Raw genomic sequence first — 288,358 nt, 5'->3', positions numbered from 1 at the left:
ACTCTTGAATCCTTGAAGCGTATGTAACACAAGTGGGACGCAACTGAAGGAAACATGGAAACAATTGGATGTGAATGAAAGCCAGGGGTCTAGAGAACATCGTTTTAATGTTTTCTTTTTCTCTCTCTAATCATTACATATCAGCTTGTCTATCCAGCTTGTAGGGAATGTGGTTTGCAGTGTCATGGCTGAATGAATTAACATTGATTCCTGCAGTGAACCCAGGCAGGAAGCGCTTCCTAGAGTTTTCATGCAAACATGTCAACAATTAGCATTGAAACAGCCTGGTAAGAGCACATCCTCAATAATGTTCACCCCATATAGAACTCACGAATCAGCATAAAAACACTTGATATTCACCATTGGTTTTTGGCATCTTCAACTGTCCAGATCTATTATTATTATTATATTTGTCACAATTCCAGGTGACAACATAATGAAGTACAAACAATTGTACATGGTTTCAGACACATGGTATATCAAGTGACAAGACCAGGCGCTTTGGTTACTGGGCGCTTTGGAACAATAACCAGTCAGCTTTCGGTGATGTTATTCATATAGTTTTTTTTACTTATTTCCTGGAAATAACTAACGTAACACAATTTCCCAAAATTATATTATTCTTGCAATGGATTCAGGAGGTTGGGGATGTTTAGGTTTTGTTTTAGAGCCAGAATCCATCACTGACTCGTGGAAATTCTGGAATTTTCCCTAATTTATACACCGGGATCCCCTAAGAGACAAAGGCAGTTGTGCAAAATAAGCAGCAAAACTCTGTGGAACAACACAGGGCATATTTCTAAATCCACTTTTTATTTGGATTTCTTTGCCTTCTTCTAAAAGTAGGATTTTTCATTCGCCTTGACAGCAAGATAGATAGATGAAGATGGTTTTTAAATCCCATGAGGGATATATATTGTTAAATGCCATTTCAAATGTTTGCTGTACCGCTAAAGGCATACAGTATGACTTGCCATGATATCTGCCAGCCAAAGACAGAGCTGCACTGCATTTGTTTTCAGAGTAAACATGTGGCTAGAGCACAAGGAAGTAACATTTCTTGTCACTTTTCTACTATGTTCTACTTTGTTCGACTGTTCTACATTCTATATTTTATACTTCTGAGAACTTGGCACACCTCAGTACTGTACCGACAAAGAATCAGAATAGGAATACAGATTTTACTAGCTGTCTGGGACCCACTTTTGGGTTCCGACCCACTAGTTGAAAATCACTGATTTTCTAAAGAACCGCAAGCTTCCTTTGCCTCAGTTAAGGTCAGTATTCAGGAATCAACAATAAGGAGGAGAATGGGCAAAAATAGGAATCCTTGGCAGCATTCAAAGGCAAAAACCACTGCTGATCAAAAAGAACATAAAGGCTCGTCTTTCTTTAGCAGAAAAAAACAAAAACAAAACAAACATCTGAATGATTCCCAATATTTTTGGGAGAATATTCCTTGGACTGACAAGATGAAAGTAAACATTTTTGGAAGGTGTGTGTCTCATCTAAATATAACAGAGCATTTCAGAAAAAGAACATCATACCAACAGTCAAACATGGTGGTGGTAGTGTGATGGTCTTGGGCTGCTTACCTCCTTCAGGACCTGGACAACTTGCTGTAATTGTTGGAACCAAGTATTCTGCTCTTTACCAGAAAATCCTGAAGGAGAATGTTCAGCCATTAGTTCGTGACCTCAAACTGAAGCGCACTTGGGCTCTGCACCGATCCAAAACACAACAGCAAGCCAACTTCTGAATGGCTTAAAAAAATAAAATAAAATAAAAGGCGGAATCTGGTTGAAATGCTGTGGAGGTTCATGCTCCACAGAGATGTGAAAGAGTTATAGGAAATGCTTGGTTTCAGTTGTTGCTGCTGAGGTGGCCCAACCAGGTTTAAGGGACCATTAGAGCCAGGTAGCTGAATATTTGTTTGTCCCCATCAAAAATAAAATCGCCATTGAAAAAAATAGCATTTCACTCACTCAGTACTTTACTTGAGTTACCTTTGTCTGATATTTACATCTGTTTGATGATTTTAAACATTAAAGTGGGGAAACTGCAAAATGAAAAATAAGAAGAAGAATCTGAAAAGGGCTAATACTTGCGGCACTGTATGTGTCGATGGCCGAGTGGCTAGCAGGCGCAATTGGAGGGAATTTAGTCAAAAAAATATTTATTTAAAAAAAAAAATGTTGGGGACCGGATTGGATTGAGAGCCCACCGGGTTGATGCCCGATATGCCAGATGCCCAGTCCAGCCCTATTTACTAAGAAACCAACTGAACCACTAGGTGACAGACGCAGGTAAAAACTCCCTTTAAGGAAGAAATTTAAAAAAAACTTAGGATGGCTGCCCCAGGCTCTTTCCTTCGGCCGGTTAAGTTGAGATTGTTTGATTGTGACAATAAATGTTAAGTGGAAACGAATTCACAAATAAATGACCATCTTTTTATCACAGTACACACTGCGGAAAGTTTGTCCAGCTACAAACACTAAGCACTTAAATCATCTAAATACAATGGACACTAATGCTATTAAGAATAATACTTGAATGAGCTTTACCGTCACTGTACATTGTCCACTACAGCCTTCCAAGGACGTCGTTTCATCTGGCTAACATGGTTAGTCCAGTGTGACTTGATGGACTGCAGACGTTAGCCTTGTTAACGTATTGTTAGGTGAGTGACACCGGCACAGACATGCAAATCACTAGAGGCAAATTAATGAAAAGGGTGAGAGTTGAAAAAGAAAATCCATCGTATACACAATTTAGCATTGGCAGCACAAACCCAAATCTAATTATCTCTTACAGCCATGTACTGTCGTTAATATTCACCTCATGTCCACCTCTTTGGCCTCCCTTCTTTTATTTAGACAATCTATTGTTGGCTTCTTATGGCCAACAGAAGCTTAGGCAGAAGGAGTTTTTTTTTTTTTTTTTTTTTTTTTTCCTTCCCCCCCATAAAGTGTTTAACTAACACTCCCCAGTCTGCTATGTCACATGTACAAAGATAAAGTGATGTTTGATGGGCACTTGGAGATAACACAATTAACTCACTGGGACCCCACAGCGTCTCAGCTCTCGGTTCTCTGTTTGTATTAGTGTTCAACTGGGACAAGACGAAATTCTACTTTTACAGAAATACTAATGCTCAGTTTTGATTAATATTGTCAGGGGGCTATTTCTCTCACCATAGCGTATGTTTATTATCACAGTTGTAGTTTGCAGTACCTAAATAGTGTCTGGTGAGCATGTACAGTTATTGTTATGTTTCTCACGACTTTGTATTGCTTAGATGCGAAAGGAAATAAAATATTAGTACAAAAACCCGTATCTTTAAAACCATCAATTTTGAGCAATTTAAAAAAAAAATGTTAGCATATGAAAAGAACAAGGAAGCAATCCCATTGTCCCTTCCTCAGTGAAAATGTATTATAGTACATTCAAAACAGTGTCGCCATGTATGCAAACCTATACCAATTGGGATCATTCCTTGCCATCTTTGACGCCACTCCATTTTCAGCAACTGGGGTATTTCTCAGTGTCGGGTTGTTTTTATAGTAACAATGGAAAATGACGTAATCACGATACTGTAATCCTACCTCCACTGCGCAGGAGGTAGGCAGACAGAGACTGAGACAGTTGCTGGTCCAGCCCCATGAGAGCGTTATCTGGTTTAGTTCATTTTAAATGGGACACATAATGATAATAATCAAAATAGATTATTTCAAAACCATCAGAAGAAATAGTGAGTCAATAATGTGGAAGTATCGCAGTGTAAAATTGATGATGTACAGGTATGTTGTTAGACACATTAAATTTATATGTAAAATTGTGGAAATATTAGGTGCAAAGAACTTAACACACCTCTTACTCATACTTGTTAATAGTTTGGTTTATATTATCACCAGAGCAAGTGTATGGTCCGTAAATCTGGCATGTGTATTCGCATATGAGTGCGACTTTTATTGTCCGTAGATCACAAACTGATGTTAACCTCCTGCCATGTTCAAACTTCACACATGCAGTATTCCCTTCTCAGCCCATTACAGCATTTTTTTGCTGGCTGATAGCATGAAGTAAGAATCCAAGCGCAGTAAACTGTCCAAATACTGGATGTCAAAAATACAAAGTAAGTGTCAAACTTGCTTTGGCATTCATTTCCCACACACACAGACTCCACTTGCTTGCAACAAATGCTATTTACAGGACTTTTCTGGCATGCAGGAGTTCTGCTCTGGATATGCTCAGGTGCTGCGTGAGCTTGTTGGCCTGCCAATGTTTTACAGACTGAGTTTAGTTTGATACAGTGGAACCTCCCACGTCAAAAACAATACGTTGCATGGCGCTGGTTGACTTCCAAGTTATTCTAATATCATAACAAGGTTTTGCATCTTTCATGACTCAACATGCTTAAAATGTAAACTGAAATAATTCTATCCAGATTCAACCATCACCATCATAAAACCTCCATTCATTTTACATGCAATGTTCTTTAAAACATTTACTTGTACATAAATATGTAAACTAGAAACACCGTATAATAAAACTAAACAAAAGTAAAACTACTGATCATTGGAAGACATCTGACAAGAAGGTGTTTCAATACTGTCGCCTATTGCTGGAATTACAAATAGAATAAACAAAACTCCAATGTAATTATATTTTGTTTTATGAAACCTCCTGACTCCCTCCAGTGACCCTGTGTGTATGACCTTTGAGGTTCTGTATATTGTTTCATTAAATATTGGTTGAACTCCAAATTGTACCACTTTTAAGGTGTTCACTATGATTTGAGAGGCACATTTGAAGATGCGGTTGTTTAAAATGACTCCAATAGGATAGTAATGTTTTGACCAGAGCCTCTTCCATAACACGACCAAATCTATCAAATCGTACATTGGGGAGCTTCTGTTCTGTACTGTACAGTACTTGTGTCAACTGGTTCCACATTGCACTCAAATAAATAACGATATACGTCTCTAACAAAAAATAGTAGTCCAATTTTTTGCCAGGAAACACAGTGAGCAAGTGTATGCCTCATAGTTCGGAGTTTCTGGGTTCGAATCTCAGCTCCAAGCCTTCCTGCGTGGAGTTTGCGTGCATGTCTTTTCTGCGGGTGCTCCTGGTTCCTCCCTCATTCCAAAAGCATGCTCGTTAGGTTAAATGAAGACTCCAAGTGGTCCATAGGCATGAATGCGAGTGCGAATGGTTGTTTGTCTACTGTATATGTGTGCTACGGTTGACTGCCCAAACTCAGTTGGGATAGATAGACACCACCAACTCACCCACAACCTGAATGAGAACAAGTGCTATCGAAAATGAAAAGAAAATGGAAGGATGTATTTTTGGGTCAACTTCTTCCATCCCATTTTGTTACTTAACAATAATGTAATAGTGTGGAGCCATACATCATTTAAAATATAAAGTAAAGTCAATGTTTACTTTTTAAGGGTAATAAATTAAGGTGGCAATTTGTTGTTGCAGTATGTAGGACGGAACTGCATCATGCTGACTTTTTTTCTCTCTAACATTTTATCCAAATGTCTAACAACTTGCATCAGATGGTTACAAAATTACAAATAAAATATGATGTCTCTCATCAATGGATAGGTGCACGGCCTATTTTACTCTAAATGAACAAGCTAATATTAAAGAACATTGGCTCTGCAGTACAAGTTTTACGTTAGCAAAAAGAAGCAAACACGGTAGCAACATGTGTTTTACTTCATTTCCCTTATCAGAAACATGCCCCTTTGCTTCTCCATCATTATGAAGCAGTAAGTTAGTGTTAGTCGTCCTCTCATCACACTGCAGCTTGTCCCGCCCTCATGTAAGAAGTATAGTAATGAGGTGTGTGTGACAGCTCCGTTATACTACACATCCTTACTAATATGAGTTCAAGGCCTTTAAAACAAGTAAAAAGGCTGTTGCACAAATAGCTTTTACATATTTGATGTCAAACAGGAATTAAGAAGTGTTGTAATGGACTGTGATGAGACCAAAATAATATTTTCACCCTCCCTTTGACAGTCAGTCATGTTGGGTTTATTTTCTGAGCAACGGATTCGATTAATAATCACAACGTTGTTGTTGGTCCATTAAATTGTCTGTGGAAATGCTTGATTCATAAAAGGTTTGTGTACAGGCAATGTTTCACGGAACATTTGTATATTATCAAGAGTCACACAAGTGAGAAAAATAAGTTAACCATAATTATAAGATGACACATGTAACACCAAAATAACTTTGACTTGGCTTGTATTTTATTTTATTTCTTTAATGGTGGACTCTTGTGGCTTTGAATGTGAGTATGCTTTCTTCATGTAACCAATGTATATTCTTTTACTTTGCTTCTCACATTCTCCTTAGCACCCCATGTTGAGGCTGTCTTATTTTGGAATAATTGTGACCAAAAAAAAAAGAGAAAAACAAAATACAGTTCATGCACTGAGATAAATCTCTGATGCTCTGTGAAGTATGATAAGGTCTTGCAGACAGTTTTTAAAATATTATAGTCACATTTTGAAATGTACAACCTCAGGACCAATTTCTTTTGGAGGTGAAAAAGAATCACAGTTTAACGTGTGCTTGTCGTGTTTTTGTATTTTTATTTATTGAAAGATCTCCTCCACCAACAGAAATTGAATTGCTGATACAAATAAAAACAACACAACCAGGCACCGAAGGTTACCCAGTCGTTGTGTGTTCAATGGTAAACCTTTGGGTGACTGTGTAATAAATCACTGCAGGACCCTCCCGCTGAACCACATCAGAACAAATGGATCACAGCAGAACGTTAATTCCCAGCCAGCCATGTGTAAACATAACATGGGCAAGGAGGGGCGATGAAGGATGCTGAGGAATTTACTGGCGGACTGATGGACTTGATCGCTGAGGATTGAGAAACTGTAAATGGAACAAAAATTGGTCTTGAAAAAAATAAAAATCATGTATTTTTTTAAAGCACTCAGACGTCAATCTGTACAATTTAAATGAAACTCATCCATAATGCTAATTTACATTCGTAAAAGTGGAAGTAGGAAAACTATACAGAAGATTAGTGAGGCTGTGCAGGTATTATGGGTTGAATTATAGGTCATTATGTCAAGAGCCCTGCCCAAGAAAGAACCCACATTTTAGTGCAGGCAGATCTACAGGCAGAGGATGGTATCTATTTATTATTTTATTATATATATTTGAATTTTCTCATTAATGCTAACATTGTAAATGAATGATACAATTCATACATATGCTATGGGTCTGTCTGATTTTGTCTGATTTACAATTTTTGGCCCTTAGCTGAGATCTCTGCTCTAGTATACAGTATATGTGTGCATATTAAGACTCAGACTCACCCTCTAAATCCCTGTTCACTTTTCCATATTGACAGTAACAAATGACTAGCGAATCAGAATCAAATTCACTTCTTGTACTATTCTGAAATAATAGTCCAACAAAGGAAAAATCCAATTTGATTATTTGAAAACTATCTATTGAACTGGAAAGACAGTATGGTTGCCTGTCTAGGCTGATGCGTTTTTGTCTCCCTCTGAAAAGGTTTATCTTTACAGTTTAAAATGGCTTACTTTAACCAGGATCCCTCGCCGTTCCTTGGCCAAAGGTAGAACCCAGGTTCGCTCTGTGCCTGTCAGTGCTGTAAATCCTTTCTGCCTTCATGTCTTGGACCAAGCCGCCGCCTTTCTAGCGAGGCAGCTAGGCTACCTAGCCGGCTGTCGTTATCTCTCACGCTGCGTTGGCTAAAAATGTTTCCCATTCATTCTGCCACGGTGGCCGTCCACCGCGACGATGGCTCCTTTTCGGTTTTGGTTGTGGCGCTTCCATGAACATCCGTGCAGCTCCTCAGAGCAAGGCTAATAGAAGCCTGAAGCACTAAATCGATAGCTAGCTGGAGCTACTATGTTTATATGTGCAGAAACTATGCACAGTAATTCAAAATCGGTCGACCATAAACACAGGCTAAACGTAAAGTTATTATTATTATTATTTTTAAGTAATAGTGCCATGGCAGCATGGCAGCTCAATCAGAATAAAGTAATGAATATGTTATTCTTTGATTCGTTGCGATTCGCATCAGAAAATGTGGGATTTTGCATTTTGGATTCGCGAGTCAATTCAAGTCACCACCAATTCACTCACAGCCATAATATATTGTATATATCATTTTAATTTCAGACATAACATAATATGCCATGGTTACCGACTGGATAGCGTGACTGCCTCACAGTTCAGAGGTCATGGTTCGTATCCGGGCTGCGGCCTTCCTGTGTAGAATTTGCATGTTCCTCACGTTCTTGTATGGATTTTCTCTGGATTTTAATTTAAGAAAAAATTAAAAAAAAATTAACTTCAACAATTGAAGGGAAATGAATACAGTTTATTTTAATTCTCCGTCTGTTTTCATTTTCCATCATAATCATAGCAGTTCCTTTATTAAATCGCAATTTACTCCTGTTTGAATGGAATCCTCTCAGTCTCGGTGCTTTGTAATGATTGCAAATGAGGTGTATCTAATGGCCTGTCTCATTTCACTTCAGTGGTCTTCCAGTTTATTACTCTAATATGAATGCAATATTCCCCATTCATTTCTGGAAGGCTGAAAGTCATTAAGATGCGTAGTATCAATCTTCTCTATTTCTATTGGAAACAATCTCAATAATTTCGACAAAGCCAAGGCATTTCACTTCTGAATGTTTTCCAGTGCCAATATTTTGGTTTTCTTTTAAGTCAAGGCGAAATTAAGACGTTTTTTTTTTTTCTTGGCTGATATTCACACACCAAGTGGGTGACATTTTACAGAAACCTTGTTACTTCTGAAATACATACCATTTTCTTTTGAGTGCACACAGCTAAAATGAATGGTGATAAGTGGTGTCTTATCTCGAACCTCTCCAACTGAGCAATAATAATCTGGGTCCCAATCCCAGTGAGTTGGTTTGTGCCAATTGGTCCGCTGAAATTAACCATACCAATATAATACCACCCATAATAAGCATAATAACCACCCATGTGCTTTTCAAAATTCAGACATGTCTGCTTGACTGAGTGATGGGAAAATCAAACCAAATTTGAAAAGAAATGTTCACGAGGCTATCAAAGAGATATTTCATGCCCTGAATGCCACTGCCTCATCATTCACTCAACTGCTGTGTTTGTTTTTTCTAGACTGCATGCAGTATGCTGACCTGGAAAACAGGAACGCTAAAGTCAGTCAAGCCTCAACTACCAGATGGATGAATGTGATGGAGGAAGACTGAGGAGTGGAGATAAAAGCAAAGTCTGACATCTAGTGACCGCTTAGTGAAGTGTAGTCTTGCTTGCACTGGGAAGTTAAATGAGTTCGAAGTATGACTTCACAAGATTTACAAATGAATTATAATTGCTCATGAAAGATAAAGTGCTGTAGTGGAAAATTTGGACGTGGTATCAGAAATGTGTATTAGTAACACTTATTTTCACAAAATAATATATTGACAAGCGGCACGGTGGACGGCTGCCTCACAGTTTTGAGGACTGGGGTTCAAATCCCAGCGCCTCCTATGTGGCGTTTGCATGTTCTCGCCGTCCCTGCCTGGGTTTCCTCCCACATCCCCAAAACACGCAGGTTAGGTGAATTGAAGACTCAATTGCCCGTAGGTGTGAATGTGAGCGCGAATGCTTGTTTGTTTCTATGTGCCCTGCGATTGGCTGGCGAGCAGTTCAGGGTGTACCCCGCCTCTCGCTCGAAGACAGCTGGGATAGGCCCCAGCACGCCCGCGACCCTCGTGAGGATAAGCAGTACAGAAAATGGATGGATGAATAATTCTTATGTATATGTGCAGGTGCATCTCAATACATTTGAATCTGTCCATCTTTTTTCGTTCGCACTTTCCCTTATTTGGGCCACAGGTAAGCCGGAGCATATCCCAGCTGATTTTGGCGAGAGGCAGGGTACACCCTGGACTGGTCGCCAGTCAATCGCAAAACACACATTGACAAACAACTATTATAAATTCCAACATTGTAGAAAACGTCATTTATTAGTTCAATTCAAAAAGTAAAACTCATTCAGTATTATACAGATTCATTCAACACACAGTAAAATGAATGCCAATTCCTACCCAATTTCAAATTTCTCAATACCTTTGATAGTTTTGTGTGTAATATTCACATTTTTAGTGGCATTTTTGTTTAGGACGACAAACGTTCTCATCCTAATGAGAAACGTTCTTGTTTGAACAAAGTAGTCCATTGCATGCGTGCACTAAATGGCAGACCCTAAACTACATTTCGATTTGCATTTTGGGGCGAAAATAAGTGCAGGAGTTAGTAAGCTTATATTTTGGGTTATACCGCTTGTAGTTAAAGACATTTCTCATTCAAACAATGAGAAAGTTTCTCATCCCAACGAGAAACATATTTTTCTTATGCCCATGTCCCTTTAAGCCTGGCCTACGTAGTAAGATATAATCATCAAAATTATAAAAAATAGAAACATCAAATCTTTTAGTGTGTGTAGTGAATCGATGAGTTTCACTTTTTGATCTGAAATAATGTCCAAAAGAAGTTTTCCACGATTTTCTAATTTAATGATATTTGCCAGCATATATACACGCAAACAGTAAGATAGATACTATGGATTGCCCCATACAGGTATATACATACAGCTTATCTTCCTAATTAAACAGACCAGTCATTTATTAGATGCGCAAATAAATGGCATTGTGCTGCAGGATGAAATGAAGCATAAGGAAAGGGAGAATGCTGCCTTTGTTGTTCTTTGGACTGATTTGGCTCTTGCAACTTCTTTGGAACCAAATATCTGCAGAGGCCTATTTGGGTTCCCCTCTAGAATTCTTTCAATTGGACTCAGAGCCTGAAAACAGAAAAAGGTGGAAACTACTTGAATTAGATGGTGACACAGCTGCAAGTCAATAACATTTTACCCCTTATTAACTGAAATGTTATGTGACAGTAAGCCAAAACAATACAAAAAGAGTTAACTGTCACATCTGAACATTTCTTAAGTTTTAGGAATTTCCTCTGCAAGCTGAGAGGCTTCACAAACATCACAAACAGTGTGAAAGAGTGCAACGTTCTCCCTTCAAGTGCTTGAACAGAATAATGAGCAGTAAACGTGAGAACGAGGGGGAGAGAGCGAGAGAGAGTTGAAATGAGGAGTGACAAAAAGAGGGGGTGTCTCCATGGCAACCGATCCAAGCGCTTTGAGTCACATGGCCCAAGATTCTATTGAATCCAATGGTAGGAGCTTGACGCTCAGGTTTGCTCGCTTGCTCGCAACATGACTGGCTCACGAGAGGTTCGAGTGATGACAGCTCACAGCCTTCATTTCAACGCAACTTTGGATCTCCATGATGACGAGATGAAAACAGCGGTTTTTGGTCTGTTATCCTTTTTTTATATAATGTTGACTGAGGGTCACCGGCTTTTTGAAAGTGAGAGCTACTTCTTGGGTACTGATTAATGTGAAGGGCTATACCAATTTGATACAGACTTCTGAAATATCAAATTTGCTCAGGGCTTATTGATGTTTTTCATTAAAATCACACAGTTGTATTTTTAACTTCAAACGCAAACTACATTGGTTGAAGCTGCTTTTTATGGAAAGTGGCTAGAACATTTATTCGATATTGCTGTTATCCACCTTAAGGTCCGTGTACTAGTTTGCTCTTTGCCCTCACTATTAAGACAATTCGAACAACTGTGTCTAGCTAGTAATTTTTTGTTTCCACTACTGGAGCCACCTTTGGCCTACTAGTGCGTGATTAATAGTGTCGCCAGAGTTACCTTTGAAAAAGTTACTTTTCTGATTACTTGAGCTTAAAAGTTACTTAGTCACTTAACTGATCACTTCATTTCAAAAGTAACTAAGTTAGATCGTAAGTAACCTTTTTGGCAGGAATATCACTTAGCCACAGTACAAAAAGAGCATTAGTTTAACCGTACCCATTACCTCGTAATATACACCTACAGGTGAGTAGAGTAGCCAAATATTGGACTCGAGTAGTAGTATTTAGTCAAATACCATTGGACAGATTAGGTACTGCTTTCTAAAGTCATGAGGCATAAAGGATTGCTTGTAAAGAATCATTGATGACTCAATAGAAACTACCATTAGTTTAATGAAGTAACTTGGTTAATTTCCTGGATTCAGTAACGTGTGACATTGCTCGTTACTCAAAATAGTGGCCATTTTGAGTCATGCAAAGTAATGCGTTAGCGCCATCACTGGTGTAAACTCGTAAACAACTGTGCTATGCTAGTAACACTCCTAGGCCCAACTAGTAGGCATGTGTCATGCACAAGTCGCCTCCTTATCAAGAATATCGAATAAATAAATATGGAAATCATGAATTCAATATCCTTGATAAGGAGCCTACTAGTGCGTGACACATGCCTACTGGTTGGAGCTAGTAGTGTTACTACTGCCGCACAGTAGTCTATTAGTAAGGTTTAATTGCATACTTGTAGGCCAAAACTGGCAATAGTAGTGGAAAAAAAACTACTGGTAAGACACAGTCGCAGCGCTCTGATTTGTCTTACTAGCGAGGAAAAATCACGTACTAGTACATTGATCTTAAGATGGACATCAAGGCTATCCAATTAAGGCTGAAATAGCTTTCAATAGCCAGTTCATCAAATCCACATTGAACTTGTTCTCTGGAATCATAAGTACATTTGATTTTCAGATACTAATAGAAACAACAACAACAACATCCTTGTGCTTTCTCTTTCCCAGAGTTCAAAGTTTTCAACATAGTCATCATTGCCTTGGCCTTGTGTATCCTCATCATCACCGCCATCTACTGCATCAGTATGTGCTACAACCGCAGCAGGTGATGCACTGATTATGTGTTTTGGGCCACAATTAGGTTTCAGCAATGCGATAATGAAAATATCATATGTGAACAAAATGTCAATAATAACCCTTTGTAGAGCCAAGACCTCCACCAAGGCTGAACTGTAAACAAGTGACAGAAACAATATGAAGTGCAATTGTTGTTTGTTTGTCCATCTGTAAGTTAGTCCATGCCTTAATGATTTTGGGGTTACGCTATTCCATTGATGCCACAGTGATGCAAACAATGAAAAAAAAGAAAATTATGTGCACCTTTATCCAGATCCTCACAAACATTTAATGGGTTCCTTCTTGGCCCGTGGTTCTCAAACTTTTCTCATCAAGTAAAGCTAAAAAAATACATGGCTCTTCAAGAACCACCACAATGATCAGTATCAAAATATAGAAGCACAGCAGACCCAAGTGTTCATCAAAAAAAATTATTCCTAGGTCTATTTAATATTGTAAGCTATTGTGACATTATGCATAGTTCAGTTTGCACATTAATACTATGCTTAGCTGTAGGAAAATAAAACCACTGAAATAAGGATTCAATTAAAATGTATTACACATAAAAACGGAATATAATCTGTACCTTAATAAATGTGAAAAACAAACAGTTCTTAAATACTGAATGCAAATGTACTGTAAAGTTAAATACGACTGAACTGTACTTAACATTATGCACAGCTTGAACATTTAATTCAGTGGTTCTTTCGCCTATCACTAGAGGGAGGCTGCGTACCACTACTGGTACTCGTACCACACATTGAGAACCACTGGTATAGAGGACTGATTGAGCTACTGCAGTCCCATTTTCGTTGATTTTAGAACACAATATGATTTTGATAGTTGGTGGCCTCTTTTTCTCCAGGCAATCAAAGAGAGCCCAGCTTTATGAGAGCGCAGTGACCCAGGGGGAGCCAGCGGACCCCGTTGCAGTCAGAGCGGTGAAGAGGTCGAACAGTTTCATCAACCCACTGGCCTTCTTTCGGAGAGCAGAAGCAGCTAAAGACAACTCGAGAATCTATTACATCTACAGCAACCCGCTGCCTGTGGGAGCCAAGGAGGACGAAGAAGACACAGTCAGGCAAATTGCGCTTCAACAGCTTCCGTCCATTGAGGAGTACGCAGAGGACCCCAGCAGTGGAGTCATTCTGGACCCACCGATATTTTACATGCAGCTTTAGAAATGTGATCACGTCACATCACATTATTATGAGTGTAAGATCTAGAGTCAAATTTACAATTGTAATTGTCTCAATGAAAAACATGCCAGGTGTGAAAACATTGGTGTAAAAATCTTTGTAGCTCTGGAAAGGTTTTGCAATGCTGTAATGATTTCATCACAATTATAATAGCCAAGAAGATGTTGGATTTAGAGCTCAAGTCTACAAACCTGAAGGATGCTTACGAACGATACATCATGGGAACTGTACAAGTCTGCAGTTTTAGGAGCTTGTCCAACAGTCAAAGGTCAGGATGTGCTGTTCGATTTTAAATCTTTCATTCAGTGGCACAAGACTAAGTCAGTGCCTTCCTTACCTTAAATTATCTATTTATTTCGGACACTGCCACTGTCATGTTGTCCTTGCTTAGGTGATCAAATGTCAGATTAATATGGGTAGGGAGTGTACCGAGGCGGGTCAAGGGCTGGGCAGGGCTGGGCTGTCCCCCCGCCCCTTGTCGGCCGGTCGTACCTCGATACCTGGCTGACCCCCTATCACGTGCCCTGCTCTTTTTTAATGCAGTACACACCAGCTTGAGGGTGGGATACAATAAATAAAAATAAACATACATAATAATGTCCAATCAAATCTACACATCCATTGAAATTTAAAATACTTAATATTTATAAATACATATAGCATATGGATTAGGCAGCTGGGGTGTGCGACGGGAGCCTGTGGTGGCGAGGGACGACGAGAGTGCGGTGGTCTCTGGATTGGTGCCCGGTGGTGCTCTCCCTCCCCTCAATTCAAGCATGGGAAGGGAACAGGCCTTCAACCCAAATTAATGAGTTCATTATTCATCTCTTTCCTTTCTTTAAATACATATTTGTTTGAAATTAGAACTTTTTGTTGTTGTTGTTTTTTTCTAATAGTATGAGTACTGTTTAATTATTATAAACATCCCTAATATTATTACATTTTTCTTTCAAATATGTATGTACAGGTGCTTTCACCCACTTCACCGATCTACATCCACACACACCCACAGTTATATTCACAAATGTTTGGGTCTTACTTATTACTGCTTCGCAATTAAAAAAACAGTGTGCTAACCCCTCGTTCACCGTGCCACACAGTAAACTAAACAAATCCAAAACATTTTTTCAGTGTACCTAAAAGGTTCTGCACAACAGTTTTGTCATGCACAGTGTATTATGTTTTGTGTGTGTGTCTGTTTAACTCCAACACCATGTTCTATGCTTACAAAAACAGAAGTGATGGTCTGGGCTGAGCTAGTTTGTGATAAAAGCTGATCATGTGAGAAACTATTAAAGACAAGACATTGATTGATTTTCACCGATCTTTATTAAAACTCTTGATACGATGTGTTACAAAATAAGAGACACAAAGGTAGATGAGACACGTACATACAATGATCATTGCACAGCACTGAATGGTACAGTGCTCTTGGCCAGAGTGGTCCCTCACACGATGGGTTGGGTCTCCCGCATGAGCCACTCCAGCGCCTCCTTTCTGCCTTGACGCTCCAGCTCCGCTCCCACCACCTCGCGGCACGTCCTGTGGTACTCGTTGACCCAGTCCCGCTGCAACACACAAGGACACGCAAACACCCTTTTAGTTAATGTGGCAAACGTAAGAAGGACGCTTTAGTAAAATAATAAATGATACACTTTTGAAAAAAAATGGTTCGGCTTTTGAGATGCATGAGTTTGAACTGGTGTTGGACATTGTGGGTCATGTTTACCTCCTTCTGGGTGAGCAGCTCTGTGTTCATCATCTTGACTTGGATGGGAACCAGAGTTAAGGGCTCAAACGTCAAGCTACCTCTACTTCTGTAATTGTACTACAGGAGACCAAAGAACAGTGTCATCGTTTCAACAATGAATGAATACTACAAATTGTAGAAGAAGTTGTTTTGCTTCAGTTCAAAGTCTTACTTTGGGTTTAGTTGGTACAACAAGAACCACATTTTCAAGACGGATACCAAAAGCTCCATCTTCATAATACCCTGGTTCTAAAAATTCAATACAAAAAATGTACATTTAAAAAGGCAGAATTTTTTTTTTATTAGCATATCATATATTAGTGCTGCATTTTTTTAGAACTTCACAACATAGGAAAGATGTTCTCTATGGTGGTCACCGATTTGCAGTATCAGTCTTAGTGTGTCGATCCATACCATCGCTGACAATCATGCCCGCCTCAAGAGGTTCATCAGCGAAGGTCTTGTAGCTAATGCCGCAGGGTCCCTCGTGAACGTTAAGAAAGCAGCCAACGCCGTGACCTGTACCATGAAGGTAGTCGAGGCCCGACTCCCACAGGGCGGCTCGCGCAAACGAGTCCAGCAGGTGGCCTGGACAGTGGAAAGAAGGCTATAGTCACACTGTCAGTTTTCTGTGCAACTGTTTTTTTCTTCACATATCCATCCATTTTCAATACTACTTAGCCTGCTCAGGGTTGCGAGGAGCTGGAGCCTATCACAGGTGACTTTGGGCCAGGGGCGGAGTACCCTGGACGGGTCACCAGTCAATCACAGGGCACATTTAGACAAACAACCATTCACACTCACATTCACACCTATTGGACAATTTAGTGTTTTTAATTAACTTGATGTGTTTTGTTGCAATGAGCGAGGAAGCCAGAGAAAACCAACACGAGCACAGGGAGGACATGCAAACAGATATGCTAACCACACCCCACCATCCTCATATTTATCAATAAAAGTATAAGTGCACTTGAGCACTGTGCAAAACTGAACCCACAATGCTCGTGGATTAAAATAGACAAGCTTGGTGTTCTACATTGGATGACACACACCCACATACAATGGTCTGGTTTTTTTTTTTTTGGTTACTGTATATATGTTCTTCTAACTTCATCATCAGTCATATCATGGGCCTTGCATGAAGTCACGTGACCAAACCAGAACACAGGTTGACGGACCTCCAGTGTGTTCAGCAATAACTATAATAACTACGGGCTGATGACATGATGATTTGAATCCGAACTTCATAGAATACTGTTTATATTTTATTTTTTGGATTGCTGGTATCTTCAGTTAGAAATTATTGGCTGCACGCTTACACAACACTGCATACACTTTTGTTTGATACATCCCATTACAGATACACATCCAGATATCCTTAGAAACCTATAATTGCATTACACTTAGTCGCACCGACACAACAAACGCACACCATATCAACATAGGGTGCGTTGGGAAGTTCACTCCGGGTGCGCTCTCCGCAACCCGGAACCTTCGGTAACTCAGAGCGTTGGTAGTGTGTGTGCCACTCGATGTAAGTAAAACTGACACATTCAATTTGGCAGATGTACTGACGCATCCCTAGCAATAGTCACCACGTTCAGTAGTAAAGTTATAGAAAGTGGAGCACGCTCTGTATCTGGGTGCCGCGGTCTCGGGGCGCGATGGGAACATCGGACTGAATTTCCGAACGGACCCCAAACACTACGGTGACGCTACGATTGGTCTGTGACTGCATGACGTCACAACGGGAAGCAGTTTTGGCCAAAAAACAAGTGGACAAGAAATTCTGCGGTCTCTTTTCCATGGGCGCTATTCTGAACCAAGTGGAGGCGAGCCCAGCGCTGAACCTTCACCAACCTTATTGTGTGACTTGTATTTTCGAATAAATTGTTCAACTTTTCATCCGGCCTAATCATTCAAGTTTTACCTCAACCAGAATAAAAGAACCGGGCAATAGAAGTGTGTACGGCCGGCAGGTTATACCCGGGTCGCGACTTTTCTTTGTACTCTTTTCCTAACCTCTAACAAGTCAGACAAAATTTAAATACATGGATGGATGTGTAAAATGTATGTATACATATGATATGATGGGTGGCACGGTGAATGAGTGGTTAGCACATCTGCTTCACAGTTCTAAGGACCGGGTTCAAATCCTCCCTCCCTTTGTGGCGTTTGCATGTTCTCCCCGTGCCTGCGTGGGTTTTCTCCGGGTACTCCGGTTTCCTCCCACATCCCAAAAACATGCATCGTAGCTTGATTGAAAACTCTAAATTGCCCGTAAGTGTGAATGTGAGTGCGTATGGTTGTTTGTTTATATGTGGCCTGCAATTGTCTGGCGACTAGTTCAGGGTGTACCCCACTTCTCGCCCAGAGTCAGCTGGGAAAGGCGGTGTTATATTGTCCATATATTTTTTTATTTAGTACTGCTTGCTTATAGCTAGATGTGGCCTGAAAGTGGCCTTGGCCACGGGGAGCTGTGCTTGTGTGGTGTATTTGTCACAGGATGGCACCATCAGAGGACACCCAGATAAGGGCGAAAGACAAGAACAAGGATAAGATGGAACCACGCGAGGATGACTTGTCCCTCCCGCACTTGTACTGTCATCTACAAATTATGGGGTCTAAGAGGGAAAAGCTCTCTTTTTCGTCTCCCTGCGGCGCAGGTGCGAAGTCGGTTTCAGGGAGAGAGAAAACAGTAACTCCGAAATTCTGAATTATGTAACTCTGTACTTTTACTGAACTCGGAGATAAAAGACAAATTGCAATCTTGTGTGAGTTTCTTAATTATTGACTTAGTAATTAGTGACTTATTAACTTAATTAGTTAATGAGTGAAAGAAATTTTGAAGCGCTCTATTTTGCATATGTCTATTTTCTATTGTCCACAAGTTGTCATGCAAAGTTAAGTTAGAGTGGTACCTTTGGTTCCGTTGGGGAAGACAGCAGCACTGACAGCAATGTGCCCCTTAAGTACAGAAGTAAAGCATTCCTTGAAGAGTACAAAGAAATGGGGTCATTGAAATCACGACACCAGATAAATGCTCTATTTACAGTATTGCTCAAGCTAAAAATGAGGTTTGGGCATGTTAAGTAGGTAGTTGATTGCACCTTTTCATATGCAGATGGTGTCCCAAAGTGCATGGTGCGGGTAACGTCTGTGGTGCCATCACTGCCAAAGAGGAGACAAGTCAAACCACATACCAATCAAGATGCTGCGTGTGACGAATTTTTTTTACATGTACTGCGCTCCAGAGTCGATCAGGTAAACTTCATTGATGGTGAGGGTTCTGTTGGTCTCAGGCAGAGGCCTACAAAGACAGAGGTCACAACCCACCAAAACAAATGCAGTAACCCAAGGGCAACTGGGGCTTTTCTGACCTGTAATGTATGATTGCTGCATTGGGCCCAACGCTGGAAATTGTAGGGAAACTCAGGCCGACAAAATGTTTCTGTTGACTGCAAAAAGAAATAATCAGAAATAATGAGCTTCTGTGGCGCTTCTGAGAATTCAGTCATCCATCCATTCATCCCTCAGTAGGGTTACAGGGAAACTGGAGCCTAGCTGATTTTAGGCAAGAGGCGGGGTACACCGTGGATCAATTGCAGGTGATGGTGAATTTTGTGTTTTCCTTAGCTGTAAGCTATCCATCAGTCCATTTTCCGAACCATTTATCCTCACTAGGGTCACGGGTGTGCTGGAGCTTATCCCAGCTGACTTTGGCCGAGAGGCGGGGTACACCCTGAACTGGTCGCCATCCAATCGCATACAGCTCTGGATTAAATGTTGTCTTTTAAAAATAAATAAATAAATAACATCCATAATCATCAAGTAATTGATTTTGCCAGGAATAAAAAGATCAAATTGTCCATAAATCCTTTCAGGCTTGTTTGTTTTTGTATATCCTGTAGAGGGAGATATCACTCCACGAGAGCCTTTCATGAGACAGCCTTGTAAAGTAGGACATGAAGTTTGAAAATACTCAAGAACAAAAATCACCTGCGTAGTTCTTCAGCCTTGTCAGCAGCTGAGATTTCGGTTACAGAGCCTTTTGGAATCTATACAACCATTAAGATAACAAAATGACAGCAGTTTAGTAAACAGTATGTGTTTCCCCGGGGCACAAAACAGTGAAGGAAGTACAACCCCAATTCCAATGAAGTTGGGACATTGTGTTAAACATAAATAAAAACAGAATACAATGATTTGCAAATCATGTTCAACCGCTATTTAACTGAATACATTACAAAGACAAGATATTTAATGTTCAAACGGATAAACTTTATTGTTTTTTGCAAATAATCATGAACGTAGAATTTTATGGCTGCAACACGTTCCAAAAAACCTGGGACAAGGTCATGTTTACCACTGTGTTACATCACCTTTTCTTTTAACAACATGCAATCAACGTTTGGGGACTGAGGACACTAATTGTTGAAGCGTTGTAGATGGAAATCTTTCCTATTCTTGCTTGATGTACAGCTTCAGCTGTTCAACAGTCCGGGGTCTCCGTTGTCGTATTTTACGTTTCATAATGCGCCACACATTTTCAATGGGAGACAGGTCTGGACTGCAGGCAGGCCATTGCTAGTACCCGCTCTCTTTTACTACGAAGCCAAGCTGTCGTAACACGTGGAGAATGTGGTTTGGCATTGTCTTGCTGAACTAAGCAGGGGCGTCCATGAAAAAGAGGTTGCTTGGATGGCAGCATATGTTTCTCCAAAACCAGTATGTACCTCATGTAAGCGGCAAGGCGCATGTAAGCGGCAAGGTGATTTCTCCAGATTCTCTGAACCTTTTGCTGATGATATTATGGACCGTAGATGCTGAAATCCCTAAATTCCTTGCAAATGTCCTTAAACTGTTCGACTATTTTCTCACGCACTTGTTCACAAAGAGGTGAACCTCGCCCCATCTTTGCTTGTGAATGACTGAGCAATTCAGGGAAGGTCCTTTTATACCCAATCATAGCACCCACTTGTTCCCAATTAGCCTGTTCACCTGTGGGATGTTCCAAACAGGTGTTTGATGAGCATTCCTCAACTTTCTCAGTCTTTTTTACCACCTGTCCCAGCTTTTTTGGAACATGTTGCAGCCATAAAATTCTAAGTTAATGATTATTAGATAAAACAATAAAGTTTAACAGTTTGAACATTAAATATCTTGTATTTGTAGTGTATTCAATTAAATATAGGTTGAACATGATTTGCAAATCATTCTCTTCTGTTTTTATTTATGTTTAACACAACGTCCCAACTTCATTGGAATTGGGGTTGTATTTACTGAGTGCATGCAATACATTTCCCTTTAGGCATGATATACGTAACAATCTCATCGTGGTTAGAAATTAATATACATAAAGAATCCTTGTGCAATACTGGCTTGTGATGCAATGCTAAAAGGGCACATGCCAATTCTAATAATTGCTCATCGTAAAGATAAAAGCTATTCATAAACTTACAATAAGTCTTAAAAGTGTCTCTAAGATAAATAGTGCTAGGTGTGGAGTAGAGGCCTTATAAATAGGCTTGGAAGTAGTCTGAAGCACAGTCATGTGAGGAAACCATGACACAATAAATGAAAACCAAGCAGTCTTTCATTGCCATTTAATTATTTAAATTAGAAATGAAAAAGTAAAATAACATTATTAAATTGTACCGATTAGACGATGCCAAGAAAGTGCTGGTTTATATTTTTGATGTGATTAAATATGACACGCAAAAGAAAAATGTCACAATGACAGAATGTAAGGCAAAAGGCAATCCAACAGTGAGTATTGATGACTGGGGTCTGAAAGCTGCTATATGGAGAATTATCACATACACATTCTTAGCATAAGATTAAATAATTATTATTTTGTAATTATCAATTACTATGATTAACATGGCGGACGATTGGTTAGCACATCTGCCTCACAGTTCTGAGGACCCGCATTCGAATCCGCCTCACCTGTGCGGAGTTTGCATGTTCTCCCCGAGCCTGCATGGGTTTTCTCCGGGTACTCCGGTTTCCTCCCACATTCCAAAAACATGCATGCTAGGTTAATTGAAAACTCTACATTGGCCATAGATGTGAATGTGAGCGCAAATTATTGTTTGTCTATGTGTGCCCTGTGATTGGACGGCGACCAGTTCAGGGTGTACCCCATCCCTCGCCACAGAGTCAACTGAGATCGACGCCAGCACAACCGCGACCCTAGTGAGGATAAGTGGTACGGAAAATGGATGAATGGATATTGTTGTCATTATTATATTTTTTGTTTTCTGTGGTGACTATAGGTCAGTGCTTCTCAAATAGTGGGGCGATACCAGGGGGGCATGTGAGACCCTGAAGAACATGATTTGCCGTATTAGAATAAAGTGTAATTGCACATCCACTGCAGAAGATGGCAGTCTATATCTCTTTCTTTTGGACAAGTACTTTCTTCAATGTTTATAATGATTAGATAAAATTATCCTTTATATACAATGTTATATAGAGGTGTAGTCGCGGGAGGGGGGGAGGGGGGGTCGCACATTTTTTTCTTCTTACTGGTGGGGTGGTCGTAACAGAAAACAATTGAGGAGCACTGCTGTAGGTGCTTTTACACAGAGATACTGCTGAATTGCTGCCATATCAAAAGATTTGGTTAGCCTTTACTTGCCTTCATCTTTTACACAGAAAAAGTAATATTCTCAACGTAGAATATTGGCTGCCGACTTGGTGACCCTATTCCGTGTCCATGCCATTTTTACGAACCAGCCACCCACAGAGAAGGCAGTCTTTTGGCAATGTATACCAAGGCCGTGAAAAGTCAAACTTGTTTGACTTTAGAGTGTAGAGTTTATGATGTACGCTGTAGGATTTGCTACATTTAAACCATCCTTTTCCCATAAGTGGTCATTCAACAACCAGTGTTACTGAAAACATCTGTCCCATCAAGTAAAATATTAACAGCATGGTAAATAAATTAGAAGATGGTAAAGAATTATGTGTTTGTGATTTATTCAGAGTAATTAAGAGCACAATTACATGTGCATTTTTTTTGGGGGGGAGGGCAGCCAATCACAGGGCAACAAGGTAATTGTCAGCCTTGCCGCCTCAAAATTGAGAGATTTGTGTATTCTTTATGAATACGGCCCTAGGTGTTTTAGGCGATGTTGACAAACACAAAACTGTACCTCTTTTTCCAACCAAGCAAAGAGGTCACAAAGAGCGACTGCATCCTTGATCTGTTGCGAGGACGGCAGAACGTTTATGAAACATGAATAAAGTCAGAGAGGAAAATGTTAATGGGTAAAATGTGTGTACGGATTTATGAGGATTACAAATAAGGCAGAGGTTCTTACATGGGCTGTTTTCATGCCTTGAATCTCTGTCGGGTTCTTCACGGCCTTGCAGAGGCAGAGGGGGGTATAGGGAATGGGGGACCTGTGGGCCTATAAACACACCAAAAGCAAATGGTGACTATTTGAAAAGAATAAAATGCAGAAGAATTTAATTAGGCTCATTACAAGATAACGATTGTAATACGAACCAACATTACAAAGTATATCAAAATTAGCCTTTTAATGGCTATCATGTGAAATATTTTCAATACCACACAAAATCTTGATGGACACTCTTCGTAAGCTTTTTTTTAACATCCTCTGCTTTTTTTTTTTAATATCTTCATCATAGACAGTTACCACTATCTTTCTTTGTGCTTGTACAAAAGAGGCGTACTCTCACCTTGGGAATGACCTGCGTGAGAGCACAACTGGCTTTGTCACAGATCCACACTTTGTCCTTGGGGCCGAGCGTGGCGCAGATGGCCTGCAGCTCAGTGTAGACCGATTCGTATGGCAACGTCTGAATGTGAAGCTCAGGCTTGCTTGACAAGTCCAACTGCAGATGCTCTCTTAATGCTGGGTCCGCTAGACGCTTTATGTCCACAAACAGCCTGCATAGGGATTCAGGTAAAAACAATGTGGGTTGAATAGATACATATTTATTAATTTATTTTAAGTTACACGTCCTGAAAGTAAGACAAACTAAGCGGTCAGGGCAAAGTAGCAACAAAAAACAAGTCGAAAAACTACAAATGAATAGGGGAGACAAAATCCAAAGCAGAACGCAAAGCAAATTTACAAATGTGGTATGGAAAGCATATCAATGCTGCTCATGCTATGCCAGCCATGTGTAATTTGCACATTTTGCATCTAAAAACGAGGACCTGATATTCGTTGTCCGAAAAACAAGAAGGTCACCTCAATGAAACATAAATGTCTTTTGCAGTAATTTTGTTTTAAAACTGTAACAGTAATTCCCAATTTTTGAGCCAAAGCGTTATGTTAGAAAAATCTCACAGCACACCACCAGATTAAACATCACAAAAAATATATATACTACTGAAATAATGATGATCTTGTCTCAATTTAGTCACCATTTGTATTCTGTTCTACTAATGACAACAGCTGGATAAACAGGTTAATGGTACCTTCTGCCATCTTGTCAAAGAGCATTGAATTGTTCTGCATGACACTATAGGACATTTGCGTAAATAGATGAACAAAGATGCATTTGTTTTGAATAAACAATCATTTTCAGACTAATTCAGTGATATTTTCTGCAGACGCACGCACACACACACACGCACGCACGCACGCACAAACACACTTGATGATCTCATTGGTTGGGAATACACCATTTGAGTCAAATCCAATTAAAACTGTCTTCGGTGCACAAAAAAGCACTGTGACAAATTAAATGAATTAATTAAATGTACTCCAACCTTATTGTGTTGATCCCCACAATGGTATACGCGAAGAAGACAGGGTTATACTCAATATCTGCACCACGGAGGTTGAAAAGCCCTGTACAAGAGAAGAAAACAACCATTAACAACAAAATTACTGGTATGTTAGACAATAAATTATTCCAGAACTAGAGGGTTTGTATGGTATTTTCAGGATGGTTGGTCAATGGTCTGTAATAAACATATTTATATACATCCATCATAAGTCATTTGAAATTTAAAAAAATTATTTAAAAACGCATCGCTGCAGTTGTACATACATGTGTAGCTCAATAAATTTGATTATTTTTGAAAAGTTCATTTAATTCACTAATTCAATTTGAAAGTAAAACTAACAAATAACATAGATTCATCAAACACAGGCAAATTCCTACCTAATTTTCATGTTAAAAAGCATTTTGATTGTTTCTTATGAAATATTCTAATTCTTGAGATGGTGAAATTGGAGTTTTGGTTGGCTGTAAGCTGTCATAATAAAAAAAATATTTTAAAAACAATGAATCGTGAAGTACAGTATTTCATACGGTGTAGCAAATCTATATAATACTGTGACTTTCACTTTTTGAATTGATATACTTAATTCGACTGAGTTTTTCCACAATATTCAAATCTATGAGCTGTACCTCTAAGTTAGTTTGCCTATGGTTTTTATCAGGGATCCTCTGCAGATGCCTGAGCAATTCAAACCAAATGTCCATTTAGTCCAAATGCAAGCTGATGACAATCACAATCACGGTAATTAACATAGACTCTGCGAGCAAACAATCAGAACCAAGAGCCCCTCAGGCACGGTCAACAAGTTACTCAAACAGACATGAAGTGGGACGCCTGTGCATCCCGGGGTCCTTGGATCGTGATCACGTATCAGAGCTGATTTATGCAAGAGATGTGACACTGCTGCACAACATGAAAAATTAGCACGATTTGATCACAATTGCTTTTTGTTGTTTTAAAACACGATTATTGAAAGTGGATCTTTTTAAAATTTCTAATAAAATGCATGGTGACTTGTTTATAGTTAGTCGAGTATTCATATTACTTTTTCAGTTAACTGTCTGTTTGCATGTGTACATTTTATGCCACAGTGCATACATAATAAGAAAAGTAGCAGTCTATAATATTATACTTCATCAAAACACAGTAATGACTTAAATAGAATGTAGGTTTTTGTCACACTTTTGCTCCTTCAATGCACATTTTGCTGCTCATTCTGGTGTGCGCACCTCGGTCAACTGGGGGCAGTATAAGACATACAGTAGATTGGCATACAGTACTGTACTGTCGACTCGAGGCTGACATTTGTTTGGGATTCCCACCGGGTCTTGCTGGATTCCTGCTGGATTGGAGTGAATTTCACTATTAATCACGGGATTGGACAGGAGTGGGAGCGAACGTCAACGGGATCGGTGGGAGCGGGAACTCGGACAACAGTCACCGGGAGTGGAAACCATGGTTTTTGCGGGATTCTGTAAAAGTTTTGCTTGGGATTGGGAGGGAATGAGATCAATATCTGTGGGATTGCGAGGGGGCAGGAGTCAATATCCACTCCCATGTCAGCGTCGACTGTAGAGTCCGCTCCTCTCTCAGATTCTCATCACAGCAGTAATATTAGTCGTTCTTCGCAGAGGATAAGGAATATAATGTATGCCTGTTTCTGTTTGCGGTCAGATATCCATTGCTTAAAGGGTAACATAGCGTTATATAGATGGGCCTACAGAGTTTCCAATTATATGTTAGAATTAAAGTAGCAGAGGCTATGAGGTTGTTTAACAGTAACCTTCAGCCAAAAGTGACAATAAAGAGCTTGGAGCCTCTTTTTTTTTTTAAGAATATTTACTAATGATATCTGCCAAACTGCCGCTTGTTGTGAAGTGAGTCCAGTCACCCGTCACCATACAGAGCTCGTATCTCAAGTTTGCACTCGCAAGTCAAAGCAAAATAAAAAATAAAAACATTGCTCGCTGGTTGAAATCTAGAAAAACTCATAAGTTGGGTCACTGGTATCTCAAGGCACCACTCTTTATAATTGAAGATCTGACATAACCTCTGAAAATCACAATAAGGCCAAACGGTTAACAAAAACTGTCAAATACATTCTTGACCTGCACCAGAGAATGTTTCCTCTTTAAAACTTGCACCACCCATCCACAGGGATTTATAAAAATAAGATATATTTTATCAACCCCTGGAGGGGAAAGTCAAGTGTTACCAGCAGGACAATGTAAAGTAAAGCAGCACACACAACACAACAGATTGTTTAAAATAATAAATGTTAGATACAACTTTTTCTTATTTTTTTTTTTTTGGGCGGGGGGGATAAAATGACTTTTTTTGTAGCAGCAGATTAAAACACATATGTATATAGTATATGGGTCATTTTCATATAATTTGATTAATAACAGTAAAGACAAAAATATGAATACAGTAAATATCTTCTATGCTGAAACAGCCATGCTTGAAGTCCTATTTTCAAAAAGTTATTGATGATTTAAAATTTTAGGCCATAATAGTAAAGATAATCAATAGATCATAGTCCACCTCGACAGCCACGCTTCCGCCTCTGCTTGCTCCTCTGTCGGCTTATGCTGCTCAGCGAGTCCGCTGCTCCGTAGCCTACTGGGTCTTGCCAGCTTAGCACACCGAGGTTAGTAAACACTCCCGAGTGGTTGTAGCTCCGAACCCAAAGTCATTGCATGATCGTAATTCCAGCAAGTGCTGGTGATCTTCTGCTGATTTGCTGTGCATATTATTTGTACTATTATTGGCATTGGAGTCGAAGAATTTTGGTCAAAATATCCAGAACTTTTGCGAGCCAATGCAGCCGACCAGGGAACCGCTATGTTTGACAATAAGTACTATTTTCGAAAAGTTATGATGATTTACAATTTTAGGCCATAACAGTAAAAGACAATCAAGAGATAAATATACTTATTACATGGCAGTCCAAATCTTGTTTAGATTCCACTTTGGATTTCTTACACTTGTGGGGAAAAAAAATCATAAACAATGAAAACTTCTATTTATGAAGAACAACTTTATTTAATCAAAACAGCATCAGCAGTGAACTTCATTGATTTGTGTTAAAACGTAATAGCATTATCCTTTGAACAACTGACAAAGTAATTGTTTAACATAGTTATGCAAACTAGAAATATATATGCACCGTATTTTCATGACCGGCGGCACGGTTGGGACTGGTTAGAGTGTCTGCCTCACAGTTCTGAGGACCGGAGTTCAATCCCCGGCCCCGCCTGTGTGGACTTTGCATGTTCTCCCCGTGCCTGCGTGGGTTTTCTCCGGGCACTCCGGTTTCCTCCCACATCACAAAAACATGCATGGTAGGTTGATTGAAGACTCTAAATTGCCCTTAGGCGTAAATGTGAGTGCAAATGGTTGTTTGTTTATGTGTGCCCTGCGATTGGCTGGCAACCAGTTCAGGGTGTACCCCGCCTCCTGCCCGAAGATTGCTGGGATAGGCAACAGCACTCCCGCGACCCGAGTGAGGATAAGCGGCTCAGAAAATGGATGGATGGATTTTCACGACCAAAATGCACACCTAAAGTCTCAGATTTTCTCCAAAATGGACGGAGCGCCTTATAATGCGGCGTGCCTTATGTGTGCACCGAGTTCCAAAATCTGTAAATGTTGTTATGTGACTTCGATGAGCGCTCCGCCTGACTGACTGGGAGCATTTCCTGCCAACACGCTGCTGATATAGAGGAAGGCGGACGTGACTGAGGACAACCATGCGGCCGTAAAGGGTGCGCGTGACAGAGGACGCTAAAGCCACGTCCCCAGTAGGTATATAGTTCCGGAATGTGCATCGGTTTGGCTAAGGACCCCCAAAAATAGCACCTAGGAAGAGACACGCTTACGAAGCACAGTTTAAACTGCAAGCTATTAGTTACGCGGAGGAACATGGGAATCGAGCAGCCGCGAGAGAATTCAAGATCAACAAATCCATGGTTCGCAAGTGCAGGAAGACGAGCTTCGCCAAGTCATGAAGACAAAGCTGAGTTTCAGCGGAAACAAAGCGAGGAGGCCCAAGTTGGAAGCAATGGATTAATGAGCAAAGCACAGTCGGGAGAAGCGTCTCTACATAATTCCGGGAGGATTGACGAAGGAACTCCAACCGCTGGACATCGGTGTAAACAGGGCGTTCAAAGTGAAGTTGCGAGCGGCATGGGAGCGATGGATGACAGATGGCGAACACAGCTTTACTAAGACTAGGAGGCAGCGCCAGGCGAGTTACGCCACAATTTGTGAATGCATTGTGGATGCTTGGGCTAACGTGTCTGCTTGCACTGTTCATCATTTCTGAGGAGCCGCACGGCAACGAGACTGACTCCGACAATGACGAGAGGAAACCTTGCGTGTTTGATGGAGAACTTGCCCAGCTGTTCATTTCGGATACAGAAGATGAGCACTTTGATGGATTTGTGGCTGAGGATTGATCAAAAAATAACGTGAGTGCATTGTTAAATACTTCAACAAAGTACAACCGAACCGTAGTTTTGCTCCCGCTGCCTTTTTAAAAACATTGATTTAGCGTGCATGCATGCTTACTGTATGTTTTCAAGCTAGCGTATGTTTTACCATGCCTGCGCCCAATAATACGGTGCGCCTTATGTATGTGTTAAATACAGAAATAGACGTCGTAACTGAGACTGCGCCTTTTAATACGGTGCGGCTTATGGTCGTGAAAATACGCTACACTGATTAAATAAATGAATGAATTTGTGAAAGTGTCAGAGGGTGGGTGCTCTGACACTTTCACAAATTCATCCATACACTATCTCAGAACTGACACCATCTATTTTGCTGTGTGCTATTGTGTGAACGCGAAATCAGAATCATTATTTGCCAAGTATGTCAAAAACACACAAGGAATTTGTCTCCGGTAGTTGTACCCACTCTAGTACAACAGCAGGCAGCCATTTGACAAAAAATACTTTTGTGACATAAAAACATAAAACAATAGCTGGGATAGGCTCCATCACACCCGCAACCCTAGTGATGATAAACGGAACGGAAGATGAATGAATGAATGACTGAAAAACAAAACACAGTACGGAAACTCATTGAGCAATGAAAGGTTACCGGTAATGTTGATACTTTTTTTTTTTTTTGACAATTGTGGAAATGATTTAGAGTCCTCTAGCAATTTAGAGCAGTTGGACGAATAGAATGACTAATAGAGCGATAAACTGGTATAGTGACAATTGTGCAAATGGTACAGAGTTCAAGAAATTTAAGCTGTTTAAAGTGACGGGTAGTCCGATAATCTGGAACAGTGACAATTGTGCAAATGGTGCAAATACTTCTCAAGGACATGAGTGGTCAATATTGGTCAACAACAGACATGCAAATCGTGCAGAATAATGTGGAAGTGTCCCGAGAGAGATATGACAATAATCTCAAGAAAAAATTGGTAGCATGGAATTGTAAGTTAACTGTTTAAGAAGTTAATGGCAAGAGGGAAGAAAGCTGTTCGAATGTTTGTTAGTTTTAGTTTGCATTGTTCGATAGCGCCTACCTGAAGGAAGGAGCCGGAAGAGCTGGTGACCAGGATGTGGAGGGTCCAAGAGGATTTTGCATGCTCTTGTCTTAGTTTCAGAAGCGTGCAAGTCCTCAAGGGTAGGTTGGGGGTGTACTGATAATTTTTTCAGCAGTTTTGATTGTCCGTTGCAGTCGGAGTTTGTCCTTTTTTTTGTGGCAGCACCAAACCAGACTGACAGGCTGATTCGATGACTGCTGTGTAGAACTTCCTCAACAGCTCCTGTGGCTTCTGAGGAAGCCACAGGAAGTACATCCTCTGCTAGGCCTTTTTGAGGGTGGAGTTGATGTTGATCTCCCACTTCAGGTCCTGAGAGACTGTAATTCCCAGGAACTTGAAGGTCTCGACGGTTGACACAGGGCAGTTGAACAGCGTGGGGTGCAGCTGTGGCGAAGGATGCCTCCTGAAGTCCACGATCATCTCTACAGCCTTAAGCGTGTTCAGCTCGGGGATCTGTTGCCCGCACCACAGCTCCAGCCGCTCCACTTCCTGTCGATATGCAGACTCATCACCATCTTTGATGAGGCCGATGACCGTGGTGTTGTCTGTAAACTTCAGGAGTTTGACAGCTGGGTGCATTGAGGTGCAGTCGTTTGTGTAGAGAGAGGAGCAGCGGAGAGGGGACACATCGTTGGGGCGTCCCGGTGCTGATGGTGAGTGTGGATGAGGTGGTGTCCCCCAGTCTCACCTGCTGTGCCTTGCCCATCAGGAAGCTGTAAATCCACTGGCAGACGGCAGGCGATACACTGAGCTGGAGAAGCTTGGAGGAGTGGAGTACCGGGATGATGGTGTGTTGAATGCAGTCCATGAACAGGATCCTCGCGTAGGTCGCTGTGCCACCGAGATGTTCAAGGATAAAGTGTAGTCCCATGTTGAGTGTTTCATCTACAGACCTGTTTGCTCTGTAGGCAAACTGCGGGGGGTCCAGCAGGGGATCTGTGACGCCCTTAAGGTGGTCCAGCAGGATGCGGTCTAAGGATTACATGACCAGAGATGACAGGGCGACAGGCCTGTAGTCATTCAGACCCGAGATTGCAGCTTTCTTGGGGACTGGGATGATGTTGGAGCGATTGATAGAACTGTACTTCACACAGTTCTTAGAGAATTATTGAAGATCTCTGTGAAGACTGGAACGAGCTGGTCCGTGCAGATTTTGAGGCAGGATGGGGACACAAGGTCTGGGCCTGCCACTTTATTCATCTTTTGTTGTTTGAAGATACGTCTCACATCCTGTTCGTGGATGTCCAGTGTCCTTTTCAAATCTGCAGTAGAAGGTGTTCAACTTGTCAGCTAGTCCTTTAATTGTTCTCTGCTTGGGGGGATGGTTCCTTGTAGTTGGTTAGCAAGTGAAATCCACGCCGGACTGACTTAGAGTTGTTAGCGGTAAACTTCTTTTCTGCATAATTTCTCTTTGCGATGTTGCTTTCTTTCGTCAACTGGTAAAGGGCTCTATCCCCACTTCGAGAGGCGTCCTGGCTGCCACATCCTGGCACTTCAGCTCAAAGATCCCGCTGGTGAATTGCAACAACATACTCTCTCCAGTGGCACTAATGGTAAAGACAGCTTCAGTGGCAAAGGCTTAAAAAAAAAAAAAAGGAACTCTGAAGACACACAGGCTATGTTCACACTGTAGGTCAATTCAGATTTTTTTTGTCCAATGTGACATGTATCAGATTCTGTGATGTCAATGGGAACAGTACAATTACGATTTTTTAATACTCAATCCAGGGCTCTTTCATATGCAGATATAAATCGGCTATGCATCCAATGCAAGTGCAGCGTGGACGTCATCAGAAGGCAACAAACGTCAAACTGTTGGACAAAGCAGATGCAACAAAAGCAAACGGCAGAAAAACAAGCAGAAAACAGTCAGTGGAGAAAAGAAGATGCTTTAGAACTGACAAATATTAGAAAATGTTACAGAAATGACGAGTGGCAAGTGATGGAACATGTCAACGTTCAAGCTTCAAAATGACGTTACAGACCCGTTCCGTACTCAGTAGAAGCCATATTTGTTTTTGTAATATGAACGACTCCATAAAAAGATTAACAAAAACATCCGAATTGGGCATCATGGCCTGTAGTGTGAACGTAGCCATAGGTTCACACTGAAGGTCAATTCCGATTTTTTTTGCCCAGTGTGACATGTATCTGATTTTTTCATGTCAATGTGAACAGTACAGCTCCGTTTTTTTTTTATATCTGACCTGACTTTTTCATATGTGGCGAAGATAGCTGGGATAGGCTCCAGCAGCCTGCGACCCCAGTGATGATAAGCGGTAAAGAAAATGGATGGATATAAATCAGATATGTATCCAACGCGAGTGCAGTATGGACGCTCACAGGGCGCGCATCCAACCCATACGTCATAAAAAAGGCGATTGTTTGGCAGGGGTGAAAACATGATGCTTTAGCACTGATAGATATAAGAAAATGTTGGCTCCGGTTGCACAAAATTCTTGAAATCGCCACAAATGGCTCATGACGAGACCTCTGCAAGGAGCCGCATTTACTTCCATAAATATGTCGCCTCGCAATGACGTCCGGTTTTGTGCACATGCGTGTGATGTCGTGATCCGTCCACAATAGACATCACATTTGTTTTTGTAATGTGTTCTAACGTCTGCATAAAAAGATCAGATTCAACTAAAAAAATCTGAATTGGGCATCATGCCCTGCAGTGTGAATATAGCCTAAGATTTATTTGGGTTAGTTTTTATGGAAAAGGCATATTTTAAGCAATCGGAGAAGACTATGTATATCCTCAAATGGAATTAGCATCTTCAGAAAACATGTTGCAAACAATGAAATATCATTTAGGACACAATGGTAAAGACATTTTGGCATTAAAAGTGTGAAAAATAGTATTTTAAGTGTTTTCTTTCCTTTGAAACAATGATTACCATCTGAATGATGATAACTGCCAATAATTCAAATATATATATAAAACATTTTTTATTTATTTTCTAAATGAAATTCGGTGGGCATGTATTTACAAGTATTTATCAAATTATAATAAATGACCCATAAATAAGTACATGTAGTGGCATTACACATCTTTTCACTTTGGTTAACATGTTGACCTTGTCAGAGGTCTGGACTTTTATGGCAGCTCTAATTCATACAACACTGCAAATAAAGCCTGCTCTTCCATCAAATCTATACGCCTACACACGATTGCAATGCTATCTAATCTTGAATACACTGGCAATACATACTGGGAAATAAAGTCATTCACATGACTGAAATACTTACAGGCTATCTCATCCAGTGCTGTGGCAACGAACCAGGAAATGTTTCGTTCTGTCATCTTTGCACGTAGCGCTGTGATCTTGTTTTGCCATAGCATACCTTAAAATAGAAGATACTGTTAATCATGTATTCACATGGTCTTCATCTGATCTAATCATTTAATGCAAGTCCTGAATATCAAGTTCAAAGAAAGAGCACAAAAACAAAAAACAAACAAAACAAACAAACAAAAAACCCATGTTTGGCAAGGTAAGAGTAAAAGGTCAGACAAGGCTATGCTCCACCGCATAGTCGCGATTCGATACTCGCAAATTCACCCATTCACAGATTTTCTTTTGGAACCTCAGTCCATCCACTCTCTGAACCACTTCTCCTCACTAGGGTCACGGGTGTCCTGGAGCCCATCGCAGATGAGTTTGGGTGAGAGTCAGGGTACACCCTGAACTGGTCGCCAGACAATCACAGGGAATATACATAAACAACCATTCGCACTCATATTAACACCTCCGGACAATTTAGAGTCTTCAATGAACCTACCAAGCATGTTTTTTGATATGGGAGGAAACAGGAATACCCGCACAAAACCCACTCAGGCATGGGGACAACATGCAAATTCCCCTCAGGAAGGTCTCAGCCTGAATTTGATTCATATTTTTTGCTGAGGCCAAAGCCCTGTCTAATATACTATAAAAGTATTGCTTTGCCTCCATCTTGTGTCATCTTGGTCCAAGAAACTATGTTGAAGTGACAGGAGGAGCTTCATTTAGACAGGCCATCGCCCTGTTGAATAAAAAAATTAAAGCACTACTTGTGCCATCGATAGGCAGTTAAAAATATTTCGGGGGACATGAATTACTCCCGAATTGTCGTAGCAATGTGACCTTGTCTTGCCATGACATACTTAATTGAGAAGGTACTATCAATCATTTAATCACATGGTTGAGCTAATCTAATCAGTTAAAAACACACAAAAAACGGGATTGGCAAGGAAAAAGTAAAAGGTCTGACAGGGTGTACAGGGTTACCACTGTTTTCACGACTCTCTACTCGCAAATTCACCTCTTCACTGATTTTCTTTGGGAACCTAAACTTGATATTTTCTGGAAATTGCTTCTTTTGTGCTCAGGCCCTGTCAGATATAAAACTATGGGCTCATTGCACAAAATGTCACGACATCATTTTCATTGTGGAATGCACTCATGCAAATGTTGAGTATTGCTCCTTAGATAATTCATTGCACTCAGGCAACAATATTCAACAAATAATATGGCAGAAGTGTGATCATTTCTACTTTAGCATTTACATACCAAAGTACTGTACCTGTTAATAAGACAAGCACATCACAATGTGAGTGTTTTTTTTTTCTTTTTTAAATAAAAACCACAGTCGAGAAAGAAATGTTCGTCTGAATTATTCATGAACTTTAAAGTGAACTCCGATTGCAATGACATGTTTGGTATATGGGTCATTCCACGGATGTGGTGAAATGTTACGAGCAATTATTAACAGCAAAATACATTAAAAGGCATCAAATATTAACACACAACAGTACCGTCAGTAATCAGGTATCAACATGTAGATTTTCCACCTCCAATTGTTTTGCTATAAACCATGTCAAACGGATTTTTGTGAATTTTGACCAGCGCCGAAGTGTGACATTTTAGCAGTCATCAACGGAAATAGGCACAGTGTGAAAAATATCGGCAAAATCATGCAACCACTTCGCCAATATCTGCTAAAAGGGTGCGCCTACCACTCAACAGAAGTTAATGAAATTCCACGGTGAGATTTCTTAGAGGCGCTTAAATAAATAAATACGCATCATGCTCGTAACTTTGTTGGTCAAAACGCGTTACGAGCAAGCGGCCACTCAATTTCATAACTGTAAACAAACAACGACCATTTTACGACGGCTATTTGGAATTGATGCAATAATCTCCAAAAATAATCATAGAAGGATAAATCAATTGTTCAGAAGGAGTAGGAGACAATATTTACTTACATTGTAAAGTGTCGGTCATATTTTTGTTCGAGCGACTTGGACAAAATAACAAAAAAAGTCGACTATTTTGCGACATCAAACACCCAGAACCATTTTCGGCTTACATACGACCCGCATACGGCACCATTTGAGCTTGATGGGAACATGGAGGGGCCGGTAGAACATGGTAAGTGTTTTCAAGAAAATTATGTCAAAATGTTACAAGCTTCGATCTCAAACGGTCAAGTTACTAGCAATGATGAAAACAGAGTTTGTATAGAATTAAATGGTTTCTTGTTTAATTCGTTGAAGGAGAAATGACTGGTGAATTTTGACCGTTTTCTATCGCTAGTGCACAGGCTGTTTTCTGTGTCTCCTGACTGCATTGCTGACTTGCTGGTAATTTTGACGAGTCACAGCTGTGTTGAGGATGTTGTCATGATTACGGGCGTACTTTAATCCTTATTATTAAATTTGGATTCGTTTCCAATTATAAAGACCTCCTGTCGAACGTTTTTAACTATCTTTGATCGAAACATATGATTCACTTTGTTGATATAAATGCCGATGTTGTGTGGTGCACTGTGGATTGTTACTGGTGCTTGTAACATGACATGGCCACTGGCAAAGACCGCTGGTGTCCAAATTACGCACAGGTCTAAATGGCTGTATTATCGTTTACTAACACTGACTTCTGTAGCGACATTGTGTTCAAAACTGTGTTAATGTTTTGAAATCATAGTATTGCTCAGTCAAGGATTGGTATTTGGAATACATGTTGAAACTCTGGAATGCCATGGTGTGTGTAACTGGAAAGTACAAGTTGTCGACCTTTACAAAGCTCACAACACTTACAACAGAAGGGTACACCTTCAGCTGAAGAACAAGAAGTATGTTTCTAATCTATTGCTACAGCTACACAAATAGAAAAACATTCATTGCATAACACTGAAAAGTTACATCTAGGGTTTTAGCATTAAAAAATGGCAATACTTTAACCTGAATAAAAATAAAAATATAAACAAAATTAATGTTCCCTAAGAGCTAACTTTACATTGTTTATCATGTACAAACAATTAGATAAACATAGTTGGTCAAATGATTGAATTGGAAGTTAAAAATTGCAAGTGATGGTCAACGTTCAACCTTCAAGTTGATGGTCTAACTGTGAAGGGTATCATACCAAGTAAGGAAACTGGTGTTGAAAAATTTACTAGTCCTATTACAAACCCAATTCCAATGAAGTTGAGACGTTGTGTTAAACATAAATAAAAACAGAATACAATGATTTGCAAATCATGTTCAACCTATATTTAATTGAATACACTACAAAGACAAGATATTAAATGTTCAAACTTTATTGTTTTTAGCAAATAATCATTAACTTAGAATTTTATGGCTGCAACACGTTCCAAAAAAACTGGGACAGGTGGCAAAAAAGACTAAGACAGTTGAGGAATGGTCATCAAACACCTGTTTGGAACATCCCACAGGTGAACAGGCTAATGGGGAGCAGGTGGGTGCCATGATTGAGTATAAAAGAAGCTTCCCTGAATTGGTCAGTCATTCACAAGCAAAGATGGGGCGAGGTTCACCTCTTTGTGAAGAAGTGTGTGAGAAAATAGTCAAACAGTTTAAGGACAATGTTCCTCAACGTACAATTGCAAGGAATTTAGGGATTTCATCATCTACGGTCCATAATATCATCGAAAGTTTCAGAGAATCTGGAGAAATCACTGCATGTAAACGGCAAGGCCGAAAACCAACATTGAATGCCCGTGACCTTCGATCCCTCAGGCGGCACTGCATGAAAAACCGAAATCAATGTGTAAAGGATATCACCACATGGGCTCAGGAACACTTCAGAAAACCAATGTCAGTAAATACAGTTTGCCGGTACATCGGTAAGTGCAACTTGAAACTCCACTATGCAAAGCAAAAGCCATTTATCAACAACACCCAAAAACGGCGCCGGCTTCTCTGGGCCCGAGCTCATCTAAGATGGACTGATGCAAAGTGGAAAAGTGTTCTGTGGTCCGACGAGTCCACATTTCAAATTGTTTTTGGAAATTGTGGACGTTGTGTCCTCCGGGCCAAAGAGGAAAAGAACCATCCTGACTGTTATGGATGCAAAGTTCAAAAGCCAACGTCTGTGATAGTATGGGGCTGTGTTAGTGCCAATGCCATGGGTAACCTACACATCTATGAAGGCACCATTAATGCTGAAAGGTACATACAGGTTTTGGAGAAACATATGCTGCCATCCAAGCAACGTCTTTTTCATGGACGCCCCTGCTTATTTCAGCAAGACAATGCCAAACCACATTCTGCACGTGTTATAACAGCGTGGCTTCGTAGTAGAAGAGTGCGGGTACTAGACTGGCCTGCCTGCAGTCCAGACCTGTCTCCCATTGAAAATGTATGCCGCATTATGAAGCATAAAATACGACGACGGAGAACCCGGACTGTTGAACAGCTGAAGCTGTACATCAAGCAAGAATGGGAAACAATTCCACCTACAAACCTTCAACAATTAGTGTCCTCAGTTTCCAAACGTTTATTGAATGTTGTTAAAAGAAAAGGTGAAGTAACACAGTGTTAAACATGACCCCGTCCCATCTTTTTTGGAACGTGTTGCAGGCATAAAATTCTAAGTTAATGATTATTAGCTAAAAATAATGACGTTTATCAGTTTTAACATTAAATATCTTGTCTTTGTAGTGTATTCAATTAAATATAGGTTGAACATGATTTGCAAATCATTGTATTATGTTTTTATTTGTTTAACACAACTTCCCAACTTCATTGGAATTGGGGTTGTAAGTTCTGATATCCACTGAATTCATTCACTTATACCTGTTAGTATTCAGATCCTTCATTTTCCATGTTGTATTTTTAGTCAATGTTACACACATCTATATTTGCCCTAAGTAAATTTGTTACTCGATACTTTGCGGTGCATTAACAAGTTGGACATAAATTGGTTTGCGAACCTACTCTAACCCTAGTATTTGTGTGAAAAATCATACAATAGACAGCTTTCCATGTTCCTATCTAAAGTCAGTGTTTCATGTGACCACTGGTCAAATAGTGGTCATATTAAATAAACTATGTATGTTTTTATCCCATGAACCCCTAAATGTAACTGGTATACTTCAAAGAAATTTTACTAACATTTTCAACAAAATGATTCGAGTTCTTACATTTTTTTTTTACATCTCACAAATTTTGTACCACCTCAGTAGAATGACCCATATACGATCTCTTTCGACTTGAGGAACAACAATAAGATACAACTTTCGATAATCATTTCCAGATTTATATATTTTTACAAAACGTAATTTTAATTGTTTTTTCGTCGCAGTGCATTCTGGGTAGTGACGTCAAATGCGTATGTGCCCGACGCCAGGACTGTTTAGCATTAGCCACAGTAGCAGCCCCTGGCAGCGATGAACGTTGTCCAGTCATTTCAGTTCGAGCCAGAGCGTGCTCAGGGAAATGAGGAGAGGAAGAAACAAGAAATGAGGATGAAGATGACGGGTGTGAAGAAACTCGAGTTGGTCATATTAAGTGGTGTATTTATAGCTACTGCTTGCCAATGCCGACTGAGAAAGAGAGTATCTGTTTGGGAAAGCTATGAATGCTTACCTCCTTTTTTGCATTCCGTCCTGATTGGAAATTGCATCCCAAAGCGCCGCAGTATGGAATTTTTAACTCTTTCCGCTGACGATAAAGGTTGTTCGCAAGTGGCTAGCTTAGCTCCGCAGAGAGCAGAAAGTAACAATTTTACAACACCCATTCTACATCATCATTCCCAGAATGCTTTGCACACACTAAAACATGGCGGCGACGTATCAAATTATGGTCGAAACAAAATATTTTTTTTAACTTAAAGGAATAATTTATAAATGTATACCACTGCATTTCAGTAGTAGAGGTCAGTAGTTGTAAAATTAAATGTATTTGTTATTTCAATCGGAGTTCACTTTAAAAAAAAAAAACGTTATCAGTAGCTTTTCCCATCTTACCTTGTTTAAAATCGAATGTCTCCATCAGATCCGGAGAATCTTTGTAATCAACACGTAGAGTTAATTTTGGGTTCATGGATCTTTTTCCTTAATGAGTGTATTTCTCTTATTAATTTAATGTTTTCAAGCACTGCGGTGCAGATTCTGGGACGGAGCAACACACATAATCATGAGTGAATTCAGCATTGAGGCAAGGTCTGTTGTAGCTTAAACCGCTGTTGAATTTGGATGGCAATATGCACGTTGGAACACGGCAATGTTTATGGTGTTGTTTGTGTTGCTTTTGGAAGGGAGCGCTATGATGTTAAGGCTTAAGTCAACATACAGCTGTGATAGTTACTTTGGGCAAGTCCTGTAAACACAACATGTTGCCATTTTACTCGCAGATTTTCGCTATTCATGGCAGGGTTTGTTCCCTATTCCTCCAAGTAGTGGGGTTAACACTATTCATCTAAACGTGTTGTACAGACCAGTGTAGTCCAATCCCAAAGTACGAAGCTGCGTGCTGGGTCTTTGTGGACGGTCGCTCCACACCACATCGATGAGGTTTTCCTGCACTCCTATGAGAGAGTGGCCCGCACTGTTCAATGCCTTAGACATGGCTTTCCACTGATCTGACATGGAACACAGGCAGGAAAAAATATAACACATTTAACACATACAGGTCAAGTGAAAGATAATAATACAGTTCCAGTCAAAATGACACAGATCCTCATTCATTAGCATGACCAAATGCATCCATTTTTTTTGTATTGCTATATAAAAATTGGGAGAATTTGCTTGAGAGCTTTACTTCTGGAGTACATGAGCAAAGCAACCTCAGGGGGCTTCTTTGTGTGCCATTATTATGTGTATGTGGCCATTAACTGTCCCTACCCAGAGCACCATGTGAAAGCTTGAACATTTTCAACTTTTGTTGCTTCTATATGATGAGAAGCATTCACGCTGCTATGTAGCATCACCTGTAGAGCATTTTGCATCCATAGACCCATTTTCCGTCTCGCTTATCCTCACTAGGGTTGCGGGCGTGCTCCAGCCTATCCCAGCTATCTTTTGGCGAGAGGCGGGGTACAACCTGAACTGGTTGTCAGCCAATCGCAGGGCACACATAGACAAACAACCAGTCACATTCACACCTACGGGCAATTTTGTCTTCAATTAAACTACCACGCATGTTTTTAGAATGTGGGAAGAAACCGGAGTACCCAGAGAAAACCCACGCAGGCACGAGGAGAACATGCACACTCCACACAGGCGAGGCCGGATTTGAACCCGGGTCCTCAGAACTGTGAGGCAGATGTGCTAACCAGTCGGCCAATGTAAAATGAAACCACAAAATACCTGCAGCAATGATCCAAGGGTCAACGCCCACTTTGGAGTTCTCTGGCAGGACACTAATCAGCCAGTCCTCCTGCGAGGGTGTCTCTTTCAGTCCTGTATGACAATAAAAAAGTAGATTATTTGGGCATGAAATGTACCAGATTTTTAGCTTCTGAACTGCATGATGTTGCAGTGCTTGCAATTGTTGCTGAGAGGGATATATCGATTTCTATTTCTGTGATACAATTACAATCGATCTGTGCTCAGCAATTTGGCTTTCCAGATGACACATCATTTTTTAAAGGTAATCAATTGATTGTATCAATACTAGGAAATAACACATTGGATTTAAGCACGGCAGACTTAATATGGATGTTTTTCAGCACTTAAAAAAAGACAAACGTAACTCGATTCACTCTGCCTGTCTATGACATCATCGCTACGCACCAACAGACAACAAAATAACATGGCGGATGGCAGAGGATAAGATGGTGCGTGAGAAATTATCAAGACACCATTTTTGTCCATTGTGTGGAAACAGTTTGGCTTTTACAAAGACAGAGATGCTCTAGATATGTTGCTTGCTTTTTGTAGGGTATGTAAATGTCAAGTAAAATACCATGGCAACACCACAAACCTCTCCAAACACATTAAGGCGCCATGGGATTTCACACAAAGCCAACCGTCCAGGCACATTTTACAGCGTTCCCGTTTAGCTGCATTGTAAGATAACATCCGCTCTGCAGAAGCTTCAGGCCTTGCCAACACAGCAACAATTGCAAACAGCAGAAGTAGCAGGTAAACATACTGTTAATTCAACCTGAAGAGATGCTGGTTGCAATTTTTTATTTTATTTTTTATATTAATATTGTATCATTTTTATGTTGAAAAGCAAAAACAAGTAGCAGGTAAACCTACTGCTGAAATGTTGGTTTTACAGTCACAATGGTTGAATTTTGGCTAAACAGTTATTGAATAGATTTCAAGTCACTGAATCGTTTCGGATCGTATCGTTTAAAAGGTCCCATATTTTACCGAACCAACTTTTTCTTGTATTTGGGATGTTATATTGGCTCTATGGTGCCCGCGAGCCAGCGCTGTCAACATAACAAACACGTGCGCGCTCACAAGTAGTGAAGGTTAAGTCTTCTACATGGAGGCAACCGATCAGAGGAAAGGGGGCGGTCTGAGACAAAACGGATACAAAACTGGGTCAAACGGAAGTAGCTGCCAGATGGGCCTTTTCTGGACACCAGTATGACAAAACAATGGTGTTTTTTTTTTTTTAATTAAATTCACACTTTTATACTAAGTCCATGTTAGAGAGTCACTCTATGGTGCTCTAAATGGCCAAAATATGGGACTTTTAAATGTACCAATATCGTCCTTGAATGGTATCGGCAACCACGAATCATGACATGAATCGTTGTTAAAACTAATCGCTACATCCCTAATATAGGGTATTAATAAATGGAGTCACTCAACATGATCTTCAACTGCAGTCACAGAAAAATATATTAGACCACTTTTTTTCTTCAATTTCTTATTCATTTTAATGTCTGGTACCACTAAATGTATATTACCTGAAGAATACAATGAAAATGACAAAATACAGCTGATTCCATCATACTTTATGACCTATTTCACATACTTAAGTTTAATTGTATTCCCAGTGATTTTTTTACGCACTATCAAGAAAACCATGGAAAATGGCTAAATATCACCTCTTAAATTTAACTATTATGAGCTATTTTTGTTGTCATAATTGTATTTGTGCAAACAAATGTACCTTTCGTTGTACCAGGCATTAAAAATGAACAAAAACCTAAAATAACAAGGGTGGTCTAATATTTTTTTCCGTGGCTGTATGTAGTTGAGGTTGTAAATTACCCATCTTCATAAGGGTCCAGTTGTTGTCCATCTGCTGGGTGGCCTGAAGGAAATAACGCCCATCAGTCCACATGGCGGCGTACTGCTCTGTGACGATGGCTGTACCTACACAACACAACACCCACTCATGATTCAAAATCTAATAACACAGGCTCATTACTGTCTCAACCACAGTGGTTCTCAAAGTTTTTACACCAAGTACCACCTCAAAAATACTCAGCTCTCCAAGTCCCACCAATATGACCAACATTAAAATACAGTAGCACAGTCAGCCTATGTGTTCATCAAAATTGAGGGAGCAGTTTTAATATTCAAATGTATATGTTATTATTATTGTGAGCCACTCTAACAAAAAAGTATTTAAATAATGATTAAATTCAATTGTATTGCACATATAAATTAAACAAAAATTTAACCCAAGTAAAAATAAAAGTTTGAAAACTAACAGTTCTAAAAGATTAAATGCAAATGTAGTGCACTTAAGTTACATACAAGTAAACTGCACTTAAATGCACTGTACTGGATATAAAAAAGTGACAGTACAAGATGCCGTTTGAATCACTGCTCTACAAGATTCAGTTGAAACCTAAATTTCAATGTCCATAAAGTCTTACAAATAAGAATTAAGGAAGAATTTCCTCAAGGATTAATTAAAATTGACTACCCATGAGTGACATTTATTCTAAAGCCAAACTAAAGCTGGGTTTAACCTAAATTACTTAAGTCAATTAGTGTTGTGCGTGAATATTTCAAGGCAGGAAGTCTCTGTAGCCTTCCACAAAAAGAATGTACATTCCAAACAACAAAAAACAAAACCCACATCAAAACAGATACCTGCTGAACCGTTGAAACCACAGATGAACTCGCGTCTGCAGTCACATGGTGCAATGTATTCACTCTTAATGACACAGAGACAATAAAAACATAAAATATCAGATCATTAACAATCACAGCCAAGTGGTTTTCAGCCCATATACCACATTTACCAATTTGTCCTACTTACATCATGACGAGAATTCATTTTAAAACATCAGACAAGCAGAAAAAAGCTTCAGAATCACACAAGCAGCGCTATTGTGAGTGTATATATGAATTTCTAGAAAAGATGACACACCTGGAAAGATGCAAAAAATTATTTACCTGGTGGGCATCACCAGAGGGGATAATATAAGCTTGAAGAGGCTCAGTGACGTATTTACAATTCTTCATTACCTGGCGGAGATGCCTGACCAGCTCTCCTGTGATCTTTGGAGACATGTTTCTGTCTGAATGGACAATAATGGCAGAAAATTACTTCATTTCGCTGAAAGATTCAAATGACAAATCTCTGGATGTTTGCAAAGTAGTATAGATGCAAAGAATACAAGCAAAAATAACCAACCACAATCATCTAGTTTTTATCATTTAAAACATGAAGCACTGATATTACCAGACATTTGGGAGGACATGGAGACTTCAGATGAAGAGTGACTCACTCTAAATGGCTGTCTATGAACATGGAGCTCACAAGTCACACCTCGATCTTTAACCCCTGTAACATGCTGACTCAGCAACATGGAGTCTTTAAAGTCTTTCAAGTAATACATTCACTGTACATCCCATTAGGTATCTCCTGCACAATTTTATAAGATTCATACTTCAGTTTTTACAGAATAAGCATTTTTATTTTCCCTGCTGAAACATCTCTATATGGAGTTTGCATCCTTGTGCTTGTAAGGGTTTTATCCAGGTACTTCAGTTTGAATGGTTGTTTGTCTGTATTGCCATGTGATTAACTGCAGACCAGTATAGTGAGTAGCCCGCCTCTTGGCCAATGTTAGCTACCAGTGAGCACAATGAAGATTGTGGTTGGACTTTGTAGTTTCGGTATGTACAACTTTACTGCACCGTAGTTAGGTGTGTCCAATATTTAGCTTTTCTGATGTAGGTATCCGAATTACTAAAAACACTGAGTATGATCTCGGGAAAACTCCAACAAACAATAATAACATAATAATCCATCCATACATGCATTTTCTGTACCGTTTATCCATAACCTAATAATGTTGTTGTTGAACAAGCACCTCTATGACAGTAACAATGTGCACATTGGCCACTACTCATTGTGTTAACTGGTTTTTCAGAGCAGTTCTTTTGACTGAGGACTCAAAATATATATATATATATATTGTTGCTTAACTCCATCCACATATAAATTTTCTATAGCACCTGTCCTCATTCGTGTCGCAGGGTAGCTGGAGCCTATCCCAGTCGAGTTCAGGTCAGAGGCTGGGTAACACCCTCAACTGGGTGCCATTCACTTGCAGGGCACATACAAACCACAAGTCACACTCACATTACCCTCACGGACAATTTAGCGTATTCAATTAAAATAACAGGCATATTTTTAGAATGGGGAGGATGCCTTAGCAACTGAAGAAAACCCACACAATCACAGAGAGAACACGCAAATGCCACACAAGGCTCGAGGCAAGATTAGCTAGAACCCAGAAGAGCTTCTCGACTGTGAGGCAGACTCACTAGTCACAATTTACAGTGCTGCTTTACTTACTACTTTTATAAGTTTTTAACTTTTTCATTGAAAATCAAGGGAATGGTTCAGCGTTACATTTTTATTGCACAATATGTGACAACTTGTATATTAATATTATAAATATTGTAGTAGTGTAAAGTCATGGTGGGGCATGGGGACACTAAATACTTGCCACTACAGTATCGGCTTTTAGAACTTGTTTTTTGTGTGTTTTCTGGTATTCTAATAAGCTTATGATTAGAGTATATGATCATTTTAGCATTGCTAAAACGACAAACCTAATAATGGCCCAAGACATTGCAACTTCATAGTGATACGTATATGAATATCTGTATTTCCAAATACCACTGCCACAGCAATCATCAATAATGCAATGGGTTTCAACAGCATATTTGATAGAGTGATTGCAATGTAATAAAGTAGGTTCCCTGCTCGGTCAAAATAATGAACGCCCATGCGTGTGGAAAGGCAGTCAAATGTCACCCAATCACGTTGCAGGATTCTTCATCGATGAGCGTTACCATTGGTGAAGCGCTCTGCATGCGTTTACAATTTGTCATCTAATCTCTCTAATCTAATTAATCTCTTTTGTCAAGTCTCATCCTTTTGATGGTTTGTCGGCTACAACGAACATACGAAATGTTTAGGCCAGCAACACACAGTTGAATGAGGTCTTGGGTGTGGTAGGAAAACAGAAGAAAGTCATTGTTATGTTCTCAACTCCCTTCTTTTTTTACAGCAATACCCGTCTCAGGTTGGCTCTCGGTTTTCATACCAAACAATGGTGTGAGTTCAAGAAACAGACGTGGAATGAGCAAACGAGTCGCTCACTGGAAAACAGACCGCATCTACCATATGACTCCCTTTGTGCCACCTTCCGAACTCCTGCGCCGCTTTACGGTCAAATAACCACGCGTGCAGTAGGTAAAATAATGAATACACACCCGAAAATTTCGCCGTGTAAACGTAGTTCTTGCGTGTAAGGAGAAAAAAAAAAACAAGCATCAAACAACAAGTCGTGAGGGTTTGGTTTACTAACAGGAGGCAGCCATTTCGCTGGTGACGTCATTAATCACGTGGCTGCAGTTTCCTCCAGTAGCGGCGGAGGGATGCAGCCTCGCCTCCTTTTTGTTTTCCTCTTCATTCATACCACGCTTTCAATGAGCTTTAACCTCCGGAACTTTGTGTATTTTGGTATGTTATACTCAAATTGATACTAATGCAATGGTCAGTGTATCAATAATTGTATACACAAACACACAGCAGCTGAAATAAGTATTTAACACGTCAGCATTTTTCTCACTAAATATACTTCCAAAGGTGCTATTGACCTGAAACTTTCACCAGTTGGGAACAACCCAAGTAATCCATACATACAAAAAAAGTAGAACAAATAAGTTCTGAAATTAAGTTGTGTGTAATAATGTGAAATGACACAGGGCAAAAGTATTGAACACGCCAACTGGTATTTATTTACTACTTTGTACAAAAGTCTTTGTTTGCAATGACAGCTTCAAGACGCCTCCTGTATGGAGAAACTAGTTGCATGCATTGCTCTGGTATGATTTTGGCTCATTCCTCCACACAAGCAGTCTTCAAATCTTGAAGGTTCCGTGGGCTTCTTTTATGGACCTTGAGTTTCAGTTCTTTCCATAGATTTTCAATTGGATTCAAGTCAGGTGATTGGCTGGGCCATTCTGGTGGCTTTATTTTTTTTCTTTGAAACCAATTGAGAATTTCCTTGGCAGTATGTTTTGGATCATTATCCTGATGAAATGTCCACCCTCGTTTCATTTTCCGTTCAGATTTTTGTCAAGAATGTCTCGGTGCATTTGCCCATTCATCGTTCCTTCAATAATGTGAAGTTTCCCAGTACCATTTTCTGAAAAGCAACCCCATACCATGATGTTCCCACCTCTGAACTTCACTGTTGGTATGGTGTTTTTAGGTTGATGTGCAGTGTCATTTATCCTCCAAACGTGGTGTGCATTATGGCATCCAAACAGTTAAATTTTGCTGTCATCCGACCAGACTATATTCTCCCAGTATTTAACTGGCTTGTCCTAATGTTCTTCACCAAACTTTAGATGAGCTTTGACATGCTTTTTTATCCTCAATGGGGTCTTGCGTGGTGAGTGTGCATACAGGCCATGGTAGCGGAGTACATTACTCACTGTTTTCCTTGTGACAACAGTACCTGGTAATTGCAGGTCTTTTTGAAGCTCTCTTGGACAACTCTTCTGATAATTCTTTGCATTCCTCTGTCAGAAATTTTTCGAGGAGCACCTGATGGAGACAAATTTATGGTGGTATGATTGGCTTTCCACCTACGTATAATGGTCCCAACCGTGCTCACTGGAACGTTCAGAAGCTTAGATATGCACCTGTAACCAATAATGTTTTGTTTTGCAACAATTAGTTTGCGATGGTCTTGAGACAGTTCTTTGCTCTTACCAATCATAAAATGTGTCTTGAGTCACACCTTGGCAATGAGACCTTTTTGTAGGCCATCAATTAGGACTGAACCAGCTGATATTTATTTGCAATGACAATGGGCTGCATTGCTGTTTGACTGTTGATAGATTTTAGGTGTTGTCTTGGCTTTCCATATCTGATAAACCTAACTCAGAATGTGTGAATTTGTTATCTTGTTTTGCACTTCCAGGCCACCGTAGGTTTCAGGTTGGTTCGAACTACCGTACTTTCACGATCATAAGGCGCACTTAAAAGTCTTACATTTTCTCCGAAATGGACGGGGCGCCTTATAATGCTAATGTCTTATGTGTGCACCGAGTTCCAACATCTGTAAATGTTGTGTGACTTCGATGAGCGCGCCGCTTGACTGACTGGGAGCATTTCCTGCCGACACACTGCTTATAGAGAGGAAAGGCGGACGTGACTGAGGACAGCATGCGGACGTTAAAGGGGGAAGGGTGCGCATGACAGAGGATGCTAAAGGCACGGCCCCAGTAGGTATATAGTGCCGGTATGTGCATTGTGCAAAACAACATCGGTTGGGCTAAGGACCCCCTGGAAATGGCACCTACGAAGAGACATGCTTAGGAAACAAGGTTTAAACTGCAAGCTATCAATTACGCGGAGGAACATGGGAATCGAGCAGCCGCGAGAGAATTCAAGATCAACGAATCCATGGTTGGAGGAAGCAGGAAAACGCCGGCATCATTGCTAAACAGCCCCCCGGCAACGAGGCTGACTCCGACAATGACGAGTGGGAACCCGGCATGTTTGATGGAGAACTTGCCCAGCTGTTAATTTCGGATACAGAAGATGAGGACTTTGATGGATTTGTAAATGAGGATTGATAAAAAAAAATAACGTGAGTACATTGTTAAATACTTCAATAAAGTACAACCGAACTCACTGTTTACATTGTTAAATACTTCAATAAAGTACAACCGAACTCAACCACTGGCTTTTTAAAAACATACGCTAGCATGCATGCTAGCATATGTTTTAGCGTGCATGCATGCTAGCGTGTTTTAAGCTAGTGTATGTTTTACCATGCATGTGCCCAATAATACAGTGCGCCTTATGTATGTGTTAAATACAGAAATAGACCCCGTAACTGAGACTGCGCCTTTTAATACGGTGCGCCTTATGGTCGCGAAAATACGGTATTCCCATGTATCCAATACTTTCTGCTAAATGTTTCCAAAAACACTCCAGTTCGAAACTTATTTATACAGTACTTGGTTGGCAGCAGCCAAAGATCTGCAGCTTCCCCTCACCCCCTGCCAATTGACTCTTGAGGATCCACCGGCCCCTTCCTAACCGGGTGTCCGTAATTGTAATTTGTTTCCTGAAATGTTAAAGTGTTTAGTGTTTTGTTTTTGTGGTTCCTGAAATGTTAAAGTGTTTTGTGTTTTGTTTTTTCTGAAATGTTAAAGTGTTTTGTGTTTGTTTTTGTGGTTCCTGAAATGTTAAAGTGTTTCGTGATTTGTTTTTGTGTTTTCTGAAATGTTAAAGTGTTGCACAATTTGTTATATTGTTTTGCACTTCCAGGCCACTGTAGAAACCAGCTGTGGTTACAATAATTTTTCCTTCGAGAATTACATCTTCAAAAATGACACTCCGCCGCCATGGTACTGGAAAAAGTGGCACGTACAGGACAGACGTAAGGACGTTTTTGCATGTACTATGACTATACTATTGGTTGTGATTAGAAATTTATTAAAACCATTTGCAGTTACAATTTAAACCAATTCGGCACACTGTTTACCTTGTACGGCTGGCTGCTCATGACTCAATGGCTTTTTTTTTTGTACTACCGACAGCCTGCTGCAGCAAATATACATTTATATTAGGGATCCACGATAACTATCAGACCAATAATTATTGAGGTGATATTGGGATAAAATGATGTCTCACAATACTGAAATAAATTAGTGTTTCTTTGCCGCACATTAGCCTTTTGTGCACACATTATGGCCACAATTGAATTGTCGTCGGTGCGTTAGCATGCACTTACTGTATATAAGCACTACACCATCTATGTTCCTTTATAAATTCGTGACACACAGTTTACAAAAAGTGGGCTTTATTTAGGTGCGCGCGGACACACACACACACACACACACACACACACACACAAAAAAAATACAGATTTACAGAAAAATACATTTTGCATACATCCAGACGGGAGTCTAGGAATGTTAAAACAAATACCAGCCAGTACTGTAAAAGTGCAAATGACATTGGAAATACAGGTTAGATACTTAAAAATTAGGTTTGAATCGAATAAGAATGTTGTTATTACATAACTTGTAAAGGTCAGATGAGCACATTATGCCGTGGTGCACTTCATTCCATGAACACATTCAACATACGGATGAAGGAGAGGCTGATCCTTTGTGTGGCAGTGGCAGTAGGTTTGAACGATACTCAAATTGTAGAAAGAAGGAGACGACCTGCAACAAACATCGAGCTGACGAGGATGTTTGTGGGTGCCAGCAGTCCAGCCCCACTTCCTGGAAACATCAGATCAGATTTTTCAAAAATCGGATTCAACTTTCTTTTTTTTCCCCCAAAATCTCCACAAATCTTAACTATTATTATCATAAATCAATTTCTTCTTTCGTATTCTTTCGATAAGACTTTTCCTCATTAGGATCAGCTGGAGCCTATCTCATTTGACATTGGGCAAGTAGTACACTACAGACTGGTCACAAGTCATCATCATCATCATAATTATTATTACTATCCATCTTCCATACCACTGATCCTCATTAACGTTGCAAGCGTGCTGGTGCCTATCTCGGCTAACTCTGGGCGAGAGGCGGGGCACACCCTGATCTGGTCGCCAGCTAATTACAGGGCACCCATAGACAAACAACCACTCACATTCATACCCGTGTGCAATTTCGAGTCTTCAATTAACCTACCATGCATGTTTTTGGAAAGTGAGAGGAAAACATGCACGGTAGGTTAATTGAAGACTAAATGGCGTGTAGGTGTGAATGTGAGTGCAAAGTGTTGTTTGTCTATGTTCCCTACGAGCAGTTCTGGGTGTACCCCTCCTCTCGCCCAGAGTCAGCTGGGATATGTTCCAGCATGCCCGCAACCCTAGTAAGGATAAGCAAATGTACAAACAAATACAATACAAAAATGTATGGATGGACAAACATGACTTGCTAAACAAAGTACTTTATTATCTGGCTTTGTAGCACACGTCATCACAATGATAAGAATAATCTCGCCCTCATTCTCTCTCCTCCGTCATTCTCTGATCTGTACATTTGCACAGTACAAAGGAAATCAGTCTGCATCATGGAGGACTTGTCACACCCATTTCAGCGATGTTCTGTTATTGGACTTCTGTGCTCATCACGGATTGTCCATAACGAACACCATGTTCAAGCATAAGGGTGTCCACACGTGCACTTGGCACCAGGACACCCTCGGTCGCAGTTCGATGATCAACTTTGTGGTCGTGTCATCGGACTTGCGGCCGCATGTCTTGGACACTTGGGTGAAGACAGGGGCAGAGCTGTCAACTGATCACCACCTGGTAGTGAGTTGGCTTTGATGGTGGGGGAAGATGCCGCTCCGATGTGGCAGGCCCAAACATATTGTGAGGGTCTGCTGGGAACGTCTGGCAGAATCCCCTGTCAGAAGGAGTTTCAACTCCCACCTGCGACAGAACTTTGCTCATGTTCCGGGGAAGGCGGGGGACATCGAGTCCTAGTGGACCATGTTCCGTGCCTCCGTCACTGAGGCGGCCGACTGGAGCTGTGGCCGTTGGTAGACACGGTGAGGAATGCGGTCAAGATGAAGAAGGAGTCCTATAGGGCCTTTTTGGCCTGTGGGACTCCTGAGGCAGCTGATGAGTACCGGCTGGGCAAGCGGAATGCAGCTTTGGTGGTCGCTGAAGCAAAAACTCAGACATGGGAGGAGTTCGGTGAGGTCATGGAGAAAGACTTCCGGACGGCCACATCAAGAGGAGCCAGATGAGGTGGCTGGGGCATCTGATTCGGATGAGGTAAGGTGTTCAGGGCACATCCCACCGGGAGGAGACCCCGGGGACAACCCAGGACACGCTGGAGAGACTACATCTTTCGGCTGGCCTGGGAACGCCTCGGGATCCCCCCGGAAGAGTTTATTTAGCAAGTTTAGAGAGGTGTTTCCATGTAAAAACCCAAACCATTTCGGGAAGCCTATTGTATTCACACTGAACTTCAGAACTAAATCTTTGATTAGATTAAATAAAGCACACTTACTAGGGTTGCATTCATCTGACTCTCTGAACCTTCCCATCTGCTCACTGGTTTTGACAGCGCTCAGAAGCTCTGTACTGACATCACCTTAGAGGAAAAGACAATGTTCAGTCACACAGACGATCCTGACTGATGAATTACAACTCATTGGGTGTAATCCCAGGGAGAAAGGTGTCATTAGTCATGTTCAGCATTAGAGTATAGGTCTTCTTGAGAATTTGAATGCAAATAAACTTGGTACTTTGTGTAAGAGTTTTGTTCTAATGGAGGAAGCTCACAACGTGCATATTTTAAAACTTTCAACAAGAACCTACTTCTTTCATATTGTTTTATGTGTTATTACATGAAGCATAGCAGCATACCTGATACCATGAAGCTTACTTGTTGGCATCGTCCTTCAACTACAGATGTGGGAGAGGAGCCCAAGATGGTCACTCTTGCTGTTTCGATCTGCAGGACATTTGCAACTCGACTGCGGAATTCATATCTGGGAATAAAAGGGGAAAAAAAACTTGAATTAATCATACTCACCATTCAATTCCTGTAATAATGTTTTGTTTATGGTAACGGCATAACATGAACACTTGAAGTTAATCGAAATCATTCAATTCAAACACCGATAAGATTCCACTACGATCTCAAAAAGAACAGGAAATCTTAATCGTAGCGAATATACAATCCCAATTCCAATGAAGTTGGGACGTTGTGTTAAACAAATAAAAACAGAATACAATGATTTGGAAATCAAGTTCAACCTATGCTTAATTGAATACACTACAAAGACAAGATATTTAATGTTCAAACTGATAAACATGATTGTTTTTAGCAAATAATTATTAACTTAGAATTTTGTGGCTACAATACGTTGCAAAAAAGATGGGACACGGTCATGTTTACCACTGTGTTACATCACCTTTTCTTTTAACAACATTCAATAAACGTTTGGGGACTGAGGACACTAATTGTTGAAGCTTTGTCGGTGGAATTCTTTCCCATTCTTGCTTAATGTACAGCTTCAGCTGTTCAACAGTCCGGGGTCTCCGTTGTCGTATTTTACGCTTCATAATGCGCCACACATTTTCAATGGGAGACAGGTCTGGACTGCAGGCAGGACAGTCTAGTACCCGCACTCTTTTACTACGAAGCCACGCTGTTGTAACACGTGCACACTGTGGTTTGGCATTGTCTTGCTGAAATAAGCAGGGGCGTCCATGAAAAAGACGTTGCTTGGATGGTAGCACATGTTTCTCCAAAACCTGTATGTACCTTTCAGCATTAATGGTGCCTTCACAGATGTGTAAGTTACCCATGCCATTGGCACTAACACAGCCCCATACCATCACAGATGCTGGCTTTTGAACTTTGCTTCCAGAAGAGGCCGGATAGTTCTTTTCCTCTTTGGCCCGGAGGATACGACGTCCACAGTTTCCAAAAACAATTTGAAATGTGGACTCGTCGGACTACAGAACACTTTTCCACTTTGGATCAGTCCATCTTAGATGAGCTCGGGCCCAGAGAAGTCGGCGGCGTTTCTGGGTGTTGTTGATAAATGGCTTTTGCTTTGCATAGTAGAGTTTCAAGTTGCACTTACCGATGTAGCGGCGAACTGTATTTACAGACATTGGTTTTCTGAAGTGTTTCTGAGCCCATCTGGTGATATCCTTTACACATTGATTTAGTTTTTTCATGCAGTGCCGCCTGAGGGATCGAAGGTCACGGGCATTCAATGTTGGTTTTCGGCCTTGCCGCTTACATGCAGTGATTTCTCCAGATTCTCTGAACCTCTTGATGATATTATGGACCATAGATGATGAAATCCATAAATTCCTTGCAATTGCACGTTGAGGAACATTGTCCTTAAACTGTTCGACTATTTTCTCACGCACTTGTTCACAAAGAGATGAACTTCACCCCATCTTTGCTTGTGAATGACTGAGCAATTCAGGGAAGCTCCTTTTATACCCAATCATGGCACCCACCTGTTCCCAATTAGCCTGTTCACCTGTGGGATGTTCCAAACAGGTGTTTGATGAGCATTCTTCAACTTTCTTGAAGTTTAATGAGCATTTCTTCAACTTCTTTTTTGCCACCTGTCCCAGCTTTTTTGGAACGTGTTGCAGCCATAAAATTCTAAATTCATGATTATTTGCTAAAAACAATCAAGTTTATCAGTTTGAACATGACATATATTGTCTTTGTGGTGTATTCAATTAAATATAGGTTGAACATGATTTGCAAATCATTGTATTCTGTTTTTATTTATGTTTCACACAACGTCCCAACTTCATTGGAATTGGGGTTGTAGCATGTGAGTCAGGTAGGTCTAATGCAAATTAGAATATTTCAAGTTCATTCAAGGATATTTTTACAATCACCTGTTGAAAGTTACAACTCTGGGGAAGGTCTGGTCTGCTGAGGGAGATTCTGGGATAATGTCAGCACATGCAATGATGTCCTCACCATCCTTCAGCACCAAAGATCTGTTGACAACTGTAAAAACAAGCAGCAAACTTATTTTAGGGCATAGCATTTTCGATAAATAAGAAATACACAACACTTAGGTTTATGTCATGCGTGTGTGATACATATACTGTATCTTTATAAATTATTGAATTTCCACTTATACATTGCCACCTCATATGCTGTAAAAAGATATTGTATAAACAGAAACACATGTGAAGTCGAAGGAGAGAGTCTCTCGTTAAACATTTTGAGTTTTATCCACTTCAAATCTATCAAGTCATTTTATCGCATCGCATGTATTATATGTAACTTTTGAATTATCACTCGTGCTTAAAAACCTAAAGCAATAGACCTGGTTTGTCCAATGTTCTTGTGATATCCATATCAAATAAACAAATAAATAAATAAATATTAGTGGTTGGGATGTTAAATATTCAATAAGATCATATAATGCTCGAAGGTTTAAATAATACAGTATAAATACGCTAAATGTGAAATAATCATTCAGACTTATCATTATATCAGGAATGTACGAGGCCAGTACCGGTTCTGACAGGGCCACCACAACTTCACTCAAAAAGGTTTGATGTCGAACCCTTGTTTTCCATCTATTGACATAATTATTGCCAGGTGGAGCAAAGTCATGAAATCCTTGCTGCAAGGGTACAGGATTGCAGACCGTCTGAATGACCCTAATTTAATTGGCTCTGTTTTGATAGGACCTTTTTATCTATTAAACAAGTTCCCAGTGATGGTAAGTGCCATAAAGGTGTTTGTTGTCAACCTGTGTGATCCCCAGAAAGCTGTATGATGCTGTCAGTGTAGAGCTGTTCCTCCCTCAGGCTGACTGGGCCGTGTCTTGCAGACAACTCCCCAACCACACAGCTCAGAGGGTTGTCAAGAGAGCAGCTAGAACTCTAAAAAGAGAAGAAAAAAATATTTCATTTTTACCGTTAAATGTAGATTAGCCATCATAATTGATGCTCGTTATGCAAGTCAAGTTTTTGCGTCTTACCAGCGATGTCATGTTAAAAGGATTATAGGTTCCCTGGTAAGTGTTACACTGGCTATTATCATCAGCGCCGATAAGGTTATTTGATATGAACAGTGAAGCCTCTGTGAGCTGCAAAGATACGTTAAAACATAAAGCAAACATTAGTTAGTACGTTGCCTTTTTTTCTGACTCCCACAAAATGACACACCCACACAGTAACGAGCGCATACTTCTTTCACTGAGGATTTAGTAGTGCAAACTTTCATACTTGAGATGAAACACCAGTCCTTGACATTTTACTGTAATCGCATGCAGGTATGTAGGCCAAACCTTTCTCAGTAATTCTTTCATTTCGGCTGTTGTCTTTTCTCCTGATTACACGTTAGCTTGCTCTCTGATGTCTGCTCTTTGTTAAATCATGCAGTCATTAAGCATTTCACTTCTTTGAACAATCATATTTCAAATGTGCTATAGTCCTATTTCTGTGTGAGTGAAGTCCCTGAAAGAAAAAAAAATACAAAAAGCTACCCACTTTATTATGCAGATAACTTGACTATAACTCTCCTGGTGCGAAATACACCATGCCTTGGCCCCCATCGACCACCTCCATTTCCTTAAACCCTTTCCCGGAAGCTACAGTCATCTTACACAAACTGCCAATGTTTGGTGAGAGCCGCAGCCCCCTCCCTCTAGAACTCGGAAAAACTGCTCAAATACCACCCCACCAAAGCATTAACCTAAAAATAATAATACAATAATACGTAATAGGAATATTTTTCCTTCAGGTTCTATTTCATCTTCACATATAAAACATCATCATCCCTATTTACACAGACCTTGAAAAATAATTGGAAATCCTGTAGTGTGCACACCAAGCCAGTAGCTTTCGATGTCACCACTGTCACACGACACAGATTCACAAACTCTTTTCGAGTTTTAAAATTACAGTACAGTGTGTTCAAATGCATTTGTTCACAGAACAGGAAGTCTATTTTGAGTTAGCAGTTACAGAAAGAAATGCACCTGTTTGGATTTGGTAATCAAAACAACCATCGTTCTTGAAGTGGGAGATTAATCCCTTATTTGTCACTCCTGCAGGTATGTAGGTCACTGATAGCTCAGTAATATTTTCATTTCTACCAAATATTATCTTGTCTCCTGATCTCATCACACATCAATCTTTACTTGAACTTTTTCTCAACTATTGTGAAATCACACAGAACGCTGCTCTTCTCTGAACAATTGGAATGAGGTCACTGACCAATCATACAAAAAAGTTAGTCACTATACAGTATTATACATATACAGTAAATGGAGTACAGTCCCAAAGTAGAAAGTGGCACTCTACAAGTATTTAAATGCATCTCCTTGAAGAGTTAAGATTGCACAACAATGACAGTTTAAACACAGAATTTTGTATGTGTGCATGTAAATTTCACATTTTTACATTCCCCCAGAACAAATTTTAGAGTCACTGGTTGGAAAACGAAAGCGCTCGACCTTAAACCAAAAGAAAACTAAAATTCGGAGTCCCTACAAAAGGGGTGAGACAAAACAGTGTACCATGGAGGTCAAGTGGAACTCCTCGCCCTAAAACATGCAGCCACACATAAATTCACAAAGTAAACTGATGGTGGTGACTCCCTAAAGACCTCCAACCAACTGGAGCTTGAAAGCCATCTTTCAACTTATCTGATTGTCACCAGGTGAGGGAGATGGACCCAGGTGAACTCAATAGCTCCTGATTAGGTGAGTGTGAAGCAAGCTATGGCCTATAATTATTCATGGCCAAAAACAATGTGCGTACACAAACATCAAAATGATCTCCACAACACTTTAAAAAAATGTGATTTAATATGCATGAGAGGTGATGTTACAGGAGCGTGTGAGAAAAATTGAAAGTTAGTCCAATTTAAAAAAAAAAAAAAAATCATTTTAAAAAAAGAATTGTTCCATTTGAACAGGCTTGGAAAACGCTATTGAGATATCTTGTGTAACAAGGAAATAAAAAGCATTTTTATATTAGTGACACATTAAAAAAAATAATAAATAACATTTATCAAACAATAAGTCAGTTTATCTTTAAATAGCAACACAACATTGTGTTGTTTCTTGTCCCTGGAAACTGATTATTTTGGCAGTAGGGGTTTTCCAACTCCTCCTTGGCAGGGAATTCCATGGAGTTTTGTAAAACAATAAAAAGTGAGTTTATTTTTTTATTATTATTATTTTTTTTTTACCTTCTCACAGCTCAGCTAACGCAACTGTGGAAGAACAATCTGGCATAAAATGGCCACCGCATCATCGCCAGTTGCTTCGCATACCTACCATGGTGATTATTCGTAATATTATTTGGCTTATCCAGAATTGTTTTTGGAGTAAATTAATAATTCCCACATTTCAAGATGTTTATTGAGAATTATGAGGCATACATTTGATATCTTGAGCCATTCCATGCTGTATTTATTGACCAAACATACACGGATGATTCACTCAGTGAGTGTATCGTCCGCCTATGTTTGCGGGTCACAGTGTTTAAATGAGTCACTGTATGATACACTGAGCCCTGAATGAGATACTTGAGTTAAAAAAATTAAATAAAAAGACTGGTAAAAGTAGCAGTACTCTTTCTTCTCATGAACTTATGTAAAAGTAAAAAAGCATAGACTCTGAAATGTACTTAAATATGAAAGTAAAAATGAAGTTTTTCTGTCAATCATATATAGTACAAAACCCATTTTTATAATTTGGCACAACATCAGAGATCGTAATGTGTAATGTACAACAATAGCTCTTGCTGTGGTCCACCTGTTTTGTATTGCTTGTGACCTACTTGTTTACGGCTAGACTAAACGTTTAACATGGTCAAAACTACACTCTTTTTTAAAATCTGTTTTCACTTACAAACCATGTCTTCTTGTAAATGACCCCTATACTATGGTGAGTGTAACAAACAGAACATCTGCACAAATATGCAATGCTTACGTTTCCAGATTGTAGATTCACCTCCAGGGTGGTATCACCGCTACTTCCATCAGGAAACATTTGTTGGAGCTGAAAGAGGTCAACCAGAGATGGATAATTGCTTTAAATTCATCGCTTACCAGACCTAGAAAGCCTTGGTAGCTGTGTTCCCCTCATTGTGTGCTCTGCATGCTTTAACAAGCTAGCCAAAGCAGAATGAATCCTGAATTTAAAAAAATGATTTAAATCATTTTTATTTTGTCCAAGCTGTCACCTCACATGCAAATGCTACTAATTTGTTAGCTCTTTTCCATCGATGTTGCAGGGCTCAGTATGGTGCCACTGGAGGATTGCTGACAGGCACAGCTGTTCTCCTTCTGAGCTTCATAGTTCACAGGGCATGAAGGTACTTCTTCCAGCAGACGGATGCTAAGTTAAACTATGATCGTTATCCTTTACCTCCCACGTGCAACCTACTGTACCACAGGCATAATGAATTCAGTGTCATGTTTTTGTGGCAGCTTAACTTAGAGCAATTAAAGAGGACTGAATTTTACATATTTTCACTGCTAAACAGAAGCTCCTAATAGGGCGAGTCTACTGTATGTTGTGCATGTAGTACGGGATATAAAAAGGGCACCGTTTCTGATCATTTGCACTGCGACTATTTTTTTTTTAAATAAGTTGTGAGTTAAAGCAGTCACAGCAGAGGTAATTGAAGACTTGCAATGCTTACCATTCTGACTGTCCCATTCAAAGAGCCTTTAAACATAGCCTTGGCAATGGTCCATTGTCCATCTGTATTTCTGTCAGCAGTTAGGTCAGCACATTGCATTCTGTGAAAAGGTGCATGTACATGCATATAAATAAATGAGAATGGCCAGGGTGTTTCTACACATAATGTTGCTTTGACGGACTTTCAGTGAATGGAGAATATGCATTATAGTAAAACAAAGGTGATCTATTACAGAGTACATGGCATTCTATACTTGTGACTGCCTTTAAAAAGCCAATTCAGATCTATTTCTCTTCGAGTAGGTTTCCCTGTCTGGCAAACTCCTCCCTACAACTTGTACAAAAAACAGTATGTTCTTTAAAGCAAAAAGGTTTTTATGGTGACTATTATATGAATATAATGTATGCATAAAACTCGAACATTGTAGAAAATCGTCTCCCATTACTTTCAATCGTAGTTACAGTCCCTCCTCTTCCATTTCTGTTTTGGGAGCACAGTTTTATCTTGCCCCACCCTTTATTTATCGTGATGATTTTGGGCCTTTTAATGGAAACAGACTCAACAGCATATTTTTCTCACCTTGATCCATTGGTGTAGTGAATCACCACAGATCTTCCCACGATGCTGTGAGGCCCTGTTAATGGTAGGTTGCTGTCTACATACATCTCCTGCGATTCACTGAGGCGAGTCAGCAGCCCAAATTTTCCACTAATGTCACCTATCTCATACTGGTCAACAGTACCATTTCCAGGCGCAGGGGACTGTGTTATGTTGACGGACAGCGGGTTGTAGTGTCCCCTGATGTTTGCAGCTGAGCATGGTTCTGTGCTGTTTGGTTTGATGGGCAAAATGTGAACATGGTAGCCACCAGCCATGGCATTCAGGTTGGACAAGGACACAGATACATTTGTGGGGCCATTTGGGACAGACTGGGAGAACTGAATTTGTCCAGTTGACATGCCAGGGCCAAACCAAGATCCTAGGCTTGCTTTGGGTACACGCACCATAGTAATATTTGCACACGCAATCCTTGGACCTCCTCTTTCTGCCTGATGTATGACCACAGAACGACCAATAATGCCTGACCCTTGCAACCGGGAAGTGACATCAGTGAAGAAACTTTTGGCTTCCACTCCTCCAACTGTGGCGCTGAGGTTGAGGACACTGTGTTTATTGGCAAAGTCTCCAACTTCACAGGCTACTGGAGTAAATGGGCCACAGTGAAGAGCATAACTGCTGTCTTCTGTGTTGATGCTGAAAGGGTTCCAATGACCTCCTGTTGTGCTGCACCTTGTCTCATCATCATCCCTCTCTGAACTGATGGGGTAAATATGGATATGCCAGTTATGGTTTCTGGTTGAGGCCATTGTGGGGTTTCCATATGACAAATCCACAAAGGTGGATACGTCTGATAAGGGGTTGTCCTTCAGCTGGGTGAACCACATGTCACCAACCAATGGGCTCCTAAACCTAGCTCTGGCAACAATGACTTCACCAGGATATCCAATGCTGGTGCAGACATACCTGGCACCATCTGTTAGATGAATCACAATGGACCGACCAACAATGCTGTTCCGTCCAAAAAGAGGGAGGTTGAAGTCTTCAAACGTCATAGTCACTTCGTTTTTAGTGGCAAGAGACATATGTTTTGAACTGAGGTCTCCAACCTCATACAGGTCATGTGTTGATCCAGGTCCGGTGGGGTATGTTGGGGCGCTTGTGTTGACACCAAATGGATTCCAGTGGCCACCCACATTGTCGTTGGAACACAGGTTTGAGGAAGAAGACCTGCCTGAAGGGACAGGAAAATTGTGGACATGAAAAGGACCGACCCTGCTCTGCAAGTTACTCAGGTTGAGCTTCAACTCTGTCTGATCAAAAGGGGAAGCCTGGCGAAAGCTGATGTATCCATTTATCCCTTTCATATCAAATAGAGCACTCACTTGTTTCTCTGGCACATTATAGATATGAGCACATATGAAGGTTGAACCTGGGCGAAGGATGAGAAAGGATGTGTTGTTCTCGTAGTCAGTTAAGTCCAGGCGAGATTTCTCAGGTTGCAAAGGAGTTCCAATGTTGATGACACTCAGATTTGTTAAAGCTGATGGATCTAAACTACCAAGAAGAACATTGCAGCTTGTGGCTGAGCTTGCTGAGCCAAAGAGTGTCATGTTGGTCGAGGATGCATTGACTTGACCGATTGTAACAAGATCTATAAGGAGCCGTGAATTGTTCAGTCCAACGTTGTGGCGGATATAAACATTACCTGCAATCTCTCCAGTGAACCTGGCCTGACTTGTCAAGACTGTTTGACTTCGACTTACAACAGTACATACATGAGTGTTGTTACAGGTCTGCAGAGTTAGCGAGAGGTCATCTAGGTTTGAGCACTGTTCAAACAGGCTTGACACATTGATGTTGGCACTTAATGTGGAATTGGCAGTGAATGTGAAAACAAAAGAGCCAATGTTTGCCACAGAGCATGGATCAGCAAAGTGGCCGTACATGACAGGAAACTCGGTGAGGGAAAGGTTTAAGGTACCACACGATCCGGCACCAGAAACGTTGACAGTCGCAGTCTGGGATGTAGAGTTAAATTCAACCAGACCTATGACTCCACCCATGTTGAGTGGTGCCATAAACTGAACACAGGAGATGGAACCTAAAAAACACAAACACACACAAAAAGGATTTGATAGCGGGATCTCGTTGAATTCGTTTATGATATCTGAACAAAGACAGCATACATGTGCATGTTAACAACTTAACTGGAAATTGTACTGCACATAAAGTACATATATTACATTATATTACTACCGATTATACTAATTAAAAAAACATTTCAATCACTACTTTAATGTTGTACTTGTGAATCATCATAAAGAACAGTTGAGAAACTTCAATATTCTTTTACAACAACTCGCGGACATTTCTTCAAGTGCAGTACTGCATCTGAAATATTTTTTTCACCGAAAGTGAAAATAGGTGTCGTGCAGGTGTTTCTTCTTTGCATAATTAACACTAATACTTAGATATACTGCACATTTTATTCAGTTTCATTTACATACTGTACATGTGTGATCGTTTGACCCATGCACCACCAATGTGGAGATTAGTGTTTTGTTGTTGCTTTTTTTGTACTGTGTCTGCCCTACTATTTACTGTTTTGCGTTGCCAAAACAATAGCTATGAAAATAATCATTCAAAAGGCTAGTGCTGGCCTTTTTTACTTTAATATACATGTTGTAATTTTGCTAAATAGGTATGGTCTCATCAAAAGGGTGTAATGTAAATGAATCCTATTCCAAGTGAGAAAAGGAGCTTTAAATGTTGCACTGGACCAGAAGCAGCAATATCTCATACTGCATGATTTTAACGTGACAAATTACAACCCAAAATTAACTATCGCATCTTTGAACAATACTTTCAGTAGGTAGTTATAATATCAAATCTTAATTTCATGTCCACAAATCTGTACAGTAACAGTCTTCAGTCAAAATGGACAAAATTGCATCTTATCAACAGAAACAAGTAGTTAATAAAAGTTCATGAACATTTTAAATATTTACTTGCATTTGTCTTTTCCACTCAACTGTGTGTATCTGGTATAGAAGATACCTTTTTTTTTTTTTTTTTTTTTACACACATATAAAATAATTGTTTAACTCATCATATGAACACAGCAAGCAAACACTTTTTTGATACACACAGAGCAATTCACATGCAAATTAAGAATGGAGTAATAAAGCTACTAAATCTAAATCAGAGTCTCAAGGTTTTAGTTCAAAGAGAGAAGCCGTTTTGGCTTGTATGCAACATCCCCTTGGGAAAATAAAGCAGTCAATTAACTAATTAGTCAACCAGTTAATGGTTACTGGATAAATGACAAAAGACGGTATACCTGTTACATTTAAAATTCCAGAAAAGCTCCTTGAAACTTTACACTGCTGAACACTTACAATGAGAACTATACTCACCAATGAAGCTAATCAGTAGAGGAACTATAAGACAGCACATTGTGGCAAATGGATTGAAGACAAATGGGAAAATATGTATCTTGGTGTGAAGTGTGTGTGAATAAGTGTGTTCTCTAAGAATTTGTCCTGTGTGACTGGTTTGCAGAAGTGTGCGAGCTCTCTTGTACTTCAATAATTTTGTCATCTGTCTTTGTCAGCCTGTGATTGGTTATCAGGACTGTTTCTGCTGTATTCGTTAGGATAGGGGAGGGAGGATTATTTTGTAGCCACTAAGGATGCAGGTTGTTTTTTCAATCCATGAGCCAAATAAAAGCATCGAAAAACATTCAACATTTGAAAATGCTCAAGAGTTAATGTAAAACATGAAAAAGGTACAAATAAAAGAATAATCAAAAATATTTTCCTACTGGCCATCCTTTGGTGGTTTTGCTGGTATGCTTCAAGAAAGCGGAATTTAACAGAAAGATATAAAAGCTATAATTCAAATGTGTGGCTCTGTTTTACATTTAAAATGCAAACGTCTGGGCTCATGAGTACAGGTACAAGAAAAGTTTAGCAAAGCGAAAAAAAAAAGGTGAATCTTTTGTTGAATATTGCAGGTGTGAAGTTAATAGTCCTTTGAATTTTCCTTGAACTTCCTCTTTTCAGTTTACTCGTCATCTGTCCTTGTGACCAGACTAAGGAAAAGTAGAAATAGTAACATGTACTAAGAATAGACTCCAATGAACCATCATTTTGGACTGTTTGTGGTAGGCCATACAGTTAAATACAGTTACACACCCTAGAGGGCATGTGAAGTGGATTAGATCCTTCATTTGCCTTGTTTGGATCACTGATTGCTGCAGAGGCTACAATTGTGATGTTACTATTTCTGTCTCCACAGAAAGGACAGTGCAGGTTTGCTGTTTTCATTTTGGTTAACACTTGAAAATATGCACTGCAACAGCAAATTATTAGGGTGAAGTATGCAGAGACATAACGGTGGTGTCAGTTGGATTCACGTTTCTGAGTTTAAATCTTGACTCAAACTTGTGATGTTTCCTTTGTGAACTGCTGACTATCCCCTGCATCCTCTTGTCATGTGAGTTGAAGATGCGAATGGGACTGTGAATGGTTGGCCGAGATAGGCTTCTGCTCTCCCATATCTGAGAAAAGGATACGCAATACATAAAATTGATGAGTGACGTGTCACACGTTGTAAAATGGAGTTCCTTCATAAGCCTGAAAAGGAGGTGGCGTGTTGATTCACTAGGTGGAGTCCTAATAATTTCATGGAATTTGGGAGGAGCAGTCTTTAAGGGCACACATACTGTAATTATACAATCATGTAATTAAAACCTTAACATGTTTCGATTGTGATGGGTCAAAGAACCTTTGAAAGCTTGGGTGGACCAAAGTCAATTGAAAGGAAATAATAAAGACGGTAAATTCATTTCTGAGTCCTCTTGAAATATAAACTAAAAGGGCTTTATTCCAGATGTGTGTGTGTTTGTATGTATGTATATATATATATATATATATATATATATATATATATATATATATATACATACATACATAAATATATATATAGGCATGTCTTGTGATGAGAACAATACTTCCACCAAACTCAAGACAATAATCATACCAAAAACACCAACTTTAAAGTGTTTAAATTAAATTAAGTTTTTCAATGTAATTTCATTAGGTAGGTCTAATGCAAGATTCCCATTTGGTTGTTCTTTTCAAATAAACTTTTTATTTTATTTCTCTGGAATAGAAAAAAAATGCTTCATGTTTTTTAGGCCCAAGAATCTTTTTTTTTGTGCAGTAGTGATGGCTATTTAATTTTCATTTTCCATCCATCCATCCGTCCATTTTCTTGCTTAAGCAGTGATGCCTAGACTTCCCTCTCCCCAGCCACTTCATCCAGCTCTTCCGGGGGGGATCCCGAGGTATTCCCAGGCCAGCCGAGAGACGGTGTCTGTCTAGCGTGTCCTGGGTTGTCCTCGGGTCCTCCTCCCGGTGGGATGTGCCCGGAACACCTCAAAAGGGAGGCGTCCAAGTGGCATCCTTATCAGATACCCGAGCCACCGCATCTGGCTCCTCTCAATGCGGAGGAGCAGCGGCTCTACTCTGAGATCTCTAAGGGACCCTGCGCAGGAAACTCATTTTGGCCTCTTCTATCTGAATACACTGTTGACCTACCAGGGAGGCTGAGGAGTGTGATCCCGCTATCAATTGAAGAAACTTGTGGCATTATGACTATATAGAATAAAATTTCATTTTTATGCTTGAATATCAAATCTACTTTATCTTGCAAATGATAAATACCACTTCAGAGAGGTTTGATCCCATTGTACAAAATACATCAGCTGTTTTGGAATAGTGGTTCATTTAATGTTTATTTTACGTGTAGGCCTACAGTAGGCTACTCAATCACTTTTGATTTTAGTTTGACATACAGTAGTTCAATCCTTCCTGTCCTCTAGATGGCGCCAGTCCATCATATTTGATTGCGTCATGCTCTCAAGCGTTGACGGCACTGCAAAAGTACAGTACAGTATACTGTAGATATTAATACTTACTACCTGCGGTTGTGCAAGTTGCACAGCTTTTAAACTGTGTGAATATAAAGAGTTTGTTATTTTGATGCTATCATCCATGTACTGTAAATGGACCCAATAAGCACGAGTACAACTTAATCTGGATCATAACAAAGCGTCTCAATCGCTCACCTCTTGAACGCAAAGCGAGGGATTTATTTAAAAGTTGCATCGGCATTTCAAATGAGTGGCACGGACCCCCACTTCCTGCCGTCTAGTGTGGCCTGGCTTCCGCTTCAACCGGTGGGCGCCTCGCTTTGCTCGAGCTGAAACAACGACAGTGGGGAACCTGGGATGTCAGTGAGAAAGCTCTGGCTACCAAACGAGGAATACATGCCACATTTAAATCTCTGCGGTATGACCGACTGACTCGTGTGACAGGTATTTGCACCAGCGTCATTGGGGACTGAACTATGATTATTATTTCTGATGTGTGTGTCAGTCACAGTCATGACATTGTTACGATGGAATAAAGATGCACCGAATGACATTGCAGTAAATTAGCACAGGTGCTCGGCAGCCTTTGAACTAGCAGTTTCAACCTAAGACGAACAAAATGAAAGTCTTACGATGAGACATATCATTTATATATATCTCGATATATAGCTTATTGAGATATCTCGATAACTCGATAAGCTCATTCTGGATCTTGGCAACCACATGCACATGCATGGGCACTGGTGTATTTACAACCCCAATTCCAATGAAGTTGGGATGTTCTGTTAAACATGAATCAAAAAAGAATACCATGATTTGCAAAGCATGTTTGACCTATATTTAATTGAATACACTACAAAGACAAGATATTTCATGTTCAAATCGATGAACTTGATTGTTTTTAGCAAATAGTCATGGAATTTGAATTTTTTTTGGCTGCAACACGTTCCAAAAATGCTGAGACAGGTGGCAAAAAAGACTGGGAAAGTTGAGGAATGCTCATCAAACACCTGTTTGGAACATCCCGCAGGTGAACAGCCTAATTGGGAGCAGGTGGGTGCCATGATTGGGTATAAAAGCAGCTTCCCTGAATTGCTCAGTCATTCACAAGCAAAGATGGGCGAGGTTCACCTCTTTGTAAACAAGTGCATGAGAAAAATACGAACAGTTTAAGGACAATGTTCCTCAACGTACAATTGCAAGGAATTTATGGATTTCATCATCTATGGTCCATAATATCATCAAAAGATTCAGAGAATCTGGAGAAATCACTGCATGTAAGCGGCAAGGCCGAAAACCAACATTGAATGCCCGTGACCTTCGATCCAGGCGGCACTGCATCAAAAACCGACATCAATGTGTAAAGGATATCACCACATGGGCTCAGGAACACTTCAGAAAACCAATGTCAGTAAATACAGTTCAGCGCTACATCCGTAAGTCCAACTTGAATCTCTATACTATGCAACACAAAAGCCATTTATCAACAGCACCCAGAAACACCGCTGGCTTCTCTGGGCTCGAGCTCATCTAAGATGGACCGATGCAAAGTGGAAAAGTGTTCTGTGGTCCGACAAGTCCACATTTCAAATTGTTTTTGGAAATTGCGGATGTCGTGTCCTCTGGGCCAAAGAGGAAAAGAACCATCCGAGCTGTTATGGATGCAAAGTTCAAAAGCCAGCATCTGTGATGGTATGGGGCTGTGTTAGTGCCAATGGCATGGATAACTTACACATCTGTGAAGGCACCATTAATGCTGAAAAGTACATACAGGTTTTGGAGAAACATATGCTGCCATCCAAACAATGTCTTTTTCATGGATGTCCCTGCTTATTTTAGCTAGACAATGCCAAACCACATTCTTTGCATGTTAACACAGGTGGCTTCATAGTGCAGGTACTAGACTGGCCTGCCTGGAGTCCAGACCTGTCCCCCATTGAAAATGTGTGGCGCATTATGAAGTGTGAAATGCTGTTCTTTTCTTGTCGTCTTATTGACTGAAAGTTACATAAATGTGATTTTGTACAATGATTTTTAATCCTTGGACGAGACATGCATGCCTGTGGGTTGGAGAGTGGTCCCAGTAGGTTTAAAGCTGTACATGTGAATTTAGGACAGAGATGACTTCATCATGACCTCACTCTGTGCTGCTTTGCCGCCTTATCAAAACCATGTGGCTAAGCTCGCTATACACACTGCAAAGTGACTGAGTCTTAGACCCCAGTGTCTTTTTTTTCTTTGTTATAGGATGAGCATGGCTGTGTGTGTTATTATGCTGGAATGTAGTTGTGTCTCTCTGGGGTTTTAAGTCATTGGTCCACCCATTTGGCCATTTTCAGCCTGTAGCTCTTCAGGTAGGGAAATTCTTCCAAAAGACATGGTTAATCACACAAACTGGAGAGAGAAACACAGTAACTGTGCTCACTTTTAGTAAAAGTCAGGAAGACCTCCAGGTGTGTGAATTCTAAAATGCATTTAGTAGCACTTTTTGCAATTGCAAAAAACTATGGCTGTGTCATATTGATACCGTGTACCGATATACTTTTTGAGACCGTACAAAGATACCATATTGTTATATTAAGCATATGGTGACTAGCACAAACATTCCGTCTTGCGCGCATATTGTGAGGCCAAACATGAGGGAACGAATGCAAACCGGTGGCAATCCAAGCTACACATCCAGAGTAAACACAGAACTAAGATGCCCCTTGTAGCTGCTGATGTAAGCAAAAAAACAACAACAGAGCGTTGCTGGAGCACTCAGTAATATAATTCCATATGAAAAGTAGATGACACAGTAAATTGCTGATGTATCCTAGCATTTCCATAACCTTAGCACATAACCTTAGCAAGCACAATTACTGTCGTGTTTTTTTTTTTTTTTTTTTTTTTTGACAGTACACTGGCATGAGACGTGAGTGTGACAACCTCATGATCTGGAGTCAGCTCTAATGGTGCTATTTGTAGTGGAGGTCATACAGCAACGCCCAGTCACTAACCCAGTGGTTCTCAACTGTTGTCACCCTGAGACCCACATTTTTTCTATTGTTGCTAAGTCGCAACTCCCTATTACAGAGGTTAGGAACAAGAAATAACATTTATTGTTAAAAAAAAAAAAGCCTTTGAAAACATGAATATCATCATATCAGTATCACCACCTTATGACGAGACTGAGGATGAACATAACTGCATGTACAACATTTTTTATCTTGGTACTGGACTCTTCTTTTTAGAAAGTGTAACTTCAGTAGTTTGTCTTATTTTTGGGAAACAAAGCCTGCACACCAAAGCAACTGTAACAGTTGTAATAGTCTGAATTATGCTATAATTTTTTTACTACCTGTCCGCGACCCACTTTTGGGTCCCGAGTCCCGACCCACCAGCTGAGAATCACTGCACTAACCCCTCAGGTGCACCCAAAACCAGTTTGTATACATAAGTGAAAGCAAAAGTAGAATTGTTGGTCATTGGGAAAGGAATCCGTCAAGGAAGTGTTAAGTTAATTTGTATTAGTTTGCATCAATGACTCAATTTAATTGCATGTGGTTAAGAAAGTAAAATGCCATACTAGTTTGATCATTGGTAAATGTTTCTCCTTTACGCGTCAACAGAGCATTGTTGGAGCACTTGCTCGTAGAATTACATCATTCCACAAGAAGGCTAATGTAGTCAGATATTCTTGTGCTTCCACAAATCCTACGAAGGCAGGATGGCTTGACGGCATGAGATGAATATGCGTGTGGCAACTAATGTGCAGCCAGCTCGTACCTCAAGTGTTTAAAAATTACCTCTGAAAAGTACATTTGGTGACTGACCACTTTCTTCCATGGTACAAAAAGAAGAATTGTGATTTCCATAACAAAATCATCTTCATGCATGATAAAGCACCATCTCATGCTTACAGAAATACCTCTGCATCATTGGTTGCTGTGGGAAGAAAAGGTGTGGTCCCTATCCTCCCCTGACCTTAACACCTGTTGAGAACCTTTGGCACATCCTCAAGCAAAATATCTGAGGGTGGGAGGCAGGTGACATCCAAACAGCAGCTCTGGGAGGCTATTCTGATATCCTACAAAGAGATTCAAGCAGAAAATTTCCAAAAAGCCCCAAGTCCTATAGATGAAAGAATTTTGTATCTGCTGTCAAATAAGGGATTATAAAACAAATGTAAATATATGCCACAGATAACCCAAGTAAACAAAAAAATGCTGTTTTCAATGGTGATATTATTTCTGAAAGAAAAGAAAATACTTCAAATCTACCGGGCACTGTGTGAAAAAGTAATGGCCTCTCTTTTGAAATCATGAATTAACCGTGGCAAAAAAAAATAAAAACGTTTTTTACTGACCACGCACAAACCCAATTCCATTCAAAAATGTTCAGTCAAGAAATCACTTAAATATAACCTTTTTGACAAAATGAAGTTGGGCAACAGATCTAAAAAAGCTGAAACAAAATGCCACGATCCTAAGAAATTCAAGAACAGAAGAGAAATACAGTATATGTGATCTATCAGTATGGAATGGATGACAAAGCTATTTTAAAGCTTTAGGATTCCAGTGAACCATGGTGGCAGCCATTATCCTCAAACGGAGAACACATGGAACAGTGGTGAACCTTCCAAGGAGTAGCCGTCCTAAAAAATTACCTCAAGATTTGAGCAAGGACTCATCCAGGAGGTCATAATGGAACCCAGGACAAAAGATCTGAAAAATCTGCAACAAAATAACACCATGCAAAGAATTTTTAGAACAGTCGAGAAATGAAGTAATTGACGTATCAGTCTAGAAAGGGTTACAAAAGCCATTTATAAAACTTTAGGATTCCAGTGAACCATAGGGAGGGCCATTACCCTTACATGGAGAAAACATGGAACAGCTTCCCTACGAAGAATTACTTTTTTTCTTCAACTCTGTGTTACCATGGCGAAGCAATTCTCTAAAAACTACCCCCCCAAATAAATCCAAAGTACCCATGAAATTGAATGTGTCGGCGTAACCAAGTTTAACTAATCCGCACAAATGTGGTATGTTTTTAATGTTGTGTTACCAGGACAACTCCATCCATCCATTTTCTGAGCCGCTTCTCCTCACTAGGGTCGTGGGCGTGCTGGATCCTATCCCAGCTATCATCGGGCAGGAGGCGGTGTACACCCTAAACTAGTTGCCAGCCAATCGCAGGGCACAAACAAACAAACAACCATGCGCACTTACAGTCACGGGCAATTTAGAGTCTCCAATTAATGCATGTTTTTGGGATGTGGGAGGAAACCGGAGTGCCCGGAGAAAACCCACGCAGGCATGGGAGAACATGCAAACTCCACACAAGCGGGGCCGGGGATTGAACCCCGGTCCTCAGAACTGTGAGGCTGACGCTCTAACCAGTCTCCCCACCAGGACAACTCAATTCCCAAAAAAACTACCCAAAAATTCCCAAGTCCCATGGAAGATGTAATGGGCGCCGTGTCAAGTTTAACGTATTCACACAAATGAGGTATCAAAAGATGAGTCTCGGTCAGCCAATGATTGGAAATAAAAAAATAAATAAATAAATAAAAATTAAACTTTTTTTTTTTAATTATTCACTATTACCATGACGACGCAAGTCACAGAAAACTACCAAAGAAGTCACATTGAAATGATCAACTTCAGTTTCATTTCTCAACTCATTTGAACCATTCCAACTTCAACATATTTACCTCATTCAAGCCATCCTGTATTCAACTCCCATTATGAAAATTCACCAAATTGAATCGGAAGAGCCCCAAAATAAAGAGGAAGTTCCCCAAAATTGACAGGACGGGACCCGGAAGTGCCCCAAAATGAACACGTGGTGACCCACATTAAACAGAAAGTGCCATAAAATGAACAGGAAGTTCCCCAAGTTGAACAGGGAAATCTCCAAAGTGAACAGGAAGTGCCCCAAAATGAATAAGAAAAATGCTGCTTTTGAACTTACACGAGTCAGCAGGCACATTAAAAATTGAACAGGAACTGCTCCGGAAGTGCCCCAAAATGACGGGGATGTTCCCCAAAATTAACAGGACGGGACCCGGAAGTGCCCCAAAATGAACACGTGGTGACCCACATTAAACAGAAAGTGCCATAAAATGAACAGGAAGTTCCCCAAGTTGAACAGGAAAATCTCCAAAGTGAACAGGAAGTGCCCCAAAATGAATAAGAAAAATGCTGCTTTTGAACTTACACGAGTCAGCAGGCACATTAAAAATTTCTGTGGGAATTTTCTATTTACAAAATGCTATTTTATGCTGTTAAATGACAGTAACTTAGTGTTATTGTTAAAATTACCTTATTTTTTGTATATTTAGACTTCCATAGAGTGACTCTCTAACATGGATTTAGTATAAAAGTGTCAATTTAATTTAAAAAAAAAAAGGTTTTTTCATACGTGTCAAGAAAAGGCCCCTCACACAGGTACTTCTGTTTGACCCAGTTTTGTATCTGCTTTGTCCATAATTGGCTAAGACCGCCCCCTTTCCTCTGATTGGTTGCGTCCGTGTAAAAGACCCACTTGTGAGAGTACACGTTTATGTTGACAGCGCTGGCTGGGAGCGGAGCGGTAGGCAGAAATCTTCTCGAGTGACATAGCTAAGCTCGAGAAATTCAAATGACCTGGTTACAGGCCTCTTGGCAGAAAAATGTCTCAACTCAGGAATGCATGGAAGATTTTAATTCATATTTAATTTCCTATTTTACTGAGGCACCATATAGACCATATTACATGTCAAATAGTAGAAAAAGTCGGTTTGGCAAAATACTGGACCTCTAAATGACTGACCTGTTAATTTACATGCAAGAGATAACTATTTAATAGTATTTTACAATTATAAGATACTGTTGTAATCCACCGTTTAACAGCGATTCATTAAAAATTCTGTTTTAAATGCTGATAATTTAGTTATTTACCATTATTGTGCCACACACAACGAATCAAAGGAGAAATTCACCAAAAGTATGAGTCCAACCAACATGTGCTAGCCAGTCAGAGGCAGAGTAGGGCGGGTTATCGTTTGATAAATAAAATGGACACAAGCGTTCCTTCTAAACTCGATACATTTTCATTGTGGTAACACCCAGCACATAAGGGCACATTGCATTCCCAGCAGCTCTGGCTGACCATATTATTATTATTATTTTAATTTTTTTATCTAGTCATATATTATAAAACAAAATAAATTACGTATTGTCAGTCTGATCGTACAGTGTTTTAACTTAGGCATTCTGATACAAGTTTTCCTTCAAGATTTGTTCTTTTGAACGAAACGTTCCTGAACGAAACAACACTATATCAAGAGTCCTACTTAAAATACGGGTTTATCGCAACAGTTAACTTTCACCCACCAAATCCGCTCTGATACAGACACAGGCAGAACTACTTTTACGGAGTTAAAAGTCTACTCTCATTGAGGAGCTCCGACACCCACTCCTGCATCCCGCCCACAGTGGACGCACCACGAACGGCGAAGGAGGAAACAGAAATGTGGCAAGCGTGTGCGCGTGTGTGTGTATCACACACGCACAGACACACGCCACCTCAGCCGGTCCGTGAGAAAAATGCCGACTCCTAACTGGTTGGCGGTGCAAAGAAGGTTGGGGAACACTGCTGTATTACAAAAGAACACATCACTCCCATTTATGCAGTGTCCCAGAACGCGCCTCGCACACTCACGCAGCTGCCACGTCTGCCTTGTTTCATTCTGCAGCGGGTGTCCATTTTTTAAATCTTTTGAGCATGTCCAAACAGATGCCACTGCTGGTCACTTTTAATACTACATTTGATTCACTATATATTCTAGCACACCAACATCGCAGCGGACCTTGCAATGTGACTATTGCGCACACGTACATCGCAATGATGATATGCAAACAAAATATTGTGCAGCCCTAGTAGGAATGTAGCTGGACCAGCTCCTTCTTTACGACAACAGACCAATACAGAGTCCGCATCACTGCAGACATTGCACCAATCCGCCTGTTGATCTCCTTCTCCATTCTTCCCTCACTTGTGAACAAGAATCCAAGATACTTGAAATCCTCCACTTGGGGCAGAGCTCTTCCTCAACCTGGACAGGGCACACCACACTTTTCCGACAGAGGACCATGGCCTCAGAAATGGAGGTGCGGATTGTCATCCCAACCACTTCAAACTCCGCAGCAAACTGCTAAAGAGACAGTTGAAGATTCCGCTTGATGAAGCCATCAGAACCACATCATCTGCAGAAAGCAGAGATGGAATGCTGAGGTCACCAAACCAGACCCACTCAATGAGAAATTCTGTCAAAAATATAATGAACAGAATCGGTGACAAAGGGCAGTTTTGGCGAAGTCCAGCCCTTCGCTGGAAACAAATTCGACTTACTGCCGGCATTGTGGACCAAACTCTGACACCCGTCGTACAGGGACCGAACTAAGGGGTCCGGTACTCCATACTCCCGGTGCACACCACACTGGACTCCCTGGGGGACACGGTCGAACACCTTCTCCAAGTCTCCAAAGCACACGTAGACTGGTTGGGTGAATGCCAATGCACCCTTGAGGACCCTGCCAAGGGTGTAGAGCTGGTCCCCTGCTCCCCGGCCAGGAAGAAAACCATATTGCTCCTCCCACTATTCCACAGCCAGGATGAAAACCACATCGCTCCTCCTGATTCTGAGGTTTGACTTCCAGATGGGCCCTCCTCTCCAGAACCCCTGAATAGACCTTACCAGGGAGGCTGAGGAGTGCGTAGTTGGAACACACCCTAATTTTTTTCCACATCTTTTTATTTCTAGAGGTGTTTTTCTTTTGCATAATTTTTAATGTGCTTATATAGTGTAAATTTGTGCTCTTAGCACTGTACCTTACAGCCTTTTTTACAAATTGCACAGCTTACCGTTATATCATTTTAGGCCTAAAAATATAGCCACACCGTTTTGTATCTGCTTTGTCCATAATGCGCAGCAGTGAATACAAGAGCAAAACTGAAACTGGTATCGAACGCATCACGATAGTATCCATCCGATACCGATCTTGACTTTGTATTGATACTATCGATATTTGGATCGATCCGCCCACCACTAACCACCACTCAGGTCTGCCAATCCAGAGACACTGTCTCCAATGTCCATGCGATGTTGCAGAGGCTTGACAGCCAGGACAGCCCCACAACTTGCTGTAAAAATACCAATAGTGCCACCAGAAAGTATTAAAACCCCTTCACTTTTTCCACATTTTGCTGTTTTACAGACTTATTCTAAAGCTGATTTGAGTATAGTTAAAAAAATCTACATAAAATATCCCATAATGACAAAGTAAAAGCTCGAGAAATTCAAATGACCTGGTTTCAGGCCTCTTGGCAGAAAAATGTCTCGAACTCAGGAATGCATGGACGATTTTAATTCATATTTATTTTCATATTTTACAGAGGCACCATATAGACAATATTACATGTCAAATAGTAGAAAAAGTCGGTTTGGCAAAATACTGGACCTCTAAATGACCTGTTAATTTACATGCAAGAGAACTATTTAATAGTATTTTACAATTATAAAATACAGTAAGATACTGTTGTAATCCACCGTTTAACAGCGATTCATTGAAAATTCTGTTTTATATGCTGATAATTTAGTTATTTACCATTATTGCGCCACACACAACGAATCACAGGAGTAATTCACCAAAAGTATGAGCCCAACCAACATGTGCTAGCCAGTCAGAGGCAGAGTCGGGCGGGTTATCTATGTAAACATTTAGACATAATAGGTACATAAGTATTCACAACCTTGGCTTAAAATGTTGTTGAAGCACCTTTGCCAGCAATCACAGTCTCCTTGGGTATGTCTCTATGAGCTTTGCACACCTGTTTTGGGGAATTTTCTCCCATTCTTCTCTGCAGATCCTCTCAAGGTCAGTCAGGTTGGATGGGCAGCGTCGGTGGACAGCCATTTTTAGGTCTTTCCAGAGATGTTCGATTGGATTCAAGTCCGGGCTGGGCCACTCAAGGACATTCACAGGCTTTGTTATCTTGGCTGTGTGCTTTGGGTCATTGTCATGTTGGAAGGTGAATCGACGCCCTAGTCTGAGTTCCAGAGCACTCTGGAGCAAGTTCTCTTGAATAATTTTTCTATGGCTCAGTAGGTAGAGCGGGTCGTCCAGTGACCAAAGGGTAGCTGGTTCGAATCCCGTCTCTGCCTGTCCGGATGTCGAAGTGTCCTTGGGCAAGACACTGAACTCCCAGTGGGCCTGGCAGCGCATTGCATGGCAGCAGCCACCCATTGGTGTATGAATGTGTGTATGAATGGGTGAATGTGAGGCTTTGTAAAGCTATTTGGGCACTGATAGTGGAGATAAAGTGCTATATAAGTGCAGTCCATTTACCATTTATATTTGGCAGCTGTCATCTTGCCCTCTATGTGGACTAGTCGCCCAGTTCCTACAGCAGAAAACCAGTCCCACGGCATGATGCTGCCACCACCATGCTTCACAGGAAGGATGGTGTTAGCCAAGTGATGATCAGTGCCTCTTCTTCTCCAGATATGACGCTTGCAATTCAGGCCCAAAAGTTCTAATTTGGTTTCATCAGAGCAGAGAATTTTGTTTCTGCAGGTCCGAGAATCTTTAAGGTGCCTTTTGACAAACTCCAAGTGGGCTGCCATGTATGTGCCTTTTAGATAGAAGTGGCTTCCGTCTGGCCACTCTACAATAAAGGCCTGATTGGTGGAGTGTGTTAGCAATTTTTGACCTTCTGGGTGGTTCTCCTACCTCTGCAAGAGAACACTGGAACTCCACCTTAGTGACCATAGGGTTCTTGTTCACCTCTCTGACCAACGCCCTTCTTGCCCGGTTACTCAGCTTAGTCGGACGGCCAGATCTAGGAAGGGTAATGGAGGTTCCAAACTTCTTCCGTTTCCGAATAATCGAGACCACAGTGCTTTTCGGGACCTTAAATGCTGCTGAAATTGTTTTGTATCCTTCCCAGATTTGTGCCTTGACACAATCTGATCTCGGCGTTCTGCAGACAATTCCTTAAACTTCATTGCTTGGTTTCTGCTATGATATGCACTGCCAATGATAAGATGTTATATAGACCGGTGTGTGCTATTCCAAATGATTTTAAATTAACTGAATTAACCACAGGTGAACTCCATTCAAATTGTAGAAGCATCTCAAGGATGATCAATGGAAATCAGATGCACCTGAGCTTTAGTTCTGAGTGCCATAGCAAAGGACCTGAATATTTACGTACCTATTATGTTTGAATGTTTAAATGTCTTTATAAATTTCCACAGATGTCTCAAAATATGTTTTTACTTTGTCATTATGGGATATTTAATTAGATTATTATTTTTTTTTTTCTTAAAGAAAAATATACTCAAATCAGCTTTAGAATAAGTCTGTAACAGCAAAATGTGGAAAACGTGAAGGGGTGTGAATACTTTCTGGGGCACTGTATTACTATTTTCCTATTTGCCATTGTATAAAGTTTTTGATTCAATGATGAACAGTTTAAATAAAAATTCTAATACAATCAGGAAATGTATTGGCCTACTCATGGATCAAACACCTGTTGTGAATTTTGCCGTTGTTGTGGAAAAAGTACTGAAAAGTGAAGGTGTATTCGAAAATTTTACGATGGTCAAATTAAGTTTACTTGTAGAGGTTACTGTGCATTCATCCTGAAATTGCACCCAAAACCTAATATCCCAAACCTTTTGGGAACAGCGTATTCTACATAAAGTGGAACCTCAATAAAACAGACCCCGATATAACTGATATCTGATAATACAGACTGTCGGGACTGAACAATATGTCAAAAAATCCATCCATTTTCTGTACCGCTTATCCTCACTAGGTTCGCGGGCGTGATGGAGCCTAACCCAGCTATCTTCGGGCGAGAGGCGGGGTACACCATGAACTGGTCACCAGCCAATTGCAGGGCACATTTAAACAAACAACCATTCGCAGTCACATTCATACCTACGGGCAATTTAGAGTCTTCAATTAACCTACCATGCATGTTTTTGGGATGTGGGAGGAACCGGAATACACAGAGAAAACCGACGCAGGCACGGGGAGAACATGCAAACTCCACACAGGCGGAGCCACGATTTGAACCCCAGTTCTCAGAACTGAGAGGCAGATGTGCTAACCAATTAATTTCCATTGGTCACTTAAACTGCCATAGACAAAGTCTGTCAGTTCCAGAATTGGCCGCTGCGGTTTACTGGCACTGTGGCGCAATGCAGGCAGAGAGTAGGACTGATGTAGTTCCGGGTCACAGAAATAAAACAAAAAAAATAGATCCAACTCCAAAAAATGTGCCTCTCGTACCTACGTGGCAGCCAAGTTGAAAGTGGGGCATTGACATGGCGGCCATGGCCGCGACCTAAGGCACGCGGGAAAAGAGAGAGCGTTGGAGTGGGACGCGAAAGAGCCTGCGCGCCGAAGAATCAATTTCACCTACCTTGCCCTTCCCTGTACCGCCGTATCAGTCTGCTCGCCATGCTCAACAGCCCTTCGCCCTAGGGCGACAGTGAGCACGGACATGAGCACCTGCCCCTGCTCGTTTCCCACGTTGGTGACCCAGGTGTCGGTTCCGGCCACCTGGGTCACCATAGGTGTGACTGTGCGTGCGAATGGTTGTTTGTGTGTATCTGCCCTGCGATTGGCTGGCAACCAGTTCAGGGTGTACCCCGCCTCCTGCCCGTTGACAGCTGGGATAGGCTCCAGCACGCCCGCGACCCTAGTGAGGAGAAGCGGCTCAGAAAATGGATGGATGGATGTTTGAGTATCAACTGCTAATTACCAGTTAGCCATTATTGTTAGAAAGGAATGCAGGTGTGGCACCCTTCAAAATAACACGTCACACATTCTCTCACAAGCTTTTGTTCTCTGACCGTGAACCAGGATTCCTGCTGTTGACACGGTGTTTGTGCAGATTGAGTCCCATGGGTCATCTGACCCTCCTCATTAGTAAAATGGGCTCTTCAGAGTGGAAACCAGTGACCACTATGACTGACAACAGATATGCCCCAGTTCATGTGATTTCTCCCATCCACGCATGCATGCATACGTACAAATTTTACATTTGGCATTAAGTACATTAAGTGTTAGACAGTTATGAATTTTGGGTTATATTTGTGCAAGCATACATATTTTACATTTAGGCCAAGAAGTATATTGACAGTTATGAGTCTGGCCTTCATATAAAACCCTCAAGGATTTTCTGTCAAGTTGTGGGAGGCAAGACAAAAAGTTGAATCAGTCGTGGCTAACAGTGTATTTAGTTCACTTTCAGTACATTCAGTTCAATAGTACATTCAGCTCGTTCCTCAGCCGCCTGCGCTAAAGTGAGTGACAATGCTGGTGAATCACAAATCACATGGCGTACATTCAGGCGTACGTTCAGTGAAGTTCCGCCTCCCTGCACGCTGGCTGCTCATTGGTCATTCGCAGAAGATTCACAAGTGAGTGAAAGAACGTTACAGAGTTCCGTTTCCGCTCACAGCGGCGGCTAAGCTTAAAGAACGAATCATTTCTTGAACTGAATCAGTTCAGTACGTTCACTAAAAACATCCATTCTTTTGAATGAAACGTTCGCGACCAAAACAACACTACTTGTGCAAAGGAAAGGTGATATAAGACTTTAAGCATGCCCCTGTGCTAACTTTGTGGGAACGTTGCAGGCATCAAATTCAAAATGAGTATTTACAAAAAAAAACTATCCGTTTGAACATTAATTAGGGCGGAACGGTGGTTAGCACATCTGCCTCACAGTTCTGAGGACCGGGGTTAGAATCCCGGCCCCGCCTGTGTGGAGTTTGCATGTTCTCCCCGTACCTGCGTGGGTTTTCTCCGGGTACTCCGGTTTCCTCCCACATCCCAAACACTTGCATTAATTGTAGACTCTAAATTGCCCGTAGGTTTGAATGTGAGTGCGAATGCTTGTTTGCTTACATGTGCCATGCGATTGCCTGGCCACCAGTTCAGGGGGTACCCCACCTTTTGCCCGAAGATAGTTGGGATGGGCTCCAGCACGCCTGCGACCCTAGTGAGGATAAGCGGAACGGAAGATGAATGAATGAATGAATGAATGAATTAATTAATATGAATTATCTTGTCGTTGTAGTGTATTCAATTGTATGTAGTTAAAAAGGATTTGCAAATTGTATGGTTTTTATTTACATTCTACATGAGTTTGTAGTATTCAAACACACTAGTAACTCTTGAATGAGTCAACTTGAGTAAAAGCCATCAAAAAATAAATTACAAGCTCGTTTAGAGTTTATTTTACTTGATGTAGTGCTTGGAATGAGTATAGTTTGCCACTTATTTTAAGGTATTTGTTTCTTTTGGAGAGCTAGGATATTTTTTTTAAATGTAGTTCTCTTACTGCACTGGTAGATTAGTTCACTGATTTCTTTTGACATGCTGACATGACTCATCATGTAACCTAACGCTTTCATACAATTTACTTTTTGTTTTGTTTAGTTTTGTTGACAGTTGTGTTAATAGATTGGTATTTTTACCCGTTAGAGGACTATCCTCTTTACTTACTGGAGGAGCTGAGGATAAATAGAGTACATGCATGTATAATTATGTCTTTACAACAGCACTGGCATTTTTTTTCTGACTTAAAATGTCATTTTCAGTGTTAAGAATAACTAACTAACTCTGCTGGTACGACCTTGTATACATGCTGATGTTGAATGTCTTGAAGTCGGATTTAGGATTTGATTAGATCTAATTTATGTTGTTTGTTTTACTATGAACAAGAATTCGCTTGAGGGTTTTTGAATTCAAAATGTTTGCCATTTGGGTGAATAGTTGAGCTCTTTGGCTAAGCTGTTTATGTTCCATTTATATATTGCACCAGAATCAAAAGTGGATTAACTGTCATTGTGTGAGTTTTAGTTTTAGATTGTTTAGTTTTGTTTCATGTTTTCTTGTGTGCCACGTTGTTCATGTCTTGTACTCGAGTTATTGTGTCCACCTGTTCTCGTCAACTCTCTACCTTGTGTCAACCAATCAGCTCCCTCCATCCACTTGTGTCTTGTCCAGGTGTTCCTCGTTGTCTCGTTAATTTGTTTGTATTTAGTTCCCTGGTTTCTTTCAGTGCTTGTCGGTTCATTGTCGTATGCCAAATGTCAGCAGTTGTCGTAGCCTGTGTTTCCTGATCCTGTCAGGTTTCTTAGTGGTCAGTATTTTCATGTTTCTCGTTACTTTGAATTAAGATTTTTGGCCTTAAGCCTTACCCTATTTAGTGTTTGCTCCATGATCCTATTTTGCCTTCTTTGCTTCTGAAATTAAAATAGACCATATGAGACCATGAAGGTGTCTGTGATTTGTTATTGGCTGAGTGAAGACGATTGTGAGCGTGTCTGCAGCGTGTTATTATGAATCCCACTGTTGTTGCAGGTAGGACACCCCAAACTAACCCTAACTCTAACCGTGATTGTTTTTACTTTGCATGAATGTGATACATATTTGCAATGGTTAACTCTTTTTCATTTTCATTTAGTATATGTTGCCCTGGATGCAGCAGCGAATTATATTACAGGGAGATCGTAATAAAGCATCTCCCTGATGACGTTTGACAGATGAGAGAAATGCTAGTTGGATGTTTTTTGTTTTTGTCGGCATTAACTGGTCATTTTTACACTGAAGAGGTTTGATTGACTACCGCTTTTGTCAACTAAGCAGACGCTAAAGTATATTGTCTGTCTTTTCACTGTTACACGAGGGCTGGGTTAAAGGTTGCCCATGGTCGTGTTAGAGGGTGCCTTTTCAGGTGGTGATGCATAGCACTTGTGCCCTTTGTTATATTTTAGGATAGCATATTTTGCAGGTGACCATGCTACTGGTCTCATTTTTATTCAAATACTTCCACATACTTGAGACATTGCTGCTAGTTTTCTGTGTGAACCCACCACCTGTTGATTTCTGTGAGGTGTCCATGTTTTTGCCAAAATGCATGATTGTCAATTAATCATCCTCAAGCTCTGTCATTGCAGTTGTATAGTTTTATGATGTAGCTTTTTTACTTTGGTAGACTCTGTTAAGGTTCGGTTTGAGCTTTGTTTCAGAGCTCTGTTCTTTTTCGCTTTCGTTTCGTGTGCGTGCATGTGTGTTGTGTAGTGCTCTTATGTTTGTGTTTTAGTTTCTGTGAGTTGCTGTCGTGATACATGCAGCCACATTGTACCACAAATCCAAAGAAACACATGATGACATATTGTGTACTTTTTTTTATTCTCATAAATGTAAAATAAACATGGACATATTGGACTTTAACGCACAAAGGTGTCATTGTAATTATTTTTTTTAGATAACTCTCACACATTTACTTTCCACTTGAATGCTCATCGGGTCATGTATCACAAAGTAAACACAAACAGCTTTGTGTGATGAAAGGCTGGGAATGTTATGTCGCAATACACACTAAAATAAACTTTCACATTCGCAGTTGGGCAACCGAGTGCGCAGTTATGCCCTTCTCAGTTGGATGTTTCATTAGTGCCTCCTCGTGTCACAAGCAGAAAAGTGACAAGGGAGGACAATGCAGCAGAAGGAGCAGAAAGTCAGCTCTCTGTAGATCAGTGACCCGACAGGTAAAAAAAGTACACAGTACTGTTATGTGTAAAAGTTGCATTTAGTACTATATATTCAAATTGGTTGATTTTTTTTCCCCCTTTAGCATTAGCTGATTCCCAGTCAGTATATAGCAAACAGTTTTATCCTGTGCTTATATGATTTTTTTAAATATTTTTTTTTTAATATAAATGCCACAGATGCTTAGTGTATTCATCCAGGTATAGTCTGCGATACAATTGGATGAAAGCACAATTAGTGTTTTGGTTGTTTGACTACTTGCCTAGTGTACAAGTTGGTAAATTACAGCTTCATCAACTGCAAAACTTCCATCTAATTGCAAACGTCATGCACTTGTTTATATAAAAAAAAAATATATATCCCAAGTAGTGTTAATAAAGTAGAAATATCCTATAGGCAAAAATACCCTGTGCTGGACAAATGAATCCTGCTGGGATACAATAAACCACTGGTGTCAAATGTGTCCTGTGGGCCAGAATCGTCTTGTAAGGGTGTAGAGAACACACTCACTTGTATTTAAATAAAAGTGTTGCTAATTTTGTCCACCGGAGGGCACACGGACAACCACTAAACACAAATTATACTCTGAAATTGGCTGCTACTCACAATTTCACACATGATATTGATGTACTTTTGAAGGCTAAAAGATGCCAAGTTTAAGGAGCAAATTACCCTATTTCATAGGTTTTATCGCACTACTCTCTTGAAGTCTTGGCGCCCTTTGCACAATGGTCATTGCACCGGACTATTGCTATATTAGTCATTCGAACTGCTCTAAGTGCTCTTTTTGCACAATTGTCAAAAAAAAAAAAAAAAAAATGTACTGGCATTACCAGATAACGAGCAACCCTTTATTGCTCAGTGACTGGTTTTTGTCAATGTCTTTATGTCCCAAAAGTATTCTGTCAATTGACTGTTGTCGTACTAGACCCAACTCTCCAACTACCGGAGAGAAATTCCTTGTGTGTTTTTGGGAAATACTCGGCAAATAACGATGATTCTGATTGTGGTTGACGATTTGATTCAGATTTGGTTCATTTAGAAGGATATACTATCCGAAACGATTCAGCGGCTGGAAATCTTTTCATTAACTGTTTAGCCAAAAATTCGTTCCGTGTGACAGTGAAATACATACCTGGAAAAAAACAGAAAATTCGTAGATTCTTGTTTTTTCTTGTAAGGGAATCAGGTAAAAACTAAGTATGGTCATTAAATATAATGATTTTCCTGATGTGCTTTCCTTTTATGTCTTATTGTGTACTATATGTGTTTTCTAATGGGCTATGAGTCTGCTTAATAAAAGTTGACTGATTGTATTGCTTTTGCAATGAAACAAAGGGTAGAAGAGCAACTTATTGTTATCTATATTATTTCAGCTATGATTGTATTGTTGTGCCATTTTATTCCTCTAGAAAAGAGATGTTTAATTGAGGGGGTCCTTGGGGAAAATGTCTCTACTGTTAGGTGTCCCTAGCTGGATCCAAAGTTTTAGAATCTTTGTTCTAAACAGTTAAATAGTAATGGCTAGAAACAAAGCACTCTTGAGGTTTTCTTGAGGGAACTCTTTTGGGATTAGTGTTTATAATCCATAGAGTGCTAAATAAATGAACAAACTTGCTCCTTGTAGCACAAACTTGACCCTGAAACAGCATCCAGTACTTGACATTTGTGGCTGGTTCTCCTCTTGTTCATCTGAAATTCCCCTCGAGGGTACTTTGCGATTGTTGTTAGTGGCTAACAATGAGATAAGTTAACCAGCTTGAAAGGCTTCAAAGTCACACACACAAGCATCCTAAATAATAATTTATCACTAGCCTCCTTCTCATCTGCCACCCACCAGACAGATGAACTTCTTAAACTTAAAAATAAAAAAAAAATAAAAAAAAACTGCTTTAATAAAACAACACACACGCTGTAGTATCTCATACAACCACTAGGGGCACTACGGAAAGGAGTAACTAGATGTCGGGTGTCGAAAAGGAAATGAACAAAAGAGTCAAAGAAGAAAGTAGCCTTGACAGTGCTAACTGCCGTGTGCTAATTGAAAAATCAAGCAAAGTAAAAGGAATTACAAGCATTATTCCTGGAAATACAGCACATACACATCTCCATATAAAGCCTGCTGTGTGTAAATCCAGTGCGTTATTTCCTAGTATCTTTTAAAACGATTTAATCGATATATTTATGTCCGGAAGGCTACCTTGCAAAGCACAGATTGATCCAGTTGGATCGTAGGAATATAAATGAATACATCAATATAATGAATGCATCGTTACACTACTACTATTTCATATGAAATGCTGTGTCAACCTTGCACTACTTATAGAAAAGTTTTAAGACATTGTGTATTGCAAAATTTCAGTCAACAGCTTCAGTTCGAAAGTGGTTGGTTTGGTGGAACATTTGCAACAAGATTATGGTCAATAAATGTGAACATTTTAGGAATGTACTTGTAATTATTTGCACATAAACAATGGGACAATTTTGGGAATAGTTATTTATAGCTTATGAAGCCACAAATATACTGGTCCGGTCCACATGAGATCAAATTGGACAGAATGTGGCCCACAAGCTAAAATCAGTTTGACACCTCTGCAATAAACATCTAAAAATGCAGCCCTTAATTACTCTGGCAGCCTGCACTGGAAACATGCTAGGAAGTGGAGCGGGTGTCATGAGCAATAATACTTAGCAGTGGGCTCTGTGTGGGCAGTGGGCTCTCTCTCCCACAGTCTCCACTGCTCTCAGCCAGACATGAAGGTGGCCTACAGCAACCCAAACACCGCCCAGATACAGAAAGAGACAGGACACAAGACTGTGGAAGAGCATAAATTATTATAAAATTAACATTAAAAAATTAGATTGATTAACATTTTATGGAGTTGCAAATAGCACAATTTTAAAACCCATAGATGTAACATTGCAAAAATGTGCAAAATTTTCAGAGGTTTTCAGACGTTCAAAGGTGAGTGTATTCTTTGCAGTAACACATCAGGGATTAGTTTGTGATGGTTTACGTCTTCTAGCATGACTGAAGTTATTTTTAGCCTAAATGTGCTATCACATGGTGGTAATTTGATTAAGGTCCATGTCACAGTGTGCATTTAGACCCTAATGAGCTCCTCCTGACCTTGTGCCAGACATGGACTCATTACATCAAGCACCAGGTTTGCCTCTGTCAGATAAGGTTATGGTCAACATGGGAATTAAAGAGACTAACCCCCACCCATCAACCCCGCGCCCTTCCCTCCAATGCACACAGGGTAAGATTATGCCCAATCCTTTCACTGAAATGGGAAATGGCCTCAGGATACTCCAGCAAACGTGTACTATGGAAGAAAATATTTAAAAATTACTAAAACCACTAACTGTGTGATTTGATTTGATTAAACTAATACATAAATGCCCATCTGTCGCTTTTTTTTTTTTTTTTTTTTTTTAAACAAAAAATAATCCTGTTCATTGTCATGGGGGATTGTGAAATATCACATCTGATTTAGGGGGGCGGTAAATCATGTTTTAGTTGATGAAAGAATATATCTGAATGTTCTGAACACCCATTTCAATCAGTTGTAAATTCCACACAATCGACCAAATTCTTGACAATCGATGAATCGAATATTAATCCCATCTATTGTTGAAAGCTATCTCAAAGATGTCTGTCAGGCTGATCTTCTTGCAATCCTCACTGTACCTCTCTCCATGATTTAGTCACTGAGATCAAAGTATTTCCTTTTCTTTTAATTTAACAATATTACCGGGAATAACAATTATTAATACAACATTTTACGGTAAAGTATGTAAGATATTTAGCAATTTTCATGCAATCATTTGCAAGGTCATTTAATTTCAAAGGTAAAACTGCAAATTGCACAATATAGCAGTAGCCCTTCATCACAGTATCACAATCAATGTATTGTTGCTCTGTAATATTTTGTGGGCAATTATCATGCAAGACTTTTATTTACGTGATTACAGTTGTAGTTGTACTGCAGGAGGTTTCCGTTATCAAAGTCAGGTTTGCAGTTGCTGTTCACATAAAGATTGTAAATCACAATTACAAATAACATAACCAGGATTATGCCTGAAAATTAATTTAATTTAGTTATTGGCGCGGCACAATGGCTGACTGGTAAGCACATCTTCCTCACAGTTCTCAGGTCCCGGGTTTTGTAGAGTTTGCATGTTCTCCCCATGCCTGCGTGTGTTTTCTCCGGGTACTCGTGTTTCCTCCTACATTCATGGAAGGCTGATTGAAGACCTTAAAATTGCTCGTAGGTGTGAATGTAAGTGTGAATGGTTGTTTGTCTATATGTGACCTGCGAGTGAAAAAAGTGGAAAAACTAAGTGAACCTCTAGGCTACAGATTCTACAAGAGATAATCAGTCAGGTTTGAACCAAGTCCAATCAAAGAGACAAGATTGGAGGTGTGGCTTAAAGCTGCTCTAGCCACTAGAAAACACACACCATTTGTCATGAACGAAACAAAGGACAGGACCCAAAATGCACGACTCCAATTCAAAGGGACGGTTTCAAAAAGAGAGGTTGTTCGCAGCGCATACCTGCCAAGCATTGACGTAATTGATAACATCTTGTCTAACATTAGGCCACCAAAAGCGCTGTTCGACCACAGCGTTTTGCCAATGTCTGGGTGACATACAGTCCTGTTAGTGTGAGCCCAGTGGATAACTCCTCCCCTTAAGGTCGGGACCACAAAATGTCTGTTTTCGGGGCAATCTTCAGGGCTAAGAGTGTTGTTCAGAGCCTCTTTTACAACAGTTTCAATGTCCCAAACAAAAGCAGAAATAAAACATGACTTTGGCAAAATGGTTTTAGGGTTGGACAAAGAATTCTCCATGCAGAAAATACGCGATAAAGCATCAGGCTTACCATTTTTAAAACCAGGTCGATAGGATAACGTGAAATTAAATCTTGTGAAGTATAGAACCCATCTAGCCTACCTAGCATTTAATCTTTTAGCAGACTTAAGATACTCAAGGTTCTTGTGATCTGCCCATACTAAAAACGGGGTCTGAGCCACTTCTAGCCAGTGCCTCCACTCCACCAAAGCCACCTTGACAGCCAGCAGTTCACGGTCACCTATGTCGTAACTTCTCTCGCCTGGAGTCAGTTATTTTGAAAGATAAGCACAAAGATGTAACTTATCATCCTTGAGACATTTCTGGGAGAGCACTGCTCCTATTCCAGCATCCAACGCATCAACCTCTACAACAAACTGCTGTTTGGGATCTGGCCAAGTGAGGATGGGAGCGGAGGAAAAGTTCGATTTTAGTTTCTGAAAAGCTGACTGACAAAGCGGGTTCCACACAAAGGGTCTGTGTGGCGGGGTAAGGTCATGCGAGGCTATTGAACTGAATCAGAATCATCTTTATTTGCCATGTATGTCCAAAAAACACACAAGGAATTTGTCTCCGGTTGTTGGAGCTGGTCAAGTACGACCACAGACAGTCAATTAAAAGAGAACACGTTTGAGACATTGACAAAAAACAGTCACTGAGCAATAAAGGGTTGCTAGTTATCTGGTAATGTCGGCACATTTTTAATTATTTTTTTTTACATTTCTTAAATTTAATTCTATAATTCCATCCATCCATTTTCCGAGCCACTTCTCCTCACTAAGGTCGCGGGCGTGCTGGAGCCTATCCCTGCTATTAATTAATTCTTAAATTAAGTAATTTCTAATTACTAATTAATTAATTTCTAATGAACTTTCTGTAGAAATTTGCAAACCCTAAGAACCTTTGTATGGCCTCGCGTGATGTGGGAGTGGGCCAATTAGTCATGGCATCAACTTTGCAAGGGTCCATTTTGATTTCACCTTGAGCCAGCACGAAACCCAAAAAAGAAACAGACGCCTTGCGGAACTCACATTTCTCAGCCTTGACATATAGTTCACTCTGCAGTAACCGCTGCAACACAGAGCGGACATGACTAATGTGAGTCTCCTCATCCGGGGAGAATATCAAAATATCGTCCAAATATACCAAAACGTACACATTCAACATGTCACGCAACACATCATTGACAAAGTTCTGGAAAACAATTGGAGCGTTAGTCCAAAAGGCATTACCAAATACTCATAATGTCCCGTTGGTGTGTTGAATGCTGTTTTCCATTCATCCCCCTCCCTTATCCTGACTAGATGATTCACATTTCTCAAGTCTAGTTTAGTGAAAACCCTCGTTCCCTCCAGGAACTCAAAGGCGGTGGAGATGAGAGGAAGAGGGTACCTGTTTTTCACAGTTATTTCGTTGAGACTCTGGTAATCGATACAGCGTCGCAGGGTCTTGTCCACAAAGAAAAATCCTGCTCCCGCAGGGGATGAAGATGGGCGAATGATCCCGGCTGCCAGTGATTCTTCCACATACTCCTTCATAGCCTTGTGTTCCGGCCCTGAAAGAGAGAACAACCTCCCCTGTGGAGGTGTGGTTCAAGGAAGCAAGTCATCAGGTCTGTGGGGTGGAAGGGGTTTGGCTTTGGACTTGGAAAAATACTTCTTTAATGTCATGGTAACAGGTGGGCACTGGAGACAAGTCAGGATCCCCAGATGGGGTCTGTGGAATATCATTTGTAACATATCCCTGAACATTACATGGAGCCTTGAAACGGTTCTGGGCGCAATTGCTGCCCCATGACATAACATGCCCAGAGGACCAGTCAATGTGGGGGTTATGTAATTTGAATCAAGGGTTCCCTAAAATAAATAATAATTAATCGTGTCAAAAACATGAAAACTAATGAGTTCCGAGTGAGAATCAGGAAATGTTAATGTGAGTGTTTGGGTGCGGTGAGTGATCTTGCCCATAAAACTGCCGTCTGCAGCATAAGCGTTGCGGTGGCGTCTTACTTGAAACGTTCTTAGATGCATATATCTAACGAGGAGGGAGTTGAGTAAATTTGCGTCAGAACCAGAGTCAATAAATACAGAAGTATGAATCTCTTGATCTGGAGAGCATAGTGTCACTTTATGAAGAACCTGGGTAGGGTCCTCCTTTATGATATTTAAGACTCACCGCTCCCGTGCCCTTGTTACCGGCAAAGGCAAGTTTGACATGACAGTTGTTCATGGAATGACCCAACTGCCCGTCGTAGAAGCACCGCCCTTCCCTCTGCCGGCGTTGACGTTCCTCAGGGGAGAGACGGAACCTGCGCAGTTGCATGGGTTCATCCGTGGTGACGCGAGCCAGTAGACTGAGACTGGCAACAGGGGAGGTGCCTTGGTTTGGCTGGTCACCGAGACTCGTCCTCCAAGTGGGCGGTGACGCATCCTTACGCCGATCTCCATCCAGCTTGCGATCCAAAAGCCTTATGTTGATCTTTATGGCGAGAGCGATGAGAGTGTCCAAGTCGGTCGGCAGGTCTAGTGGGACCAAATGATCTTTGACGGCAGGGGATAGTCCTTGAAAGAATGCATCGAGTAGTGCCCTGTTATTCCACTGACTCCCAGCTGCTAGAATGCGAAACTCAATCTCGTAATCTGACACCTTGCGCTTGCCTTGTTGTAAAGTGACAAGGGAGCGAGCTGCCTCACGATCTGGTGTGGAATACTGAAAAACTTGCTCCATAGTCTATACAAAAGATGCCCAAGAATGACACGCGGCGGAATTGTGGCTCTATTCAGCAGTAGCCCACGCCTCCGCACGACCAGTCAGGCGGGAAATGACAAAAGCGATCTTTGCCCGCTCGGTGGGGAAGGCAGCTGCCTGCAGCTCAACATGGAGTTCGCACAGAGTGATGAACGGCTTAATATTCCCAGAATCTCCAGAGAACCTCTCCGGTCGAGAGAGCTGTGGGCAGACAGCAGCGGAGGTGGCAGGTGGTACAGTGGCGGCATAGAGTGCTGTGCCCGGTGGTTCCTTCTTCTGATCCATATTCATTAGAACTTCAAACTGTGAGGCCACCTGTCTCATCATAGTCTCCTGATGCTCTGACAGTCCCTTAAGATGAAGGTGGAGGGCAGCAAGCTGCTGAAGGGCTTTGTGCACCGGATCTGAGTCTGCTGGGTCCATGTAATGGCCAGTTTGTTCTGTCATGAACGGAACAAAGGACAGAACCCAAAATGCATGACTCCAATTCAAATGGCCAGTTTCAAAAAGAGAGGTTTAATAAACGGGCAGAGGTCGATACACAGGCAGGCAATCCGCAAAGGAAACAGTATCCAAAAAACGTGAGACAAAAAGGCAAGATCAATTATCAGAACAGGGTCTAGGCTTACTATGAGTCGGTGACGGGGAAACAAGAAATGCTGGAACGTGACAACAAGGTACAAAGAACTGGCGACCAGAAAGAATGAGACACGAAGTTAAATGCATAGGGTAATTAGGGTAAACGAGGGACAGGTGGGGGAGATGCTCTCAGGAGCAGGGGTGTATGAGACAGGGGGAAGACAACACCCATAACAGACACCCATGACACCATTTTAGAATTGTCTCTTGTCAAGGAGCACTACCCGATGTGTATCATGCCTAACTCAAAAATGCTCTCAGACGACCTACGCTTAAGAATTGTTGACTTGTATAAAGCTGAAAACATTACCGGACCTTTGAAGTTTGCTCAAGTATAAGCCTAGACTGTCAGCTCTAGACTTACAGAAATCACTGGCACATGCCAATATCTCTGTTGACAAATATACCATATATAAGACATGAAACAGGAATGGGGTTCATGGGAGAACACCAAGGAGGAAGCCGTTGCTGTCTAAAAAAAACATTACCGGACGTTTGAAGTTCGCCAAAGTCCACTTAGATCTTCCACAGCACTGCTGGCAAAATATTCTGTGGACAGATGAAATGAAAGTTGAATTTTTTGGGAGGAAAACACAATGCCAGATGTGTTGGGAAAACGGCACAGTACACCAACATCAAAACCTTATCTCAACTGTGAAGCATGGTACGGGCATGTTTTGCTTCCTCAGAGCCTGGACAGCTTGCTATCATCAATAAAAAAAACTAAATAATTCAAAAGTTCAAGTTTTTTCGGAGAAGAACTTGAGGCTGTTTGTCCAACAGTTGAAGCTCAAAAGACGATGGGTGTTGCAATAGGACAATGGGCCTCATTCATTGATAAATGTGGAGAAATCTTCTATTCTGCGATCATATACGCAAAGTTACTGTCAGAGTAATGGCACGTGCATACCGGCCATTTTTCTTCGCACCTCCGTCCGTGCATACGTTAACGAATCAGAATGAATTCTAAATGACGGGCTCGTGCTCACGGTACTCCAATCTGCATAAACCGCACCCCTATTTCCCTGTAAAAGGACATCTGTGGACGCATCTCTGCCAATACTGAGTCTCGCGGAGGTTGAAGTTACAAGAGGTGGCTGATCCAAAACTTGAATAACTTTCTTAATGTTTATCTGATAGTCAAAAGGTTGGTATCATTGGAAAGGTTGTTAAATACAGAAACCCAAAACAATAGTCATGTTAATCATCCATCATTCATAATAAATAAAGTAAATTACAGAATGTGGCACAAAGAACCTATAAAACAATTTAAGAGACGAGAATCAGCAAACACCGGATATGTTACATAGTCAACAAAGAGGCATCTGTAGTTCATAAATTGAATGAAATTAACGGACGCAGGTAACAAAAAAATCTATAAGCCATGCCACTCTGAGTTATGTCACAAGCAAGCCAGAGACGACGTGTTGTGTCCCTCTGATCATTTTGATGGTCATTTGTCAACTGTAAATTTCAGGAGATGTTGTTGGAGATTTGTAGCATGCATGTGTAGGCTACTTGATCGACAAGAAAACTCTGAATCCTTGGATCAATAAGGCGGTTCGATGGATTTTCCCGGCGCGCGATCAAAGCATCAACGCGCAAAAAAACACCGAGCAGCGGATACACACTCATACATACATTCCTCCCAATGTAGATAGGTCCTGAAATTTTAAATATAAAACGCCAAATTGCACAATACATCAGTAGCCCTACATTGCAGTCTCACAATCCATGTCCAGGTATTTGTTGTTCCGCTGTAATATGTTTTGCGCAATTGCAAAACATTTATTCACATGATTGTAGTTGTTCAGCAGGAGGTTTCCATTATCAAAGTCAGGTCTGCAGTTACTGTTCTCATAAAGAATGTGATTGTAAAATAGATAACCATTTTGCCTGCAAATACATTTCATCTTGTTGTTCAGCCATTTAATGTCATGCGCTATTTATTGAAGCATGGTTGCAACTCAATGTTATGATTTGTTATTGAATTTTTGTATAGTGCAGATCAAATGTATTTACATGGTCGTCTTACATGGCATGAATTCGAGGTACTTATAATGGCAGAGTATCTCCATCTGCAGATTTAAAAATACACTAACACTACTATCTTCCTCTCCTCAAAGTAGACATGCAGAAAAGAACTAAGTTGTCATAAATAATCTAGATGCACACACACCTTTTTTAACCCGCAGAGAGGGCTTTGACGACCTGCACATTTGCCACAAACATTCTAATGTTAGACCAGGCTTCCAGCTTTTACTACGGTGCCTGAGAGGTGCAAATTTATTTAGGGACAGGTATGTGCTTCTTCAGGGAGCCTGTGGTCATTTACAAAAAAGTATTTTGCTGCATACATGGTAGCATCTTTAAAATTAAATGATGCACATGAGAGAGTAAGGGGGCTGCATAAAGATGGATTTGGGCACTTTGCTTAGTTGTGCATTTTTGCTTGGCAAGCAGAAGTCCCATACTTGCTCAAACTTGGCCATCCCATTTGTTTATCTTCGCAGACCCAAAGACAGAAAATTCTACAGCCTCAGCTAATGTTATTTTGATGAAACATTTCGTACATAGAGACATGACACAACAGATTTCCCAGAAAATTATATCTTGCAGTCCTAACAAGGGATTAATTCGAAAAACTTACACTCATTCTGCAGAATGAGTGTAAGTAGGGAATGCCTGCCAATTGAGGACTTATAACAGGGTACAGTAGCTGTGCTGAACTGTGTCTCCTCATAATCCCTCTGCTGGTGTTTGAATAATTGATTGTGAATTGATTCGGGCTCAGCTGGCTCACTTGTATTTTCTGCCGCCCCAATAAATACTGTCGGGTTTGTTTCCATGCTAGTCAGCAGTAACGCCATGGTTTCTTGCCCACCAGCTGACATGTTAAGAAAAGTGGCAATTAAAAATGGATTTGAGGTTTACGAGTGCACAAACAACACAAATTATCATAACAACAAATGGTTAATTTAAATGTCAGGTTGTTCTTTGACATCATCTTCAATCCATCCATCCATTTTCTGAGCTGCTTATCCTCACAAGGGTCGCGGGCATCCTGGAGCCTATCCCAGCTATTCTCTGGTAGGAGGCGGGGTACACCCTGAACAAGTCGCCAGCCAATCGCAGGGCACATACAGTATAAACAAACAACCGTTTGCACTCACATTCACACCTACGGGCAATTTAGAGTCTTCAATAAACCCACCATGCATGTTTTTGGGATGTGGGAGGAAATTGGAGTGCCTGAAGAAAGCCCACGCAGGCACGGGGAGAACATGCAAACTCCACACAGGCGGGGCCGGGATTTGAACCGCGGTCCTCAGAACTGTGAGGCAGATGTGCAAACTAGTTGTCCACCGTTCCACATAAACAAACATGAGAAATAAAATTAAATGTTACCAGAAACAACTCTCCGGAACTGCCAACCAGCGAGCCATCGAGCAAGTTTTATAAAAATGTCCATTCAACTTTGAGAGGTCGATGTCTATTTTGCGTACACAGGAAAACCTTCTGTATGCTCTCCAAACTACTATCAAGCCGACTATTGCACTATTGTTTCCTGTTGGCATTTTTGCAATACTGAAAACCTTTTCATCACAAATGCATACATTTCTTCCTTCTCTTCTTTCATAAGATAATGGAAGATTGTATTTGTAAAAAACGTAAGGGGGAAAAAATGCAAATTAACCCACAATGTATTGCCCGTTTAAGACGCCAGTAAGACTGTATTCTTAATGTGTAAATAAAAAAAGTAACAACAATCAAATACACTTTTTACTATGTAAAATAAAAATAAATAGTGTGGCAACATGGGATTCGTGCATTTCTTTGCACTTTTATGGTACTGCACCGTCACTGTGCATTGTGTAATAAACAATCACTTTCTTCTGTCAGTTGAAAAGCAGAGTGGTCTTGGTTCAATCATTCTACACGTCTGGACTGCTCTTTGGTCAATTCACCAGCTACAAATTAGTGTTTGGTGAGAGGCGTTGATGATGCAAAAGTAACTATTGTTGGTTCAAAGAAGCAACTGTAGTCGAATTACTTTCCCGGAAAAAGTAGTGTGTTATCTTGCTTTTTAATCAAAATGGCGGTTTTTGGGTGTAACAACAGTAACGCGTTACCGGCATGACTGATGTGTTCAATGGAAAGTGGTTTCTGCAGTGTCCCGTTGTACAATTTTTAAGCAGGACTATTTTTACTCTATATTTTACCTAAACCGTCATAGAACATTTAACATTCATCGTTTTTTCCTTGTCCTTCTACCCGCGTATCCTCCTAAACCTCCCCTAACCCCCACCACGTTACCACAACCGCCCAGTGAATTCACACCATGCTGGCTAGTTCTCTACAGCAAATAAACCGTGTCTTTGCTCAGCATAGAACTAGCTAAAGCAGATTGTTACCGCTAGGACAGAAGAGCACCGGGGAGAGCGAGCGAGAGAGAGGGAGAGGCAGAGATGGGAGGAGCATAAAAGAAGGAGGGCAGTGGGAGCGCAGTTTGACTATGCTGGTCCAGAATGAGAGAGGCGTGCTAGAGAGAGGCTGAGGAGCAGTGCTGGGACCGGACTTACTGCAGTGCAGGTGGATCTCATCCTTCTGCTCCAAGAGGAAGATTCAGAGGTACTGAGTAACAAACTGGCTGTGTAACCAACAGCTTTGTTGCACTTCTTTCTTCACAACTGTAGCTGATAGTAGCCTAGTTTGTGTTCCGTGATAGACATAATGAGCACAGTGTTCTCCACCAACAGGGCTGTTATCTCACTGTCCTCCGTTCTTATTGACTGTGCAGTTGTGATGTTCCCAGAGCTGCCAGTGCCAGGGAACTATGAACTGCATGCATGATTTTAAGCTTTTTGTTGTTGCTGTTATCGCATGCTCTAAAGCTTGAGATTCAGTCGAGAACTTGAAAAGAAAAGAGGGTGGACATTCCATTTTGGCTGCTTCAAGTGTTCCAGCACGCTAAATGAAATAGCAGAGGCCCCTCTACCCTCCTTTCAAAAAAATTTTTTTTTCTTTTTTTTCTTTTCCTCTTTCTTTTTACTACATGGAAGAATAGAATGGGAAGATGTGAATGGGCCCGAGATTGCTTTTTGTGTGCACGGGAGGTGTCAGCATGCTTCGCCAGTGGATGCTGATTGCGTGTAGGGGAGGTCGCACGTGTTTGTAGTTTGCTGATGGGGGCTGGGCTTTTGCATCTGGACCCCATTGATAAGAGATGAGCCATTACCCGTGTTAGCCTCTTCATATCATGCGTGTGTCAGAAGTTCAGGATTTTTAAGTTGCTTCCTCCCACTCTTCCCCCTAGTGTGATGTGGGGTGATAAACACAAGTGCTTTCGTCAATGCCTTTTGGTCTCTGTAATTCATCACCTTAAGGCTTCTTTATACTCGTGCGGGCGGTGACCGCGCTGACGCACTGCAGCTATCCCGCGTATCCCAGTTTGCCTTTATACTTGAGCGCAACCCACGCGCGCTGCTTTGAAAATGTGCTGCAGTTCTCCTCCAAGTCGGGGGTGTCGCTACGGCTGGTATTGGCCAGGACACTACAGCGTGGAGTTTCCTCTGCATTTTTTGGCCATTCCGGTAGCCGTTTTTCCTTTCCTTTCTGGAACAAAACAACAATGCCAAGCGTGGAACAGTGTCTGCTAGAACAAATGGACCTAGATGACCAGATGATACGTTTAATTATACTGCAAAATCGATCAAGAAGGTGGCGCCGTCGGTGGTATGTGGAACCAAGGGGAAAGCGGAGTACCCCATCACAGCATGTGACTAAAACGAACTAATCACGAGAGATGACAATTTGTGCCGTGTGCGTGTCAAGTGACGCTTAGCGGCCGTGCGGCCCAATACGTCGGTCACGTGATGCAATGCGGGCGCTATCAGAGTATAAAGAGGCCTTTAGTCGTGAGAAGCCTTCTTCTTGCTATTGCACATGCATAATAAATTTGGTTTAATTGCTTTTTTCTAAAGTCAAAACTCTTCAGACGAATGCATTCGCACGCCAAAAAAAAGCTGTGCTTGCTGTTGAAGGGACATCAAGTAATTATAAAGGCAGTTTTCCATAATACTGTAATACAAATATTTGGTGTGCCTGCCTACCTATCAAGTGTGACATTTACATAAAGAAGGAATGTTTTTGTTTGGGGCATATTTTGGAAAACATGTTTGTAAGAAAGCTGGATGGATTTTTAGTTTTTACAGATTTATGTTCTTCATATCACCGCCACAGTTTCACCCCTGGTTTTGTGGGAGTGTTATTTCTGTTTGGCAATGTGTCCGCTGCATGCGCCACATTCTCAGATCCTCACACTATTTGACTTGTGATTAAATATATAATTTACCACCTCCCAAAATTAAAATAAAATCAATCTGTCTTTTTGTGGGCTTGGGTGCACTTCACATTCACTTTTTTTCCTGAGAAGTAAAATTCGGTGCTCGGAACTTCTTCCTTCCTGGTTGTCATGGTAACACAAAACAGTACTCTCTTTGGCATTCCCCTCAGTAGAAGGTGGCTGGGTTAGCAGTGGCTCATCTGCATGAGACAGGACATCCCTCCAAAACAATGTTTTGAAATCAACATGACTGTCAAAGAAGTGGCAGTAGATTATCTGGAAGGCCACTAGTTGTTGGAGAGATGCTAGTCTGCTGTCTGACTACCGTCGAGGTGTCTTTGAGCAAGTCACATACCGACTCACTTCCTCCACCTCAAGAAATGTTTCCCTCTGACATCTCTCCTTGCATACAGTACAAGCATATGTGTGATCTGGTTCTCTCTGTGATGAGGAACACGAACTAAGTGTAAATTGAAATACCGCTTAAAGGATTCTAATTAGTAAAATGATTTAAATAAAATCAAAAGATCATGATAAGTGTGGTGGAGTAACACACAAGTTTGTTCAAAGTTTAAAGGCCCCGTTTTATCCAACTATGGTGTCTCAGTCTGAACACCAAGTAAATAGTCTGTCAAGAAATGTAGCATCATGTCGAATAGATACTGCATACTAGCGCTATGTGCTGAGTTGTAAATAGGGAACAATAAAATAAATACAAGACTGATTCTTGAGAAAACCACACCGACCATTCACGACTGTACGGGACAGATAAACCAATGTTGGTCGGCCCGCTGTTAACCTATTTGCATGATCGCTCGTGCAACAAAGCCAGCTGCTAATGCTAGAAACTGAAAACTGGTTTGCATTTTTCAAGACCAGTTTAATGAATGAATAATTATTGAATTAAATAACAAGCAGAGCATTTTTCTTTTGCCAATATTATATTAAGACCAAATATGCACGACATCCTCAACTGTGGTGTGCTAGCAGCACCGGACTGCCATCAATCAGCTCCTAATCCTTTTATTCCCCCAATCTTTTTTTATAACTCCAAGCAGAATATTCAGTTCGCGTGTCATACAGTATTATATATTTAGTCATCTTGATTCAAACCAAAGATTATTCCCAAAACAGAATAAATATATAAATAAAATTTTTGAGGGTTGCAGACCAGTTGATTGTGGAAATGACCTCGCTAAATACTTTCACATCAAAGTGGTTGAGAAGTCTGGCCCAGCCATCTCCTGGAGACGCATGAGCATAAATTTTCCATCCCCCTTTGTGACCATCGGGAAAAAAAAAAAAAAAAAAAACTGGTGACATTTTGGGAACTGGTCCAGAATGATCACTGAAACTACCATTATTGAAAAGGGCTAAGCGGGGCTTACATGTGGGCTTTGACAGAAGAACTAACCCTCTTAGCTTTCATGCAGTTTTAACACAGGGCCCCCAACTCACTGTGATCAAGTTTCTTTTCTCAAAGTCAAGGTCACTTTGTTTTATTATTGCTGAGGTTGCACAGAGTTGGATTTCTGTGGACAAATTAGTCTTTGGTTTCCCATTTACTGAAATAAAAGTGCAGTGTTTTATGAAATTCAGTCATGTAATATTTGTGGAAAGGAATCTAAAGGAATTACTGTGTAATGTTAGGCCATATTATATGAAGGCATGTAAAATATAGATTGAAATGTCTGAATTACGCCACACAGGTTTACCCATTGTGGGTTATGGTTTGTTGGGTGAAATAAAACCAACACTTTGAATAGAAATTTGTAATCAAATCAGTTGTGAAAGATCTGTGAGAAGTTTGAGGTTTGATTGCGACTTTCTTCTTCCACTCTTTTACACACCGGATCTAGTTCCTCTTAACTTGGCTGTACATGTAATAAGATTAAGCACACAACCTTCCTGTTTCACAGTACATCATCTCCACTTCTGAACTGCAGTATAACCTGTTGAATAAGTTATTTATGAAGTAGTGGTACCTCTCTTCCGGAGGTAGATTTGTGAGTAGAGTTTTAAAAGCAGAGACCTCCAGTTAAAAGTCCCAGACTGCCCATCAAGGGAATTGCAACAGAGTTTGGGATAGAGAAACCAGTTCTGGAGCCGGTTAGGGTTTGGAAGGTTGGCTATGACCAAAAATATTGTCTTGAGCAGACAATGTTTTCTAGCATTGTCTCTCTCTGGTTAAATACTGGAAAATTGAGGTTATAAATCACCTCAGCAGAAACATGTGATGGGAAATTATCTGACTTGAAAAGAGTATTAGACTGAATGAAGTTATTACAAGTAGCCTTTGATGGAGGGATGAAACAGTTTACCAATAAACCGAAATAGTTTCAGATTTCAAATTTGAATTATCGCTACTACCGTATTTCGTATCTCCCAGAGTAGTACGGTAGTTGCCTTTCAGCATTTTTTATCTCCTCTGCAACAACAAAATGTCAAATCTAGTTGTGTTAACCACCCCAAATTGTACACCAAGGGAGGTTTGCTGTTAGACATATCACTGTCGTCTTCAGTGTTTTTAAATAGATTCTGTGGGGTTTTTACAGGCATAAAAATGAATTTTGGTTGTTTAGATTTACAATTTACAATATTTCAAAAGTGTGAACAGTCGCTGATTTTACGTTTTGCATTCAAAAACCAGGTGCTTTTCCGGTTATCCTTGCAAGTTCTTGGCATCAGCACAGTAGAACGTTTGGTTAGCAGGTGTGCCTCACAGTCAAATGTTCTGGTTCCCAATCTTAGCTTGGTCTCTTTCTGTGTGGGGTTTACATGTTCTCCCTGTGATTGCATGGGATTTCTCCTTGTACTCTGGTTTACTCCCACACTCCAAAAACATGCATGCTAAGTTAATTGAGTTCTCTAATTGTCCATTGGTGTGAATATGAGAGTTAATTATTTTCTGTCGATATTCTATACAGTATGTGCCCTGAGATTGTTCCTTTTGACTGGTGACCCATCCAGGTGTAACCCTGTCTATCGCCTAACCTCAGCTGGGATAGGCTCCAGCTACCGTGAACATCATATGGATGGATGGGAGAGCTTTGTCATGTGATATTATTGATCATTTTCAAATTATTGCCATGAGAGAAGACCAACCTTAAATTGGAAAATGCTTCCTGATAGTTCAACGAGACACAGTCAAATATAAATTTCAGATCTGTTGGTGAAACAACTGGAAGCACAGAGAAATTGAAGCCATATGGACTGAATATGCCCAGTTCGATGTGAATAAAGCAAGAAATGATACAATGAGAATGAACGGGTCATCTCTGTTTTCTCACTCTGTTGTCATTTCCTGTGCAGCTGCAAAAAAAGAGAACCTAGGAGATGAGAATTATAAACAACAGTCCTGCCAGTGGGCTGGGCGTTCCCCACTGCTAAGACGTGCAGTGAAATGGATCGACTTATTTTAATGTGCAGCTAATGACGGTGCTGAGAGGGCAGGTTAAAAAACGCACAGATGCAAACAAAAGCTGCTTTGTGTTAATAAAAGGTTTATGAAGCAGGCGTTTACTAACTTTAATTTGATAATAATGCACAGTTGCACACAAAATGGGAACGCTCAGTTGATAGAATTGTACATCAGGATTACTTTGTGGTACAGCACACCGTGGTTGGCCATAGTCCACTAAAGTACAACCCCAATTCCAATGAAGTTGGGACGTTGTGTTAAACATAAATAAAAACAGAATACAATGATTTGCACGTCATGTTTAACCTATATTTAATTGAATACACTACAAAGACAAGACATTTAATGTTCAAACTGATAAACCTGATTGTTTTTAGCAAATAATCATTAACTTCGAATTTTATGGCTGCAACACGTTCCAGAAAAGCTGGGACAGGTGGCAAAAAAGACTGAGAAAGTTGAGGAATGCTCATCAAACACCTGTTTGGAACATCCCGCAGGTGAACAGGCTAATTGGGAACAGGTGGGTGCCCTGACTGGGTATAAAAGCAGCTTCTCTGAATTGCTCAGTCATTCACAAGCAAAGATGTGGCGAGGTTCATCTCTTTATGAACAAGTGCATGAGAAAATAGTCAAACAGTTTAAGGACAACATTCCTCAACGTACAATTGCAAGGAATTTATCATATCATCAAAAGGTTCAGAGAATCTGGAGAAATCACTCCATGTAAGCGACAAGGCTGAAAACCAACATTGAGTGCCCGTGACCTTCAATCCCTCACGCGGTACTGCATCAAAAACCGACATCAATGTGTAAAGGATATCACCACATGGGCTCAGGAACACTTCAGAAAACCAATGTCAGTAAATACAGTTCGGCGCTACATCCGTAAGTGCAACTTGAAACTCGTCTATGCAAAGCAAAAGTAATTTATCAACAACACTCAGAAACGGCCCGAGCGCATCTAAGATGGACTGATGCAAAGTAGAAAAGTGTTTTGTGGTCCGACGAGTCCACATTTCAAGTTGTTTTTGGAAATTGTGGACGTCATGTCCTCCGGGCCGAAGAGGAAAAGAACCATCCGGACTGTTATGGATGCAAAGTTCAAAAGCCAACATCTGTGATGGTATGGGGCTGCTTATTTCAGCTAGACAATGCCAAACCACATTCTGCACGTGTTATAACAGCTTGGCTTCGTAGTAAAAGAGTACTGGTCCGAGACTGGCCAGATCTGTCTCCCATTGAAAATGTGTGGCGCATTATGAAGCGTAAAATACGACGACGGAGACCCCGGACTGTTGAACAGCTGAAGCTGTACATCAAGCAAGAATGGGAAAGAATTGCACCTACAAAGCTTCAACAATTAGTGTCCTCAGTTCCCAAACGTTGATTGAATGTTGTTAAAAGAAAAGGTGATGTAACACAGTGGTAAACATTCCCTGTCCCAGCTTTTTTGGAACGTGTTGCAGCCATACATTTCTATGGTAACGATTATTTGCTAAAAACAATAAAGTTTGTCAGTTTGATCATTAAATATCTTGTCTTTGTAGTGTATTCAATGTAATATATGTTGAATATGATTTGCAAATCATTGTATTCTGTTTTTATTTATGTTTAACACAACGTCCCAACTTCATTGAAACTGGGGTTGTACCTCTTAAACATGGTGGGAGCCGAGGTGGTTATTTGTCCAACTCTCTTAAATAGGTCTCTCTATTTGTCCTGACAAGCAATTCCAGAGATTTATTGTGCAGCCATGACAGAGACTTCCATCAAACCTGCGTCTAGACTGAGGTCACTCAGGTTCCGCTTAACATTCAGTAGGCCATGGCCCCAATAAAGTATTCTCTTAGCGGGGGTTGGAAGGTTTTCACACCTTACCGTATCCTGCTTTTACTAATCACTGCAAAGAGAGCTCTCGACACATGCAGCATGGCCACTTCACAATGTGGAATAGTATAACACAATAATATACAGGGCGGTACGGTGCACGACTGGTTAGCACATCTGCCTCACAGTTCTGAGGACCGGGGTTCAAATACCGGCCCCGCCTGTGTAGAGTTTGCATGTTCTCCCCGTGCCTATGTGGGTTTTCTGTAGGTATTCGGTTTCCTCCCACATCCCAAAAAACATGCAGGGTAGGTTAATTGAATACTCTAAATTGCCCGTAGGTGTGAATGTGAGTGCGATTGTTTTTGTTTATATGGTTGTTTGTTTATATGTGCCCTGCGATTGGCTGCCGGCCAGTTCAGGGTGTACCCCGCCTGTCGCCCGAAGATAGCTGGGATAGGCTCCAGCATGCCCGCGACCCTAGTGAGGATAAGCGGAATGGAAGATGAATGAATGAATGAAAAACATAGTGTTTACCCAGCCTAGGTCTATCTTTTGCAATAACTGTGTACCAGTTTGCCTTGTGTTTTGGAACATGCCATTTAGGCTATGGAGTAAGCATCATTCTTCGGCCAACATAACACTCCCAACCATCCATCCATTCTCTACACCGCTTATCCTATTCAGGTTCGCGGGGTGCTGGAGCCTATCTCAGCTTACTTCGGGCGAAAGGCGGACTACACCCTGAACTGGTCGGCAGTCAGCCGCAGGGCACAAATAGAGACAGACAACCACTCAAGACTCACGTTCACGCTGTCACTTTTTCACATCCTTACTGTAAATTGGGAGATACAACAAGAACAATTATCTACTGGAGCAGAATGTATTCCTGTGCAAGTAACACTAACTGCTTCAAGGAAATAAACATACGTTGCGAAAAGCAAACTGTTTATTTGTTTATTTATCAGCAAATATTGAATATTATTTTAGACTATATTATGAAGCCTTCCAGTCATTTGGGCGTGTTGTTTTTGAGTCTTCTGCAGTAGCAGTGTGTGAAGACAGAAAGTCATTGTGTGAAGACAGAAAGTCGGATCTCGCATTATTATTCTTTGGTGGGAGACAGAAAAGCACTCTGACAACTACAATTGAATTATTAAGGCCTGCCGCACACTGCGCCATGCCATGGAAGCCAAGTGGATCGGACCATTGCCGACTTACCCCGCAATTGGCCATACGGACACCCTCAGCAGCGAACCTGTATAGGCGTTTGATGCTGTTCATGCAGTACATTGTACTTTATAACATTCATTAAACCATAAAAAGATAGCATAATGGTTAAGGTAGAAGCAGGTTGCTAAAGAGAGAGGACGTGGGCAAGATTAAAACGGAGAGTGTGGACATTTTCAAAGCGTGTTCTGACTCATTCATTTGAACTACCTAGCGCTGTATGTACTGCACACTTACATTTTGGCCACAATCTTCACTTTTTTATCCACAGGCACATCAGAAATTATAAATATTGTTAAGTATTGATGTACAACACAATATTTGATGCTTTATATACTCTATTTATTGAGGGCGCGTGGGCCACGGTTCGTTACTTCGTTCACTTAAACCTGAAAATGTATTTTTAGCATGAATGAAATTTTATGTGCATTTTGTGTGGCTATAACCTGCGATTCAATGCAAATCTTGAATTGCGGGAAACATCCCTTCAACATGATTGGCTCCTGCGTCGCGGGATGTAAAGAGATGACCATCGGAAACATGTCACATTTGTACGAAATAAAAACAAATGTGTTATGTTAGGTTTAGGGCTAGGATTGGGTTTAAGGCGGTTTAAAATGGGTTAAGGTTAGGATTAGAGTGGGTATCTTGATTCATATGAAAACCTTTCAGAAATCCCAAATATATTTGTTTAACAGTACACAGGGTTATTATTGTTAAATAAATCATGTTGCTAAGTCCACCATGTGCTCATTAAATGCTACCATTAGCCAAAAATGTCCACCCTGTCAGTAAGCTCACTTTTTGAAATTTTATTTTATTTTTTATTTTTTGCTGTTTTCTTTTATATTGGCTCCTTGCACTTAATTTTTTATTTAAAAAGAAAAAAGTGTGGGAGCTTGACCAATATGCATTTCCAAGAGCGTAACATCTAGTTAATACAATGCATATGAAGTTCAATGGAAAATCTCATCTTTTTGGGTGAAACGGAGAGGCTCAAAGGCACCTTATAGTGATGTCGACTCAGAACCAGTGTATTATAAGTTCACAGGTATGTCTTTATCTGAGATAAATCTCATCATGCAATTCACCACTTCAAACCATACACCGTGGCTTTGTCCACAACAGTCCTCATCAGTGCATCGAAAGCAGCTCATTCTGAGTCTGTTGCTTGCTGAGTCATGCTGCCTGGAGTTTGGCAGGTAAATGGATCAGTCTTATGGAAGTAATTAAAATTCCATGGGAACATGTGGACACTTGTTTATTTTCCACCCAAGCCTTGAGAGTGGCAAGCTGCCAGGGTAATGCTCTCTCCGTCCTTGTTCTCAGAGGAGATTGAGAGTGGAGCGACAGAAAGACAGGTAGGACCAAGAATGACTGTTGCAAAAGATAGATGGATGGAGAATGAAATGCGGTTGAGTATGGAAGGCTGAACACAAAAGACAGTGTCTACTCTTATGACAGTCAAAATGAATGGCTTTCAATGAGCTGGATGTGAAAGGAATTGGACTCGGGCTCGAGTTGAGATTTTTCCCGCCCCATTTCATTTTCAGAACTCAATCGTGACTAAAATAACAGACTGTTACATTACCAACTGGTGTGTTATGTATGATTAGATCGTCATTTGCTGCTGTCTCTTGAATGGCTGACAGTCATCACTTTTGTGCGACAACAGTGATCAAGCGTGACCAACTCCAAATTCACCATTTAAAAAATAAAAGTTACATTAATGAATCACAACTGAGACAACTCCAAATTCACCATTTAAAAAATAAAAGTTACAGTAATGAATCACAACTGAGACATGGTTTTGTCTTAGTTTTATTAGTTGTATCCACTTTTAGTACTGCACCATGTCCAATTCCTATTTTTTTGTGTACTGTAAGTCATCGGTGTGCTACAGTGTCATGCTGCTGTCATGTCAAAGCATTTACATCCTATTTCCTCTTGCACTAATCATTCTACTTTTGTGTCTCCTTTGAAAACCATCCACTATTGTTCCCTTTTAGAAGGGACCTCTAAATGCACCATGATTAATTCTTCACATCACCTACCAGCCATAAAGGTTGCTTTGCTTGATTATTTTATTTATTTATGTAAAAAGAGCTCCAGTTCATCTTTAAACAAAATATCTTAAGAGCATTGCAAAGTCCCAGTGGGCATTCTCCCTGATTGGTAAAACAGGCAGCAGCTTTTGAAGGATAGATAAATGTCCAGCTTTGGAAGGAGCAGTCTGTGTGCTCCATCCACCACCTTGTAAATCAACTTTGAAGATTTGAGTGCAGTGAACGTATCTTCCACCCTCTGTTAAGACTGTTGCGTCATTACCACTGGCAGCTGGTGGAGTTGCGATGAGCTCCACTGAAAGGAACTCTGAATGCTTCAGCATACCAAGAGATTTTGGACAGTCAAACAGTTTGGGGGTTACCCCTTCAGTACACAAAGCAGTGTCCTTAAATCAGTGATTTCCAACCTTTATGGAGCCATATTTTACAATAAAAAAATCTCACGGCACACCAACAAGCAAAAATGTCACAAAAAGTGGATACTTTAATTACTGTATGTACTTCCTGCCATCTAATACAATAGCATTTATGTGTTCTGTCTGTCACTATGCCTCACTGGCATAAATAGATGAACAAAGATACATTATTTCTTGTAAATGAATATTTTTTTGAGCAATTACGTAAAATGTTATAGTTTCCCACGGCACACCTGAAGAGCCGCTCTTGGCACACTAATGTGCCCCGGCACACTGGTTGAGAATCACTGCCTTAAAGACTTGGATGAGAGAATTTACTAGGGATGAACTTGACTGGCCTGCACAGAGTCCTGACCGCAACCCGATAGAACACCTTTGGGATAAATTAGAGCGGAGACTGAGAGCCAGGCCTTCTCGTCCAACGTTAGTATGTGACCTCACAAATATGCTCCTGGAAGAATGGGCAAAAATTACCGTAAACCCACTCCTAAACTTTGTGTACAGCCTTCTCAGAAGAGTTGCAGCTGTTATAGCTGTAAAGGTTGGAACCACGTCATATTGAACCTTATGGATTAGGAATGGGATGTCACTTAAACTCATATATGAGTCAAGGCAAGTGAGCGAATACATTTGGCAATATAGTGTATAACAAAAACAATGCCACAGGCTGATTGCCTCAATGCCACGGCACATCCAGGCAGTGATTAAAGCAAAGGGATTCCCAACCAAGTATTGAAGATTAACATATTTTTGAAAGTCCATATTTTGATTGATTAAATGTGACCCTAATTTCTTTCTTTCTTTTTTTTAAACTGAGAAGTAAATGGTGATTTGGTCACAATATTCTATTTTTTAAAATTCCTGATTTCATGGTTTTTATGAGCTGGAAACCCAAATTATGTAAAAATACACAAATACTTTCAATTCTTTAAATTCTGGGCCCTGAATCCATAATCTATCAAAGTTTAACTTTTTGAATGGAATTATGGAAATAAACTTTTCCATGATATTCTTTTTTTTTTTTTTTGGAAAGGGTCTGTTTATACTATTGTAGCAAGTAGTGAATTGTGTTACATTAATTGGTGTTGGAGACAAATTCCAACTGAAACTTGAAGGTATCTGAATGTGATTGGATGAGCGAGTTTCTGGATGTAATTGGATAAATGAGTCGGGGCGGGGGGGTGTAGCATGCCCAGCTGGAGCTGGCAGGGGGAGCGAGCTTGTGTTTGGAGGCGCGCACAGCGAGTTGATACTGGAAAAAAAAAAAAATGTATAACATCATCGATTAGTCGACTCGACAATCATCCCCGTAGCGTTGACTATAAAAGAAATCTGAAGACGTTCTATCCTCCCCCCTCTGTTTCCCTGTGTTGGATCATCGTAAGTGTAACTGACACCGCAATGTGGAGCTGCGCAATGTGCAGAGGTAATCTTCACTTTTACCTTTGAGATGTAACAAAAGTGTATATGTTATTAATACTACACCACTAAACATGAACCACAGTAATAAACATACTGTTAATATATCTGTTATTGTGGATATATATATATATATATATATATACAAGCTGTTGTGTTGGCTCTTATTTAAATGTGCAGACCAAACAAGTGTCAAACAATGTGTGAAGAATGATTTCATTTAATGGCCAAATTGATGAAAACAATTAATCTCATCCTACTATTGCATTGCGTTCAGCACAGGCACTACATTTACCAGGTAAAAATGATGGGACTTAAACTGACACAGATTCTTAGTGCTTGGCGTGGGCACCAACAAAATATTAACCTTCGGGAGTTTTTTTCTTCAGTTAATGTGTTAATGTTTTAATGGGACAATGATCACATGCCTAAGCCTGAAGTTTGAAGAGATAATCCCTTCTGCAGCATGGTTTCCCGTAAATTGTCTTTTTTTTTTTTTTTTTTTTTTTTTCCTGTATTTTTTTTTTTTTTTTTTTTTAACCTGTCCTGTTCAGCTCCATGGCCTTGCAGAATGTTGGATCTGTATCCCTTTGAGCTGGAACAGTTTTGCTGTGCACCAGCGGAGTTTGAAATACTCCCTTTGCTTATTTATTTATTATTATTATTATTATGATGTGTAATGAAAATGCAGCAGGACAGAAAAGGGTTTCGTCTAATCCATATGTTGAATTATTTGCTCTTCTGCCTCCTTTTTACGGAAAATAAACATTGGTACAAACATCTCCTTTGGTATGTTGCCGCTCTGTCAGATATAGACATGCGTGATGGGCATATAGGAGTGTTGCATGACAGCTTCACAAAACCTCCTGTCAAGAAGACAAGTCGATAAAAGAGCAAGAGATGGAAGATGTGGTTGGTAATGTTCTCAGTTTTTTCCAGTATATATTGAAAAAAGTGCTATTGGGTACAAAATAAGTAACAGAACGTTTACATAGATCACTGTAGAGGGTCGAAATTACAATATTTCTCTTGGAATCTTTGTATTAAAATGGATCTCTTTGATTGCATCACTAGGTGACAATGGTAACTTTGAGTCAGAGAACTCCTACCTTGCCAGGAGCGATGCATTGCATTTGATTTAGATCTGCTTTAAGATCGTCTGGATTCGGAAGGTTTATTTGTGCGCATGTTGGCCTGCAAGCGGTAATATAGAGGATGCTAAGGAAACAGCTGAATTTTAAGCGCATTTGCAGACAGCAATCGCTAAAATACAATTTGTGAATCCTTATTTGTCCCACAATGGGGAAATTTACAGCTAATAATAACCATTTTTATTTGGCTGTATTTTTATGGCCCATAAATACAAAATCCATCCATCCATTTTCTGTACCGCTTATCCTCAGTAGGGTCGTGCTGGTGCCTATCCCAGCTAACTTTGGGCAAGAGGCGGGGTCCACCCTGGAATCGCAGGGCACATATAAACAAACAACCAATCACACTCACATTCACACCTATGGGCAATTTAGAGTCTTCAATTAACCTACCATGCATGATTTTGGAATGTGGAAGGAAACCGGAGTACCTGGAGAAAACCCAGCACAGGTATTTGATCAGAACTGTGAGGCAGATTTGCTAACCAGTCTTCCACCGTGCCACCCATAAATACAAAATATTCCTGTCAAATTATCTCTCGTCACTGACGGTGTAGTGGTACACTCGCCTGACTTCAGTGCGGGCAGTGTGGGTTCAGTTCTCACTCAGTGATGGTGTGAATGTGAGAGTGAATCATTGTCCGTGTCTGTATGTGACCTGTGATTGACTGGCTACCAGTTCAGGGTGTAGTCCGCCTTTCGCCCGTCAGCTGGGCTAGGCTCCAGCGCCCCACGACCCTGAACAGGATAAGCGGCGTTGAGAATGGATGGATGGATGAAATTATCTCTTAAAAGAACCTCTGAATATTGATGCCTCTGAAGTTTTTCAACCTAAGAATTCAACTTGAATATTCTGGACTGGTTGTTGTCTGAGTCTGAAATAGAAGTTATTGGGACATTTCTGCTTATTACATGTAAAGCGGCAGTAGGCTGATAATAATAAAATAATAATGTACACTGTGTACAACAGCCATGACAGTAAGTAGTAATGTTGTTATGCGTGCATACACATTTTGTAGTAGTAAGTTTGATTGTCCAAAGGTTAACTTATTTTGACACTTTTTAAAAGTAACATATATTAACATTCTGAACAAGCGTGAAGGTTTCGTGGCACGTCAATCCTGGAACAAAGTAATTACATTTCCATGATTTCCTATTGGGGCAACCTGGTGAACAAGTGATTAGTACGCCTGCCTCACAGTTCTGAGGTTCAGGTTTAGAATCTCAGCTCCGGTCTCCCTGTGTGGAGTTTGTGTGTTCTCCCTGTCTTTGCGGGGGGTTTTCCCGGTACTCCGGCTGCCTCCCACATTCCAAAAACATGCAAGTTAAGACTCTAAATTGTCCAAAGGTGTGACTGTGAGTGTGAATGGTCATTTGTCTATACATGCCCTGCCCTGTGATGGGCTGGCGACCAGTCTAGGGTGCATCCCCTGCCTCTTGCCCAAGATCAGCTGGGACAGGTTGCTGCTCTTTATTATTTAAAATTCCAAAATTGAGTAAAAATCCAAACAAATGTGCCAACATAGACTATGTTCAACCTCAAATGTTCCACTGTGCAAGTAAGTAGTCATGTAAAAGTGTGTTTTTACCATGTCTGTGAAAACTGTAATGACATAGTATTTATTAAGACGTGATTGCAGCCTCTAATGTGTTCTGAATGGTTCTCTCCGACCTTCCTGGAATAATCATCTTAAAGGAGTAAGCAATAAATAGAGAATGCGGGAATCTTCAAGATGGGGTAGGGGCGATCCATGGAGATGAATGCAGAGAGCTGAAAGGACATGAAAAGAGTGTAAGAAAGGACATCTATGAGGCCCAGGTCTCCTCTACGGGGCTCTCATTGTGTGTGGTTGCTATAGAAGCCCAGAGAGAAATGCTTATAATTGGCCTATTCTGGTTCAAATGGAATGCTACGTTCCGTGATATCACAAATGACTTTTTTTTCCTTCTGCACCATAAAGTTGAAGTATCTTTTCACTTTGGGGAAATATTTCCCATCTTCAGTGAAATGCACACTCAGCATTTATAGGAAAGATTGATACACACACATTTCACATGGGTGAATGTGCATTCAAAAGGATACAGACTCGCACTGTTCCGCACACCACGAAGTTGTGACTTCTGACACTGTCCCTCTACTGGACCCCACATCCTCACAGGAAGCATGTCCTTCCTTGATGCTCACGACATGCATGCCCTTACACATGTGTGGGTGTTTTGAAAAGTGGGAAGAGGCATTGAGTATGAGCTGGACCCTCACTCAGGCAACCACCGAATAACATGCGATAAGGAGACACAGATGAAAAAGCACACACACAGATAAGCTCAGGAAATGATGGTTAAACTATACACCAACCTTGACCCTTCTTTGAGTGTCAGGAATCCGAAAACTCTTTGTCCACAGGCAAATGTCAGTTTTATTATTTTAAAAATTAAAATGTATACAACAGTCAAGAAAATCTTACTTTTATTGTCATTCCTGACCAAGTTGTACAACCCCAATTCCAATGAAGTTGGGACTTTGTGTTAAGATTTGCAAATCATGTTCAACCTATATTGAATTGAATACACTACAAAGACAAGACATTTAATGTTCAAACTGATAAACTTGATTGTTTTTAGCAAATATTCATTAACTTAGATTTTTATAGCCGCAACACATTCCAAAAAAGATGGGACAGGTGGCAAAAAAGACTGAGAAAGTTGAGGAATGCTCATCAAAAAACCTGTTTGGAACATCCCACAGGTGAACAGTCTAATTGGGAACAGGTGGTTGCCATGATTGGGTATAAAAGGAGTTTCCCTAAATTGCTCAGTCATTCACAAGCAAAGATAGGGGGAGGTTCACCTCTTTGTGAACAAGTGCGTGAGAACATAGTCCAACAGTTTAAGGACAATGTTCCTCAACGTACAATTGCAAGGAATTTAGGGATTTCATCATCTACGTACCATAATATCATCAAAAGGTTCAGAGAATCTGGAGAAATCACTGCATGTAAGCGGCAAGGGCGAAAACCAACAATGAATGCACTGCATCAAAAACAAACACAGTTCGGCGCTGCATCCGCAAGTGCAACTTGAAACTCTATATGCAAAGCAAAAGCCATTTATCAACAACACCCAGAAATGCCGCCGGCTTCTCTGGGCCCGAGCTCATCTAAGATGGACTGATGCAAAGTGGAAAAGTGTTCTGTGGTCCGACTAGTCCGCATTTCAAATTGTTTTTGGAAATTGTGTAAGTCGTGTCCTCCGGGCCAAAGAGGAAAATAACCATCCGGACTGTTATGGACGCAAAGTTCAAAAGCCAGCATCTGTGATTGTATGGGGCTGTGTTAGTGCCAATGGCATGGGTAACTTACACATCTGTGAAGGCACCATTAATGGTGAAAGGAACATACAGGTTTTGGAGAAACATATGCTGCCATCCAAGCAACGTCTTTTTCATGGACGCCCCTGCTTATTTCAGCAAGACAATACCAAACCACATTCTGCATGTGTTACAATAGTGTGGCTTCGTGGTAAAAGAGTCCGGGTACTAGACTGGCCTGCCTGCAGTCCAGACCTGTCTCTCATTAAAAATGTGTGGCGCATTATATGTTTAACACAACGTCCCAACTTCATTGGAATTGGGGTTGTAAATAACAATCAACCAACACTTTCCAGTTAATCTCCAAAATGTAATGGATTGTTCCATGAGGGAAGGTTTCCAGGATATCACCAATATGTATGCTCCTTTTCCATTATACACTACCTCATCACTATTGACAATTGTCAAAAGCAGGTACTGCCGTGTTCTCTTTCCAGCCTGTGTTCCAAGTGTTCCGACCTGATAACAGTATGGTTGATAAAAAACGCTACTGGTGTTTTGTTTTTCCAAGCACATTTCCCATCTCTGTGTCACTGTGACTTTTGAAGATGTGACAGATAGAAATGACAAAAAAAAAAACACAAATGGACTTTCTTACTGTTGCTGCGCTGTAGCGCTTGACAGTGCAGTATTAGGCAATATACTATATTCTACTATATACTATAGTACTATCACATTTATTGACTGCTGTTAAAAGAAAAGGTGATGTAACACAGTGGTAAACATGACCCTGTCCCAGCTTTTTTGGAACATGTTGCAGCCATAAAATTCAAAGTTAATGTTTATTTGCTTATAACAATAAAGTTGATCAGTTTGAACATTAAATATCTTGTCTTTGTAGTGTATTCCATTAAATATAGGTCGAACATGATTTGCAAATCATTGTATTCTGTTTTTATTTCTGTTTAACACAACGTCCCAACTTCATTGGAATTGTGGTTATATTTAGATACAGTATATAATTATTTTCCACTACATTTAAGAAATCGCATAGGACAGTTTTCTATTCTTTCTTTGTATAGTGTCATCGTTCACTGAGCAAGTTGTATTGTGCATTCTCAGTAAAGTAATGAAGTGAGTAAATGTGGCTTCTAAAAATGGGGAAAAGAGCAAGCAGAATGTCAGCATCAGCTCTCGCACAAATGCTTCCTTTAGCATGTCACACTTAATATTGCCTCCAATATTACCAGATGTAGCTAGCCGATGGGTGCTGTACCTCATTAAACCTTTGACACTGGTGTCAAGTTTCCCAGGCAAAATTATGCATCTGCTTCCAATGCACCAACCCTTTTTCATTTTTGCTGAAAGGAGACTCAAGTTTACATTTACACTATATCAGACACGCTGAAGAAATGAAATGTTAACAAATAAACATTGTGTGGAGAAAACACATGATGCAAAGTCAACAAATTGTTTCAAGGGTTGGCAGAATGAGCATTGTGCTGTTCGGCAACACAATTTATCACTGAAAATCTGCTTAATGGTAGCTCTAGCTTCTTCTTTAGTTGTCAACTAATTCTCTGCTCATTATTACCGCCTACAGGAGAGAGATGGAACCTTATCGGCAACTTTATTTTTATTTTTATTTATTTATTTATTTTTATAAATACAAATGCATCAACTACATACTTCATGCTATGCACAGTTTTGCTCGAGCTGCTTAACTAGGTCAGTGGAATCTATCTGGCACACTATGCTTATCCCAGTGCTCTTTTCTTTGTCTGACACACTTGATGTGCTGTGACAAGAATGCTCAATGAATTGTTGATGAGGATGACTCTTAGGAGTCTGCATCAAGGTGCTTGACCTTCTTCGTGTCATCATTGGCTTTCCCTCTCATTGACGGATGCTTTGTTTTGATTTGTGTAACCGACTCCAAAGCTTTAGGCTAACATTGCCGGACACACTCGCGTGCACGCACGTGGAGTCCGGACACGCCACTCTCTTTGCCTCTGTGCTCTGACAGCCTGTTATTGAGCAGTCAGATGTGGTAGAAGGGGTCAAAGCACAGAGCAGGGACAGCGACTCACTGAGAAGAACGCTTGCTCTTTTTTCCCTTCCTGTCATGGGACAGACGTGCTGAGATTCTCTTTCATACAAAACAAAAACTCTTGAAAGCCCCCTGGCCGAATTCCAGCATGTCAAGACCACCCTTTTGATCCACAATCCAGCACACATGGGTCCAAGATGGAACAGAAGTTCAAATAATATTGTAGTTGTTGTATAGACTTATTTTTTATCAGACCTTTTTATACTTAAAGTGTCTCTGAGCAGATATCCGTGTTTTTTTTCTAAATACATTACTTTATGTTTGAAGATAAGTGCTGAAAACATATGCAAAGACATAACAATATAGTGCTGAATTGTTGAGCTATAGCTTAAGCATCTTTTTCACCCTTTGATTTTTCCTGATTTTGTGGGTGGGGCTAATGTGTGATGTCGCCCATGACGTCACGGGGCTGGGGCGTATACTTTGTAGCGCAAGTTTGAGCCTCCTAAAGTGATTTTACATTGTATAAGCTATTACTCCGTCAGTATGTTTGATTCCTTTTGGCGCATCCATTCGACACGCCCACAGTGTCTTAAGTACAACGGCACTGCGTCATACCGAGAGCTTTTCTGTCATTTAGTTCCCTCACTAAGCTATAGTAGGCTTCTCCAAGTGTGATGCGGTGTGATATAATCGTAAATGTATTCTTAAATAAATATCTGAGTTTTAAAACTGATCATTATCTCACTTAAGACAATTCGTTTGTATTGGAATTTCATTAGATCACGTGGGTGGAGCTAATGGGGTGCCCAATAGGTATTGTGAAGGCAATTGTGTATCAAATACTCAAATCAATTGAAAATGTTGCTGATCGTGTTCTGTTGAAACACATTTACTAGACTATCACAAACAATTGAAGGATGCTCTGTGGTATACAATGTGTTCATCCAGGCATTTTTATGCATCTTGGTAAAGGAATAATTTGTCATTTCATTAGATGTATTTAGATCATATACTTTAGGTGTACCTAATAAAGTGTTGGCCACTGTATTTTCCATTCAACTCCCTTTCAGACTGGCGTGGTGAATGGTGCCGTAACAGACTGCACACACACACACTGCCATTACAGAAGTTGGTGATCTTCCATGAGGACAATTAGTAGATCAGGATCACTACAAGGCTGCTTGTACAAACAGATGGATTGCAACCAGGCATGGTGACATCAGTGGCTCTACATGTCTGTTTTTTGTCATATTTATTATGTAAATTCCTTTGAAATGCACTGGATTCTCATGTTTCCACATGCATCACCTTCATCCCATGCGCTTTTTAACATCTAAGTGCAGTGCCTGTGTTTGATCTAGGTTAGATGTGGGTTAAAAGTTCAACACATCATCTAAATTCCAAATATCATTTTTAATGTGTGCATGAGGGTGTCTGAAAATGTTAAGCTTCATCAAGCTGCCTTTTCTTTGATATGGAACTGCTTGGTGGTTTATATATTTATGTATTTATTGGAGAGTAAAACACACCTTTGTGGTGTTTTTGTCAAATTTGTTGGACAAGGTTGTAGAAGTTCATTGGAAACTGACGGTACTGATTGTGATATAACAGCTGAATCTTTTTGGCAAGAAAAAAAAAAAAGTATTTCCTTGTGGTACTTTGCAGTCGATTTGAGGTCCTGCGCTAATGCTCCCCAGTTTCTTTTTTTCTCACTGCCCTAATTTCATGGCCTTTTTCCTGCCCAAGCAAGTAGGGTCACTACTTGCTTGGGCTGTTTGTTTGCCATCGCCATAGAAACATGTGAGTGTGACTGCGAGCGAGCGGCCCCCTGTGTGAACGAGTATGATTAGACCACAGCTGTAGTTCACGAATAATTACCTCACTTAGACACAGACCCCAAATTATCAAATCTGTCTGCTCCATCATATTGTGTAATGGATAGTCCCAGAACACATGCCAGCACTATGGCCCCTCAACTGTATGTGCGTGTGTATGTGTGTGTGTGTCCACGCGTGTGTGTGTGTGTGTGTGTGTGTGTGTGTGTGCATGCGTATATGTGTGCTTGTGCGTCAGAGAGATGGAGAGCTTGACCAGAGCCCAGTACATTGCTTTCTGACAGCAGGAACAAAGCATAACTGATTTGGAATTGGATTTCTAAATAGTGCAATATTGGGTTCATTGGAAACATATTCAGATACCAGGAAAAGAAGAAAAGGGTAAATAGAGTTCATGAGCTGACAATGGACTTCAGTGTTCGTGTGGTGTATGTGCTGTATTGTACTGGATCATCATTGACCAAAACCTGTCCAACTCTTAAGTTGCAAATCTCTCACTAGGAAAATGTGGAACGTAGCCCACTTGTTTGTGTACTTACTGGTACGAAATCATTTCACATGTGGAAAAAAAAAAAGATGCTTTTCCTTTAAAGTGAAGTGAATTAAATCCTATGTTTCTTAAAATGTACAAAACAAGTACATTGCAACCTCTAGAGCTGAATCAGAGTTCAATTTACAAATTTATAATTTGAGGAAAAACTATGGCTAACCACTGCAATGCATTACATCACGCAAGACGTCAACATACATTACGTCTTCACTTAGTTTTTTTCAATTTGCAGAAGAAGGACCAGCCTAAAAAATATGAACTATATACCAGTAGATTAATCAAGTAGGGGCACTCACATTGTCAAAGTTAAGGAAAGAAAATTGAAGTTGACCCTCAAACTGACTTATTTTTATTTAAATATTTCCTGTAGAAAAAAATAGTTTTAAATTCCAAACAAATTGGACTGAGCAGCGTTCAAGAGATTCCGCTGTACTCATCTAGGAGAAATAGTTAAGTGTGCCTTCCATTCCCATTATCGCACAGAACTGTCAATTCTAATGATTTATTGACCTGCTATGTGTCCATAGCGCCACTGCTACAGTATGTACCGCTACAGCTGGTTCAGCAATAGGTGGGATGGGTCAGTTATTTTAGTGCATACCATAACAAACTGAACAGAAACTCTGCTGCCTGGAGGAAACACAAGTCTGCCCAAGTGTGGAAGAGCAGAATAGTGGAGTCGATATAAAAGGATCAATGTCCCTTGAAAGTCTCTTTAAACCAGACATCGATGTCAACAGGAGCTTTGAAGGAAACCAAATAACTCAAGAGAGAAGTTAATTCAGCACTCAGCTCCTCATTGTGTCACATATCCATGGAGCTGGCATGGTCGTTCAGCTATTCACTCTGTGCCTGATTGTAAAGCCAGCGACTTTGTTTGCATAGACGCTAGACAATCAAAGGAATTCATTGTTTTATATAGTTGGTCTTTCTTCAGTGACTTCTTGTTGGTCTTCTATCAAATTTTCTAATTTGGGTGCAAGTTTTAGTGTGCTTTGGTTATATGACTTCATTTTGTCAGTCATTACCATATTATAAGTAACAAATCAGGTATATCTTCATCTCCCCACACGTCTGACTTTTTACAAAGCCAAGCGTTGTCAATGATAAATCTCTTAGAACTGAAAGAATTTAATAATCCTCACACTGTTTTCAGTGTCAGTACAAGGAGAACACACATGCACAAGCATTCATCAGGTTTGAGACATTGCAGGGTAATTTCATGGCAGTGTGGCAGCTTTGAGCTGCAAAAATAGAAGTCCTTTCGTGACTTTGTTTTAGAGTAACAAGCGTTTACGGAACTTGAACATAATTCTGATGTTCTTTGGCCTTTCGTGTCAAAGTCTTAATCCAAAGAATCCCCAAACATGGATTTGAGTAACAAGAATGTTCACATCTGCTTGGAGCATCTATGGTGACATAAAATATTTATCGTGTATATAGTGTTGCATCTACAGTTCCTAAATGAGCAGATGCAGTGTATGCAGTTCCGTTATAACTGCTCAGCAATTTGTCAGTTGAGTTCAACTTGACCTAGAGCAGAACATCTAATGAGATGATGACCAGGCGGAGACTTCCTGTCATCACTTCCACAACCCATTAAATCACCATCAATGAAGGAAATGAAGCAATAGCAATGACCTCTTCGCAGATCCAAACGCACACACTGCCTCATCGCTTGTCCTCTGCTGTTTACTGGCAGCATTTGAGGGCCAAGGTGGACTTCCCCCCACGAAGCTGGAGTGCATCCTCCTTGTCTCTCTGTTTTTTCCGCCTTGCTTGTAAACACAGCACCCCAGACAGTAACAACATCCAGATAAATGCCTCCTTAGCCCTCAAAAATGGATTAGTGGTGATTTAAGATCACTCCCACGGTAGCGTAAAAGTAGCCAGGCTATTACAAACAGGATAAATGGCTCGGGTGACAGCTCAGTGTGTGGGTGTACATGTAAGTGTGTGTTTAGATAGCCTCACCAGGTGATGTAATAACTAGGCCTTTTCAGTCCTCCAGGCTTAAAGTTATCAGGGTAACAACCCACATGGATCTGACCTTTGCCTTTATGAGTCATAAAGGCTGATACAAGTACAAATTCCTCTTTTTATACAAACTGGAACGCTGGCATTTGTTCCACATATTTTGTAATAAATAGATCCAAGTCATTCCTGTATAAGTGAAAAATATTTTGTGAAGAAATCGACATGCCCTTTTTCTGTGTTATTTTTTTTAAAAGGACCATTTGTGCCAATTTCCCGCAAGGGCTCCACGCCAGTATCCATGCTGGGCAAGTGTTTTTGCATTCCTGTGAAGGGATACCAGCATGCATTTAGACTGAGTCCTCCTCAGTTGGGTTTTGTTTTTGTCCACATCTTATCGGAGGGATCATGGAGGGGACAACTGACTTCACCACTGTATGGGATTACTTAAAAGTGCAGGGGTGGACAGATGATTCATTAACCAGACTTCTAAAAGTTTGCACAGAGGAGGAAGCATTGTGCTGCCTGCATTTAGTTTGACATCATCTGTATATACTGTAAGTTGACGTGAAGCAGTGATTTTGGTCGGCTCCAGTCTGTGATTAGCTATCTGGAGGAGAGAGACCGACAGTTATCAGTGAGTCATGGGTGTCACCACCTCCCCCCTGCTATAGTTGTCCTGGTGTTCTCCGCTTATATCAGTTAAATGGGAGCAGAGGTAATATTAGGCCTAACTAGAACAAACTAACTGGAAGGTTTCCGAAATTTGGTGACTGCCAGCTAATCATTAAAAACACTATTATCACATGCTTTATTAAAGTAAAGAAGAAATGTATTTCACCCCACAGTTAAAATGTTGTGGTAGCTACCATACAACAGGATAGTGCGCTTTTACAGGGCAGAAAGTCTTCCAGCTCTTTAAAATAAATCGGTCACGGTTTGATGTCGTATGTGAATTGTATTGGACCCAAGAGCAGACTGAGGTGGAGGTAGTGGATTTAGAATGGTTTATTGCGGGTTGGCTCTGGGAAGGATATCCAAGGCCAGGTGATGGACCATCAGAATCAGAATCATCTTTATTTGCCAAATATGTCCAAAAAACACGCAAGGAATTTGAATCAAGGAATTTGAAAGTGTCCTTTTCAAATCTGCAGTAGAAGGTATTCAAGTCGTTGGCTAGTGTGCTATTGTTCTCAGCTTGGGGGGATCGTCGCTTGTAATTGGTCAGCGATTGGAATTCATGCCAGACTGATTTAGAGTCGTTAGCGCAAAACTGTTTTTCCAACTTTGCTGCATAGTTCCTCTTTGCAATGTTTATTTCTTTAGTCAGCTGTTTTCTAGCTCGATTATACAGAGCCCTGTCCCCGGTTTGATATGTATCCTCCTTAGCTTGGCGAAGTTGCTTAAGTTTGGCAGTTAACCACGGCTTATTGTTATTGAATGTACAAAATTACTTTGTTGGTACACAAACCTCTTCACAGAAACTGATATAGGATGTGACAGTGTCCGTATATTCATCCAGGCTGCCATCTGAATTTTCAAAGACACTCCAGTCTGTGCAGTCTAAACAGCTTTGAAGTTCCATCTTTGCTTCATTGGTCCACTTTTTCACTGTTTTCACTGTAGGCTTCGCGCATTTAAGTTCTTGCCTGTATGTCGGTATTAAGTGAATTAAGCAGTGATCAGACGAGCCCAGGGCTGCACGAGGTCTGGCACGGTATACGTTATTTAGCATAGTATAGCAGTGGTCTAAAATGTTATTTTCCCTGGTAGGACAGCTGATGTGCTGCTTGTATTTAGGGAGTTTGTGGTTGAGTTTAGCTTCGTTAAAGTTCCTGAGAATAATGAGGGGTGTTTTTTTTTTCAATTTCGTTGACTTGTTCGGCGAGCGTTAGCAGTGGGGCGTTCGTGTTAGCTTGAGGTGGAATGTAGACACCAGCCAGAATGAATAATGTGAACTCGCGAGGCGAGTAGAATGGCTTACAGTTCCAAAACAGCGACTCCAAATGTGGGCTGCCTGAAGGCAGGTGCGTGGCCCAAGTGATGCTGATTGCTGGGGAGAAAAGAGGGGGAGAGGGAGAGACAAGGCGCAAGGAGCCACCCAAGCTCCAAAAAAGGAACTGCAGGGCATGGATCATGACAAAATAGCTCCACTGTTCTTTCACCAAAACGAGATAAGTAGCCTTAAAATAAGTATCCTTTGTGGCGCACGACTCAATATAGTGGAAGTGTGTAAATTTACTGTACATGCATGCGAGCTCCAGTTTGAAATTTTCTTCTGTTGTTTAAACGAGTCTGTGCAGCACGTTGATGTCATTATTAATGATGAGCTAGAAAATTGTTCCCATCTGTTCAATAATTTAAGGACTAACACAATGTAACATTTCAGCAGTTGTATGATGGTAATGCTTCAGCAGATGAACTTCCACAGATCTTCTTACACGACACTTGACACATCTGTTGAACCTGGTGGGTCACTTCCTTGCTCGGCCCTAATGCCGTGGTTGAGAAATGAAAATAATTAAATCGATTTGCACATTTATCTTGATGTGCAGTAAAATGTAATTGTTACTTCCTTGCTCTGCGATCAATGCACCCTTGTTTTTGAACTGACACCCTTTATAATCTTGCATTGAAAGATGTCAATACAATATTATAGACCCACACCTTGCTATTTCCGTTTTACACTCTCTACCAAAAGCTTCATGCTGCATGCTAACAAAGGAAAACTGTAAAATATGTTATAAAAAAAAAATAATAAAAATGTTCAAGCTTTAGGTGGGGCTAAGGCCTGCTGTTTATGTGTTAAGGAAAGGTTATGACTCAAAGCAGTGGAAATGAGTGAGATGAAATGGCTGGCCATAGTCCATCATTAACATGAGCACCTGGCGCCTATCCCAGCTGACTTTGGGAAAGAGGTGGGGTACACCTTGAACTGCCAATCGCAGGCCACATAAAGACAACCGTTTACTCTCACATTCACACCTATGGACAATTTAGTCTTCAAACATTCAAATAATTGCTGGTTCCAAGAGGGAGGGAGGGAGAGAGGGAGGGAGGGAGAGTGTGAGAGAGAGACAGATAGAGAGAGAGAGAGAGAGAGAGAGAGAGAAAGTGAAAGAGAGAGCGAGAGAGAGAGAGCGAGAGAGAGAGAGAACAATGAGTTACAACAGATACATGCAAGGAGGCTAGGTTTTTGTTACTCTGGGTGTCAGTTAGCACCATTACACTTGTCTCAAGAAAGAACTTTATGGAAAGGTGAGCAATGGGCCAAGGAAGAATCAAATTAGTTTTTAATGTGGATCAAGTTTGCAGCATTATCCTTAATCGCTTAAAAAAAAAAAAAAAAAAAAAAATACAAAATTGAATTTTGAGTATATTAGGCATATGGGTCTTCAACAGTACGGGGTCTCCGTCTCCGTCGTACTTTACGCTTCATAATGCGCCACACATTTTCAATGGGAGACAGGTCTGGACTGCAGGCAGGCCAGTCTCGTAGCCGCACTCTTTTACTACAAAGCCATTCTGTTGTAACACGTGCAGAATGTGGTTTGGCATTGTCTTGTTGAAATAAGCAGGGGCGTCCATGAAAAAGACGTTGCTTGGATGGCAGCATATGTTTCTCCAAAACCTGTATGTACCTTTCAGCATTAATGGTGCCTTCACAGATGTGTAAGTTACCCATGCCATTGGCACTAACACAGCCCCATACCATCACAGATGCTGGGTTTTGAACTTTGCGCCCATAACAGTCCGGATGGTTCTTTTCCTCTTTGGCCCAGAGGACACGACGTCCACAATTTCCAAAAACAATTTGAAATGTGGAAACTTTTCCACTTTGGATTAGTCCATCTCAGATGAGCTCGGGCCCAGAGAAGCTGGCGGCGTTTCTGTTGATAAATATTTTTAAAAAACTACTATGCAAAGCAAACGCTTTGCATAGTAGTTTCAAGTTGTACTTATGGATGTAGCGCCAAACTGTATTTACTGACATTGGTTTTCTGACGTGTTCCTGAGCCCATCTAGTGATATCCTTTACACATTGATGTCGGTTCTTGATGCATGCCGCCTGACTGTTCAAAGGTCACGGGCATTCAATGTTGGTTTACGGCCTAGCCGCTTACATGCAGTGATTTCTCCAGATTCTCTGAACCTTTTGATGATATTATGGACCGTAGATGATGAAATCCCTAAATTCCTTGCAATTGTATGTTCAGGAACATTGTCCTTAAACTGTTCGACTATTTTCTCACGCACTTGTTCACAAAAAGGTGAACCTCGCCCCATCTTTGCTTGTGAATGACTGAGCCAATTCAGGGAAGCTCCTTTTATACCCAATCATGGCACCCACCTGTTCCCAATTAGCCTGTTCACCTGTGGGATGTTCCAAATAGGTGTTTGATGAGCATTCCTCAATTTATTTCTCACCTGTCCCAGCTTTTTTGGAACGTGTTGCAGCCTTAAAATTCCAAGTTAATGATTGTTTAGTAAAAACAATCAAGTTTATCAGTTTGAACATTAAATATCTTGTCCTTGTAGTGTAAATCATTGTATTTTGTTTTCATTTATGTTTAACTCAACGTCCCAACTTCATTGGATTTGGGTTTGTAGAAGAATAATGTGAAATACTTAACCACAACAACATGGACTCGGGCAGGGATACAAACCAGCGGTTGCAAGGTTTACACTTAGGCTCTGCGTTACGCCACCCATTGTCAGTCAAAATTACATTCACCGGTAGGAATTTTTCTCACTCCGATGGTGGAACATGAAACAGATGTTAATAATAAAAATAAAGCCTCATTCATACTTAATTTGCATTTCATCAGTACCACCTGCTGACTTATAAAGTGTAACAGAGTAACATCACCTAATGAGCTGAATGAAGTTGGAGAGCAGTTTGTCTTAAAGTGTAACAATACTGTATTAAGAAGGGACCTGCTTCAAATTGAATCTAAACTATGAGCAAAAATCAGGTACACACAATTAGAGGCTTTTTTCGGGTAACAAACAGAATCACAAAACAGCTGCTGTTTGGCTGACCCTGAACCTGACCTGGCATCTGACCGAGCACCACTGCATTATAATACTTCTGTTTCGAAATTAGATGCACATTTTTTCCAAGGCGCCCGAGGGACCATTTGAGTCTTATGTTCTGTGTATCTTTTGTAAACAACCAGCTTTATAAATCAGTCTGCAGCAGCTTGCGTGGTGGTCTGCGGCAAGAGAGCGTAATAATCCGCGACCTCTCTGAACAGTTGCCTGGAGACAGTTGTGACCTATCTGAGGTTGTGTGAATGACCGATGTAAAGAGAGCGAGGATTGTGGAATGTGGAAGAGAGACCAGGTTTTTAATTGTTCAAAGAAAATGAGCAGAAAGAGAAAAAAGAGCAGAGAGAGAGAGAGAGAGAGAGCGAGAGAGAGGAGGCGGCAGCAAGGGAGGAGCAGAAAGGGCGATTATTGTGTGAGCATGCTTCTGATTGGTCGGGCGGGTTTGTGTGCGTTTGCGTGGATCTGTGTGTGTGCATGTGCGTGTGTTTGAGACACACTGGGGGGATTAAGCCTGCATCACGTGGTTCCTTTAGCTTCATTTCCACACACACTAACTCACACCCTCATTTTTAGAGGGCACACACACATAAAGTGATCCTCCCACATCTACACTCACAGCTGTTGATACTTCTCTCTCTGATGAACGGCTAGGAGCCCTGCAGGAAGCCGAGGGAGAAAACAGCTCTGCAGTTTGCTCGTGGCGCCACCAGAGAGCATCTACATGGAAGATCTAGATTGACTGAGTTCACTGATTTGTTTTTACAATTACTTCCTGGTATTCCCTTGGTTCATATCTCGCTTTTTCTCTCACAGCATCTCTGTTGTTCTTACTCGGAATCTGTGGGAGTTTATGGCAGATTCCTCAACGCAAGTTAGAGAGGAAAAAGAGACATGTGCTTTTTTGTTTTGTTTTGCCACCTACCACGCCAGACGATTCTCTTTAATTCACTGACTAAGGAGGAAGTAACAGGTTGGTTGGGATTCCATATTTAAATCTGCTTTGACTTTCCCAGTACACTGTCCTAAAACTCTCTTGAGTTTATTTTACCTTGCGACATTGTACATCAATGAAGCTTAAACGTGTCTTGTGTTGTGTTGCACCACAGCTGCAACTCCCAGTCATTCCATCCCTGTGACTGTTTATCGATTTTAGGGAAATTCCATGGTAGTACGGTTGCTTGGGCCCTCAGTGCTGCACTATAAACACACTTGGTGCTAACTGTGCAGTGAGTGTGAGTGCCAGAGGAGATTAGCGCGACTTATTATCTCATGTGTGGAGTCTTTATGTGAAGGGTGAAACAGACGGGATACCTTGGGTTCACGGCACCACCCAAGCATTATTTTCTGAAATACAAATAAATTACTCAGAAAGGCTTGCTTGTTGCACATGGAACCGCCTTATCCAAGTGGAAAAACAGACCTGCATGCTATGTGTGTGTGTTTTTTCTCGAGTTAAGCTGTAGAAGTTTTGGCCCACAGACTGTCCTCCAGTTTCAATTCTAGCTTTGTCATGTTGCCATGCTTAAATGTAGAAACACGCCCCCTCCCGCATGTGTGTGTGTGTGTGTGTGTGTGTGAGAGAGTGTGTATGTGCATGTAGTGGATTGTAAGTCTGTGTGGATTTTGCATGTGTGGATATAATTAGCTGCCATAGAGTTTCTTTCCTGGTATTGTTACTGTTGGGGTTGTAATGTAATGCAAAAGGCTGTCTATATTTAGAGGTGGCAGTCATAAGATACGAAAGCAGTCATCACACTTTGGTGTGTCCCCCAAGCATGAAAAAGGTATGTGGGTGGAAGTTTTGTCAGCCCAGTGCCACTAGTGATGGCTTGAATGGCATCCAGAAGAGCAATGGCCTCCACCAAGGCAGACACGGTCCTAATTTAGCTCAGCATCAGATTTTAAACTCTCAGACATAGCCACATTCTGCTTATGTCTTTTTTTTTTTTTTTAAACTTATTTTTTCTTAATATTAACTGATGAAAATCTCGTGGGTGCGTGCGTGGGTTTTCTTTGGGTACTCCGGCTTCATCCCACATTTCAAACTCATGTTTCAGGTTCATTGAAGACTCTTGTTCATAGGTGTGAACACAGATATGTATGGGTACAATTGACACGCCCGTTTTGAGCTCTCTGCCTATGGCGACGCTAAGCTAAGAGATCAAAGTCGCCAGTGCATTCAATGTGTGTGGATGGCAAGAAAACCAAAAGACCAAGGATGTTGGCACATTGTGCTGCATACGATTGCCTAAAACGCCGTATAATTGTGACAAGGGAACTGGGACTACCTTTCACATGTAAAGAAACATTTGTTGTTGTTGTTTTCAACTGTTGTGTATTGATAGCTTACGCTTTGGCATTGACAAAACAGTAACCCTTGTGAAAATCGGTTGAGAAATGAGCAAGTTACAACCTAATTTCAGTATCCATGGAATTGACGACCTCCCCAAGATGGCTGCCACGTAGGCACGTTGGTTAGCTAGGCTACTACAGTGCGTTGGCGTATCTAATGTTCATATCTATGGGCTTGAATATTCATGTGATTGGTGTTTTTCTATATGTGCCTTGAGCTTGGCTGGCACCTAGTACAAGGTGTACTCCGCCTCTCTCAAAATCAGCTGTGATAGTCTCCAGCTCACCCGAGAACCAGATGAGGTTACGCGCTAAAGAAAGGATGGATGGACAAAAGTAAATGAGAAAATAAGAAATATTCCCTACCCAACAGTGGGAAAATTTTTTTTTAAACTTCATCTTTATCCAGATCTGCATTACAATGTAATGGTTTCCTCTATATGGTCAGTATCTCGCCCCTCCAGAAATTGTCAGTTGGTGTGTGTTAAAAGTGGTTAAGTATTTCACATTATTCTTCTACAACCCCAATTCCAATGAAGTTGGGACGTTGTGTTAAACATAAATAAAAACAGAATACAATGATTTGCAAATCATGTTCGACCTATATTTAATAGAATACACTACAAAGACAATATATTTAATGTTCAAACAAATAATTTGCAAATAATCATTAACTTGGAAAGTTATGGCTGTAATACGTTCCAAAAAAGCTGGGATAGGTGGAAAAAAAGACTGAGAAAGTTGAGGAATCCTCATCAAACACCTGTTTGGAACATCCCACAGATGAACAGGCTAATTGGGAACAGGTGGGTGCCATGATTGGGTATAAAAGGAGCTTCCCTGAATTGCTCAGTCATTCACAAGCAAAGATGGGGCGACGTTCACCTCTTTATGAACAAGCGCATGAGAAAATAGTCGAACAGTTTAAGGACAATGTTCCTCAACGTACAATTGCAAGGAATTTAGGGATTTCATCATCTACGATCCATAATATCATCAAAAGGTTCAGAGAATCTGGAGAAATCACTGCATGTAAGCGGCAAGGCCGAAAACCAACATTGAATGCCCGTGACATTCGATCCCTCAGGCGGTACTGCATCAAAAACCGACATCAATGTGTGAAGGATATCACCACATGGGCTCAGGAACACTTCAGAAAACCAATGTCAGTAAATACAGTTCGGCGCTACATCGGTAAGTGCAACTTAAAACTCGTCTATGCAAAGCAAAAGTCATTTATCAACAACACCCAGAAACGGCCCGAGCTCATCTAAGATGGACTGATGCAAAGTGGAAAATGTTCTGTGGTCCGACGAATCCACATTTCAAATTGTTTTTGGAAATTGTGGACATCGTGTCCTCTGGGCCAAAGAGGAAAAGAACCATCCGGACTGTTATGGGCGCAAAGTTCAAAACCCAGCATCTGTGATGGTATGGGGCTGTGTTAGTGCCAATGGCATGGGTAACTTGCACATCTGTGAAGGCACCATTAATGCTGAAAGATACATACAGGTTTTGGAGAAACATATGTTGCTATCCAAGCAACGTCTTTTTCATGGACGCCCCTGCTTATTTCAGCAAGACAATGCCAAACCACAGTGTGCACGTGTTACTACAGCGTGGGTTCGTAGTAAAAGAGTGCGGGTACAAGACTGGCCTGCCTGCAGTCCAGACCTGTCTCCCATTGAAAATGTGTGGCGCATTATGATGCGTAAAATACGACAACGGAGACCCCGGACTGTTGAACAGCTGAAGCTGTACATCAAGCAAGAATGAGAAAGAATTGCACCTACAAAGCTTCAACAATTAGTGTCCTCAGTTCCCAAACGTTTATTGCATGTTGTTAAAAGAAAAGGTGATGTAACACAGTGGTAAACATGACCCTGTCCCAGCTTTTTTGGAACGTGTTGCAGCCATAAATTTCTAAGTTCATCATTATTTGCTAAAAACAATAAAGTTCATCAGTTTGAACATTGAATATCTTGTCTTTGTAGTGTATTCAATTAAATATAGGTTGAACATGATTTGCAAATCATTGTATTCTGTTTTTATTTATGTTTAACACAACGTCCCAACTTCATTGGAATTGGGGTTGTAAATAACAATCAACGAACACTTTCCAGTTCATCACCAAAATGTAATGGATTGTTCCATGAGGGAAGGTTTCCAGGATATCACCAATATGTATGCTCCTTTTCCATTATACACTACCTCATCACTATTGACAATTGTCAAAAGCAGGTACTGCCGTGTTCTCTTTCCAGCCTGTGTTCCAAGTGTTCCGACCTGATAACAGTATGGTTGATAAAAAACGCTACTGGTGTTTTGTTTTTCCAAGCACATTTCCCATCTCTGTGTCACTGTGACTTTTGAAGATACACGGATAGAAATGACAAAAAAAAAAAAGAAAACACAAATGGACATTCTTTCTGTTGCTGAGCTCTACTTTGCTGCAGCAGCCCGTTTTCTTGACAGAACCTGTGACTTTATGAACTGAGCACCCAGAACTGAGGTGGGTAGAAGTAGGTATATTGCTGCTTATTGTGTGTGGGAGGTGGAGTGTTGTGTGTTGTCTGTGCTGCTGGATCCTGACCAGCTCCAAATGTCATTGGAGCACTGATGCATGATGGGTGAACATTCCTGCTAATAAACACTAAGCTGCTATAATTGAGATCGAAGAGGGAGCTTATTCTGTAAATGAAAATAAAATAAAGATGGAACGCAGTCATGCATAAATATCACTCAGGTCTGTTACAGTCAACAAGCATAATATAATACAACAGTGCAGCAAGTCTGTCATATGGATGTTTATGAGAACTCTTGTTTCCTTTAAATTGTTATTTTGGAGGCAGCAATTAGTGCTGCCGCTGCTGCTGAGCTGGTCTGGTCTTGCCAACCCCAATTCATTTAAATGGACCAAACACTGATTCAATCACCAACATTCTGTTAATTGGACAAATTTACACTCATACATGCAGAAAAATTCTCTCGCTGTAGCTCCCATCTGTGGCAAAGGGCAGTAACACTAACAGGTGGCCAGACAAAAAACACGAGATTCCCCGATGAGAAAGTTTTCATGGACGGCTTCCCTTCAGTTGAAGATGGCTTATGTCAGGCAGAGCTGTTGAAAATCGGTGAACGGGGTGACGGGTGCGGTACACAAATGTCACAGGGGTTAGCGGTCGTGGTCACCTTGCTTTGGGCTGCAGATCGCGGTCGAGCTCCTCTTGAATAAACACTGTCAGAGCCATTAATCTGCCAGAAATTTAATCAAGTTTCAGCTTCAATCACAACGTACCACTGTGCTCAAACACCATATTGTTTGTGGCGCAGTTTATACAGTTGACACGTGTAAATGTGACTGAATCTTTGACACTTAGAACCACCATAACCCCCCCCACCTCACTAAGGCTACCCACCCCCCTACCACCCCAAACAGTCACGCTGCCTCTGGATGTGAACAGATTGAGTTCACGACGAGGACAACGGTCTATTGAGAGACACTGAAGAGAGAATGTAAAAGCACGAGGAGGAGGGTGCTGCTGCCGGATTTGTTACACAACGCTGTGTGTGTCTGTGCATGAGTGTCTGTCCGTTATGGCTTGTAGAGTTTAGGGGGCTTACTATATTTTGGTGAGGCTACAGCTGTTGTATTTTGACGTGCACAATTCCACTCATTTAGCAAATTCCTGGAAATTGGTCAAATAACTCATTCTCAGGTATACTCTAATTTCTATGCATCTGAATCATTTTATTGTTGTTGTGTGTCTGTTAGTATTTTCCTGGGTTCAATCCCCGACCCGGCTGTGTGGAGTTTGTATGTTCTCCCTGTGCCTGCGTGGATTTTCTCCAGGCACTCCGGTTTCCTCCCACATCCCAAAAACATGCATGGGTTAATTGTCCACTCTAAATTGCCTGTAGGTGTGAATGTGAGTGCAAATGGTTGTTTGTTTATATGTGCCCTGCGATTGGCTGGCAATCAGTTCAGGGTTTACCCCGCCTCCTGCCCGATGATAGCTGGGATGGGCTCCAGCACACCCTCGACCCCTAGTGAGGAGAAGCGGTACAGAAAATGGATGGATGGATTTTGTATTTATGGGCCATAAAAAATACAGCCAAATAAAAATGGTTATTATTGCCTGTAAATGTCCCCATTGTGGGACAAATAAGGATTCACAAATTTTATTTTAGTGATTGCTGTCTGCAAATACGCCTAGTAAGGAGAAGCGTCTCAGAAAATGGATGGATGGATAGTACACGTGACAAATGTGTATAATTACAGTATAGTTCAGACAGTTTTTCTGTTTTAAAAGCTGCTGAATGCATGAACAAATAAAAACAAATAGAATTCATGGTCATTGTTATGGAAACAACTATAAAAAGAAGTTAAGCAGTTTTCTTTAGCAAAAAAATCATAAGAAAATTGGATTGTTTTCATTCTGGAGATAAATGTTTTAGTTTGGTACAGTATTTAGTTGTTTTTTTTAAATTATTTTGTGAAAAGTTGTTCAAGGTACCAATCTAACTGATATGTACGCCTTTTTTCGGTTACTAACCACAATGGAATAGTATTTATAATTACTGTATAATAATTATTGGATGAATGACAGTTGTCACTCTGCGATGACCAATACTGGATGGTTAAAGGTCCTAACGGTACAAAACCGACGCAGTACCACAACATGCCAAATTTTTAGCACATACAAGACGAATGTCCTCGAGCACTTTGCTGGGTCTACAAATCCTAAAATGACAATGCGTCACTGTTTAGTATTTTCAGTTGTAATTTTTATTCAAAGATCATTAACTTCAAAGGAATATTTACGCCAGGATGATTAAAAATTGCACCAGAATGTCCAAGGTTTTCCCAAAAGTCTCCTCCATAGGTGAACAAGAGGGTGAATTTAATATCAGGTTTAGGTTATAAAACCAAGTTATCCCTTCACCTTTGGTTTAGGAGGGAAAGTGGTCAGCTTGTATTCATTTTGGTAAATTCTCACCAAATGGATTCTTTCCTAAATGTCTTCCTCTTGTTCCTTCCACCCTTTGAACCAAGATGCCATCTGGCAGAGCTCACATAGGCCCCACCCCTTCCCTAATACACTAGCAGCTTATCCTCAGCTACAGCAGCCACTGATGCAATTTTGTATATTCTGTCTGGTCCTCTCCCGGTCAATGACTATTCATCTCCTTACGCTCGTTAAGGAGGTAACTGTCAGCTCCATCAGTTTTCATGTTGTTTTCTGTCTGATAACGCAAAATTGGACAACTTCCATCAGCATCGTTTGACATGACAAGCACTTTCATTTACTGTATTTCTTTTTTGCTGTTGTTGTTGTTTTTTGTTTTGCATTCTCTTTAAAATTGTTGTATCCTACAGTGTCAGCTAATCTGGAAATAAACAATGGGCATACAAATAATGAGCATGCTCAGTGCTGCGTCAGTGTGTACCAGTGAATGTCTTTAGTGGGTCTGCAGTGTGACACATTTGTTTTGTATGCCTAATAAGTTAATCAAATTGGAGTGCAGATTTGATTTAGTACTGCCATGTATAACTGAAGATGCCAATAAAACTGAAGAAAATTAAATTAATTAGTTTTGTTTTTGTTTTGAATTTTAGATTTACTTTCTGTTGACAGAGTTGTTTAGAAAAGCTGATTTATATTTGTTTTAAATATTGTTTTCAGTGCTTGTTTTGCTTGGAATTCTGTGTGACATATAAGGGAACAACATTTTCATGGTTATATTGAATTAGAATTTTTCTTTTTTGTAGTCTAACCAGTCCACCTCTCTTGATTTCCTCAGGTGTAATTCAGACCGGCAGCCATTCGGTGAAGAAGTGAGGCCAAACAGTAATGAGTGTGGACAGCCACCAGGGAGTTGTGACCACCCCTCCCCTACCCAGTGGTGGGACTAGAGAGCGCTACTTTGATCGAGTCAATGTCAACGATCCGGAGTACCTCAGAGCCAGGAACATGTCGGCCGACCTCCGGCAGGACTTCAACATTCTGGAACAGAAGAAACGGGTCACGCAGATATTACAAAGCCCTGTAAGTTATGATAACCTTAGCTTTACCCCCCCTTCAGCACACTGCACACCTAAAGTCTGGTATGCTTCTCGTGTGTGAGTGCACTGATACATGCCCAAGTATAGTCCATTTCCACACATCTGGTACGCTTGGAAGTGGGCCGGCACGATTAGCCATGCACATGCACATGAAAGCGTGCAGTGTAAATATCATATAATTATGAATAAATAGTGCAATAGAAATACACATGGTTAACACATTCGAGGCCAGAGGGAGACAGGATAGAGAAGGGAAATCTAAGGTCAAGTTCGGTAGTGTTCGAATGGCTAGTGTGAGTACGCCCAAAGACAAATTTAACAAAATGATTACGTGCATATTGGTGAATCAGGTCCAATAGCATCTAAATCTCATGGCAGACCACCAAACAAAAATGTCACAAAAGGTAAGAATTATGAAATAATGATCTTGTCTCAATTTACTTAAGAATTTACCGTGAAATCTGGATCTGTTTAAAGGTGCCATATTTTACCAAATCAACTTTTTTCTAGTGTTTGGGATGTAATATTTGCTCTATGGTGCCTCAGGAAACTAAAAAAACCTTAAAACTAAACTAAACTAAACTTAAAATCGTCTACGCATTCCTGAGTTCCAGACATTTTTCTGCCTAAAAGGCCCGAAATTAGGTCATTCGAATTTCTCAAGCTTATCTACATCACTAGCGAAGCTCTCCGTCTACATTTCTGCTACCGAGCCAGCGCTGTCAGCATAACAAAAACGTGTGATCTCACAAGTGGGTCTTCTACACGGAGACAACCAATCACAGGAAAGTGGGCTGTCTTAGCAAATATGGATAAACGGGATACAAAACTGGGTCAAACAGAAGTAGCTGTCAGAGGGGCCTTTTCTGGACACTGTTATGACAAAACCAAGCTGTTTTTTGAAATGAAATTGACATTTTTATACTTTTATATTGGGACATTTTATTGGTATAAAAGCTTCAAAGCTGATACATGTAGGAAGGCATGACCTATTCTGTTGTATGAATGGCAACAGGGGATACACAGGTTTTATTGTACCTTCAGCCATCTAATGGAAGAGCATTTAATTGTTCCGCCAGTCGCTATATGTTGCTGGCTTACATAGAAACAATACAAATATATTTGTAATAAATCATGTGGCCATAAATGAACACATTTTGGGACAAATTGATTGAAATGTTATCATTTCCTGCAGCACCCCTGATTATCACTCAGTACATCAATATTGTCAAAATGATTCCCTTTCACAGAAACATGACATAAATATCTGAGGACATTATAAAACATTACCATGCCAGTAGTTGGCAAAGCCATTCTTTGTAAACAAACACTACAAGCATGGTTTAGAATTTGGCATAATGTAAGTATTGTTACTCAGTTGGATGCATTAGTTGTAAATGTACACTTTGCTGGAGAAACACTCTAAGCACAAATGCAATTTTCGTTTTGGCTGGAACACACTTGTAATGTGACATCCATGCCCAGACATATGTTCTCCATTTCCACAATCGCCTGCTTACATTGTTTACATGGAAACGACAACTGTTGTTTTCTAAAACGTCCACTGCTTTCAAATGTTTGCTTTTTGGGGGCTCTAAAGCACCATTGTCATGTCAACGAATGGCCCAAATGAAGATATCTATTGTTAGTCAAAGCCGTTTAACCGCTTTTAACAGTTTTTTTGTGTGATGTACTGTAATGCATTCAAAATGGCATGTGACAGCTGTAGTGCGAAGAGGACGCAAATTTAGTTGGTAGCGGACACCCAAAAAACATAGATGTCTTGTTTGCACAGTTGAGTTGCATATTTATCACGAAACAAAATGAAACAGATACTTAATACATTCACATGCAATATACTCTGAAGCCCAGTTTTCCACAAAGTGGTACAGTTCTATGCAGATGTGATTTTCCATTTCAAAGTATTGAAGACTTTCCATATGGTTACCTATGATTGGCTAGCTCACGACTGAGAGGGTTTAAAGCTGTATTTGTTTCTAGATAATGTTAGACACACCATTGTGCCATGTTGTGTTCCTTTTCCTTGTTAAATTCTATACAAGTTACTTTGAAATGAATCCTTTCAATGTCCCTTTATTTTCCTTCAGTGACAATGAGAGCCGAAACATGGTTTATTGAAACAAACTGTGCCATGGCAAACTGAACTGACCTGTACTGTTTGGTGGATTGAGACATAATATACAGGGCAGACTACACAGGTCCTTGCTATTATATGATAAACGCCCTTAATCGGTTCTGTGGTCTCGCTTCAGAACCATGAAATAACTGAAGGGAAAAAGAATCCCGGAAGACCTAATGGAAAACCAGATGAACTCTTTCCAAACCTACACACTAATAGTTTGGATAAGCACTTGCAATGGACTTTGCCCTTTTCTGCTACCCAAAGGTTTAACAGGTAGGTTGTAGCATTTTCAGCTATGTTTTTGAAATGGCTCAACGGAATGTCAGTGGCAGGCTAAGACCCTAATAGAAGCACCATAATATACCACACCCTTGCTCAGCTCTACCTCCAGAATTCTTCAAGTGGCCAGCAGCCCTCATGCGGGGTCAGGTTTTGCTGCCGTCGACAGTTTAGTGAGGGTAGGGCATATTCTTGCCAACACTCGTAATGATGTTGTTTGCTTTTCTATCCGTGGAGGTCCAGATTCTTGAGAATTACATGAGGTTTACCAGACAAACTCAGATAAGTACTGGAGGTACAGTTTGTGATTTTGGAACTCCAAGGATATACATTTGCCAAGTATTTAGTAAGGCACACAAGTTTGTGTAAGAACACAGTTCGAGGGTGCTTTGTAAGTGAATGCTGCAATTCCAATAGTTTGCATTTCATAAACAGCAGACCATGTACACAAGGTCCTAGGGTTGTTTTGTCTCCCTATTGTCCCCAGATTTGATTGCATCCCAGGGAGGAACTCCATGGTAACACTCATGAACCTATTTAAGCATAGTTTAGTGTTGTGTCTGTGCCTTACGCTTTGTAATTTGCCCTTTGAACAGTTCACACCACATTTTATGGCGATGTTACAACAAACCTGACCTGTCATTTCAGATCTAATAGTGTCTGTAATGTTTCTTCAGCGCTGTTGACTCAAAGCTGTTGTTCAACTGAAGTGCTCCTGGATGTTTGTAATAGGACGTTGCAAGTCTGGATGTAGCCATAATGCTCAAGTTTTGTGTGCATTCTTGTGTGTGTGTGTGTGTGCGTGTGTGTGTGTATGTCTCCTTTACAAATGTGCAACTTGGGTCTCTGGGGCGTGGCAACAGTGAAAGATTGTTGGTAAAAAAAAAAATAAATAAATAAAAAGCCACGCAGTTCGTCCGACGTTGGCTTGTTTACAGTGCATCTTGCGTACAGTGCACGTCTTTTGCATATTAGCTTTAGTGAGATGCCCGGCTTTGGTCAGACACTCGAGGGGGTTGAAGGATTAGTGAAGTGAGGCTACATTCAAATCTTAATAACTTCCCCGATAGTGTGTAGCGGACTTATATCAGTGCAAACATTGCACATTCGGTATGCTTAGCCAAGTGAAATCCGATGCTAGTGCTGTATCAAAAATGTGGCCTTGACCATGATGAGCATCCAGACCCATTTCTCCGAATCCATATTGCACAGTGTCCAATGGACTGTTTGATGACATCATTGGTTAGCGACTATTTTGTCTGTGACATGACAAATCGTTTGTGACTGATTGGTCATGCACTCGGATGTTTTTATAGTCAGTCAATGGAGTTTTGAATATCTTATCTGGGGAATAGGTCCTATGTCCCAAAGTGATTATTTTTCGGTCTCTTATACACACTGTCATCTTTAGCAAAAATACAAAAACAACATGCTGTATGCATCAGGCGCTCAGTGGCCTCCTTCTCACGATTTGTCTTCCTTTCTCAGTTTCTCCTTCTCTTTATGTTTGCTTTCATTCCAGTCTTCCAGGACTAGTGGGCCCGTAGATTACATGCTTCTGGTGCTCAGATTGCAGGTTGCATTTAAAGTCAGACCAATATAGACCAGGCTTGGACCGAGTCACCCATATGCTTCACGCAACTGTGTTTACTTTTTGGAAGTTGAAGTCTATATATATACTAAAATTTTAAGATGCAGCTTTCATAGAGAAAAGCACATCCCTAATAGGTTATCAGTGGTAAACTGTTTAATGTTATTAATTACATTAGTAGTTAACTTCTTTTTACAATTGATAATGTTTTGTTTTTAAATACAATGTGAGTTTCAACTGCGACACACCTTTTATTACACATATATAATTACTCCGCATTTGTCATGACAGTTAAGTGTGTAAGGACTGTTTTGTAGTTAAAGCATAAAATGGAAGGTTGCTTTCACACTTACGCGACAGTCATTAAGAATGTTAAAACATGATTTAAAACATGTTCAGTTAATTACTATTTATGATACCATAGTTTAAGTGGAGAACAAAATAAGTTTCCATTTCTTGCCTATTAGGAAAGTTGTTAAACTTTTAAGATTCCATTATACTTTTCTATTTCTATAAAATGCATACAGAAAATGTATTCCAACTGACAAGATTGGAAATAGCACACACCTCTGTGTGTAAAAGTGTTTAGTTTAAACATACAGTACATGATGTTGAATACTGGATATGTGTGATGAATGTTGTCACCAGTTTAAAACTAAATAAGCCCTAATAAAAGGGAAAACTAATATCCTTTATAGAATGAATGCATCTAGTTTGTGTGCTCTTTTTTCCAATGTACTTGACTTACTCGCTAAATGGAGCAAGATGATTTGTTTGACATTTCCTTTAGGGGGTCCTGAGAGGCTTTTTTGTTTGCTTGTTTTACTTTTATAAAATTTATTAAAAAAAAAATAATATATATATATATATATATTTTTTTTTAACATATATGCAATTTTTTTTTTTTTTTTTTTATGCAGACCCTGGCAGCAGATTTGCAAAGCTAAGGTCTCTGTTTTTTGGCTTCTGAAAACTACTTAGCCGTCATTTGCTCTGTGGTCTAAAAGGTCATATAATGGCAGCTCTCTATTAGGTTTCTTCTTTTTCTCTTTTAAAGTCCGTATGGTCTCTTTGCTAGAACATTAGCAGTTGAACTTCTTCCAGAGATATCGTTTTAAATCCACTTTTTCTCGCAGAGCCAGCTGTTTCACTCAGGCATTTCTCAGTATCTCTTGGGTGATGAACTGCGTGAAAGCTCCACAGATTAGTGGGTAGGACAATTTAGTTGAAATCTGCTCATGTGCAACTGCAAAGGCCAAGACTCTATCAAATGGTTTTGGTTGTTATAACAGATATTACTCACATCTTACTTTGCCAGTTTCATCTCAAAATACACAGCCATACTGTATATGTTTATGTACCATGTCATAGAACGCAACCAGTTTCCAGTAATTCTCAGCTCAAATGAAACTGGTATCTATGATTTGAATTACAGATTTTTAACTTAAGATCAAAGAAAGCAATACCATTTTACTCACAACATTTTTAACATGATCCAAATAATATTAACATGTTCTGTGGAAAAATAATGTATCACCGGTGCACTAAAAATGCCATCATGCCACAGAAACAATATTTTGCAAAATATTGTTTATTATTGTCATCAATTAAATGACTAAACTTAACTGACAATGTTGTAGTAGCGCAAGACCTCATTTCCACCAATGTGCATTTAAAAACAAGCAGGATGATATTTATGAAGCAGGAACCTGTTTCGCAGATGTGTTCATAGAGGTCAAATTGGCGTAATCGATGGCGCTGCCAAGCCTGCAGGCAGACACTCTCCTGCTCTGTAACACTGTCACGTTGTTGGCTTTTGAGCAGCAATTGTGCTGCTTACATAACAGACTGAACTGGGTCCCAGAAAGTGTTAGGGAAAAACTGTTTTATTCATCTTTTTGTGCCTTATTGAATATTGATGTTTACTTAAAACATAGCTCATCGTATTCTAGCTTAAAGTCATGTTTGTCATAATAAATGGGAAAGGAACATTGTACGATTAGTACTATTAGTACTCATTTGTGGAGGCAAAATGCTCAAGACCACGCTATCCGAGACCAAGACTTGGCCAAGACCAGAACTCGCCATACAAGTACAAGACCAAGACTTATTTGAGTCGAGACCTAGTCAAGACCAAGAGAAGCAGAGACCCAGACAAGACAAATACCATAAAATCAATTTTAAAAACCATGACAAGGTTGAACAGTTAGAGTCTCCACTCTTTAAATTTTCATTTTCTTTTAAATACATTTGACAGCCAAAAAACACAGCGTCTGGAACTCTTTCAAAGCACAACATGCAAAAATCTCAAATTGTGATAATTTTTGTCAATAGATTATTGCAACAAATACATTTTTCTATTTAAAAATGAAGTGCAAGTGTAAAGCTAGTTTACAAGCGCTGCTAACATTACAAAGAGCGGACAAATAGCCAATTTAGTTGATTTGGCATAAACTACAGCCCAAGTATGATACTGTTAGGCAAAGGCAATTTAACGTGTAATTAAAACCTATTTTCAGAAATAGCTCAGAAAGACAAAACTAAATTTGTTGGTGTTACTTACAGTTTCAGATTACCTGTGTTTTTGTTTTTGTTTTTTTTCCCCCCTTTTGAGATGCCGGGTAAAGCCCACCATTGTCTCCGCCGTTTCAGTGAGTTAAAGACCTCAGAATTTGCACACTGCAGAACGTTTTCGTTGGCATTTTGTTTTACATATGAAGTATTTGTGGTTGAGGAAGCCAAATTTAATTATCATTGATGAAGCAGACATCTTGCTCCGGACTCTTCCTTGCTTAATTTCGTACTTTCATTTTGCACCTTTCACTTCAGGTGAGTCAAAAACACCGCGAATGTTGCAGTCATTATGGGAATGGTGGGGGATAGTAACACAAGAATTGAAGGTATTGCTTGTTTTACCAAGTGCTTTTCCTTATTGTCACATTAACAAAGTTGAAAAATAGCAGATCGGTGCTAGTCTCAATGGAAAATCAAGCCGATCCAAGACAGAGTCCTTCAAAAGTCCTTCAAAACGTGGTCTCGAGACCAAGACTCGTGTGTTACAAGACTAGCAAAACTGATGCCAGACACTTTATATTCAGTGCAAAGCTGTTTGTGAGCTCCTAGTGACTGTGGCATTGTCATAATTCATGTAATACAAGTTTGGGAAACACCTCATGTAGTGGTCTGGTAACAACAAGCACAGATGTCACAATGTGATGTAGATTCACCTGATGCTTTATGGTTATTGCAAAAAAAAATCAGCATAAACAAGTTTCTTGATGTTGTTTTTGTTGGGACAGCGGTCCGCAGGGTTACCCAAATAATGATAGATCCACTTTCAGCTCTGGAGTTAATCCGTTTGCAAGAGTCAAATCCCAGCTGTCATAATCTTCTTGAGAATGCAGTACTCACAAACTGTTGAGCAGATAGATGCCTGCTAGTGTGTGTGTGTGTGTGTGTGTGTGTGTCTTTCTGACTTACGTGTGCCTTTTGAAAGGCTTCAAGCAGCTCTGAATCCTCAGTGCCTACAACTGATGATATTCTCTGACATAACATTAAATATACATGCACAATCTACTGTGATCAATACAAGAATGTTGAAAGAAATTGGAATGTGGACGCAGGCATGTGGAGAACATGCAAACTCTACAGTCCTGAATCGAACCCTGAACCTCAGAACTGTGAGACAGGCATGCTAACCACTCGTACGCCACAATAACAAAATTGCTAAATTAATACATTTATGACAACGTCAATAAAAACAGAATTTTTAAAAGCATGCTGTATCAGAACGTGTGCAGGTTCAATCGTAATGATCGCATTTGTTTTCCGTATTAACGAGCAGAAGTCCTCCAACACAGACCCAAAACATCGAACTCTACAGCTGAGCTTTGATTCTGCCTTTAGAACACTGACTAAAATGTAAATGTGATGGAAAACAAGTGTCTTAAAGAGAGAACTGTCCGAAACAAAACCCTGAACTGTCACAGTCAGACATCCGCTTTGAGTCAGTCACCACAGCAACACCACCACCAGGGACAGAGGAATGTTTGGCCATGGGTCACACCCAGCAGTGCACCGGGACTCTAGGTGTTCCAATAGAGGGGGTTGCTCCAGTTTTCAAAAAACACACTCACGTAGGCCTGTTCTGTTGGCAGAACACAAGTGGATGATCCTGTGGTTGATGTGTTAGGTGCAGAGCTATGACTTAAAGTACTGCGACGTGGTGCTGAAAATCCGGCATATGATTTTTAAAAATGTATTTATTTATTTTTGACGAGACAGCGCTCTAGAGTACGACTAATTTGGTCGCATATGTGCCCTAACTTCTGAATGGTGCGGCTCTTGTACGTCCAGCCATTGGAGGAAGAAAGAGAGGGAAAAAAAAAAAAACCTCCACCACTTGAAAGCACAAACATGAAACCAATCATGGTCTCGAAACCAATTCGAGAGGGTGAAGAGTGGGGATCCTGATTGGCCGTGTCTGTGGGTGTGTGTGTGCATGCTTTTGAAATGCGGCCACTGGCATAGTATAGCAAAGCATAGTTCAAAAGTCGAATGCCACTACGATGATGTGTTAACATTTTGGATTCAAGCCAGAATAAGGCAGCCATCCCCCTAACACAAATGAGATGGTATGTCGAATTTGTATGAAGTCGCAACGAAGAAAACACAATTCAAAACCTCAAAGTGACAAAAGCCATCTTAAACACAACCATCCCACCCAATTTCTTCTGCTGGGAACAAAAAAACACTGTGGGACATTTCGTGTTTCCCGTCAGCTTGCAATTATGGAACCCTTTGCCCAAGAATGAAAATACAAACGTGACATCATATATGTGTGCACATATGCTCACTTTATATACAGTGGCGTGTACTCACTATTGTAAGAGATTTAGCCATTGAACATGTTGACAATGCAGCTTTTAAAGTAAGGCTGCAGACTTTTGAAAAGTACAACCCCAATTCCAATAAAGTTGGGACGTTGTGTTAAACATAAATAAAAACAGAATACAATGATTTGCAAACCATGTTCAACCTATATTTAATTGAATACACTACAAAGACAAGATATTTAATGTTCAACCTGATCAACTTGATTGTTTTTAGCAAATAATCATTAACTTAGAATTTTATGGCTGCAACACGTTCCGAAAAAGCTGTGACAGGTGGTAAAAAGGACTGAGAAAGTTGAGGAATGCTCATCAAACACCTGTTTGGAACATCCCCGAGGTGAACAGGCTAATTGGGAACATGTTATACCCAACCATGATTGGGTATAAAAGGAGCTTCCCTGAATTGCTCAGTCATTCACAAGCAAATATGGGGCGAGGTTCACCTCTACTACTATGCAAAGCAAAAGCCGTAGATCAACAACACCCAGAAACGCCGCCAGGCTTCTCTGGGCCCAAGCTCATCTCAGATGGACTGATGCAAAGTGGAAAAGTGTTCTGTGGTCCGACAAGTCCACATTTTAAATTGTTTTTGGAAATTGTGGACGTCGTGTCCGCCGGACCACAGAGGAATAGAACCATCCGAACTGTTATGGACGCAAAGTTCAAAAGCTAGCATCTGTGATGGTATGGGGCTGTGTTAGTGCCAATGACATGGGTAACTTACACATCTGTGAAGGCACCTTTAATGCTGAAAGGTACATACAGGTTGAGAAACATATGCTGCCATCCAAGCAACATCTTTTTCATGGACGCCCCTGCTTATTTCAGCAAGACAATGCCAAACCACATTCTGCATGTGTTACAACAGCTTGGCTTCGTAGTAAAAGAGTGCGGGTACTAGACTGGCCTGCCTGAAGTCCAGACCTGTCTCCCATTGAAAATGTGTGGCGCATCATGAAGGGTAAAATACGACAACGGAGACCCCAGACTGTTGAACAGCTGAAGCTGTACATCAAGTAAGAATAGAAAGAATTGCACCTACAAAGCTTCAACAATTAGTGTCCTCAGTTCCCAAACGTTATTGAATGTTGTTAAAAGAAAAGGTGATGTAACAAAGTGGTAAACATGACCTTGTCCCAGGTTTTTTGGAACGTGGTGCAGCCATAAAATCTTAAGTTAATGATTATTTGCTAAAAATAATAAAGTTGATCAGTTTGAACATTAAATATCTTGTCTTTGTAGTGTATTCAATTAAATATAGGTTGAACATGATTTGCAAATCGTTGTATTCTGTTTTTATTTAGTTTCACACAACGTCCCAACTACATTGGAATCGGGGTTGTAGTAAAAATATTGAATCAAAACAGGCTACTTTGATCTACTTGTGCTGTTATTAATGTTGCTGTACTTTGCACTTTTTTTTAACAAACTGAAAACCAAATTGGCAGTTACAGTACAGTAACAGGACAACGTGTATATTGCCTGTTCAGGCATTAATGACTATTTATACCTCTGTGCCTAATGTTTAATATTTGTTTAAGTGCAATTTTTGTGAACAGAGCCTGAGTCTGTTTTATTCATATTTTTCTATGTAAGATATTTTAGTTATTGTTCTACTTTACAGTGTTCAATATTGTTTGCGTTGGAATTAAAAGTTGTTCTTTAAAAGGATGTACTTGAATTATTATGCTCTAATATTATATCAGTGGCATAAAAAACATCAACGATACAATCGTTTGTCGTGATAGTTTTGGGGAAGAATATATCATCCTATGAGATTTGCTATCATGACAGGACTAAACAGAATACATTGAGAGAGAGCAAGAGCAATGGACAACACAAAAATATTGTACCAACAGTATGAAAAAGAGAGTAACAACTTGAATAAAAATCAGCAATATAACATGACCACAAAGCAAGAACCGTGATATTACGGAGGACTACTGTATCTGTATTCTGTGATGATAAATTGCAGGGACTCATTGTTTCCATGACATATGCATCCCAGGATTCACATAGTCTCAAATGTAAAATAATCTATAAATATGTACTTGTACAGGTTTAAAAGGCAAATCCTGTTACCCATTCAGCCAATCATGTGTATGATTGTACATAAGCAGCCAATTAGCTTCCCTGATGCTGCCTTCCTGCATGTTGACACCTCAGGAGCATGACTAATCTGTGATTAAGTGCTGCTTGTGTCGCACTTCACATTCCCACAGTTATAATTTCACTGTCGTCTCTACATGTGCTCTAATCCGCCATGCCTCGCCATCTTTTCACGCAAGTTTGCGCACATGTGCCATCATTCATCCTGAAGTTCTGTAAAATGTGCGCATTGTCTCATCACATCATCTAATATCTTACTTTCCTAACTTCCATCCCCAGGCCTTCAAGGAAGAGTTGGAGACTCTGATCCTAGAGCAGCAGCGCAAAGGAAACAACACCACCGGACTGTTGGCCCTCAGACAGATTGCTGACTTCTTCATGGCGAGTTCAATGGCCGGTTACAACACTTCCCCACTTAGTGAGTACACATCGCCGTGTGACACGTCACCATGGCGACCAGTCAACAATATAAACCGCAAGTCGACCACACCCAGAGTCCAACTGCCTTTTTCACACAAACAAAGAGTAGTCAAAGACGCTTTTCCCTCTTGAAGGCTGATGTACTGATCTGGGCTCAGACGCCGGAAGAGCCATGCATTTTTTTCTCACTTTTGATCCTTTTTGAGTTATGACTTGCAAACTGCTTACAATCACACATGTGGAATGTGCAACTAAATGCTTATTCATTTTTAAGGGATCACACCAGCTCATTCCAGCTCTTCTTTTTAAGTCAGTAAATCAAACAGGGCTATGGCAGTAAATAAAGTAGTAAATGATGTGTCCAATACATCACTGAATGAAACGAACTACTTCACTCATCCTAAAACAGTTTTTTGCATGTGTTTTATTCTGAATTTTCCTGTTCAGGTTTGGGGATGGTCACGCCCATTAATGACTTGTACAACGTCGAAACAAGCACCATGGTGAAAGGAGAGAAGCTTACACGTTGTAAACTGGCCAGCCTCTACAGACTGGTGGACCTGTTTAACTGGGCGCACTTTGCCAGCTCCTATATCACTGTAAGACTCTTCAAAACATCATTTAGAGCAGTGCTCCCAACCTTTTATCCACAACAAAACGGTTCAGCTTCATGCAAGTACATATTTATTGCAGACCGGCAAACAGTCGTCAACGGAGGTGGGGTGGTCGGCGTGCTGACAGACTTTACCGATCAGAACCTAATTGGCAACGGGCCGGCAGGGAGTGTGCCGTTTGCAACGGACTTTGCGATGATGGCGCTAATTACTGACGGGACGTGGTGGGGCGGCGCAGGGGCATCTCCTGCTCCTCAGGGAGGGGGACCAACTCCGAAAATGCTTATTGGTGGTATACCCCCAATTTTTGGGGTAATAATAAATAAATAACTTTTCCAATGCAATTTTAATGGGTGTCAATTATCGGTGTATTTTTGCTATTTGCGATCTTTCCCGGTCTCTTTAATAATAATAATAATAATAATTATAATCATAATCATAATTACTTAGATTTATATAGCGATCTCCAGCGATGGGAAGTTGCAGATCTCAGACGGGGAGACAGTCCCAGAGGGTGAGGGCTGCCATGCTGAAGGCTCTGGCCCCAAAGGTTCGCAGGTGGGTGTTGGGGATGGAGAGGAGACCAAAGTTGGAAGCCCTCAGGTCCTGGGATGGGGTGGGTGGAGAAGGTCTGACAGGTACCAGGGGGCAACTACATGAAGGGATTTGTAGGTGAGGCGCTATCCCCTGCAAATAGCAGCCGCACTAATGGACCAATGGTTGGGAGCACTGATTTAGAGTAAAGATGGGCAGGCCACTTATTTTTCATCAGGTATAGTAGCACAATACGTTACAAGAGTTATGTCGAAAAGAAAATATAAAAATGACTGCTGGGGACACTGCGTGGGTTCCAACTGACACCCACAGTGTTTTCGCCACACCTGCATCTGCTGGATCTAGTGGGTCACTGTTCTGATGCAGGTGCACTGTCGGTGAAATTAAATTCCTTAATTTGCATCTTTTTATAAATCTGTACCAAATTTGATTGTGGGTTTTGTAGTTTTTGTAAAATCCAGGTGAAAATACAAACCTCTCATGAAATGTATGCTTGGCAGAGGGAATGCCCAGTTTTGAGTGACACATTCGAAGAGGTACTAAAAACAGCACAAAAAGTAAGGACATTTGTGTTTAGGTCTTGGTAATGAATCTTATACTGTTGGAGAGCTTGTTTATTGCCCTTTGAAGTGGAGCTACATTTGTAAGAAACGCGCATTTGTGTGATGAGCTTTAGAGTATGTGGTTTGCACCCCATTAAAATAGTAGTCAGATCTTCTCTGCCATTGCCAGTCAGCCTATTTTGCTGTTGCCATTGACTCGTTTTGAGCTTCTGATATCCCCAGCATGAGCATGTGCCCTGCTACAGTGGCCAGTATCTGTTTGCGTCAAGAATTGGCATTTGCCACATGAGGCTGCTCTGTGTGATCAGGCAACTTCAAGCTAGTGTCCTGCAAAACCAAATTATTGTTTGGAGCAGTAATTCCCAATAGCAATTCTGCTGGAAGTATATAATTTCACTTAATTTGTCCCAAAATGAGTATTTATAATTTACAAATCTATTTTTGTTCGTCTATTCATGCAAGGGAGGTACAGAGTATAGTGAAATGCAGAACAATTAAATCCTCTTCCATTAGATGGCAGATGGTACTATCAACCTGTGTATCCATCTGAAGCCAATCATACACCAGAACAAGTCGTGGTTTCCTGCGAGTAAATAGGTGCAAGGTACTTTTATTGTCAATTCTTCAATATGCGTAGCACATACAGAGGATTTAAATTACGGTACTCAAGGGCCTGCGGTGCTACAAAAGACAGTACAAATAATAATAATAAAGCTAAACAAACAAATAAATAAATAAAAATAAAATAAAATATCAGCTTTGTGTTCAATTGAACAGGCCCAAATTTCAGATTGAGGAAATTAATTTGTGAGTAAACTGAGACAAGACCATTAAAATTTTAGTATTCATACTTTTTTTTTTTTTTTACATATATTTTTTCTTGGTGGTATGCCTTAAGATTTTTCTAATATAAAATGGGTGCCTTGGCTCTATGAAGGTTGGCAAACAGAAATAATAGAAATAATAATTGAAAAAATATTGGACCCCTTGTTTCTTGTTCATTTTTAATGCCAGGTGCAACTAAAGGTACCTTTGTTTGGACAAATATAATGATGAAAATGAAAATAGCTCATAAGAGTTTCATATAAGAGCTGTTATCTAGCTCTAGCCATTTCCCATTTTTTTCTTCATATTAACCAAAATTGTATTTAATATTACAATTAAGTTTTTGTACTCTTCAGGTAAACGGCCTTTAGTGGTACCAGGGTTTATAATGAACATGAAATTGAATAAACAAGGGTGGGGTATTTTTTAATTTTTTTTTTTTTTTTGTGACTGTATACTATATATCATACATATATTGTCTGTCACGTATGGGGAGGAGCTGGATCCAAGAGGCAGATGTAACATGATGAACAGTTTATTGAGGAAAGGAAATGGCGGTGGGTTGGCAGGTGGGAAAACACTGAGAACAAGGAGACGCAGGAGTCAAATAAAGGACCGAGGAATAGAGTGACTTACGTGAGGTAAATGGGCTGTGGTACCGCTGGAAGTAACTGCAATACTTCGGTGAGGATTTCCTGGAACAGGCAGGCTTATATACCTGTAGTGATGAGGCTGATTGGAGACAGGTGCAGAAAACAGAGAGGGGGCGGGGAGCGAGAGGGAGAGGGGGAGGGAGGGAGGGAGGGAGGGAGGGAGGGAGGGAGAGAGAGAGAGAGAGAGAGAGAGAGATAGATTGTCTATAGATGTACAATTTTATATATGTACAAACACACATATTTGTCATATGGTAATGCAGACATATATCTAATTATTTTTCATTATTATATATATCATTTTTTTAAATGTTAAAAATGGGCTACTTCCATTATATAAAAAAAAAAAACATCAAGTTTATCATAATGTTTTGAATTAACAAAAATAAAGAGAAAAGTATTTGAAGTTGTTTTGTTAGTTTTCAGTCTACTGCTTTTGCTGATATTTTGGATTATTGCCGTGGTATCGTTTCAGTACCGGTATCGAGGTACCTTATGCGGGTATAGTATCGAAGTCAGAATTTTGGTACCACTAATACATATAACTTTTTTCTTACCTCATCTACAAATAGCCTGACCCATCTGTCCGTTTTCAAAATGTGGCTCTTTAGCAAAAAGGCTTTAGACTCTGAAGTAGTATAGTACTATGAAGTTAAGCAGGATCAAATTATATTTCCTGACCATAATAAAGAAGGAAAGTACTGATTCATAGTTGTTAATTATTGTGTTGTCTGGGTGAATTTGTCACAACATTCTCCAATGTGTATTTTCTTACTCCAAAGGGCCGAGTCAGCAAAGAGCAAGATCACATCCTTATCATGCCCAGAGGACTTTCATTTGCTGAGGCATCTGCATCAAACCTGGTAAGACTCGACGGGACCTGGTACCAACCTTGAAATACAGCAACTTCTTCCATTTTGATTAATTTCACCTAAAGGAGGCATTTTATGGAAAATGTACATTAAATTTGTACACAAAATGTTTGGTCTCTTGAGTGCCTACCCACCCTTCAAGTGTGAAATTAAACAATTAAACCGCAAAGTAAATCTTAAATTATCGGCCTATTTCTGAAAATGTGTCAGTGAACAACAGTCAGTCGACTGTTATGAAACTGTGGGGCTATTTAACATAATAACCACCCACACACGGAGTTTCACCACCAATGACTCTGCAGCTAGGCTGGCCAAAGTTCCAGAGCGACAGAACCCCTTTGCTGTGATGATTGAAGCACTGTCCTGTCAAAGCCAAAAGGCAAGCGTTAACAAACATTTTTATAGTATTAGTATTTGGTATTTGTGTTTGGTGATGTTATGCACCACACTGCTCCTCTAATTTTTTTTCAGTTGACTTGGTGATAAAATGCTGCATCCATGGGATACTTAATTGACTGCACCGTGACATTGTTAGTGGGGAGCAGGATGATGCTGTTTGTGTTTGGAGATGTTTCCATGCATCACAAAACCACTTTTCATTGTCTTAAAGCTAAGGAAGCTCGCTTGTTTTTTACACTTTGAGCTCTGCTTCAGAATCAAGCATAAGCAATAAAACCCTTTGTTGGATAAAGATTCTTTGTTTTAACCTGTACTTACCCAATTTATTCAATTCAATTTATCTATGAGAAATTCCAGCTATTGGTCATAAAATCATGCGTCCAAATACTAGTGCTCTGTATTCAAAGCTGAAGCCATATATTTTTTTTTTCAATCACTTTTAAGTTTGTATTTAGATATTTAGAGCAGTATGATAATGTAAGTGATTTTAATGACTTGTGGATGTGTGCATTACTTTATGTTAATGGAATAAAGTTGCAACATACAAATAAGAGGCCATATGTTTTACGTTTTAAAAAAAAAACACACACAAAAGAGTTATGATACTGAAGGACAAAAAGTTTAAAAAATAACAACCAAAAAAACAGAACCAATTCATTAGACAGTGTCCTTTGGCTGAACTTTGCTTTTAGCAAACTTTCAGCATGAGCGAAGCACATAAAAACTGGCTGTTTATGTTAATAATTAACATTGTTAAATCGCCTTTGACCTTCACTGAAAGCAGGTTATGCATTACTGTTTTGCCGGATTAGTATTTTACTGCCTTAATTACTTGCTTTAAAAGTACATGGAAAATAGCAGACATGCCTCTCTCATATTTTCTGGTTCAGTATCAATGTTTTGTTTGTACAATATTGACACCAGCGTGATCATCCTTGCTCTGCCTCGCTCTCTGCTCTGTTTGCATTCAACCAATAAAGTAGCTTAAGTTGTTTGGCCTGCGGTTTTAAATGGGTACGTAAAGGATTCAGACAGCCTTAACATTTTCAATCTTTGTTATATTGCAGCCATTTGCTAAAATCATTTAAGTTCATTTTTTTCCTCATTGATGTACACACAGCACACCATATTGACAGAAAAAAACGGAATTGTTGAAATTTTCACAGATTTATTAAAAAAGAAAAACTGAAATATCACACAGGCATAAGCATTCAGACACTTTGCTCAGTATTTAGTAGAAGCAACCTTTTGAGCTAATACAGCCATGAGTCTTTTTGGGAATGATGCAACAAGTTTTTCACACCTGGATTTGGGCATCCTCTGCCATTCCTCCTTGCAAATCCTCTCCAGTTCTGTTAGGCTGGATGGTGAACGTTGGTGGACAGCCATTTTCAGGTCTGTCCAGAGATGCTCAATTGGGTTTGAGTCAGGGCTCTGCCTGGGCCCTTCAAGAACAGTCACGGAGTTGTTCTGAAGCCACTCCTTTGTTATCTTAGCTGGGTGCTTAGGGTCAATGTCTTTTTTGAAGGTGACCCTTTAGCCCAGTCTGAGGTTCTGAACACTCTGGAGAAGGTTTTCGTCCAGGATATCCCTGTACTTGGCCGCATTCATCTTTTCTTCGATTGCAACCACTCCCCCTGTCCCTGCAGCTGAAAAACACCCCCACAGCATAATGCTGCCACCACCATTCTTCACTGTTGGAACGGTATTGGACAGGTGATGAGCAGTGCCTGGTTTTCTCCACACATGCCACTTGGAATTAAGGCCAACAATTTATATATTGGTCTCATCAAACCAGAGAATATTATTTCTCACCATCTTGGAGTCCTTCAGGTGTTTTTTAGCAAACTCCATATGGGCTTTCATATGTCTTGCACTGACGAGAGGCTTCCGTCGGGCCACTCTGCCATAAAGCCCCGACTGGTGGAGGGCTGCAGTGATGGTTGACTTTCTAGAACTTTCTCCCATCTCCCGACTACATCTCTATAGCTCAGCCACAGTGATCTTTGGGTTCTACTTTACCTCTCTCACCAAGGCTCCTCTCCCCCAGTTGCTCAGTTTGGTACTGAGAATGGTGTGCTTGTTTACGTTTAGGTACTTACTGTACTGTGTTGGCATATCAAGTCTGCTCTAAGTTGCTGATTTAATGTTGCTACAACTACACTAATATTTAAGTGATTGGTTCATGTTGATAAGATCATTCTTCTAAAAAGAGTTCTGGTCATCCCAAACATCTTCCATTTAAGGATTACGGAGACCACTGTGCTCTTAGGAACCTTAAGTGCAGCATAATTTTTTTTTTTGTAACCTTGGCCAGATCTGTGCCGATGCCACAATTCTGCCTCTGAGCTCTTCAGGCAGTTCCTTTGACCTCATGATTCTCATTTTCTCTGACATGCACTGTGAGCTGTAAGGTCTTATATAGACAGGTGTGTGGCTTTCCTAATCAAGTCCATCCATCCATCCATCCATCCATCCATCCATTTTCTTTACCGCTTATCCTCACTAGGGTCGCTTGCTGCTGGAGCCTATCCCAGCTATCTTCGGGCGGGAGGCGGGGTACACCCTGAACCGGTCGCCAGCCAATCGTAAGGGCACATAGAAACAAACAACCATTTGCGCTCACTTTCACACATATGGGCAATTTAGAGTCTTCAATCAACCTACCACGCATGTTTTTGGGATGTGGGAGGAAAAAGGAGTGCCCGGAGAAAACCCACCCAGGCACGGGGGAGAACATGCTAACTCCACAAAGGGCGGCCGGGATTCGAACCGCGGTCCTCAGAACTGTGAGGCAGATGTGCTAATCAGTCGCCCACTGTGCCGGCCCTAATCAAGTCCAATCAGTATAATCAAAAACAGCTGGACTCCAATGAAGGTGGATGATGAGAAGAAATGGACAGCACTCGAGATGAATATATGTGTGTCACAGCAAACGGTTTTAATACTTATGGCTGTGTGATATTTCAGTTTTTCTTTTTTAATAAATCTTCAAAAATGTCAATAATTCTGTTTTTTTTTCTGTCAATATGGGGTGCTGTTGGTACATTAATGAGGAAACAAATGAACTTAAATTATTTTAGCAAATAGAGAGTGAAACATTTAAGGGGGTCTGAATACTTTCCGTACCCACTGTACATGTATTGTTCAAGCACTGGCTTATGTGAACAGGTGTGTGTGATAATCTTGCAGAAACGTTCCCCCCATTGACTTGTTTCATGTTGATATCTCTCTTTCACTCAAAAGATGAATATACTGTATGTTCAGTATGTAAAGACAAAGTAATCCATCAATCCATTTTATATAGCGCTTCTTCTGTTAAGGTTTGCAGGGAACTCAAGCCTATCCCAGTTGACTTTGGGCAAAAGCGGACGACACCCTGGACTGGTTGCCAGTCAATCACAGGGCAAATATAGAGACAGACAAGCATTCACATTCACATTTACACCATCACTTAGTGGCAACTAATCCCACGCTACCTGCACAAAGGTCAAGCGAATGTTAATGTTATTGTTTGAGATCCAATGTCAAGTAAAGTTCACCTCATCACTGAGAGTTTGGTACCATCTCTCAGGACCTTTGTTTCCAGGCAAAAATTATATTAGAATTTAGTTAATGCAGTTGCATAGTTGCTGTTTGATCCTGACCCAAGCTCTCAGTTTCACATGAGAGGCTCTGTATTGTACATGAAAGTGGTCAGTTTGCTTCGTGACAAGACCCCCCCCCCCCCCGTGCTCTCGAGTGTCGTTGCCATTTTTAGGTATTTCTTATCATCACCATTTAAGCGTGTCACATTTCACATATTTCTGACACGTCCTTTGACATCTTTCTTTATATTTAGACATTCCGCACATGTCACAGGGGGCCTCTCAGCTGTACAGTTGTGTGACTGAGCAGGAGCTATTGAAGGACATGGCAGGGCATAGTCAAATGTTACTAGACATGTGATGGAAGCAAATCAATGTTCCATTTTCTGACAGCTGCCTTTGTCTGATCATGTCTACATCATTGGTGGTGGTTGTGTCATTCGCTTTGCCCTATTTTTGCAAGATCAATAAATTGTGTGCTGATGATGCAGTTTGCATCTGAGTGAGTTGAGGTGAGACCAACATTTTAAAACGATGGTGGACAAGCTCATCAAAGAACTACAAATGGAATACCATTTGTAGATGTACGCAATATAAATCCTGAAAAACAGTCACCAAAACAAAATTTCAAAGAAACATGTTTACTACATCCATCAATCTTCTACTGCTTATCCTGTTAAGGGTCACGGGGAAGCTGACTTAGAACGAGAGGCAAGCTACACGTTGGACTGAACACTAACAGTCCGCAGACCTCAGTACTGAATATATCTGCTTGTGCCCCAATCGAATTCACCAAAATCGCATTAGACCAGCTGGCAGTTAGACGTTGTCTGAGCAGGCGTATTTGGCTTTATTACATCCACTTGATCAACTGAGAGGTGTTGCTTGGGGATTAAAATACTTTTTTTTTTTTTTTTTTTTTTTTTTTTTTTTTTACTTGAACAGTATTTGATTTCATATAAAATTATTAATTGGTCTTTTTGTATTAGTTGTTTACATGTTTAACACGAGCATGTATTTTGAGTAACTACTGTATCAATGAATCATGTGTAACTACTGTATTGCTGTACTAATCCATTATTTGTGCCTACAACACCCAAAATAGTCAATATGCAAAGTAATTTAGCATATGATCGCCAGCCAGCACTTGCCAAAATTGCGATCATCCAGTGATTCTGAGTTCATGACGACGACGGTTACCGCCGCCATCTCTTTTTCCAGGTCACTCTGAGGGCAAGCGCATCGTCACATTTACTTAAAACTTCACAGAAAACAAGAATAATAATAGTGAATCACGTCCATCTAGTTTTCTATTGTGATCCGAATTCTATAAACGTGTGATTTTCAACGCCGCGAGCACTTTTTGCAATCAGATTTGCACTACAACGAACACAAGGAACATTTTAATCTTCTTCAAAACTTGGCTAAACACGAACGTAACGTAGATAACGTTAATGAAAACTCACCCCATAAGAATCTGAAAAGTATTCCTGTCGACGTCATTTCGTCTGATCAAATGAACGGTCCGTCGTCATTCTTTTTGTCGTTGTCTTTCGCCAGGCACTTCCACTTTCACTTTTTGCAGTCAGATTTGCACTGCGCGGGCCGGACGAAATTGCTGCTAAACCAGACATGTCAAGCTCCCGGAAGTGGCTCGCGGGCCAGGATCTTGACATGTCTGGTTTGGATCGACTTTCTTCCACCAAATTGTCACTCTGCTGGGCGCATGTCCAAGGACACTCTCTCTTCTGCGTCAGAATGCCCAGCTAGGGCTACACTGGTCTGCCAATTTGGAAAACACACACAGCAAGCCTTGCGTTTCCACAAATATCAGGACATACCGGCATTTGCGCCCAGCCACAGAAAGCCATCTACAAAAATAGCGCCCGGAGTCTGTGTGTGTTCAACAAACTGAAGTGAATACGATTCATCTGCGTCCAGCTGCGGGATGGATGCCCTTTTCTGTTGCTACAACTCACACTCACAGTTTGTGTTTTGAAAGAGAAACATGATTTTGTGGTTTTCTGCTTTATATCAGAACAACATGTGGTGGCAGTGCGTAATGCCTGCAGACCGGAGAGGGTTTCTGTTTGTGATTAACTTTTACTCAGATCTTGACATCTGTACACACTTTGGTCATTGCTATTTCTTCCGCTTCATGCATCTCTCTTTTTGACCTGGTGTCTTCATTCTCTCCCTTTTGTCATTGTTAAGATTCTGCCTTGCAGGTCTTGTACATTTCTGCTTAATCCCACATCCCTCCCAGTTATCCAATTACTGAATGGTAATAAAGTTGCCATACCACAAATATATCGTGTTGCAGGTAATAGTTTAGTTCATTTCCTGAGTAGGAGCTTGTAGATAAGGAATGGTTGATAATGTTATAGATGCTGTTTGTTTTATTGATTTTGGAGATGGATGGATGTTTCGAGGTTTATCAGTGGAGCTGAACCCATTTTGCCACTGTCACAGCTTTTTGGAAGACGTTGGTGCTTCTGCAGGAATTTTTGTCCTTTCATCCAGAAGTTCAGAGTCAGTGATGTTGGATTTAAGAGCGGACCGATGGCTCACCATATATGTCCTAGTTCTTCCCAAAAGTGTTTACTGGGGTTGAAGTGGGGTTTTTATGAAAGGTCTTCCACACCTAACTCATCCAAGCATGTCTTCATGGACCTTGCACTAATGCACTGGTATCAGAAAATGGCCAATATGGTCAAATATGTATCGGTAAAATGAAGAATTAAGATTTAGCATTATTGGATAAGCTGTTATCATCTTTTGCTTGTGATCTTTAACCATGTTAATATTGCCTGCATTAACTCTAGTTGCCTTCAAGATGATGACAAAAAAAGGTTGTGTTGACTCCAGCTGATCTCCTTGCTTCCCCAGATGAAGGTCAACATCATCGGTGAGGCGATCGAGCAGGGCTCCACCAACCTGAGCATCGACTCAGGTGGTTTCAGCCCCCACGCCGCCATATACTCCATGCGTCCAGACACCCGCTGTGTTATACATGTCCATACTCCTGCCACGGCTGCCGTAAGTTTGTTTACAAATCACTGGAAACCATAACAGTATTCCGAGACAATGATATCGTTTGGTTAAATGTTGTGATTAGGAGAGCACTTTGTTAAACATTGGGCCTTATATGTTCCTTTAAAAACAGCACAATGTACAGTAGTTTAGTAGCTCAGTATGTTGGAGAGAAAGATCCCGTAAAGTAGGAACACAAAGAAACCAATCAACTAGATGTGCACTCAGTGCACAGACCACTACCAAGGCTAAAATGTTGACAAAAGTGAGGGAAAAAAATCTGTGGGCGTGTCGAATGGATCCGCCAAAAGGAATCAAACATACTGAGGCGGTGATAGCTTATACGATGTAAAATACGTTAGGCGGCTCAACTTCAAAATTTAATGGTTATTGTGGACTATAATTGCAATAATAAGCACACAAGTCAATTTACCCTCATTGTTGGTGACATAATGTCACAGCCGAACACAGCACCTGACAACAGTGGGGCGGTAGGAGGAAGCCCGAGTAGTTAGACAGTCGGCACTGTCCCATTCACTGGTATCAAGTTGCCCGCGAAGCCATGTTGTGTCTGATGAACGTTTACAAAACGATCCATAGTAAAATGCTCACGACAGAGTTGTTAAACCAGCAATACTTACTTTTGAGTCATCAATGTCTGTCACCAAGTACTAATTTGTGGCTCGTGCTTCAAACAAAACGCAGTCCAGCTTTTCAATAGCATTTAACTGTTCACACAGACCACTCATTTCTCATCAAACAGAAGAAAGTGATTGGGAAGTGATTGTTTATTACACAATGCACAGTGGCGGTACAGTACCATAAAAGTGCAAAGAAAAGCATGATTACACTATCGCCACACTATTTTTGTTATTTTCCTTATTAAAAAGTGTATTTGATTGTTGTTACTATTTAATTTACACATTAAGAATACAGTTTGCTTCTCCCCCCTCGTCAATCACCCGCAGCTTTGCTAGTTAAACTGTTAATCTCGTCACCTTTTCTCGCTCTTCGCAGCATAATTACGATGGTGGGAGCAATTGTGTGTGTGCGTGTGTGTGTGCCACCAATATCAAACCTCTCACTTTCACGTTTACGTACACGCTCGCACAAACGCACACACGCAGTTTCCTTCATGGACCACAATCGGCATCCAACTATCTATCAGTCAAGAGTCTTTAGAGAACTGTACTGAGAATGGTGTGCTTGTTTACGTTTAGGTACTTACTGTACTGTGTTGGCATATCAAGTCTGCTCTAAGTTGCTGATTTAATGTTGCTACAACTACACTAATATTTAAGTGATTGGTTCATGTTGATAAGATCATTCTGTAACTTGTGTGGCATACATTACCAATAGGCTTTACACGATCAAAAATATTCCCACACCTACGACATCTTTTTTCACCGACAAGATTGAAAAAACCTTATTGGCTGTCAGATAGTTATTGACGCAACAAGACACGTGACGAGGCTAAAACTAAACTAGCTTTTGGATTATTACTCGACGAAGACGCGGAGTTAAATGTCTTGTGCGGAGCCGATCGATGACGTCATTGATCGGATCGTCGAATTATGACATGAAAGCCGATCAGCATAAAATGCTAATTATCGGCCAATACCGATAACACCGATCAGATCGGCGTAAAGTCTAATTACCAAGTAATGGGTACAGTTAAGTTAATGCTTTTTTTGGACTGTGGATAAGTTATATTCCTGCCACTTGGCACCTGCTGAAAGTAACTTCTTTCTAACTTAGTTACTTTTGAAATCCAACAATCAGTAAAGTAACTCAGTTACTTTTAAGCTCAAGTAATCAGCAAAGTAACTAAGTTACTGTGACAACACTGTCAGTTGCAACTGGAATAAATGAAACAGCAGTGACGTGTCCCTTAGAGCAGTTTTTCCCCCAACCTTCATTGAGCCAAGGCATGATTGTGGCTTGGAAAAACCTCACGACACAGCACCAAACACAAATGTCACAAAACCTATGTATAGATTGAAATAATGATGATCTTGTCTCAATTTACTCACAAATGTGCTTTCTCAGTAAGTGTGATGACTTATTCTGTCATCTGAAGGGCAACAGGTGGATACACAGGCTACATATACACCTTCTGCCATCTGATGGTGTAATTTGTTCTGCCTGCCACATTACTCTGCTTGCATATATTGGTGAACAACGAAACATTATTTGTAGTGAGTAAATAATAATTGTCGGAACAATTAAGTAAAATTGGCTGCGATTGGCTGGAGACCAGTTCAGGGTGTACCCCGCCTCTCGCCCAAAGATTGCTGGGATAGGCTCCAGCACGCCCGTGACCCGATAATATTCCATGGCACATCCGATGAGGTCTCATGACACACTTTTCCACTGCGCAGTTGAGAATCACATCACAGCCTTATTGCTTAATTCTCCCGCCTGCTTGTAGGTGTCAACTATGAAGTGCGGCATCCTTCCCATTTCTCAAGAGGCGCTCATCTTGGGTGACATCGCCTACTTCAACTACCAGGGCAGCCTGGACGAGCCAGCGGAGCGCAGAGAGCTGCAGAAAGCACTGGGGCCTACAGCCAAGGTAGGAAAGTATATTATTAGACACGCAACATGGAACAATTTGGAGCATGCAAAGGGTGTGTGTTTTTACATTTCAACCTCACAGTTGGTTATCCACTGGTTGAAGAGAGTACTTTGACATTCTTGTCTGCACTTTGTTGTGGGTTTTACTGTCAGCACAATGTATTGTGCTACAAACAGGAATTGACTGTCATCAACAATTAAATGCTCCCATATAACTAAAGAACAATATGCTTTTGTTTTCGAAGGTTCTGGTGCTGCGGAATCATGGCGTGGTTGCTCTAGGTGAAAGTATCGAAGAGGCCTTTCAATACATCTACAATACGCAATATGCCTGTGAAATCCAGGTATAATCAAGCAGGAACAGTCGCTTGTGCAAGATGTTGATGAACATCTTATGTCAGGATGGCTGATGAACCGATGTATTGCTGAGAGAAGCAGCCTTTTTTTTTTTTTATATATATATAAAGACAACCAATAAGAACGCAATCATGGACAACTGACTAGATTTAGTAGATATTTCAATTTGGAATTGTTCACATTTTTGCCAGTCTTTATTTTCACTTGTTTGTGATGTTGTTGTCTCCGAATCTCCTGGATTTATGCTTGGTCAAGGAAACAAAACAAAAAAAAAAGAGCATTAATCCAACAGCAAAGCCCAGCTTAATTTCTATAAATAAATCCCCTGCAGCATGTTTGTTGTGCTATGTATGATTTATTCCATAGTGTTGTTGAAGTACAGTACAGTGTCTTGTGCTAAATGACATTTTTGTCCATGCACAGATTAGGAAAGAGCATTGCTTGCACTCCATTGGCACTAATTCATCAAACGGAGGATTTGAGTCACAATATTTATTTGGCAGATGTTTGTTGGTAATAAAAAAGAGCCCATCTGTCAAGCGTGTTGCGTAAGCTAACGGCCTTCTCCCCTCTCTCTTTGTGGCTGTGTTTAGGTGAACGCCATCTCCTGTGCTGGCAGCATAGACAACCTGATTGTGCTCGACCCAGAGAAATACAAATCACGAGTGCACGACGTGTCCTCAACATGTTCCGAACAAATGAACAGTCCGTACAAGTGGAAAGTCGGCGAGCTAGAGTTCGAGGCTCTGATGAGGATGCTGGACAACCTGGTGGGTCAAATGACACCCATGTATTACTTTGTGCTGTTTCTCTCTTTGCTTTCGTTGTTGATTATTTCGACTATTGTTTCCTTCACAGGGCTACAGGACAGGTTACGCCTATCGCTATCCCATCATGCGTGAGAAGCCGAGACACAAGAGCGACGTGGAGATCCCCGCCACCGTCACTGCGTTCATGTTCGAAGAGGACGTGGACACCACGCGCTTTCCCTTCAAGTTTCTGCAGCAGCGGCAGCAGCGGGAGAAGACGCGCTGGCTCAACTCGCCCAATAGCTACACCAAGGTCAACGTGGAGGGCGGAGACGAGCGTTACAACCACAACAGGACAACCACGGTGAGCACAATATGCATTGTTATAATGAAAACTTCATATTAACAAGGTTCACAACCCTATCGGGTCACATGAATATGGATGTAGGGTCCTTGTTTCTGAGATCTTTGTTATAAATAGAATAGTATAGAGTATAGCACTCTAGCGTGATACTACTACTCCACCTGCTGGTTGAATAAGGGATTAGTATCCTCCGATTCAGGTATTTGTTTTTAAACTTCCCTAGAGCTTTTGATGCAAAGTGTGTCTGTTTTTAATTTTATCCATCCATCCATTTTTTTTCTACCACCAATTTTCATTGGGATCGCAGGTGAGCTGGAGTCCATCCCAGCTGATTTTGGTACACCCCTGGACTGGTGTTCACCAGTTAATCACGGGCCACATACAGTATGCACAAACAGCCAGCTGTCGCTGAAATAGTGCTGTGAAAATGTCCTGTTGTCGCAGTAGTTCAATCAGCTGCTGTGTCCGCGAGACAAACTCCTTGTCTGCTTTTACATCTGTATTTCGTGGCGGGAAACAACGGCATTCTGAGACTCTCGGGAGTTGTCCCTTTCTCAGAGTTTTCCCCAAAAGACGAATCACCGACGTGCAGGTACCGTAAAGGGGCTAGCTAGTCAGTAGCCATCTTAGCCATTCCCATTAGCAAGATGTAGCAAACAGCTTGGGCGTAAACGTTAGCTTCGCGGCAAAAGTTGCGCTTATTCTGGCAAGCCCGATGATGTCACTTTTTGGCGACACACAGTAAGTGAACTACACTTCACGACTGTTCGATTTTCCTTCTGTATTTATCTGAAATAAATACATGTAAAATCAATGCTGAAAGCTCATGCTATAGTTACAGTTAGTTTTGCAAACGTAAAATGTTGTTTTTTAAAAAACATTCTGTCACGATTGGTAATCACATGAAATAGGACTGGACCCCAAAAGCAGGCGGCGGCGGAGGAAGTACATGAGAAGGGTTTATTAATTAGCAGCTCAGGGGCTAGGATATCCGACAAGCAATCAATCTGAACGCACGAGAAGGAATCGTGAGAGAAGGCCTGTGTACCATGAACGAGAATAAATACTCTGGCGCTGTTGTCCTGGATCTGGCAGGCTTATATGCAGGCAGTGATGAGTGCTGATTGGGCCAGGCGCAAAGCGCCACCCAAGCTCCAAAAAGGGAACTGCAGGGCACAGACCATGACACATTCTCATTTTTATTTTATTTCAGTCACGAAAATGTTTTGTCAATTTTAGTTTGAGTTATTTTGTTCGTTTTCCTTTACTATAATAACCTTTGTCCCCCCCCTTTAAAAAGCCATACACACATTCAAAGTCACAGATACCGACAGTAGAACATGAGGGTGGCGATCCAATATGGACAAAAATAATACTGTACCTGCACCTCACATGCATATATTGGATATTGGTATTGCTATTTAATAATACATATTTAATAAAATATTTTTTTATGGCATTACTGTAGGATAGGATGGGATTTCTTGTGACATTATTATAACTATGATTATTATTATTTCCATTTACAGTGGATGAAAGCAGAGGAGACTGGAACGCCGATCCGAATTGAGGACCCCAATCAGTTTGTCCCACTCAACACAGACCCCAAGGAGGTGCTGCAGAAAAGGAACAAAGTGAGTCTCATGTCACACAATCATGTATGATGATGAGGTCTTTTAACAGTTGAGATTCAAAGAACTCAAGAATTCAACTCGGCAAGATGATTAAGTGCGAAGTAATTAAAGATGTTTTTTTGATTTAGTTTTGTTGATGACTGATAGTTTCAATATTTTGAAATTATAAAATTATATATGTGTGTGTGTATATATATATATATATATATATATATATATATATTTTTTTTTTTTTTTTTTTTTTTTTTTTTTTTGACAAAGGCTTGTAATTTAACCAGCACAACTTTTGGGGAGTTTAAGGTACCTTTATCTCAACCAGCACAACTTTTTGGCAGCTTTTCGAGTCATTACAATAGTAAAAATATGCACAGAGAAAACACGCAGATCATGCTGTCTTATTTTTCCATTTTCAGGTACTTGAGGTACACTTGTTCATAAGCATTTTTTTTTTGATGTCACAAATTTAAGAAATGTTTGAAAGTCACCTGATACATTTTTTTTTTCCTTTAGAGACAACAAAATAATGAAATGTAATAAATACATGCTATACAATATGATTTTCCTGAACAGGACCTCTTTAACTTTTAACTGAGGACAGACACCTGCTAAAAATTATCCCAGCAGTTCAGGGATGGATTGGTTTTTTTTATTAACAATGTTGTTTTACAGATTAGAGAGCAGAATCGGTGTGACGTGATGACATCAGGACCGCGCTCTCAGCACCTGGCTGGCATCCCAATTGATCAACCACGGCGGGTAAGATGCAAAGAAAAAACAGTCAGACATTGTACACCAGGGTATAAAGATTAAAAAGTATGACTGAAGACCAACACATTAAAATGAATTCTTACTTTAGGTTTAAGTAGATTTTACTTTGAAGTTGTCAAGGACCGTATAGCGGTTTACCTAGATGAATGCAGCTAATGTGGGACTAAATGTTCCATTCACAGTCACTCTGAAACTGATTGTAATTGACAATCCTAGGGTGGAGTCAGGCTTTGGCCTTTAATATTTCGTGTCAAGAAGTCCAAACTGTTTACTCAAACGCGGTCAGTTAGTAACCCCTCATAGCCACAAGGGGGGCGCCAAGTGGCCATATCCCGCTTCAAATGCTCAACAGTACAGTGCAGTATTCAATTTCTTTGTATTTCCATCTTTAATTTGTGGATCTAGCATGATAGAGTTACTGAATTGATAAATTAATAAATGCATTTGGATATTAAAAAAAAATAATTCCAATGTAACTTTTTGATGCTGACTTGAGTGTGGTTGGTATCTTGTGTTGAAGGCGCAAGTGCAGATACACGTTCTGGTAAATACCCGCAAATGTTTATTAATGGTTGTTTGCAGCGTTTTTAATTTTGCCTCCCTTTTTTTACAGTTTTGCATCACAGCACAACTGCCTGTTTTGTTGTCTTAGAATGATCATGAAAACACATTCACATACTGTATGTTGCATCTGTACATCAAATCATTATGCAATATTCTTAATTGCATGTTAACAAGTGATGATGTGTTTGGACAGATTTTTTTTACATAGATGTTGGGTCATAGTTTGTGTGCATGCATGTTACTCAACACAATGGCAATGTGCGTCTGTTTCAGTGTCTTGTCTGGGCAGTTTATAATTTTCCCCGTGTGTTCAAGATGTCAGAACATTTCTGTCTTGAAATTAGTCAACTTTGAAGTGGTCTGTACAATTTTCCTCAGTCGAGAAGCTTTAAAGTGGTAGTGATAACAAATCTTTTAAGACTGGAGTGGATGTGTGATTTTATTCTTTTTTGCCTTTAAGTTTCTGTTTCTATTCACTGAAAAAAGGTACAACAACCTTTTTTGGCTATAAGTGCCTCCTGACTGTTTTTCTGTCTATTTGTGTTTGTGTGTGTCCACGGCAGCCATACGTGCCCACAGAGGAGGAGCAGATGGCCCCCCTGCCTCCCAACCCTTTCAGGGAGCTGTCAGAGAAAGACTTGCAGGAGTATCGCAAAAATGTGGAAATGAGGCAACTGGGTCTCGGTAGGTGGTGCACGGCCACACATATCTACCAGTCTTCTGTTTATTTTCCGTGACATTTGATGCTGAAGTTGTTCATGCTCAATGGTCAAAGACCCTCGACAGACCTATTAACACAACATGCACTAAGAGATACTCAAATGGTCGGTAGAAAATGTTCTGCTCATGTAAATGATTATTTTAGCTCTATTTTCTGTCTTTATATCATTTGAATCACAGACATCATCCGATAGTGATTAAGTTGTCGGCTCATATGCAAAATGAAAGGCGTGTGAAAAAAGTAAAACATTTTAATATAACTGGGCTTATTTGCTTCATTTGTCCCGAAACAAATTAGATGTGGATTTCTTACACAGTTACTCACAGGGCCAAAATATTACGCACAGCAGCCCAGTCTTAAGACCATGCAGTAAAGATCGGTATTAACAAGTCTGCTTTGACAAAGATAAAACATTTCTTTTAATTAATGAGCTATGAATTGAACAATATGTTTGTTATTGTGATTTGTGGTTATTTTGCAGTGTTTTAGAGCTGTTCTGCATTATACTGAACGCTCTTTCTAATATTTTGCCAATTTCCATGAACAGTGGCTATATTCAGTCTAAAATATGCACAACATCAATGGAAACTTAAAACTACAACAATAAACACTTAATTATATATATAAAATTATTATTAAGGTATTATAATAAAATATGAATTCATTCATTTTCCATACCGCTTATCCTCACTAGGCTGACTCTGGGCGAGAGGCGGGGTACACCCTGAACTGGTCGCCAGCCAATCGCAGTATAATAATGTATAATAAATAATATAATATTAGATATTTTATTGTATGTATATTGTATTACAACTGCCCATCAATAGTGATCATAGTGATTACTATTATTAGATAACATTTTGGATTAATCTCTTGCATTGAATCTTACGAGTGTGCAAGTGTACCTGGGGTTCTGCTTGTTGTGTATTTCTGTAGATTAGCAGCAGCCCCAGGAAACACGAACGACGTAGACGTTTTGCACCCAACAGACCTTTTGTGCATGCACACATACACACACACACACTCCGCAGCAAATGCTAATCATGTTAGCTCTGAGCCTTTTAGACAGGCATGGGAAAAATCAATAGTGAACAGATAAAGATGAGCAGGCCATCTCAACAGTCTCCATCATACTCAAGACCTGCGACCTTGCATTCAATACATGTGTTCATTCATGCGTGTGTCTGTGCATACAGTGCACAAATAACAGTGCAAGTGTGTGTGGTGAAGCGGGCACAAGAGGCCAATATGAGTAAGATAGCAAAACGAACAAACAGCAGGTCTTCACACCCACCTCATGACCGCTGGTCATTGCTGTGACACTGTTGCCGCCGCACCGCCGTGAATCCCCAGTGGCCAATCTGGATGCCATCTGGACTGGCCTTAAACATGACATGGCTACAGGGACACACAGGGCCCAAGTAGTCATCAATAACAATTAAAAAAAAATCATTCCATAAATGTCAAAAGTGTATAATATATAAGATACAGTATTTGCACTGTTGAAATCTCAATTGTATGCTTGTAAGTTTTGCACAGACACATAAGCACAAACAGAAAGCAAATTAGCGCTTTCACAGCCTGTTACGCGATCTGAATACACATACAAGTGTTGTGTTGTGAGTGAGGCCTCAGCCATCTCAATGTGTAACGCCGAACGTGCTAATTAACTATAATTAACATGTCATTGTGATTTTGGAGTATCTTTTGTGCACAGTTACATAATTATTCAAGGCACAATAACTATACTGACAAATGCTGGGGCGGAACGCATTTTATTGTATTACATGAGGTATAGTATGAAAATCCTGTTGGACAACTAGTTTTTCTGACTTAACTGTTGGGAAGTATGGTACGTTTAAGAAGTTTTTTTTAATTCTTAATGGTCGAACTACTGCAAAAAGTTGAAAATCATTCAAATGCGCCATGAGAAATCATTATGTTTGAAAGCTGGCAGGCAAACATTTATGCTCAATGGCCAAGTTCGATATATTTTTCTTTTTTTTCTTTTTCGGGACAGCTGTGCCACGTCATCCGTAGAGAAGGTAAAAAAAAAAAATGATGCCAAATAGTTTATTTTGATAATAAAAAAAATATATATATTATTGTTACATGTTATCATTTAAATTTTTTACCATATGTTATCACATAAATTTAAAAATGTGGTATTGTAAAATTATTTTTTAAGAATAAAATAAAAAGTATTTTGGAGATGCAGTCAATTATTATTATTTTTTTAAACAATGAACTAACAATTTTAGTAATGGCTACTGTACGTTTGTGCAAATATATATTACCGGACTCTTGGTAATGCAAATGGTCTGGAGGTCGGAATGAAGAATGGAGTTGGCCTTCATAACATTTTTCAAAAATAATGATGAATAACTGCATACATCCTGGCAGAACCTGTAGTATGAGCCTACCACAGAAAGAGAAACCTTGCTCTCCGAAAAGCCTGAAAGGAATCCAATGGTGATTCTGTCAAGTTTTCAGAAGAGCATCTGTCCATGTTTGAATCTTAACTCGTGTGTGTTGTCACTAATCTCTTGACTGGGCCTCCCCCCCCCCCCGGCTACCCCGCTGACCCTTCGTCGCAATCCCCTCACCCTTTCCCGACCCGCTTGCCACCGCTTCCATCCCCCGCTGCACCATCATCCCACAATCCACTCATCCCACCCCCGCTACCAACCCCCACACCCCTGCAGATGGCGAGCACGAGCTAACCTCAGATGACGGCTCCACACTCTCTCAGTCTATGTCTCTCACCCAGTCACCGCAAGGCACTCCAGCTAAAGGTATCAGTCATTTTATCAGCGCTGCCTCTTCATGCTCCTGCACTGTGTGTCAGTTATTAAACCAAAACGACCCTGTTTTCTCATGTTAGCGTTCACTCATATCTGTTGTGTTGGTATGTAAAATAAATAAATAGTAGGCTAGATACTGGAAAATCTGTAATATGATTTGAAGTCTAATGCAATATTATCCATCCATCCATCCATTTTCTGAACCGCTTATCCTCACAAGGGTCGCGGGCGTGCTGGAGCCTATCCCAGCTATCATCGGGCAGGAGGCGGGGAGACACCCTGAACTGGTCGCCAGCCAATCGCAGGGCACATACAAACAAACAACCATTCGCACTCACATTCACACCGACTCAGGCATGGGGAGAACATGCAAACTTGAACCTCGGTCCTCAGAACTGTGAGGCAGATGTGCTAACCAGTCGGGCACCGTGCCTGTATTATTATTAGAATTATTATTTTTATTTTTATTATTAGTAGTAGTAGTAATAGTAATAGAGGCAGCGACAGTGGAAGGAAAAAGTATGTCTGATCTTCATTTAAATCAAAACGAACAGTCTGCTTATACTAATACTACACAAACAATTACCTTAATGTGTCGTGTATAAACTGCGCTCCAGTATAATACGCACCCCCAAAATCAACCCAAAAAATCAGGAAAACCGTTCTACCTATGTACTAAATAATGCACGCCCTCGATTTGCGACTATCCATGCTCAAAACGTGAAGCGATGGCTGAGTCCCTTTCATGAGCTGCAAGATTTAGTATGCTTCCTAGTTCGTAATCTGTCGCCAAAGGCGAGTGGCTTGACCAAAAAAACTAGTCATATTGTATATCTGTGACCCGGAAATGTGTCAGTCCCGTTCTCTGCCTGCATTGCGCCACAGTACCAGTAAACAATTCTGCCGATTCTCGATTCTCGAAGTTTAGTAAATGTCTGGGGCTCCGTATACCTACGTATATCTGTCAAGTGAAGTAAATTCTATTTGTATGTTATATTCTTACTCATGTGAATTCTGTGTATAAATTGTCATGTCGTGATTTATCCTACATCCCATTTTTTTCAACTGAAAGGCAATATTGCTGTAGTTCGAGGGGGTTGATCATTATATAGCAGTACTAGCAGGACTGGCTACAATTAGCCTGCGTGTTTCCTAAACACAGTACTAAATTGAGGGTACGGATTACTAAACTGAGGGTACAGTTTACGAAACTGAGGGAAAAGATGATCAATGAATTAGATTTTTCTCATACCTTGGCACCAGGGCGGCTCCGTATGTTTGTTCTAGAATCGGCAGAATTGTTTACTGGCACTGTGGCGCAATGCAGGCAGAGAACGGGAAACTATTTTTGGAGGCAATGTTCAGTCCCGACGTTTTGTTTTATCCGATATCCGTTATATCGGGGTCCGTTTTATCGAGGTTCCGCTGTATTTTTTATTTTTTATTTTTTTTACTTGGGATATGTGCTCTACCAAGTGGTGATACAAGAAATAAATCTGCTGTCTAGTTTCTAAGACTAAATGTGTTGCTGCCCAACGGACATGCTAACAACAGATATAAAATGACATGGTGGCAAGTCATGATTCTCGGGTGAGCAGTGAAAATGTACCGTATTATATATAAATTTGGCTCACAGTTCTGAGGACCCGGGTTCAAATCCGGCCTCCAGAGTCCCTGTGTGGAGTTTGCACGTTCTCCCCGTGCCTGCGTGGGTTTTCTCCGGGCACTGCGGTTTCCTCCCACATCCCAAAAACATGCATGGAAGGTTAATTGAAGAGTCTAAATTGCGAGTAGGTGCTAATGTGTGTGCGAATGGTTGTTTGTTTATATGTGCCATGCGATTGGCTGGCAACCAGTTCAGGGTGTACCTCGCCTCCTGCCCGCAGTTACCTGGGATAGACTCCAGAATACCCACAACCTTAGTGAGGATAAGCGGTGTAGAAAATGGATGGATATATAAATGTATAACATTACACATTACATATCATATTGGAATGAAAGTATACCCTTTTCACCGATACATGTTTATAAAACCATGAAATCAGTTTTTCATTTTCCTTATACATAGTTATAATACGCTCTATTGACTTTTAATGATTTTTGGGTGGGAGAAAATGTGTATTATACACGAGAAATTGTGGTATATTATATAATGATGTGCTTTTAAAGGCACTTTAAACATGTAAGCATCTGTAGTTATATTTAAAAAATATATTCATATATTTTCCAAGGCTATTTTTGAACAATACATGTTTTTTTATTGTTCTTCACTTCTGTAAAAGTGGGTCACCACTGAAGTAGAACAATGCAGGTCCCAGGGTGACAGCAGTTGAGAACCAATGCGTGAGAATTATTGTAACCTGTTTTTTGCCCACAAATGATAAGTGCAAAAAGCCTATTGCATGAGAAGCATCGACCTGACAATATCAGTCGTGATAACGATACTGGGCTCTGGCTGATTCCACACCACTACAACCACAAAAATAACAAACGTTAAATTAATAAGTCTCCATAATGCGCAAAGGTGAGCCTAGTTAAAGGCAGCATATTCCATACAACTCTGTAATATAGGTTCTTGACTGCTTTTGGCAAAACATTCACATGCCGTAGCCTACCCCAGGAAACTTCAGGCAGGAGGCGGGGTACACCCTGGACTGGACCCTGTATCTGTGCTCATAGACTATGCACCTGACAATGAAATTGAGGTAGGGCACTTATCAGAGTGGAGCAACTATATATGGAAATACAATACACATTACTGATCAAAAGTTGCCCACTCATCCCGTAAAAGAAAATGCTTCCCTTTGTTTAGGTTTGGATCCGTATTGTTTCCTGGAGGCTCAGTGATTATTAACTATTAATTAGGATGAAACATAATATGTCAGGTTTGTTCACTGGTGTGACACCCGGCCGTCTTCTCGCCGCAGTCAACCACTCGGGCCTGATGAACGGCAAGGACAACCACTGCGACGTGGACGACGAGCTGTGCAAGCGGGTCAGCCGGCTGGACGCCAGCGTGGAGATCACGGTGCGCTCGGGCGACAAGATTGAGGAGGTCTTGTCCCAGGAGAGCTCGCCCTCCAAGTCGCCCAACGCCAAGAAGAAGAAGAAGTTCCGCACGCCGTCCTTCCTCAAGAAGAACAAAAAGAAAGAGAAGACAGAGGCCTGAGGGGTGCCAAGATGATAGAATGGGGAGAAGTTTTGTCTTTTATGTTCTCTTTGTTTTCCTTATTATTTGTTTATAATCCTTTTCAGAGTTTTATATACAAGAGAAATTATTTGGAGGCAAAAAAAGGATTGATATGTAACAAAAAAAAAAAAAAGAAAAGCTTCCTCGGCAGGTGAACAGGTGGAATTAATGTGGTAAGGCTTTTTCAAGTGGATCACGTATGCAGTACTCCCAAGTTGGCTCATCGATTCTCCTGTGCTGTAATTAGAACTTTTAAAAGTACCATGCATTGTTTCGTGCTTTGTTAAAATGAAATCATCAAGTTGAGAGTGCAAAACTGCACATTTAAAAAGAAGAAGAAGAAATCTCATCTGGTGGTCGTCTGCCTGTGCATTGAGTCTATAATGACTGAGAGGCTGCATGACAGATGACGTCACACTGGACAGCTGCTCTCCCTCGGTGGCCACAGGGTACGTGTCCGTTTGTTTACTGCTCTTCTTGTTCTTGCGCTTCTACAGCACCAACATACAGTATGTTTACTCACCAAACTGGAGTCTGCACCATTTAGCATTAACATCTCAAAAGAGCCGCCAAGACACTGTATATTTATGTAGCGTTTTCCTACTTACTTTTTGGACAAACCGGAATTTTTAGTGTAGTTAAAGTCATCGCATGAAATTTGACCTTTTTTTTTTATTGAACGTGCTTTTACTCAACTTCCTTTTATACTAATTTCTCAGCTTTTTCCAGGCACCTGTTTTGTCTTTTGCCAGGAGGAGAAGTGATTGCTCACGCTATATTCTGAAGTAGAGTGCATAAATATAACACAGATATATATGACAACTGGATATGTCGGCTATAGATTTGTAACTATATATTTTTTTATTTCATTGCGCTGCACGTCCCTTCTACTGCAGTGTGGGATGGTTTCACCAGTGAAGGAGACTGTGAAGTCGTATTTGGTCAAAATTGAGCAAGTCGCAGAGCAAAGATGTGGACGATTGAGCCGAGTGAAGACCCAGAAAGTGAAATCAGTTTGAAGAAGGAAAACAAAAAAGGCTTTTCACGTGCAAAGTGATGTGTGCACTCAGCGAAAAATAAGTTCAAAAACAGGATGTGTAGTGCTGATACGTCTAATTTCTGCAGTTGCCAGCTGATTTGAGAATAACAGGAGTATTAGGGCCATATGGGGTTTGGGGGGGGGGGGGGGGGGGTAATATTACCAGACACAAAGTTGTAATTTTAGAAAAATACAGTGGCCATATTTCCACGCAAGTGTAAATGAAACAGTCATTCTCTTGGCATCTGTCATTAATCAATCATTACAAGTTGTATAATATATCGGTTTATAGAAAAACATATTTTTGTCACCTACACTGAAGAAAGTACTTATTTTTCACATGTATCGCCTGCACATGATTAAAATGTGTAACTGATGTAACTTTCCACTCATCTCGTAAATGATAGAATAATATACATGTATGTTAGTTTAACACATTTTAATCACGTGCAACCGACTTTTTTTCACATTAAATTTACTTTTTCTTGGAATAGCTTAATATTGTAAATTGTTTTTCCTGGTAAAATTACTATTCTCGTAATACGACTGTATTCTTGTCAAATTAAAACAATTGCAATACTTGTAAAGTCAACTCAGAGTATTTCAACTTTATTCTGTTCAAATCAACAAATCTTGTAATATTGCAACTATATTCATGTAAAACTAAAATCTATTGTAAAATTCCAACTTTATTCTTGTAACGTTTCAACCCATCCATTTTCGGTGCCGCTTGTCCTCACTTGGCAGATTTATATATTATACGGTCAATTTTCACTGCTCACCCGAGAATCATGACTTGCCACCATATGATTTTATATCTGTTGTTAGCATGTCCGTCGTAGAAACTTGACAGCAGATTTATGTCTTGTTTAGTGTGGCCCTAATACTCCAGCCTCAAGAACAAAGTATGGCGAATGCATGACTTTTGTATAGTGTTGATATGTTTGTTTGTGTGTGTGTGTGTGTGTGTGTGTGTGTGTGATATAAAGCCATATTGTGTTGTTTTTAGACAATGGGTTGTGATCCAAAGTGTGGCTTCAATGACCCTGACAGGACCTCTTGTTTAATCCCCCTAATGACTGCACGGCCCCTGCTCTCAGGCTCAATACGAGCACTCGGCTTCACTCCTTCAAACGCAGCTTTTCAGGTGCACGTTCGATCCCTCTGTAAGCCCTGTAACTCCCCTCGTGCGACCTTTTTTGGCAAATGTAATATTTGTCAGATGACCTGCCCTCCTCGCACCCACTCCCTGGCTGGATGCACCGTGTACCAGTACCAGAACCAGCAGAGTAAACTAGTGGATTTGGAGGGCGGGCTCCGTCTTCAGTTGTGTCCAGTACTTGGTCTTGGCCAGCAGCTGGCCGGAGTGCATGCAAGTGAAAGATGGAGAAGGGAGGAAGCGTACACAAGCTAACACCGGCATGCATCAACACTCTTTCATTGCATCCCTCACATTTGACATCCTCCATTTGTTTGGCTTCATTTTTATTTTATTTTATTTTACTTTTTTGTTAGCTCATTAAGCATTTTATGAGCACAAATTGCTCCCAGATCAACTGAATGTGCATTGTTTCATTTGGACTTTGGTTTCTTTGCACTTGCGCTACTAATGCCTCCTAATCCACATTCTATGTTAAAATTGCAAAAAAGTTTGCTCTGGCCTGCCACAATGAGCCAAGCGACTTTGTGACCTGTGAACACTCCCTTATATAAATGCTAATCTCGTGGAGTTGCTTTTAGAAGTACTGCTAATCAGTGTACATTCACAAATAAACTGTATTTTACCTAAATGAAAGCTCATTGTCATCTTTTTCTGCATCCACCTCAAACTTGAAAGTATTGTTTGTCGTCGTGCATAATCCATACACAATCATCTTCTTTTGCACCAGCTGTAAAGGGCGCAGTTCAGTTAAGGACTCATCCATTGTTGCATCCATTATGCTCGGTGACCGCATTGTCGGGCTACAAATTGGACGAGGTCTGTTGTGAACTGGAAATAACTGGTTCCTTTTATTTGTCTTAGATGGGAATGCATATACCTGTACACGTGTGGAATGTTCAATCACATTTACGACAGTGGTTGAGTCCGACTAATAGCAAACAATGGGACAATGACAATCAGTGGCGCAGGAAATGTGGACGTTCTTGACAGGAATACCAAAGCCGTGACAATATCGTGAGAGACGTGCACGACCTTCTTTGCCCCCCCAAATCGAAGAACTGCACTGCCACTTCGCACCATTTCATTAGTGTTAGGGTCAATATCACTACGACATGCTGTAGGTGTCCATAGAATCACTCAGTCGTCTTGAAAATGTTGCAGAATAATGAAGCCGTGTCTTACTGTGAGTGGCCAAACATATGGACACATACCAGTGCAATAATGAGTCTCTTCAAATGTGTTTCCTTGATTTGATGCCATTTTCTCTTTTCATTGTATGTACCGGTATGTGATTTGGGCATGTACCACGCACTGCTCTGCTAACTACAGTGTGTGCAAAAGTGGTTAAATGATATGAAAATATTTGGTGTTTTGTGAAACGGCTGTTTGGTGAAACAGTTTCTATTATGCAGCTTCTATTTGCATGATGATATTGAACATTTTGCCTCTGTCCCTGAATTTGCTGTCCACGCTATCGGTATGGGGTAAACTTCTCTTTAAGAAACCCTCTGCTTTTTACAGTGACATAATCACCAGCATGCTGTCATTCTTCAGTGGAGGCTGAGACAGTGGCTAGTTGCAGAGAAAATATTGACAGTTTTTCATCTTGTTATGTGTGCAATTGCACGTCAAGATTAACATGTCCATTCAAAATATATTTGTTAAACACTACACAGTCAGCTTTCTAACTGAAAGGTCGACCATGTGCTCATTAAATGCGAACATTTGCCAAAGATGTCCACCCTGTCAGCAAGCTCACGTTTTGCTGTTTGCATGTACAGTATTTTGTGCACTTGCAATTGGTTTTTGAAAAAAAAAAATAAAGTGTGGGCACTTGGCCAATATGCATTTCTTAGAGCATAACATCCACTTAATATTTGTACAATCATGACATTCAATGGAAAAGCTCTTTTTTTTTATGAGACTTCTCATATCAGACTGGTGATATTGACTCGTTAACTGTTTTCCTGATTCGCCTTATTACTCATCACTGACCAAAAAGTCAGGCATGTGGCATCCATTTTGTCTGCTGTAAGTTACCAAATATGTTTTCTTGCCCTTTAAAGGCCAACATGTACTTCCAAAGAATGGCCCTCACCCCTACTACTGACTTTGTTTTGCACAGCCAGTGTGCCTTGACTGCATTGCCACCCGCTGAAAATGTGAATCCAAATGACATGTTGTAACCTTGCTGGAATATTCTTGATGACAAAAATACTTTAGGCCCGGCTATAGCATCTTCTCTCCATCATAAAACACGCTGCTGCTGCTGCTGCTGCTGCTGCTACAGCTACAGATAAAGATTGGAGTTGGTATAATGGAACACAGAGAAAAGTGGGGGGGAGTTTGTTTAGAAAGTCATGATATTACGGGCATAAATGTAAACCTGTGCTAAGATGAGAACAATTGGGCGTGTTGTCACGTTGCAATTTAATATTAGTTTGTATTATACTGTATACAATATTCATGTACTGTTAGTTTTACAAACAATGACATCAACACCACATACGTAGTATGCACAGTATGAACAAAATGATTGTGTGTGACTTGTTGTATTTTGTTTGTGTCAAGTAACTACAAACGTTTTTGTAATACTGTTACAATTGTCTTGTCATTGCAAATGTTTTCTCATAATTATATTAACTATTAACTATATTAACATGGAACTTTTTGTCGTAACATTCTGACTTTATTCTCATCAGATTAGAATTGTTTTCTTCCTTGTTATGCTCAATTGAAATATACAATGCAGACAAGAACAAACAAGAGGAACAGTTTGAATAGTACGATTTATTATAATGCTATAACACTAAAATTTTAATTTGATATGGCTTTGGCTCCATCAGCAGAGCCGAGGAGAAGCTCTTTAAATGCCGCTAGGAGTTGCGTTTTTGGTTTTTCACTATGTGCTGGTACTTAACGTCATTGTAATGCTGTTTCAAATGAATTAATGAGTTTGATATTTTGCCAAAAGCATGCCGCTAGCTAATAGTCACGATGTCCGCTAGGCAGAAACCGAGCTGCACTGTGTTTGTTTACCAACTAGACTAAAACCCCAGGGAGTGCTAAACATATTTTATCTAACTTTGCAGGTTGCACTTTAGAATGTTGCCTTTTCCTGGTTGCTATATTCCGTGTATGAGAAGAAACAATGTGTCATCCTGCACAAGCATGAGCCAAAAGGCTATTTTTAGGTTGGCAGCATGCTGAAAGTTAACGCAGAAACTTAACTCCACTGCGGCCCGATTAGAAAGGGATTGAGAAGACGAAACGGACCAGACCCAATTTCTCCTAGTCGAGACTTTGTGAAGAATCACGACTGCATCTCGTGTGTATTATTGACAACACCGTGCGAGCCTGCCCAGTGAATGTGATAGCGCTAGTTCCGGCACTTGATTTGGCAAAGCTCCTGATATAAACAATAAAAAGAGAACCCATGACTCAGCAGCATTTTGTGCATGTCATGACCGCGGCTCGTTCCGTCAGTTCGATGGCGGCTGCTGACAGCCTCACACACGCACACGCACACGCATTCACTGCTCTTCACTCCATCAAGGTGATTCCAGTGCGTTCAAAGGACGCTCACCTGATTTGTGATCATTATCTCGCACCAGCATATGGAAACACAGCAATAAAAGAGATTAAACTATGGATCCCCTTTGGAGAAAATTGGTTCCAGATCAATAATGCTTCATTACATTAGTGTGCTGTTGTGGAAGGAAAACATAATAGAAAGGATGGAAAATGGCTGTGTATTGGTTTTGTGCCAGAAAAAAAAAAGTTATTGACCTAGCACACCTCCAATTTCAATCACGTCCATCACGGCGGATGCAATTTATTGTGACAAAAGGACTGACCAGTCCTCTCAATTATAACACACTTTTTACATTACATTAAATACACACAAAGGACTCTTAATTAGGTACATCTTCACAACCTAATGCAAGCGCTATGTACAAAAGTCCACCTTTGCAGCAATAAGAATGCTCACTTTGATTGACACTCAGTGAATTATTTATGTAACAGCATTTATTATTGTGGTTACTTCATGTGTCAATCTAAATGGGGAAACCCATTTGAAATAGATCTCAATTACAGTCGTAGTAATTGTACATATTCACGATTTTCATATTATTATTATTTTTCACATTTAGACTCTAAAGTGCAATGTCCAAAAATTGATTAATGCTTTCTTTTATACTGTATATACAGACATAGACTACTCACAAAAAGCACTACAACCTTAAAACGGGAATTTTTAAACGCACATGTTCGATATTTCACTACTTTTTGCACAACTTGCTGTTCTCTAACACGGAGCAGGTTGGCAAAATTCACAACAATAAAAAGTCTGGTGAAATTTGAATTGGTATTTAAACAGTTATGGCCGAGGCCAACCTACATCCACCTTTAAATGTTATAGTGCATTTAGGTTCATCCTAAAATTTCATCCGGAAGCTCCACATTCTTAACATTTTATGAGAAGCGTATGTAATGTTCTCAATGTAGAGTTGATTAGAATGTTGTCGATTATGCTCAAAGTGTCATGAACTGTTTTTTTTTTGTTGGCCCATTAGTCTTACAACAGTGAGCAGTGAACATTATTCCCTTTTATTTATTATTAGTTAGTTACACCTGTTTCTTGTCGTTGTTCTCCCACATTTTGCCACCTCCTTTTGTCTCCCCCAGTCATTTATCTCCAGCCTCTCGTGTGTGTCCCGTGCGCCTTGTTGTCTCATTAGGTTCTGTATATTGAATTCCATGGTTTAACTTTGCCTTGGGCGGCACGGTGGCCGACTGGTTCGAGCGTCAGCCTCACAGTTCTGAGGTGCGGGGTTCAATCCCCGTCCCCGCCTGTGTGGAGTTTGCATGTTCTCCCCATGCCTGCGCGGGTTTTCTCCGGGCACTTCGGTTTCCTCCCACATCCCAAAAACATGCATGAATTGGAGACTCTAAATTGCCCGCAGGTGTGAATGTGAGTGCGAATGGTTATTTGTTTGTATGTGCCCTGCGATTGGCTGGCAACCAGTTGAGGGTGTACCCCGCCTCCTGCCCGATGACAGCCGGGATAGGCTCCAGCACGCCCGCGACCCTAGTGAGGAGAAGCGGCTCAGAAAATGGATGGATGGAACTTTGCCTTGTTGTTTTCTGGTGGTCATTGTTGGATGTCATCTGTTGTGATGTGGCAGCCTCACTCGTGCTCTTGTGTTCTTGTCCTGTAAAGTCTCTATTTGTGTTCGTGTTTTGTAAGTTGTGTAATGTTCCTAGTGTCTTGTTTGTATCTTGGCTGGGGGTGATGTCATTATGCCTTTTTGATTGGCATCAATAAATGTTTTAAAGGTGCCATATTTTACCAGACCAACTTCTTCTAGTAATTGGGATGCAATATTGGCTCTATGGGTTAAAGTTAAAGTTAAAGTCCCAGACCTTTTTCTGCCGAGACGCGTGAAATCAGGTCATTGGAATTTCTCGAGCTTATCTACGTCATTTGCGAAGATCTCCGCCTCCTTCTGAGCTCAGAGCCAGCGCTGTCAACATAACAAACACATGTGCTCTCACAAGTGGGTCTTCTACACGGATGCAACCAATCAGAGGAAAGTGGGCGGTCTTAGCCAAATATGGACAAAGTAGATACAAAACCGGGTCAAACAGAAGTAGTTGTCAGAGGGGCCTTTTCTTGACACTCATATGACAAAACCGATCTGTTTTTTAAAATTAAATTGACACTTTTATACAACGTCGATGTTAGAGAGTCCCTATACGGAGGTCTAAATAGCCAAAATATGGGACCTTTAAGTTACACGCCCTCCTGGCCTGTCTGCTTCCCGTCCACCAGCCTTCATATCACTCCAATTCATCGTATCCCGACAAGAAGTTACCAGTAGGTAAATTGTCCAATAAGCAATTTTCCAAAATGTTAAGGAAAATAAAAATAGCAAATATTGATTTATTGCTGAAACAACTACTTAGTCTTTTGTCATTTTTAGCTAATAAATAATCAATTAACAAATTTAATTCCCTTGAATGCGACATTTTGCCCAGGGGTATGAATAGTCTTGGCCTATATGCATCATATTGAGCATTGTCTTAATAGTGCGTAGTAGGATGTGGTAGTTAGTGGAGGAGGGGGATTTGTTTCTCTGCGCTAGACAGCACCATGCTGTGCGTGTCACAACAATGAGCCAGCTTCCATTCTGATGCGTGTGCTGCTGTCGTTGGGTTGCGGAAAACACGCTAGACCTTTTTAGGGCACACCCTCAACCACAAGCACCCTTACCCCAACCCAAACATCCCCAAGCAGACTCACAGCTAGCGGACACTGTAGTCATATGCAGATGCCAGGAGGAATTGAATTGCACTACAGTGAAAACAACAACACAGGGGGTCAGTCGGTGTATACCCCAGTGGTCCAACAACACACGAGCTTTCTTGCCTGTGATCACACCACAAATACGCCTTCGGACATTGTATGTATTGCAGTGGCGAGCGGCGCATTCCGGAAGTCGGCCTTCGTTCAGCAGACAATGCCCCCCCCCCCCCACATGACAATGAAAAAGACTAAATTGAACTGTTTAAAGCCCCATAACATGAAAATGTTTTTTGTTTTTTTTAATGATGTAGTATACGCTTAAAACATTTGAATAGAAATGAAAGAAAATACATTTGGACGCTCTCACCCTAGCATGGTGTAGTAGTGGTTAGCACATCTGTCTCACAGTTTTGAGGTTCTGGGTTTGCGGTTTGCATGATATCCCCATGCTTACGTGGGTTTTCGCCGGGTCCATCTAATATTCCAAAAACATGCTTCTTCTTTAACTGAAGACTCTAAATTGTCCCTTGGTCTGCAGCGTAAGCTCCAGAGTTGGCTGGGAGAGTCAGAATGCATTCAGATGGAGCAACATAAGGAAATAATTGAACTCTGTTCATCTTTTACATGCACAGCAGATGCTCTTTGACTCGCTAGACATGTTACGAACACCAATAGATTTTACAGGATTTGTTAAACAATAAATTAGAATGTCCATGCTCTGCACAGGGCAACACAATGCATCGATAATAAAAGCCTCAGTGCCTTTATTTTCTCCAGGAAGGCGTAGGCCATTCACACACAGCACCGTACAGTATACACTATGGTATATTATTGTCGTGTAAGATGATATACGATGCATGTAAGTCTCCTGCACATCTATTAGGCAAATGCATCTCCAGTTTCTTGCCTTCAAAAAACTACTGCATCATATCATAATTCTGTAGGCCTGGATGGCAAGAATGCTGGTTCAAATCTTTCCTGCTCTGGGGCTGCTAGAAATACATTTATTTTTCATAACTCCCCAAATCTGCAAAAAGTCTGAGGACAAATCGTGGGGGAGTGTCACAAGATTGATCTGTGGAAGGTGTCGATTAGCGGTGTCACTGTCATGAAGAATTCTTAATTTAAGACATGGACACCATGTTGATGTCATGGTCTGTGTTTTGGTTTGGGTTATGTTTAGTTTTGTTCCATGTTTTCCTGTGTTCCATGTTTGTCGTGTGCTCATTAGGTTGCTGTGTCCACCTGTTCTCGTCTACTTTGTGTCGACCAATCAGCTCTCTCCTGCCACTCGTGTCTTGCCCAGGTGTTCCTCGTTGTCTCGTCAATCTGCTTGTATTTAGTTCCCTGGTTTCTTTCAGTTCTTGTCGGTTCATTGTCGTTGTCGCATGTCATAGTCGTCAGTTGTCTTTATCATTGCGGTACGTCGTTGTCAGGTGTCATTTTCCCCATCTATTCCACGTCTTACTCACTGTTTCCAGTTTTAGATATTCAAGTGTTTCTTTGTTACTTTGGTTTGATTATCTGTTGTGGGACTTTGTTCAGTTTTGCTTTAGCCAATATCCTTGTTTTCCCTTTTCGAAGATTAAATATTATTATTTTGAGACTCCCGCACTCCTGCCTTGCCTCCCTGCTTCCCTGCAATTGGGTCCAACATGTTCTTGCCTTGCGTTACTCGCCTTCGCCCTAACTACGTACGTGACAGTTGATTGAGTGGTTAGCACATCTGCCTCACATTTGTGGGGTTCTGGGTTTGAATCTCAGCTTTTGCCTTCCTATATGGCCTTTGCATGTTATGTCTGCGCTTGTATAGGTTCACTCCGAGTAGTACGGCTTCCTCCGCAGGAAACCTAGCAACTTAAAACTACAATAAAAACAGAACATGGTTTTGCTATAGCGTTCAATCCCGAAATAAATACTATCCTACAATTTTACTAGGCAGCAAAATTTGTAGTAGCACTTCTGCACACAACGCAAAGCATCATCGCTGAGTGGTGTCCTGGCTGTTCCACCAACATTTTAGAAGCTATCAACACACTGATTTAGGCTGAAGTTATTTTGAGCTAAAATGACATATTGTTGCAAGGCACGTTGCATTTGAATCTGATAATCTCTAGTTAGGGGAAATTGTTGGTACATATAAAGCTTTGATGGTAATGAATGCAAAACAATGCAAACCAACAGTGACAGAACTACAGTTTACAACAGAGAAATGCGTAAGTGTTAACCATCGAAATACTGTATTCACCATAGCAATTGTATAAATCTCCAGAACCGCGAAAGATTTTAAAAAAAGGAATAACGAGGATGTGTATTTGGCGAGTTGAAGTGACCTCAATGCTCCCGCTGACTTAAGCTGTGGAAGCAGATGGAAAGCAGCTTTATGCTCTCTTGCAATCAAGAGATACCTGTTACAAATGCGGCCACTGCACACAGGAATTAGTGGCATAGATTGCCTATAGGCCACACAATCATTCGTCCTGACTATTGACTCTCTGCTATGGCTTATATGTAGGCCACTCTGTCACACGCTCCTCCCATTGTACAATGAGATTGTCTCCTTTTTCTATTGGAAATCTCATCCTCCGACCCAGATCAATTGCCTCCTATTTCCTCATCACTTGGCGAGGACTCAATACAATACTGCCATGCACTCGACTGCTTATCTGCTACATTTGTTCGGCTCATTTGACAAAAGAGTGCAAACTTTGATCAAGTTGTGTGAGTTGTTTCATTTAGTGATGATGCGTGGGCAGCATTTGAATCAACATGCTGCCGCACGTTGTCTCAATCAATGTGATGGTTTGTACGGAACTGATTGCGACCTACTATGATTTAGTTCAATTAAATAAAAGAATTGATTTCCTTTATTTCATTGCAGCGCACTTGCAGTGCTCAAATTAATGCACCTGAAGCAATATGAGTGGTATGTTTCCATATCGTTCTCTCTTATGTTCTTGCAAATAAAGTGGCAAAAAATGAGGTGTGAGTGTACGCATCCTCAGCAGAAAACTGAAGCCCACCCCCAATTTGTCATTGTGATCTATAGTCCCACGATGGCACATTTACACACATACACACTTACCTTTACCCCCTTATCACTAGCAACCATGTTGTAGGAAGGAAGAGACACAAGGGACAGAAGTGTGCTGACCAAGTTGAGTTCTGCGTGGTTTTCCAGTTCACTTACACAGGTTGACTTGACGAGAGGTCTTGAGGGCGAACTCGGCCAGATTGCTGCCTTGGACTGGACAGCAGTGGACTTAAGTAGGACAAATAGCACATCACTTTATTGCCATGGGCCCTGACTCCAGTGGGTGAACTGATTGGACTAGACTGTGCAAAACTGACCTCCGCTTTGAACTTGGCCAGACTTTCCAAGAAACATGTTTTGAAGAGAGCTGCAAATAGACTTGAAGAGTGTAATTCGATAAATAGAAAGCCTGCAGGTCAGGTTACCTGAGTGAGAGCTGCACACATATGTAAAGAGGTCTTGCTCCCTTTCAAAAACATCCCTCTAAGCACTGATGCTTTCCTCCTGGACAAAAACGACACCAATATAACCAGATCCCGGAAATCCTCGCCAGAGTATTCGCGTTTCTCCTGCGATACAACGGCTCTCCACTTGCACCTAAGATACGCCAATCGTAGATTCCCTGCTGACTCCCGTGTTCTTCCTTCTCCTCAGTACTCCCTCCGTGTTCCCCGAAGTGGTGACCTCCTCCGCCACGCCCCCCAGCCATCCACCTGCTCACGCCACCACCTGCTGCACATTCCCCACCTCTACGACCTGCCAATACGCCCCAAGGATCCATCCGAAATATCCGCTTCAATAAACCTTTCACCACAACCCTTTCAGCCTCTGCTTGCTTCTGGGTGCCGTTAGCATCAGATCATGACAACAAGGTTGAATTAGGTTTGCGTTCAATACGTTTTATCCCGTCCTGTCACCTAACCCTCGAGAATACGCAGCCTCTACTGCGTGATAAATAAATAGATAATGAGTGCGGTATATGTTGCACCAGCCCTGTGCTAAAGTCACAGTCACAAGGCTTTCTGATGTGCACGTTTGCTGACAACGCCTCAGCAAGGACACTGTATCGTCTTCCTATCCTCACGTCTCTCCTGTCTTCCTTCCTCTATCTCCATGGAAGCAAGGAGGATGGGAATAAAAGGAAGATGACTAAGACAGGTGCCAAACTTGGGAAAGGGGTACGCCTGTCAATGAGGTACGACCAAGCTACTGTGAGTTCGATCTTGTGGACTGATCGTCTCCTTTGTGTCAGCCGCTATGGCTACAATAGGGGCCACTAAGGGGCACTTGGATTTCCCTAAGTGACACTGATTAATGATGAGAATGTAGTCAGCTCTTTCTTTCCCTTATCAGTACAAGCCTTAAATTACACCTTTAAGTCTGACAGCAAGTGTGCCCTGAAAGGACTCTTTAAATGTTCTTTGTAATGATTTTTTTTTTTTGATTGATGTAATCAAGAAAAGGTGTTACATTGTAGGTTTTTTGTTTGTTTGTTTGTTTGTTTTTTGGAGGAAAGAATGAAATGATCATCACATTCCAAGATTTACAACATGCATATATTGGCAAGTCTTTACAATCAAGCCCAGAAGTATTTGTATAATGAAAGCAATATATTGATGTCAAGTGTTTAGCAGCTGTTTGATTGACGCTAACAAGGAATTCCAGGGATTGAGATTATAAGATTTGAACACAGAACCTCAGAATTTTGAGGCAGAAGTGCTCACCACTCCATCACTGTGCTGCACCAGGTGAGAGTTTGCCAGAAAATGTAGGAAAGAAACTCGCATTCTAGAATGAGCCGAAGAAAAGTATGTAAGTATACCCCATCATGTCTCAACGCAATTCAGTTGTATACTGTATAGCACCAATCCACAGCAGATGTTAGGGGACTTCACATCTGGAGCAAGTCTAGAAGCACACTCCTCACACATTACGAGACCAACTAAACCCCATGGTATCAGTCATGCTGCCAGTTTTATGACATGGGAATGTATGGCTGCTACTGTAAGTGAACTTGATGAAGTGACCACTCATAATAGTGCAGGCAAAGCTAATGTTGAGGCTGATGAGTGAGTATGTGGCACTAATTATTACTTTTACTTTTCGAGTCATATTATTCTCAAGTAACGGCACTCTTGAGTACTCTTTTTGGCAACTCCACCCGCCTCTGTCTGTATCATAATGTGCACTACACTTTATACTGAAAGCAGAGAGACGGTTGAATTGTAGAAGTTCAAATAAAAGTTTATTTGGGAAGATTACATTCCATAATTAGTCAGTGATTTGTTTGCAGCGTTGCAGCTGAATCTTTTGAATTGAAAAAGTGGAAAAACAATAATCTTATCAGTGTTACTTGTTACAGAAGCACATACTGTGTGAGTCTCATCATGTTTTTCATATCATACGCACAGCTTGAGATGTGTGTTCCGTACACACAGACACAATATCACACCCCTGGGAGCCGCTGGGCGTTTTGTCTGGCCTGGATCCCTCTTTTGTGTCCCCGGCTTTTTCTCCCCCTTTCCCGCTCACACTAATCGTCGCCCACCCCGTTGTCCCAAAGCCCGATATTAAGAAAAGGATGAGAGAAAAACAAAGTGGGTAATTTCCTATCATCCGAAAAAAACATTCTTCTTCATCTCTTCCTTCCCTTTTTCTTGATCCATCTTTCTTGGGAGTGCCAGCAGAAATTTAGAGGGGCGACAACAACAAACACAATAACAGTGGGGGTTGGTGAGAAGTAAAGGTGGGGGCCACACCAGTCTATTTCTTCCTGTGTGCGTCTTCTCAGTCGGCTGAAGCGATTTGGTAGGTGACAACAACAACAGGAATGAGCAGGGACTACAGTGTGACTTTTCAGTGACCGTCCGTCTGCCAAGGTGAGAAAAGGAAGGGGGGAGCTAGATGAGGATCATGAAGGGCACACTTAGAAGAAGAGTATACAGAAGTGAGGGGTGAGGATAGAATGGATCCCGCTTGTACATTCTTTTTTTTTTTTTTTTTTTGTCCTGTTCGGCTGTTAGGTCAAGCGGTCAATCTCTATCCCTTTTATGCCGGAACAGTTTTACTGTGTCACAGTGGAGTTTTTAAGCTTCCACTGGGGTATTAGAATTGAGGTTTATTGAGAATCAGACCTGATCAGTCGAACAGAACAAAGTTTCTAGAAGGGAGAGAGAAACAAAGACAAAGCACTAATTGTAAACAGGATGAGAGAAGTAAATCATTACATTATCTACAACAATGAAACATTAAATATGAGTGTTGCGCGGTGCCGTAGTGCTACACCCTGTGAGGGAAGGACAGGACAAGATAGAACAGGACAAGGACAGGAGAAGAAGCATGCAGGACAAGGGTCGTGAACCCGGCTGTACAACTGATGTGTGGTGGCATTAATTATGTAAATTATAAAAGTCTACAGGACGAGAGTATAAGTGAGGGGATACACGAGCAATTTGCATATTCATGAGTTATTTGTTGCAGTAAGTGCGTGACCCCACACCCAGTGAAAGTGTCCTTGGGGTGTGTGCCTGCGGATACAGTCAAGTGAATTGACACCGTTTTACATGCACAAAGACTGACAGAAGTGTCCTGCAATTGCTGTGCCCGCACCGCAATCGAGGGGCGGGATCAGGCCCAAGGGTCCACCTGAGAGCAGCCTGGCGGACGGGACACGTCCGTCCCACACCGAGGGACTCAGGGCGGTCCGCCGGCCCCACCGAGGCGCCCCGACAACTGGCCACCCGGTGGGGGCCGTAGGGACCCAATAACCCCCCCCAGCCACCCCCCTCCACCCCCAGAAGAGCCAGACGGCACCCACAACCTGCAGGGCCTGCGATGGAGCCAGCTTTTGGGCGTTTTCAGAATCAGAATCAGAATCATCATTATTTGTCTCCGGTAGTTGTAGCCGCTCTAGTATGACAACAGACAGTCAACTGACAGAGAACACTTTTGAGACATAAAGACATTGAGAAAAACAGTCACTAAAGTGAGTTGTGTAATGTCTCCAAAGACGAAAAATAATACTAGAGATGCGTAACCGAGGCATCCACACGGGTAGGCGCCATCTTGTTCAAAACTGCAAACTCCAGTTTCAATCTGTTTATGTGTATATTGAAAAAAAAATGCAAAGACTAAAAATACATACCGTTTATGTCATGTATAGTACTGTACAAAAGGCCACTAGCTTTGTTTTTTGATGATCATTTTGACAAAGTGAAACAGTAAATGCAATAGTAGAACAGATACAATCAGCAGAGATTATGCAAGTAAAACTACACCACTAACACATATCAGTTTTCAATTCAACTGTCCACCCCACAGAAGCACAACGGCCCCGCTGAGAAAATGATTTATTGACTCCAAATAATACAAATGTTCTTTGTTCCTCTATTTATGCCTACGACATACAGTGACAGGCAGAACAATTAAATGCTCTGCCACTAGATAATAGAAGGTAAAGTTAACCTGTGTATCCACCTGTTGCGATTCATACACCACTTGGGAAGTTGTGCTGGATTCACATTGGACTCTACTATACATGACTCCTCTGTTCAACATTATTTTGCACAATACAACACTGCCATCGAAACAGAACATTCATAGAGCTTCTCCCATCCCATTTATAATCCTTTACATTTTTCAATGACAATCAATTAATTTCTCCATCGTCTTTAACAAAGTTTCGTCAACTGTCCATTGATTTTGGGAAGTGCATCACAATAGAAGCAGATTTGTAGAGTGAATAATGCATTCTAACTGATAATATGAAAGATGGTTATTTGCTGATGGGATTGAAAGGAGTGACAAGTGAAAATGGGGGAGGAGGGCGGAAGAAGGCGGGACACAAGAAGTAGCTGTTAATTCATCCTCTCGTTGTCACGTTGACCCTCCCTCTGCCCGCCCACTCTGGAGTCACACTGACCTCCATTCACCGCATACTAACGCAGGCTCTGTCACCCCGCGATACCCACACACAACCCACTGTACCACGACAGCACACACACAACACTCTCTCAGGCAGTTTTCTCTCATTCCAATCACATGGCATGGTTTCATGTGGGCAGCCATGTAAACAATATCTCCTTTATCCCTTTATTACTTCAACACACACAAAAACATGACGTACGACACAAGCACACCGCGATGCACGAGCACAATAATTTGAAAATAATCTATACATATAAATGTTATTTGTTATTTTATTGAGCCATTGTTATTTGGATATTAGTGTTATTAATGGTTTTAATTCTCGATTCAGTCATCTATCCATCTGTCAGTTTTATTCCCACTTATCGTGTACGGTCACAGGTGAGCTGGGACAGTCTAATGACGCCAACGTTTCTGTGCTTTTCTATTTCTATTTCATTGAAACAAAAAAAATAAAAAAATAAATGTGGTCTTTTACAGATGGTTTCATTTTTAAACTCACAAAATTTGGAGCTGTATGGAGGTACATTCTTGTCATTGGACAGTGACCATATGTAATTGCCAGTACATATCTGATCTCGGCTCCATTGTGTCACTTTTAGGTTATTTAAACAACATTCACTGATAAAAGTTGGCGGGGAAAAGTTCGAAGAAGATCTAAGGAGAAATGTGTCTCGTGAACAACACCTCAAGATACTTGAACTCCTCCACTTGGGGCAGGATCTCATCCCCGACCTGCACGTACACAGTATGCAACAAATTACATGCTCATTTTGACTGGCAAAGAATATCTTCCACTCCCTTTTCTGATTTATTATGAGCACACTTAGAATTGCAAACAGCACCTCCCTCTCTTTTCTTCTCCCCCCACCACCACACTCACACTCACACACACACACACACACACACACACACACGCACGCCATATACTTTCTGTACAGTGTAAGGGGTATCCGCCAGGGTGACTACGTACATATCCACTGCCCATTATAATGCACACATTGTGGTAAAATCCCTGTGGATCAGAAGTGGGCTGACAAGCGCCTCACTGTGCCTGAGGTCCCACCACATAAGCCATTGTAAGCCTTTCCATATCACAATATAGGCTCCCCCTCCTACAAGACAGGATATGGGTTATTGGGTCAAAGGGATGCACGCCGCTGCGCATTATATAGGAATTATGACTCGGCCTCCTCTCATCTTGCCTATCTGCCGTAATCACCTGCAGATTATCCGCCACTGAATGCCAGCCTTAATCAAAGTGCGCTTCGGGAGAGTAGACAAGTCACGTTGACATGTTATGGTGAGCCTCAACATGGCTGGGATGGGCTTACCGCTAATCACACACATGAAAACACTGTGACCGTGTTATCTGAGAAAACATCGTCCTCCCTACACTTGGGAATAAACCCATTTGAGCGGCCAACCATCGCAGGTGCTCCATCCGTGGTGATGGACACCAATTTGCGCACTGGGAGCTGAGTTTTCTCAATAAAATGTTAAAAAGACTGAAATGTGACCTTTCCACGCATGTGCTCTTTCACGGGCAGGACTGTTAACAGCTACTCTTTTGTGGTCATATCAGTAATCATCATCCGAATAAAACTCCACAACCGGGCTGTGTCACTCACGTCTCTAGACTCATCCAGCTGCAGTTAGAAGCACTAGCAGTCTCCGGCGTCCTTCCAAAGTTGCTCGGTCAAATCCATGAGCAAAAAGCTATGGCGTCACTGCGCTGTGTAACTGTAGCCCTTGATAGCTGGCGAGCTCCGATGGAAGATGCTACTTCTGCTTTGTTTTTACAGTCTTGAAACAACGAGTCAGCAGCTTCAACGAACGCCTCTTTTACCACCTCTCCGTCTTGAAAGGATTTCTTGTTCTTAATGAATAAGTCACTCACCTAGAACGAAGCTTCGTTCTAGGCGAGCTGCCTTCGCTGTGAGGAAAATGACTTCTTTACGGACAACTGGGATTTTAGTTCTTTCGCCTTTTCGCTTTTCGGAGGGACGTCAAGGGCAAACGACAAATTTTATACTGAGGATGATAGGCTGACGTCTACGTTTTAATGCCATGCCATCTACCCACACTACCTTTGGGATCTACCGGCAAATCGCGATCGACGTATTGGGCACTTACACTAAAATTACACTGTCATCTTAGTGTTGCATTTCTTTACAGTATGGCGTGTTTGTTATGTTTTGGTTTCATTTTGTCATGGCCTTGTAGAAAACCAAAACAGTGTGTAATGCTGCTGTGCATCATGTTAGCTGAAATATTGCTGTCATCTTTACACACTACTCAAAGTGTGATCAAACTAACTGGGTGTGCATACGAACTAATTCTCTGCCCATCAGCCAAATTAAACTTTACAAAGAAAAACTTTAGTATGCCAGTTTTAGTGTCTCTCTCCTGCATTCTTTCTACCTTTGTAACTGTACATGTGACCCGGTGAGGAGCAAGGATCATGGGCCAGTGTTGAGGGGGTGTTAAGGTTTTGGAATGGGGGGGTCCGTCAGCTCTAAGCCTTTCTTGTTATGAGCTGAGTCCCCCTGTCCACCGTCTCTTTCTTTGGGCAGCTGAAATGAACTCCATGGGAGGCCACAACACATCATCGCAGGCGTCTGCTTTGCACACCACCCCGCCCCAAAGCCAAGGAGGGCCAGCCATCTGGGCCCTTTGTCTAAGGAGGGGGGAAGCACACCCTATATGCTACCCCTGCACCCCTACACACACACACACACACACACGCACACAAAGATCTCACATGAGCAGCGGTAGAGTTAAACATATATCTCAAGAAGAAAGAAGTCTGTTTCGCCAGGGCCCCTCCTCTTACTCATTCACTCACTCCCTCAGTATGGAATATCAACGTTGCATCATCTTTTTTTTCTTTTCAGTGGGACACAATGAGCGGCTGTGTTTGCTTGGGTGTTGCCGAGTGACTTGCCGAAATTGTTCCCATAGCTCATTGTGTCTGCCCAGACCTTTATGTTTTTGAGAAGGGGGAGAGCAGACGACCCCCTGAAGGATCACGCTTGAACAACTCAGCAGACTAATAACTTCTTACCAAAGTCACTCTCACTAAAATAGTGTAACAATTGAAAACTAAACATGATGTAGTGCAAAAAAAAAACAAAAAAAAACAGTGACTCCTTAAGTGTCATTTACATTTAAACCCATTTTAATTTGTGCTGAGTAAAAGAAATCTAATAAGTGACATGTGATATGGAATCAGCCATGGAAATTGTCACAGAGCAGAGTTCATGGCCAGGAGGCGTGAACAAAGCACATCAAATCACCATTGAGCGGCTGTAAATGTATGTGAATAGAAAAGAGATCTTCACATTGGATAAAGCACAGATGTCCAATAGGGATGCCACTCCTAAACAAGCCTTGGCTTTTTTATTTATTTATTTAAAAAAATGTTTTTTTGGGGGGGGGGGTACTGTATTAAATTCAGAATGTTGAGCATGTTATCACTCCATCCCCATTGTCTGTGAAGGGTGGCTCAGTGAATAGAAGACCTAGTTTTGGGCTGCGGAGGTCTGGAGGACCCTCTCTGCAAGTCTCTCCCATTGGCCCCCATTGTTTGGCTGGGCCTCTGTCTCGCTTGAGGCTCAACCCAGACCTACTTACCCACAAACAACAAACTGCTGAGGTTATCCTGCAGCCACTGAAGGTCAATGGCAGAATGGAGAGCAATGTGGTTTTTACTAAGCTGGGATGTTTCCCAACATCAACCAGTCTCACTCACACGTTGCCATTTACCAAGACTTGATCAAAGGGTTATTGTGTCAGTGATTTAATCTATCCAGAATTTTGGAGGATGAAATCATTTGAAAATCAAAGTTTTGTTTTCTTTTCTTTTTCAAAATAATAGCTTTTAGGCTAGCACGGTGAAGTCGGGCTTAACAAAAACGTCTGTTTTACGGTTGAGAGGTCCCAGGTTTGAATCTTTGCTCCTTCCTCGCATGTTCTCCCAATACGTTTGTGGGTTTACCCTGTGTACTGTGTCTTCCGCCTACATTCCACAAACATGTATGTTAGGTTCATTGAAGGATCTTTTTGCCTATTCTGACTGCAAGTCGCACGCCATTGTTTCTGCCATGCTTTACATAATTGAGCCACTATTGTAAACTGTGGGTGGGTTTCACCCACTCTTAATTGTAATTGTAACATTCTTTGCTCCTCAACGTTCGATGCTTCAACCGCGATCTGAAAATTGTGGGTTGAGCACTGAAGATCGAGGAACGACTGATGTTTGCTTTGTGGGAGTCTATTAGCTCCTGGACAGTGACGTAGAGTATCAAAATGGGGAAGGAACAGCTCGTAATCATATACGGAGCAGGACTTAAGATTGAATAGTTGATTTCTTTGTGACATTCCTTGATTATTTTTGTTTAGATAAACTGTACATATTTTGTTGACTCTGTTTTATTTTTGGCAGTATTTGATACTGAAATGGTTTAATTACAGTGGCTCATAGATGCTACGCAAAAGTTGAAAAATTAGGATGTAATGTTTTCAAATGCATTTGGCCCACATCACGAAAACCAAAACAGTTTGAGCAACATATCAACATTATATCAGTCGCTACAAATATGCGCTGTGTGTGTATGGGAGGCGGGTGGTGAAAGGCGGCAGATGCCCACTCACAAGCGGAGTTGTGAAGCGTAAACGTTGATCATATTTGACTTTAATTTAATTTTACTTGAAAAGTAAAGCATAAAGTAGACATGCTGTGATAGTAACAATTCAGACACTGAGACAATTGATTCCTGACACACGTCAATGGCACAAGGTCATCTTTAATTGCCATCGCCATGAAATGACAACATCGAAGAGCAAAGGTCTCATTTCTCCAAACATTTGTCCCTCCTCGCTCCTCTAACAGAGGAAGGGTAGCGTTCCTTCTTATGTATGAGTAAAAGGAACATTGCATTTAAACTACTGTGACGAGTAAAATTGTTCCAAAAAGAAATGTAAATGTAACATGTTACGAGCCACCTCTGGCATAATCGCATCATAGAAAGGCTTTATTTCGGGAGGTGACGTGCTGCCACACTGGAAAAATGGTGTCGATCATCCATCAATCCATTTTCTACAGCACTTGTCCACATTAGGGTCCCAGGTGAGCTGGTGCCTGACTGTGAGCCGAGATTCGAACTCCACCCTTCAGAACTGTGAGGCAAACGACGCAACCACAATCTCACTGTGCCGTGAGTGTCAATCATGAAATAATTGTTAAGGCGTCAGCATCTAATGAGCTGGAAGTGACATTTTTGTGCTATCTAACGGGCTATTGTCTCCGCCCTCGCAATGAAAACAAGCTTAATATTAACTTACAGTCCCTGTTAAAGCCTCATGAAAGTACAGCTTTGCTTTCAATGCTAAACGATCTTAATCACCAGCTAATTACTAACATTATCATTTGGAAGGTGCTGCAGTTGGTTTTGGGAAGCGTTTACGAAGATGAAACTGTCGTTGCTGGAAATGAGACTGATTATAATTTATCCAGTTCGTCAGCCAAAAGCAGAACAATTTGCACGAGTGCAAAGGGGAACATTAATGAGAACATTCATCATGATGGCACAGCATCTCTCGGATTGTTGCTGTTTGCTTGTTTTTTTTCTTCATTATTTCCTCTTGACTTGATGAGGATGAAAGAAAGGATTTTAAATCCATTATGCTAATGGTTTATTTTAGTCTACAACACGCAGATGTTGACTCACAAAAGCTCCTGTGTGTGTGCGTGTATATGTGACGACACTTGATCACAGCGGTTACCATGGGGATAACAAACAGCATGTTACAGTCTAATGTCATTATTCAGCATTTTTTGGCACACCGGTCTTCTTTATCCTATTTGTATGTTCTTTCCGACTCATCAGTTTGGAAGATTAGAAAACACTGTCGATACATTCCATTTCCTACCATCATAACTTGCGTGACCCAGGCACCCCGCACGACAGCGTGCATGGCAGGAAAGTGCGTCATTTCGCTGACAGAAACATGGACGCACTAGCCTTATAAGGATTTAACAGCTGCAGTCATGAGTTGAGGGAGCAGGGAGCAGACTGTTTTAAAGGCCATTATAGGGTTGGGTGGCTTTCTAGAATGTGACCGAGACTGCTAATGTATGTTTGTATGCATGTGCCTATCTGACAGAATGTGCAAAAATATTTCTCGAATGGTGGGCCAGTGCGTCAAGGAAGCCACTGAGGTTTACAGGTCCCTGGTTCCTTCTCCATTATTCTACTAAACTCCTTCAGGAACTAAGTAGGTGGAGGATTTGATGAAAGATTACTCAATGCGAGCAATAGTCCTGGTACACAACAAAGTTCCCCCGGAATCTTGAATTGTCATCTCAACAATTCTGTGCTTAAAATGTGTGGTCAATTTGGGGAAGACCATTTTCTGTGCTCAGTCCAATTCAAGGATCATGAAGGCATGCTTGGATGTGATTGGTGTGGAAGAGCCCAATCTCATCGGACACCTATGGAGTCGAGATAACCGGTCCATAGTCCTACTCTTCAGTACTATCCCATTAAGGACCAATTGCAGGGCTATGGTATCTATTCTCAAGGGCGGAACAAGACGCATTGCAGTTGCATTGAGTTTACGAAGAATCCTCATACACCAAAAGTGATATCGAACACACAGAGATCATGTCAGCATGAGTGCACTGTGTTACTTCTCTATGTAATTATATGCCAGCAGATTACACTTTCATGCACTGTTTTGCTACGTAATGTCACCATATGGCCAACGCACCCTATTTTGGAACACACACCAGGTTAGTGTTGACCTACTGTATCTGAAACTGTACTCCACTGTGTTGTCAAGCATCACACAGGTTGTGCCTCCATCATTTTCTCTGCCAGGCTCCAAAACAAGAGGTATCGATTTGATCACCATTGGCTGTTTTTCTTTTAGTGTGCAGTAAACATGTCTGATTAAAAATCCGTGGCGTGGTAACGTTGGTGTCAAGGAACTACCTATTAAATTTTGGTGCAAATCTGGGTCGCAACAAACCCTTTCATGCGATAACCCCAAATGAATTATGGTATTGCCCGCCACGTCTTCCGTGAACCAGAAAGTAGCCTGCTGATATGCAGACAAACACAAATATGTCACTCCATGTTATTTTTCCCTTTGGCAAGAAGAATTAATCATCTCTTTTTTTCTGTTTTGTCACGATAGAAAATTTTCCGCCACCATCAAATCAAAAAGGGTATCTTCCAGTTATCTTATGTCTGACTCAAAGAACCAGGAAGTGCTCTGCTAAACATGTTTCTTTTACTTTTGTTAAAAGGTTCAACATTGCATTGGAGGTCTGCGCTCCACTGAATGGCATTCTCGTTAAATCTCTGTGTTTACGCCACAAAGAGATTTTGACTGAGATGAGCCTAATTGTTTGTTTTGAGATGGCTCCAGTCTGACTGCCGTCACCACAGCCTCTTAAAGCATCAAGTAATGGTTCAACCAATGCATTGGCTGCTGGTGCTTCATTGCTAAATGCTCCACAGCCCGAGTGTCCTGTACGCCCACAGAAACCCTACTGATTAGATCTGTCAGGAGGATAATGGGTGGAGCTATGCTGGTAATTACATGATGTCACAGAATTAATAGTAATGATAATACCAAGTCAGGCAGTATACAGTATTTGAACACTAGTGTGGGAGGAACAGGCGTGTGGGAGCTCCTTTCATGCATGATGAGTCACTGCATTACTCAGAATTCACATTAAAAAAAATAACTAAAAATGGGAAAAGCACTCTTCCGTTCTTCGATACCGTTTTGACAAGAATTCTGGTTAAAGCATCATTCTCCACTCCACACTCATACTGGTAGTCAATTCGTCTTAATCCCTTTTGGACAAAACTGACCAGTTAATTCTATGGGCAGTTATTGGGAACATTTACTTTTGGATAAGTAGTCATCACTATCTGATTTCATTTTCCCAATTGTTTATTGTTACAGGTCGAGAGTACAAGTTATGATTAAACAATGACAGCACTTGTGCTGATATGGCCAATGGTATTGTCGGCACTTAAACCTCAGAACCAATTCAAAACATTAAAAAACATTTTTTTTTCATTTGTTGGGATCACATGTCTTATCATCCAACCACCCTTTTTTTTTTTATACCCTTTGTCCTTATTATGGTCATGCGTCCAAGTAAGCTGGAGCCCATCCCAGCGGTCGATCGCAGGGCACACGCAGACAAACGATTCACAGTCACATTCACACCTATTGACAATTTAGAGTCTTCAATGAGCCAAACATTTTTCATAATGACACTCATGAACATGATTTAATTTTTTTAAATGGGGGGAGTGGAGTACCTGGAGAAAACCCACACTAACACATGGAAAACATGCTAACGCCACACAGGAGATTCGAAACCCTGAATTCGAACCAAACTAAGAGGTCGATGTACTTAGCACTAGTCCACACCGCTGCCCACACGTTACCAGTTGCAACTTCGAGCTCCAAACATTTGCATTCAAAATATGTACAGCAATACAGTATATGTGTAGCAAGAAATGTAAACTTTTGTGTTAGTGTAACAGGATGTAGCAAAGTTGAAGAAGCCAAACTAAGAGATTTGGAATTTCAACCCCTGACCATCTGGGTACACACACACACAAAACCAACAGACATAGCCAACACGACTCCTCCCGCTGTGCTCCGTCTTAACCTGATGGGATTGCCACGGTGGAAGTATCCCAATAATGCAAATAATTAAATCAGCAAGAACGCAAAGAAAGGTTTCATGCTGCTCTTGGGGGAGCAGCCGCGACCAGACTGAACACACTCCCCCACTACGGCCTCCCACCTCAGAACACAGACAGAAAAGCACAGGGGGGGCAAGAGGGGGTGGTTAGGAGATTTGCCAATAGACCCCAGAGGGAGGAAGGACACAGGAGTAGGAAAGGAAGAAGGAAGCAACAAAACAAAGAGCATGGGAGTGCTAGAAGATAACTGTAGGAGAAGAGATGAGATGCTTGAGCAGATCTGTCAGGTGATCATCACAATCCCAGATATCCTAACTAAACAATTCACATACAATTGATACATTGAGGAACTCACAAATCTTGGGAAAACCAATAGCCTACTACTGTTTTAATTACTGTTTTCCACAGCAGTATTTTGGCACTTGTAAAACAGTAGATGGTAGGCTTGCACGATGTATACAGTACATAAAGTAATGACATTCTTTTTCCTTTGCGTTGAGGTTTAAGAGCTTCCTGCTATTGCTTCAGTGAATTACGGTACTGCACATGGACAAAGGCATTGGGACACCTGGCCATTACACATAAAAGGAAGTGAAAATATGGAGTTATTTGTTCCCTATATATTGTTGTGGCACTCTGCTATGACCAAGCTGTACAGGGAACAACCCACGTCTCACTCACGTCTCTTTTCTTATCCCTTTTTTTTATCCCTCCACTCAAGTCCCCCCACATGACCCCCATTACTGCTCCCCTCCCACACAGGTCCTTTGAACCTGCACTCTCTTTCTCTCGCTATCCGTCCCACACACGCCCTCCTTCCCTGCTCTTCATCTGCTCCATCTCCTCTCTAATTTGCAGAGGAGGCCTACAGCCCCAAGGCCCCTGAGCTAATGTTGCAGCATTAGCTTGTGGGGCTTGTGTTTACAGTTTTAGGGGAGCGAGGTTCCCTGAGACTGAGACACTTTGTCTAAGGCCCATGTGGATAAATGACAGGCTAGTGTGACAAGAAGTAAATAGTATTCGCACTACTACCTGTATGTGTCTGACAGCAGAAGCACTTTGAACTGTCTTGCTCAGTAACGCAGTCTTGTCTAAATACGCTATGTGCTGTACTCTTTTAATGACTTTTTCACAGCAGTTAGTATTATGTAGCAGGATAGTTACCAATATTATGGTAAAAATACCTACGGTATTTCCACATGTAATGTGGGTGTTTATTTACTCATCGCCAGAAAGGATCAGGCCTCGATAAGGGCTAAGCAGCTGACTAGAGAGATGATTTTATTTGTAGAAACACCATTTTTCTAACATTATAACATCGTTGAATGTTTTTTATTTTTAAAAATGTTCAGTGAAACTGGAGTTTGAAACAAAATACATATTCTGTACGAGTGTATATCGTGATCATTTTGAGAAACTTGGTTGGACAGAAGCAGACTTTAAACATACTTCAAAGAGAATTTGTTTTGTTTATGTGCTTCAGCGATAGCTGCTGTTTTGGCTAGCAACAGACTTCAAATGGGATCAGCAGTAAATGCTTCCATGTCTGTGTGAACAATAGTGTATGCACTGAGATAATGAAAGCAGATACCAGCTGTTTTGTCCTCAGGGGTATAAGGGAGGAAGGCGTCTATTTGGGGAGAGGTACGTATCTGTTTCCAGTGTACAACGTACCTGCACATTATTTAAATGTGTGGAGGGGTGCTACATAGGCCAAGAAGAAGGATAAAAGTGTGGACAAAGAATGTAACTATAGAAAACATATCAAATGAATAATTACCCTCCAGAATGATAAAAGTTTGGAGATCTCCACTCTACAAAGAGACATTCGGTCAGTATAATATTGCTAAAACAAACAAATCGAATGGTGGCAATTTTGCACAGTGCAGTGAACCCTCGTTTACCGTTGGGGATACGTTCAAGACCCACCCGCAGATGAAAATCTGTGCGAGAGTGACCTTCAAAAAACTGCTACTTTAACACAGCAGCAACACATATAAACAGACCATACAACAAGACTGACAGGCATACTGTATATTCTCTTTGCTCTGTGGGAACAACACATTTTACTGTAGCTCAGTAGGGGCCTCTTCTTCTTGCTCTTATTCACACTTCATCTACACCCAGTAGGGCTCAGTGCTTCCCGGCGTGTGTCGGCAAAATGGGGTACTACACTAAAGGTGTGCAACCCCAAATATGGACATGCCTGTATCCTCGAAAACGCCATATAAAAACAACTGCTTACAAATACGTGTTAAAATTGGGGTGCAAATGAGAAAACATGACATACTATAGAGGAGGAACATGGTACACTATAAGTCTTATGCCTTACGTATGTATATATTTCTGCGTAAAAACCTTAACGTGATTGTTCATGCAAGTATCACCAGTCACCAAGATGCTCCAATCCCTTGCTTTACTTGTGTGCACGTCTTGTTTGTGCAATCATTGAGAGTGTCAGCCACTTTTTCATTTGTCTGCTTGAGTACATTTCTGCATGTGTGCAGTTTCAGGCTCTTTTTCCTCTTTCCCGCCGTGTCCATTGTCACCAGATGTCAGTGCCTGGGAACAGAGGCAAACAATGGTCACAGAGAGCCAAAGGGCAATTGCAATCGGGGAGGGGTGACATCAGTCTGTCATCTCACAGGTTTGTACTCCACCCGTTCTGCCAGTACAACAGTGTTTGTGAGTAAGTTGGAGCTAAACTGCACTATCTAGAAATGGAGCATGGAGATAAGAATTGAGACATGCAACAGTAGTTGCATCAGCAATGTTTGGGTGAGGACAGGGTGGAGTCCAATGTGTTGTTTTGATACAGTAGCACAAGTAAGGGTTGAGAATATCCTGGAATGGAGATAATACCCAGGAAGCTTTTCCCCCAGTGGGCACTGGGTTTAAGTCAAGTAAAAGCAAAACCTGCCCGGTATCTTGATGGAAGACAGATAAGTATCTTCATTAGAAAACCCTGACAAAGCAGGGACCCACACAGAGCACAGCTCCTGGGAAAAGGAAGCACACGGGCCGTAGTGTCAGCGACTGTGTCAATGTGAGGTCAGTTAAGGAGGCTGACACTGCTTTGTCACTCTCACCTCGTCATTTTCCTTGAATAAGCCTCCCCTCAGCCTGATGGACGGTGTTTGGAGCACACTGTGAGCACACACGAGCACCTGTGCTTGCTCGTAGCCTGTTTGCATAGTGTCAATATAATGTAAAACACAGCGGCATCTATTGTGCTGCAGCTGGGGGCAATTGCGCCTCCAGATCTGTGAATGTAAACGGCACAGAAAGCCACCCTAGCTGGGTTGGTGGTGAGCCAAAGAATGACATAATTGGCCTGTGGAGGGAACAACAGCAGCCATGACACGTATTCAGTGTTTAGGCTTGACCTCCCACCAAGAAGCAGTAACGAATGAGAAAGATGAGGACAGGAGTGGAGTGAGAGGTTAAGGATGAGGGTTGCTTTCGGGGCCCTTGTTAGCTATACCACACAGCCACATAGGACAGAGGTCAAAACAAAAGAGGATGATTTCGGACTCTGCAGCTTTCACTCTCAGGGAAATAACATTGATAAAGTAACATTTACCGGTACATCTGTACTGTATTTGTGCGTCCTCTTTTATTGACCGCTGTACTTCGCACTGCTGATCGGATTAACGTTACAAATTCATTTCAAAGTTAATTCCACAAACTCCTTGAGTTCACTCTGGGGTGAAAAGACTAACTTGGGAACTGGAGGGGGAAAAGGGGTGCTTATCGTGTTTTGAAAAGTCCAATACACTGGAAAACATGGTTGTAAAAAGGTCTGTTTTATAAATGACCACTTTAAAAATCTCGGCTAGGAACAAGTGTGTCGGTTTGGATTGCTGTATTGTGAAGACATTTGAGACTATTCTTTATAATACTTGGTTTCAATCATTTTTGCATTTTTATATTCCTCTCATGCTAGCTTAGTGACTGTTGAGGTGCCCATGATGAACGTTGCTTAATAATCCAGGAAAAACACTTCGAGAATGACGTAAGTCATTGACATTTATGAAAATTTAGATTTCACAGGAAGTAAAAGAGTAGTAAGCTTAGGAGAAAAAAAGATCCATTAAGGTTCATCGTTTCATGAAGTCAATGTGTCTTCCACTCTGATGATGCACAAGATTTGATGGGTTCGTTTAGTGAAGCATTCTGTCTTGAACCCGTAGAGATTGCACGGATGGCACAAAATGGCTCCAACAAAACAAACCAACAGGATTTTTTCATAACATCCAAATGATTAAAAAATATATACAATTGCCAAACACTGTTGCTGTCTTTGCAGTGTCAAATGTTTCAACGTTAGCATCATAACCGTGGCCATCAAGAATAAGTCTAGTGCTCAACGTTGAAAATTAATGTTCACGCGTGCAAAAATAGTTCCAGGTTTTTACTTCTGTAACGTAAGGAATATTATGCTATTTCCAGGGTGACCCAAAATGATTTCAACCCATACTATGGCTGATAAAATTGTTATTAATAATGCTCTTTATCTAATTTTTCAGATTATTCGGAAGGAAGGGATAACAAAAGGAACCTTCGATAACCTTTTGCTGAACCTTTTGCCTTGGCCAAGTGAGCAGAGGACTTTTTGTGTGGAAACCTATTTTCAGACCAGGTCATTTAAATCTGTGAACTCAAAAGTTCGAAGGAAGTTCAATTTTCTCTGAACACTTGCATTTGTATAGGGCGGAGTTGGGAGTAAGTCACATATGTGCAAGTCACAAGCAAGTCTCAAGTCATAACCTTCAAGTGTCAAGCAAGTCCCAGGTCATTGTGGGAAAACTCAAGCATGTTAAGTTGAGTCGCCATGAAATTTCAAGCAAGTCGAGTCAGGTCATTATTTGGTTTAAGCAAGTCACAAGTCAAGTCATACAATCCTTCTCCAGTCGCAACTTACTGTATATTGGGGTGGTAATAAAATGTTCTTTCACAATTTCCCCCCCCCCCCATAAATCATAACACTAAAAAAAGTATTCAAAAGTATTATAAAAGTTAAATGAACAACAACTGAGATTGTAATTAATTGGATATATTGCACTGAATTGTTTGAAAGTTGTATTTCAAACTCAATTTGACTTAACTTTATTTCTCAACAAACTTTGCTGTGTACTTTGTGATGACAGTGTCACGATACGATGGTGTTCGTTTTAACTGGACCCAGAAGCAGGCGGAGGCTGAAAAGGTTGGTGGAGAATCGTTTATTGAGAAGAGATTTGGAGGTGGATCCTTGAGGCGTCCTGGCAGGTCATCGAGACAGGGTGCATGCGGCAGACGGTGGCGTGAGCAGGTGGATGGCTTGGTGGAAGAGGTCAGCAAGGCAGGAAACACGGAAGGAGCACTGAGGACAAAGAAGAACATGGAGGTCAGAAATATTGCGAGGACAGGCGGAGCTTACGTGTACCAAGGGTGAACGTTAATACTCTGGCAGGTGATGATGAAGGCTGTCTTGGATCTGGCAGGCTTAAATGCAGGTGATGATGAAGGCTGATTGACAACAGGTGCGCGGCCGAGGTGGTGCTGATTACTGGGAAGAGAGCGGGGGGGAGAGAGAGAGCGAGAGGGGCGCAAAGCGCCACCCAAGCTCCGACAAGGGAACTGCAGGGCACAGCTCATGACAGTAACACCTCTCAACAGAGGCCTCCTGGCATTCTGGCCAATGTGAGCTGCGTAAAAGTCCCTAATCAGGGAGTCATTGAGAATAAGTTTGCGGGAGATCCAGGAGCGTTCCTCCGGACCATAACCCTCCCAGTCCACAAGGAACTGGTAATCCCTGCCCCTGGGCCTCACATCAAGGATGCGCGAAACTATGCAGGCCGGATGGTTGTCAATAACGCGGGGGGGGGAGGGCACGGCCGAAGGGCTAAGAGCACAAGTGGAGACAGGCTTGAGTAGTGACAGATGGAACGTCGGATGAATCTTAAGCGCTTGTGGAAGTTTTAGTTGAATTGACGTGGGATTGATGATTTCAGTGATCGGGAAGGGACCAATTAAGCGCGGAGTGAGTTTACGGGATTCAGTCTGGAGTGGGAGGTCACGGGAGGAAAGCCAAACCGTCTGACCCACCTTGTACTCATTCGTAGAGGAGCGACGAAGATCTGCAAGCCGTTTATTTCTCTCAGCAGACCGGGTTAAGGCCGCCCTGACGTCCTTCCAAACGGACTGGACTCTTTACATGTGATCCCTTACCGTGGGAACCGCCACCGCATGCTCCTGTTCCCAAAATAACAGAGGTTGGAAACCGTAATAGGCCATGAACGGGGACATACCAGTGCCGGAGCTGGTGAGGGAGTTGTGGGCATATTATATCCAGGGGAGGAATGTGCCAAATTAACACCCCCCCCAAAAAAATTTTCATTAATTTTATTTGAAGTGAAACTGTGGAAAGCAAGCAAACAGACCAAAACAAGAAAGTGGAGACTGTGGAGTATTAATACTGCATTGTCCAGAGATAAGATGCAAAGCCATGGAAAACTAACATTAGCATGTGTGATTCTTTTTGGTATATATAGCCATGTATCCTCAAAAGTTACAATGACACTGCGATGACTGCGTGATCAATGAGCGACCAGCAATTGTTCACATCACCTATTTGGTTGCTCGGTACGCTTAAAATGGCAGCTGGTCATGTAATATAAATGGGACCGAGAAGTACCTCTTACATGGCTACACTGAATGCTTACCACTCAAGTGCAATCATTTTCAGCATTTAGATGGAAATTTGTCATTTCCAAAAACTTTCACTTTGACACCCCTTTTCAAAGTGTGGGGGGGGTGGAACCATGTTGGCCAAAATGACACCATTACTATCTGTTCCAACGCAAGAATGCTCAAACGGGCTTCCGTCTCGACAGCCAGGCCTTACAAAAAGGTGGAGCAGGGACCTTCAAAGATTCCCCTGTGTGTTGCACTTAAATGTTTCTGTCTGTGTGAACTTCACATCAAACGAGCATGGTCTGCTTCTGGCGCTTTGAAGTGCCAAAGCGGGGGGTGAGAGCAAGGCACAAAGGCCTGCCTTGACACGTTCTGGTTGAAAATTGACTTAGCTGCAGTATAAAAATGGCTCAGTTAAAAGTCTATTGAGAGTGGTACAGTATCCAGGCTCAGGACTTGACCAGTAACTGACTCATCATCCCTGTCACATACAGCTTGATCTATGGCATGTTTACAGCATGGACTAGTGAGTTGGTCGCAGTAGACAGTATTTTGTCCAGTAATTTATTGTATAAAATAACATCACAAAGATCTAAAAAACAAGGATTTATTGAAGACACTTGCACAACATTGCATACTGTGGTTATTATTATCACTACAATTATAGTAGCAACTATGAAAGGCATTACAGACATGTAAAACAGTAAAAAGACATGGTTAGAGTAGCCGAATATTGTGCGCAGGTAAATGTACTGTTACTTTATAATAATATGACACAAGTAAAAATAAAAAGTAGTCTTCCAAATTATTACTTGAGTAGTAAGTACTCAGTGAAAAAAATACTTAAGTACTGAGTAACTAGTGAGTAACAACTGATTTATTCTTTTAGAGAATGAATGTCAAATAAAATAAAAATAACTAAATACAATATGAATGTGCAAATTCAGATATTGCTGCACAATATCACTAAAACATAATAAATAACATCTTTATAAAATAAAATATTTGTAAAATAACAAATTTAGGTAAATTCAGCTCCAAGAAATGGTTTTATACTATATTGTTTCTACTTGTTAAACAGTACAATACTGTAGGGAGTTTACAAAAACAGGAAGAATGCTGCAGAAGAGATAAAAAGTCTAAACAACCCTGTTCAAATGCCAGGTGTTTGTGTTGTAAAATAATTTTGACCAAGATAAATCTTTTTGAAAATTTTTCCACCATTAATGTGACCTATAATTTGTACAACTCAACTGATTTAATGTTGTATTTTTTGGAGAGGGGAGGTGAAAATAAACAACTGAAATAAACTTGAATGTTGAATGACCTGGACTTGACGTTTAACTTGATGCCTTCTTAGCCAGGTCACCGTTGGAAAGGAGATGTTCTGTTTTAACTGATCTTTTACCTGGTTAAATAAACTTTAAATAAAATAAATAAAAATAAATCTGGTTGCACAAGGATGTACTCAAACTGGCATGTGGCTGTGTTCAGAAGTAAAAGATCACAGTCAAACTCATGTTCAATGGGAGTCCGCACACACCTGGCACCATTTTAATTTTTAAATGGAAAATAACAACAAAAACACATGCATAGGGCCTTACAGAAACATTATTTGCTGTATCCACTAAAAAGAATGAAGAAGCTGTTTGCTGACCAGACATACTGATAAAGTGTGTGTGTGTGTGTGTGTGAGAGAGAGAGAGAGAGAGAGAGAGAGAGAGAGAGAGAGAGAGAAAGAGAGAGCGAGAGAGAGCACAGAACGTACCAGAGAAGATGCATGTTTAACAGTTACTTGTGACCATAAAATTGTGCTAATGTTGCAATATGCACAGCCAAAACAACAGAAAAAACATCTACAACTTACTGCAAGGTGTTTTCTCAAGTTAGAAGTGGGCTGAAATGTCAAAGTTTGGGCAGTGACAAAACGACGCTGCATTTTAAAGCTGTTGTTTTTCGTAGTCTGTAATGTAAACATGAGTTGCGCATGGCTTTCACGACTCAATCTGATTGGCCCGCGAAGCCTTATAGAAGACTCTGTGTCCGGACATGTGACTTGTGTCGTTTGATTGGTGAACTTGAGTCAAACATCACTGTGTTAATCACGGTGGATTGGAGCAACGGTGCCCCATGTGGAAGTCGAAAACAAAAGTCCAAAAATAGATTCCGCATGCAATTATTGATAAATGATAAATGTAGCGAGCGCCATGTAGCTTATTGTAACGAAGTAAAAGTACAGTTTATTTTTAACATAAATGCTCGAGTAAAAGTAAAAAGTATGCTTCATTAAAACTACTCTGACAAGTTTAATTTATCCAAAATGTTATTTGAGTAAATGTAACGGAGTAAATGTAACGTGTTCCTACCTACCCCTGGCTATAACCGATATTTAATTGTTGGACAAATTATGTACAACCAGTCAGGACTGATGTAAACCATGCGGTAGGCCAATATAACCTGAGATTTTATGCTTCGTAACCACATGTTGGGTGATAAACTTAGATTTTTTATTGATTGTAAAATATCTGAACAACGTGATTGGCTCGCGACCAGTCCACGATGTAGCCAACTCGACACACAACACTGAGCGAGGCGGTGACATGTTAGACGACTCCACCGCCTGTCGAGCAAGCTTGTTAGCTCACTGGCTCATTAGCTCATGGGCTAGCAAACGTAATAAACAGTTAACTTTGCCTGAAGTGTCTTGTGTGGATCTACGTGCAACACATAGAATAAGGCTGAAGCGTAATGGACTGACTCAACACCAGTCTGACGGTCCACGAGCTCCCTACCCATGAGTTACAGAAATCTGCAACAGAAGTGTAGATATGGTGATTCTATACTACAGTTGCAGATATCACTAACTCTTATTTGTGTGTGTGTTTTTGTTTTTGTTTTGTCCTGTTCAGCTGTGAGGTCAAGCAGAATGGAAAATCTGTATCCCTTTTATGCCGGAACAGTTTTACTGTGTCACAGTGGAGTTTTTAAGCTTCCACTGGGGTATTAGAATTGAGGTTTATTGAGAATCAGACCTGATCAGTCGAACAGAACAAAGTTTCTAGAAGGGAGAGAGAAACAAAGACAAAGCACTAATTGTAAACAGGATGAGAGAAGTAAATCATTACATTATCTACAACAATGAAACATTAAATATGAGTGTTGCGCGGTGCCGTAGTGCTACACCCTGTGAGGGAAGGACAGGACAAGATAGAACAGGACAAGGACAGGAGAAGAAGCATGCAGGACAAGGGTCGTGAACCCGGCTGTACAACTGATGTGTGGTGGCATTAATTATGTAAATTATAAAAATCTACAGGACGAGAGTATAAGTGAGGGGATACATGATCAATTTGCATATTCATGAGTTATTTGTTGCAGTAAGTGCGTGACCCCACACCCAGTGAAAGAGTCCTTGGGGTGTGTGCCTGCGGATACGGTCAAGTGAATTGACACCGTTTTACATGCACAAAGACTGACAGAAGTGTCCTGTAATTGCTGTGGCCGCACCGCGTCGGCTGAGGACCCCACCCAATCAATTGAGGGGTGGGATCAGGTCCAGGGGTACACCTGAGAGCAGCCCGACGGGACACTTCCCACACCGAGAAACCCAGGGCTGTCCGCCGGCCCGACCGAGGCGCCCCGACAACCGGCCACCCAGCGGGGGCCGCAGGGACCCAATGCCACCCCCCCCAGCCAACAACCCCACCCATCGCCCCACGAGCCCCCTACTATTGAGTTACAGAAATCTGCAACTGAAGTGTAGATATGGTGATTCTATACTACAGTTACAGATATCGTTAACTCTTATTTGACCGCACTGCAATTTTATTCTGACGAGTTATAATTTCAGTTACAATTATCTAGTTATCTATTTACTGGCAGCACTGTGTGGGATGGGGGGTGCAGACTGAGGTTTCCTGCCAGCAAAACAACTGTCCAAAGTCTATGCGTGCGCCCTGTGCAACGCCCGTCGATTGTGAGGCCTTCGCTGATTGTCAACAGTGGGGTGGTCCCCCCAACAGAATGCCGCCCTGGGTGGCTGCCAATATCGCCCATATCAGCAACTGTCCCTCGCCGGCCTTCCTGTGTGGTGTTAGCGTGTTCTCCCGGTGGCTGCATGGGTTTTCTCCAGGTACTCCGGTTTCCTCCCACATCCCAAGAACATGCATGGTAGGTTAATTAAAGACTCCAAATCAATGTTCCCCAACCTTTTTTCTGCCACAGACCGGTTCATGGAAATATATCTACACATCTCACGGACCAGCTCGAAATTGTCCGAAGGTGTGAATGTGAGTATGAATGGTTGTTGTCTATATGTCCCAAGCAATCGATTGGCTGGCGAGCGAAGTCAGCTCGGATAGGCTCCAGCGCCCCCGCAACCCGAGTGAGGATACATAAGCGGTACAGAGAATGGATGGATGGGTGGGTGGAATTATGACTAGTCAGGATCAAATTGTAGCTATCTCGAACTGGAGCCACAGATGTCTACAATTCTGCCACGGATATCTTTAATTCACTTAGCTCATATCTGCAGCTGAATTATAGATATCTTTAATGACAAACGCCATACACATGAATGGCAAAAGTGATGTCATTTGTTTTTCCTTTCATTTTAATGCAAAACAAATCAAATACATTAGGAAAATCTTTATATTTAATGTTTATTGAATCATTTTACAAAGCAACCTCAGACTTCTTTAATATTTTGCTTCAGTGTGTCATCTATAATGTGTGCATAAGAACTGATCACAGTAATTGTATTTTAAGGAACAAAACTCACAGGTATTTGGAACTGAAAAATACAGTCCCCTCCAAAAGTATTGGAACGGCTAGGTCAATTCCTTTGTTTAGTTGTATACAGAAGACATTTGGGTTTCAGATCAACAGATGAATATGAAACAAAAGTTCAGAATTCCAGCTTTCATTTTATGATATTTACATGTTGATGTGTTCAGCAACTCAGGACAGAGCACCTTTTGTTTGAGGCCACCCACTTTTCAAGTGAGCAAAAGTATTGGAACATCCATCCATCCATTTTCTGAGCCGCTTCTCCTCACTAGGGTCGCGGGCGTGCTGGAGCCTATCCCAACTGTCATCGAGCAGGAGGCGGGGTACACCCTGAACTGGTTGCCAGCCAATCGCAGGGCACATACAAACAAACAACCATTCGCGCTCACATTCACACCTACGGGCAATTCAGAGTCTTCAATTAACCTAGCTTGCATGTTTTTGGGATGTGGGAGGAAACCGGAGTGCCCGGAGAAAATCCACGCAGGCACGGGGAGAACAAACTCCACACAGGCAGGGCCTGAACCCGCGTCCTCAGAACTGTGAGGCTGACGCTCTAACCAGTCGTCCACCGTGCCGCAGTATTGGAACAGAAATTATTAAATTAACTTAAAGTAAATAACATGAAATATTTGGTGGCATTACCTTTACTTGCAATAACTGCATCAAGCCTGCAACACAATGACTTCACCGGATTTGAAATGCTTTTCCAGGCATTTACTACAGCATCTTTCAGTTCTTGTTTGTTTCTGTGGCTTTCTCCCTTCAGTCTCCTCTCCAGGAGGTAAAATACATGCTCTATTGGGTTAAGGTCTGGTGATGGACTTGGCCAGTCGAAAACTTCCACTTTTCCCCCCTGATGAAGTCCTTTGTTGTGTCGGCAGTGTGTTTTGGGCCATTGTCTTGTTGCATGATGAAGCTTCTCCCAATATATATAGTTTGGATGCATTTTTCTTTAAATTGCCAGTGAAAAGTGGAAGGTCTCAGACTGGCCAAGTCAATCACCAGACCTTAACCCAATAGAGTATGCATTTTACCTCCTGGAGAGGAGACTGAAGGGAGAAACCCCCAGAAACAAACAAGAACTGAAAGAGGCTGCAGCAAAGGACTGGAAAAGCATTTCAAATGAAAATGGAAGTCTGGTAAAGTCAATGGGTCGCATGTTTTGATGCAGTTATTGCAAGTAAGGGTTATGCCACCAAATATTAAATGTTATTGATTTCAATTTAATGTCTGTTCCAATACCTTTGGTCACTTTGAAAGTGGGTGGCTTCAAACAAAAGGTGCTCTGTCCTGAGTTGTTTAACACATCGAGAAATACCATGAAATCAAAGCTGGAATTCTGAACTTTTGTTTCATATTCATCTTTTGATCTGAAACCCAAATGTCTTCAGTGTACAACAAAGACAAAGAAATTGACCTTGCCGTTCCAATAAGTTTGGCGGGGACTGTATATTATTGTGCTTTAAAATTTTATCAATTTATGAAGACCAATAGGAATTATTACCATTCACTTTTTTACAAGAGCATAATAATTATCAAAATTATCCTGAGTCCCAACCATCCCAATGTCTTTTGTATTTTTTCACTTTCAAATTCATTCCGTGGGCTGGATTGTACCTCCTCGCGGGCCGGTTTTGGCCAGCGGGCCGTATGTTTGACATCCCTGTCCCAGACGAAATGACATTGTAAATATTCAAAAGAAACCCATTGTGAATAGGAAGAAAGTAGTAGTAGTCTGAAATGTTGTTTTGTCAAGACAAAACGGAATTACAGATACCTGCAACACATATCTACTCGACTGTTCAATGTTAAGAGGGCTTGTGGCTTTTGGCACCAGGAAGTGCGTGTGACGTCATGGTATAACGTCCTATTGGCCGTCATGAGAGTGTGCAGGTGAACCTACTAAGTTAAAAAAAAAAATGTAATTTAAAAAAATTAAACCTTCGGCACAGGGACCGCGCAGAGCTCCTCTACTGGAGGGGGCGGGCTGAAGTTTCCCTATGGACCAGCATCCACTGACATTGGCTGCTGCTCCACATTAGACAGCCCGCACTCATAAAAAAAAAGAAAAAAAAAGAAAAGAAAAAAGACAAGAGGATCCATCTGACACGAACAGCTTCGACTGGCACAAGTCTCACAGTTTCCTCTGAGAAGCCACGCAAACCCCGGAGGAATAAAAATGGCCAAAAGTGAGAGTCAAAGAAGAAGTTTGAAGAGCGAGGAATTCCTCTTTGATTCCGATGCGTCTGTGTCGGATCAGCAAGACTTGGAGATGTCTAGTTATCCTTTCAACGAAGTCTTCAACTCCAAAGACTCCCACATGGCGCAGATCAACACTTTTCTGAAAAATGTGCAAGTGTTGCTGGAGGCTGCTCGCTTTCTCGAGAGCGCCGAGAGGAAGGACGGAAGTAAGTTGATGTGCTGCGCGGTGCCGTTATGCATTTGACGAACACACTTCATTGTGAGGGGCATAGTCAGACAACAAAGAACTGAGTTGATACAACTAAGAACCGTGTCGACTGTGAGTCTACGCTTGGTCACCAGCGCGCTCTCAAGAGTGATTTTTCACCGCAATTAAAAATAGGTTACGCCGTCGTTATAACGGGGATCTTTTATCTGCATAATATGCACGCGATCCACAGTGCAGTGGAGTGCGTATGCACGTCTCCGCGCAGGGAGGGATCTGTCATTGATCCGCGTACAGTTCAAAATAGCAAAATGTGACATATTGATTGGATGAGCGTGCTGGCTCCCACTCAACATCTGAGCACATTGCAGCGCCCTCGCTGCAACTCACTTCTAGGATGATGTCATTGCGCCTCCGCGGACTGTCATAAAAAGCCTCCAACTCGCAAGAGCAAACGTGTAGGACAACGTGAGCCGGAAAAGGTGCATTTACAAAAAAAAACACAACATTATGTTATTGTTATTATTGACGTTCCCACGAATATCTTTGAGATGTAAGTCTATATGCGACCGCTTGTCCTGATGTTTTTGTACAGAAACGGGAAAAACAGGCGCGTGTGAGTTAGAAAAGGCAACGTTGAGTTGAATGACCGGAAAATTCGCTTCAACAGTTCCCGTATTTCTCCACTTGTCTCGAGTGTTTGCTTCCTGATTATTTGTAGGCGTGGCCCGCTCGGTTCCACATGGCGCAAAGTCGCTCTCTTATTGGTGAGAGACGAGCTCAGCCCTCAAGATATGTGACAATCAGAGACGCCCTCAGTACATACGTCATGAGTTGCTGGGCCTGGCTTTGACTGTTAACCGCGCCCCTTTTTCGTGGTGTCTCAGGGGACTTGTAGGCTTTGTGAGCAGAGCGATATCTGTAGTGTAATGTCACTGTAGATTTATAATATCAACTGTGTTTATTTGTGGCCTATATTGTGGCATTTATAGTTAAATCATCAAACATTAAATTAATTTATCAGGAAATGTATTTATTGCTGTATATATTCTAACAAAGTTTGCGCTGGTTTGCATTATTGTTTATCTGAAATTAAATCGAATATTCTAGTGTCTTTGATTCATTAGACTGTTCTTATAATGCATACACGAGCACATTAGCACATCATCACTTTATGGCAGTTTTAACACTACATATAATGATATTTGAAGTAGCTTTACAGTTATATTCACTTGTCTCCCCTGGTTAATATACACTAGTAACTTATCGATCTGTTCGTTAACATGATCTTGTGAAGACGGACGAACACGTATGAAATCGTAAATCTTGCACGTTTGACAGTAGTACGGCCATACTGCAAAAAATACATCATTTCCCAGAATGCCTCTCGTTGATTCGGGACCCTCCTCTTTAACGTGCCCGCCTCCGAGCTGTGCAATGGAAAACAAACGGGAGAGGAGAGGAAGCGAGCAACAGCAGGCACTTGCTGGCTCACGTTTCCTTTGGGGATATTTAAAAACATATATTTTGTAGCAAATTACAGTCATATGTATGAATTCCCCCCCCTATTTTTATACTCTGGTTTTGACTTTTTTTTAATTTAAATAAACCTGACAAAGGATTGGCGGTAGCTTGCTAGCTCGTCAACATTGAAAACACGATTTGTCCTCTTACAAAACCCCGAATAAGAAGCTCAACGACGTTTGTTAAAATATACATATATTTTTTATTTATTGCACAGGTAACGAAGCACTTCCGCGTGTTTTATATCGTGTAATTGCTGCTGTCAATGTTAAACGCGATAGCTAGCGATAAAGTGAACGACAGCCAGGCTCAGGAGAGAATGACGGCTGTTCAGCTAATGAATATCCAGCGACTATTGGAAGCCGCGGAATATCTGGAAAGGAGAGAAAGAGGTAATTTCACCGTATGACATTGTCGACAGGAACGTATTGAAGTGTTGCCAGGAAAAGACTGCTGGACAGGATTTACCTGCGGCATGTTTACATTCATATGATCTGAGGGATCGTTGAGGAGAGTTGTTGAAATTCGCTCATGGCTCAATGCTAACCAAATAGTTTCTTCTTCCAACAGAGTGTGAGCACGGATATGCTTCGACGTTTCCTTCAAATCAGGACACAAACTACCAGAGGCAAAGGAAATTCCGAAATAAGAAATTCAGCAGTAACCATAACAGGTAAGAGAACCCCCGTGTTTGTGACAGTCCGGGGGAAAACTCTTGTTTTGTGTTTATTTAGAATCGTACTTGACGTCCATCCTCATCATTGTTGTGTGCTTGTGAGGGGAGGAGGGGGATCTCCTCTCTGCTGGCTTTTCACCATCTGACTGCGGGGCTGAGGCTAGGGATCGTGGTAAAAGTTCCACTCTTAAACGAAAACAGGTCGTTATTGTTTTCTGAATAGGAGTCACCTGGAATTGTTTTAATAGTTAACATGGTAGTTTTGGCCTAAAACAGGGCGCTCAATAGCAGGTGGTGGTCGAGGGTATTGCCCTGAGGTGTAAACTATTCTGTCTACATGACTATGTTTGAACTGACCCCAAAATCAACACCTTGAGCCCTTTTAACAATTCCTTAACCACCACATGAGTTACACCTCCCTAAACCAATGAGAACCAATACAAGACATTCATGCAGCAACAATGATTCTGCACAACCATAATTATAATAAATGTATAATTTTGATCGGCATGTGTCAACAGTAAGCAGCACACTGGACAAGTGATTAGCAAGGCTGGCTCGAAGTAGGTGAAGGGTTCAAATCTTGGCCCCGGCCATCCTGTGTGGAGTTTGCATGTTCTCCCCGTGCTTACGGAAGTTTTCTCTGGGTAAACCGACTTCCTCCCATATTCCAAGAACATGCATGATAGGGCAATTGAACATGCATGTTAGGGCAAACTCAGCTGAGATAGGCTCCAGCTTACCCGTGACCCTAATGAGGTCAAACAGTATGGAACATTTAATGTATCAGCAGTTATTTATTCAACAATCAACTGTGCTGTATCATGCTGGGTGATGTCTCCTATTTTGCCCTTCTTGTGTTGCTAAATTATGTTATCCAAATATTAGTTGTTGTATTGCGTCTCATTTGATTGTGCAGGTGTACCTAATGAAGTGTCTGGTGTGTGCAATTAAAAAAAAAATACACCCACTCATAATTTGTAACCATCTTCATTCATGTCAAATATGCAGTTGCAGCATAGTCACCATATGTTTATTGATTTTCATCCATGACACATGTAGAGGTATGTCACAGTTTTTGCTGTTGATGAAGGAAACTTGCTTTCATATTAATGTGAGAGCAAGGAACAAACAGGAACTGCACATTACTCATCATCAGCACAGAATGCTGCCTATTTCTGCATGGCAACAGTCAGGACCATAATTGGTTTGAGGCTCTCCTCATAACGCTTCTCATGAGCTGGAAATTTGTTTAAGAATGCTCATGATGTTGTACAATGTATTTGAACATATTCTAAAATTAAAGTCACCGATATGGGGATGAGCAATACAAATATATTTTCATATGCAGTTCCCCCGCGTGATGTGTTACACATTAGCGTGATCATGTTATGACGTTATGAGAGTGCCAGCCAGCGTGTTGAACCATTTCCTTGATTTTCATGTGATTTACCTTACGTGTTATACATATACTGTTATATGTATTTTGTGTACTCTAGAAATGTCTAATGCCCCTTTTTTTATTCTACTTTGTTTCTACCATCTGCATAATTCTAATAATTAATTCCATCTACAGTATGTTTGGTATAAATTTTGCTTACCATCACACAAATTGATTTACAACTTGGTCAGTAAAGTAATACTGTTCTAATTTCATCTCATTCATTTTACAGTGTGAAATACTTACATGCATATGTACATACATACAGTGGGAACGGAAAGTTTTCTGACCCCCTTAAAATGTTCACTCTTTGTTATATCGTAGCCATTTGTTAAAATCATTTAAGTTCATTTTTTTCCTCATTAATTTACACACATAACCCCATATTGACAGAAAAAAACCTAATTGTTGACATTTTTGCTGATTTATTAAAAAAACAAACAAAAAAAACCCTGAAATATCACACAGCCAGGCGGCGCGGTGGACGACTGGTTAGAGCGTCTGCCTCACAGTTCTGAGGACCGGGGTTCAATCCCCGGCCCCGTCTGTGTGAAGTTTGCATGTTCTCTCCGTGCCTGCGTGCACTTCAGTTTCCTCCCACATCCCAAAAACATGCATGCTAGGTTAATTGAAGTCTCTAAATTGTCCGTAAGTGTGAATGTGAGTGCGGATGTTTGTTTGTTTGTATGTGGCCTGCGATTGGCTGACAACCAGTTCAGGGTGTACCCCGCCTCCTGCCTGATGATAGCTGGGATAGGCTCTAGCACGCCCGCGACCCTAGTGAGGAGAAGTGGCTCAGAAAATGGATGTATAGATGGATGGATCACACAGCCATAAGCATTCAGACCCTTTACTCTGACACGCATATATTGAACACGGGCGCTGTCCATTTCTTCTGATCATCCTTAAAATGGTTCTACACAATCATTGGAGTCCAGCTGTGTTTGATTATACTGATTGGACTTGATTAGGAAAGCCACACCCCTGGCTATATAAGACCGACAGTTCACAGTGCATGTCAAAGCAAATGAGAATCATGAGGTCAAAGGAACTACCTGAAGAGCTCAAAGACAGTATTGTGGCAAGGCACAGATCTGGCCAAGGTTAAAAACATTTTTTGCTGCACTTAAGGTTCCTCAGAGCACAGTGGCCTCCATAATCCTTAAATGGAAGACGTTTGGGACGACCAAAACCCTTCCTAGAGCTGGCTGTCCGGCCAAACTGAGCACTCAGGGGAGAAGAGCCTTGGTGAGAGATGTAAAGAAGAACCCAAAGATCACTGTGGCTGAGCTCCAGAGATGCAGTCGGGAGGAGATGGGAGAAAGTTCTAGAAAGTCAACCATCACTGCAGCCCTCCACCAGTCTGGGCTTTATCGCAGAGTGGCCCGATGGAAGCCTCTCCTCAGTGCATGACACATGAAACCCCGCATGGAGTTTGCTAAAAAACACCTGAAGGACTCCCAAGATGGTGAGAAATAAGATTTTCTGTTCTGATGAGACCAAGATAGAAATTGTTGGCCTTAATTCTAAGTGGCCTGTGTGGAGAAAACCAGGCACTGCTCATCACCTGTGCAATACAGTCAGAACAGTGAAGCATGGTGGTGGCAGCAGCATGCTGTGGGGGTGTTTTTCATCTGCAGGGACAGGGAGACTGGTTGCAATTGAAGAAAAGATGAATGCGGCCAAGTACAGGGATATCCTGGACGAAAACCTTCTCCAGAGTGCTCAGAACCTCAGACTGGGCCAAAGATTCACCTTCAAAAAAGACAATGACCCTAAGCACACAGCTAAAATAATAAAGGAAGGGCTACAGAACAATTCTGTGACTGTTTTTGAATGGCCCAGCCAGAGCCCTGACTTAAACCCAATTGAGCATCTCTGGAAAGACCTGAAAATGTCTGCCCACCAATGTTCACCATCCAACCTGACAGAACTGGAGAGGATCTCCAAGGAGGAATGGCAGATGATCCCCAAATCCAGGTGTGAAAAACATGGCTGTATTAGCTCAAAAGGGTGCTTCTACTAAATACTGAGCAAAGGGTCTAAATACTTATGGCTGTGTGATATTTCAGTTTTTCTTTTTTAATAAATCTGCAAAAATTTCAACAATTCATTTTTTTCTGTCAATATGGGGTGCTGTGTGTACATCCATCCATCCATCCGTTTTCTGAGCCGCTTCTCCTCACTAGGGTCGTGGGCGTGCTGGAGCCTATCCTAGCTGTCATCGGGCAGGAGGCGGGGTACACCCTGAACTGGTTGCCAGCCAATCGCAGGGCACATACAAACAGACAACCATTCGCACTCACATGCACACCTACGGGCCATTTAGAGTCTCCAATTTATGCATGTTTTTTGGGATGTGGGAGGAAACCGGAGTGCCCGGAGAAAACCCACGCAGGCACGGGGAGAACATGCAAACTCCACACAGTCGGGGCCGGGGATTGAACCCGGGTCCTCAGAACTGTGAGGCTGACGCTATAACCAGTCGTCCACCGTGCCGCCGTGTGGACATTAATGTGGAAAAAAATTAACTTAAATGATTTTAGCAAATGGCTGCAATGTAAAAAAGAGTGAAAGATTTAAAGGGGTCTGAATACTTTCTGTACTCACTGTACATACATACATACAGTATTTTATCCTCTCAGGTGTCAAGTCAATGTCACAATGTAAACCTTTTCAAACTATAACATGTGCTACCACATTTAGAATATGATGTAGCAGCGTGTTATCTACTCCATCTAAATGACTAAAATGATAATGAATGACATGTTGACCAGAGCACCTTGTCTACAAGCTAATTTATGCTCAGGTTTTTAGTTGGAGTCTGAGGATTTTCCAAAGTTAGATGTAAGTACATCATCAAAAAAACATAATAGAAAAAACTTTACCCAATTTACTCAAACACTGTTAAGTTTTTGGCCCTGAATTACTGCCTTCTCTGTAATGTGTTAAGGCTTAAAGTGATGCGCTTACCAGACTGTCCTTACTTGCCTACCGTTTATAGCAGGGGTGCTTTATCTCATTGACCCACTCGGTCTCTGTCTACATGCATGTGCTCGCACGCACTCACGCGCACATGCACATGCACGCACACACACACACACACACACACACACGCACACACGTGCGGGCACAAATAATGTCCTCACGCTAACAAAAGTAAGCATACTGCAGTTGTCTATGGCCTGGAGCCAGTTCATTATCTGGTTTGTAGTGTTGTTGAGCTGGAGACACGTTGCCATCTGATTAAGAATGAAAGGGAAAGTCTTTGTGATGATAAAGGGCTATAGGACAGCAAGCTGACATAGATTGATCTCCGTGAATGTGTGGCTATATAAAGGATTTAGAGAGTGCCCACCTCAGGGCTCAACTTTGAATAATGGTGTGCCTCTTGGAGTAATACACAGTGTAAGTAACATAAGTGTTGCTCTTATTGTTTTTTTCTACATTTTCATTTGTATTTAACACTTGGTAATTTGTACTGATCCCAATTTAGAGCTTCCATCTTTTGTTCGATTTGTCAAGTGCTTAACAAAATGGACTTTATTGCACATGACATTGAAACAATGGTATGGATATGGTGTTCAGAGCAACAAGCACAATTACTGATGCCTGGGAATCTCCTGTTATGCTTCTGAATCCAGAGCTACAGAGTTGAACCGCTGCCATTTGGCGGTAACAGCATTAATTCAACAGATTACAGGGTTCCTTAACATTTTTCAACTGGACCCAAATTAGGAATGTAAGTTTTCCTTGGTACTCAAATGTAAAGAAAAAAAAAAATGTATACAGCTATCCGCTGCCCTTCGCGGGTGATAGGCACTGAGCCTGCCTGTGAATAGCAGACATCAGTGAAAGATTGCCTATAATAAAAGTTTAAACAAGGGCTGCACAATTAACAAATCATGCCAAAACAATCACGATTATTTTGAACAATATTGTAATCACGATTATTAATCATGATTATTCCTCGTTAGGGAAAACTATTTTTACTGCACTGCTTTTCAACAACCAATATGTAACAGTTTTTAGTGCAAAATTAATCTTTAAATAAGAATAAATGATAGATAATAATAAAAAATGAATGTACCCCCCAAAAATTCTACTTTACCAACGGCTAACTGAATAAATGTGCTTTTATAAAGTGCAATCACGAATTGCAACTTAACGGAAGCCAATACAGTAAATGTATAAAACGCAATAATATTAAGCTGTAAGCGCAACGACTTTTCATTTGAAAATTTTCGTCAATATAGTGAATTGTCACAAACGGGTACGTCTACGTTGTTCTACTTGACTATGGGTCAGTCGTGCACTGTCACAAACTGAAAAGAACTCGACACTTGTGATTTCCCTCTGTATTTACTCGCAGGGTTTTTTTCATTGCGGTGAGGCCAGCCAAAAAGTTGAAGTCGAGGCAGCCGCTACAACCGCCGCTAGATTGTTAATATGACAGTATGTCTTACTGTGACACGCCGCTTCCCGCCAACGTGCTGAGAGGGCCAACTACAAAATAAAAGCTTCATGTATGACTACATTGGCATTTTTGTCTTTTATTTTGAAATTGGCCCTCTCAGCATGTTGGCGGAGAAACGGCAGTGCTGGCGCTTAGTGAAGCCTTAACCATACAGTCTCCCTTGGTGGCTGGCTGATGTGAAAAGTGCTTCATATGCAGCAGTGCTCGCATTTAAAATTTAATAAATCGCCGACAATCTGGCTGATTTAATTGTGCCAGCCAAAACCGCGATCACAATGAAGATTTGATAACTTGTGCAGCCCTAGTTTAAACCATAAGTTTGGCACAAATTATGAACACAAAACACTTAGCTCAGACATCTTCAAATATTGCTGTACCCTTTAAAAATACAGGACAGTAAACGGCTTTCAGCTAAGCACACAGATACACAATGTACTGTACCTGTACATACACGTCAACAATTTTGATGATGATGATAATGAAGAATTAATGTAGCAGTGCTGTCCGGTGTAAAACACTGAGCTTTTGACTACAAAACAAAGCGCAGAAGTTACGTTGATGGTGGCGACGCTCCCGGGGCGGGCTTGTGCTGGTACAAAAGTCTGCTGTTTGGTAGACCGCTGGCTCTACAATGGTTAGTGCTTCATTGTTTACTATAGACTTTACACCGATCTGATCGGTATCGGCCGATAATTAGCATTTTATGCTGATCGGATTTCGATCAATGTCGTCATTGATCGGCTCCACAAAAGACATTTACTCCACGTCGCCGTCGTGTACAGTATATTCAAATCCAAAAGCTAGTTTATTTTTAGCCTTGTTGCATGTCTTTTGACGTAGTACTGTAAATATCTGACCGCCAATAAAGTTATAAAAAAAAAAAAAAACATGTCAGGACAAACAACACGTCCGGCCAAATCAGACTACAAGACAAATGTAGTCTTTAACGATTGTACTATGTAAGACCACTGCAATAAAATCTTGTATTCCTATACCACCGCATCCCGTCTTTCACGATCACTGGGCTTTATCTTGTCAACTCAAACGTGACCGGATACACTCGTTACCATAATCACAACAACAATAATGGATCGCACCGTGCGTTTATAATAACAAAATGGGGAAAAAAACGTATGTTGGTGGTCACCGTAGTACTGTAAAGAAGAGGATGTTCGTTTAAGGCTTGCTTGAGGTATGTTCATGTACTTTTAATACGATACCGCTCGCAAGCAGGCAACAAAACGTTATGTAGCCTAGCAAAATAGCGCTAGCACTAACGGTTGTAAGCGAAAATTCAGACGTTCTGTCGAATCATGCTCTAAGGTTTTGGTGTGTGTGAAGTAATTTAATTACAATAAAGCAATTTAATTACAGTAATTTAGCACCCATTATTTCTGTCTTGTAATTTTGGTTTGACCTGACTGTTTTGAATACATGATCTGACTAGAGCAGTAATTTCCAACCTTTATAGAGCCAAGGCACATATTTTACAATTTGAAAAATCTCACGGCACAACAACAAATAAAAATGTCACAAAAAGTGGATACATTAATTACTATATGTACTTCCTGCCATCTAATAGAAGACCATTCATTTGTTCTGTCTGTCACTATACCTCACTGGCATAAACCGATGAACAAAGAAACATTATTTATTGTAAATATAATTTTTTGAGCAATTAAGTACACTAGTATATACAGTAAATGAACAAGTCATTTAAATAGACACATTGCTCCATCTTGTCTTCGGATCGGTGATTGGTTGTCGTTTTTTTTTTTTAACTCTCTGATCGGCCCCAAAAATCCTGATCGTCTAAAGCCTAGTTTACTACCCTAAAAACGTTGCATCCACACAGTGAGAAATACACAAACTGGCAGTCATAGATAGGTCTAGCAATGTTCTGCTGAGCTGTTGTTACCTATTCCACTTGTTTTGATGCTGTGTTTAATCCTAGTTTGGCGAAACTATTGTAAGCCAAAGCAGCGGCAACAAAGATGGGCGCTGCCGTCTTACTCCCACTGACTGTCAATCACAAATCTAACGTGGCTGCTGTTTGATTTATGATTAGATAAGTGAGTGGGAGGCTGGAAGCGAAGCAAGTAAGTCTGTCTGTAGGTGGAACTTGCCCGCCTTCCACTGCTGAAGTTGCTCAGAGAAATTTGAAAATAAGCGAGTTATTCTGTGGATAACAAGAGGATAGGTTCCCCCCAAAAATCAGCAAATAGGTGAATTTATGAATATGTGGTGTCCGCACGTTGGTCCATGTGACGTAATTATCGTATGTACTGGTCCACGCGGACCCCTCTGTGGTCGACTGTGTGCAACCCATTTTTTGTGATTGCACGTCTGAACGCGCACTGACCATGCATGCGGAGAGCAACCAACATCATCATCAATGGACGCCTTCTACGCCTCGCGCTTGTGTGAGGAGATCTGCTAGCATCTCCATCTTTATAATTCATTAAAGGAATATAAAACGATAGCCAGATGGTTAAAAACTCAAAGGGTGAACTATCCCAAACATTACAACAAACACAGGAGCTCTGTTTCTTTTCGCTTTCAAGTGGACCAATGCTTATGCGTTGAACACATACCAACGTGAACCTGAACTGTATGAATGGAACCACGTGTCCATCTGTAGTCCTCGCACAAGTCCACAGCGGTCTGCAGACGCACAAAGTGAGAATTATGTAAGAGCCTTAATGCACTGCCAAAATGCCAAGATCTTTATACAGTACATAAACTACAACATGCCTGTGAATATTCTCATTCATCCAGGTCATTTCATTCTCAGGGCATTGAATCGATAACAACTTGAGTGTTGTGGTTGTCTGAGAAGACATTTTGCCTCTCATCCGGGCAGTTAATGTAATAAAGACTTAGTTAGATAGGCTAGCCTAGCCTAGGATTTAGGTAAATATGAGTTAGCTGAGGGAAGACAAGTTATAGCTGACTTGCAGATTGTATGTTGATGGACAGTATGTTAATGTCAGTGACTCCTGTAGACCAACTTCCATTTGAGTCTGTTCTAATGTTATAGCAACTAGTCAATCTGGCCATTGGTGGCCTTGTCATCTAAAATCATGTCCACTGCCACAGCTGACTGCACAGCCACTCTTGCATAATTAAGTATATGAAGTAATGTACTCTAATGCAGACATATTGTGTTTTCATTTGTCAATTATTAATCTGTAAGAGATAATTTCTTTTAAGGTAGTAGCATAGAACAATGCAATCCAGGTTACAGTGATGATAGATGTGGGATATCTGAGACATTGCAGGCTGTTTACATGCCTCAGGGGCAAGTTACATGTCACCCTCATTCAAAACTAACACTCCTTGAGCTGAGGTGGAGTGCAATTTGAGTGGATGAAAACCCAGCCATTTAAGCACAGGGAGGGTGTTTTGTCTCCTTTCAGTATGTTGCCCCACAAAGGCAGTGTCAGGGACCATCTCATTCACTTTACATTATTAACGGTGGACTGAACCCTGCTTGTTTCCTGCACAGGGCATGCACATGTTCCTCACATTCTCTCAGCTGCCTATACATGTATACACACACCCATCCCAAAAACACACTCGTGTGCAGTGTCAACGTAAGTAAACACAATTCACTGTTACCCGTACTGCCCCACTGAGTAGTGTTGTGTATTATTTAGGAGGAAATGATGGTCCTCTACTGCCTGTCACATTGATGTTTGATGGTGCAAAGGCTTCAGTGAGCTTGGTTTGAACTTTGTTGGAGAGACTCATCTTAATGTTTCTATAGCAATTGCTATACAGTTATAGTTTGCGATTGGTTGGCAACCAGTTCAGGGTGTACCCTGCCTCCTGCCCGATGATAGCTGGGATAGGCTCCAGCACTCCCGCGACACTTGTGAGGATAAGCAGCTCAGAAAATTGATGATATGTTATGTCTGGAGAGTGGGTGGGGCACAGGGATGACGTGCTAACTAGATGACTGTTGTGTTACGCTGGTCACATGTAAGCCGAGTTCAATAAACGGAGTCTGGGCAGTGTGCATGCGCTCCCAAGGGAGTAGTTGGTGAGTTTTTCTGTGATAAGAGTGACTTTAGACGCCCTATCCCTCGGATGCTACATTCACTTTGTATGAACAATGAATGGATGTTAATCTAATTCCAGCAACACTACTAACTTGGACGAGCATGTGACCATCAATACTAACTTATGACACTGCCAGGGGAGCATGGGTGTAAACAACATTGTACATTACAATGAACACAACAAAAGTGTGCATTCCTTGAAAACTGGTTGTACTAAGAGATATTTTGAATGGTATTTTTCCACTGGATAGTTGTGATTGTGTATTTTTATTGATATTTTATTGTTTTCAATATAAAATGTGTTTTATGAATACAAAACAGAAAAAGTAGGATTTTAAGAAATTACCAATAATTTCATGTAATTTTAAGGAAAATAATATACTATATCACGAAATATATTGTTAGCAGGATGTAAAATTACCTGTAACGGGATATAACATTTTGTCCATATTACACAGGACTAGTGCAGGGCATACTCCTCATCAGCCACCATGATTAATCATATTTCATTATTTAGTCGTACTGCCTTGGCTTTCTTTAATACATTACACATCTGACCATTAACCCTACTGGAACAAAGGCCTTTGAAAATACTGCACTCTATCTGCCAAGCATACTGAATATGTTTATGACATGTATTGACTTTGTCATTAATAATATGTCTAAACATCTGCTTGTCTTTTCTGGTTTTGCAGGTCCACACACAACGAGTTGGAGAAGAATAGGTGAGTGGAAAATATTATCGCAACATTTCATCTTCAAAGTCCATGTAAAGTGAAAATAAAAATGTCTTGTAAATTTGACACACCGCAGAGAGGTTATTAACAAGCCTGCTGAATTTGAATGGATTGAAAAAATCATGTATGAACTCAGGCTTCAAAATAGTGAAGAATTGAGACATTCTCTCAGCTTTTAGACGCTGTGGGCTTGTCGGCTGAATGTGCTGAAAACACACTCCGTTCGACTATTACCTTTCACTAAAATACGTTCCTACGTCTAGCACATGCCTACACATCTATGTGTGTTTGATCCATGAAAATATGTCTGCTTAAAACCTCAAGTGCCTGGAATAGACAGTATGTATCCCACGGCATGTCATTGCGGCATGGAAAAACTATGTGACGAATTGGTGCTAGTGCCTACAGCTCGTGGGCTAACAGGCTACCGGACCGGTGACAGTGTTGTCCAATACTTCCCCGCCTCGCTTAGTCTGGGTCGACATAACAGAGACACTTAAGAGAAAGTTAACAATGTATTAAACACAGCAGCACAATTTATTCAGCCTCTGGTTCACACTGCAGACTTTTGAGCACGTAGACTTTCTGTTAGTTATAAATTCTCAATGCTTGGGAATTTAAATAATGACACAGAACTGTTCTGTAAATTGTGGCATCAAGGACAGATGCATTTTTCGGGTTGTAGGCATAGCTCTCTAGCTAACTGCACCCTGTAGTGGTAGACATAGGCCTCATAATAAAAACTAAGTAACTCGCAATTGCACCAGATAGCCACTGATGAAATGAAGGCACTCAGTACTTATATAGTGGGGGAAGGCCGGCTCATGCAGAAAACCCAAGTGCGTACCTGAGCTTTGTTTTAGCCCCAACCAAAAAATCTGGACAACTGAGAAGGTGAAAGAGTTGAACTCTCATTCAACAATTCAGTACTACATTGTCCTCAGTATTTGCACATTTTCAGCCCTATCTTCAAACATATACAATTTATTTAGAAGCAAATCTCTGAATTCACTTTACAGCGTCTTTAAGTCATAACACTCGCACTTCTCAACCCAAACACTTTCTCTTTGCCTTTTTAACTGTAAGCATTTCCTCATCACCATGTCCTTATAATCAAAACTAAAGCTATGCCCCTCTCTTATTTATACTTGAACACAATTACAAAGCACATCAACTTTTCTGCTAATGACTTTGAGTAAAAACACATGCAACCGTGAAACGGGGTACACACGTAGCTGTAAAACTTCAATGATTTTTTTTGGGGTCTTTTTTGTCAGGTGGTACATAATAGTATCAGCTTTATATATGAATAATGTGTCATATTCTAGCCTGAACATGCCTTTATGCATCCATTCAGGTTCTCATTTAGGATGGTGGACAGTGGGAGTGATGTGGTGGTTTCTTCTGAACATGGCAAACTCTGATGTCTTGAAAGCCGATACCTGATTTGAGTTTACCACCCACTAGGGTGCTTGCTGGTGTTTATAGATTGACTCTTGAAGTCTGCGATCATATCGTAAAGAGCTTTCTATGGCACCATAAATAACAGTGACGAGACTTGCAGGATTTATAGTAAATAGGAAAGAGCATGCCTTCCATTTCATTATCTCTGAAGATGTGGGTACAATGAGAGGATGTGGGAGGGTTGTATCTATTCAATGTAATCATGTCACCTCGGCCTGTTGTTCTCACCATCCTCCCTGTCAGACTCCAGCAAAAAGATGGGACCAATGGATTCAGTGCGTTAAATATAGACAAACTTTTATGTGTCATCGTGATGCTCTCATGTGATGCCGCAGTTGGCTGACTAGTAGCTCTGGCAGTCTGTAGCTCCCATGCTGGTTTGCATTTAAAAAAAAAAAAAAAATTGTATTAGGAGTATTTCACTACAACAAGCGTGTTTAATTTTTTGTTCACACAACACAGTGTGAGTGCTGTTTATGTGAGTCCCTCCACATTTTTTTTTTTCATTCTTTGAAGTGTTTCCTTCACCTCATACCTGTCCTGCTTGTCATTTGCTGGTCCAGGCAATCCTGAAGACACACTAATATGCATTATCTTATTCTTCAAATCATTCTCTTAGCATTTTTTTTCTCTGTCCCAGACACATTTGTATTTCTGTTACCAAAGAAAGTGAGTAAAATTGAAATGGTAATCCATCTTTTTTGAAAGCGCACTTGTCAGAATAATTTATCATCCCCCATTTTTGCCAGCAGTTAATCCAATTCCCTTTCAGGACTTGCCCCACTGTAAAATATATGTATCAGCCAAAGTTGTTCACCCGAGTGTTTCAGGCTTATACGATGATTCTACTGAGGCAGACTTAGAAGTAGCGAAGAAAGTCCCAGTCAAGCTGAACCACAACGAAACTCAAATTGATAATACTGTATTTGAATCTGCTGGTGCAGAGATCGACACCACTGGTCTCCAGGTGACAGCAGGGACCACAAGTCGGGCAAGAAACAAAAAAGAACATACCATTTGATATAGCATGGTGACTTTGCTGTTTCGATCAAATACCCAAGCCCTTTTGCACTTTAACATGTACATGCTAAATTACATTGGGCCTGCACGTTGCAGTTTTCAACCCTTTTATCCAAGGCAGGGGTGCTCAATGCGTCGATTTTTATCTCTCGGTTTTCTCTTAAACTTAAGAACGGGTATAAAAATGAGTGGGGGAGCTGGACCAAGTAAGGAGACAAAAACTTACCACTTTCATACGGAATGGGACGAGAAGTATTTTTTCACGATGACATTTTCGAAATGCGTATGCCTCATCTGCCAGTCTGCCATCGCATTACCAAAGAATGGAAATGTGGAGCGGCATTTTAGGACTGTGCATGGTAAATACGACACTGACTACGCATCCCTGGCTGATTCACTTCAGTGCAAATCATCGGAGTAAACTCAGGTAATGACAAAAGAATTTACATTGTTAATTATGTTGTGTTGTGCAAGATTGGCTCATGTGGTGATGCAATGTACATCAACATACATCGGTGCTGAGCTGTGTCGGCGGCCCAGAATTTTAGCTCACTGGTAGCGCTCTGCGCTCTCAAACCGGCGACATGATCGCGGCCCCCACCCCCCAAAAAACGGTAGGTCGCGGGAGGTTGGCTGTTTGAAAAGTAGATCTTGGGGCAAAAAAGTTTGGGCACCCCTAGTCTAAGGGCTGTCCACCTATAAGTGCTACGTTGTGAGCCGATGGGGAGAATACTTCGACGACCTCTTCAATTCCACCGACACGCCTTCCCATGAGGAAGCAGGCTCTGGGGTCTCTGAGGTGGGCTCTCCTCCCTCTGGGGTTGAGGTCAGCAAGGTGGTTAAAAAGCTCCTCGGTGGAAAGGCCCCGGTGGTGGATGATATCGCCCGGAGTTCCTAAAGCCTCTGGATATTGTAGGGCTGTCCTGGTTAACACGCCTCTGCAACACCGCATAGACATCGGGGACAGTGCCTCTGGATTGGCGCACTGGGGTGGTGTTCCCCCTTTTTAAAATGGGGGACTGGAGGGTGTGTTCCAACTTCAGGGGATCACACTCCTCAGCCTCCCCGGTAAGGTCTATTCAGGGGTGCTGGAGAGGAGGGTCCGCCGGGAAGTCGAATCTCTGATTCACGAAGGAGCAGTGAATTATTTTTATTGCACTACGTTTTAACAAACAGTATAGAACAGTTTTCAGTTCAAAATGAGTCTTTAAATAAGAATACATGAGAGATAATTAAAAAAAAATTTTTTACCCAAAATATTATACTTTAGCAAGGGCTAATTAAATGTTCTATTACAAAGTGCAATCACGAATTGCAACTTCATGGAAACAAATACAGTTAATGCATAGAAGGAAATAATTTTAGGCTACAAGCTTTTCATTTGAAAGTCCCCGTCGTCACTGTCGTAAATTGTCAAGGATGGTACGTCTCTGTTGTTCTGTTTGACCATTGCTCAGTCGTGCACGATCACAAACTGCAAAGAACTCGGGAGTTGTGATTTCTCTCTCTATTTACTCCTGGGGTTTTTCATTGCGGTAAGGCCAGCCTAACAGTTGAAGTCAAGGCAGCCGCTACAACCATTGTTAATAGTGTCATAGCGTGACACGTCGCCTCTCCGCCAACGTGCTGAGCGGGCCAACTTCAAAATAATAGCTTCATATGTTACAACATTGGACATCAATGCCATTTTATGCTTTTATTTTGAAGTTGCACCGGAGCGCTTAATGAAGCCTTAACCATGCGTTCGCCCCCTGGTGGCTGGTTGACTAGGTGGCGGGCGCTGCTGCAAATGAAGCGCTTTTAATATGCAGCAGTGCCCTAATTTTAAATGAAACAAATTGCCGACAATCAGGCTCATTTAATTGTGGCAGCCAAAATCGCAATCACCATTAAAATTCAATTAATTGTGCTGCCCTAACGGGAAGTGTACTCTAAAGCACACCCCAAAATCAGTCTTTTACATTCTCACTGGTTGTGTCACCAAAGCATAGGCCTTCCCTGATAACCTCAATCATTCTTTCTCATTTTTTATCTCATTCTAAACCCAGTGTCACACAAGATGGATCGTTTTCCTTTACTACTTCATGCAATGAAATACATTCTTGTTACGTAGCTATGCCTTGACACTACAGTAGGTGTCATATTTTCTTATGGTACGTATCCTTGCTGGAGTCTTTGTTAATAGTGGAAACCGAAATAAGCTTTGTTGTGAGAGGCCTCGGGGTTGGATGAGCCGTTAAGCATGAAAAAGCCTGGCTACATTTTCTGTGGCCGTGCTAAAGCTTTCTGTTCTCTGCGCAGTGAGTGCAGCCTATTCTCAGGTTCTGCTACAAGCCCAGGGACTTGGACCATTTGTCCTGACCAACGTGACGACTTGTAAGCTTTTCTTGGCTCAGCAAAGCCGCTTAACGGGCTTGATCTTTGGTCTGGTGAGCCCAGCTAGAGCATGTACACGTGTTGGAGCACGTTCATCATCCCCCTAACAAACACACACACTTGCACACACAGAGGCCGCCCGTTGTTATTCTTTAATAGCTTTGCTTGATGCTGGCTTAGCAAACGATCGAGTCAGAGAGCAAGGAACTAATTGACAAGCTGATGGGGATGAGCAGAGGAATAGTCAAACACACCTGACTAAGGGTTACTTAAAGCTGCACGCAAGTCTAATCTATGCTCCCTTGTGTGCCAGTGTGTGCACAGTGAGCGTTTCCACCCAGTAATTAACACAGTGAATGGCTGTGACTTGAGTGCTGATTATATAAAGCTCAAGTGTTGGTGAAAATGTGTTGACAATTTGTGTTTTTATTCTTCCATAGATAATATTTAGATATTTCCTTTGAGCAAAATACAACTTCCAAAGAAAAACCTTGACCATGTGGTAGCTTCCCCCTGGTTTTATGTGCAAGGGGAGTACTTTATCTGAACACCTTTTTGAAAACAAGCTTTTTGTTGATTGACCATCAGTTGGCCAGTCACATTACCACAGAAGAGACTGCCTTTATCATCACAGAAATGTCAAAATCAATAGCCCTGAAAAGACACAGAGAAGTACTATCTAGTAGGATCTTTCACTAGTCTTCCAATGGTGTAATGGTAGAGAAGTTCAGTTGGTCAGACATTTGATATAGTTAGTACCTTATAATTATTCGAGTAAATGTTTGTTAGCCCCATTACTTCTTTGACAGAATGATGGCTGAGAAAAAGTTTAAAGTGGCACTAAGTAGGCTCAAAAAATGGCATATAAATTCGACACACCACAGAGAAGACTAATGTTAACAAGCCTGCCAAATTTGAATGAATAAAAAAAAATTGCTAAGTATATAAAATCACGTTTCAAAAATGTAATAATAAGGGCCACCTCTCAGCTCTAAGACGCTTTGGGCGTGTCGAATGGATGCGCCAAAAGGAATCAAACATACTGAGGGGGGTGATAGTTTATACGATGTAAAATCACGTTAGGCGGCTCAAATTCAAAATTTAATGGTTATTGTGGACTATGATCATAAAAATAAGCACACAATTAATTTACCCTCGTTGTTGGTGACATAATGTCACAGCCGAACACGAAACCTGACGACAGCGGGACAGTAGGAGGGAGCCCAGGTAGTTAAACAGTCGGCACTGCCCCATTCACTAGTATCAAGTTACCCACAAAGCGATGTTGTCTCTGTGAAGGTTAACAAAACTATCTGTCGTAAAATGCACACTGCAGAGTCGGCTGGTGGTAGCTTTGATGTTCAGCTCGCCACCCGCGTGTCTTCAAAAGGTCAATCCATCACTTTTTTTATTCACTAGTATCAAATTACCCACAAAGCCATGTTGTCTCTGGTGAATGTTTACAAAACTATCCAACATAAAATGCGCACTGCAGAGTCTCGTTGTTGTTCAGCTTGCTATCTGCATGTGTCTTTAAAAAGTCAATCCATCACTTTTTTATTTCCTCATTTTTGGGAGCTTAACACATTCACTGCCATTGACGGCTTTAGAAGTCAAATATTCATGTTAACAGGGAAGGCTGGCAGTGAATGAGTTACAAATACATCACCGAGCTGTTCTGTAAATTGAGGCATCCGGTAAAGATGCATTTTCGGAGTGTAGCCATCGTTAGCTTGCAAACTGCATACTAGTGTTGTAAATGGGGCTTGTTATGGAAGGTAAGCACAGCTAACACTCAACTGAACAGCCAAACGAAATGACATCACTTTGTCCGTATACAGTGGGGGAGGGAACTCGCGCTAGAAAGTATAGGCCCCAGCCCAGTGACATCACAGGGCTGTGTTTTAGCCCCAGACATAACTCAGGAGAATGACTTTATGCCCAGCTGTACGCCAATACAGTCCAACATGTGCCATGGAAAACATTGTCTGCTTTATTGAAAAATTAATAAAGTTGCTGTTGGACACTCTTCCAGGAAGTAGTAAAGTGTTTCCAATCCCCCTTACTTGAGCAGGTTGTCATGTTTTCTGCTGAACTAACAGTCTGTACCTTAAGGAGATGGTTGGGGGTTTGGGGGACAGAAAGTAAGACAACGCAGAAAGGGAGAGAAATAGGATGCATACAGAAGAAACAAGATTCAATTAGACTGAATCTGACTATGTCTTCTATTTTTAGCTTTACAGCTGAGGCAACAGAGAGAAAACACCACTGCCTTCTGACCAATCACATAGGTTAGCTGTGCACCAATGAGAGCCTAGCGATGAATGAGCAGTGAAAATGGTCATTACTCCTTATTCCTACTAAACCTCCTCCACATTCTTCCACATCACCATGACACAGACATGCAATTAACACTACGCTGGAAAAATGTATCATACATTTTCATACCCTAAACGGGCAAAATATTGAGAATCACTGCTTAATATTTTTATAATCCAGCATAGTACATTGGACATTTTGGCCAATTCATCCAAAGTCCCCAATTTTGTGGGAACCTTTTAGGACGCTTTTCTAAACTGAGTGTGACCACATAAGTTGGAAACTAACTCCATATTTTCTTCCATTTTCCCTTCTCAAATGTGTAGTAGCCTGCTGTCCCAGTACATTTGTTTACTGTGTATGTGGCTGAAGTAAGGAGGGCTGCTGGTTTCTACGCAGTCTCTGTGACAGATTCAGTGTGCCCTGATAAACCTTGGCTCAACCTGGTTGATGGCACTAGTGCACAAAGTTCTGTTACAAATACTGTCAGGAGTGAGATGATTAGCCATGAGGCTATCCATGTCATGCCCAGTAGGATTCTTGGGACAGAAGATGGGTTTAAACATGAGGATGACTGGAATGGGGCAACTCTGTGCAATGTGGCATGCCTCTGGAAGGGAAAGGTATGTGACAGAGTACAGTGTAGAACTTTTTCAACACAAAAGACACAGGTTTAAATCTGTGGTTGAGGGTACTGCTCCTCAGAATTCACAACAAATGTGCTGACAAGTGAGATTAGCTGTGAGATCATCTGAAGGATGCTCTGGACAGGTGACCATTGATTGACTCTGAATATGGGTTTAAGTGCAGGGATGGAATGGAACACCTGTGAGAGACACATCAGCTACATTTTCAACCCAAAATATGTATTCTCCTTAGAGTTCTGTGACAAGGTTTAAAACATTAATCAAAACAAAAATCCGCAAGACTCAGTGTCGACCATCCCAGCCAAAGGGGACAGTGGTAAAAAACATGCCTTAACAAATGGATCTATATTTGCACTTTAGTTCTTACATTTGGATTACATACACACCCCCACCCACTGGTGAACATGATAAAACACATCCACGTGTAATATTCTACCATTCCCCAGAGCCAACATCTGGCCAAATCTCTTTTTTTTTTTTTTTTTTTTTTTTTTTCCCCCCCTCATCTGACTCATTTTAGAAGCCCATCCATATTAGTACTCTAATCCAAAACACCTGCCATATACCCCTCTGGCCACACTGGGCTAAAGGGGAAAGTCTGCGATCATCTGTGGTATTTGGTGGGCTGCATCAAATCATACTGGAAGACAAAGGGAAATGCTATATTTAATATATTGCTTATTCAAGTCAGATGTTGCATGTTTAAACACACAAATACAAGGTACGGGGATTAAGGGATGAGTGGAGATCCAATAACATGATCTGTATGTGTGCAGATGAAGGAGATTTGGGTGTTATATGCAATTGGTTTCATAATATGCTTGTTTGTTGTAGTTTTTGAGCTGAGAACTTTCTCCACCTCTTTGTCTCTGGTCTTTCCTTGTTTTTCCCCCCAATTTGTTTCACATTGGAGCAGATTAAAAGGCATTGTACATGCGTGAACTAATCCATGAGTTAGTGATGGGTTTCAGCCCCAGAGTCTCTTGGCCCTGTCATGCAGCTAGCAGATTCCCCTGCCGCCCCCTTCACCAGTGAACTTTGCACAAGTATTTGTGTGTTTAAGCTCGTGTTTTTGCCTGCAAGGGCTGCTTGAGGAGGGCCAATTGCTGTTCTATTGTTATAGTCTGACATATTTTTTTTCTTCCACATTTTCGCTTTTGTTCAATTAGTCTTTGGTCCCTCCTGTGCTCTGTTGCTATGCTTCATGTTGCATGCTCTTTGTGGCTTGGCTTGGCCTCAGCAGGTCAACATGACAACAGCATCAACTGGGGTTTAAATGTATTTAATGCTTCTGGTCATGGCATTGGTTAGCTAGGGCGGGAAGTCCTTTTAACATTTATTTTCCAGAGTTAGTATTGTCCTGAATATACTGTATATGAATTTTGGAGCTTTAATGCTCACCCCAAATATATCCTTCCACACAGCAAATCTCCCTTTGGGGATTGAGGTCACAACTGCACGATCACAACTATTAAAGTCCTATTCCCACCCACCCACATGCTTGCACGAATTTCACTCCTCTACAGTTCCTTCATGTTTGCTGCCATGTAAGCGGAATATACTGTATGTCGGAATATACTGTAGGTCAGCACCTGTCACAGTTCCTGTGAAATGCCCTCACTTGTCAATATTAGTTTCCTCCGGTGAGTTTGGCATGGTGGACGACTGGTTAGCACATCTGCCTCACAGTGCTGGGGACTGGGGTTCAAATCCCGGCCCCGTCTGTGTGGAGTTTGCAGGTTCTCCCCGTGCCTGGATGGGTTTTCTCCGGGGGACTCCGGTTTCCTCCCACATCCCCAAAACATGCATGGTCGGTTAATTGAAAACTCTAGAATTGCCCGTAGGTGTGAATGTGAGTGCGAATGGTTGTTTGTTTCTACATGCCCTGCGATTGGCTGGCGACCGGTTCAGGGTTTACCCCGCCTCCCGCCCAAAGATCGCTGGGATAGGCTCCAGCAGCCCACGACCCTAGTGAGGATAAGCGGTAAAGAAAATGGATGGATGGATGGAGTCTGGCATAGCAGAGGGTGAGAGTGAGAAGAACAGACACTTGTTAGTGCTTGTAGGCTGTCAGTTTTGACCTTAGTGTATGGACCACCCATTATCACATAGTTTTCAAACTATTAATCAGTATTTATAATAAAAGCCTGATGAAAAACTTGATAGTAAGAGACTATTATAAAAGTTTCCTATTAACCTACAGACCTTACATGTTTAACAATCCAAATCGCTGAATATGTTGAACTAATTTTTTTTTTTTTTTAATGGCACTCACCATTACTAAACTGGGACAAGATCTGAGGTCGACCACTTCCCCTGGTGTCGTTGCCATGGAGGATTCTGCTTCGACTGACCAAGCCAGGTCCTGAAGCACAACCACCAAAGGCATCTACCCTGCGGTGCATTTTCTCTTTAAATGGACTCTTTGCCATCGTAATGAACATTGTATAGCACCAGACTCTGTGATAAATGTTGCCCACTCGACATCCACGGCAGCCTGTTCATCCTGGAAGGGGGATCCCCCCCATCTGCGGTCGCTTCTCAGGGTTTCTTTTTTCCCCCAAATGGGTTTTTTTTAGTTTTTCCTTGCCCGATTGGGGGGTTTAGATTAGGGGATGTTGTTAATCATTGCCAACTGTGGGACTGTGAAGCCCTTTGAGACTCTTTTTTGATTAAGGGTTTTACAAATAAACTTTACTTGACTAAACCCAGAATAAATCCCGACTAGCTCCCGTGTTGTGCCCATGGCTAGTTTCTGGGCAGATTTTATACACACACACACACACACACACACACGCACGCGCGCACACACACACACACACACACACACACACACAGCAGCCCTCTCCTCCCACACTCTCTACATCTCTCACCCGCTCTATCTCGCTCCAACTCTTCCTGTATCGCTCCCATCTGTCTGGGTTTCATAAAGGAGAAGACGGACGCATCAGTCAGACCAAAGAGAAGAGTCTGCAGTGGCTGTAGGGAAATTATTCCTCTAATCTGGCACGTGCATGGAGACATGATAGACTGTTGTTTACAGAAAGAAAAATAATGTTAAGTACACAAAGCTCTCTTTGCCTTACCCTTTATAATGTCTCCGGGCTGAATTATTGAAGTCTGTGGTGTTGATAAACGTCTTCCTATTTTTCCTCTCCTACCCAATGCCCAATTTACAATAAAGCTACAGTGGAGGAAATAATTATTTGATCCCTCACTGATACTTGGTACTTGGTCGAGAACCCCTTGTTGGCCAGTACAGAGGTCAGATGTTTCTTGTAGTTGATCACCAGGTTTGCACAGATCTAGGAAGGAATTTTGGACCACTACTCTTTGCAGATCCTCTCCAAATCTTTAAGGTTTCAAGGCTTGGCCTTGGCAACTCAAAGCTTCAGATCACAGATTTTTTTATGGGATTTAGTTAGGGCTGTCCCAATCCGATCAAAAATCGATCGAAAATCGGGGTCGATCACGTGATTTTCAGCTGATCAAGATCGGGTGAGAAAGATTGGTTTTCTTCATTTTCTGACATTTTAAATGTCACAAGGTGACAAAATAATCCAAAGGTACAAAGATCTTGCCAAATGGAAGACTAATAGCTTCATTTCATTTTATACAATTTAACTTGTCAGGGAGGGGGTGGGGGGATGGTTTAGTATGTGAAAGAGACGCAGACTCCGTGTGTGTATGTGTGTGCGTGACACACACAGACGTTCTGCCTTGATTCTATTGGCCAGTTGCGCCAGACTGGTTTGGAACAAGGAGACACAACATGGACTGCCCACCATGAGAACAAGCTGAAGGATACTGTACTTCTAAATTAAGTCTGCAAAGCCGCCATGCTGAACGGCGGCGTCAACAAGTCGAGAGAACGTCAGACAGGTTAGCAATTGTGACGCATTCAAATGAGTTAACGTCAAATACAAGTTTAGCAAGTGTGAATTAATTTGTGACAAGCAAGACTGTTGCCCACTTGGTTGCATGAGCCTACATTTAAGACATTTATGTAAATGTATTGTTTTCCAATCAAACAGCGGAATCCCCATACCGTGATAAAGCTTTTATGGGCAATTTGTGTCCCGGGGAGTGATGAACAATACAATGAACCAATTTGCGCTGCCCAGAACCATTTAGCCACTGTCCATGTTTACCGGACGGACATTTGTTGCAGACGGACGCACTGTTGGGCCAGTAACTATTGCCAAAAACGACAGAGGAGCGTCTATAAGTGATTTTTAATACACTATTAGATAGGGACGTCCCGAGTGAACTTTTTCACTTCCGATCCGATACCGATATTGGAGCCTTGGTACGGAAAGTTTTCAGACCCCCTTAAATTTTTCACTCTTGTTATATTGCAGCTATTTGTTAAAATCATTTAAATTCATTTTTTTCCTCATTAATGTACACACAGCACCCATTTTGACAGAAAAAAACGTAATTGTTGAAATTCTTGCTGATTTATTAAAAAGGAAAAACTGAAATATCACATTGCCATAAGTATTCAGACCCTTTGCTGTGACACTCATATATTTAACTCGGGTGCTGTCTATTTCTTCTGATCATCTTTAAAATGGTTCTACACCTTCATTGGAGTCCAGCTGCGTTTGATTATAATTACTGGACTTGATTAGCCACACCCCTGTCTGTATAAGACCTTACAGCTCACAGTGCATGTCAGAGCAAATGAGAATCATGGGGTCAAAGGAACTGCCTGAAGAGCTCAGAGACAGAATTGTGGCAAGGCACAGATCTGGCCATGGTTACAAAAAAAATTCTGCTGCACATAAGGTTCGTAAGAGCACAGTGGCCTCCATAATCCTGAAATGGAAGACGTTTGGGACGATCAGAACTCTTCCTAGAGCTGGCCATCCGGCCAAACTGAGCAATCGGGGGAGAAGACCCTTGGTGAGAGAGGTAAAGAAGAACCCAAAGATCACTCTGGCTGAGCTCCAGAGATGCAGTCGGGAGATGGGAGAAAGTTCTAGAAAGTCAACCATCACTGCAGCCCTCCACCAGTCTGGGCTTTATCGCAGAGTGGCCCGATGGAAGCCTCTCCTCAGTGCATGACACATGAAACCCCGCATGGAGTTTGCTAAAAAAAAAAAAAAAACACCTGAAGGACTCCAAGATGGTGAGAAATAAGAGTTTCTGTTCTGATGAGACCAAGATGGAACTTTTTGGCCTTAATTTGGTATGTGTGGAGAAAACCAGGCACTGCTCATCACCTGTCCAATACTGTTCCAACAGTGAAGAATGGTGGTGGCAACATCATGCTGTGAGTGTGTTTTTCAGCTGCAGGGACAGGGGGAGTGGTTGCAATCGAAGAAAAGATGAATGCGGCCAAGTACAGAGATATCCTAGACGAAAACCTTCTCCAGAGTGCTCAGAACCTCAGACTGGGCTGAAGGTTCACCTTCAAAAATGACAATGACCCTAAGCACACAGCTAAAATAATAAAGGAAGGGCTACAGAACAATTCCGTGACTGTTTTTGAATGGCCCAGCCAGAGCCCTGACTTAAACCCAATTGAGCATCTCTGGAAAGACCTGAAAATGGCTGCCCACCAATGTTCACCATCCAACCTGACAGAACTGGAGAGGATCTGCAAGGAGGAATGGCAGATGATCCCCAAATCCAGGTGTGATAAACGCCAAAAAGACTCATGTCTGTATTAGCTCAAAAGGTTGCTTCTTCTAAATACTGAGCAAAGGGTCTGAATACTTATGGCTGTGTGATATTTCAGTTTTTATTTTTTAATAAATATGTAAAAATGTCAACAATTCTGTTTTTTTCTGTCAATATGGGGTGCTGTGTGCACATTAATGAGGAATAGCTGCACGAGGTATGGGTTTCATTCTAATGTTGTCCACTACAGTTGGAACCATCACATCTCCCAACACACAAATGCACTTTTGAAGCCTTTTTTGAAAACATATCTGGCTTCTAGTGTTATACTTGGAGTTTTTATGTCCCAAAGAGCAATGACATTTCAGTTAAGGTTCTCTTCCTATTTGATGAGCTCGGAGCCTGGTCTCGTTAAAGGAAAATAACTGCCAGACGTGTTACCTTGCCTAAAAGCTTGCTACCAAATCCAGAGGTTTCCTAAATATAGTCGTGTCCCCATCTGTAAGAGCCATTTAGTGAACTTCACATTTATGGTTCACATAATAAAGCTGTGGGTTTAAGCACATATGGCGGGCGCCAGTTTAGCGCCCAGACTGGTAGTTCTTTAATGACTGTTCCAGCACTAGTGAGTTGTAGGTTCTCCATTAACATGAACAGCCTAGTCAGTCAGGTTCTACGGGTTGTATGGGGGAACATGTGACTATGTGCGCTCATGTGAGTGAGAAAGGGAGAGAAAGATCCTCCGCTCCATGAAACACAGTCACACAGAAAGACTGTGTGTGGGGGGTGTGAAACAGCAGTCAAACAACAGTCCTCACAGCGGAATTCTTAGTATAAAAATGTCTTGCTTTGTGCTAATCACTTACCCATGAAGTTGCTGATTCAGCTCAAAGTACATTCTTGTGGGTTTTACTGTTTTAATAATACCAATTCCATTTCAAATCAGTCCCATTACTTAACATCATCATTGTATTTTAGAGGTCCAGGTGTTAGTCCAATACATAATGTTGAGGAGGAGCATGAAGTTGTCTTGGTAGAGCACTGGTCAAGGGGTGTCTTGATTATACATACTGTGGTGTGCCCTTGGCACATGGTTGAAGCTCACTGGGACCAACAGCAGTCAGTCACAGTGACAGCAAAGCATCGTGGGGGATTAATGTATGAGCTGCCACGTGAGCTGAGCCCTTTGCCCTCTCCATGTATATTGTATGTCACCATCTGCACAATGGATTCATATGCCACATTTATATGCTTTTTCTTGATGTACGGTATGGGAAGAAATGTTCTTATGAGATTTGCCTTTGATGGCCAGTCTGGATTGTTTCAACAAATTTACATTTTGTCCTTACTATTTTTTAAACGATGGAGTAGAATTAGAATATGCTTAGCACAGAAAGTCATACAAACTGCGTGCAACATTGACTGGGTTTGATTTAAATTGCATTCCTCCCTACCATGAGATAATTTGACAGTGACTTAATGTTGTGCCCAGTGGACATGGATTACACTACTTAAAATGAGGCCTTGCATTACTAAATACTGTAATGCATTTCTCTAATCTTTGTCATCACTGTGAATAAGGATTTCAGGCTGCTTCAAATTAGCCTTGACTCTAAAGAAGTTGTAAGAGCAACGAGGGAAACTTAATCTCCCCTGAAAAGTTACTGTTTATTTTTTTTCTTTTCCAGGAAGATCACCCTTTGTAATGATTATGATTTCCTTTTTAAGACAATTTAGGAGATTTATCTCTGAGTGGGACAGCGCTGATGTGTAATTAGTGTAATAACTCGGTGAAGGGTCAGATTTCCTCTCTCTAGATGTAATACAATTGGGTCAAAGTGTGTGTGTGTTAAATGGGCTTGAGAGCGTGGGGGATATGCCATGGAGAAGATTTGTATTGACTGTTATCTGGGCTGGAAATGTGACCCTCCCTTTAAGAGCACGGCCAGTAATAATGTCAGACATCTCGGGCCTAAGAAGTTATCTATTATTTATGTATTCACAGGTTTGGAATCTAGGGCAGCCTTTTTTTCCCCTCTGTTGCCAGTACTTTAGCTTCAAGTATTGCTTTAAGACTGCTTTGACTAAGCAGAAACAAGATTTGGTTTATCAGTGCAGTTTTCAAAAAATAATTACAATTTTGTTCATGTCTGCCCTCAGGCTTGTTTTGATTGCAACTAATATATTCAAAGCATATTAACATTTGCAGAAATAGCCTTGCAAGTAATGTAGTCTAATTTGCTTTCACATTACCTTCAATCTATCAGAAATACACAATTGAGTGACATCGGTACTGACATTTGGAAAATCAAAACAAGATTACTGATATTGGATGAAATTGTGGTTTGGAAACCACATCGCTGGTGATTTTGTTTTACCAAGACTACATTTTCAACAGAATATAAAAGCTTCTTTTTTACACTCAATTGATCCCTCATCGGATTATTCTTAAACCATGGAGGCATTGACTGCTCTTAGTTATCTTAATGTTGTGGGTTTGATTATCTTTTTGCTGCCTTAGTGAGTCATGCATTTGTTAGTGTACAGGACAGTTGCTTGTCATATGTCATGTGTGTTCAGGGACGATACCAGAGCATGGGAGGAGGCGAGTGGTGAACCGCACTCCTTTGAACTGACTAAAAGAGATGTACATGTGATGTGCGTTGGTTCTGTAACAGTAGGTGGGAAGCTCTCAAACACCAGATGGGGAGAGAATCAAAGCACTTCTTTAAAAGTAAAACCCACACTAAAGTCTGTTTTCTCACATTTCAAAACTCAAGTGAAGCTGCTACTGAGCACACTAGTAATGAATTAAAAGAAATTATTACATACATACATGGTTCTGCAAATGAGTTAGTCTTGCAATGGAAAAAGGCACTGTGCTCATGTAATCTGCGGGGAGTGGAGATGAGGCAGGAGAGGTGGGGTGCAGTGACCCATGGTCGCCTGGCTCCTCGCTTACATGTCAAAGCCAAAAGGCAGAGCTGCCCTCCTGTGTACCCATCTGGGGACCATCAGGAACACAAGCCACGAGAACACACACACACCCACAAACATGGAGAGACCGGCCTAAACACACGCACTCATAAAGTAGAAGTGCCACATTCTGTGAGAGCACCAATGGTGTTACACCTGCGCAATTTAATGCAAAACAAGAACTATATCAACAAACACATCTTAGTGCTTAATTTTGATGGACACTGTATCAAATATTCACAATATTATAGTAGCTGTTGTTTGCAGTGGTGTAGAATGTCACTACATTGTACTTAGAGGTGGTAATATTTTGGTTACCCATTTTAGAACATGTTGAGCTATCATAATTAAAATAAACATTCATTAATAAAAATGCATACCTTTCTAACTGTGTCAGATGTAATTTTGGTAAATGTACTGTAAAGCTACATGTATGGTATACCTTTTTATTCAGTGTGTTTATAATTTGTTTCCATCAGTCACCTACAAAGACGTGGAAAAATGAAAGGAATCACTATCAAGTCAGATGATTTATTTCAAGCTTCAAGTTCAAGTTTATCTGACAAAATAGCAAATAAAACCCATTCAATTCCTACAGAGTTATACAAGTAAAGAATCCAGGGCCAACTATTCATTTATTATATTTGGTTTCCTTTTAATAGCTAGTTGCATCAGATATCGATCCACGTACACAATCCACATTTTAGTGACTCAGTATCAGAAATGAGCTATATGCTAGTGCAATACAAATACATAAATACATTAAAAAAAACGATACATGCATTATATATTTACAGGATTCTGCCCTACTGTGTTGTCTTGACCACAAGGACCGACCTTCATTTTGCAGATGTGGATATCCTCCTGGATACCTCAGCAGGATACCTCAGGATCCCAAAATGCCTGCTTTGTGTTGTTTCTATTGTGTAGACTACCGAAAGTATCTGTCGCTGTCTGCTCTCCACGACTGTTTTCTAAGGGTGTCATAGATTTTTGGGGTGCACCACAAATTCAAATCTCGAGTGAATTTTGGTCAAACAATAATAACCATAGGTTTATGAGTTACAGTAAATGTGAACCTAACAACATATATGGTTTATGTTAGTGTGAATGTTTGTACATGCAGTTTAAGGTCCACTTCCGCATTAAGTTTACCTTTTACCTAACCACACTGACCTATAACAGGGTTTAGTGATCCTGTGATGTTACAACCATTAATTTTCTATCGCACTTATTATCCTCATTAGCGTCACGGGTGAGCTGTAGCCTATACAAGTTGACTAGGGTGAGAGGCTGGTTAGACCCTGGAGTGGTCACCAGTCAGTCGTAGGGCATATATAGACAAACAACCATTCACACTCATATTCATACCTTTTTAGACAATTTAGAGTCTCGGTTTACCTAGCATGCATCTTTTTGGAATGTGGGAGGAAGCCAGAGTACATGGAGAAATCCCACGCAAGCATACGGAGAATATGTTAAACTCCACACAGGAAGCTGCATTACAGAGGAACGAAGGGACTCTGGCTGTACTGTGTAACTATTGCTGGTAGCAAGACACCACTCATATCGTTAATAGGAAATGCCTTAAGCTCTCTTAAACTCTGTGGGTCTACACGATAAGCTATCAATTGCAGGGGATAGGAACCTTTCAAGAGGGCATCCCAAGTCGCCACAAGCTTTAAGAGCTTTAACCTCTGAGTGACACATTTAAAGATAGTACTGGGAGGACAAACTTGCATGATAAACCTGCATCCGCTTTCAGCTATCTTTATTCACATAGTTGTTCCCTAACCACAAATGAAATGTTTTTTGTTAGTTTGTTTTTTTCAATTACTTTCCTGCCGGACTCGGTCAGTGTCACAATAAACAGACTGTGAGTCCACCTCCTGGTCAGACATGATGAACTGAGGAGTTCTTCAGTTATCAGTGTTCCCTACAAGAGCCTGGCCTGTGTCCAGACATGCCACATAGACGTTTGACAATCCTGTCTATTACTGAGAGACATATTAAGGTGTTTGAAGGCAGCATGCTGCCAATGAGCCACTTGTGTTTCTAAAATAGGAGATCACATGGTTCACAAGATAGCGTCAAAAAGAATAGAACCAGAAGTCGGAGTGCTTCAACAATACAGACTGTATCAACAATTAGACAGGATGGTGCAGGTCTGCAAATTAAAGTCAGTACAGAATGGAATAGAGCCTTTCTAAGGACCAATATTTCCAATCTTTTTGTTAATTACAGTCTGTAGCAGGATAAAACAAGATATGCTATGGGACTTTGCTTACTTTTGATGTGCTACTTTACCAACCTGTCAGCCTGGATAGAACGATGCATATTCATGGGATTGTGAATTGTATTTGTTGTCCTCTTAGATATGTCCTGTTTTATTTTTCTAAATGGCAGACATTTTTAATAGCTTAAAAAATTAAACAACGCAACAGTCATAATGCCCTCCAAAAACTACTAGACCGACACTAGGCTTGCTGGAATTATTGTTGGCCTATTTGACCATAGGCTTTTGGGACGCTATTCAACCCTAATGGAGCTATTGTAGGTCTTAGATCTACAGTATGTGACAGCACGACTACATCATTGCCATGTTGATGTTAAGTGATTCTTGTGATTTTGCACCGTCTTGGTAAAAGCTGCGCAACAAGTGACACATCATAGTCACAAATAGGAATCCTGGTGCAAGGGGCCAGAACTGAATTTACCACAGCAACATGGTACTACTCTGGGTGCTGCTGCGGGTCAGAGGCAAGTGAGGTCAAGGGAGAACAGGAATGGTAAGTGGGGTAGTGTTTTGGTTGTCTGTTGCGATACCATAGTGGTTTCAGTCTTGGTCAGAGTGGAGAAAAACAGAGCCGTCCAACATGGTGCGTCTCCCAGGTGGAGCCAGGCTTCTTGGAAAGAGAAATGAACTGTCAGCTGATAACATGATGGTTGAAGCGGAGCTGTGGGCGTCCATGTGGGGCAAGCACAGACTTTGCTAGGCCCCGTGAGTAGAAGATAAGGCGTAGACACAAGACCTGAGCCAGACTGATAGACATCATGCTAACAGCCAGACTAGAAGCATGCATTGTATGTGTGTCTTGTGACCTCCAAACTTTGAGCACCACAGATTGCATCATGGCACCTCCTCCTTCACTCAAAGAGCACTCCTCTTGCTCGTGTCAAGTTAAAGCGCACCCTCATACATACTTGCATCCTCTAATAGTTTACACTCCTGCTCTTATCAGTGGCATCCATGTATATCTTAACCTCCCATTCACGCACACTGGCCAACAGATATTCAAGGCTGCACTTGTATATATTTCTCCACCAGTCTCAAATAAGAAAATTAGTTGGCAGTCTGAATCTCAGTTGTTGTCAGCTCCTTCGTATGGGTCAGTACACTGAGCCCCCAGACTCCAAATAGTCCTCCACCCATCCCTTTAGGCAGGCTGAAAGGGCAGCTCCTGTTAATGGAGCACCGATTGTGTTATAGCCATAATTATCTCTCTTTATCTCTCAACTCCGGGCCATTAGCAGGATAGATGTCACCCCGGGCCTTCTCCAGTCACCCAATAAGGCGCTGTCTACATGATGGAATGTATGGCCAGAGAGAGGTCCAAGAAATGCCATTCCACCTTTCCTCCCTTCACGGCACCCATCATCTAAAACATATTTGTTATGGAGATGACCGGGGAAACTGAAGCTGGCTGAGAAAACTGCCAGCAGAGGATCACGCATGCATCAGCCAGAGGCTTCAACCATATGTAACCTGCTGAGGCACTCGCGATAACTTTATGCTTAATGACAATGCAGGAGTCTGTTCTGTTTTGTTCATGTTCAAGTATGTCACAATGTCATAAAATGTGCCGTACATCACATCCCAAGTTTACAGAGCACATCTTGCGTTAGGGTGCTGAAGTGCAAATCTCTCTTATCTCCTCATTAGCACTCGACTGTAAATGGATTGGTGCCACAGTGAAGTCATTAACGGTTGACATCTGCGTTTAGCCTTTCAAAACGCGCACTGACAACACTGACATGACTAACCTCATTTGTGAAGTGTAACCAACTTGAGAATTGGAACACGGTTTATTCCATGATGCTGGTTGACCTCTATATTTTTAAGATTTCAAAACAAAATACTCCATTAAGATTAATTACATTTGGAATTGTGTCCAGAACCAAACTATCACCATAATAAAAGATTTATTAACTGTACCAGCAATAATTTAAACATTTTAACATGATTAATTGTCATAAACTTATATGAATAAAAAAAAACCTAATAATAATACTTTGGAAACAAAAAGCACTCTTTAACATCAACTGTCACACAGTATATAAACTCAACATGAACATGAATGTAACATGAGTTTTTAAAACAACACACATGAAACTACAACTTTTAATCACATATAAACAAACAACTGTTCACACATTTACACCTACGGGCAATTTAGAGTCTTCAATTAATCTACTATGCATGTTTTGGGGATGTGCCGGAGTACCCAGAGAAAAGGCACGGGGAAAACATGCAAACAGGCAAGGCTGTATTTGAACCCCGGTCCTCAGAACTATGAGGCAGATGTGCTAACCAGTCGTGCACTGTACTGCCCGACGGCCGTAACAAAGTACTTGCTGTACACTGGTGCTCTTTAAATTAGTCTGCTTTCTTCATTGTAACGTTTGGTGGAAATTATTTTTTTATTTCTTTTTTAAAAAAAAATTTTTTTATAAAGTGTTGCAAAAAGCGAGCTAGACATGCAGTTAATCCTTTGATGCTGGTTGATATTAGGTTTAGTGAGATTCCCTTAATGCTCAGTGCTTATGTGGACTTACTACAGATGGATGTTATTTTTTTTTTTTTTTTTTTTTTAAGTTTAATGCGTACTACAGGCAGCTGGGAATGTCTTGCTGTCAAAGGTGGCTCAAAGGCCACCGTTGCCTATGCTACACCGCATATATCAGCATGCATTGCATTTCACATTTTCTTCCCCACTGTTTAAGAATTCCGTTTTTTTTTTCCTCCCCTCATTTTGTCTGCAGACGGGCTCACCTGCGGCTGTGTCTGGAGCGCTTGAAGGCCCTCATTCCGCTGGGACCGGACTGCAGCCGCCATACCACCCTGGGCCTCCTCAACAAAGCCAAAGCACATATAAAGGTGAGTCAGCTATGTTAAGTATATCCCTTCATTTTATCTACTGCTAGTTCTCACTATTGTCCTTGGTTAGCTTGAGCCTATCCAAGCCGACTTGGGCGAGAGGCAAGGTACACCCTATACTGGTTGCTAGGAAATCACAGGGCACATATATAGACAAATACCCATTCACACCTATGCACAATTCAAAACATCCATGTTTTTGAAACATGGGAGGAAACTGCAACACCTATTGAAATCCCATGCAATTACGAGGAGAACATGCAAACTCCATACTGAAAGGCCAGAGCCAAGATTCAAACCCCAAACCTCAGATACGTAAGGCCAATGTGCAGTAATAATCCCTTGTTCCCAAAAACCTCTGCGATACATGAAATACACCAAGTAGTGACCAATTATTTATTGTATTATTGATATAAAGTTTCATTTATGCTATTAAATGTCATAAAGTGATACTTTAGAGAGGTGCCGGTATTCCATGGGTTCCATGACTCTACAGGATTAAAAAAAGGAAGAAGCTTCTACCACTATAACATAATGCATATTTAATTCAGTGATTCCTTCATGTATCACTAGAGGGAGGCCGCATATCACTGGTGGTACTTGTATCACACTTTAACCGCTGATCTAGGTGAATGTAATTACTTTAATAAATTGAAGGAAAAGTTTACATATATATACCCTTTACACACTTTCTAATTCGTCGACAAAATTTTCGTCTACTACAATCTTGTAGTATTTCGTCAACTAAAACTATATCAAAAAGAAAACAATTTAGATGACAAAATTGTGACTAAAACTAAATTACATTTTATTAAAAAGACTGACTAAAACTAAATCAAAATTTGCTGTCAAAATTAACAGTGACTTACCAAATGTATGAGTTGACTTTCTCCAAAAGGTTTCCTTTTCTGCAAAATAAAAGAGCCCATTTTTCCTAATGTGATTTATTGCTGCCACATTATAGTCAAATAGCCAATAATGTTAACTGTACCAAAGATGTGCAGTTGAGTAACAGCACTACACTGATCAATAAAAGAAATAATCTGCGATGCACTGAATCTGCAATAAGTGAACCATGATACAGTGAGGGATGACTGTATTTTATAGGTAAGTATATTATAAGCTGTTATAAGACTCCCAAAGAAGCTCATCAGTTTTCTATTTTGACAAAACATTTAAAACGTGAAGATCGGCTGCCTCTTGTTGACGTGCACGCGAAACTCGACGTGAGCGCAGTGCGCATGTGTAATAAGGAGGGAGATTGAACAAAGGTCATATTGTTGCTGCCCTGTTTATCCCACAACATCCACCACCACTGGACACGTCTGCCGCTTTCAACGTCAGTCTTACCAACGATGGCCCATTGTTTTAGTCCGTCTTCGAGAGTCACACTGTCTTATGTCATCAGTGGCATAACGCTAACAAACATCAAGGGGCAAACTACAGTACAGCCATCTATTTTTTGCAGCTCTGGTCCTCATTAGGGTCGCAAAGTCTATCCCAGGTCACTTTGGGCACAAGTTGGGGTAAATCCTGGACTGGTCGCTTGTCAATCAGCTGTTCCAACAGAGGAAAGTCTAGATGGAAAGTGTAGTTTGATTTTTTTTTTGTTTTATTTTTTGTTTTTTTTTTGTTTTTGCATTTATACATTATAGACATTTTTTTTTCTATTTAATACCTTTCAATTGATTTTTTAAAATACCTTTTAATACTTTTTCCAACCTTGCGGAGACCCTGCAAAAGGCCTGTTCTGGCATGTACCTGTATGTTTATTGCACCACTAAATTCCTTACATACAGGTGCATCTCAATTAATTAGAATATCATGGAAAACTTTATTTCAGTAATTTAATTCTAAAAGTCCAACCATCCATTTTCTTCCACTTTTCCGGAGTCGGGTCGTGAGGAGAAGCTCTTCCTCAACCCGGAGAGGGTACTCCACCCTTTTCTGACTGAGAACCGTGATTTCAGATTTGGAGGTGCTTTTTATTTTATTTTATTAAAAAAAAAAAAAATGTTTTTGCATTATTTATTTATTTTTTGCTGTTGCTGATTCTCATCCCGATCCATTTCACACTTGGCTGTTTCACTCTAAAACAATGAAACTAAAAGTGAAACTCATTATATACTGAAGATGACTACACGTTGAGTGAAATATGACATGATTTTTTTTTAATGATTTTGATAATAGCTTGCTGCTAACAAAATCCCAAATTCACCATCTCAAGATATTTTAATATTACATAAACAATCAAAATGATTTTTCATTTAGAAATTGGGTCGGGATTGTGTTTAACTTCTTGAATCGAACTTCTCAAATAAATGAATTTATGTACAATATTCTATTTTAGTGCTATGCACCTGTATGTTGACAAAGGGTATTCCACCGATTCTTTGGTACACTCGGGAAGATGTGTGAAGTGGTTGCGTCTGTAATGTGACATGTTGGTTTCCCTTAAAGGTGAAATTTTTTTAAGAATTTGTTTTCATAGTACCTGCTCTGTATTTTATATATGAGTATATTATAAGCTGTTACAAGACTCTAAAGAAGCTCATCAGTTTTCTATTTTGACAAAACTTGCATTTAAACATACATGTAAATCAGCCACCTTTTGGCGAAATTCGCCATTTTAAGCTCAAAATAGGCCATTTATGTAAATCGTATAGCTCTGATGAGTTTTTCCTGGGGGGGTCGCCGTCGTTGTCGTCATAGGCTGTTTCGTACTCCTTGAGCGCTGGCAATTAGATCCATTCCACACATCCACGTCCACACACACTTGTAATTTCTGAATATTACTCCGCGGTGCACTAATGTGAGCGCATCGGCCTGATGCCATCAGACATCTTTTAAGAATTTATTTTCATAGTACCTGCTCTCTGTGCTATCTCATCTCTTTCTTCACTGTCTTGCTACCGATCTGCACATCTCTCTGTCCCTGCCTGCTATTGTTCTCTTTTTAATCCCATCATCTATGGTCCATCTATCTTATTTAACATGCTCCCTATTCATTCAAGTGTCTGCCTCACCTGTCGACGCACTTAAATTTAACAACGTCCCCTGAATGCCCTGTCTCCAGAAACTTGAAGAAGCAGACAGGAAAAGCCAGTACCAGCTGGAGTCTCTGGAGCGTGAGCAGAGGCACCTCCAACGCCAGCTGGAGCTGCTGAGAGGCGGCGGAGGTGCGGTCGTGGAGGGCGAGAGGATACGCATGGACAGCGTGGGCTCCACTCTCGGCTCTGAGCGCTCCGACTCCGACCAAGGTCTGTAGTTGTTGTTTTGATCTCCTGGTAAACAAAACAGAGATCCACTTCAAAGGTGAATACATGTGGATAGGTATTTTAGATTTCTTTTGTTCAGACGAATTATTTTTGCCGGTAAAGCCGTCATTGGTTCCTGGTGTGACGTGTCTAAAAACAGCTGATCGGGTCGGGAACCCTTCAAGATTAAGTGACCCGACCTGACCGAATCCGCTCTCCTCCTGCCCCCAAAATTCAACGCACTGTATTACAGAAAGACCAGGCAAATACAACTTTAAATGAGATATTAACACTAGCCCCCAAGGTAATAGCAACAAATCTAAACAGCATGCTGTGCTACAGGCTAGCTAACATCAGAAACATGAATTTAAAACTTAACCTTCATAGTTAGTTACAAATATAATTTGACACGTACATCTTTGTCAAGCTGGCAGCTGATGTGGATGAATCTGCTTTAATGATGCAACTCACGTTCAGCGAAATCTTCAGTAGGTTTTGTCCTGAAGTGATCTTGTGAAGAATGCAGTCATTTTGATTGGTGATAGATGGAGAGGCAACAATTTATCTGGCTGAGTCCGTATAACGGAGTTGCATGGCACATAGTCAATTCACATGAGGTCTGCTTTGATGTTGAGTGGCATGGGGGCTGTTTCTCAGACATGGCGGAGGATGTATATTTTGGGACACATCATCAATAAAGTGTTTCGGCCTTTCAACACTCGACACCCTCATCAAAGGTGTCCAGCTACACGGTGATCAAATCTGAGCTTATGTCCCATGCCCAATCATTAAAGTTGCCTGATTGTTTAAATGGTGCTGGTGGTTCTTGGAAGGTTCGGACCTGAGTTCTCAAGTGGGTGGTGGGGAAGGGGTCATTTTGGTGTTCTTTGAGCCCAGCAGAGGTCCTTCCGCCTGGTCCATATCCACTGGCTGCTTCTAAAATAAAGCAAAAAAAAAAAAAAACTTGTTTTGAGTAATGTCGTTGTCATTAACTTCTTCTATAAGCAAAAGGGGGAAAATTGACAAAAAAATGGGGGGGGGGGGGGGAATAGAGTGCACCAGTACATTGACACCAAGCCAGACATCAAGGACATCAAATGAGACAATAGAAAACCTGATGTCAATGATTCATTTTAAATATTATACGAGTATGAATAGATGATTAACTTGAATCAGAGATTTTTTTTTTTTCAAGCCATATTGCCCAGCCATACAGCGAACCATGTCTGAATGTCAATACAATAAACAATACTCCCTTTCCTCATAGTGTCAATCAAATAGTTGACATTCCTCTCTTGCACTGTTCTCTGCCACAGAAGAGATTGAGGTGGACGTGGAGAGCACGGAGTTCTCCCACGGAGAGCTGGACAGCCTGAGCACGGCAAGCACCAGCGACCTGGACGACCACAGCAGCCTGCAGAGCATGGCCAGCGACGAGGGATACTCCTCCTGCAGTGTCAAACTTGCCTTCTCCTCCTAGAAGCGACCCACCACCACCAACACCTTCCTCCTCCTCCTGCTTCCCTCCCATCTGGTGTATCCATGCACCCATCCAGCCATGCCCACAGGCATCTGTTCACCTGCTTACAGCGTTCCCATCACCATGCAGCTGATGCCGCAAGATGGCGCCAAAACAATATTTTTATTGCTTTGGCTTGAGCACAAAAACAGCCAAAAGGTGAGTTTTTCAGCAAATAATGGAGAATAGGTCCCCCCTCCCAAAAAAAAAAAAAAAAAAAAAAAAAAAGAAAAAACAGTGAATGACAAATATGCGGGAGAACACTGTATTCATATGTTCTCAGTGTAGCCGGTTTGGGTTTAGAGCCATTTGACATAGTGAAATCTTTATCAATCGCCGGTATCTAGAAATGCTGTGCGCCAAGGAGTAAAGTGACTCCTGAAATGCAGGACGACAGATTTACATGATGCATCACAGTCATATCGGAGCTTTTATTTGGGCCAACGCTAAAGTAGGAAGGAGTAATTGGATAGTATGCGTGTTCTATTGGGAAGCCGGTCCCTTTATGAACTTTAAAAAACAAAAAAGGAAATTATTTTTACATGACACGACATCATCATTTAATGCAAATTATTTTGCGGCTCACGGACCCCAGTTTGAGGACCCCTGATGTAAAAAAACATGCAATTTGGTGGCAAAATACTCCCGATATTTAAAACCCACACATACAACCGCAAATGTGACCCAAAATGCACTTAAACTCTATTTGATATTTAAGTCGCTCTAAGCTGATGGGTGCTTCAGCGTTGGGCCAGGCCAATGGAAAGCACACGGTGCGGTGACATCACCCGATGCCGCCAAAGACGCCAACTCTGTCTCATCTTATCTTGGACACTTGAATCGGTGCTATTGCGCAACTCCTCCATCAGCTTCGAAAGCAAAAGCGTCTGCTTTCACACGCTAGCACGGACCAAGACGACAACGACACAAAAGTCATTCCTGTTGAATGTGGGTGCTCGGCGTGCTCTCTCACGCTCTCTTTCCCTCTCGACAAGCGACGAGCTATCCTGCACTTAAATACTTTCCAGCTGACGCGGCACAAACAGCAACAAGAAACTTTGGGAATAGACGTCCACCTTCACTCCAGCAGTAACAAGCAATAAATCTTCATCTTATCTCCCTTTGTGACCGTCCAAAAAGAAGCAAAGTCATGTTTTATTTTTTTTCTTTGTACATACAAATAGCTTCATAAATTAATGTGAAAGATGAAAAAAAAAGGTAGAGCTCATGGATAGAACTTCTCCTCTGTTGCTGACTTGTGTTTATTGTGCATTTGATAGTCCATATTTGGAAGCGCGGTGGGTGTAGCTTGGACAATGTTACTTTTTGCTGGTTGACATCCTACAAGTTATTTATTGTGTTGCTGTCTTGTGCTGCGCTAGGTTATGGGATGGAGGCTCCAGAGTTTAAATTATTATACGTGATATACTCGTGGCGTGTGTGTGAGTGTGTGTGTGGTGTGTGCGTGTGTGTGTGTGTGTGTGTGTGTGTGTATGGCATTCTACTGGTGGTCAGGTGATCCCAAGTTTCGGGGTAAAGAAAACGGGTTGTCAAAGTTAGCCATCCCAACTCCACTGGCATTAAGAATTGCACTTCGCCCACTGTTTTTTTTTCTTTTCCGCCCTTTTGATTTTTCACCTAATTTTGAATATTTATTTCTCCATCCCTCCAAGAACAGACTTAATGAGGGAAAAATAACTTATTGTTGTCCTGTTTTACTTTGACTTCACTTTCAATTCCTCATTCCTTATTTTTAGAATTATGTGTTTTATGTTTTATTGGTCTTTTGGGGGAATTGGGGTAGAACATAATGTAGCCATTTTCTTTTGCTTTTGAAGTTTATTCAATGGACACTTGAAATGTAAACGGCCCCAAAGCTGCTCCTAGTTGCTGAGCCTGTTTCGAGTCACCTGTCTTGTTTGGAGGTTGACCCCCACCCTGCAGCCCCACACTACATACCGTAATTTATCGTGTATAATGTGCACCCATGTATAATACGCACACCCCCAACACTCAAAATTCTGGAAAACCCTTCTACCTATGTATAATGCATTTTTACTATGCATGATTTTGCTTCTACCCATATGATCAAAACCTGAAGTATTATCTATATTTTGTTAGTTTTTTCAAATAATTATTCTGAAGTTAAGCACTTGATTTGAACACTTAATCCTTTTTTTAATTTACTTGCTCTTATTTTGAAATTCACAGCCCTACTTTTATTTAATAAATAAGAAAGCACACAGTTGTGCTCATATGTTTAATTACCCAGGCAGAATTTGTAAGATGGGTACAATTCTTTAAAGAAAACATGAAGGACCAGGCGAAACACATTTTATTTTATTTTAATGGGATTCAAATTAAACGGTCAAGAATTTCAGAAAAGCATTATCGTTAAACAAAACGTAACCATAAAGAAATTGATGGGTGTTGTTCAATCATTCAGTCATATTTAACAAATAAATAAGTTAAAAAAATGATTTCACAAATTTTGCCAGGCAATGTAAACTTATGAGCACAACTGTACATATATGCAGTCATACGTACCCCTGTCATATTGGAATGAAAGTGTAGGCTACACTTTTTTTATAACCACTCGGTGGCGGTAGCATTTTGGAATGACAGTGTCCATCTTTTTCATAACCACTAGATGGCGGCATACATTTATAAAATGTGAATTCTTTTTTCCCCCCATTTGCCCCTATATCTATGTATAATGCGCACTATTGACTTTTGACAGTTTTGGGGGGGAAATACAGTGCGCATTATACACGAGAAATTACGGTACTCACATCCACATGTTATACAACTGGACTGGCTTCCAGCCTGCCAATCCAGTGGAAAATATTGTGTGTGTGTTTGTGAGGAGGTAAAGCTGAGGGAGGCGGGTCATCGCCACAGGCATATGTTGAGCCAGCTTCTACCCAAACTGGGGTCTTCATAATGCCACTTTCCTCTTACAAGAGGATTGTATTATTGACTAGGCTTGTCTTTTTAGTTGATAACACGTGTCTTACACTTACAGCACCTCCATAAAGGGATTCAACAGAAAAAACAAGTAGAGTTTGAGCTTGTTGGACTTGTTGGCACTTAATCAGAGTGACCACTGGTGTTGGATCCGACTCACAAAAATGCCAAAACCACGTCAGAACACCTCAGTGTCCTCGCTCTCTCTTTCTATCTCGCTTTCTTTCGGTGTCTGTCTGAAGGACAGTTTAGATTAATTCTGCCCCTCTGAGACTTTTTAGCCATCTCTGTTTCCATGTCCTCCTCACGTTGCTTTGACAAACCTTTGCTGTCACATCTTGTAAGTTGACTGTCTGAAAGTTCAAGGTGTGTCAGAACGTTTTCAGGACTGGTGTCACAAAAGTTTCCTTTCCCTTTCAATGTGGATCAGTTTATCAACCAGCACATCTACAAAGACATCCTCCGGTGTTTGCGGCGTCCAGTTCCCCAAAAGAGGCGAGAGTTGCGGCAGGATAACTCGACAATGCGCCCGCTCACGATGGCCTGAGCATCCGATAGTTCCTGGCTGAGATGAACATCACCTTGCTGAAGTAACCCCCCCAACTCACATGACCTGGCTCTGAGTGATTTTGTATTTGATTCCCCTTCCCAAGCTCAAGGAGGTCATCAAGGCTACCGGTTACGAAGAGGGCCGTGACGAAAGCTGCAGAGGATGCCTAAAGAATCCTTTCAGAAAGAAGTACATGAAGGCAGGGAAAGTGTTTTGGACTCCAGGGGGATTACTACGAAAGAGAGAGATTTTAGATTGGATTTGAAATGACATATTTTGTGACATTCGTCCTGGAACCTTTCTGACAAACCTTGTATATTTTTTACATCTGTGCTGAGAGTTTGAGAGTTTGGTTCCAAACAAGCAACTTTGAGTGTGAGGTAACTTTGCAGGTGGGCTCTGCTGTGCTTTTAATATTCTAGGCAGCCCCAAAGAAAGTGGATGTTGCAGTGTTTTTTGCTTTTCTTTTGGGAAACCACAATCCATTCCAGTGTCGGTGAGGAAAACGGGTCCACGAGGTGAAGTTAAGGCAACGAAACGAGTCCCTTGTGGGGAGTCGTCGTGTTCTGAACCTGTGACCATCCTTTGTAAAACATGCACTCTGATGAACGTGTTTTTCTTGCAAAGTTGGAAATGCAATACTTAGAATAAAAACAAGATTTTCAAACCTGAACCACTGACTTGACCTTTACATGACCTGGACATCCCTGTGGTTGATGCTTAGAGTGCTTTAAGTTTAGGAAGTATTTTAAAATTACACCCATTTTATGCTCAGTACCTTTTTATCAACCTCCAAATGTAACTATTGTTTTTAATGCTAGGGTGAAAATAATTTTAGAACTTTACATACACTATATCCAAAGACACTTTCTCACTGCCATGAAATCAGACCAAACTTTTCCTCTTTTTTTAAGGTTAATTAGGCTTACCAAAATGATTTATTGTTGCTAAATGCCCGAAAAATGAGAGGATTTTTTTCCCTGGCAATTTTCCATTACTTTCTTCAAAGTATCGAGTTTACTATACATTTCATTAGTAGCTATTTGGTACCATTGTTTATAAACTATGGTCAAATGTTTTGGATGTCCTTCCACAAGCTTCTCACACTAGTCAGGTATACCTGACAGGGCTGGTGTAACTGACCCAGGTTTGTAGGCCACCTTGCACATGCATTTTCATTTTTTATTTTATTTTTTTTTTTTTTTCAATAATTAACATCCTTATTGTTACGTTAATTGTCGCTGTCATTTCTGTGTATTTTACAAGTACTTTGTGTTACCTTATGTAACTGCCACATTTATTGTTGATTTATGTTGCACTGTTTTTTGTTTGTTTGTTTTGTGTGTGTGTGTGTGTGTGTTTTTATTTGTATTTTTTTAATAAAACCAATACTTTAAGTAGTGTCTGAAAGAGTGAAATCCTGGTCAATTCCTCTGCTTGAACATGCCCAGCAGGGTGTTAATTGTAATAAGAAATCAGTTCTAATTAAGCTTTCATATAGTGGGATGCTTCCATGTGAGTGATAGCCACTGAGATCATCAACTAAACGGTTGTCATTCTGAAATTCCTGTATTAAAATTAAAATTGCCATATTGAGCTCTCAGGCGGCATGGTGGACGACTGGTTAGCACATCTGCCTCACAGTTCTGAGGACCCGTGTTCAAATCCGGCCTCGCCTGCGTGGAGTTTGCATGTTCTCCCCGTGCCTGCGTGGGTTTTCTCCGGGTACTCAGGTTTCCTCCCACATCCCAAAAACAAGCATGGTAGGTGAATTGAAGACTCTAAATTGTCCCTAGGTGTGAATGTGAGTGCGAATGGTTGTTTGTTTCTATGGGCACTGCGATTGGCTGGCGACCAGTCCAGGGTGTACCCCGCCTCCTGCCCGCTGTTAGCTGGCGTAGGCTCCAGCACGCCCGCGACCATAGTGAGGTGAAGCAGTACGGGAAATGAATGAATGACTATTGAGCTGTTGTGAGACAGCTGCAGAGTGTTCTTTTCTCAATACTTGGGTAAAAGTGGCTCATCTACTCAAGTCAATGGGCTCGAGTCGGAAGTGGTGGCGACCTTTTGATTTTCTTCCTGAACACACCGCAGCAACGTGCAGCACAGCATGTAATGTTTTTCTCCAGTTTTCACAGCTTTTGAAAAGTGCTTTTGTAGATGCTGGACCTCCTGTGTTGAAAAATGTCACCATGACAGTGCAGGGAGAGCGTCTTTTTTCGAAGATGATGTCAGTGTCAACGAGTTCCTCAAGTGAATCCGCTTTGGAGTGCAAGTGCAAAAGGTCACTCTAAGCCTCCAAACCAATGCCACCCACTAAAGGCAGTATTTCAAAAATTCATCGACATTGCCAGTTGCCACAATGTTTCTTGTTAATGTGGGTGTGGTGTGCGGCGTTGGAGAAATGCAAAGCATCATCATCAGACCTGGATCTAAAAGATTTTTACCCTCCCTTGTTGCTACTGGTAAATATAAAGCCTTCCGTATGATGCAATTCATGCAGTCCATACCGTACAAATGCAAAGTTGGTATTATTATCTTTGTAAAGGCAGAATCTTCCATACAGCTTATATAAGACGGATATACACGGATTCAATGCCCGTTGATTTCATTTCACTCAGTCGTAAATCGAGGACCTCCTGAAGTTTTGTTTTAATTTTTTATTTTTTTTTTTACATTTGAGAAAATTGGTACAGAAAATGGATGGATGGATCTGCCCCACCTTTCAGTTTAAAAAATAAATAAATAAATAAAATGTGGCCCTTGAGCACTAAAGTTTGCCCACCCCTGCTCCAATCATTTTTCTTAGTTTTCTTACACGCACACACACACATACACACACACACACTCGCACACACAAAATGGGTTACATGTATTTGATTTTGCCAGATTTTCAGTTCTTGAGTAGGCCTACATTAGGTCATCCATAGACGCAAAAAGCTTCTAATTATTTATCCGTGACGCACAATTGTATTGTTTATCGTATGTATGGGTTGGAGCCACCTCTTATCTAAACCACAAAGTCAAATCACAACTACTAACATAAACACTGCGGATTTAGAGGTAAAAGTTCTGTTTAACTTCGGTGGTATGGTTTGTATATATATATATAATTGGTGGAATAATTTAAAAATAATGTATTACAATAGCAGAAATCCTCACCTATATTAATGTTCCCCAAGCAGGTGCTAATGTAAATAGCAAGTAGCCAAAAGCATATTTTTACCTACCGCGTTTATTTATTTATTTTATTTTATTTTATTTTTTCGTTTTACCACCACTATTGTTGGCGTTTAGAATTCCAGTGATACCCAAAACGCCACTAGGGGGCAATATCGCTCTGCAAACAGCTCGCCGTTCTGTCTGTTAGCCTTCAAAATAGAATTCAGGGGCGTCCACACTTTTTCTTCCAAGGACCCCGTGCAGAAAAATCGGAAGGAGGCAATGGCCACTTTGACGTCTTTTAATTTATTGAACATTTATTGTTATTAAAACAACCTATCAAAGAGGCAGCCAAGGTTAGATGTTTTGGAGACATATAGAGACCAGACTTAATGTAGATGGTTTGGGCACATCCACAGGAGTTTTGACATTTTTTAATTAAATTTGAACAAAAAAAAAAAAAAAAGCAAATCAGACAATATTTTCCTGATATGCAGCCACCTTACATCCCAACAATTTTTCATATAGAACACCAGTGAGCAAATGGCTATTTTCCCCTGCAAACAGGGCTACCAAAAAAAAGTAACTTTGCTGCCAAATGAAAACATTTTATCTGTACTTTGAGTTTGCTGGATTGAAATAAGATACAGTGATGGTTGGCACGTTGTAACGTCGTTCTCCCCTGCCTTCACTCCAATCGTGACTCATCCTCCGGAGCTCATCTTGTAGTTGTTTTCTAACCCCGTCCTCTTGCCTCACTGGAGCCCATGCCACCAATTACGGTGCTGAGAGTCCTTCGTGGAGTCCAAGGGGGATTGCGGAAAGGTAAAATGAAGGAGGCCAGCAGGGCAGTGTGATGCAAAGGAGGAGGGGGCTGTGGTTCCTCCAATGATGTGTGTGAGTCATTGTCCCCAAGGCAACAAGTCCTTTGACGTTGGAGCTCAGTGGTGACCGGTGGGGGGCAAATATAAAAGATATATATGGATTCATTCGTTCATTCATTTCCCGTACTGCTTATCCTCACGAGGGTCACGGGCTTGCTGGAGCCTATCGCCGCTATCTTTTGGGCGAGAGCCAATCGCAGGGCACATACAAACAAACAACCATTCGCACTCACATTCACACCTACGGGCAATTTAGAGTCTTCAATTAACCTACCGGGCATGTTTTTTTTTTTTTTTTTTATGTGGGAGGAAACCGGAGTGGCCGGAGAAAACCCACGCAGGCACGGGGAGAACATGCAAACTCCACACCCGGGTCCTCAGAACTGTGAGGCAGATGTGCTAAACAGCCAGCCACGAGTGAATATTTGTAAAAAATAAACAAATAAATAAAAAGAAAAACACAGTTTTGTAGTTTGATCATAAAATATTTTGTCTTTTTATTGTACACAGTTGAATATAGAGTCAAAAATGAGTTGCAACATTCTGATTTTATTTCCATTCTACACAAGGTCTCAACTTATTAGAATTGAGGTTTGTAAAATCTCAATGTTTGTTTTCAAATGTATGGAGTAAAAGTAAAAAGTGGTCAAATAACATCAATACTCAAGTAAGGTAAAGACGCCTTTACGAATGGAAACAAAGCTTTTTTTTTTAAACTTCGTTACATCCCACCACTGCTGACTGAGCTCCAGGGCAGCCAGTCGTGACAAGCTGAGGGAACAGAGGAAGTGGGCACCCGGCAGGCCCGTACTCTGGGCCTTCAACAACAGGACAGACAGGAAGTGGCATCAGGTTTCATGCCAGGGCTCTGGACAAAGCTTTGTTGGCCAGTTGCAATTTACAGCCTCACATTAGTTGAATGACAGGAGGCTTTGAGGCTTTGTGTTTGAATGAAGATTGTCGTCTCATTTCGCATTTCAGTTCCAACGCATGTCTCTTGCGCATGTATTTTCCAGCCGTTGTCGCTGTGATCCCTTGACAGTATTTCACTTGTTATTTGAGCATGTTAGAAAACTTTATGAACACAACAACTGTTTCCTGTGTGCCGTAAATATCTCTTTTCATTGTTGGTGAACAGGTGAAAGAGCGGGCAAACTCTGAGTATATGGAGGAAAACAAAGAAAACAAACATTATTATGTCCAACACGTAGTTACTCATGTCTATAAATAGATAAATACACTCTCACCCCCATTTTTAAAGGAAATCTGGTGCAAGAGGAATTAATTTACCAAAGGCTTGAATAAGTCAAGTTTAACATGTAAAACAACGCCAGCGAAATGGATGACAAGGTCTACTTTAACTGGCTAAAACAGGGTAAATGAAGATTTTTCAGAGCAGATTAGGGAGGGAAAAAGCTCGGGTCCTCTCCCAGGGAACTGGGAGCTTGTGGGTTCTGCGCAGGATCTTAGCTGTTCTCAGTAATGTGCTCTTCTGGACAGCGAGGTCAGATATTGTTCCTGGTATCTGGTGGAGCCATCCTCCCATCTTAGGGTGCTCCAATCAGTATCACTACTGTATTGCCTTCACCCTCTACATTTTCTCTAAGCGCTTCCTTCAGTCCTTGGTATTTCTCCAGCTTTTTCTAGTTGTTGCTATCACTCGGTATTGCTACATCTATCACAAGCGCTGTCTTCTGATGTTTATCTACCGCCACTTTGTCAGGCTGGTTGGCCATCACCGGTCTGGATCTGGAAGTCCCACAGGATCTTGGCCCAAATGTTTTCAACCACCTTCGGTGCTGTCTGCCATCTAATCCATATTTGCTACCGAGGTTCCGGCACAGCCTTTTCCAGTCACTTGTATGTTTTCTCACCACTTCTTCAATTTGTCGGTTTGTCAGCAACTGTGGTTGCCAGCCAATCGCAGGGCACATATAAACAAACAACCATTCATACTCACATTCACCGGACAATTTAGAGTCTTCAATTAACATACCATGTATGTTTTTGGAATGTGGGAGGAAAGTACCCGGAGAAAACCCACACAGGCATGGGGAGTCAGGCAAAATCCACACAGGGGAGGCCGGATTTGAAGCCAGGTCATACAGCGGCTGAAATAACTATTTAACACTTCACAATTTTTCTCATTAAATATATTTCCAAAGGTGCTATTGACCTGAAAATTCACCAAATGTTGGGAACAACCCAAGTAATGCCATACATCCAACACACCAACTGGTATTTATTTACTACTTTGTACAAAAGCCTTTGTTTGCAATAACAGCTTCAAGACGCCTCCTGTATGGAGAAACTAGTCGCATGCATTGCTCTGGCGTGATTTTGGCCCATTCCTCCACACAAGCAGTCTTCAAATCTGGTGCGTATGAGAGTGTTTGAGTAGTCTTTATGAGAGCAAGACTCATGCGTAGGAGAATGTTTGAGTTGTGTTTATGAGAACCTTTCAGTAGTTTGTGTGTGTGTAAAAGCATTTGAATAGTAAGTGTGAGAGCTAATCCTGAATAATGGCCCCTCATAGTTTAGAGCTAACCAGTCCCGATTGATAACGATCTTAGAGACTTTTCAAAGGTAAATTATTTAATGGCAAAGTCAATGCAGTGGTCTCAACCTAACAGAGCATGCTTATAAATTATTGAATACAAAACTAGACCTACAAAAAAGCAGCAACTTAAGGTGGCTTCAGTGAAGGCTGTGAAGGCTCCTTGTGTGGAGCAATCCACCGCCTACACTACCTTCCTGTGTGCCTTGCATTGTGACAGCTGGCGAGTCATGCGTGGTTCAGTAACACGGTCTCTTTCTGCTTCATACACTCAACCCCCCTGTTTTGCTGTCCTTCAGCGGGATTGCTGCTGAATGGGAAGTAGCACTTTGCTGATGGAGTGATATGTTATTTCTCTCTCACGCATGCACACACACACACACACAGACACACACACACACACACACACACGCACACACACACAGTAAAACAAAGGTGACAAACAAACACATCATCATACTTCCACTAAGCTGATTCAGTCACCATGTCACATGCTGACCTTGTTAAACACTCAAGGTGAATGTTCTGTGAAGCTTTGCTCTTCCTCTACGCTATATCATTTGACCATTGTGGGCTCTTTCTCACTCATGACTCGTCATCTCTGAGCAGGGTGAGAACCTGAGGCTGCTTCGCAGTCTCTGAAGAGGTGACGACAACTCAGCTGTGCGAGAAGGGCCTCGGGCATCCTTCATTCTCAAGGCTGCATTTATCCTCAAATATGTCTTCTTTTGCACTCGTTGCTCCCGCACTGTTCACACTATGTGGCTCTCTGACAGTTAAGCGTGAGTCATTTCTGCGCATAACCATTCCAATGGGTGTCCACCTTATGTGTTGAAGTAACGTGTTTTAAACTCAAAAAACGGAAATACAAGTATCAATAGGATTAACGGAGTTTTCCACACATGGGTTTATTGGTAGCTTGAACAGCAGAACCTCTAATTTCTTTGGAATCAAATTTTGCTCCAGAAGATATTGGAGGTTCTAGGGTCTAACTTCATAAAACCATCATAAAAGACTCCCAGGGGTGCATGCAACACAGATTGAGAATGACTGGCTTGGGCTTCGACGGGATAACATGATGACAGTAATTTTGCGTTTATGTGTGACATTTTCCTGGTTTGAATTTTGAGGTTCTCCAGTATTGTATTGCCTCCTGCTTGATTGAACTTTAGTTTGTGTATCTTGGATCTTTTTGATGTTCTCTAATGATATGTCTGACTTCCCGTTTTTCTCCATTGGAGCTTGCACATTTTGTTACCGAGAGAGTTGTCAGTGCAGAAAAAAACGTGAAGGACGGGCACGCCCATTGCAGCAGCTGCCCTGGTGATGTCTCAGATGATACTCATCCACACTCATGTTGTTGACTCACGCTTGCAGGCCTTGGCAGGTGATGTGTGCTGCCACAAGATGAGCACGATCTGTCAAAGATTGCAGATCGCAGTAGAATGCTCATGACTGAACCTTGTGATCTCATTTAAAGACAAATCAAGAATAATTTAGAAGAAGAAAATAAAGGTAACATGGATATGATTTATAGATTTAGATATTGTTTTCAATTTTGGAACAGTAATCTTATTGCGTTTGCGTTTACACCATAGTTGTTTTGTAGGCAGGATGTTGATAGCTGCGTCACATATATTAAATGGGGTACACAGATGCCGACAATCTGGAAAAAATGTAGTAATTTTCCTCCCTTGAGATCAAAGTCAGCAAAGGCCATATTCTCGTTTGTCACAGACAGATTATCCAGAGTGATTATCATGTGGTGTGAGGTGGGCGCAGAGTGATTTTTTTTCTTTCTTATTAAGAGACACCTTTTAAAATATTCCTTAGAGCCTGTTCTTAGTCCCTCCTTGTCAAGAAATGGGACGGTATTGTAGAACATCACTTTGAGGAAACGAAAAGGAGAAACAACGAACGTCTGTTAGCTTGGTGCTAACATTTAATGGTAAAAGCCATAGACAGGCTGATGGAATCAGTATAGATGTTATGGTAATTATAAACCTTTAAACAACTTTAACACACAGACAGAAAAGCAAAACATACACATATTGGTGGTGCAACCTCACAGTACAGGAAATCATACAAGGAAAAAGGGTAGCTAAGAAGAAGTGGGACACTGAGAGGACCGAGGAGAGGTGAAAGGAATACATTGAGATGCGACATAGGGCAAAGGTAGAGGTGGCAAAGGCCAAACAAGAGGCATATGATGACATGTATGCAAGATTGGAGACTAAAGAAGGAGAAAATGATCTATACAGGTTGCCCAGACAGAGGGATAGCGATGGGACGGATGTGCAGCAGGTTAGGGTGATTAAGGATAGAGATGGAAATATATTGACTGGTGCCAGTAGTGTGCTAGATAGATGGAAAGAATACTTCGAGGAGTTCATGAATGAGGAAAAGGAGAGAGAAGGGAGAGTAGAAGAGGCAAGTGTGATGGACCAGGAAGTGGCAATAATTAGTAAGGGGGAAGTTAGAAAGGCATTAAAGAGGATGAACAATGGAAAGGCAGTTGGTCCTGATGACATTCCTGTGGAGGTATGGAAGCATCTAGGGGAGGTGGCTGTGGAGTTTTTGACCAGCTTGTTCTGTAGAATTCTAGTGTGTCAGAAGATGCCTGAGGAATGGAGGAAAAGTGTGCTGGTGCCCATATTTAAGAACAAGGGTGATGTGCAGAGCTGTGGGAACTATAGAGGAATAAAGTTGATGAGCCACACAATGAAGTTATGGGAAAGAGTAGTGGAGGCTAGACTCAGGACAGAAGTGAGTATTTGCTAGCAACAGTATGGTTTCATGCCTAGAAAGAGTACCACAGATGCATTATTTGCCTTGAGGATGTTGATGGGAAAGTAAAGAGAAGGTCAGAAGGAGCTACATTGTGTCTTTGTAGATCTAGACAAAGCCTATGACAGAGTACCCAGAGAGGAACTGTGGTCCTGCATGCGGAAGTCTGGAGTGGCAGAGAAGTATGTTAGAATAATACAGGACATGTACGAGGGCAGCGGAACAGTGGTGAGGTGTGCTGTTGGTGTGCCAGAGGAATTTAAGGTGGAGGTGGGACTGCATCAGGGATCAGCCCTGAGGCCCTTCCTGTTTGCAGTGGTGATGGATAGGCTGAGAGATGAGGTTAGACTGGAATCCCCGTGGACCATGTTGTTTGCAGATGACATTGTGATCTGCAGTGAAAGCAGGGAGCAGGTGGAGGAACAGTCAGAAAGATGGAGGCATGCACTGGAAAGCAGAGGAATGAAGATGAGCCGAAGTAAGACAGAATATATGTGCATGAATGAGAGGGTTAGTGGGGGAAGAGTGAGGCTACAGGGAGAAGAGATAGCAAGGGTGGAGGACTTTAAATACTTGGGGTCAACCGTCCAGAGCAATGGTGTGTTTGGTCAGGAAGTGAAGAAACGGGTCCAAGCATGTTGGAACGGGTGGAGGAAGGTGTCAGGTGTGTTATGTGACAGAAGAGTCTCTGCTAGGATGAAGGGCAAAGTTTAGAAAACAGTGGTGAGGCCAGCCATGATGTACGGATTAGAGACAGCCGCACTGAACAGAGAACAGGAAGCAGAGCTGGAGGTGGCGGAAATGAAGATGTTGAGGTTTGCTCTCTGAGTTACCAGGTTGGATAAAATTAGAAATGAGCTCATCAGAGGGACAGCCAAGGTTCGATGTTTTGGAGACAAAGTTAGAGAGCGCAGACTTCGATGGTTTGGACACGTCCAGAGGAAAAATAGTGAGTATATTGGTAGAAGGGTGATGAGGATGGAGCTGCCAGGCAAGAGAGCTCGAGGAAGACCAAAGAGAAGGTTGATGGATGTCGTGAGGGAAGACATGAGGGAAGTTGGTGTTCGAGAGGAGGATGCAGGAGATAGGCTTACATGGAAAAGGATGACACGCAGTGGCGACCCCTAAAGGGACAAGCAGAAAGGAAAAGAAGAAGATACAATACTCGTGCTCGCATACAGTATATTCTCTCTACTCTGTTGGAACAACAAATATTATAACGGTAAAATGTGTTACTCTATGTACACTGAAGAGGTGTCCAATTGTTTTTGCTGGGAAGTACTTTGCATTTGTTCCAGTACTAGAGCTCAGTGCTAGTACTGGAACAAAGTAGTACGCAAACTAGACTAGCTAAACTAGCTAGTACGCAAACTAGAACTAGTAGACATTCCAACAGCTTCTTCCCTCTTGCGATCAACTTCTTAAACACCTAACCTATAATTCCATTACAACAAGCTGGAAATTTTTTGACTTGAGTTCGTTGCCACATTTCTGTGGGGCCAATTATGTATTACTCGTGCACTCACTGTAGTTGTCTCGCCATGCTGCACTATTTGCATATACTGGCCACTCATGCCAGAGTAGCATCTGCTCCATTTGCACACTGATTGAGGAGTCTCTGTAACATTTGCACAACCATCATTGTCCCAGATGATCGCACTACTCGTCACTTTAAACCGCATACACTCCTTGAAGTCTCGGCGCCCTTTGCACAATGGTCATTGCACCGGACTATTGCAATATTAGTCGTTCGAACTGCTCTAAGTGCTAGAGGACTCTGCATCTTTTTGCACAATTGTTTTTTGTCAATGTCTTTATGCCCCCAAAGTGTTCTGTAAATTGACTGTCTGTTGTACTAGAGCGGCTCCAACTACCGGAGACAAATTCCTTGTGTGTTTTGGACATACTTGGCAAATAAAGATGATTCTGATTCTGATTCTGATTCTGAACAGCATGTAGCAGCACAATGTGGTACGACACTACTGGCGTGCAAGTCTAAATTCGGAGTTGGCACCATTAAAAAACACAAAAAATGGTCGCCTAAAAGTTTTGCTGTGGTGTGAACGTTGAAGCAAGATATAGTGGTAGTTCACTGTATTTTGTTTTTATAACTGTCTTTTAGTTAACGCGGAGCAGCTGGAATCTTTTAAATCTGTGTTGTAGACACCTCACACCTGGTTAAATTGAGGTTGATTCACTGTGCAGAGGAGCAGTTGGTCTGTTTTTATGAATGTAGCTGTGTGTCTGTGATAGAATGGTGGCATAACCACAACGACAAATGTGTCAGTGATGAGACAGTGGGTGCATCATGGAGTAAATCAACCGCAAGTATGTGACTTGAGGCTATCTTTGTGAAGACTAGTATGTCAGAGATGTCTTCACTGGGATCACATAGCTCAGATAAAACAGATGTATGTTTAAGGTACAAATGTGGAAATGTATTGGTGGTGAGAAAGGAGAGGGGGGGGGTGGCTGATGAGTCACCCGTGTTACTGCTGTGAATGTCACAACACACAGCATCAGCATCAGTATTTCTCAAGTTCTCCCAGCTTCATGTGCCTGTGTTTTTGTCCATTGTTCTAAATAAATGTCTTGCATCAAGTGTCTGAACCGCACACAACCAGAACAATGTTTTACAAAATACATGGACATTTTTACAGTTATAAGGATTGGCAGTCATTGCATCACCACATGAGGATGTGTAGTTTTTTGCTTAAAACTGGCAGGTTTGCGCGCAAGCAGAACAAAGCACGTGGGTCGGGTCGGGTCGGAAACCACAAAATGGAGACTCGCAATGTTTTAACAGACTGGGTTGATGTTTGCAGTAGTAGTTATGAGTTACTGAATGTTAAGTCAGTTTATGACGTTGCCACTGTTTGCGTGTATGGGTGAGAGAGTGGCAGGTAGACGCACGAGGACCATGACAAGACACAGGTGTAATTGATAACAAGATACATGGGCAAGCACTGTGAAGTGATACAACAGGAAAAGCATCAACCAACATCCGTCCATCCATCAATTTTCTACGTCGCTTATCGTGTTCAGGGTCACAGGGAGCGCGAGCCTTACTCAGCTGACTTTGAGCGAAAGGCGGACATATAGAGACAGACAACGTTTCACACTCGCGTTCACACTGAACCAACCACCGCTGTGCACTAATGAGGCACTTGCTTCGCACAAATCCCACAGCAAGCTAGTTCCAGCCTGAATGGTGAGTTTCTCAGAGCAAACAGCAGGCAGAGGTAACACTTGAACACGGATAACAACTCTTCTTCTGTGCACTTAACCCTCCAGGATAGGGTCGTAGTACTTGAATACGAGAATGATTACACTGGGGAACAATTTGAAAAGAAAAATTCTGTTGAGTTAGATTTGTATGCTGATTAAAACTAAAATTGGCATTGTGATTCCAAAATTGCAGTCAGTTTTTTCTTCACAGCTTACCCTCCAGATAAGCGAAATTCGACTGATTAGCTGTAGTAAGACTTGCCAGCTGATTACGATTGGACTCATCTACAGCTACGTGGCAACTTGTTTGTGCAGTCACAATTGAGACACTGCAGTGAGAGGTGTGTGCAGCTCCCAATAGGTCAGTCCTATCAATATCTGCAAACAGAAAGCGAGCATAGTAGGAATTGAGAGGATTTGTGCCATAGCCGATATAAAACATAATAGTGTTAAATAAACATTGCAGTCATGCCTGTTTATTTCATGTTTCATCGCATGTCAATATTTGAAAAGTGTTATAAAACAAGCACATATCTTTTCAGTACAATATTTTTCATAGTAAAAAAAAAAAAAAAAAAAAAAAAAACAGGGATCTATAGTTGAAAAACATGACGTGATAGAGAAAAACTAAGATCAGTTTTGGATTCCGCACCCAAAAGTGAGTTTAAAACAGATGTCAGACCTAACCCAACAAAAATTGTGTTCCCCAGTGTTATAACGACATCAACACCACCAGGCGCTCACTACGTCCTCTCTAAAGTGGAGAATGTGAGTGAAATTCAAATGCTCACAGTGAATGCGTGCGTGTGCCTTAGTGCATTCCTAATACCTCCGAGAGTGCATGTGCATACTGTAGCTGTTTTGAACAGCCAGCTAGATAGTCGTCTCAGACATTCATTTCTTGTTTCATGCGTCCTTGTCTCCGAGCAGCCTTCAAGCAGTCGCAGCATCCTCAACAACAACAATAACATAATTCAAGTTAGCACCAGCCCAATTAGACGTGAGACTGTGGTAATGTGAGATCTGGTTTGCCCGATGCGTGACGTCATTCACGCCTAATCGAACAGGCGTACAGCCGCTAATGAGAGCTCGCTGGTGTGACACAGTGACATGTTGTTTCGAGAGTCAGGTTGTCTCTGCACGTAACTCTGCGCTGGTCTGCTCTGTCCCTCTCCCATCTTTATGTGGTCCACAGGAAATGACGCGGTTTGAATCACGCCACATGCATCTTATTAATGCCCCAGCTGAATTTGACTTTCCGAAATCGACATTGTCAACAATGTCTATCTGACGAGACGTAATTACATTTTGAATAGTTGGAATTTTCATTTAAACTGTCAGTTTTAGTAATTGTGACTAGTCGTAACGACAGGTAGAGATTTCTGTCATGCAGTTTTCCCAAGTCAAAAACTGTCAAAGACCAAGTTTTGCCAAGTCCAAACTAAAGTACAGATATGTGCTAACGTAACGTAATTTTGCCTACAGGACAAATGACGTAGCTTTTGCCATTCATGTGTATCAGCTTTCTCATAACGGATAATGCACTATTCAGTTGCAGATATCTGTAACACAGTAGTGTATTTCTGCAACTGAACTGTAGATATCTGTAATTCCTGTTGGTTTTCTCCGGGTACTCCGGTTTCCTCCCACTTCCCAAAAACATGCATGGTCGGTTAATTGGAAACTCTAAATTGCCCGTAGGTGTTAAGGTGAGTCCGGATGGTTGTTTGTTTATATGTACCCTGCGATTGGCTGGCGACCAGTTCAGGGTGTACCCCGCCTCTTGCCCGAAGATAGCTGGGACGGGCTATAGCACGCCTGTGACCCTCGTGAGGATAAGCGGTACGGAAAATGAATGAATGAATGAATGAATGATTGCATTTAACATTTTATTTCAAGGGCCTTTCAAGAAACCCAGGGGCACTGAACAATAAAATCCATCCATCCAGCCATTTTCTTTACCGCTTCTCCTCACTATGGTCGTGGGTTGATGGAGCCTATCCCAGCTATCTTCGGGCGGGAGGCGGTACGGGGTACGGGGTACTGTCCAGGCCATGTATGTAACATATGTTATTTGTGTTATTTATTTATTATTGTTGTCTTTGCGTGGTCATTTCACTGTGGACACTTGCGTGTCGTTTACAGGATGTGCAGTTTGGGCATCCGCGTATGCAGGTGGTTTCCTGTGTTCCGTCAATGTAAACACACTCAAATCAGATATATGTCACTTGAAATGTACAGCCGGACATCTCTATTTAGGAAGTGCGTCTGTGACATGCATGTTGATGTTTTGACAAAACATGAGTCACCACTTCATTACAGTATATATAAAGGCTTGCTGAACATGTGTTCTTCTTCCCTGTTTTACTTTTGGCTTTTCTTCCCCTCTTAAATTAATGGCTTTGTCTTGGTATATGCGTGTGCCCCCAGGCCCCGCTTGCTTCAGCAAAACCAATCACTTTCCAATATTTGTCGTCTCCACAAATATAGTACATTAGCCTTGACTGTTTCAAAAAATATCACCGCCGTCATAGAAATGATCACAGGCTGAATTTGCCCCAAAGGAGAACCAATATAGCCTCATTTTGCCATTTCTACCTATCCTCATACATGCAATATTCATAACCTGTTGAAGAAATCAATTCATCAGTGTGCAGTGCACATGGATACACACACGTGCGCTCGGAACAAAAACGTCACGCTGCCTGACGTCAGGCAATTTTGGGGGGGGACACAATTAGCAGATAAAATGTCTCAAAATTGGAATTGAGAAGCTGGGTTTTTCATACATATGAGTGTGTCTATATGTGACACCAGCATGAAGGTGGATCACTTTGCGCCCTTTCATGATGACACTCATACGTGTGCGTCAGACAGACAAGGCAAAGTAGACAAAGAGAAGGCGTTCCTCTCTCAAGTGTGATATGACGGTGGTTGTTTGGGAGCCTGCAGGGTTGTTTATTTACAAAATATTATTTATATGTTCATGGGTAGTCAAAAATGTACTTCAACAATCATCTGGAGAAAGAAGTGTTGGATTAGAAAATGTTCCTAATTTTTGGCACTTGTCCTCATTAGGGTCGCAGGTGAGCTGGAACCCATTCTAAAAACTGACCACGGGCGAGAGGGTGGGCACACACCAGACTGGTTGCCAGTCAATCTCAGGGCATTTTTTTTCCCAATATTATTTTACATCAGATATTGTAAAATCTGCACGGAGGGGACGACTAGTTGGAGCGTCTGCCTCACGATTCTGAGGACCGGGGTTCGGTCCCCGGCCCCGCCCGTGTGGAGTTTGCATGTTCTCCCCGTGACTGCGTGGGTTTTCTCCGGGCACTTCGGTTTCCTCCCACATCCCAAAAACATGCATGGTAGGTTGATTGAGGACTCTGAATTGCCCGTGGGTGTGAATGTGAGTGTGAATGGTTGTTTGTTTGTATGTGCCCTGCGATTGGCTGGCACCCAGTTCAGGGTGTACCCCGCCTCCTGCCCGATGATGGCTGGGATAGGCTCCGGCGCTCCCGTGACCCTTGTGGGGATAAGCGTCTCAGATAATGGATGGATGGATGGATTTTACATCAGAGGTCAGCAACTAGCGGCCCGCAGGCCATAATTGGCCCGCCGCTAGCTGACGTTCGTCAAGGCGCGATAATGAGCTAGGCTGCTACAGCGCAATGGCAGGGGAAAAAAGGCTGCTGCAGCGGTCACTTCACTTCCTTGTTACAGTATTTAAGCACCTGATTGGCCGCATAACCCATGTGACAAGCTTTTTGTTTCATGTTTGCTGTAATGAAATCATGTCTGTTGTGGTCTTTTTATGTACAGTTAAGATTCAAATTATTCATATCCTTGCCAATTTTAAAGATGACATATTGTAGAAATAGCACTTTTTAATTGCTTGAACACAAATAGTTGAGTGTCTCACCAACCAGCAGGTGCGAAATTAAACAACCAAGTAAATTTTGTTATTTGCCTGTTTTTGATGTGGCTCTGAGTGAGCCGTTCTGAATGTCCTCACTACATTTTGAAGCAGTCTGTCTTGTAAATGTTTAATTGTAGTATTTACAGTGATCATGTTTTTTTTTTATTATTTCAAAACAGCCCGTGCATATCATTGGCCTTTCGCATAAAAAAATAAAAATAAAAAATGGCAGCCAAGCATTTCTTCATCACAGTATTCATTTCAGCAATTATCGGAAATATGTCTATGCATTTTAGTGACAATACAAGATCAGAATTTATATTTCACTGTTTCTGCTTTTTCTAATTAAACGAAACAGTCTTTTCAGAAATAATATATTGTATTTAGACAGTAAATGTGTCTTATTTAACTCTCGCATTACAGTAATGTTGCACTTTTTCTTCATGAAACCCTGACTGTGGGTTGTGTGCGATAGAGTGGCATCCCGGTCAGTTCAGCTGTATACCAAGTGAAGCTAAGATAACTATTACCTGTTGACATCAACTGCATTAGATACAAGTGAGAACTTCCTTGTAATTACTCAATTTCGCCCACTTCTTCTGCAAGCCAAAAGAGCTCCCATTTTCCTTGTGTGGCTCATCAGCACCACAATAAATAAAAACATTGATTGAAAAAAAAAAACTCTGTACTTATACTGTGTGATGCCAACCAAAATCTCATGATGCAGAACGTTACAATATTTTACTTCATGGTACGTGGTAAATAACTGTAGAATTTACAGCAATGTCTAAGTGTACTGTAATATATGCTCCCAGCATGCATTGTAATATTCATGGCGTTTAAGCATTTCAGTGTAAATAACAAGAAGCATACATAACAAGAGATAGTGTTGAACCTGAACAAGTTTAATAAACGAAAGTTCATGAATGAGTTCATATTTTGGGCGAACGTGAACTGAACCTAGTTAATTTCTGCCTGATGAACGTAACGCTCATTCTGGCGTCAAAGAACGCTTTTCAAACGAAAGTTCAATTTCATTCAAGAGTGCCAGGTTTTGTTAGCTCGACACCCTCACCAGGGTCCTCGAAGGTGCATGGGAGTTCGCCCAACCAGTCTACATGTGTGTGTCCCTCGGGAAGTCCTGTTTGGGTTCTCTGGGTGTATGAGGTACCGGACCCCCAGATATGGGCTGTACGACCGATGTCAGAGTTTGGTCCACATTGCCAGCAATAAGTCGAATACGTTTCTAATGAGGGTTGGACTCCTCCAAGACTGCCATTTGTCACCAACTGTGTTCACTACCTCCGTGGACAGAATTTCTAGGCACATCCGAGGCGTTGAGGGGGTCTGGTTTGACAACGTCAGCAATGTGTCTCATCGCTTTTCCAGACGATGTGGCTCTGATGTCTTCATCAAGCCGCGATCTTCAGCTCTCACTGGAGTGGTCCGCAGCCGTGTGTGAAGCTGGCCTGGAAATGCCTCAGGATCCCCCCGGAAGAGCTGGACAAAGCGGCTGGGGAGAGCGAAATCTGGGCTTCCCCGCTTAAGCTGCTTGCCCCTGCGATCTGACCCCGAGGACCGTGAATGTACCACTACACCATCAGTGATGCTAATCAACTAGTATTGAGCAAATAATGATTCACAGCTGGTGTATGAGTACAATGTACATTATCAAGTGGTGCATGAGTCCAGAACCAATTCAGACGACATACATCTCACTTTTTTATTTATTCTATCTATCTATATTTTTTTGTTAGAGTAACTAGTAAGTTACTGTAAAAACCCTATGAAATGTCCCACAATGTGTACATGATAACGACCAAGTAAGTTTTCTCTTTGCATTTCTGAAACGTTCTAGTGCTAAATATGGCCGACAGGTCCATGATGCAATGTGGTGCGATGACACATTCCCAAGCCCTATTGACAGCCTAGCGTGAAGATTTAGACTGTCAGCTAGTGTTAGTGGATGCCTTTTTAAATGGGCATCCAGAGCACTTGGGGTTTTGTCATATTAGAGAAAAGATTTGCATATTTTGCAAGTGACCGTGCTACCGGTGTCATTTTTAGGAAAATATTTTCACATGCGTGAGTTTGCTGCGCAGACACAGCACCCATTGCTTTCAAAACACATGGGACTGGGAATTAATCGACATTCAAGCTCAACTAGTTGACTAGTCGGTTCGACCCCGAGCAAACACCCACTCATGTCCTCTCGTCTCATACCGCACCATGCACACATACTTGATATATTTTTGTTCACGGGCACATGTGCAGGCTCTCACAGTATTGTCGTCATTCTCCAATACAGCGGAGACGACGTATGTATACGATATGATTCAGTGTTCATCTCAACTCACACCGCCAACTTAAAGCTAAAATAAACATACACCCCCATACATACAGTATGTAAGAAAACAAAACAACATCCTTCTCTTTCCAAATGCTTCACAAGAATCACACTTCGCCTACCCGTGAGGGTTTTAAGATTATCGATGATAGACGTAACCTCGCGGCTCCGAGGGGACGAGGCTGCGTTGGAACCAATCCCTTTGGGATTTGAGTCATCAAAAGGGCTAAGGGAGAAGGCTGGTGCCTGCAGACGTCAAGGCAGGTATTCAGCCTAGCCCAAAATTGCTCCCTTCTGGAACAGGAATAGCATCAATGTGAGTGTGAATGTGTGACACATAATGGTTGGTGTTTAGGTGTTATTCTTTGAGCATAGTCATATGACTAAGAGTACTTCGGAGACACAGATTCTCTTGCTTGCTCTATGAAAACGAAGAGACAGCTATTCAACTAATATTGAAAATTTGACACCACATTTGTAGATATTGTAGTTCTATCCGTCCCTTCGTTTTCTATTACGCTGGTCCTCATTAGGGTTGTGGGTGAGCTGGAGGTTGCTTTTGGGAGAGACCCAACACCCTGGAGTCGTTGCCAGCCAATCACGGTATTGTACAGATTTAAAAAAATATATTTAATTGACTACAATAATATCCGTATTAGATGAGTAGATTGTCTCTATTCTGTTCAATGGTTTGTGCCAATTTGTTTTTTTATTCTTTATAGCAGGTAAATGTGGCACCCTTTTTTTTTTCTTTTTACCGAGGGCAGACATGTTCACACTTGACAGTTGCTCACATGATCTGTCTTGAAACAGTTTGATCACTCTCAAGGGAATGTCATGTGACACATGGCAAATATATGCAAAACAACACAAACAGGTGATTCACGTGGAAGGCATGTACATACACGACACCAGGGGCGCGTTAGTTTTTCTGTGTACAAACACGAATGATACATGGAAATGAAGATAAAACTCATTTCTGATTATGTAGGTAAAGCCTTGTATTTTCTACAAAGATGTGTCATCATGTTAGTGGTAACACTGGAAGGTTTGCTGGTTTGCTATTAAACTGAAAATCTTGTTTGAGGTTGAGTCAACCTCTGCCACGCCTGTGTTTGTAATAGTGGTGTCACTTCCACCCATGTAAATCTAAAGTTGCACACTTTCACCACCTACGTCCAAAATGTAGCGAGATGAGAAGTACCATGACATTTATTACAGGAACTCCAGGAAATACCCTCATTTATCATCTGGCAAAAAATTAGAAAAGAGGATCGATACACTTATTTAAATGTTCTTATTTAAATGTGCAGCTGTCTACTTTGTATGAGGCGTTGTGTGATGAGAAGTTTCTATTACTTCTGCAATAGAAACATGATCTGCCCACAAACTTTACTGATAAGCATGTTTTTCTTTGACAAAAGGAGAACTAAGGTGGTTTTAGGTGGAACTACACCTACAGGGAAACAACACAAGAGAGACAGACAATAACTGTGACTATAGAGCCATTCTCTGTGTACGCAGATAAAGGCACACGTACCATTTTGGTTGAGTCGTGAACAAAGTCTTCCTCTTTGAAGTAGGGATCTAAGCCTAATATGATGACTCACACCCAGCCTGTGTCTTAAATTCTGAGCACCGACCCTCACTCGACTCTCATTTAACTTTAGACATTTCACCGATGTATGTTATTTTAGCTGCGATTACCAGCGGAGACAGCATGATAGTGAAGGCAAAAGAAAGAAGACTTTGGTAGTTAGATTGGCAATTGGAAGCAATAACAAAACATTTCTGCAACAACATATTAGAAATTGGTCATTGACTAAGAATCAATCCCATGCCAGCTGCACGATAATCATCAAAGTAAACCAATACATTATATTGTATATGGCCTCTGTTAGGTACCTCAAAAGCATGTCATATATCAGCCATGTCATGACATCAATTCTATTCTTTTCTGTCAATAATCTCCATCCTATCACAGCTATCAGCGGGCAGGAGGTGGCGTATACCCTGAACTGGTTGCCAGCCAATCGCAGGGCACATACAAACAAACAACCATTTGCACTCACATTCACACCTACGGGCAATTTAGAGTTGTCAATTAACCTACCACGCATGTTTTGGGAATGTGGGAGGAAAAAAATCCCCGGAGAAAACCTACACAGGCATGTGGAGCTGTTGCAAAATGTCAATGTTTAGGAAGATGGCGCGCCACTGAAACAAATGGCAAAATGTTTTTGAGCGTAGAATCGCTTTTCTTGACAAAACTGAAAACATTCACACAGTTAAACTTACTATAAAATAGCAACAATCTCAGCAGTTGATGGAGCATTGCAAGTTTAGCCATCCTACAAGCCCCCGACAAAAGCAGGTCCACTTCCTGTTGAGGAAACGCATGGCTGGTCCTGTGTCGTTCTGCAGTGTGGTGACAGGAAGTGTACCCTGGCCAACAGGAACCCATTTCTTTCAGCATGCCAAACATTGTGAAGCCCCGTTGTTTGCATGACCTTTCTAATCAGTTGTGGTAGTGCTGAATCTACAGTTTTGTTTACCCACACAGGAACTCCACAACTTGTCAAGCCTGTTTCAAGATAATGGGAGACAATCATAAAAGTCACAATACATCAGCAGGGACTGTAAAAGACTATAAAGGGGCACTGTAGCATACAATCACTGCACATGTATGAGTTTAATTTAAATGCAAATTGAAATGAAAGTTACTGTCTATGATGAAATGAGAATGAACAAGCAGTTAGAACTGTCATTTTCATAGCAATAACCCATGATGAAATTTACACTGTGTAACTAGATTATTAGTACATGAAAACAATGTTTAATTTAAAATCTGAGTCGAAAACATCAAACGTGAAATTCATCGTGATGTCATAGGTTATATTGCAAGTTCCACTCTTTCCGTAATTACAATGTGGTTAATGTCTGGGAAAGAGCTTTCATTGCGATTGAAACAGGAAGTCTACCTTATTTGTCTTATTCACCTTCCTCATTTCCTTTGTGTCTACAACAGCATCAAATCGCTTCCTCTTTTGTGATGCGTGGTGTTCTGAATTCAACATAACTAGCATTTTTTTTTTTTTTTTCACGTGGTGAAAGTGATGATGGTAAATGGCAAATGGAGCACTTTATCTACACTATCGCAGTGCTCAAAGCGCTTTACAAAGCCTCACATTCACCCACTCACACACACATTCATAAACCAATGGGCGACTGCCGCTATGCAAGGAACTGCCAGGCCCACTGGGCGCAAATTAGGGTACAGTGTCTTGCCCAATGACACTTTGAAATGCGAACAGTCGGAGCCGGGATTGGAACCAGCTAACCTACGGTCACTGGACGACCCGCTCTACCTTTGCCTACCCACCCTTTGTTCTTTCAGGACAATCTATGTTTATACAGGTATATATGTACGTACGTACGCACGCACGCACGCACACACACACGCACGCACACACACACACACACACACACACACACACACACACACACACACACACACACACACACGCACATTCAATTTTGTGGGAAAAATACATCTCTAAAGCCAAGCTAAAACCTTGGGGTTCGAGCTGGGTCACGTATTACACATTATCGACATTTTTCATTCTCAGTTTACCTCACAAGACATCCTAAAGTTTCATAAATCATCAAAAGATTTACTCTGGGTTTATTTACTGTTAACAAAAATCACAACAAAAAAATTAACAAAACAAAAATCCTCTGAACAATTGAGCAATTGCAGACTCATCACCAGTTAGCGCAGATACAAAATTGCAGTTATCGCTGTTAAGGTTGGCACACCTCATTATTAGGTTCAAGGGGCAAATACTTTGTCATAAGGGTTTAGGGACAAATTATCGTTAATAAATAAAACCATCGTCTAAAAACTGCTTTTACTTGGGCTGTCTTTGTGAGATATGTATATTGGTGTGATGAGCCGGAACATTTAGGTATGATAAATACACACAAAAAAAGAAAATCAGAAAGGGGCTGCAATACCACTCAAATTCCCACCGATCAGGTCAGAGCTGAGATTTGAACACGGAACAGCGCTAACCCACTGTGTTGCTGCATGTTGCAGCAGTGAACATAGAAACAGTTCTCTCGGTTTACAAAGTTTGGCCCTCCCCCTCCATAATTACTGAATGCAGTGCAACCATGGCTCCAGCACACCAGTCTCCACTGAAAGTCAGACTGGTGGGAGGGGCATCACATCTGCAGATAAGACACATCAGTATAGAGCAGCCAACATATGGAAAAAAAAAAAAAAAAAGTAATAATCAGCCAATATACAGAAAGTTTATGTTTTGATTAAGGGCGAATGCAGTATCTCTTAATTTGAAGGACAACTCTGATTTATACTAAGGCTCCATTCACATCTATAGTTTGTCTTCTCTGATTACTTTCTCTGGTTTGTTTCTTCAAGCCAACATTATTACAACAAACCACGTTAAGAGCTCCCTCTTCTCTTATTGATCGCATGAATGTAAACAGGAATAAGGTTTTTAATTACTTTAACAATCTACCAGGATGCACTTTGGAGGCATGTATTGCAAATTATCCTTCTAGTAAGTCACTTGTTTCATGTTTACTACTAGTTATGTCATTATGTTGCCACGATTTGTCAGTTTGCCGGTTGGATCGTATCAAAATTGAAGAGTGTTCTCACCCCAGACAAAATGAATCCCAGTTTAAGGGAAAATAGATAGGAGTTTGTAACCCGGTAGATAATTGCTTTCGTGAGCGCAGTTACTTCAGTGGGTTAATGGATCCTAGTGACTGATATGATCCTATAAATTAGATGAGTACGAGCACACATCAGGTGGAGATGACTTTGGGAGATGAGAAGGGTTGTGAGTAAAGACTGAAAGCTATTTGACTTGACATTTATCAGGTTGCCGGTGGTGGGTGAAAACAAAGTGGAAGATGGCAGTATGAGTCAAGAGCGAAGATAAGTGCCATGAAACGGGATAAAAAAAAAAGAGCGGTAAAGACGCATTTTCTGAGTGTTGGTGGGGCGGGGGTGGTCATTCCTGTGACTCATTCTATGCGTTTATAAGCATTATCCCTTTGGAAGCTTCTGTTAGACACATGATAGCAACAATACATAGGGAAATTATAAGCCCCTTACACATGACCATACTGTATAAGAAGTCTTTTTTACCTGCCTTTTTGCCAGCTCGCTGTCCTGTGTATAAGGGCTGATGCAGGACGGGAGTTTGAAGTTGACCCAGGTAAAAAAATTCTGCAGTCTTACATTAGACAATATACTAGGAAAAAAATGGATGTTTGTACTTCCATAGGGATGCACCTGTGGATGCAAGGATATTGTTGGAAACATAATCATTATCTTCCACCCCCTCACCCACCTAAAGTATAACGATCAGCAACCCATTAATCAATATGTCACGGTTGATCGGTATGTTGATAATTCATTATGATAGCATAAAAGGTCAACACACCAGTTGTTCTAGGGAATGGATAATGTAATAGCTGACTTTTTGGATGCAGTTTTTGTGTTTATTTGAATTTAATCTACAACCCCAATTCCAATGAAGTTGGGACGTTGCGTTAAACAAATAAAAACAGAATACAATGATTTTCAAATGATGTTCAACCAACATTTTATTTAATAAACTACAAAGACAAGATATTTAATGTTCAAACTGATAAACCTGATTGTTTTTAGCAAATAATCATTAACTTGGAATTTTATGGCTGCAACACATTCCAAAAAAGCTGGGACAGGTGGCAAAAAAGACTGACAAAGTTGAGGAAAGCTCATCAAACACCTGTTGGGAACATCCCACAGGTGAACAGGCTAATTGGGAACAGGTGGGTGCCATGATTGGGAATAAAAGGAGCTTCATTCACAAGCAAAGATGGGGCGAGGTTCACCTCTTTGGGAACAAGTGCGTGAGAAAATAGTCGAAACGTTTAAGGACAATATTCCTCAACGTACAATTGCAAGGAATTTAGGGATTTCATCATCTACGGTCCATAATATCATCAAAAGGTTCAGAGAATCTGGAGAAACCACTGCATGTAAGCGGCAAGGCCAAAAACCAACATTGAATGCCCGTGACCTTCGATCCCTCAGGCGGCACTGCATCAAAAACCGACATCAATGTGTAGCGGATATCACCACGTGGGCTCAGGAACACTTCAGAAAACCAAGGTCAGTAAATAGAGTTCGGCGCTACATCCGTAAGTGCAACTTGAAACTCGACTATGAAAAGCAAAAACCATTTATCAATAACACCCAGAAACGCCTGCCGGCTTCTCTGGACCCGAGCTCATCTAAGATGGACTGATTCAAAGTGGAAAAGTGTTCTGTGTGAGTCCTCATTTCAAATTGTTTTTAAAAATTGTGGACGTCGTATCCTCCGGGCCAAAGAGGAAAAGAACCATCCGGACTGTTATGGGCGCAAAGTTCAAAAGCCAGCATCTGTGATGGTATGGGGCTGTGTTAGTGCCAATGGCATGGGTAACTTACACATCTGTGAAGGCAGCATTAATGCTGAAAGGTACATACAGGTTTTGGAGAAACATATGCCGCCATCCAAGCAACGTCTTTTTCATGGACGCCCCTGCTTATTTCAACAAAACAATGCTAAAACACATTCCACACGTGTCACAACAATGAGAATGGGAAAGCATTCCACCTACACAGCTTCAACAATTCGTGTCCTCAGTTCCCAAAAGTTTATTGAAATTTGTTAAAAGAAAAGGTGATGTAACACAGTGGTAAACATGACCTTGTCCCAGCTTTTTTGGAACGTGTGGCAGCCATAAAATTCCAAGTTAACGATTATTTGCTAAAAACAATCAAGTTTATCAGTTTGAACATTAAATATCTTGTCTTTGTGGTGTATTCAGTTAAATATAGGTTGAACATGATTTGCAAATCATTGTATTCTTTTTTGATTTATGTTTAACACAACGTCTCAACTAGATTGGAATTGGGGTTGTATAAAATGGCAAGTAATACCATTGTACCTCTAATTTATGTACTTAACGGTGTGAAATTTTAGCCCCAGAGCTACACTAAGAAAAGACACATTCTATAACACAAATTGTAAGGAGTCAATGGGCTACAAACTTAAACTTGTGAATAAAAAGGATACTTCAATATTTCGAAATAATCCATCCATCCATCCATCCATTTTCTGAGCCGCTTCTCCTCACTAGGGTCGCAGGCGTGCTGGAGCCTGTCCCAGCTATCATCGGGCAGGAGGCAGGGTACACGCTGAACTGGTTGCCAACCAATCGCAGGGCACATACAAACAAACAACCATTCGCACTCACATTTACACCTACGGGCAATTTAGAGTTGTCAATTAACCTACCACGCATGTTTTGGGAATGTGGGAGGAAAAAAATCCCCGGAGAAAACCTACACAGGCATGTGGAGAACATGCAAACTCCACACAGGCGGGGCCGGGGATTGAACCCCGGTCCTCAGAACTGTGAGGCAGACGCTCTAACCAGTCCTCCACCGTGCCGCTTATTTTTAAATAATAATAAACATGAATGTTTTTCTGTTTTTTATTGAAAAATTAATTTGTTTCTCCATGTCCAAAATAAATTACAGTTTATTGTTTGGGGGAGTCACCGATAGTGTAGTGGTACAGTCGTCTGACTTTGGTGTGGGCAGCGTGGATTCCGTTCCCACTCAGTAACGGTGTGAATTTGAGTCCCAATGGTTGTCGTTCTATATGTGCCCTGCGACTGACTGGCGACAAGTTCAGGGTGTAGTCCGCCTTTCACCCGAAGTCAGGTGGGATAGGCTCCAGCATGCCTGCGATCCTAGTGAGGATAAGCAGTACGGAAAATTGATAGATGGATGGATAGATGGATGTTTGGGGTTTAAAGTGTAGAAAGTAGGTTCGTATTCACTAGGCTGCAAAACGCCAATACTCACTCTACTTATTACTTCTATATTTTTATAGATGCACTTTTTTCAGGACTAAGTACACAAAAACATAAATATAAAAATGTTTTGGTCTAAGAGGCAAATACATGAAAAGAGAGCTGCATTAGCCAAAGTCTTTCAAATTGGAACAGTGTTTGCATGGCATCACCTTATCGGTCTTCAAATGCAGCCAAATGTCTTGGCCAACTTCTTCAATCAGCTGTTTAGTCCACCCCTCTCACTACCAACTCCCACCCCCAAATCATAATGCTTCAGCATACCAAGACATTTTGGAAGGTGTAAGAACCCTCCAGGGTACTTGTTTAATATCAACATTCACAATCCACGTCCAACATTCTGTTCCTCTCTTAGAATTCTACTGATCGAGCAAATTCCTTCCTATGCGCCTAACCCCACCCGACTCCTGTTCCCTGGGGGACGTCTGCCTGCCTTGTCCCCTTTCATCAGACCGAGAAAGAGCTCATGATAACAGGCTTGAGCTGCATCCCTGATTAGATTCAGGTAGAAGGCCTCATTTGTTGCCATTGATCGCTTCCTCAGTGAGCAGACGCCTCGGAGTCTTTCACATTAAGTCAAGTCCATTGTATTTATATAGTACCAAATCAGACCAGAAGTTATCTCTGGGACACATTTTCAAGACTCGAGTGTTACATATATGACAGTAAAACTCAGATAAACAAAGACGAGAGATATCCAGGTTTACTCACATATTGGGGGAAGGATTGTTGTAAAATGTTTCGTCAGTCTATGTCACTGCCTTGCCGTACAGGAGACAGGAAATTACCTCAAATCACTTTCCTTTACCTTTTTTTAGAAGTCCGATTGAAATTTGAAAACACTCACAAAATGATGATTGGCTTGTAGCTACAGGGGACATTGATGCAGCACATAAAAAACACAGCAATCACAAGCAACTCAGGACAGAAAATGAGACTTGATTGATATTGCGGCACGGTGGCGGCACAGTGGCCGACTAGTTAGAGCGTGGTTTTCTCCGGGCACTCCGGTTTCCTACCACAACCCAAAAACATGCATGGTAAGTTGATTGAAGACTCTAGATTGCTCGTAGGTGTGAATGTGAGTGCAAATGGTTGTTTGTTTCTATGTGCCCTGCGATTGGCTGGCAACCAGTTCAGGGTGTACCCTGCCTCCTGCCCGATGATAGCTGGGATGGGCTCCAGCACGCCCGCGACCCTTGTGAGGATAAGCGGCTCAGAAAATGGATGGATGATATTGCATGTATTGTGCACTGGAAGTGTTGTAAGGTCAGAGGTAGAAATGTGGACAAACAGCGGAATCAGAAAATAAGCTGCGAGTAAAAAAACGAAAGACGAAATAGCATCCATTTTTCAGCGGAGCGAGGTTTCACACATTTTGTCATCAGCGTTTGAGAGCCGAGACAGTGGGTTGATTTTTCACAATTTTGAAGCCACATTTTACATACTTTGCAATTTTTTTAATTGTTCAAATTTGGAAGGGTTGTCAACAACACTCTTCTCTGTGGTGTGTCAAATTTAGAATACATATTATTTCACTATACAAAGACTTAAGAGAGAACATGTCTGAACTTGTGGATCTTAAGGTGGAGCAAGAAGTAACATTAGCAGCTGCTATGCAAAGTCATGTCTGTATTTAAATTTTATAAACAGGAATGAAAAACGGGCAGCACGGTGGACGACTGATTAGCACATTTGCCTCACAGTTCTGAGGATTGGGGTTCAAATCTGTGTGGAGTTTGCATTTTCTCCCCGTACCTGCGTATTTTTCTCCGGGTACACCGGTTTCCTCCCACATCCCAAAAACATGCATGCTAGGTTAATTGAAGACTCTAAATTGCCCCTAGGTGTGAATATGAGTGGGAATGGTTGTTTGTTTCTATGTGCCCTGCGATTGGCTGGCGACCAGTTCAGGGTGCACCCGCCTCTTGCCCGAAGATAGTTGGGATAGGCTCCAGCACGCCCCCGAGACCCTAGCGAGGAGAAGCGGTACAGAAAATGGATGGATGGATGGAATGAAAAACACTATAAATTTTCGCTTTTTCTTTACTAGTTCATCTTAAATTGGCTCTTGACGGTTGGCAATTGGTGTTAAAACCTCTGTGAATTCTAAATGAAACTAACATGACTAAGAGATTGTTGCGGTATCATCAATGTTTGTTCACATGGACTTTGCTGTCACTGTAGCTCCTCTGTGGCGTTGTTGCTTGCTTGTTGTCTCACCACGATGACTGTGCGCTGCGTTCCCTCAAGGGCCTGATGTCCTCTGTTCTATATACAGTATTTTAGCTTGACCACTAACACTAAACTGGAGTTGTTGTTTTTTTGCATGGCGTATCTTTCATAGGTGACTCAAGAGTGAGATTCGTTTTCTCCCACGCTGAGTCATTGAGTGCCTTTTGAATGTCATCTCAATAACCTTAAAAAAATTGGTCATAGAAAAACTACTTGTATTTTAGATACTTGGGGTGAGTTTTCAGATGCAAATATCTCTTTAACTGCCTAGTCAGCTTGTCATTTAATTGACATTAATTCCTTCTGCCATTCAAACTGATGAGTATGACTCATGACAATGGTGGGTGGCAGTGGACAAGTGGTTAAGAATGCCCAGAGTGTCATTGGGATAATGTCAGGGGGGGCTAAAAACAAGCAGCCTTGCAATAATAGTAGTCACTACTCATACAGTCATTGGCCGGACAACATGTCAATCATTACAGGCAACACCACTGATTAGTCTGTTTTGTCACCCAGTTGTCACTGGCAGGGCTTCATGCCAATCATTACAAGCAGCATTACTGATTAGTCAGATATGTCACTGAGTTTTCATGTAGTTATGGTTAGTCTACAACCGTTTTATGTATCGCCACTGATTGACCTCAGCTGAAGTAGACCCTTTAACAGTTTTTCGCAATATTTTAGGTGCAAACTTTGAAAGGAAATCATTACGAAAATTTGGTCATAAGCAACCTTCTGGATGTAGGATGGAAAATTAAATATTTTTGGATAGTATCATTGTCTTTTGCCTTTAATTCTGTCAGCCGTGTGTACACAAGTATGACAAATAGTCAGTGTTAACAGTGACTCATTCTGTCACTAACATTTCAAGGCACTCTCTACATACAGTATGTGTCATTGAGATATCTGATCATGGATATCTGAGGATCCGTCATGGAGTCCATGATGCTCTATGTCAAGGTTGCTAGAGATCGGCCTGAAGGTGGTTTAATTTGGACATTGTGCCCTGCCAGCTGTATCACTCATGTTGCAGTCATTCATGCTTCTGACATGTTGACCCCGTTTCACAGTCAAGGCCAGATGTGGTAAAAGCAGTTGGATATTTTTTTACACAATTATCCTGAATATTCTTTGAACACGTCCATAAAATGATCCATCATGAAGTGATGTGCTTTGATAATGGTAAAAATGTGTGTACTTGAGCAAGTGCCATGGGTTTGTGGACACATAGACATCTACATGTTACAAAATAATAGCAAGGTCTACTCCAAGATATTGCAGAAATGGAAAGTGAAAACACTACACAAGATTTTGATAGCTAAAATGTTCCAATGTTCATGTAACCACCAATATTGATTTTATAAAATGCCTTCCTTTTTAGATAGACCCCAAAATGTGCCGATTTTTTTTGGCTACTTACACAGCCTTTCTCTTTGTAATAAATCTTTATATATCTGTGAAAGCGTAGCTCACCAGAACCAGCCAAACAGGTGTTCACATTTTCTCTCTCTCATTCATCTGACTTCCCAGGAATCCATTTTATTTTTTGAAATGGATGCTGCCACTTGATCACTTGGTTGCCCACCCCCACCACCACCACCACCACCCCTGGAAAAAAAAAAAAAAAGAAAAGCACCCACTGAACTGCTTTATCAAGATGCAGCGGTTCCTTGTAATCAAGGCTGTGGGTTAAGATAATTTACGTCTCTTGTTCCATCTGATAGCTCTGTGGGAAGAAGGAAGGCTTGGCAAAGGAGGTGGGCTTGCTTCCAAAATAAGAAAAGTATAACCTTTCTGTCCTTTCAATCAAACAAGCCTTCCCCCTAGACTCAGCGGGTTGAAGTGGTTGCCTGGGGAGCCACAACCAACAGGAAATTTAGAGTCAAAACCACCTACTCCCTTTACTCCCTCCCCCTCCACTAATTGAGTTGTATGCATCATCAGTTTGTCCCCCTACCTCAGGTCCTCTGAGACGCATCTTAGTAGATGGTGTGCAGAGAAGAAATGTCAAAACTCAGCCAGCATACCACCTAAAGAACCTACGTTCATCCTTACTGTTATACTCTCACATCCAGTGTTGATAGCTTGAAGCATGGGCCACATAAGATGTAGTCGAGCTTAGCAACTATAGTCCTGCTATAGATGCTGTTAAAGACATGTTTTCCTAACTCCCATTATTTATTTGGCTCCTTTTTTTCTCAACCCTGGCATTTATCCTGGCTTGAGACTGGCACTAGAGAGATCCATAGCCTGGATCTGAGCCCGCTCTGGCTGCGTGGTGGTAGTCAGTGATGTTTATCACTAGACTACCACCTACTACAGAATGAAATTGGAAATTGGGACTGGTTGTTGAAACACTGCAGATATACCCTTGAGCCACAGACACGTCACCCCTGTGTGACTTCTTTGTCCATCATATGGAAAAATACTAGATTCAGACATAGTCTGATTCACTAAGATCCCAAACAGCGGTCGTTAAACTGCATGGCCACTCTAAGAGATTGTGCACGCTGTTGGTGGGCATGTTGAACATGATCTACTAAGATTGTAATATTTTACAATCAAAAAATTGTTCCCTGGCTTTCACTCAATCTAACAGAGTCAACGGGTATAAAAGTGGTGGAGACCGCCAGATTTAAAAGACGGTTTTGGGTTTTAGATAGTTCTGATGGTTTAGGCCATGGAAAAGTTTGGGAGAGCAAAGTAAGCACAGAAAGAAGTTATAAGTGATGGAACTGGAAGTGTCAGTGAAGGAGAAACTGTACTACTGAGTTGTAGAAAAGATGTTGATCACTCCAAAAATGTTGGGAAATGCAGTCATGTTTTGTTTCATTTAACTTGTTTCATTGAACTTGTCCCCCCAGCAGGTGGATGTATGTTCTAATACTGCGTAAAATTGCATGGTAAGTTGATTGAAGACTCTAGATTGCCCGTAGGTGTGAATGTGAGTGCGAATGGTTGTTTGTTTCAATGTGCCCTGCGATTGGCTGGCAACCAGTTCAGGGTGGACCCCGCCTCCTGCCCGATGATAGCTAGGATAGGCTCCAGCACGCCCGCGACCCTAGTGAGGAGAAGCAGCTCAGTTAATGGGTAGATGGACTACTTGTTGCGTTGCTGCTGCTAAGAAAACAATTTTATTAAACTGGAAAAATAAACAATTTATTCATATTAAGCACTGGTTGAATCTCATCATAGAGTATATTGCATTAGAAAAAAATATCTGTGGAGCGAAAAAAGCAACGACATAATTACACAGATAGCTGGTCACCCTTCTTTAACATTCATTCCATACATTCCTCTGCCTGGGTAGAGTGCCATCTGAGAATAACAAAACTATATTGTAAATATAAAAGTAAACTATTGCCTTCTGTATTCTTTGTTGATCAGGTTGTTGTTGTAGCTGTATTTTTATTGATTATTTTTTCTTATTTATTTATTTACTTTTTCTCTTTCTAACACTACACTGAATTGCATGATGAAAAGACATGCATGGATTAGGGATCTTCTCTTCTTGACCCTGTCCTTGCGGTCCCGGCGCCTGTGGGGGCGGGACTTTCTTTTTTCCTTCCCGACCTCTGGGTGGGGGAGATATCCTGATTACCTGATGGGGCGTGCATTGGTGGTGGATTCGCCCATGTTCCGCGGAGCCAGCTGCCACTTGAAAAAGGTCGCAGCCTGCCAAAAGCGAGCCCAGGTTAAGAAATGATGGGGGAGGACGCGAGGAGAGGAGAGAGGAAGGCAAGACCCCCATCTCGCAGGCCAGGCTCCAGGAGTCAAGCCAAGAGAAATGTGAATACCCACCACCCACCCTATTACTATGGTTACCAGATCCTCGACTGGCAACCATTATACCTGTACTGTGAGACTGGTACCACCCAGTTCATTCAACAGCACTTCTGGTAGCCCAGCCTCATCAAAGACACACAAGAGTTCGTTCAAGCCTGCTCTGTCTGTGCCTGAGGGAAGTCTTCTCACCGACCTCCAGTTGGCCTGCTGCGCCCCTTGCCAGTTCCCCGCCACCCTTGGTCTCACATCGCTGTGGATTTCTTTACCGCCCTGCCCCACTCTGAAGGTAACACAGTTATTCTCACAATCATTGATCGATTTTCCAAGTGTGTCCATTATGAGTCCCTCCCCAAACTCCCGTCCGCCCTGGAACCTGCAAATCTCCTTGTCTTACATGTCTTCAAACTCCATGATATCCCCATCGACATAGTCTCGATCGAGGTCCCCAGTTTTCCTCTCGGGCCTGGAAGTAATTCTGCAAGGCGGTGGGCGCAGCAGCCATCTTATCCTCGGGGTATCACCCGCAAACCAACGGCCAGACGGAGCGGACCAACCAAACCCTGGAATCGGCTCTCCGCTGTGTGGCCGCACGCAACCTCTCCTCATGGAGTTCCTTCCTCCCATAGATTGAATACGCTCATAATTCCCTCACCAGCGCCACTACCGGTATGTCCCCATTCATGGCTTGCTATGGTTTCCAACCTCCACTGTTCGACCTACAGGAGCAGGCGGTGGCAGTCCCCTCTGTACAAGATCACCTGCAGAGAGTCCAGGCGGTTTGGAAAGACGTCCGGGCAGCGCTGAACCGGTCCACGGCACGCAACAAGCAGCTCGTGGACGGTCATCGCTCCCCGACGCCCAAATACAAGGTGGGTCAATCCGTCTGGCTCTCTTCACATGATCTTCCCCTTCAAACAGAGTCCCGTAAACTTGCTCTACGCTTCATTGGTCCTTTTCCCATCACCAAAATCAGTAATCCCACTTCCGTCCAGTTAAAACTGCCACAGTCCCTAAAGATTCATCCCACATTCCACGTCGTGTTGCTCAAGCCTGTCTCCACCTGTGCATAAACCCTCCGGCCGAACCCACTCCACCCCCCCGGATTATTGACGACCATCCGGCCTTCATGGTGTCGCGCATCCTCAACGTGAGGCCTCGGGTGAGGGGGTTCCAGTACCTGGTCGACTGGGAAGGGTACGGGCCGGAGGAGCGGTCTTGGATTTCCCGGGAGCTTATATTCGATCATATCCTTTTGGACGACTTCTACGCGGCTCACCCGGGGAAGCCTGGCAGGACACCAGGAGGCCTCCATTGAGAGGGGGGGTACTGTCATATACTGCCCTGCAGTTCCATTATAGTAGCCTGGAGGGCTCTTTGCGTCCTCTCTCTCCATTTTGCGGTTGGTAAGTGTATTGAATTAGTACTTTAGATTAATTTCTATATTTTTTAAAGGATTTTTTTGTTTTGTGGGAGCATGTAGTTCTAAAGTATTCACATGGGTTGAGAATCTTTGTAAGTGATAGTACTTATAGAATGTTCTTTTCAACTGTGATGTTTCAGATCCACAGCTCTCACCAGCAGCAGCAGGCCCGTGTGTGTGCTAACCGTTCCTTTCTCCGACACACTGGCACCTGCTTCCAATGATAACAGTGTGTGCCTACACAGTGTGTGGTGTGCGTACTTGTGACAGTCGTGTCCACTTCCTGTGACGTGTGCTACTTCCCCCATTGCATCGCCACCCTCTCCCAGCGCTCCTATCTATTACATCTTTCCATTCCTGCCTCTGCACATTCTTCCATCTACTGAGTGGGAGCACCTCTGTGTCATTGTGAGAACATTGTGTTAATGTACCTGTGTGTGTGTGTGTGTGTGTGTGTGTGTGTGTGTGTGTGTGTGTGTGTGTGTGTGATTAAAGCAGATCAGCACAATCTGTAAAGTCCCAGTGAGTTTAATTTCAGATGAGTGAATTGGGTTTTGTGCCGCCCACACCGGTGAGGAGAGGGGATGTCCGAGGGGGGTGAGCGAGCAGTGTAGAGGGAGAAAAATGACAGGCAGGGGGAAGGTGGAGGAGGGACTTTACAATATTGTGTTATGAAAGTTGTTATGAAAAAAATAAATATCATGTCATCAATATTTGAGTAAGGGGACATTTGTGACATTTCCTTTCATTATCATAACATACTCCAGTGTTTATTTACACAGTGGTTGTGTTCAGAATCTCTACCTATCCATTATATGGGATTCTGTAGTAAGTTTGCCATATTGTTGTGCTGCTCGAATGTGTAGTGAGTATAGGTGTCACCAACCGTTCTGAAACTGAGAGCTACTGATTAATGAGGAGGTCTACCAGTTTGATACATACATCTGAAAAAACTAATTTGCTCAAATTAACTTCAATTATGTTATGTTGTTATTAATCATTAATTATATTCCTTTATGTTATGTTACTTATCACGTTAATGATTTCTATCAAAAATTAGGAAACATAAATATCAATATGCAGCATTTTATTTCTATAAATCTCTACAAGTGTTTACAATTTCAAATGATCCCTTCTACATTTCTAGAAAATCACAATGTCCAATCACTGGTGAGCTAATTTTAGAACAGGCCCGTGGGCTACTCATGTGGTGCTCACCCACCAAGATGGTGTCCCCTGATATAGGTTATCCCCGACATATGCCCTCAATGTATTCAACAATGCATTTTGAAAAATAGTGACCAACCGATGGTCACAAGAAAAGCTACATATAAAATATTTTCAATTTCTGGGGTATTGTTTTATTTTGTGCATGAGACAAATTTCCTTAGTTGACACAGGTAGAGAAACACATGACAACACAAATGGGTATGAAATGCTTTTATTTGTATAAATTTATGTTGTGAATGATTCCAAACACAGCCAATGACACCCTTACTATATTTCAACATTAATTGTCAGACTAATACAGATTTATATTACTTCAGTTTTCTACCTATAATGCTTTTAAAACAATAAAAATAACAACAATCTTAATTGTCACACACACGTAAAACAACAAACGTTAACCAGCATTAACAGAAAAACAACAAAACAAATAAACAACAAAACTGAGCAAAGATCCACCACTTTCAAACCACGGCAGACTACGCTGTCTATAACATTTTCAAACCCAAATGGTAAGGAGAGCTGCATTTAGTTTTGTTGGGCAAATTACCATTGGCCTACAATAAATGGTATGGGGTGGTAGTTGTGCTTTACGATGCGTCCGCTGCATGCGTCACATGCATGGATCCGCACACTAATTGAAAAGTGAAATTCAGCAGCTTGGTGATGAAGTGGTATCTCTACAAGGGAGAATACAATCCATGCTGTCTTTATGGGGGCTTGTGTATGCTTCACAGACCGCACTCTCTTATGGTCATATTTATTCCATTCTTAAAGCATAATTCCTGCTCGGTTTCTTTTGTGTATATGTATTCTCTGACTTCCTTCCTCATTCTTGACTGTGAACCACGACTTGGCAGATAAGCATGCAGTGACATACATATGCATTTATTTATTGCAGAAGACTGAACTTTACACAAGTGTTGCAACGCAGTTTGCTTTAGAAATGTCAAGGTAGTGCATGACTTGTGGACAGTGTTCATGAGATGCTTGTCAATGCTCCTCTCACCTTTTAATGTTCTAATCACACATCTTGTCGGAACAGGAAGAGGCTGTGTGAATGGATTTAGCGCAAGAGGAGCCATAATGTCTGTGGTGCTGAGAAATATGGAGCGGAGGTCCTTTTGGATAGAAAAAACTGCATTCATACTGTATCTGAAAGAGACATTATGTTATATATATATAACCTGCTACAATAATAGTCAAATTGTATTTGAGTGATTAACTGAGTGTGAGTGCTATGCTGGTCCTAAACCCTGGACCCCTATGAAGTGGACGGAGTATAGGTGGTGGGGCTAGTGACACTGCATTATTAAAAAAAAAAAAAAATCATAATAATTTTTAAAAATGCATGCTTAGGACAACCCAAGAAAAAAAATCTATCTATCTACAAAGCAGTGTTTGTTTTTCTTGTGGTCAATGTACAAGGTACTTTTATTGTCAATTCTTCAATATGCGTAACACATGCAGAAGATTGAAATTATGGTACTCAAAGGCCGTGGTGCTACAAAAGACAGTACAAATAATAACATCAATATAAAAGCTAAATAAACTGTAGTATATACAGTATAAAAGGTATTCATTGAATGTGCAAATATCAAAGGTCAGGTGACGTGTGCAACATAGTCAAGGTCAGAGAACCAAGGCATATAAGACATTTATAAATTAGATGACAAAACCCCAATGCTGCTAAAGTGGCTGGTGAGACACTTAGTTTGTGCGTGTGTGTTTGTGTGTGTGCATGTGTATTGTGTGTGTGTTTGTGGGACGTCAGAGTTCAGGTGGGCAGAGTACAGAAGGTTAGAGGGGGCAGAGCGGGCAGAGAGTTCAGATTCCTGAGAGCCTGATGAATAACTCTGTTTGAGTCGGCAAGTCCTGGCCCGCAGACTCCGCAGTCTCCTGCCTGATGGCAGCGGACTGAAGAGGCTGTCTGAAGGATGGGTGACATCCCCTGCTATGCGGAGGGCTTTGGGGGTGAGGCGGGTGCTGTAAATGTCCTGCAGGTAGGGAAGAGAGGTTCCGATGATCTTCTCAGCTGCACTCACTATGCGATGGAGAGTCTTGCGGCAGGAAGCGGTGCAGACTCCGTACCACACAGTAATGCAGTTGGTCAAAATGTTCTCTATGGTCCCTCTGGAGCACGAGCACATGATGGGGGTCGGTGACTTTGGCTCTTCTTAGCTTGCGCAGGAAGTAGAGACGCTCGTGAGCTTTCTTGGCCAGTGATGAGGTGTTGCTAGTCCAGGAGAGGTCCTCGGTGATGTGCACACCCAGGAACTTGGTGCTGTGCATCCTCTCCACTGCAGCACCGTTGATGTTCAGGAGAGCATGCTGGGAGTGCACTCTCCTGAAGTCCACAACAATCTCCTTGGTTTTTTTTTCAACATTCTTTTAGAGATTGTTGTCCATGTACCACCCGGCCAGGCGGCTCACCTCACTCCTGTAGTCTGTCTCGTCCCCTTTGCTGATGAGACCCACCACTGTAGTGTTGTCTGCAAACTTGATGAAGAGGTTGGAGCTGTATGTCGGTGTGCAGTCATAGGTCAGAAGGGAGAAGAGGAGGAGGCTCAACACACAACCTTGAGGGGCCCCAGTGTTCAGAGTGATGGTGCTGGATGTGTTGCTGCCGACCCGTACTGTCTGCGGTCTCCCTGTCAGAAAGTCCAGCAGCCAGTTGCACATCGAAGTGCTGATCCCCAGCTGGTCCAGTTTGTAGATCAGTAGTTTAGGGATGATGGTATTAAATGCTGAGCTGAAGTCTATGAACAGCATTCCGACATATGTGTCCTTAAAGTCCAGGTGTGTGAGGGCGGAGGAGATGGTGTCATGTGATTGTGTTTCCACGGTGGACAATAGTCTGCTATGTAAATAATGTGAGAACATACCAGTACAGCAGGACGTAACCGCCAACAAATTGTGTGCTGTCCATTGTGGCTCGTAAATAATCACTTTGAGATGCAAGGTAATACTAATAAAATATTTGGAGAAGAATATTTCTAAACCCCGTACTTCTTCTTTTCCTTTCGGCTTGACCCTTTAGGGGTCGCCACAGCGTGTCATCCTTTTCCATGTAAGCCTATCTCCTGCATCCTCCTCTCAAACACCAACTGCCCTCATGTCTTCCCTCACGACATCCATCAACCTTCTCTTTGGTCTTCCTCAAGCTCTCTTGCCTGGCAGCTCCATCCTCATCATCTTTCTACCAATAGACTCACTATTTCTCCTCTGGA

General features: G+C 41.2%; 5 protein-coding genes across 13 annotated transcripts; 3 read left to right on the top strand and 2 right to left on the bottom strand.

Annotated features, from left to right (window-relative positions):
* Positions 1-11,274: 11,274 nt before the first annotated feature.
* Positions 11,275-15,345, top strand: si:dkey-246e1.3 (uncharacterized). The gene is made up of 3 exons (XM_061680333.1): positions 11,275-11,405; positions 12,764-12,860; positions 13,737-15,345. The coding sequence occupies exons 1-3, from the start codon at positions 11,306-11,308 to the stop codon at positions 14,050-14,052; spliced, it is 513 nt and encodes a 170-aa protein (XP_061536317.1). The 5' UTR covers positions 11,275-11,305; the 3' UTR covers positions 14,053-15,345.
* Positions 15,346-15,380: 35 nt separating this feature from the next.
* Positions 15,381-46,142, bottom strand: xpnpep1 (X-prolyl aminopeptidase (aminopeptidase P) 1, soluble). Of its 3 annotated transcripts, none has more exons than XM_061680147.1 (20): positions 46,102-46,142; positions 43,765-43,889; positions 43,459-43,522; positions 42,625-42,729; positions 40,756-40,848; positions 39,885-40,028; positions 33,409-33,504; positions 24,573-24,654; positions 23,531-23,741; positions 23,149-23,238; positions 22,981-23,031; positions 19,820-19,878; positions 19,201-19,278; positions 19,059-19,130; positions 18,931-18,991; positions 18,742-18,811; positions 16,235-16,408; positions 15,993-16,069; positions 15,800-15,898; positions 15,381-15,638 (listed from the first exon to the last, which is right to left on the bottom strand). In XM_061680147.1, the coding sequence occupies exons 2-20, from the start codon at positions 43,879-43,881 to the stop codon at positions 15,519-15,521; spliced, it is 1,863 nt and encodes a 620-aa protein (XP_061536131.1). In that variant the 5' UTR covers positions 43,882-43,889; positions 46,102-46,142; the 3' UTR covers positions 15,381-15,518. The 3 variants fall into 3 exon arrangements, with proteins under 3 accessions (XP_061536131.1, XP_061536132.1, XP_061536130.1); XM_061680148.1 differs by having other exon boundaries at positions 43,837-43,889; positions 46,102-46,124; XM_061680146.1 differs by lacking the exon at positions 46,102-46,142 and adding an exon at positions 44,054-46,093.
* Positions 46,143-49,698: 3,556 nt separating this feature from the next.
* Positions 49,699-63,380, bottom strand: cusr (Copper-only SOD repeat protein). 2 transcript variants are annotated; one of them, XM_061678423.1, is made up of 10 exons: positions 63,026-63,373; positions 59,628-61,710; positions 59,049-59,148; positions 58,334-58,402; positions 55,370-55,477; positions 55,139-55,271; positions 54,267-54,381; positions 52,254-52,378; positions 51,895-51,978; positions 49,699-50,145 (listed from the first exon to the last, which is right to left on the bottom strand). In XM_061678423.1, the coding sequence occupies exons 1-10, from the start codon at positions 63,207-63,209 to the stop codon at positions 50,060-50,062; spliced, it is 3,087 nt and encodes a 1,028-aa protein (XP_061534407.1). In that variant the 5' UTR covers positions 63,210-63,373; the 3' UTR covers positions 49,699-50,059. The 2 variants fall into 2 exon arrangements, 1 of the variants encoding a protein (XP_061534407.1); XR_009768691.1 differs by having other exon boundaries at positions 50,054-50,145; positions 52,273-52,378; positions 63,026-63,380.
* A 2,508-nt stretch (positions 63,381-65,888) lies between these two features.
* On the top strand, positions 65,889-170,584 carry add3a (adducin 3 (gamma) a). Of its 5 annotated transcripts, none has more exons than XM_061678427.1 (16): positions 65,889-65,991; positions 131,208-131,452; positions 142,766-142,904; positions 143,354-143,505; positions 146,899-146,979; positions 153,864-154,013; positions 156,439-156,582; positions 156,830-156,928; positions 157,535-157,711; positions 157,800-158,054; positions 159,584-159,688; positions 160,358-160,444; positions 160,977-161,000; positions 161,584-161,704; positions 164,447-164,536; positions 167,473-170,584. In XM_061678427.1, the coding sequence occupies exons 2-16, from the start codon at positions 131,258-131,260 to the stop codon at positions 167,712-167,714; spliced, it is 2,061 nt and encodes a 686-aa protein (XP_061534411.1). In that variant the 5' UTR covers positions 65,889-65,991; positions 131,208-131,257; the 3' UTR covers positions 167,715-170,584. The 5 variants fall into 5 exon arrangements, with proteins under 5 accessions (XP_061534411.1, XP_061534408.1, XP_061534412.1 ...); XM_061678424.1 differs by lacking the exon at positions 65,889-65,991 and adding an exon at positions 94,936-95,032; XM_061678426.1 differs by lacking the exon at positions 65,889-65,991 and adding an exon at positions 123,619-124,020.
* Positions 170,585-206,474: 35,890 nt separating this feature from the next.
* On the top strand, positions 206,475-250,618 carry mxi1 (max interactor 1, dimerization protein). 2 transcript variants are annotated; one of them, XM_061680408.1, is made up of 6 exons: positions 206,475-206,824; positions 208,918-209,020; positions 219,701-219,730; positions 241,216-241,330; positions 244,407-244,590; positions 245,904-250,618. In XM_061680408.1, the coding sequence occupies exons 1-6, from the start codon at positions 206,596-206,598 to the stop codon at positions 246,065-246,067; spliced, it is 825 nt and encodes a 274-aa protein (XP_061536392.1). In that variant the 5' UTR covers positions 206,475-206,595; the 3' UTR covers positions 246,068-250,618. The 2 variants fall into 2 exon arrangements, with proteins under 2 accessions (XP_061536392.1, XP_061536393.1); XM_061680409.1 differs by lacking the exon at positions 206,475-206,824 and adding an exon at positions 208,281-208,739.
* Positions 250,619-288,358: the final 37,740 nt, after the last annotated feature.

The sequence above is a fragment of the Phycodurus eques genome, chromosome 6 (assembly GCF_024500275.1).
Source record: "Phycodurus eques isolate BA_2022a chromosome 6, UOR_Pequ_1.1, whole genome shotgun sequence".
In the NCBI taxonomy this organism is placed as follows: domain Eukaryota; kingdom Metazoa; phylum Chordata; class Actinopteri; order Syngnathiformes; family Syngnathidae; genus Phycodurus; species Phycodurus eques.
This window is presented reverse-complemented; position numbering and strand designations above follow the sequence as displayed.

What these genes read in the sequence shown, in the direction of transcription:
- si:dkey-246e1.3 (XM_061680333.1), top strand. Translation starts at nt 11,306, where the DNA reads ATGACTGGCTCACGAGAGGTTCGAGTGATGACAGCTCACAGCCTTCAT. An exon ending in GATGAAAACAGCGGTTTTTG is followed by an intron (nt 11,406 to 12,763) that starts GTCTGTTATCCT and finishes TCTCTTTCCCAG; the next exon opens with AGTTCAAAGTTTTCAACATA. An exon ending in ATGTGCTACAACCGCAGCAG is followed by an intron (nt 12,861 to 13,736) that starts GTGATGCACTGA and finishes CTTTTTCTCCAG; the next exon opens with GCAATCAAAGAGAGCCCAGC.
- xpnpep1 (XM_061680146.1), bottom strand. Translation starts at nt 44,210, where the DNA reads ATGTATTACTTGAAAGACTTTAAAGACTCCATGTTGCTGAGTCAGCAT. An exon ending in CTGGACCCTTATGAAGATGG is followed by an intron (nt 40,849 to 42,624) that starts GTAATTTACAAC and finishes ATTGTCATACAG; the next exon opens with GACTGAAAGAGACACCCTCG. An exon ending in TTGCTTGGTTGGAAAAAGAG is followed by an intron (nt 19,879 to 22,980) that starts GTACAGTTTTGT and finishes ATGGTTGTATAG; the next exon opens with ATTCCAAAAGGCTCTGTAAC.
- cusr (XM_061678423.1), bottom strand. Translation starts at nt 63,209, where the DNA reads ATGACAAAATTATTGAAGTACAAGAGAGCTCGCACACTTCTGCAAACC. An exon ending in TCTACTGATTAGCTTCATTG is followed by an intron (nt 61,711 to 63,025) that starts GTGAGTATAGTT and finishes TGTGTTTTTTAG; the next exon opens with GTTCCATCTCCTGTGTTCAG. An exon ending in GCTTTCTGGGGATCACACAG is followed by an intron (nt 54,382 to 55,138) that starts GTTGACAACAAA and finishes TTGTTTTTACAG; the next exon opens with TTGTCAACAGATCTTTGGTG.
- add3a (XM_061678427.1), top strand. Translation starts at nt 131,258, where the DNA reads ATGAGTGTGGACAGCCACCAGGGAGTTGTGACCACCCCTCCCCTACCC. An exon ending in CACTGGGGCCTACAGCCAAG is followed by an intron (nt 156,583 to 156,829) that starts GTAGGAAAGTAT and finishes TTGTTTTCGAAG; the next exon opens with GTTCTGGTGCTGCGGAATCA. An exon ending in GCAAGGCACTCCAGCTAAAG is followed by an intron (nt 164,537 to 167,472) that starts GTATCAGTCATT and finishes TTCTCGCCGCAG; the next exon opens with TCAACCACTCGGGCCTGATG.
- mxi1 (XM_061680408.1), top strand. Translation starts at nt 206,596, where the DNA reads ATGGCCAAAAGTGAGAGTCAAAGAAGAAGTTTGAAGAGCGAGGAATTC. An exon ending in TTCAGCAGTAACCATAACAG is followed by an intron (nt 209,021 to 219,700) that starts GTAAGAGAACCC and finishes CTGGTTTTGCAG; the next exon opens with GTCCACACACAACGAGTTGG. An exon ending in AACGAGTTGGAGAAGAATAG is followed by an intron (nt 219,731 to 241,215) that starts GTGAGTGGAAAA and finishes TTTTGTCTGCAG; the next exon opens with ACGGGCTCACCTGCGGCTGT.